The 276,642-nt window shown below is 39.2% G+C and overlaps 2 protein-coding genes and 1 pseudogene across 6 annotated transcripts; 2 read left to right on the top strand and 1 right to left on the bottom strand.

Moving 5' to 3' along the window:
• Positions 1-35,515: 35,515 nt before the first annotated feature.
• Positions 35,516-212,208, bottom strand: CPEB3 (cytoplasmic polyadenylation element binding protein 3). 3 transcript variants are annotated; one of them, XM_082855036.1, is made up of 10 exons: positions 212,134-212,208; positions 182,344-183,362; positions 142,821-142,980; positions 134,572-134,628; positions 102,204-102,371; positions 100,150-100,239; positions 80,318-80,436; positions 67,537-67,651; positions 57,087-57,268; positions 35,516-39,302 (listed from the first exon to the last, which is right to left on the bottom strand). In XM_082855036.1, the coding sequence occupies exons 2-10, from the start codon at positions 183,349-183,351 to the stop codon at positions 39,075-39,077; spliced, it is 2,127 nt and encodes a 708-aa protein (XP_082711162.1). In that variant the 5' UTR covers positions 183,352-183,362; positions 212,134-212,208; the 3' UTR covers positions 35,516-39,074. The 3 variants fall into 3 exon arrangements, with proteins under 3 accessions (XP_082711162.1, XP_082711163.1, XP_082711164.1); XM_082855037.1 differs by lacking the exon at positions 212,134-212,208 and adding an exon at positions 183,592-183,599; XM_082855038.1 differs by lacking the exon at positions 212,134-212,208 and having other exon boundaries at positions 142,890-142,980; positions 182,344-183,455.
• Positions 212,209-212,397: 189 nt separating this feature from the next.
• On the top strand, positions 212,398-266,857 carry MARCHF5 (membrane associated ring-CH-type finger 5). Of its 2 annotated transcripts, XM_082854326.1 has the most exons (6): positions 212,398-212,734; positions 231,082-231,284; positions 256,207-256,337; positions 262,693-262,876; positions 263,001-263,167; positions 263,948-266,857. In XM_082854326.1, exons 1-6 carry the CDS (start codon positions 212,700-212,702, stop codon positions 264,062-264,064), a joined length of 837 nt encoding a protein of 278 aa, XP_082710452.1. In that variant the 5' UTR covers positions 212,398-212,699; the 3' UTR covers positions 264,065-266,857. The 2 variants fall into 2 exon arrangements, with proteins under 2 accessions (XP_082710452.1, XP_082710453.1); XM_082854327.1 differs by lacking the exons at positions 212,398-212,734; positions 231,082-231,284 and adding an exon at positions 251,235-251,353.
• Positions 216,164-220,096, top strand: LOC309971425 (small ribosomal subunit protein eS6-like; annotated as a pseudogene). The gene is made up of 2 exons: positions 216,164-216,186; positions 219,228-220,096. The product of its transcript is annotated as a small ribosomal subunit protein eS6-like (transcript).
• Positions 266,858-276,642: the final 9,785 nt, after the last annotated feature.

Here is a 276,642-nt window from a genome sequence, read left to right as displayed (position 1 = left end):
TACATGCTGGCATCAGTGGACTCTAAGTGAAATTGATTGCAGGAACATCTGTTATCAAGTGTCAGAGTACTCAGTGTGAAATCTACGAAGCAAAAACTTGAGTTGTGTCAATAAACAAAATATTTGCTAGTCACACAAATCAGTGTCAGACATCAAAAACTGCCTCCTGCTTAAAGAAAGGGTTCCCACCGGTCTCTAGTAAATTCCCTTAAACCAGTGAAGTTCTGTTGAAGAATATAGGGGCTGATATCCTACTATCTGTGTAGGGACAGCAGCCATGGTTTCAGGCTCACAGGAGAAAGTGGAGCTATAACTTAATCCTCTCCATAAAGCCACAAAGAGTTCACGTATTGAAACAGGACTAGTAGAACTGTCCAAGAGCCCAGAATCACAAAGTCATCTATGAGGAATCAGAATCCCAAAATACCTGTACCAAAGGTAAGTAAGGTTGGGTTATTTTAAATGTATAGCTATAAGAACCACAAATTAAGAAAATAACATCAACTCTGGGACCCTAGCAGAAGCAAACAAAACTGCCCTATAGGAACAGTTTCAGATAGGGTCCCTTAGGATTGCCACAGGGAAAAGCTTCTAAGATTAAACTCACACACACACAATCTACAGGAGGCAATGAACTACCAGGAGGAAGAGTCAGCAGATGCAAATAGGAAAATTCGTTATTTCAAAACTGCAAATAGGGACTTCCCTGGTGGTCCAATGGTAAAGAAACCACCTTACAATGCAGGGGACGAGGGTTTGATCCCTGGTCAGGGAACTAAGATCCTACATGCCACGGGGCAACTAGGCCCGTGCCACAGCTACTGAGCTCACGCGCCACAACTAGAGAGCCTGTGTCCACAAACTACAGAGCCCACGTGCTCTGGAACCCACGAGCCACAACTACAGAGCCCACATGCCCTGGAGCCTGCACGCCACAACTAGAGAGAAGCCCACGTGCCACAACAAAAAGCCCATGTGCCACAACAACAGATCCTGCATGCCTCAGCGAAGATCCTGCGTGCTGCAACTAAGACCCAGTGCAGCCAAAAATTAAATAATCTTTAAGAAAGTTATTTTAAAATAATAGAATAAAAACTGCAAATAGAATAATCTGAAAGACCATAAAGTAATGATTAATTAGATATGAAAATAAGGAAAACATTATTTAAAAGTTAGGGCTTCCCTGGTGGCACAGTGGTTGAGAGTCCGCCTGCCGATGCAGGGAACACAGGTTCGTGCCCCGGTCTGGGAAGATCCCACATGTCGCAGAGCGGCTAGGCCTGTGAGCCATGGCCGCTGTGCCTGCGCGTCCAGAGCCTGTGCTCTGCAACGGGAGAGGCCACAACAGTGAGAGGCCCGTGTACCACAAAAATAAAAAAATAAAAATAAAAAATAAATAAAAGGCAAATTTGAAACATTCATAAATGAAAAAAGTCACAAATTGAAAACTTGATAGTCATCAATGCATATTAGACACAGGTGAAGAGAGAATGTGAATTGGGAGACTGATCTTATAAAATCATCTATGATGGGATGCAGAGATGGATTGATAGAAACTATGAAAGGGCAGGCAAAAATGGGAGATGGAATGAGAGCACCTAATAATACAGTTCATAGGAGGGTCCAGAAGGAATGGGATATGGGAAAAGAGACGAAGTCGTCTTTGACTTAACTCTTAATTATTACACACCCCTGCATCCAGTCTATCAGCAAGTTCTACCATCTCTGGCTCCAAAATATATTCCAAGTCTGTTCACCATTCTCCATCTCTACTACTACTGGTATAGTTCCCACCATCATCTTGACTCTTCAGGACTACTGTATTCTAACTGGTCTTCCCTCTTGCCAAGCCTCCCATGACTTCCTATAACACTCATACTGAATCTGAACTCCTTACCATGGTATACAAGCCCTACATGTTCTGGCCCCTGCCCATCTCTCTCACTTTCATCGTATCCCACCATATTTACCCGAGTCAAGTCAGTCTGTCCCCCTGCTAATGCCTCAATGTAAAACCAAATGTGTTTCCATCTCGATTTTGGTTCTTGTACAGCTTGGTGAATGGTGTCATGAGGAGATACAGAATACTGAAAAAGGAACAGATTGGGAAGGGGGAGAGTAGGAAATCAAGAATTGTCTTTTGGTTGTTAAATTGAGATCCTTGTTATATCAAAGGAGAGATGTTGAATCTAGAGCTCAAAGGAAAGGTCAAGACTAGAGAGATAAATTTGGAAGATAGTATTTTTAAGGAATGTATGGGACTGAGTGAGGTCTCCTGTGGTGTTATTTATATAGTGAAGTAGTATACAGCAGTGAAAAATCAATGACTATAGTAAAACATGGATAAATCTCAAAAACGATGTTGAATGAAAAAAATAATAAAATATGTATAGTTTCAGTCTATATAAAGACTGAAAACAGGTAAAAATGAAACACTGTTTAGGGATATACAAACAAATCACATATATGGTTATTTCACATTTGAAACATAAAAAACTGAGTGACAGTCACATGCACAACACTTGTTGATCACTTCCTACTCTGTACCAAACACAATGGGAGAAGCTTAAAGACCAGTGAGAAGGATACCTTAGCCAACAACTGATATGGTTACATTAATTTCAGAAGTAGTAGACCTCAAGGCAAAAAAATATTACTTACAGTAAAGAGGGGTACCTCATAATGATAAAGTGATTTCAGTTAACCAGGAAGTTATAACAACTCCAAACTGATATACACCTCAAAATCCATAAAGGAAAAATAGACAACTACATAAAATGAAATGGACAGGTCCAAGGTCAAAGTTAGAGATTTTAACACACCTCTTTCAGTAGAACAAGCAGGCAAAAAAAAAAAAAAAAAAAAAAAGCAACAGGATATAGACAATTTGAATAATATGGTTGACAAATGTGAGGTAACTGACATACCTGGACATACCCAGACATACCCAACAACTCCAGAATACATTCTTTAGAAGCTTATGTGGCACATTCACCACAACTGACCCATATGCTGAGCCATAATGCAAGTCCTGGCAAATTTTAAGAAATTAAAATCACAAATACAGTGTCCACGTTCTCCACTCCTATTCAGGAAAGTGTAGTATTGGCATAAAGATGGATCAAAGATATACTTAAGGTCCTTCCTTGTGCAATATGACAATAAAAGGAAAACACACACATCAGAAAATAAGAGACAAAACTTCTGACTTACAATGTCTATGTAGAAAATTCCGAAGAATCTACAAAAAAGCTACTAGAATTGAGTTTAGGAAGTTCTCGGGATACAAAGTCAATATACAAAAAGTCAAATGTATTTTCATACTTGGCAATAAAAAATTGGAAACTGAAATTTTTAAACATACTTTATATAACAGCACCAAAATCCATAAAATGAATCTTAGAAAACATGTAAAAGGTTTGTGTGCTGAAAACTACAAAAATGCTGATGAAGGAAATCAAAAAGATAATAAAAAATAGAGATACATATTATGTGTCAAAACTCAAAATTGTTAAGATTTCAGTTCTCTCCATACAGATCTATGGACACAAAGCAATTCCAATCAAAGTTTCCAGGATGACATTTTGTACATATCAAACTGATGCTAAAATTTATATGGGAAGGCAAAGGAACCATAGTAATCAAAGAAAACTGAAAAAGGAAACAGTTGTAAGACTTACACTGCCAGATTTTAAAGCTTACTATAAATGTATAGTAGTCAAGAGAGTGTAGTACTGGCATAAAGACAGATTAATGGAACAGAACAGACTGCCTACAAATATACTGACACTTAAATAGTCAATTGATTTTCTACAAAGGTGCTAAGGCAACTCAATGGACAAGATAATCTTTTCAAAAAGTGTGTGTCCATATGCTAAAAATAATAATAATAACCCACAACTCCAAACATACCTTATATCTTATGCAAAATTTAATTCAAAGTTAAACATGGACATACATGATAAACCTAAAGCCGTTTAACTTCTATAGAAACAGAAAACATCAGAGAAAATTTTTGTGATGTTAGGTTGGGCAAAGATTTCTTAGAAATTATAAACATGATCCATAGGAGAAAAAATGTAAGTTGTACTTCGGAAAAAAGTAAGAACTTCCACTATTTGAAAGACACTAGAAAGAATGAAGAGCCACAGCATGAGAGAAAATATTTCCAAATCACATATCTGATAAAAGGCTTATATCTTGAACATATCAAGAATGCATAAAGAACTAAAACTCAGTAAGCAACCAAATTTAAAAACAAGCAAAAGATTCGAACAGACATCACAAAATAAGATAGATGAAAGACAAATAAGCACATGAAAAGAGGTTCAAAATGTTCAACATCTTTTCCAATAGTGTGTAGTGGTATATCCACTACAATTACACACCTATGAAAATAATTCAAAATTTTAAAAACTGACAATATGAACTGCTGATGAAGATGCAGAGCAAAGTGGTATGGCCACTTTGGAAAACAGTTTGGCTGCTTCTTAAAAAGTTCAGCATACACTTACCAGATGACCCACCAATCCCATTCCGAGTTATTTACCTGAGTGTAATGAAATATGTTCACACAAAAACTTGTACACAAATGTTTATAGCAGCTTTATTCATAACAGACAAAGGATGCAAACCACCCATTAACTGACAAATGGATACATTTGACAAATGGCTATTTGGCCATAAAAATGAATAAAGTACTGATGTATGCTACAGTATGGATGAACCTTGAAAACATTTTGCTAAGTGTAAGCACTTAGTCACAGAAGACCACGTAGTGTATGATTACAATCATATGAAACATCCAGAATGGAGAACCATATAGAGACAGAAAGAAAACTAGTGATTACTTAAGGCTGGGAGTGTGGTATAGGTAGGTGATAGGGAAAGGGTTCAGATTTCTTTGTGAAGTGATGAAAATGTTCTAAAATTAATTGTGGTGATGGTTGCATGTATCTGTGAATATATCAAAAACCACTGAATTGTACATTGAAAATGGGTAAACTGTATATGAATTATATCTCAAGAATTTTTTTAAAAAAAGAGTTTCTAGGGAAAGCCAAAGGAAAGAGGGGAGACAAAAACAAGGACACTAGGGGAAACTGAAGCCCCCAACACCTACAATTATGGCAAATGTTAAACAGAGCCTAACTCACAGCAAAATAGACATAAAATCTCACACTAAAGGCCTATTTACCTATTTCCCAATATGTCATGCCCAGCTGTCAACAAAAAATTACAAACAAGCTAGGGCAAGAAAAGACACAATCTGAAGAGACAAAGCATGATTACCAGACTTTGGAATTATCATATTAGAAATTTAATGGCCATACTACCCAAAGCAAACTACATATTTTTTTTTATTTTATTTTTTTTTGCAAACTACATATTTAATGAGATTCCTATCAAATTATCCATGACATTTTCCACAGAACTAAAACAATCCTAAAATTTATATGAACAAAAAAGACCCAGGATTGTCAAAGTAATCCTGAGGAAAAACAACAAAGCAGGAGGCATAACCTTCCCAGACTTCAGACGATACTACAAAGCTACAGTAATCAAAACAGTGTGGTATTGACACAAAAACAGACATATGGATCAATGGAACAGAATAGAGAGCCCAGAAGTAAAGCCACACACCTACGATCAATTAATCTTCAACAAAGGAGGCAAGAATATACAATGAAGACAAGACAGTCTCTTCAGCAAGTTGTACTGGGAAAGTTGGACAGCCACATGAAAATCAATGAAATTAGATCACACCATCACACCATACACAAAAATAAACTCAAAATGGCTTAAATGAGAGGAAGGGAGATGCAAGAGGGAAGAGATATGGGAACATATGTATATGTATAACTGATTCACTTTGTTATAAAGCAGAAGCTAACACACCATTGTAAAGCAATTATACCCCAATAAAGATGTTAAAAAAAATGGCTTAAAGACTTAAACATAAGACATGACACCATAAAACTCTTAGAAGAGAACATAGGCAAAACGTTATCTGACATAAATTATACCAATGTTTTCTTAGGTCAGTCTTCCAAAGCAATAGAAATAAAAGCAAAAATAAGCACATGGAACCTAATAAAACTTACAAGTCTTTATACAGCAAAGACAACGACAACCATAAGCAAAATGAAAAGACAACCTATGGACTGGGAGAAAATATTTGTAAGTGATGCGATCAACAAGGGCTTATTTCCAAAATATACAAACAGTACATACAACTCAACAACAAAAACAACCCAATCGAAAAATGGGCAGAAGACCTAAATAGACATTTCTGTAAAGAAAACATACAGGGGCTTCCCTGGTGGTGCAGTGGTTGAGAGTCCGCCTGCCGATGCAGGGGACAAGGGTTCGTGCCCCGGTCTGGGAAGATCCCACATGCCGCGGAGCGGCTGGGCCCGTGAGCCATGGCTGCTGAGCCTGCGCATCCGGAGCCTGTGCTCCGCAACGGGAGAGGCCACTACAGTGAGAGGCCCGCGTACCGCAAAAAAAGAAGACATACAGATGGCCAAAAGGCACATGAAAAGATGATCAACATTGCTAACTATTAAAGAAATGTAAATCAAAACTACAATAAGATACCACCTCACACCTGTCAGAAGGGCCATCATTAAAAAGTCTACAAATAATAAATGCTGGAGAGCATGTGGAGAAAAGTAACCCCCTTACACGTTGGTGGGAATGTAAATTGGTGCAGTCACTACGGAAAACAGTGTGGAGGTTCCTCAAAAAACAAAAAATAGAGTTGCCATATGATCCAGCAATCCCATTCCTGGCATATATCCAGACAAAACTGTAATTCAAAAAGATACATGCATCCCTATGTTCACAGCAGCACTATTTACAATAGCCAAGACATGGAAACAACCTAAATGTTCACTGACACATGAATGGATAAAGAAAATGTGGTACATATAGACAGTGGAATACCACTCATCCATAAAAAGGAAAGAAATAATGCCATTTGCAGCAACATGGATGGACCTAGAGATTATCATACTAAATGAAGTAAGTCAAAAGAAAAAGCCAAATACCATATGATATCACTTATATGTGTAATCTAAAATATGACACGAACTTATTTACAAAACAGAAACAGACACACAGACATAGAGAACAGAACTGTGGTTGCAAAGGGTGGGGCAGGGGAGGGATGGAGTGGGAGTTTGGGATTACTAGATGCAAACTATTACATATAGAATGGATAAACAACAAGGTCCTACTGTATAGCACAGGGAACTATATTCAATATCCTGTGATAAACCATAATGGGAAAGAATATGAGAGACTTCCCTGGTGGTCCAGTGGTTAAGAATCCACCTTCCAATGCAGGGATGCAGGTTTGATCCCTGGTCAGGGAACTAAGATCCCACAATCCATGAGGCAACTAAGCTCACGCACCACAACTACTGAGCCCGTGCACCACAACTAGAAAGCCCATGTGCTCTGGAGCCTGCCTGCCACAACTAGAGAGCCCACGTGCTGCAACTACTGAGCCCACGTGCTCTGGAGCCTGCACACTGCAACTACTTAACACATGCACTCTGCAGCTCATGCACCACGACTAGAGAGAAGGCCACATGCCTCAACGGAGAGTCTGTGTGCTGCAACGAAAGATCCCATGTGCTGCAACTAAGAACTGACGCAGCCAAAAATAAATATTTTTAAAAAAGAGAATATGAGAAAGAATGTGTGTGTATATATATATATATATATATATATATATATATATATACGTATGTGTAACTTAGTCACTTTGCTGTACAGCAGAAATTAACATTGTAAATCAACAATACTTCAATACAATTTTTTGAAAAAAGGAAATGCTAAAAGTCAAAAACACTGTAACAGAAATGAAAAATACTTTTGATGGGCTCACAGTAGACTTGACACTGAGTCAGTGGATTTGAAGATATGTCAATAAAAACTTCCCAAACTGAAATGAAAATAAAAACAATGAAAAAGACAACACTATTCAAGAATTGAGAGAAAATTACAGTGTAACATATGCATAATGGAATAGCAGAAGTAGACAGAGAGAGGGAGCAAATGAAATATTTTAAGTAATAATGACTGAGAATTTTCCAAAATTAATGTCACAGAGCAAACCACAGATCCAGGAAGCGCCGAAACACCAAGCAGAATAAATCCCCACCCCACCAAATTTGCACCTAGGCATACCATATTTAAACTGTAGAAAATCAAAGACAAAAATTTTTGAAAGAAGCCAGAGGAAAAAAACACCTTACCTATGGAGGAAAAATGATAAAACTTACATCAGACTTGTCTTCACAAATCATGCAAGCAAAAAAGAACTGGATTAAAATATTTAAAGTAGTGAAAGAAAAAAATCCACCTACCTACAATTCTGTATCAAGCAAAACTATCATTCAAAAAAGGATCAATAAAGACTTTCTAAGACAAATAAAAACTGAGGGAATTTGTCACCAACCTGCCTTGCACAGAGTATTAAAAGAAATTCTTCAGAGAGAGGGAAAATGATATAGGTCAGAAACAGATCTACATAAAGAAAGGAAGAACATGAAAAGGAAAGAAAATAAAATAAAACCTTTTACTTTCAAAATTCTTAATCTAATAGTAACTATTCAAAATAACAGCAAGAATATATTTGCTGATTATAGCTTATATGTAAGTGAAATGAATGACAGCCATGCTATAAGGGACAAGAAGGAGGAACTGGAAATACTCTATTATAAGGTATCTGCACTACCCATGAAGTATGGAATAGTGTTATTGGAAAGTGGACAGGGCTTCCCTGGTGGCGCAGTGGTTGAGAGTCTGCCTGCCGATGCAGGGGATACGGGTTCGCGCCCTGGTCCGGGAGGATCCCACATGCCGTGGAGCGGCTGGGCCTGTGAGCCATGGCCGCTGAGGCTGCGTGTCCGGAGCCTGTGCTCCGCAACGGGAGAGGTCACAACAGTGAGAGGCCTGCGGACCACAAAAAAGAAAAAAAGAGGGCTTCCCTGGTGGCGCAGTGGTTGAGAGTCCGCCTGCCGATGCAGGGGACACGGGTTCGTGACCTGGTCCAGGAAGATCCCACATGCCGCAGAGCAGCTGGGCCCATGGGCCGTGGCCGCTGTGCCTGCGTGTCCGGAGCCTGTGCTCCGCAACGGGAGAGGCCACAACAGTGAGAGGCCCGCGTAACGTAAAAAAAAAAAAAAGAAAGAAAGTGTACATAGATTAGTGTAAATGCAAACTGCAAACCCTAGGGCCTCTAGTAAAAAATAATTTGTTAAAGAAGTATAATTGAAGTGCTAAGAAATGAGAGAAAAGGAACTTCCCTGGTGGCGCAGTGGTTAAGAGGCCACACTCCCAATGCAGTGGGCCCAGGTTCGATCCCTGGTCAGGGAACTAGATCTCACATATGTGTCACAATAAGAGTTCACATGCCACAACTAAGAAGCCTGCATGCCGCAACTAAGGAGCCTGCGAGCTGCAAATAAGAAGCCCGCCTGCTGCAACTAAGACCTGGCGCAACCAAATCAATTAATTAATTTTAAAAAAAGGAATGAGAGAAAATAGAATCTTAACAATTTGCTCAGATAGATCCAGAGAAGGCAGAAAAAGAGGGAAAATTTAAAAAGACAACAAAATGAGAGCAATGTATAATAAACAGCTATAAACAGCAATGTATAATAAATACTCACTAAATATAAATTACCTAAACACACCAATTAAAAGGCAGAGACTGAGAGAGGATATTTAAAAAATGAGACCCAATTATATGTTATCTACAGGAGACCCACTTTAAATACAAAGACATAGATTAGAAGTAAAGGAATGGAATTACCTCATACCATTAGGGTAGCTATTACTAAAACAAAACAAAAAATAGAAAATAACAAGTGTTAGCAATAATGTGAAAAAACTGGAAACTTTGTGCACCCTTGTGGTGGGAGTGTAAGATGGTACAGTCACTATGGAAAAGAGCATGGTGATCTGTCAAAAAATTAAAAATATAATTACCACTTGATCCAGCAATTTATATTTCTGAGTATGCAACAGAACTGAAAACAGGATCGTAAAGAGATATTTGCACACCCATTTTCTTTTTTTTTAATTTGTGGATTTAATTTTTTATACAGTACATTCTTATTAGTCATCAATTTTATACACATCAGTATATACATGTCAATCCCAATTGCCCAATTCAGCACACCACCATCCCCACCCCCCAGCAGCTTTCCCCACCTTGGTGTCCATATTTGTTCTCCACATCTGTGTCTCAACTTCTGCCCTGCAAACTGGTTCATCAGTATCAATTTTCTAGGTTCCACATACACGCATTAATATACGATATTTGTTTTTCTCTTTCTGACTTACTTCACTCTGTATGACAGTCTCTAGATCCATCCATGTCTCAACAAATGACTCAATTTCGTTCCTTTTTATGGCTGAGTAATATTCCATTGTATATATGTACCACATCTTCTTTATCCATTTGTCTGTCGATGGGCATTTAGGTTGCTTCCATGACCTGGCTATTGTAAATAGTGCTGCAATGAACATTGGGGTGCATGTGTATTGCTGAATTATGGTTTTCTCTGGGTATATGCCCAGTAGTGGGATTGCTGGATCATATGGTAATTCTATTTTTAGTTTTTTAAGGAACCTCCATACTGTTCTCCATAGTGGCTGTATCAATTTACATTCCCACCAACAGTGCAAGAGGGTTCCCTTTTCTTCACACCCTCTCCAGCATTTGTTGTTTGTAGATTTTCTGATGATGCCCATTCTAACTGGTGTGAGGTGATACCTCACTGTAGTTTTGATTTGCATTTCTCTAATAATTAGTGAGGTTGAGCAGCTTTTCATGTGCTTCTTGGCCATCTGTATGTCTTCTTTGGAGGAATGTCTATTTAGGTCTCCTGGCCATTTTTGGATTGGGTTGTTTCTTTAATATTGAGCTGCATGAGCTGTTTATATATTTTGGAGATTAATCCTTTGTCGATTTGTTTGCAAATATTTTCTCCCATTCTGAGGGTTGTCTATTCATCTTGTTTATGGTTTCCTTTGCTGTGCAAAAACTTTGAAGTTTCATTAGGTCCCATTTGTTTATTTTTGTTTTTATTTCCATTACTCTAGGAGGTGGATCAAAAAAGATCTTGCTGTATTTTATGTCAAAGAGTGCTCTTCCTATGTTTTCCTCTAAGAGTTTTATACTGTCCAGTCTTACATTTAGGTCTCAAATCCATTGTGAGTTTATTTTTGTGTATGGTGTTAGGGAGTGTTCTAATTTCATTCTTTTACATGTAGCTGTCCAATTTTCCCAGCACCACTTATTGAAGAGACTATCTTTTCTCCATTGTATATCCTTGCCTCCTTTGTCATACATTAGTTGACCATAGGTGCGTGGGTTTATCTCTGGGCTTTCTATCTTGTTCCACTGATCTATGTTTCTGTTTTTGTGCCAGTACCATATTGCCTTGATTACTGTAGCTTTGTAGTACAGTCTGAAGTCAGGGTGTCAGATTCCTCCAGCTCCGTTTTTTTCCCTCAAGACTGTTTCGGCTATTCAGGGTCTTTTGTGTCTCCATACAAATTTTAAGATTTTTTGTTCTAGTTCCGTAAAAAATGCCATTGGTAATTTGATAGGGATTGCATTGAACCTGTAGGTTGCTTTGGGTAGTATAGTCATTTGCACAATATTGATTCTTCCAATCCAAGAACATGGTATATCTCTCCATCTGTTGGTATCATCTTTAATTTCTTTCATCAGTGTCTTACAGTTTTCTGAGTACAGGTTTTTTACCTCCTTAGGTAGGTTTATTCCTAGGTATTTTATTCTTTTTGTTGCAGTGGTAAATGGGAGTGTTTCCTTCATTTCTGTTTCAGACTTTTCATCATTAGTGTATAGGAATGCCAGAGATTTCTGTGCATTAATTTTGTATCCTGCAACTTTACCAAATTCATTGATTAGCTCTAGTAGTCTTCTGGTGGCATCTTTAGGAATCTCTATGTATGGTATCATGTCATCTGCAGTGACAGTTTTACTTCTTCTTTTCCAATTTGTATTTCTTTTTCTTCTCTGATTGCCATGGCTAGGACTTCCAAAACTATGTTGAATAATAGTGGTTTGAGTGGACATCCTTGTCTTGTTCCTGATCTTAGAGGAGATGCTTTCAGTTTTTCACCATTGAGAATGATGTTTGCTGTGGGTTTGTCATATATGGCCTTTATTATGTTGAGGTAGGTTCCCTCTATGCCCACTTTCTGGAGAGTTTTTATCATACATGGGTGTTGACTTTTGTCAAAAGCTTTTTCTGTATCTATTGAGATGATCATATGGTTTTTATTCTTCAATTTGTTAATATGGTATGTCACATTGACTGATTTGTGTATACTGAAGAATTCTTGCATCCCTGGGACAAATCCCACTTGATCATGGTGTATGATCCTTTTAATGTATTGTTGGATTCTGTTTGCTAGTATTTTGTTGAGGATTTTTGCATCTATATTCATCAGCAATATTGGTCTGTAATTTTTTTTTTGTAGTATCTTTGTCTGGTTTTGGTATCAGGGTGATGGTGACCTCATAGAATGAGTTTGGGAGCTCATGCCAAGGAGTACTTCCCAGAACTTCTGCTGCCAGTGTCCTTGTCCCCATGGTGAGCCACACCTGCCTCTGCAGGAGACCCTCCAACACTAGCAGGTAGGTCTGGTTCAGTCTCCCCTGGGGTCACTGCTCCTTCCCCTGGGTCCCGATGTGCACACTACTTTCTGTGTGCCCTCCAAGAGTGGAGTCTCTGTTTCCCCCAGTCCTGTCGAAGTCCTGCAATCAGTTCCCACTAGCCTTCAAAGTCTGATTCTCTAGGAATTCCTCCTCCTGTTGCCGGACCCCCAGGTTGGGAAGCCTGATGTGGGGCTCAGAACCTTCACTCCAGTGGCTGGACTTCTGTGGTATAAGTGTCCTCCAGTTTGTGAGTCACCCACCCAGCAGTTACGGGATTTGATTTTACTGTGATTGTGCCCTTCCTATCATCTCATTGTGGCTTCTCCTTTGTCTTTGGGGTATCTTTTTTTAGGTAGTTCCAGTGTCTTCCTGTCGATGACTATCCAGTAGCTAGCTGTGATTCTGGTGTTCTTGCAAGAGGGAGTGAGAGCACGTCCTTCTACTCTGCCACCTTGGTTCCTCTGCACACGCATTTTCCTAACAACCTTATTCCCAATAGCCAAGAGGTAGAAGCAACCCAAGTATGCATCAATGGATGGATGAATGGATAAACAAATTGTGGTATCGACGAACACTGGAATATTACTCAACTTTAAAAAAAGGAGGCCCTGCAAAGCCCCCTCCAGGCCACATGGGTCCTGGGGGCATAGGAGGGAGGCTGGGGAAATGAGGCAGGCAGGAGGGGCCCTCCGGATGGGGTCCCCCACCCCTTGAGGCCAGAGGCGGGAGGCAGCCTGGGCCCCTTCTGTTCTGTTGAGCCTAAGCCCTACACCCCACACCTCCCACACCCTTCCAGCCCTGTGGGTCCTAAGCATAGGCCCTGCCCACCGCCCAAACCTCACCCCTGCTTATGCCCCTCCCCCCACAGCCCAGGCTTTTCCACCTTTTTTTTTTCCTCCTCCTCTTTTTGACTATTGTGGTCCTTCTGGTTGCTGTTTCATCTATATTTTTATTTTTATATTTTTTCTAACATATCTGTTAGTTTTCTAGTCTAATCTTATTTTTTACTTTGTTATTGTTCTTTTTTTTTTCCACCCCACGTGGCTTGCAGGATCTTCATTAACGAGCCAGGGGTCCGGCCAAAGCTCCTGTGGTGGGAGTTCCAAGTCCGAACCACTGGACTAACAGAGAACCTCAGAGCCCAGGGAATATTCATCGGAGTGAGGTCTCCCGGTGGTCCTCATCTCAGCACCAAGACCCACCTCTACTCAACAGCTTACAAACTCCAGTGTTGGAAGCCTCAGGCCAAACAACCAGTAAGACAGGACCACAATCCCACTCATTAAAAAAAGGAAAAAAAGAAAAAATGAGATGGCAAAAAAATACGTCACAGATGAAGGAGCAAGGTAAAAACCTACAAGACCAAATAAATGAAGAGGTAATAGGCAATCTACCTGAAAAAGAATTCAGAGTAATGATAGTAAAGATGATCCAGGATCTCAGAAACAGACTGGAGACATGGACTGAGAAAATACAAGAAATGTTTAAGAAAGACCTAAAGAACAAACAGAGATGAATAACACAATAACTGAAATGAAAAATACACTAGAAGGAATCAATAACAGAGTAACTGAGGCGGAAGAATGAATAAGTGAGCTGGAAGACAAAATGGTGGAAATAACTGCTGAGGAGCAGAATAAAGAATGAAAAGAATTGAAGACAATCTCAGAGACCTCTGGGGCAACACTAAACCCACCAACATGCAAATTATAGCGGTCCCAGGAGAAAAAGAAAGGGTCTGAGAAAATATTTGAAGAGATTATAGTGGAAAACTTCCCTAACGTGGGAAAGGAAATAGACAACCCAAGTCCAGGAAGCACAGAGAGTCCCATACAGGATAAACCCTAGGAGAAACACAGCAAGACACATATTAATCAAACTAACAAAAATTAAATTCAAAGAAAAAATATTAAAAGCAGCAAGGGAAAAACAAAACATACAAAGGAATCCCCATAAGGTTATCAGCTGATTTTTCAGCAGAAACTCTGCAGGCCAGAAGGAAGCGGCAGGATATACTTAAAGTGATGAAAGAGAAAAACCTACAACCAAGATTACTCTACCCAGCAAGGATCTCATTCAGATTCAACGGAGAAATTAAAAGCTTTTCAGACAAGGAAAAACTAAGAGAATTCAGCACCACCAAACCAGCTTTACAACAAATGCTAAAGAAACTTCTCTAGGCGGGAAACACAAAAGAAGAAAACACAAAAACAAACATAAAACAATTAGGAATATGGTAACAGGAACATACATATCGATAATAACCTTGAATGTAAATGGATTAAATGCCCCAACCAAAAGACACAGACTGGCTGAATGGATATAAAAACAAGACCAATACATATGCTGTCTACTAGAGACCCACCTCAGACCTAGGGACATGTACAGACTGAAAGTGAAGGGATGGAGAAAGATATTCCATGCAAATGGAAATCAAAAGAAAGCTGGAGTAGCAATACCCATATCAGATAAAATAGACTTTAAAATAAAGACTTACAAGAGATAAGGAAGGACACTATATAATGATCAAGAGATCAATCCAAGAACAAGATATAACAATTATAAATGTTTATGCCCCCAACATGGGAGCACCTTAATGCATAAGGCAAATGCTAACAATCATGAAAGGGGAAATCGACAGTAACACAATAATAGTAGGAGACCTCAACACCCCACTTACACCAATGGACAGATCATCCAAACAGAAAATAAATAAGGAAACCCAAACTTTAAATGACACAACAGACCAGATAGATTTAATTGACATTTATAGAACATTCCACCCAGAAGTGGCAGAATACACTTTCTTTTCAAGTGCACATGGAACATTCTCTGGGATAGATCACACCTTGGGTCACAAATCAAACCTCAGAAAACTTAAGAAAAAAATTGAAATCGTATCAAGTATCTTTTCTGACCACAACGCTATGAGATTGGAAATCAATTACAGGAAAAAAATTGTAAAAACCACAAATACATGGAGACTAAACAGTGCACTACTAAATAACCAAGATATTACTGAAGAAATCAAAGAAGAAATTAAAAAATACATAGAAGCAAATGACAGCAAAAACACAACGACCCAAAACCTATGGGACACGGCAAAAGCAGTTCTAAAAGGGAAGTTTATAGCAATTCAGTCTCACCTCAAGAAACAAGAAAAATCTCAAATAAACGATCTAACCCTACACCAAAAGCAACTAGAGAAACAAGAACAAAGAAAACCCAAAGTCAGTAGAAGGAAAGAAATAATAAAGATCAAAGCAGAAATAAATGAAATAGAAACAAAAAAAAATAGCAAAGACTAATAAAACTAAAAGCTGGTTCTTTGAGAAGATAAACAAAATTGATAAACCCTTGGCTAGACTCGTCAAGAAAAAAAGGGAGAGGGCACAAATCAATAAAATTAGAAATGAAAAGGAGAAATCACAACTGACACTGCAGAAATACAAAGGATTATAAGAGACTACTACAAACCACTATATGCCAATAAAATGGACAACCACAAAGAAATGGACAAATTCTTGGAAAGGTACAATTTTCCAAGATTGAACCAGGACGAACTAGAAAGTATAAAATGACCTATCACAAGTAATGAAATTGAAACTGTAATTAAAAATCTTCCAACAGGGGCTTCCCTGGTGGCGCAGTGGTTGAGAGTCCTCCTGCCAATGCAGGGGACACGGGTTTGTGCCCCAGTCCGGGAGGATCCCACGTGCTGCGGAGTGGCTGGGCCCGTGAGCCATGGCTGCTGGGCCTGCGAGTCCGGAGCCTGTGCTCTGCAATGGGAGAGGCCACAACAGTGAGAGGCCTGCATACCACAAAAAAAAAAAAAAAAAAAATCTTCCAACAAACAAAAGTCCAGGGCCAGATGGCTTCACAGGCAAACTCTATCAAACATTTAGAGAAGAGCTAACACCCATCCTTCTCAACCTCTTCCAAAAAATTGCAGAGGGAAGAACACTCCCAAATTCATTCTACGAAGCCACCATCATGCTGATACCGAAACCAGAAAAAGATATCACAAAAAAAGAAAATTACAGACCAATAACACTGATGAACATAGATGCAAAAATCCTCAACAAAATACTAGCAAATGGAATCCAACAGCATATTAAAATGATCATACACCATGATCAAGTGGGATTTATCCCAGGGATGAAAGGATTTTTCAATATATGCAAATCAATCAATGTGATACACTAGATTAACAAATTAAGGAATAAACACCATATGATCATCTCAATATATGCAAAAAAAGCTTCTGACAAAATTCAACAACCATTTATGGAAAAAAAAAAAAACTCTCCATAAAATGGGCAGAGAGGGAAACTACCTCAACATAATAAAGGCCATATATGACAAACCCACAGCCAACATCATTCTCAATGGTGAATAACTGAAAGCATTTCCTCTAAGATCAGGAACAAGACAAGGATATCCACTCTCACCACTCTTATTCAACATAATTTTGGAAGGCCTAGCTGTTGCAATTAGAGAAGAAAAAGAAATAAAAGGAATACAAATTGGAAAAGAAGAAATAAAACTGTCACTGTTTGCAGAGGACACGATACTATACATAGAAAATCCTAAAGATGCCACCAGAAAACTACTAGAACTAATCAATGAATTTAGTAAGGTTGCAGGATACAAAATTCATGCACAGAAATCTCTGGCATTCCTATACACTAACAATGAAAAATCAGAAAGAGGAATTAAGGAAACAATCCCATTTACCATCGCAATAAAAAGAATAAAATACCTAGGAATAAACCTACCTAAGGAGGTGAAAGACCTGTACTCAGAAAACTATAAAACACTGATGAAAGAAATCAAAGATGACATAAAGAGATGGAGAAATAAGCCATGTTCTTGGATTGGAAGAATCAACATTGTGAAAATGACTATACTACCCAAAACAATCTACAGATTCAATGCAATCTCTATCAAACTACCAATGGCATTCTTCACAGAATTAGAACAAAAAATTTTACAATTCGTATGGAAACACAAAAGACCCCGATAGCCAAAGCAATCTTGAGAAAGAAAAACAGAGCTGGAGGAATCAGGCTCCCTGACTTCAGACTGTACTACAAAGCTACAGTAATCAAGACAGTATGGTACTGGCACAAAAACAGAAATATAGATCAGTTAGTACAGGATAGAAAGCCCAGAGATACACTCATGCACATATGGTCACCTAATTTATGATAAAGGAGGCAAGAACATACAATGGAGAAAAGACAGACTCTTCAACAAGTGGTGCTGGGAAAACTGGACAGCTACATGTAAAAGAATGAAATTAGAACACTCCCTAACACCATACACAAAAATAAACTCCAAGTGGATTAAAAACCTAAATGTAAGGCCAGACACTATAAAACTCTTAGAGGAAAACATAGGAAAAACACTCTTGACATAAACCACAGCAAGAACTTTTTGACCCACCTCCTATTGTAACAGAAATAAAAAAAATAAACAAATGGGACCTAATTAAACTTAAAAGCTTTTGCACAGCAAAGGAAACCATAAACAAGATGAAAAGACAACCCTCAGAATGGGAGAAAATATTTGCAACTGAAACAATGGACAAAGGATTAATCTCCAAAATATACGAACAACTCATGGAGCTCAATATCAAAAAACCACACAATTCAATTAAAAAATGGGTGGAAGACCTACATAGACATTTCACCAAAGAAGACAAACAGATGGCCAAGAGGCACATGAAAAGATGCTCAACATCACAGAGAAACGCAAATCAAAACTACAATGAGGTATCACCTCACACCAGTCAGAATGGCCATTATCAAACAATCTAGAAACAATAAATGCTGGGAAGGGTGTGGTGAAAAAGGAACCGCCCTGCACTGTTGGTGGGAATGTAAATTGATACAACCACTATAGAGAACAGTAGGGAGGTTCCTTAAAAAATCTAAAAAGAAAACTACCATATGACCCAGCAATCCCACTACCCGGCATATACCCTGAGAAAACCATAATTCAAAAAGAGACATGTACCACAATGTTCACTGCAGCACTATTTACAATAGCCAGGACATGGAAGCAACCTAAGTGTCCACTGACAGATGAATGGATAAAGAAGATGTGGCATATATACAATGGAATATTACTCAGCCATAAAAAGAAACAAAACTGAGTTATTTGTAGTGAGGTGGATGGACATAGGGTCTATCATACAGAGTGAAGTAAGTCAGAAAGAGGAAAATAAATACCGTATGCTAACACATATATATGGAATCTAAAAAAAAAAAAAAAAATGGTACTGATGAACCTAGTGCCAGGACAGGAATAAAGATGTAGACATAGAAAATGGACTTGAGGACACGGGGGTGGAGGAGGTAGCTGGGGCAAAGTGAGAGTAGCATCAACATATATACACTACCAACTGTAAAACAGTTAGCAAGTGGGAAGCAGCAGCACAGTACAGGGAGATCAGCTCGGTGCTTTGCAATGACCTAGAGGGGTGGGACAGGGAGGGTGGGAGGGACGCTCAAGAGGGAGGGGATATGGGGATATATGTATGCATATGGCTGACTCACTTTGTTGTACAACAGAAACTAACACAGTATTGTGAAACAATTATACTGTAATAAAGATCTATTAAAAATATAAAGAAAGAAGGAAATTTTGACATATGCTACCATATGGATAAACCTTGAGGATATCATGGCAAGTGAAGCAAGCCAGTCATAAAAAGACAAATACTGTATGAGTCCACTTAAATGAAGCATCTAGAGTAGTTAACTTCATAGAAACAAAGTAGAATGGTGGTTGCCAGGGGCTGGGGAGGAAGAAGGTGGGGAGTTGTTGCTTAATGGGTATAGAGTTTCAGTTCTGCAGGAAGAAAAACTTCTGGATATCCACTGTACAACAATGAATATACTTAATACTACTGAACTGTACACTTAGAAATGGTTTAGATGCTAACTGTTGTGTTATGTGGGGTTTTTTTTTTTTAATGTGGGGGTTTTTTTTAACCACAACTGAAAATAAAATTTTTTTTAAAGTAGAGATGAAGAAAGATATATCATGCTAACACAAATCAAAAGAAAGCGGTAGTAGTTACATTAATTTTAAACAAGGCAGACTTCAAAACGAGGAGATTATCTAGGATAGAAAGGGGCATTATATAATGATAAAAGGATCAATTCTCCAAGAAAAACATAACAATCCTTAAGATATATGCACCTAACAAGAGAACATGCAAATACCTGAGGCAAAAACTGATAGAACTGGGGGCTTCCCTGGTGGCTCAGTGGTTGAGAGTCCGCCTGCCGATGCAGGGGACGCAGGTTCGTGCCCCAGTCCAGGAGGATCCCACATGCCGTGGAGCGGCTGGGCCCATGAGCCATGGCCGCTGAGCCTGCGCGTCCGGAGCCTGTGCTCCGCAATGGGAGAGGCCACAGCAGTGAGAGGCCCGCATGCCGCAAAAAACAAAACAAACAAAAAAAACTGATAGAACTGTAAGGAGAAATAGATAAATCCACTATTATACTTGGAGGTGTCAACACATCTCTATCAGTCATTGACAGATCCAGCAGGCAAAAAATCAGTAAGGATATAGTAGAACTGAACAATACCCAACAGCAGAATATATATATTTCTCAAGCTGACATGGAACACTGACCAAGACAGACTACATTCTGGGCCATAACATACAACTCAACAAACTTAAAAGAACAGAAATCATACAAAGCATGCTCTAAGACCACAATGGAATTAAACTGGAAGTCAACAGAAGAAAGATAGCTGAAAAATTCTAAAAATATTTGGGGATTAAATGACACATTTATAAATAACACATGGACCAAAGAAAAAATCTCAAGAGAAATTAAAATAATATTTTGAACTAAATGAAAATACAACTTATCGTTTTATAATAATATTGTAATATTTTATATTATAAATGACAAAAGATACAAAATCCAAACCTAAGCTTCCACTTTAGTAGAGAAAGAAAAGTAAATAAACCAAATACAAGCAGAAGAAAAAAATAAAAATGAGAAGCCACCATCATCTTGATACCAAAACCAGACAAAGACCACCAAAAAATAAAATTACAGGCCAATATCTTTGATGAATTTAGATGCAAAAATTCTCAACAAAATATAAGCAGACCAAATCCAACAACACATAAAAATGGTCATATACCACGACCAAGTTGGATTCATCCCAGGGTCACAAGGATGGTTCAACATATGCAAATCAATCAATGTGATACACCCCATCAACAAAAGAAAGGACAAAACCACATTATCATCTCAGTAGATGCAGAAAAAGCATTTGATAAAATTCAACACCAATTCATGACAAAAACCCTTACAAAAATGGGTACAGAGGGAACATATCTCAACATAATAAAAGCTTTATGACAAACCCACAGCCAATATAATACTCAATGGTGAAAAGCTGAAAGCCTTCCTGTTAAAATCTGGAACAAGACAAGGATGTCCACTCTCACCACTTCTCTTCAACATAGTATTGGAAGTCATAGCCACAGCAATCAGAGAAAAGAAATAAAAGGTATTCAGATTGGTAGGGAAGAGGTAAAATTGTCATTATATGCAGATGACATGAGACTATATATAGAAAAACCCTAAAGACTCCACACAAAAAGTACTAGAACTGATAAACGAATTCAGCAAGGTAGCAGGATACAAGATTAACATACAGAAATTGGTTGCATTTTTTTACGCTAACACTAAAATATCAGAAGGGGAATGTAAACAAACAATCCCTTTTTAAAACTGCATCCAAAAAAATAAAATACTTAGGAATAAACCTCACCAAGGAGGTGAAAGACTTTCATACTGAGAACTATAAAACGTTAATAAAGGAAATGAAACATGATTCAAAGAAATGGAGAGACATCCCATGCTCTTGGATTGGAAGAATATTGTTAAAATACTACCCAAAGCAATCTACAGACTTAATGCAATCCCTATCAAATTACTCATGATGTTTTTCACAGAACTAGAACAAATAATCCTAAAATTTATATGGAACCATAAAAGACCCAGGATTGCCAAAGCAATCCTGAGGAAAAAACAACAAAGGAGGAGGCATAACCCTCCCAGACTTCAGACAATACTACAAAGCTACAGTAATCAAAACAGTGTGGTACTGGCACAAAAACAGACATATGGATCAATGGAACAGAATAAAGAGCCCAGAAATAAACACACACACCTATGATCAATTTATCTTCGACAAAGGAGGCAAGAATATACAATGGAGAAAAGACAGTCTCTTTAGCAAGTGGTATTGGGAAAGCTGGACAGCCGCATAAAAATCAATGAAGTTAGAACATACCCTCTCACCATACACAACAATAAACTCAAAATGGCTTAAAGACTTAAACATAAGACATAACACCATAAAACTCCTAGAAGAGAACATAGGCAAAACATTTTCTGACAAAAATCGTACCAATGTTTTCTTAGGTCAGTCTCCCAAAGCAATAGAAATAAAAGCAAAAATTTAAAAATGGGACCTAATCAAACTTACAAGCTTTTGCACAGCAAAGGAAACCAGAAACAACACAAAAAGAAAACCTACTGTATGGGAGAAAATATTTGCAAACAATGTGACCGACAAGGGCTTAATTTCCAGAATATACAAACAGCTCATACAACTCAACAACAACAAAGACAACCCAATCGAAAAATGGGCAGAAGACCTAAATGGACATTTCTCTAAAGAAGACATACAGATGGCCAACAAACACATGAAAAGATGCTCAACATCACTAATTATTAGAGAAATTGACATCAAAACTACAATGAGATAGCACCTCACACCAGTCAGAAGGGCCATCATTAAAAGGTCTACAAATAATAAGTGCGGGAGAGGGTGTGGAGAAAAGGAAACCCCCTTACACTGCTGGTGGAAATGTAAATTGGTGCAGCCACTATGGAAAACGGCATGGAGGTTCCTCCAAAAACTAAAAATAGAGTTGCCATATTGATCCAGCAATCCCATTCCTGGGCATACCCATACCCAGACAAAACTATAATTCGAAAAGATACATGCACCCCTATGTTCACAGCAGCACTATTTACAATAGCCAAGACATGGAAACAACCTAAACGTCCACTGACAGATGAATGGATAAAGAAGACGTGGTATATATACACAATGGAATATTAGTCATAAAAAAGAATGAAATAATGCTATTTGCAGCAACATGGATGGACCCAGAGATTATCATACTAAGTGAAGCAAGTCAGAAAGAGAAAGACAAATACCATATGACATCACTTATATGTGAAATCTAAAATATGACACCAATGAACTTATCTACAAAACAGAAACAGACTCACAGACGTAGAGAACAGACGTGTGGTTGTCAAGGTGCAGGCGGGTGGTTAGGGGAGGTAAGGACTGGGAGTTTGGGATTAGCAGAGGCAAACTATTATATATAGGATGGAGAAACAACAAGGTCCTACTGTATAGCACAGGGAACTATATTCAGTATCCTGTAACAAACCATAATGGAAAAGAATATGAAAAAAAATATATATGTATAACTGGGTCATTTTGCTGTACAGAAGAAATTAACAGAACATTGTAAGTCAACTACACTTCAATAAAATTTTTTAAAAAATGAAAATGACAGCAAAAAAATCAATGACATTGAAAACAGGAAAATGATAGAGAAAATGAAACCAAAAATGTTGGTTCTTTGAAAAGATCAATAAAATTGATAACCTCTAGCTAGGCTAACCAAAAGAAAAGAAGAGAAGGCACTGGTTATTAATATCACAAGTGAAGAAGAGACCACCACTACTGAGTCTATGGACATTGAAAGGTTAATAAAAGATTGTGAACAAATCTATCTCTATGCCCACAGTTTGATAATTTACATGAAACAGACCAATTCCTTGAAAGGTACAATCTACCAAAACTCACACAAGGAAAACTAGATACTCTGAATAGACCCACATCTATTAAAGAAACTGAATCAATCACTAATAACTTTCCAAAACAAAAAGCACCAGACCCAGATGGTTTCACTAATGAATTCTACCAAACACTGAAGGAACAAATGATATCAATTCTCTACAAAATCTTTCAGGAAATAGAAGCAGAAGGAACACATCCCAGTTCACTCTATGAGGAGAGCATTACTCTAATACCAAACCAAATAAAGGCATTACAAGAAAGCAAAACTATAGACCAGTATCTCTCATGAACACAGATGCAAAAAGCTTCAACAAAATATTAGCAAATCAAATCCAACAATGTTTAAATAAAATTATATACACCATGGCCAAGTGGGATTTATTCCAAATATAAAAGGCTGGTTCACTATTCAAAAATCAATTAGTATGAAAAGCTGCTCAACATCACTAATTATTAGAGAAATGCAAATCAAAACTACAATGAGGTATCACCTCACACCAGTTAGAATGGGCATCATCAGAAAATCTACAAACAACAAATGCTGGAGAGGGTGTGGAGAGAAGGGAACCCTCTTGCACTGCTGGTAGGAATGTAAATTGATACAGCCACTATGGAGGACAGTATGGAGGTTCCTTAAAAAACTAAAAATAGAATTACCATATGATCCAGCAATCCCACTACTGGGCATATACCCAGAGAAAACCATAATTCGAAAAGTTACATGCACCCCAATGTTCATTGCAGCACTATTTACAATAGCCAGGACATGGAAGCAACCTAAATGCCCATCCATCGACAGACAAATGGATAAAGATGTGGTACATGTATACAATGGACTATTACTCAGCCATAAAAAGGAACGAAATTGAGTCATTTGTTGAGACGTGGATGGACCTAGAGACTGTCATACAGAGTGAAGTAAGTCAGAAAGAGAAAAACAAATATCGTATATTAACGCATGAATGTGGAACCTAGAAAAATGGTACAGATGAACCGGTTTGCAGGGCAGAAGTTGAGACACAGATGTAGAGAACAGACGTATGGACACCAAGAGGGGAAAACCACGGTGAGGTGGGGATGGTGGTGTGCTGAATTGGGCGATTGGGATTGACATGTACACACTGATGTGTATAAAATTGATAACTAACAGGAACTTGCAGTATAAAAAAACAAACTATGGGCTTCCCTGGTGGCGCAGTGGTTGAGAGTCCGCCTGCCGATGCGGGGGACACGGGTTCGTGCCCTGGTCCGGGAAGATCCCACATGCCGCGGAGCGGCTAGGCCCGTGAGCCATGGCCGCTGAGCCTGCGCGTCCGGAGCCTCTGCTCCGCAACGGGAGAGGCCACAACAGTGAGAGGCCTGCGTACCGCAAAAAAAAAAAAAAACAACTAATACTAAACTTTCTTTGGGTTATTTGTACGGAAATATGTTCATATAAATGTTTCAGACATTACATGAAATTTCTGAAAATCTTATATGTTCTGGTATAATGTTATAAGTCATAATTCTAGTTATTACTTTAAAATGTATATCTCAGAAATAACTAAATTTCCTTGTCAATTGCATTATTATGAACTTTCATCAAATCTTTAACCGTGGTCATTTTTAAGTCTTCTGTCATTTACAGACAGTTCTGGGTGTATGCTGATGCTTTTGCAAATATGTTCCTATAAAAGGGTTTCATCTTCAAGGAATTCATGGAAAAGACTCTGACAAGTACAGGTTTCTGGTAACTGACTATACTGCTGAACTGAATGAACAAGCATTTTCAGAACTCTAATGGAAAACTGATTAATTCATAAAAGTGCTAACAAAAGATCAAGATGAAAAAAAAATTACATGGGACTGAGTGAACTGATGAGAATGATTATAACTTTTGTGACTTTCTGTTTGAATAAAAAAAAATCCCACAAGGACTCAGAGGCAAAAAATATACAAATCAATTTTCACTGCAAAGTAAAGGAGCTGTTACAGTGGAGGATTCCTGGACTGAATGTCAATATTATGACATAGTATGAGTGTGTTTCGTGTTTGGTAATTGCAATCATTGTTGCTTTTGTTGTGGTCATCCATTTACAATGCTTGATGTCAGTTCATCTATCTCTTGCAAAAGTAAAATACAGTGTGTGTGTGTGAAAAAAAATCAATTAGTATAATCCATTACATCAACAGGCTAAAGAAGAAAAATCATGTCATTATCTCAATAGATGCAGGAAAGGCACTTGACAAAACTCAACACCTGTTCATTATAAAAACCAACAACAGAGAGGAACTTCCTCACCTCGATAAAGAACAACTATGAAAAACCTACAGCTAACATCACACTTAAGGCTAATAATCTAGATGCTTTCCACGTAAGATTGGAAACAAGGCAAAGATGTCTCTTCTCACCACTCCTGTTCACTATTATACTGGAAGTCGTAGCTAACACAGTAAGAAAAGGAAATAAAAGGTATACAGATTGGGAAGGAAGACATCAAACTGTCTTTGTTTGCAGATGACATAGGGTTTTATGTGTAGAAAATCTCAAAGAATTGACTAAACAAACAAAAAACCCTGGAATTTATAACAGATTATGTAGCAAGGTTGCAAGATATAAGGCTAAAAAAATAAAAAGTTCATTGCTTTCCTATATATCAACATTAGCACCCCAAAATGAAATGCTTAGGTATAAACCTAAAATATATGTGCAAGATTTATATGAGGAAAACTACAAATTCTAATAAAAGAAAAAATAATAAATGGAGAGATATTTCATATTCATGGATAAGAAGACTTAATACTGTTAAGATGTCAGTTCTTCCCTAGCTGATCTGCAGATTTAATGCAATCCCAATCCAAATCCCAGCAAGTTACTTTGTGGATACTGACAAACTGATTCTAAAGTTTGTATATAAAAGGCAAAAACCTACAATAGGCAACACAATACTGAAAAAGAACAAAGTTGTGAGACTGATACTACCTGACTTTAAGACAATATAAACCTACAGTAATCAAGATAGTGTTGTACTGGCAAAAGAATAGACAAATAGATCAGTGGAACAGAATATAGAGCCCCAAAATAGACCCTCACAAATGTAGTCAAACCAATCTTCGACAAAGGAGCAAAGGTAATACAATGGAGAAAAGATGATCTTTTCAAAAAATGGTGCTGGAACAACTGGACATCCACATGCAAAAAAAGTGAATCTAGACACAGACCTTACACCTTTCACAAAAATTAACTCAAAGTAGATCACAGACCTAAATGTTAAATGCAAAAGTATAAAACTTCTAGAAAATAACACAGATGACCCTGGGTTTGGCAATGAATTTTAGGTACAACATGAAAAGCACAGTTCATGAAAGACAAAATTAATAAGTTGAACTTTATCTCTAAAACGTATAAAGGACTTGTACCCAATGTATACAAAAAATTCTTAAAACTCAACAATAAGAAAGCAGTCAATCCAATGTAAAAAATAGGCTAAAGAACTCAACAGACTTCTCACCAACAATAATACAGACGGCAAATAAGCACACGAAAAGCAAAATTGTACAGTCGCTTTGGAAGACAGCTTGGCAGTCTCTTACAAAGCTAAACATATGTTTACCATATGATCCAGCAATCGTGCTCACAGATGTTTACCCAAATGAGCTGAATACTTATGTCTACGCAAAAACCTGCACATGGACGTTTATAGCAGCCTTATTCATAATTGCCAGAAACAGGAAGCAACCAAGACGTTCTTTAGTAGGTGAATGAATAAGTAAACTATGGTACTTCCAGACAATGGAATATTATTCAGCACTAAAGAGAAATGAGCTGTGAAGCCATGAGAAGACTTGGAGGAATCTTAAATGCATATTACTAAGTGAAAGAAGCCAGTCTGAAAAGTCTACATAATGTATGATTCCAACTATGAAATTTTGCAAAAGGCTCAAACTATAAAGAGAGTAAAAAGAAGAGTGATTGCAAGGGGGAAGGGGGAGCACATGGGATTTTTAGGGCAGTGAAACTACTCTGTATGATACTATAATGGTGGATACATGACATTATGCATTTGTCAAAACCCATGGAAATGTACAACATAAAGAGTAAACCCTATATATATGGAATGGATAAACAACAAGGTCCTACTGCATAGCACAGAGAACTATATTCAATATCCTGTGATAAACCATAATGGAGAAGAATATGAAAAAGAATGTGTGTGTGTGTGTGTATATATATATATATATGTATAACTGAGTCTCTTTGCTGTACAGCAGTAATTAACACAACACTGTAGTTCAACTATACTTCAATAAAAAATAAATTAAAAAAAAGAGTAAACCCTAATTTAAACTGTGGACTTTAGTTAATAATTTATCAATATTGGCTATCAAGTGTAACAAATGTACCACCCTAATGCAAGGCGTTAATAGGGGGAACTTGAGGGGAGAGGACTGACGGGGGTGCATGGGAACTCTGTACTATTTGATCAAATAAAGTGAATAAAAAAGAGCCACACGATAAAAAAAAAACCCAAAACCCAAACCAATTAGAAAATGGGCAACAATAGAGACATTTCACTGAAGAGGGTATAGAGATGACAAACATGAACATGATAAAATGTTCGACATTATTAGCCATTAGAGAAATGCAAATTAAAACCACAATGGGATATGACTGCACACCTATCAGAGTGGGTAAGCTGAAAAGCAGTGACAAAACCAAATGCCCGAGAGGACACAGAGAAACTGGATCATGCATACATTTTGGTTAATATGTAAAAAGGTATACCAGACTCTAGAAAACATTTCGGCAGTTTCTTCAAAAACTAAACGTGAAACTATCATACGACCCTGCAATTGCACTCCTGGGCATTTATCCCAGAGAAAACGAAGACATGTTCACACAAAAACCTGTACACAAATGTTTATAGCAGCTTTATTTCTAATAGTGCCAAGCTAGAAACAATCCAGATGTCCTACAAACAAGTCGCTAAACAAACCATGGTGCATCCATGCCATGGAATAATACTTGGTAATCAAAAGGAACAAACTATTGGGCTTCCCTGGTGGCGCAGTGGTTGAGAGTCCGCCTGCCGATGCAGGGGACACGGGTTCGTGCCCCGGTCCGGGAAGATACCACGTGCCGCGGAGCGGCTGGGCCGGTGAGCCATGGCCGCTGAACCTGCGTGTCCGGAGCCTGTGCTCCGCAACGGGAGAGGCCACAACAGTGAGAGGCCCGCGTACCGCAAAAAAAAGAAAAAAAACCCCACAAACTATTGACAAACAACCAAGATGAATCTCTAGAGAATTATAATGATTGAAAAAAGCCAATCCTCGACTTCCCTGGTGGGACAGTGGTTAAGAATCCGCCTGCCAATGCAGGGGACATGGGTACGATCCCTGGTCTGGGAAGATCCCACATGCTGCAGAGCAACTAAGCCTGTGCGCCACAACTACAGAGCCTGCGCTCTAGAGCCCGCTCGCCACAACTACTGAAGCCCGTGCAACTAGAGCCCGTGCTCTGCAACAAGAGAAGCCGCCACAATGAGAAGCCCACGCACTGCAACGAAGAGTAGCTCCCGCTCGCCACAACTAGAGAAAGCCCACGCACAGCAATGGAGACCCAACACAGCCAAAAATAAACAAATAAATAAGTTTATAAAATAAAAAGAAAAAAGCCAATCCCAAAAGGTTACACACTGTATGTTTCCATTCTTCTTTTTTCTGGTTGCGGAGCATGCGGGATATGTGATCTTAGTTCCCTGACCAGGGACTGAACCCGTTCCCCCTGCAGCGGAAGCGTGGAATCCTAACCACTGGACCGCCAGGGCAGTCCCTATATTCCATTCTTGAAATGAGAAAGTTATAGAACTGGAGAACAAATTAGTCATCGTTGCCATGGCTCTAGGGAGGTGGGAAAGGGAGGGTAGCCGGTGTTCTTATGGTGACGGAAATACTTTTCATTTTGTCTGTATCAATGTCAGTATTCTGGGTGTAATATTTAACACAATTTTGCAAGATATTAGGGGGAAACTGGGTAAAGAATACACGGAATCTGTCTTATTTCTTACAACAGTATCTGCATCTACATGTTATCTAAAAATAAAAAAGGTATAATGTTAAAAAGTCAATCAGGCTATAAATGTGGAAGCGGGGGCCAACAGATCTTGTTAAATGTTAAACAAGACATCACATAAGCCAGTCAGCACATGCACATGTGAGATTAAGTGGCTTTCAGTGTTTGATGCTTTACCACCAACTGCAGAGACTAGTGGATGGAGGGTTTTCAAACTGTTTCTCGATTCCACCCCTCCTCCTAAATTGACTAAAACAAAACAAATCCTCCTGGATGTTGGTAAGCTTAAGGAAGAGTGGAACGGAGCCTAGACACGGGAGCAGGGAAGACGGGGAGCAGGGAGACTGAGGTTTGGGTGATTGGGAAAGCAGGCCAGTTTGGATGGGCGCCTGCTAGCAGTGACAGCCAGAAAAGAGGTCTGGTTCAGGAATGAGAGTGAATTGCATGGCGGCTGCCCGGAAAGAACTGCATTTGTGGCAAGCATCAGCTTTTTACCTTTCACAGAGCCCCCTTTTTTTGTTGTTTTAATGCTCCATTAAAACATAGAAAAGTGCACAGACCTCAGTGTATGGCTCAGTGAATTTACACAAACCGCACACACCTTGTATGCAACACCCAGATCAAGAGTTACCCGCAGCCCAGCAGCCGCCTCCATGCCCCCTTTCAGTTACTCCTTCCCTGTTTATACAAATGGAATCATACATTATGTACTCTGGCGATTTTGATCAACACTAAGTTTGTGATGGCCTTCCGTAATGTGGCATATACTTGTAGATCTTCACTCTTATTGCTATACAGTGTCCCATTTGTGGATACACTACAATGTATCCATTCTAATGGTGGAGGGCATTTGGATAGCTTCCAGATTGGGGCTATATGCTGCTGTGATCCTTCTTGTAGTATCTTTTGGGAACATGCTACGCATCTGTTGGGCTTCTGCCTGTGAGTGGAAAGGCGGAATCGTAGGATATACACATTCAGCCCTTGTAAACAGTTTTCTAGTATGGTTGCACCACGTGACACCTCTATCAGCACTTATCTAGATTCTTCCTGATACTCAGTATTTCCCGCCTTCTAAATTTTAGTCCTTCTTATGGGTATGTATTGGAACTGCGTTTTTTTGTTTGTTTTTAATAATGAGTAATGAAATCGAGCAGAAGGACCCTTTTGAAAGGAGAGACCAGGCACGCAAGACAACTCCCCACCGTAGGGGCTAGAACTTGCCCGGGGAGTCTTTCTTCCATTTACAAAAAAAAGAGTCTCACTTGGCTCAGGCCTGCACTGAAGGTGACAAGTTGGAATGTTTCCCTTATACTTAACAGTTCAGCTCAAACCATCTTAACCAAAGATTTGACCAGTAACAGCAAAGAAGAAAACTCCATAACTTGGGCTGACCCTTACAGGGCCAGAATTAAATACTGAGGTGAATGTACATGGAGTTACAGACAAGTCCTTTAACTAAACACAAACAATGACCAAAGAATTTGTTCCCTCCATAATACTCCGTAACGGGACAGAATACAGATAACTTTCAGTTATCTGTTCCAGTGATAGAGTCATTCCAGCCATTTATCTGTGGGGACCCCTCGGACCTCCAAAGCTGATATTAAGATGATTTTAAACTGAAGACATTGGAAATTCAATAGATGCAAAAGAAGCTTTTTCAAAGCTTCCCTTATCTGACTAAAGGCAGAAGCTTCTGAGAGCGAGGCTGTAATCAATCAATGAACGCCCTCTCCTGGGGAGTTTCACTGGCCAAAAGAACGCAGAAAACGCTCACACCTGCATAAACAAACATTATCACAAACTTTCTTATCTCCCATTTGTTCCCCTAAAAACCCACCGTCTTTCCTAAATCTATAAAAATACTGAATCACTATGTTGCACACCTGAAATGAATAATGTAAATCAACTATACTTTAATTTTTTAAAATTTGCTAATTAAAAAAATTGCATTGGAAAATTGATCTAAAAAAAAAAAAGAAACCATTTGATCTTCCCATAGAAGCTCCTTTCTCCCCCCTTCCTTTCCCCTATTAAATTAGGTTATAGACACCTACCTCTAATTATGGAGGGGCCACTTCTTTTGCTGGATTCATGTGCATATGAATAAGCTCCTGTTAATCTGTCTTTTGCCAGTTAACTCACAGGCTTCTAAATCACTGAGCCTAAATTAGAGCAAAGTTTTTCTTCCCAACAGGCCTTTGAATAGCAATAGGACTCCTCAATTTTGGACTCCCCTCATCTCATTAGCAATCATTAACCTATCTAGTACAACCGTTCTAGTTAAAATACATGACTTTAAGTCTTCCAATTTAAGTGTCCAAGTGACCCATGTGCCATGGGTCTTGTGAAAAACCACCCAACTACAATTTTTAAGCTGTGTTCATCAGTGTTTGTGGGTAATGAGTTTTCTTTCTGTAAAGCGGGTACCTTAGACCTAACCCCAGCCTCCTCAGCCGTCAGGGTCTGTCCTGCACATCCCCTCAGAGCGAGGGCTTAGCGTCCAGCAAGGGGGCTGCTTCAGAACCGCCGCTTCCAACCTCACGCCCCAGGAACGCCAGGCCTCCCGGCTTTTACTCCCTAGAAATAACAAGCTGCTCGTCACCGCGGCACCACTCATTTACCTACTCCCCCTCCGAGTTAGGATCCCAGAACGCTTTTGCCAGGAGACAAACGTGGGGCCCAAGTCAGACCAGCATTCTGAAAACAGGGTTCCATTTGGTGCTTGGTGCTTGGTGCATGATGCAGTTTTAGAAAATCAAACGTAAAAGGGACCTGAAACATAGTATTCCTCTCCCCATTTTGCACGCGGCATAGACACAGAGCTCCAAATGGTCGATGCCGTCCGGTGACACGGCTGCGCTGAACCCCGGGCCTCCCGCGCGAGCTTCAGGCCTCCGGACCCTGATGGCATCTCGGGAGGCTGGTGCTGCAGCGGCCGCGCCCGAAGCCCGGGAGGCGGCGGGGTGGGCGCGCGCGCACCGGTCGCGGGATTGCTTACCTGTGGGCCGCGGCCACGCGCCGGGGCCACCTGGGGGAGGGCAGACTGGGGCCGGACTTGGGGACCAGCGGCGGGAAGGGGCGCCAGGCAGGAGAGGGGCCGCGAAAGCCCGGGAGGGAGCCCAGCCGCCCCGCGCAGCCCCGCCAGCTCCCCTGCAAAGCTGAGCGGCCGGAGGGCGGAGCCGGGACCCCGAGGGGCGGAGCGCTACTCGGCGCCGGCCCCGCCCCCTCGGGCGCCAGCGGACTCTCTGGCGGCGCTGGAGCCCCCGAGTGGAAAACACCTGCGCCAGACCCCGCTCCCCCACCACGGAATTACGGCTCGGGGTTGGGACGCTGACACCTGCATGTTATGAAAGCTGCCAGGGGATTCTTGGGTGCGGCCGCTTGTGGTCCGTTTTCTACAAGGATTGAAGTTAGTGCCTACAAGAGAGCTTCTAGCACGTCCAAAGTCGCTACGGGATTGTAAAAGGACCCATTTTCCGAGAGGATCCCAGAGAGCCTAGCGTAAAAAATAAAACGAAAGGGGGCGTACTTAACGTTTTCGTTGACTTTCTCGGTTTTAATTTTGAAAATTGGTTTCATGTGGCAAGTGCTGGCATGCCCACGTGCACCTTAAAATCTTGCAGACACACATTGTGTCAACAAACACCTTCCTGTTTTAAATACACTCGTGTTCTTTTTTTAAACGTGTCATTCGTGTCAGAAAAAAGGTGAATGTTGCTGTATTTAACCTGCTTAAAGGAGTTTGTCCCCCCTCCCCCCAAAAGCTCATCAAGCAAGTTGGAGTGTACAAATATTCCCAGACGCAATCCATGTACTCCAAGATACTCCTTGGCAAGTGCAAAGGATGACAAGTGTCAGTACTTCATACAACTAGATTTAATAAGTTGTTATTACAGAAAAAAAAAAAGAAGTCCAAACTACAAAGTTTAAGCAGTTGTAAGCAATATAGCTGCATTGAGCTCCATGGTTAGTCACAGTACTGCAGTTCCACACAAGCAATATCAGTCCAAGCCCCAAAGGCGGAAGCTGAGTAAGGGTTACTAGCAAAAACAATCTAAGAGAACAGGTAATAAAAGATACAATACATTTAAAATTAGTTGTTAGTTGAAAAACAAATACAGAGATCTTAGCTGTGAACACTCTAAAAGTTATGTCCATTATTTTGACAGCAAAAATACAAATACCTAATACTTTATACCCCAACGGAACTATATCCAGAAAAGAAAAAGAGCAGAAGTTGTCCGGTATTAGCACCCAGGTTTTCTACTTGTTGTGATTAACTTCATTGTCATACAAATTTAAACATGCCCAAATCACATATCCATTTCTTGACCCATTTTGGGGTATAAAGTCAACAGCATTAATTATAAAATACTCTGGTAAAATGGAACACTATTGCAGCTGAGATAGAGAAGTTTGGTTATTATAAAAAAAACCAACAGAAAATGTTAGCTGACATACCACACAAACTGGTGAAAAAGCAACAATCCATACAAATAAGCCAGTTTTAACAAAAAGATAACTTTTTTTTTCACTAATCTGTGACTAATCTTTCACTCAAACCTTGCAAGTAGAGATGTCACAATACTCAAATATTTAGGTAGGAGCTTTACCCAGTTAAATGCCATTTTGTTGCTAATATAATAGATAAAATGAAAACTAGCAGTTATTTGCTAATTGCATAAATGCAGTACATTCTGCATTAGCCCATGCCTCACTAACAAGCTATAAAACACAAGATATAGGCAGAAATCTAAGCATAATCTTTATACCACTAAGCAAAAATTTTCCAATTTCTTTTCTTCTGTTCCTAATCACTTATTTGTAGTTAATGTAAAATTCCAACCAGTAATATCCAATTTGAGTTAAAATTTTACATCACAACTTGATCTAATCTATATATTATTTACAAAACTGAATACATAGAGCATACCCAAGAGCCAACTCTGGACACATGTTTCTCTGAGTCATTGATAACCTTGCCTCCGTGGCAGGAGGCCTGGAAGAGGCCATCAAGGACTGGGAGAAACACACCATCTGTCTAGAGCGAGTCATTGGATGTTCTGTTTACGCAACACCAGTTTTGCAGTTGTATGATTTTTGTTTAATTTTAGGTGCCATGACAATGACACGCTGCCTTAACAGCACAGCTTCAAGGTGAGTTTGGGTGTTGGAAAAGAAGCAGGAGGGCAGACAGATCATGCTCGGAGTGGCCAGATGTGTTGCCACAATAAGGGACAAACAAGGGGCACCATACCAGGGAGCAGGCTGGGGGTGGAGTAAGACGAAGTCTGAGACTGTCCATTTACAGTGGTGACCTCGGAGTGTGCCGCCTTGCCAGGCCACCCGTGTGCTTGGGGAGGTCACTCGGGCGAGACACTGCGGTCCAAGTCTAACCTCCCAGAGGGCTGGTCCTCTCAGAGACCTCCTTTCACTCTCAGACGTCACCACTGTAAATGCAGGGCAAAGATTCGGCCTGGCGAAAGGTACCCACTCACATGTGGACAGCAGTCGGTGGCAGATTCACACACACACACACACACACACACACACACACACACACACACACACACACACACGACAGAATGAAGAGTTAGAGGGGAAAAGCAATAAAACACTCTGTCAACCCGGCCAGGTTCTCAACTTGGTGGTATCTCAGTAGGGGGTGACTTCATCATCAGGGCCACAGAGTTGGCTGCACCTGGTGTTGTATAAATCCACTGTGACATCCCTAGAGAACTGTACTGTGACATCCCTAGTCTTACACTAAACCACTGTAATAAAGGAAAAGGCTTGTCAAAATCTCACATGTTCTGCTCATTCTGTCATTTTATTACCCAATTATCCATTACATTTTCCAATCACTTTACATAACCAACCATTTTCATCGTTGTCACACTATTGTAAACCACATCAGCAAGTTAATACATAAAGCTTTGCATTTCAAAAAACTAGACACTTTAGTAACAATATTACAAAGGTTTTAGCTTCAAAAATAACTGAAAATGAAAAAAATAAACTTTTAAAGAATTAGCATCATAAAATTAATTTATTCCAAGTAAAAATACAAAATAATATTATGACATTGACCAGATATGAAAGTCCCTCCCAGAAACAACTCTATTAATGATTGAGAAAGCACTCCTTAAAGAAAATACGAAATAAAATGAAAAATATGTAAATATGTTTAATTTTTTTCTTAGCAAAAAATCTTTCTAAAAATAACAATGAAAATTTGTCTCAGTACAAAGGCTACATTACTATTGAAAAAATACCAGCATGAAGAAAAGGTACATATTTGACAGTAGAAAAATGATTTCAGTGAATCACAATGTCTAAAGTTTGCAATGAAAATAAATCTGCAATAAAGATTTATGCCTTTTTTCTTTTCTTTTTTTTTCTATTTTTTATACAAACAGTACAAACAGTATTGCACATAACAACAAATAGTCGAGGTTAGGTTATAGCCTTCAAAAAATCGACTAGTTCAAGTGTCACATCAAGGAAAGGCCACAACAGGACCTGTGATACCCGGGGGCTTCCCATCAAGTTGCAGGTCAGAACACCTCTGTGTTTTAAAAAATAATTTTTTTTGAAGGACCCTCTCTTTTAATATAACATTAACAACTTGGGGGCACATTTATTTACAAAACAAAAGGGAACATGTTATAATTTAATAAACTAAAAAAGTTCTCTTTAAAAAAATACAAACAGAAGAACTCTTTCACAATCCTGGTCAGTCGTGCACAATCAACGCTTGATTATAAATATACAAATTAAGGGAAAGTAGTTTCCACCACCTATTCACAACTTTCAGCACCAAATGGAGTTTATTTTTTGAAACCTATTCTTTATGACAATGCTTTTTCACCTTCACTTCAGCTTTATGCTGTACAATATTCCAGCTTTTTTTTTTAAATCTCAGTATTATTTTAGTACATGAAAGAGGGGTGCTTCTTCAAAAAGTTTTGCTTCTTTCACATAATTAGGTAGATTTCTGTAGGTTAGATATGATCTTTAATATTATAGTTATAAAGCTCTAACTTCTTCATTTTCAAAAAACACAAATAAGCATGAAAAAAATAAAGTTACCCATCTGTTAAATCATTTTTCTTGCAGAATTAAATTAATATATATTTTTCTGAATAAACTTACTTAGAAAATATCATTTTCTTTCCTATATTTCAAAATTGAGGTATTGCAAAAGATCATGTCAGTCAGAAAGCATGCCTTTTTCCTTAAAAACAAACAAACAAAAAAATCTTCAGCCAACTTTTGAAAACTGTCTAGAATACAAAAAGTAGTAGTGCATAACAAAATTTCTTGTACAGATGAAAAAAACCACAAACATAGAAAAAAACAAACAGAAAACCACAGCTGGGCTGGAAAAAAGCAGTTATTACCAAAAAGCCCAGAGGTAACCTCAAGGGGGGAGAATTCTAATAAGCATTTTTAACCCAGTAAAAAACTATTTTGTTTTTTCCTTTTTGAAAACAAACTATAGTTTGAGAGCTGTTAATTGCAACTAAACACTGGAGAAACAAAACAAAACAAAACCAAGCGATATTAACCTAAGACAGTACAAGGACATCACAGCACATAAAACACAGTGACTTAAATCTATTCTGCAGTGTCATATCCAGTCAGATTGTCCCCATAATTCCAAAACATAGGAAGAAGATTTAAAAAAAGATTTACATAGTCTCATAATCATTGTGTGTGTTTATATATTACTATCTGCAGCCCAAGAGTGAATGCTAAAAAAATGTCCATGGTAGTACTAGCAGGTCTGAATTCTATTCAAGCTTTACAGGATAAATCCAGGGAATTAAGTAGATAATTTCTCACCCAGACAACCAACCCTGCCCAGGCCATCTTATTTTGTACAGACATTTCTTTAGCATCACGATCACGCAACTTTCTTAAAATGTGCCTAGTTTGTCAATTGACAACTTATCTCTATATACTGTATATATTCCTAGTGTTTGTAAGCTAAGATGAGCTCTTTGGTTTTCTGGACAAGGTCTGAAGCTATGTAAAATGGTGCAAGCACTAGGAGATTGTAACTAAGAGCTCATGTGTTAGTTAATAATATACCAGTTATGAACTGTCAAGTTCGTTAATGTCTGACACAGAGGCTTTAAACAGTTAAGTTTGATCACAGTTAGACATAATCACTTTACTATATAAAATAAATTGCACAATATATAACAGAGCACCGCAAAGTACTTCATCTACCATCCACAAATTTGCTTTAAGAATATCCTACACCTAGGTTTTATATTGGTTGTAATATAGGTCATTCTGTTATGGGCTGTTCCTAATTTCAGAAGCATTCCATTTATTGAGGCATGCCTTCCTCCAGTCAATTACCATTTCTTTGAATGAAAAAAATCTTTTTTTAAAAAAGTCAGTATTTTATAGCTTATATAGATTCTTAATTTGTGCATTGTGGGAAGGTTTTATACTAGACATCAGATATAAAATTTATTGCATGCAGCAACCTGATTAAGTAAACATGCAGTCAGAAATAGTGACCTTCCGTTGAAGCTTTCTCAAGTCTATTCTGATCTCCTTTCGGCAGCTGATTCTATCCCTAAATCACAAAAGTGTGTTGTTGGGTTTTTTGTAATTGATACCTTAGCCTGAATAGAGTATTATGGTATTAATAATACCACTTTAATAGCAGCAAAAGCTATTGCAGCATAAATTTACATAACACTAAAAGATCTAACCAAAATCCTCAGCAAAACAAAAATTAAACATGAAGGAAAAATAAAGATTCAGCTTATGAGGTATCCTTACATGTCAAAATAGAGAGCAACTAAAGGCTTATTTTCATTAAGGGTTTTCCTTACTCTAAATGACCCCAGCTAATGACTGCTGAATTGTTGTGAAGTTTTTGCTACATCTGCCACCTACTCACGAGTATTACCTTTGGTAAGTCTTCTCCTAGGGGCGATTCTCTAAGTTTCTGAAAATAAGTGCATGCTCCAGTTCAAAAACGATCAAAACAATAACAATACAACAACAACAAACAAAAAAATCACAGACATCAACCTGATGGCCGCTGATGAGAATGGCAGTCTACGAGTGACAAATCAGGTGTAAGAAATTAAGGTACCAAGCAGACAAAGGTGTGAATCAAAGTGCAAATCAGTACCGTTATACACTCTGCAATTCTGCATTATACTGGACACTGAGTTCAGTAATATGACTGTAAATAATAATAATAATAATAAAAAGACCCATTTCTTCTTTAAAAATCGAGAACAAATGCACAGATTTCCAGAACACTGTAAGCCCTGAGGCAGTGCCCTCTCTTTTCCCTCCTTGTTATCTACTCCAGTACTTGTGGCTGGGTATACCCTGGGCTCAGCTCCAGCGGAACGGGACATGGCGAGGGCGGTCACCTCCCTCCTTCACCAGCGGTTTGTGGAACTCCCGCCCGGCGCGGGAATGTATGCTCGCCCAGCAGTATTCGCAGTAATACTGCAGACAGGTGACGTTGGCACAGAAGAATGGGGCAAACTTCCCACCACAGCGTGTGCCCTGGCACTCATCACACATCTGATCATCCAGCACATATGGCTTCACTTCCACCTGGACCCAAAGAGGAAAGACAGGAAAAAAGACTTTAGCAAAGCTTCCTCACATTTCTTCCTCTTAAGAGTTTATAATGGAGCTTAATATGTCCCAGTCAGACTCGGTGTTGAACTCAGCTGGTATCAGACAGTGGCTGAGAGTATGGGATCTGCTCCTTGACTTACTACTTACTAGTTGTGTGACGGCAGTAACCTCTCTCTGTGCTTCTGTTTGCTCTATATGTGGATCTGTAAAGTGGGTGTAACGGTGATACATGGACACACACACATATCTGGATATCTATATGATGGGCATAGCAGGGTCTACCTCAAAGGGTGCTGGTGAGGATTAAGAGAGGCAGCACAGGTTAAATGCACATGAGCTGAATTCTGAAGGCTGGAAGCACCCGGCTATGCACAAACAGCATTTCAGGGAGAGGAACCAGCGAGGACAAAGCCCAAAAGTAGGCAAAGGCAGAGCACGTACTTGGGGAAGTTTGGCAGGAGCTGGGACAAAGGGCAAGTCCCACTGAGGCTGGCAAGCCTAGCTGAAGGGTGACCGTGAGGCTCTGGGCTTCAATGTTTTAAGCACAAGGCTTTCAAAAGACTAACCTCCCAGTACTGTTCACAATGGATGGCAGGGAAAGGGGGACTAGGGGGATGTTAAGAAGCTACTCTAACAATTGAGGCTTTTTTATTTTTTAGATTTTATTGCCTTAATCTCCCTCCAAGACTGGAAGCTTCAATAGAGAACTTTTCATCACAGCCCTGCAGGCTATGTTAGAGGAAAACCAGAAGCAAGGAAGAACAAAAGTTACCACAGTTTTCCCCCATGTCCGCTTCCAAGAACCTCAGAAACGGACTATCATTAATGTTTTCATCCCAAATGTTAGAAATTAGCAGGAAGGTGGCAAGTCTCTGTGATCAGGCTCCTTCCCACGCTGACCTCTAGAGCTGTTCTGGGGAAGAGTAAGCACTGTGGCCGCTGGGGCTATGGAGATGGGGACCCACATTTTTTTTGACATGAGCCAACAGCCTGACCAGTTTGGGCTGCCTCTGGACACAGCCCGGAGGTTCCAGCAGGGCACGGGGCAGGGTACCGAGGGGCTGATGGGGGACAGCGTGGGGTGAGCAGGGACACAGGGAATGCCTGGGATTGGGCTCTGGCATTCCTGGACCTTCCCTTCTGAAGGCCCCTTCGCCGGCCTCCTCTGGAGTTCTGTCTCTGCTTGGAAGACCCACTGGAGATGACCTGTCCCAGCCCTTGGTTACCCAAGGGGGAAAATGTCTTTGCTCTGTGGCTCTAGTTCCCTTCCTCCTATTTTTCCCTCCTCGATCTAACAGGTTAGAGAGTGGGCTTCAAAAAAAAAAAAAAATCTCACATTCATCTCTGCATCATAATTAAAACTGTAGTGGCTCTCGGGTCATCTGCCTAGGTTCAAATCCCAGCCACATTACTAGCTGTACAACCTTAGGCAAATTTCTCAGGTACTCTGAGCCTCTGTTTCCTCATCTGTACACTGGGGGAAAAGAACAGTTCGTACTTTATAGGGTTCCTATGAGGAGCAAATGAGTTAAATCACATAAAGCACACAGAACAGTGCCTGGCACATCAGATGCCCTCATTAAGTGTAGTTATCACTCCCCCTGCTTCCTCTCTAGTCCAGGCCACCACAACGCGCATCCACACCTGGCCAATACTGATGGCCTCTGCACTGGCCACCAAGCTCCAGGCCTTCCCTGGGTCAATTCTCCTATGTCCAGGTAGATGTTTCAATCATCTGCCTTCTCAATGTTTCTTGCCTGGTCAAAAGCCCTTCAGGCTCTCCCCTACCTTCAGGAGTAAGCCCAGCTGCCTCAGTATAACGGGGTACTTACTCCCTGTCCCCTGCGACTCAAATGTAAGCCAGAGCCTTCAGGATTTGCCCCAATCTCCCTCCCATCTAGTCCCCAACTCAAACTCGACCTGGTCTCTAACTTACCCGCACTTTCTTCCCACCCTACATACTCAGCCCACCCAACAATTTCCTGTACCCGGTAAGGCCCCGTCTTTCTTTTCTCTTTCCTTCTTAGCATAAAATTAACAATCTTAAAGTGAACAATTCAGTGGCATTGAATATATTCACAATGTTGTACAACCACTACCTCTATTTAGTTCCAAAACATTTTCTTCACCCCAAAAGGAAACCCTGCAGCCACTAAGCAGTTTTCCCTACCTTCTCTCCCTCCCCAGCCCTGGCAACAACCTATCTGCTTTCTGTCTCTATGGATCTACCTATTCTGGATATTTTACATAAATGTAGTCACATAATTGTGACCTTTTGTGTCTGGCTTCTTTCACTTATCATAATGTTTTGGGGTTCATCCATGTCGCATATGGCAATATTTGATTCCTTTGTATGGCTGAATAGTATTCCATTGTTTGTGTATGTATATGCATGTATATATATGGTATTTTGTTTATGTATTCATTCATTAATGGACATTTGGGTTATTTCTACCTTTTGGCCATTGGGAATGGTGCAGCTATGAACATGTATGTACATATGTTTGTTTGAATATTTGTTTTCAATTCTTCTCACTACATACCTAGGAGTAGACTTGCTGGGATGACAATTCTATAATTAACTTTCTGAGGAACTGCCAAATTGTTTTCCACAGCGGCTGTACCATTTTGCATTCCCACCAGCAATGTAAAACAGTTTCAATTTTTCCATATACTCACCAACACTTGTTCTCCATTTCTGTGATTATAGTCATCCCAATAGGTATGAAGAGATGTCTCATTGTGGTTCTGATTTGCAATTCCCTACTGACAACATTGAGCATCTTTTCATATACTTGTTGGCATTTGTATACCTTCTTTGGAGAAATGTCTATTCAAGCCCTTTGCCCATTTTAAAAATTGGATTGTTTTCTGTTGTTGAGTTGTAAGACTTCTTTATGTATGCTAGATACTAGACTTTTATCAGATATATGATTTGCAAATATTTTCTCTTATTTTGTAGGTTGTGTTTCACTTTCTTGAAAATGTTCTTTGATGCACAAAAGTTTTTAATTTTGAGCAAGTCCAATTTATCTATGTTTTTCTTTTGCCATTCTTCCTTTTGATGTCATAGCTAAGAATCCACTGCCAAATTCAAGGTCAAGAAGATTCACTCCCTGGACTTCCCTGGTGGTGCAGTGGTTAAGAATCCGCCTGCTAATGCAGGGGACACGGGTTCAAGCCCTGGTCCGGGAAGATCCCACATGCCGCAGAACAACTAAGCCCGTGCGCCACAACTACTGAGCCTACGCGCCACAACTACTGAGCCCGCATGCCACAACTACTGAAGCCCACGTGCTCTAGGACTTATGCTCCACAACAAGAGAAGCCACCGCAATGAGAAGAACACACACCGCAACGAAGAGTAGCCCCCACTAGCCACAACTAGAGAAAGCCCACGTGCAGCAATGAAGACCCAACACAGCCAAAAATAAATAAATTTATTTTAAAAAAAAAGAAAAAGACTTGCCCCTATGTTTTCTTCTAAGAATTTTATGGTTTTAACTCCTATAGTTAGGTTAACTGATTTCAAGTTAATTTTGTATATAGTGTGAAACAGGGGTCCAACTTCATTCTTTAGCATGTGGATATCCAGTTGCCCCAGGACCATTTGTTGAAGAGACTATTCTTTACCCATTGAATGGTCTCACCAACCTTGTCGAAAATTAACTATAGGCCCAGCCTTTCAGTCCCACAGGGAACTATTCCTTTCTCCTTTGAACTTAATACTCCACTTTGCTCCTCTGGCATTTCCTATCTATAGTTCTGCCTTGGTCAGCATCTCTCCTTATCTTCAAGCAACTTGAGGACAGAATAGATCTGGGGAAGAATGTGATCTGCAGAGATTGTGGGCTCCTGGAGGGAGGGAGCTGTAGGCTCATGAAAGTGTATATAACCTGGCCTGAACTCCCTGTACTTGAAGGCCAAGAAGGAGCGAAGTGGTGGACTAAGTCCCCTCTGCCCTGAGGTGGGAGGACTACTGGTAGAGGCAGGGTTTGTGGGGAACTAGGAGCAGCCAGCTTTTCCACCTTTGGTCCATGAGCTGTGGACTGCTTTGCTTCTACCACCAGGTAGATGCCTATACTCAGGGTGCTCCAGCAACCAGATCTGAGTCCCAAAAAGCTCAGAAAAGGGGATCCAGCAGTGAGAGAGAGGATTGGTCTTTTACATACAGCAAAAGAAAGCTGCCAGAGGAGAAAGACAATAGCCCTTTGTAATATATACACATGTGAAAAGAGTACTTAAGGAGATTCAAGCCTAGCACAAAGGGCACTTTCCAGTTATATATATATATATATTTATATATATATATTTTTAATGTCACTTTTGTTTAGGTGTAAAAGTGGCATTGTGTTTATGTGGGGGATTTTGTCCCTCAGTTTTTTTTGAGAGCTTAAATTAATTTTTTAAATTGAGGTTAAAGTCATAAAGAATTAACCATTTTAAAGTGAACAGGGACTTCCCTGGTGGCGCAGTGGTTAAGAATCTGCCTGCCAACGCAGGGGACGTGGGTTCGATCCCTTGTCTGGGAACATCCCACATGCCGTGGAGCAACTAAGCCCACGAGCCACAACTACTGAGCCCACGTGCCACAACTACTGAAGCCCACATACCTAGAGCCGGTGCTCCGCAACAAGAGAAGCCACCACAATGAGAAGCCCGCGGCCAGCAACAAAGACCCAATGCAGACAAAAATAAATAAATTTATTAAAAATAAATAAATACATTTTTAAAAGGGGAGGGGATTGAAAAGGAGCAGGATGGTGTGGGGCCCTCCTGGATACAACCCCCACCTTGGGTCCCCCATTTCTTGTTTGTAGAAAAAGGCTTTAGTTTCCTGGGCTTTTCTTAAGTTCCAAAGAGCAGACTCAAGCAGTTACTAATTAGGGGAGTGAAGAAATACAGAAACAAAGGAAAAATAGTCAAGAAACAACAGTTCGGTGATAAAACACAGTCCTAGTTCCTCCTCAAGGGAAATACATAACAATCTGACACATATCTTTGAGTTGTTCTGCAGGAACTAAGACCCTCACCCAGGTGGAGGATGGTGACTACATGCTGACCATAAGCATACAGACCCCTGACTGGTTGGAATCAGAAGGTTGATGATTAAGACTCCTGAAACACCACCCTGGTACCTCACCACCAACCAAACGGAAGAAAGTCATGCCCCCTGCAACCCTCACCTCAAATGTTGCCTTTCAAAGCCCTTCTGTGAAGCTATCAGGGAGTTTGGGTCTTTTGAGCATTAGACTATGAAGGACACTGGTAGTCAGGTGGTCCTTATGCTAAAGAAGGTGATTATTTTGGCTCAGATGGATTCATTCATTTGATGGATATTTATGGAGTGCCTATTCCTTGTATGCCACTGTATTAAAAACTGAAATACAATGGAGAACAAGACATAGTTCTTCCCTAAAATAATTTATGGTCTATTTGAGAGTTTCTTAAAGGCATTCCCCACCATTTGTAGTTTTTGCCATATCCTAATGCCATCTGTACTATTACTTGATGTTTTACCTAACTATCCAGATTAATTCTATTTTTCCCAATACACATATACGTAATTATTAAAATAAAAACAGAAAAAGAATAGATATATGTGTATGTATAACTGAATCACTTTGCTGTACACCTGAAACTAACACTGTAAATCAACTATACCCCCAAATAAAATAAAAATAAAATTTAAAATAAAATAACATAAAATAAAAAGAGGCTTCTCTGTTAACCACCTAAAACACCTGGAGTATCATTAAGCTACAGCACTTTGGAGACACCAACCTATTGGGATCACATTAGTGATCTACATGACCATTAAAGTTCAAATGCTAGAGCCCTTCACAGAGCCAATCAAATCACCAAGCTGACCTTCTGGTTCAAAGAGATTTACAGGACCAGGAGATGAGAACTTCCTACAGAGAGAAACGCTTGAATTCATACTACACACCTAATGGTGACCATAGGTGAATGTATGGAGGTGATCATACCCAAGGATGCTGAGAACATGTGTAACTTATTGATGAGGGATAACTATTAAAGATAAGGAAGACTGATGGGGAATGCTGGATAAGTGGCTATAAAAAGAGGGAAAAGGGAATAATATAGGTAGAATGATATAGGCGAAGAAAAAGCAATACTTTAATAAACTAATCTCAATGTTGACATTGTTGTGTTTCTAACAAGCTAGGGAAAATATTTTGCTTGGCAGTCATTTTGATATTGGTCAACATGATGACCTCCTAAAGTAAATAAAGCAATGACTAACAGCTCTTGGTGGCACAGAGGTGATACCTAGGGAGACCATAAACTATTCACAGGTCCAGAGTTCTCTCTCCTTGGACCCGAAAGGTTGTAGAAATGAGAAAGGAGGCATTAGCCAAGGTCAGGCTCAGCTTGAATTATGTGCTAAAGGTCATTATTAAGAACAGCTGGCCCCTGCTGCAGTCTGCCCTTTGGTGACAGGAAAAAAAACAAATTAAGTCTGTCAGATACCCAGCCGTCCCAAGGCATGTTTACAGGTGGCTGGAAGATGAGTAGCAGCAATGATTTCAGATAATGGAGCCAGAGTGGACAAACTGGAGAAAGAGGCCAAGTGAAGAGGTATAATTTAACAGGGATAACTGTCTGGAAAGGCCTGCCCAGAAGTCAGGTAGGCCATTTCTTATCATCTGGAGCAACATGCTTCCTGGAAAGACCAATCTGTTTGGTGTACTCAAAGCTTTAAACATAACGTATTCCTAATCTTCTTGGCATGTGTCACAGAGTACATCTATCCAGGCCTAAAATCCACAGTAACCTCATTACCGTTCCCACTAAACACGGTGTCTTTACAGTTGCTAAAGCAAGTCCTCCACCGGCAGGCAATACTAAGAATGTTTAAACATAAATTTTTAGTTTTTCAACTATGAGCTGGAATCCTGCTGTTTAGAAAGCAGATGACAGATGCCTAGGAAATTAAAGCAGCAACGTGAAAATAGCTTTTCCTTAGCAACAAAGTTATCCACAACCTTCCAGTTATAGCAAATTCGCAGTTATTAATTTTAGAAGAAATCTGGGGTAGATTAAAATAAACACAGCGAAAATGGTTGAATTTTATTTTCTTTTTACCTTTCAAAGGATGGGATTGACCATTTTTCATATTTTCAAGTGCTAGGGGAAGAAAGGTTTTAAAATCACCCTTATGCCTTTCCCACAAGGAAACGTACTTATGTGTGCTAATGTTGACACCTTTGCTATATGTCTATAGAACACAGAGAGATCTGTGAGTGCTCTGTTTGGTCTTAAGATTACTTTTTCATGAAACGAAGAAGGTTCAGCTGACAGAATCCTGCATACTCCATACATTCACTCTCTAATCTCGTTTCCTTCCATGCTGCTTGGGAGTGGGGCTGGAGGTGAGGGTATAAATCAGCCCCAAATCAATTTCTAGTAGTAGAAGAGTATATCATATAGAGAACAATGGGTAAGAAAGTCATTTAAAATCTATAAAATGCATGACTGCCATGGCATCATCACTCCCCAACCCCCCAGGATGCAGACGTGCAAAGCCCTCTGGCTCTATCCATTTAACTGGCTACATCATAACCTTGCAGGCCACAGCTTCCTCTACTATATTAGAGGTTTGGACCAGCTCTTCCAAGTAAAAATAAGCACTCACCAAGAAATTGCTAACTGACTGATACCCCTGCCTTCTGGGGTCAAAGAACTTGAATATCCTACTGAGATAACTACTTTAAAAAACTGTGGTTGTCTTTTTCCCATTAATAATCTCATAACCAGCATCTAAACTCAAATATGAGAAGGAAAGAAGAACACTTAATCACTCTAAAGAGTTTTCATATTAAAAATTATCACAATTCCACAGGAGAAGACATAAAAAGAGAGCAAAGGACAGAAGAGATGAGGGGTCAAGACCAGGAAGGAGAGACAAGACAAAAAGGTCCCATGCCATTCAGAGAAGAGGAATATTTTTCTCTCTTTCTTAAGATGACCCAAACTCTATTTTAAAAGCTATTTCTAGTCAAAGACTCTGAGACTCCCAGGGCTTCAAAATAAGCCCATGTGGTATTCAGAAAATATCTGAACTCACTTCTGGGTGTTGCTTCTTCTCGAAGGGTCAAACCAAACATAGCTATAGCTACAGCTGGGAAACTTTCAAGCCAGCTCAAGGCCAGGGCCAGTAACAGCAGCAAGTTAAAGGCTGGGTTGTCGGAGTCCCAGACTAAGGCTAGGAGCAGAAATAGTCTGGGAACAGGTCGTCAGAACCCTCACTTCTTTCGCTATTGAGTCATCTCATATATTCTAGCTGTGGCCAGGGACAAAGAGTAGTATTATCAGCACTTCTGTTAGTATGGTTACTAGTTCATATTAATCTTCATGTAGGCTAAAAATATAAAGCCTTTGATAATCTTCAGCTAAAATTCGGGCCCAGCATGTTTTAGTGAAGAGAGAAAAAAAGATTAAATGTGTGAAGTACTTGAAGTGCTTGCAAAGAAAGGTGCAGTGGATAACATCTCACTAAATAAAAACTGGGTTATTCTAAAAAGTGCTATTCAAAGCAAATACGATGTGCTATGGCTTAACTATCACAATGTTCCTTAAATAAAAGTATCAGAAAGCTCCAAATTAGCTAACAAAGTCCGACTCTCAGGTCTTCTACACTAAGCTAAAATAGAGTCAAGAGAACATTATTTCCCAATGGTATATTGATTTCAAAACTATTTTCCCTTCTTATATAGAGACTGATGTTAGAAAGATACAATAGATAATCTCAAGAAATCAAGAGATGAAGGACTACAAATACCAAAGAGAATAGCAACCACACTTTCAGTGCCCTTCCCAGCATTCTGAATATGCAGCTACCCCACCCCAACCCTTTGTAGATAGAAGACTCATGTCCAACAATTCCATTTCTGGGTAGTCAAAAGAACTGAAAGCAGGATCTTGAAGAGATATTTGCACTATTATGCTCACTGCAGCACTATTCACAATAACCAAGGTGTGGGAGCAACTTAAATGCCCACTGACAGATGAATGGACAAAGAAAATGTAGTATATACATAAAACAGTATATTATCCAGAAGTAATAAGGAAGGAAATCCTGTCACATGTGACAACATGGATGAACTTTAAGGACATTATGCTAAATGAAATAAGCCATTCACAAGAGGACAATCACCACATGATTCCATATGAGGAATCTAAAGTAGTCAAACTCATAGAAAGCAGAAAGTAGAATGGTGATTGCCAGGGGTTGGGGGCAGGGGGAAGTGGGGAGTTGCTGTTCAAAGGGTATAAAGTTTCGATTATGCAAGATGAAAAAGTTCTAGCGACCTGCAGTATAACATTGGACTTACGGTTAACAATACTGTAGTGTACACTTAATTTGTTAAGAGGGTAGATCTCATGTGTTTTTTTCACCACAATAAGAAAACAACAAAAAAAAGAGAGAGACTATATGGTGGGCGGGACAAACTTGGAAAAAGGACCGAGGAAGGGAAAAACAATCAACTGCTTACTAAACTTTTGATTTTGAGCATGAAAGAAGAAAAGAAGCTGAAAACACTAATTACTCAACTGGGTTCCCTGGAACACTATTCCCAAGAGATGGTACATTTTAGAAGCGTTCCATGACCAAAAAATTTGTGAAAAACTGCATATTGTTTCCTTCTTGGATGTTCACAATGAGATTAGTATATAAAAGCTTCTAAGAAGTCCTAGAATAAACTAGCCTATTTAACTTTCTTCAAGAAAGCATTTCTAAACTCATTTGACTCAGAAAAAGATTTTCTTTTATAAAATAAATATTAAAATCCCAAGGGATTCATGTTTCATGGAGAACAATGTAGGAAATGATGATTTGGGGAACTAATTTTAGGGACAGATTCCTGGGCAGGGCAGACCTGCCTACTGAGAGTTCCTCCTCCTGTTTCACAAACCCAAATAACCAACCAACATTACCCCTATCTTGCCTGAAATATTTAACTCCTTTTATAATGTGAAATTCCAATTAGACTGTCTAATAAACATCTTCCAGAAGAGCTCAAATATTAGTCATTTATGATTTCATGTAAATTAATGTGTTGTCAGTGTCACTGTGTATTGACAGAGTACTTTATAGTTTTCAAAACCACTTTAACACACATACACACGTCCTTCCTTCAAGCTACACAATTAGTAGGTATACTTAAGACTAAACCCAAGATTGGCTGATTCTAGTCTAATATCCTTTCTACTAGAACAATAGCTGTGCTAAACAATAGCTGTGGGAGGGATCCCTGAGACTTTTATAAAGAAATAGTTCACATAAATCAAATCATATGGGTTTTTTTTAGATTAAAGGAGACTCAACTGATTCTACCCTTACAAATTTTCTCAGGACCATGGAGAGTAGACAAAAGAGCAGAAAAATGGCCATGTTTTAAAAAGATTACCCATTTTCTAATGATCTCATTTTTCACACTACAAAAATCTTTCATATGTAAGTGACCTAGACGAGTTATAAAGAAAACTGGATTTAGCAGAGCTTTCACATCTTAAGTGTTCGCTTGGCATCACTTCTAAAAATACCATTAAAACAGACAGAATGAGTACAGGTGCCCTCTTTTGCCCTTATTGTACTTAAATACTTTAAACTGTTCCAGTTTTTCACAGAAACACTGTTCAAAAGAATATAAGTAAAATTTAATCCTAACCTTTTACTCAATTTCAGGTTCAAAATCGTTTCATTATCAGAGAAGGTAACGGTAAAAACACCTCTTTCTAGACTAAAGAGAGAAACACCTTCAATCCTTTAAATAGAAATGCATCCAGGTGCTTACACCTTTAAAGGAAACTTGAGTCTCTACATACATGTCTTGACTAACATCCAACTTGCATGTTGACAGATGGGCACTTATGTTAAATTTTCTTTTTTCTTTTTATTTTTTTTAGTGTCAACTTCAACTATTTCATTATCCTTATATTAAAGATTCTGAGTGAAACTGAGTAGACACTTTAAAAGACAAAAAAAAAAAAAAAAAGAGAGCGAATCAACTATTAGTCTTGGACATATGGTTAGGAACCAACAGCACAGTTTAAATAGGCCAAGTTCAGCAATGATACAAATCAACATCTGTACAGCCTAATAACTTTCCAGAGCACTTCTTCACCTTCATTGTTTATCTGTGTAATAAACCTTAAGATTGTTAGGCTAGTGTTCTTATTACTCTGGGATAATAAAATCAAGCCTCAAAAGGGTAAGTAACTTGCCCAAGGTCACATCATGGCTGGGAGAAGAGCTAGGAGTATAAACTCAGATCTCTCAGTTCCTAAGCCAGGACACTTTTTTTTTTTTTTTTACTACAGCCATGGTTCTGTGGGTGATGATGGCAGGAGTGGGTGTGGGACCCTTAGATACATAAACACCCCCCCCGCATTAGTGTTCTAGGGAGCCTCTGTTACCCATGAGAGTGTATGCCAAGGCAGAAGAAATGCTGAGAACCCTGTGCTGGGTATCATACAACTTCGATATTGTCATCATAGGGATGAATAACCAGTTGACCAGTAACTGTTGAACATTAGCCATAAAATATGCATAAATGTAAGCCTTAAAGGATTTATTTCAAGATGTTAATAACTTTTCTTTTGAAGTAAAAACGGAGACATGAATTGTATTTGTCTCATTTATAATAATGTTCAATAACAAGGGTCATTATGACAGCAAAAATGCCAGTTTCACTGAACGTTATAATCCAGTTGACTTGCATTGGCTCACACTGACTTAAAAAAGGGTTTACATGAAGACAAAATAAAAATTAAAATCAAATGCAAAACAATTGCAAAACAAAATTTCAAATTCATTTTGTTAATATTCAAAATGACCTATAGACATACTGACAAATTCTGATATCAAACTCCAGATGTGCCCTGCTCTGTGCAGTATATGTTCACCTGAAAAGTTACATGAAATATGGAAACATGTATAAAACTAACTAAAGGACCTATAATACAACTCAGGGGTTCCTACCCAGGTCCGTGGAAAAATGACTTCATAGAAAAAGTGGGTTTAAAGAAACATTAGACCCTGGATGAGCAGCAGTGTTCGGGAAGGGAGTTCCATAAGCAGAGGCAGCTCTCATGTCAATTACAGGTGTCTTGAGAGTCTCCAAGCCTCTCCTAGATTCTTCTCTGTTGCAAATACAGGGGGTTGGATGAGATCATGCCCAAGTTAAAGTCTAGCTTTAATGTACTATAAGTGTCAAAGAATACTTTTTGATATGCTAAATGGCAAAACCTAAACTTCTTTATTACTCAAGTGCGTGCTTAACTAAGTAAAAAAAGAAAGCTGTGCAGAGTGCCCTCTGGTGGACAGTTGGACATGCCCAAGGGCTTCCCATCTGAAAGCTCTCAATCAGCATTCATTCAACAACTCATTCATTCATTCAAATATAATTAAATAATGTGTGTCCACTGTGTGTCAATTATTGAGTATACAGTAGTTAACACGAGAGACACACAGTCATTGACTGCCCTCATCGACTGCAGTCTAGAAGCATAGGTGGACATTAAAGCATTGCTTCATTACAGAGGTATTTAATGCCACAAAGGAATAATAGATGGTATTATGACAATGATCTATGGGGAAGATGTAAGATCCACTGAAGAAAGGATTCCTAAAATTTTCACAATTAAGCTGAGACCTGAAGGAAAAGTGAGCTTTAGGCAGGCAGAGGAAACAGTATCCATAATCACCCTGTAAAATAGAGAAAAAGGCCAGTTGTGATTGGCTCAAGATGAGGAAATGGGAGCTGAGGCAGAGGTAGTATGTAGTACACGAAGGGTCATGTAGGCAGTGTTAATTAAGGACTTTGACCTTTAACCAAAGAGCAGTAGAACATAATCAAAAGGTTTAAAGGAGGGAAAGATGTGATTCAAATCATGATTTTAAAAGATCGCTTTAGTTTTTTAATGTAAAGAATGAATTGGAGTTGGGCAAAAGTTGAAATTGGAGTTGCTTCTAGTCCTTGCTCTCCCATATATCGTCCTAGTTTATTCTACACACTTACTGAGTGTCAGCCAAGTGCCAAGCACTCCCATTCAGACCTCTGGGCACAGGTGGCAGTCAAGATCATGGCAGCTGCGTAAGGAACTACCATTAGAAGCCTCTTCCACCTCTGCTAGTCCTCCCATTGCTACGCATACTATGGCGAAAAGCTTGTTGATGCGTAGATTTATCAGCCCACTCCAACAAGTCACATATGCTCGGGGGAGCCTAATTACTGCCATAGCAGGGGGCAGAAATTTGCCCCAACAGCCTGGGCTGCCTTGTTCCTGTGACTTCAAAGAGCACAAGTTAATAAGTAGGATCCCCTCCCTCTAATGAGCTGAGTAAAATTATACAGGATAAATGCACTATCCCCCAACTCCCTGTGTCCTCACTGGGGTCATTATTCAATTGATCCTTTGATCGCAGACTTGAAGGATGCACATTCAAATACTTTTTCCTGTGTTCTAAAATTTACTGTGGTGATGATTGTACAACTATGTAAATATATTAAAAACTGAATTGAATACTTTAAATTGTTGATTTGTAGGGTATATGAATTATATCTCAATAAAGTTGTTACTAAAACAAAAATTTTTTAAATCACCTCTTCTTTAAAGATGATGACACGGATGAGTGAGATGACAGCAGAGACAAAAGTGCCAAAGCCATACGTGCAGCTGTTTCTGTAACTGTTGTATATTGGCATATTTTATATTCATAGGCAAGCCAGAAGTCTCTACGGTGATGAGAAGAAATCAAATCTATAAAGGTTGTATTTTCCCCATAAATCACTCCATCTAAAAGCTTAGCCAAAGAGCAACAACAACAACAACAACGACGATACATAAACATATAAACTCTCAAAAGAGATGTCTTTTTTCAAAAACGGTGTGGTTGGATATAAAAGAGGTTAATGAAATATACCAATCAGATCCTTCTTCATTTACCTCCCACAGTTTACCTAGGAAAGGTGCAGCCTGAGAACATACATACACCTTAAACAGTGCTAGAACTTCCATGATTCCAGACACTGCTGCTCTGCAGGAGGCCCTCTCCCACTCTCCGTATGGGGCAAACAGTTAAAGAGGAAAGGGCTGCAAACACGAAGCAAGTGGCCTGTAAAATGCCATCTATACTTGTTTTTGTTTTTTAAACCTGCTGATTCCACTGAATCTGCATTTATAATGATACAGAAAGCAAAAGAGATTCCTTTGACCAGGAGGATAATAAAGGTTGAAGCTATTCAAAATAGTCAAGGCCTCGGTTTAAAAGCAACTTTAGGCTAACATTAGAATGAAGGAGAAAAAGACTATAGCATCTTGGAATTTGCAATAGCAACGAAAAGGGATTGTGGGCACAGGTAGACACCTGCCACTGACTTTCAAAGCTTCAAAACCTTAGCTATGAGATTATTGCTAAAAGCCTGGAAGGGTTATTCAGGAAAGAAGGGTGTGCCCGACGACAGAAATTCTCCATGGTCAATCAAGAACAGAGCCCCTGAGAAAGAAAAAGGGCATTACCTAAGGAAATACTAATATGCTTACATATAATGGGAGCTCTCTGGAAAGCTCAAACTTAAGCTTTAGAAGAAAGACACATAAATACAAAAGTAGAATCAACCTAAAAAAGCATCTACAGCAAACGGTGCAGTTAACAGAGGCTCAGAATGCCAGAGACAACAAAATAAGGTATTGCTGGCCATGTTCAAAGCAAGAAGAAAACAAGAGGATAGAGTAACAGTTTGGGAGAGAGGAGTGTAATATTCACAGAAGACCGGTGAAAAAGGAGCCCCACTCAAGATGGAAGCTGACTTCCTTCTCTTATAATAAAGAAAATGGTCTGCACCTTGGTCAGGGCAAACAAAGAGCATGAAGATGGAGCTGGGAGACAGGGAGAGAAAGGAATCCATCACTTTCGATGATTTCCAGTTCTCCCACTTACATGACTCTCATCCTAGGGCACTGAAGGAACTGATAGATCCCTTTTGACACCATGTGGATGGAGATGGCATTCTTTTGCCCACAACAGTCCCACTCTACATGTGTCCAGTGAGTCACACTGTATATATTACTTTCTTGCTCAGTATCTCTTCTGGGCTTCTCAACAATCTAGTCGGATACACAAAGCTATTACTACTGCCCTCATTATACACTGAAACTCAGAATTTAAAAGTGACCTGCTCAAAATCACACAGCCCACCAGGAATAGGACCAGATCTAAACCTGGTCATCTGACTCTAGCCAGTGCCCTTTTCACTAACCAGTGTATCTTTTCACTGCATCTTCAGCAGAGCAACTGATAAAGTTCAAGCTACGTAATATTAACAACAGTGTAAGTATACTTCCAGCAAGATGAATACTGTTAACCAGCAAGTGCCAGTTAAGCATCTATTAACTGCCATATGACTCTGGCTGTTCAATCTTCAAATCTCATTTAATCTTCACACCACCCCCAGGGGGGAGTTGCAGATGAGGACCCAAGGCTTCCGGCACTGAGTAACTTGCTTGAGTCACCAGTGACTGGTGCAGCAAAGGTTTAACTGTAGTGGAATCTGTTCTAGCTTCAAACTCCATACTCCTTCCATTACAACTGACTGTTACCCTAAATGTTTATCAAGAACTACTCTAAGATCTGGAGGGTATGGTTAACCCAAATACAATGAGCAGAAAACAGTCAATGGCTTTCCTGAGTCTTGAGAAGTTTGATGTGCCAAATATATTTCTATAGCATGGCCTATGATTACGCTAACAAAAGAAAACCCACTTCTTTCTTTTTTACCTTCGTCAAAGTCGTATGGGAATCAATGCTGAGGGCATGAGCATAGCAGGGGTGAGAGTAGAGGCAGGCAATAAAACAAATAGTGCCTGAATTTTCTATGATGCTTAAAGGGGTTCAAAGATTACTGTAATCCTTGGGATAAGTGTGTTTCCTTCTAACTAAGGAATAGGCCAGGAGGTTGTTAGGGTGAGAGCAAAGGAAAGATATAAGCATGAGCAAGTGGAACCTTCTTTTATCATCTCTAGGACCTACCTCCTGAGAAGTCTCATTAGTTCTGGCTTCAGAGGGGAACAAAGAAAGCTACTTCGATAGAGATGAGAACATAAGTGCTCTTCAGGTTAAGTTTATTTCCTGGGATCACCAGTGATGGGGGCAAGAGCAGTCTAAATGTAATGGAATCTGGGGCTTCAGACTCACAAATGTATAGGCACTAGCAAGTCCACCAGCAGCAGTAGTTAAGAGAACACTCCACATAACACCATTTGTCAATTCAGCAAAGGTTTATCAAGCATCTACTGTGTCTGTACATCAAGTAATGGGTAAGCTCTGTGGAGCTTACAGTCTGTAGGGGAATTACTGATACAGAAGGGGTGCTGTGGGCACTTGAAAACTAGGAATGGAGCTGAATGTTTATCACCCCTGAGTTTCCACTGATTCAGAGTGTTTCAAAATTCTGTAAAACTTCATTCATTTTAATTAAAAAACAAACCACCACCACTTACTTTTAAGGATCCCAGTAGATGCAGCAAATAGACTATTTATTTTAAGCACTGGCTTTTGTAATTTGATCTATGTCTTAAAGAAAATGTAATCTTGTTGACTATAAAAAAAATCCATCACCAATTGAAACTTTCACCTCCTAAGAAACTTAGGTCTACTACGCAAAATTAGTCAGTCAACCATAGAGAGCATAGGTGAAACTTTGTAATACAACATATTTACTACTTTACTTATTCTAGTCCAGTGTATGCCCCAAGAACAGCCTTTGCTGGAAGCATTAACAACCACTGTACAATTGCATAGGGAGGTGTTTAGACTTGATGTTCTCCCACTTGATCTTTTAATCTATCAATACAGGTCCCAGATTAGCTACTAACACCTTTTATTCCCCCCAAGCTTCCAAACAGCAGCAGAGCTGGAATTTAAGGGATTTAAACCTGTGTCTGTCTCCAAACCCAACTGAACACACCAATGCCCTAGAGCTCTACTGCCCCCTGTTTAGATGAGAGTTAGCAAATCTGAGTGCCTCTACTGGTCAGGTAGGTAACACCAATGAGCAAAGAGGCAGGTAATGGATATGCATATTTGGTATGAGCAGGAGAACTATGGGAGTTGGAGAGGGGACTGGAGGGGACAGCAGCTATTTGGCTGCAATGACTGCTACCACGTATGCTCTTGCAATTTTTTTTGGCCATGCTGCGTGGCATGTAGGATCTTAGTTCCCCAACCAGGAATTGAACCCGTGCCCCCTGCAGTGGAAGCACGGAGTCTTAACCACTGGAATGCCAGGGAAGTCCCTATGTTCTTGTAATTTTAAAAGAAACCAGAACTTCAAACTTTTATGTATACTCCTGAATATTAACATTAAATGTTAGTTCAAGTTTGTTTGTTTTAAGAGTACCACATGGGTCAAGCAGATTACCAGCCCTCAATCTTCGTTAACGTGCTGTTGGCATCATATTTTGAACAGCACTGGTTTGCTTTGCTAAATTCTGCAGTGTTATTTTCGTAAGTGTAACATCGCCCTGGGGATGGGTGAGGCAGAAAGTTCATTAACGCCTTAAATACAAAGGGCACTCTCTTTTTCAGGCAGCCTAGATGGACTCATGGACTAATGTCATGTAAGGCAGAGCTGCTCACTTTGATCACAAGGTGCTTTTCTCCCCAGGGGCCCACAGAATAAATTTCATTTCTTTCCCATAGCAATTATACCCTGAGCAGTTGCTTACCCGTTTGTCAATGTCATTGTGTTGGAGCTGCACAAAGCGAGCGCTGATGGCTGCAATGTAACTCTGCTGATTGGAGAATGCCACGCGGCCAGCACCTTTGGGGTACTTCAGCTCTGGGTCCGTATCAATGCCAGCATAGCAGACACCGCCATACAAACGGTCCATGATCATTGCCAGTTCAACTGCAAGAAAATAAACACTGTTCGTTATAAATGTTTAGAAGGTACTCTTGCCCAGGAGAAGGAAGGACTATGTAAGGATCATGCAGTGTGTAATTAAGAAACGGAAAAGCCATGTTAAGTCTCATGAAGAGTGTCTACACCAGTCTTACAACTCAAGCAGGGGAGCTCCTCATAGGATATTTGAAAACAAAATGAAAAAAAATTTTAAGAGTTTACATAATCAGAATTTCAGCAACAGTATAAAAGAAGTGATCTATCAGCAATCCTCCTGTTCTAATTTCTAACTGCTTAGTCCACTGGAGTGGGCCCTGGGTAGGCAAAGCATTTCAGGTACCCTAACAAGTTAATAAGAAACAGCTCTACTTACTGACCTCTAGGACTGAAAGCAATTACTAAAGTCACACTACTATATTAAGCTCAAGCTATAGGAAGAATTTAATTTAAAAAAAGAATTTAATTCATTTTAACTAGAGGCAATATGTTTACAGGCTTAAAGTAAATGTCTACAATTAAAAAAAAATAAAGATTTTAAGAGTATATACTATCCCAATTGAGAACTCTCCATACTAACTTCTCACACTGAATTCTTAAATAATAGTACTAAAAATGATCACAGCAGCTATGGTTTATTGAGCACTTACAATGTGCCAGGAAACACTAAGCTGCTACAAAGGCAGTAAAAACATACCCATCCTACACCCTGCTATAAATCCACAGGTCTGGTCTGCACACCTCACCATATTTCTTCTAAGTATACCTTTATATTGGTATATTTGCAAAACACCTGTACAGAAGGCACTTGGAAATTGGACCATTCCAAAGGTCTGATATTCTAAAATTGTCCTCATCAAAAGGTACCATGGAGAGACACATAGCAGTTACTTACCTGGATCCAAATTGCCTGAAGGTAATTGTTTACTTGATACTGGATGGCACCTCCTCCAGGTATGACCATTCCTTTCAGGCCACTCACATGGTTTAAGTCCAAAAGACTTAGTCCTACCCCTGGCGAACGACCCAAGAATCCACTTCCCTCAAACACCTACACATGGCATTTGGAAAGGAGCAGACAGGGAAGACAGATGATGACCTCGGACACAGCCAGTGTGCAAAGACCATCAGACAGTAGAGCTCCACAGGAATCAGTACCTGGGGAGAAGGAAAGCAGCACAACCTGGAGGGGTAGGGGAAGAACTCTGCAGCGGGTACAAGGGCTGAAGGGCTGAACGGTGTAAGATTTCTACAAACAGAAGGAAAGCCAAGTACTACTGGTTCCTGTAATAGGAAGCTGCTGAGGCAGTAAGAAAGCTGTATCGCCAGACAGAAAGGCTGTCTTTCTATTCAACTTCTTCAAAATTTATCCCCAAACCAGACTGCCTAATACTGGTAATTGTTTTCTAAGTGCCTGTTTCTAACTGGAAGAATGACTTCCAACCAACAGGTAACTTTCAGAAGGTGAGAAAATAAACTAGCAATAATTAAGCCAGAGAATAAGTGATTTTAAAGACAGAACAGCAGAAAGCTATCCCAATGATCCCATTATGATCAGAATTACTGAGTCACATCAGCCAAGGGAACACTGCTGGTTAGAGCCCAAGTGAACCCTGACTGCAGTCTTGGGGCAGGATCCAGGAATCACACTCATTCAAACAATGCAATAAGAATCATGTGTGTACCCTAAATATCAGAGTTCAGTGGGTCCTCATACTTCACCCCAACAACTTCTGATGGCCTGGGGACTTCCTCACATAGCTAACATTATTCCAGTTACAGAGAACAAGAAACTGAACGTGGGATTAATTCACTGCAGTCATTAATGAATTTCCTTTATTAGTCAAGCGGGCTTAGTAAAATATGTAACCTCAGGGCCTGGAAATTAAACACTAATTTTCCAAAGACCTGGCTTCCTCTGGAATGGAATAAGACAGTGAAAACTCCCTCAGCCTGGTGAATGGCCAGGAAAAGAATGTTGTCAAGGGACTGAATACACTTGTCTTCCACCCTTAGGAAGGATTCAAGAAAATATCTAATTCACAAAGAAGGTATACATGCCAGCTGCGAGCCTGAAGCTCCAGCTGAAGAGAAGAGTTACCGTAACCACAGGTTCTTCTACTGCATCTTGGTCTCCAAAGGAACCTTAGGGATCCTCAGATGCCAGAGATGGCACCTTCCACAAGCACTTTGTGGATCTGGCTGCTGGAAAATCATCTTCACGTGCCAAAGATTAGGTCATGGCTGCTGCTGCTGGCAGTTACGTACTTTTGATAGGAAAAAGAAACCCTCATTCACTTCTGTTTTTATGAAAACTATATAAATAAATAATTTCCACTTAAAAGCTTATATACAGTCATTTTCTTGGCCACCCAAAACTCTGCAGGCATTTGAGCCAATGAAGTCTCACTCAAGTGAAGGGCAATTTGTTGAGAAGCTACAAGAAAGAAACCAAGGTGACTAAAGAAAGTTTTCTGTGGGGGGAAGAACATGAAGATTACCCATCTCTCTACCTTAATCTGTATTTTAACTACAAAAGTTCTAATACTGTGATGACCCTTGAAGGAAAGTAAATAATGACCAAACAACTGCTGTTTGTATTTGGTCCTTTACTCAATCAGCAAGTCTTCACTTTAGTGAATACTTCTTGCAGGCTAAACTCATGCTGGGCTCAAACACAATAGGTATGTCACCTAAGTACTAAACAGAGTTTTTAATTATTGAGAAAAGTAACCAGTTGGTAAAAACAGCATTAAAAAAAATACTAACAATTCATCCACTACACAGGTAACTAACAAACACAGAGCAAGCTCTCCTCAAATCCTACAAATTCCCAATCCGAAAATATTTTTAATATGGAAGATACAAACTCACCTACAGATGTCATGATGTACCACTACTTTTAGAGACTAGGTTTTAAAGGGTTCTTTAGAGTGAGTATTATCAGTTAATGTAGGAAAGTCCCATATAAATTCCCTTCCTCTGATTAGGGGGGGAGCCGAGCCAAGAAGAGGGCTACCATTTTGACTACTTGGGAGGAAGAGAGAAAAAAAGCAGTAAGGATCAGGTAGAAATCAACTAAAACCTTCGTGGGTCTATCTATACCTTATGATCTCAATCCTGCTCAAGAAATATGAGTCCTTGGGCTTCCCTGGTAGCGGAGTGGTTGAGAGTCCGCCTGCCGATGCAGGGGACACGGGTTCGTGCCCCGGTCCGGGAAGATCCCACATGCCGCGGAGCGGCTGGTTCTGTGAGCCATGGCCGCTGAGCCTGCACGTCCAGAGCCTGTGCTCCGCAACGGGAGAGGCCACAACAGTGAGAGGCCCGCGTACCGCAAAAATAAATAAATAAATAAAATTAAATTAAAAAAAGAAATGTGAGTCCTTGATCAAGGAAGTGTCTTATCTGGAAAATGTAGTCAAACCACCTACTAAACCTATGACAGTGAATCCTCATTCTAAACCATCCTCTGTAGAGGACAAGGACAGCGTAGCTCCCCAGAGCACGTTCTTAACATTTAACCTGAGGAAGATGAGGCTACCGGAGCAGGACATACAGGTAGAGGCTGAAATTCAGACAGATGGAGGTGACAGCAGGCATAGAGTCCATAAGGAAGTCAGGAATCTCCAAACCACTTCTATTTTTTCCTTCCCATCCAGACAGTGTTCACGGTGTCTGTCTGGTCACCACAGGGGTGGGAAATTAGGAGTTCTGATAGCTATATCCAAGGGTATTCTGTACTTTGGATAAGATGTTCTGTGCTCTTAAGACAACTCAAGTCATCTCATAAACAACTGTTCCATGGTAACAGTACACTTCTCTGAGTATAACCCACACATTGGCTCTTGTGATGAGCTTCACCATGTCCCAGACTGGAGAAGGAAACAAGAATATTGCAGTTGTATGTAGTGTATAGCGTTTCCATGAATTCCTCTGGGTTGTGGTGACTATGCCCTGAAGGTGAATCTGAACCCCAGCTGTGGTTCCTTGTTTTGCTCCTAATTCTTCACAGAGATCTGAAAGGGACTTCAGTTCATCAGAAAGAAAACCATGATGACTCCCCATCCTGCCCCACCCCAGGATCCTGTTCCTGTCATTTAATTAGATTTCAAAGCTAGCCTAAGGCAATGTATAAGTCTGAGACACTATGAGAGCCAAACGGGGTAGAGCAGGAATGAGGATTCCTGAGGGAAATACTACACACAATTCTAAATTGTGAATCTAGAAGCTACATTTCTCCTCTTTGGAAATAACAAAGCAGACAGGAAAGAGGCATAAGGCACCTCAGGATTACAAGGGGTCTGGACTTCTGAAAGAAAGGAAAATTCAACTTGAAGGTGGACTTTCTGGGTTTACGATTGCTGAGTTGGTTCATGAGAGCAGTTCACACATCTTTAGTGGAGGAAATGTGCTCATTAGCTTCCACCCTGCATGAGACGTTGGGAAGTTAAGAATATTTTCAAATAAATGATATGAACAACCAACTAAGTAAGAAGGATAAGAGTTTTAACTTGATTAAATCGAGCTGGTACCAGATTGACTGTTATTGCTGTTACTGAGACAACAGATCTCAGATCTCAGCTTGATAAAGCAGCTTCCTTCTGTGCAAAGAGCCCCAAACTTGAAGTCTGGAGATCTGAGTTTGAACCTTGATTTTTTCACTTGCTGTGGTCTTGACTACACCCCCTTTGAACTCTGCTCCCTCATCTCTACAATGAAAAGTCTACCACTTATAACCTCACAGGGTTATCATGAGGATTAAACATACATGAGAGCTCTGAGCACACTGCTGGGCAAAGAGCAGTGCTCAAATGTTTAGTTTTGTCCAGCAGTTGTTTTTCCCTCTACTCATAAATCTTTGCTTAACATTTACTTGGCCTGGTTTCTGCTCCATAAGCACCAGTTCATCCCAGTCTTACTTTGGCTTCATGCTAATGTTGCTCAAACTGCCACTGATATGGCAAACTTTGACATCGGCTGTGGGTGAGAGTTTGCTCTTTTGGAGGAGGAGCAAACAAACACAGACATTATAAAATCCTTAAGCCTAAGGGCAATGCAGTTAATCAAGTCAGTATGCCAATTCTGGAGTTTATCTGAGACAACTCATTCTGAACTTGGGACTTGGTGAAAGAAAAAGATTCTACAAAAAAAAAAAAAAAGGTGTCCACAATGTTCATTGCAGCACTATTTACAATAGCCAGGACATGGAAGCAACCTAAGTGTTCACTGACAGATGAATGGCTAAAGAAGATGTGGCACATATATACAATGGAATATTACTCAGCCACAAAAAGAAATGAAATTGAGTTATTTGTAGTGAGGTGGATGGACCTAGAGTCTGTCATACAGAGTGAAATAAGTCAGAAAGAGAAAAACAAATACCGTATGCTAACACATCTAATGGAATCTTAAAAAAAAAAAAAAAAGGTTCTCATGAACCTAGGGGCAGGACAGGAATAAAGATGCAGACGTAGAGAATGCACTTGAGGACAAGGGAAGGGGGAAGGGTAAGCTGGGACGAAGTGACAAAGTAGCATTGACATATATACACTACCAAGTGTAAAACAGATAGCTAGTGGGAAGCAGCTGCATAGCACAGGGAGATCAGCTCTGTGCTTTGTGAGACCTAGAGGGGTGGGATAGGGAGAGTGGGAGGAAGACGCAAGAGGGAGTGGATATGGGGACAGATGTATACATATAGCTGATTCACTTTGTTATACGGCAGAAACTAACACAACATTCTAAAGCAACTGTACTCCAATAAAGATGTTAAAAAAAAAAAAAAAAAGGTGTTGGCAGGGGGACTTCCCTGGAGGTCCAGCGGTTAAGACTCTGTGCTTCCACTGCAGGGGGTGCGAGTTCCATCCCTGGTCTGGGAACTAAGATACTACATGCTGCATGGTGCAGCCAAAAAAAAAGAGACAGAAAGAAAAAGAAAAAGCTTCTAGTGCTGACAAACTTGACATACAGATGATTTCTGCCTGCTACCACTTCACTGAACAAAAAGGCTATGGTTATAATACTCCTATTTCTTTAATCATAATCAGGATGTGATTCCTAATACATGTGGACTACCAGAATGTTTGCAGAATGTCTGAAATAAATGCTCTTAGAAAAATTCATCATGTATGTTCTCTAGATGTATGTCATACCTTACTGAATATTTACCTCAAAAATTTTTTTCCCTAGAATTTCCATAGAAAGCCATCCTCACAACAGTGGGTGGGGGGGGGAGTTGGGAGGGGGGAAGGTGGAGAAGGAAATTTCAGGATCCATCACAGAATATTAGCAGGGGAGAAAAAGACAGGAAAGAATCATCAGAGCAATAGTTAGGAAGATGGGAGACCCAAAGATGATGGGCAAATGGTAGGCTCTAGGAACTCAAGACTGATCTGTTCTGCAGGACCTGGTCAGATGAACTGTCAGAAGGAAGTCATAAAGTGGAGGAACAGCTCACAGATGCCTCTAATTAGAGAGGAAGACTGAGGGTTTTTCAAGCCTGATCAAAATTGGAAGTGGATGGGTCCCAAAGCTTGATCACTGAGGCAGCCCCCGAATGAGATGTCTAAGCCAAGAAGCTACAGTCAGAGAACACTCACGTTTACAAACCAGGGAAGAACACAGGGACCAGATCCTTCATTTTCCACTTTTTCCTGGTGGTCTCCTCATAACCCCCAAGCCCTTAGCTGGCACTTAGTTGCTCTCAGAGCAAAGAGATGTGGTCTGGAGAGGTTCTAATGTCATAGGGATATGCAACAGCGATATCTCCATACTGAGATTTAGGAAGACATGCTGCTTACAACACTTGAATGAAGAGTGGCAACATGCTGTTGCACGTCCAGGTAGTAGCGGGAGGAGAGACAGACCAGACAGACAGACCACCCCTTTCCCTGTACTGACTTCTCTGAAGAATATGTACTCTTTAGCCACACGGTGGCATGGCGAGTCCACCCACGGCCTTTCCTAGCGTCGGGGTGGGGAGAAGTGGGGAGTGGAAGGAAAGCAAGATGGAGAAATACCAGGAGACTTCAGGCAAACCATCCTCGGCTTGCCACTGTCACTGACAGGAGTGATGGAAGGGAGAGACAAGAGACGTAGAAATGTGTATTATTTGACTTAGAGAAGGCAACAATCAGGCAGTCCAACTTCGGGGAAACTCATCTAGATTTTCCACTGATATTTTCCCATTTTCAGGCTAATTTTTCTAGGCCCCTGATTTTTTCCAACCTGAAGTTTTAAAAGTCACGCTTGTCAAAAGGTCAGAAGGAGCAACCTAAACTCCTCAGTCAAGACAATACCACTTAAAACAGGTTGCCTTGTTTCTTTAGAAGTGTTTCTGCACTTCTATTCGGTGGGATAACTATATTTAGAATAACTTATTAGTGATAATGGTCCCTGTCTTACAATGGGAAAATATCAAAGATAAAAAGCCTCACAAGATCCAAAGGAATAATCCTTGAGTGATAACATTTTAGTCACTGTAAAGTGCTGAAGGACCATTTTTGGCCCAGGATAAGGTGAAAATCAATCTGGACACATAAAATGTCACCTGTTGAGTCTCATCACTGATATCTAGTCTAGGATCACCTTGTATATAGTGCCTGAAATAGTTTTAAGACTTTTCAGAATTCATAACCACGACACCCCTGGAAATAATAAAAAATGCCCTGAAGTATTTAAAAACCAAAATTTGAGAATCATTATGTTAAGGAGTATAATTTAGCATCCAATTAACTGAGTTAGTATTCTATTCATACATTTCTCATTTTCTTCTATTCTGAAATCTTTGATTCTGTAGATGACGACTTGTTCAACATGATAGTGGGATGTCCATTCAGTGTAGCATGATGTGCACTTTCTCAGTGCCAGTAACCCAGTGCGTGCTCAATACGTTTATTATTCAAGTGAACTGCACTGTATTCAATTTAAGATTGTCTAGCAAAGTCAAAATGAATTCTTTTAATAACAGTCTTCTATTCCAAGACACACACCAATCCACAAAGCTCAGTGTGTTCCAAAGAAAACTAATTCTATGCACAGGGATAAAAGCTGCAGATGTTAACTCTTTTCATCTAGATTACGTGGCCTCCAATCTGGAAGTCTTGGATAGATAGAGTAAAATTCTAAGATGCTAATGTAGATTGTTTAGCCTTCTAGAAACTAGCTACACTTACAGGAGGTGCTGGCATGGGGGAACACTGCCATTAGACCAAGTGACTGTAGATTACTAGCCAATAATGGCAAAAACAAAATTTTAAAACAAAAAAATTTAGCTTACATTAGAGAAAAAAGAACTTTGAAATTTACAAATTATGTACTATCTAGGCAGGGAACACAAAATCCCATTTCTGACTAGATAACTAAACATAATTCTTGTTTAACCGTAGAACTTGCAGCATCTTATAGACACAGAATGTTAAAGAAAGAATATAATTTAGCATCTTGGGTTTCCTGTCTTGCAGTGTCAGTGCGATCATAAGAACAGTGTGAAAAACATATCATCACAAGATTTATAGAGAGAAAAAGATATAGAGGCCCACACCTATCCTTTCAAATGATTTAAACAGAAAGAATGAAGAGTGGCTAATAAAAAAGGGAATTTAGTTTATAAACTATTGTGTCTGTGACTTAAAAATAGACATAAGAGGTTAAAGCCAGTTCTGTTATCTTTAAAACTGTGGGAACTTTTCTTTCAGAAATTTTTTTTTTCAGATTCCCAGATAAGAAAAAAGGAGAGGGGCTGAGATATTAAAACTAATTTGTGCTTGTATTTAGTTGCAGAAAAGAACAGCTAGAATACTAGCAATGAATGTCCATTTTTGTAGAATCCATTTGCAGTTAAAACACTATCAAAGGGGACTTTTCTCCCTCTCCACTCCTAAACACACCACCAGTTAGAAAAAGCCAGGAATATTACACAGTGCCCCCACCCACATTTTTTTTTTTTTTAAAGCACAAGCTGTTTAGAAACAAAGGGCTGCATTGGCCCTCATCTCATAATGCTGTTCACGTGCGAGTTAGCCCTGCTTAGACTTTATTTTCTGACAGCAGATGAAGGGGGAAGCATCTCTGCTGTTTTGCTTTCCTTCTCTGGGCAGGTTTTCCATGAGAATGAGAAAAAGACCCAGTGATGCTTGACTTTCTGAAGTACCATAAGATTACAAACTCCACAGTCATGATTAATATGTTTTAAAGTCCTTCAAAATGGAATTACGAATACATCTTTATACAGACCTAAAACTTATCTTTCAGGAGTAGATTGGAGTTGAAATTTGAATAAATATGTTAGAAATGTTGAGGAACATTCAGAATTAAGAAGTCCCCAAAGTCATAGAGCCAAAGAGCTGTAGGTACATTTTACAATTCTGTTTCACAACTTGATTTTAATGACCTCTGCTTTTTCTTTTACTTTTTAAGTAGAACTAAGTCTACTTGCTTACACTAACGTAGAGATAACACTGTCCTTTTTGCTACTACAGCGGCAACAGCTACCTTATTTTTTCATCTTATTTAAAAAAAAATAAACTCAACTATTTTAAGCATTTTGAAAACTCTGTTCTTACAAATAATTTTATTATATTCCACGGGCAATCACACTAATCCACAACCAATTAGTCTTTGGATTTAAATATTGAAGTCATCAGCACAGCATCACTTCAAATGCCCCAGTCAATAATGATTCTGCCCAATCCCAGCAGGCACAACTATTTCATCATTGGAAAGGTACTTAAAAAACAAAAAACAGGGGCGCTTTCAAGAAGTCAAAATAAAGATGCTCAAATACATACCTCACTTTTCAAAGTACATAAGAAAAAATAGGAACCTGTTTCACTTGGGAAAAGTTCAGTTTGATTCCCAGTGACACAATTTCTAGCAGTGGTTTGGTTCCTCACTGACTAAGTGGGCACACAGCTGCACTGGACAGATTTCTGATGGGGTGACTTCTTTTTCTGTCATACGTAACAATGCTAACTGGCATAAGAATGCACACTGCCAAATGTATTGTTATTATTTTAAAAATAATTGGTTGAACAGGGAGGCACTAATTAGAATTCATCCCTCTGAAATAACAATTTAATGAAATTCACTCTTGTACCATAAGAAAATACAACGTCTTGGGAGAAAACATTTAAGGGTCAGCTCAGTGAAACTGACCTGACAGCCTTCTTTTTGGAGATTGTGCATAGCTGACCAGAAACCTAGAAAATATTGAAGACTAAACACATTGGGGATTCTGTTGTTGGTTTTGTTGTTGTGGTGTTACTATTTCCACTCACCAGCTCGAAGGGGTCGTGGAACTCCCCCAACAAAGATAGTTTTTCTGGGGTCCAAAGGCTGAGAACCATCCATTACAAAGTCACTGTCACTTAGGTTCCATGGTCGAATTTGCACCTGAAAAAAAGTCGTTTACTTGGTCCTTACTTCATTTCCATCAACCCCAAATGAGAATAAGGTGACTAAAGACAAACCCACTGATTTGTGCATTTTACAACATACACAACCCAAACAAAATCCAGTTATTAGTTAATGTAATCTGCATTAAGTGCCTTCCAATAGAACTCTTGGGGAATCTACTTACAGGTATTAGACTCAACACTCTAGACATATACCATGAAACCTTCAGAAACCACCTGTGGTTTAAAAAAGGGCAGTCTTTTATAGATAGAGTCTGGGTTTTGAATTTTAACACATGTTAGACTGTTTATAGCCTGTCACATTACAGCACTTAGTTTTTTAAGAGCTCACCTAAAGAGGGACAGGAACATTGGGAATATTTTCTAAAAATTATCCATATGTCTGGATTTTAAATGATCACCCCCTAAAATTAAAACATTTCTCTTTCAGCAATATGATTTAACACAGTTTAACACTTATCAAGTTAGCACACAATTACCAGCAATATCAAATCCTGAAGGTCACAGATTTATCGACTTTTGGTTGATCTGATTTTCCTAAACAAGTCTGGTTAAATAAAGGTAAGCCCAGGAAATGAAGCAAATTTTCAAAGAATAGAAAAAGAAATCTCTATGACATATTTCTAACTGGTAATGTCTCTTCACTGGGACTCTGACTTCCTGCCCATAGTTTACACTGTTTTACCATTATCATATAAAATAAGGTATTCCATCAGAATCGTAACCTTAAAGCATATTCCTTTCAATCCATAACCAAACAAAACAAAACAAAAAAAGCACAAAAAACCCTCCCATACCGAAAGGCCAGTTTCAGCACTGCCTGAAAACCAACCAGTCGCTCAGCTGGCCATGCGCGCTGGGAAGTAGGCCAGGTATAGAAGCAGAGAAAATAGTGTCGGTCTTTAAGGATCACCCCTCTCCTTTCCCCTCATCGATTAGGATAGGAAACAAAACAGCTGAATTTTCATTTTCTTAGTATCAACAAAATTCTTCTTTTGCCCCATTACTCAATCAACAACACAATGCAAGAAAACACATATGATAATTTCTTATGTGGCCTGGCTATATCCAGGAGTACTCCTATTTGAAAGGTAGTAAATCTGTCAATTACACTTTCAAAACATCTTGTGTCATCTCTAACACCGGCATCGCTCAGTTAGAAGCAGGCTACACGTTCCTTATGATTGTTACAAAATGTACCCCCCCGCCCCGCAGCTTTTTGGGCTTTTATGACACAGTTGCCTTCACCAGTTAGCCAGAAGCCATAAAATCTCCACTTCTTCCCTAGACCCTAAAACCTTGGACCTGTTTGTAATTCTGTTAACACTCAGGCATCTGCTCTACCTTTATCACTTAAAAAAAAAAATCCAGTTCTTTCCTTGTAAAATTTGGTCTGTTTGACTAAATTATTGTTCCCTTGACATTTACCACAAAGGCAGATTCACCAATACCAAAAAACACCACTTTCAAATGCCTTCATGAGGGCCCATTATTAATTTTCAATTAAAAACACAATGTCCTGACACTAAGAAAAAGGATTCTAACGTCACCAAAAAAAAAAAAAAAAAGTAGGGCAAATCTTTTTCTACACAGAGCCCTCTCTTCTTCTAGTCTCATCCTTTATTAAGTAGTTAAGGCAGCTTCAGGACCAGGTAATTCCATTAACTTTATGATAAGTGAGTTTGCGCATATGGCTCACAAATGAAAACAATTCCTGTGTAGTATCCATAGTGTTCTGGTTTCATTTAATCAAAAGTACAGAAAATGTAGCCTTGTACAATAGCTGGAGGTTACTGCTGCTCAAAAGAACTCTGCAGACGATCTCAAACCTGCCTGTTGAGGGTCTCCATTGCTGCCTCTTCTTCCCTCTGACACCCTCCCCACCCCCCCTTCATTACATCACACACAACCCATTCCCTTACCCTATTCTTGGTAAAAATACAGGAAGAGGACTAGGGAGACAGTAATGATTAATCCTATTCACAAAACCCACATTTCCCAGCTGCCACCACAGAACAGCTCCTCAGAGCTCACACCACTGCAGATTCAGAGAAATGTCAACACAGGCCAACATCAGTACACTCTAAGAGCTAAGCAAAAAGTAATACTGTGGCACTGTTTGCACTGAGAAGTTCCATTCACACTCTGGTTTCTCTCTGAAATATAAGACCATTCTCATACAGGCATGTTCTCCATCTTCTAAGGTTTATTCTCAGGGTCTAATATCCATGTTCTATCTTTCTGACTCACTCTTCGAAAAAAATATATATACGTGTTTCTCTACTCTTTTAATCCCATACTTTATAAGCTGACTCAGATATTTTGTAGAAGGGGTAGAATATAAGTAAAAGAACTGTTTTTTTTATTATCTTTATTTCTTTAATAATTTTTGAGAAAGGATGAAATTAGATCTCTGTCCTAATTCAACATAAACTTCCCCTGGCAAAACAGCTTTTACATACATAGGGATTACTCTGTGTGTGTGTGTGTGTGTGTGTGTGTGTAACAACTCTTGCAGGATGTTGTCAAATAGGCTATACTGGGCAGTAAAAGCCACAACATCCTAAGGACAAGGATAAGGTGAAGAATGGTGAAGATTACCTTAAATGAGCCTGACATGGTTTCAACACTGCCTCCTGAAGAAACCTGACCACATTTGATTACAAAGGTGACCCTAGAAGAGGCTATCTGGGAGGGGGCACCCACTAGCCCTTTGGCCATGCCATGACCAGATACACAAAAACAAATGTCTGTAGGGCCAGACAGGCAGCATAAACATGTCAAGCTACCAGGACAACTGGTTAGTAGGCAGGCAGTGACACAATGGAGTAAACCACTCCTTTTATTTATTTTTTTAAATTTTTATTTTCTATAGTTGATTAACAATGTTGTGTTAGTTTCAGGTGTACAGCAAAGTGATTTAGTTACACGTATACATGTATCTATTCTTTTTCAAATTCTTTTCCCATTTAGGTTATTACAGAATACTGAGCAGAGCTCCCTGTGCTATACAGCAGGTTCTTGTTGGTTACCTATTTTAAATACAGCAGTGTTAAACCACTCTTTTTAAAGGAAGCAGACACCTCTCAGCTCCAGCTAGAAGTTATCATTTGTGAATGTGTTGTCAGACTTTTCCATTTCTCAAAAGTAGCTAGAAATTCAGATTTTTACATGAAACTTCAAGATTTTTGAATGCTGGGAACTAATTCAAATGTATAAAGTCACTTGTACACGCTAGACAAAACTATCTGCAGGCCAGATCTATCCTGTGGGCCCCAGTCTGTGATTTCTGGTTAGAAAGGTTTAGTTACCATATAGCTCCTCACAATGGAACGTTTTATTGCATAAACACTTACGAGACAAAATTAAAAAATGGTTTTTCTTTAGTTTCTTTTTTAAGCATGTATTCCTGTGGAAGTTCTGGTCAGGACCATAAACCTACTTTTAGCTGAATTATTTGTCTTCTAAATTTTTATCTCCTTAATTAATAATTGGCTTTGTATAACTGCTTATCTCCAAAGGCAAAATCTCTTTAAGGATAAAGGCAAAAACCAAACATAAAGCTTGGTAGTATAAATATACCAATTTATACCATAAAGTGACTTCAACAGCCATCAAGAAATCTAAAAGAACAGCCGTCAAGAAATCTAAAAGAACATAACATTAATATGTAATAGCAACAGTTAGTACTAAAAGCACTAATTTTCCTTTTCAAGGTTTCCCAAAGTGTGTTCTGTGAAGTGTAGATCCCTAGGGTTGTGTTTCCTAAAAGCAGTGTTTAGGAAAAAGTTATAAACTTCCTTCTTGGAGCTTCACAGCAGACACTGGTGTATATTAATTAAAGGCTCTAAGAAGTTCTACAGGAAATGAATCTATTCGAATGTTGTTTAAGCCAGCATTTCCAAAATTACTTCCATGGAACCTATTTTTTTGCGTAACACCTATTAATACCCACACTTTGGGTAATACTGCCCTATTATATCTTACTCTTAGTATGTATCAAAATATGGCAATAATAAGGTTGAACTAATTGAACAAAACATCATAGAAACTTCACTCCAATCAAGGCCTTTTCCTCACTTATTTCCTGCTATTGCTCTCAAAGAGTTAACTAAAATTTCATCCTGGTTAAAACTGAAAGTCATTAATAGGGATAGGATTAGGCTAATTTCTAGGAAAAAAATTTAAGAAATGCAATAGAGGTCACTTATTTTGACAGGATGCTACAAGATAACATCATTTCCTAAAAAGACAATTTCACTGAAAATTTGCAAAAGCCTCTAAGTTAAAATTAAATATAAAATGCATTTTTGTTGTATCTTTAATAACAGCATAAGAGAAAACATACAGTTTTAGTAAGAACAGTTTTAAACACAAGCCTTAGGAATTCAAGTTTCTGAACATGACCAAATCTCCCTATAGCTCTAGCATTCTCTCAGTTTAGACCACTATTTAGAATTTAGACATTATCTACCAGTAAATAATGTTATCTTGAGCTCATTTTAAACATCTCACCCTATATGCGGTCTGGTGCTCTCCTTAGGTTACAAACATCTACCACGTGAAGGGTCTACTGCACAGTGCCTTCCTTTTCATTTGTTGGGCTCAAGCAGCTCCAAAAAGCAACCAAACTGTTCAGAGTCAACAGTGCAATCTGGTGGCTAGCTCAGGAAATCACCTGACCAAATCCCCCTTCCCTGCCATCTGATCTCTTTCCCACAAAGTATCCATAAAGCTCATAGCTCAGCATCGTCCCAACCCCACCCCATTTCCTTTTTCCTCTTTTCAACACTCTTCAAACTCCTACTCAAGCTCTTCAGGAAAAAGTCTCCATTTTTCTCTCCCTAATCCTACAATCCTTTCAATGTACATGAATCAGAAAAACAATAGTGCAGAACCATCAGGACTGCTCTCCCCAGTAAGCAGCAGCATCCCGGCTCTTCTGACAACCAGGATGAGTCAGCTAAACCTAGGTCCGCTGATACAGCTGCAACATCTCAGCTGCAGTGGTAATGAACTCAGACCCACCCCAGCTGTCAGCAATTCTATTTTAAGAATCACAGACCTCACAGAATGACTGGAGTGCCCCACAGTATCACAAATAAACTAGTTTGTGGTTTGTGAGGCATCTTTATCTCTTCCACGTGTAAGGGGTTGTTTTATTATTATAACCACCAAAACTAACAGCCGTAACAGCAATAACTATGGTTTGGACTCTTCAAAGTATATTCACATTTGGTATCTCATGTCAACCTAATTTTCAACACATAGCTCCCGAACAAACGGCTCAGCCACCTTTGTGGAGTTTAGATGCTACCTGTGATTCTCAAATGCTGCCCTCCACCCAACAGAGAGGATAAGAAGACGCCCTCCCTGTACCTTCTGCGGTAAGCGGCCAGAAAGAAACTTAACAGCTGCTCAGAGGCACTGGCCTTGATGAGACTTCTGTATCCTGGGCAGCTCTGGGGCCTCCAGGCAGAACTCCACTGAGACTCAAAGCAAAAAGCTCTCACTGTCACACTAAGACTATTCCTCAGATACCAGTAGATCACAGGCCCCAAAGAACCTCAGCAAAATATCCTGGATTCTTCCTAGACAGGAAGCCGAAAGTAACCCTGGGAAATTCTCTTACACTCTCCCAGGATGCTCCACACCCACCACCAGCATCAAGAAACAGTGCAGGTACAAAAAGGAAATTGCTGCCATCCGCACCAGGCTACACAGCCTGATGTATGGAAACCACAGGCTTACAGCCCCACTGGGAACTTCAGTTACTGTTGAACAATTCAAACAACACTCTGTATACTGTTTCATAAGGGCACCCAGTACAAAAACAGAGCATGCATAAACTGTGCCCCGAAAATGGTGATGTACATCCTTGCTCTATGCTTGATATAATAAAGCCATTATCAATTAGATGCTATGATTAATACCCGTACTTACAACCGTAAGATTCAAAGAAACATCTTCCCTCCAAAGGCTTTCCAGACTCCCTCAGGAACACCTGACCACTTTGCTTTTGAGCCACCCCACATCAACTACCGTCTATAATGCTTCCATCATAGCACCTGTGACTCCTTACTCCACTTACTATTCACTTGGCTATTTCCCTCCATTGGACTCTGGGGGCCTCTAAGGCTGAGACCATATCTCTGTGTGGGTCCCAACTGCCCAGCACAGCACCCAACCCTTAGTGAGTGCTCTGTGCTCCTCAGCATGCTGGTGAATTAACGAAGGTTTTCCCGAGGGGCAGACAGTGTTGCTGTAAGAACTTGTCCAGCAGCTGCCCCTCTATAGCTCCCCAATCACTCTCCTCACTCCACTGAAAGCTACCTTCTAGAGGCATGGAAATACACTGTCTGGTCACCAGTGGGTATGCCAGGGCTTGGGCCTAATCAGTGCAAATTTCTGATGCCACTAGGTGACGCACGCGGTGATCAGAATCATCTAGTGCTCGTCATCACTTCTGATATTCCCGCATCACTTAGAAAGTATAAGCGAGATAGATGATTCCCTTTTGAAAGAAAGAAGAAACTAGCAGTTTTGAGCACCTACACTGCACCACTGTGCTAGGCATTTTACATACACTGTCACATTTAAACTCACCATAACTGTTATGCTGTAAAAATTATCTCTACTTTAAAAACAAGGAAACTCAGACTCAGAAGTGTGACAGCAACTCAGGACTGAAACCCAGGTTTATCTGACCCCAAGTCTATAGACACTCTTTCCACTGCAATGATGCTGTGTGCCTGCAAGACTCCCTGTCCTCCAGGCTACTGGCCACCAGCTCTGCTTCCCAAGAGTCTCCTGGAAAAGTCAAAATGCATTTTTATTTGTGAATGATTAACCTCTCTCTTCTTTCCAATCTCATTTGGCCCATTTTCAACACATTAAGAAATGACCCATAGACTCTTCTCAAAGCTACTAAACAAAACTAGCAGTTAGAAAAGCTCAAATATGATTTGGCAATGAAACTGGCTATTTTAACTTCTAGGTTCATAGCCTCAGGCACTCTTGCGCTGCAGCCAGACAATTTTGTCCAATGTCTACATAAATGTGTATTTTCAGTTCCATGGCGCTAGGGCAAGGATGTTGTCACTGGCATGCCGATCACTCAAACTCTTGAGAGGAATGTACACATAAAAGTTCACGTTACCTAAGTTTTTCCTGGGAAGAAGCCTATTCTTTGAGTGAGCTTCATGAAATACTAATTCTACCAGAATCTTCACAAGTATAATCCCCAAAGAGGTATATAATATGCTGGATTAAACAATATTACACACATTTATTTATTGCAAAACTCCTCAGAACTTTAATATATCAATGTTTCCCAAATGTTCTTGGCTATGGAATCTTTAATTAAAGGAGAAAGTGGATATAAAATGTACAAAGTAAGTGCTCAATAAGGGACACCTATTATTATTAAGAGCAAACGTTCTGTCAATGATCCTCTCAAGACCAGTGTTTGATGAGACAAGCGTTCTTCAGAACACACTTTGGAAAACACGGACTATGATCCATTAGGGGATGGTATTGGCTATTTTGCCCCCTGGTTACCATTTTGTACACTGAAACTGCAGCATCTTTTAGACCTCCCTAGAAAGGAATAAAAGCTTCCAAAGACTCAAGCACTAAGAAACTCTGGACCCATTTGCAAAATCAGAGATGCATGGAGAAAAAAAAATAAGACTTATTATGAATAGGAGGTACTTCTCTCATTTTAAAGGAGGAATTCTTTCTTTGGAGAAATTCTTATGATGGGAGGTGCCCAAAGCATGAATTTAGACCAAGGAACAAATAAATAAATCAAGAAGATTAGAAGTGCTAAAGATTTCCAAGGTGGGATATGGCACAAAACCAGATTTGATTGAGCCAAGATAAAATTATAGTTATTGTCTTAGGAGGTAGTAGGTGGGGAATGAAAGAGTTTGAGTAAATATACCACAAACCCAAGGACTAAGGCCATCAATCAAGACTGCCCTACAAGCCCCTACCTGTTTTTCCCAATTTAACTTCCCTCTACTCCCTTTCGTATATTTGTGTTCCATCCTAAGTGTTCTGCATTCATACCACACAATTTCTGTGTTCACACTGTTGCCTTTCTCCAAAATGTCTATTCCCCCACACTTCGATACTTCTCCTGGCCAATCTCCAAACTCTCTTCATCCTTCAAGACCTCGTTTAAATGACACTTTCTTTCATCACTCCTCGTACGTATAAACTTTCTTTCATCACTCCTCGTACGTATAAACTGTCCAAAGTGCTTGATCTACATCTTACCTCGCTGTATTCATTATTTTTCTTAATTTGACAAATATCTGAGAACCTCTTATGCACCAGGCTCTACAGATTTGTCTATTTATACACTTGTTTTATCTACTCATTATATTATTAAGTTTTTGAACACAGGATTTTATGTCTGATTCAAAATAAGTTCTGATTCATAGTAACCAATACTAAAGCCTTGCCCATAGTAGGCACTCAAATGTGGTTTGAAGGAAGAAAGGAAGGCACAGCATTTTTAAAAGCTGTATGTGGGCTGGAGACAGCTTAAATCCTAGGCAAAACGATCGGCCTATTTTTGTAACTAAAAAAAGTGATGAAAAATGCTAGAGATTCCTCTGATTTATAAATGGGGGTAGGAGACACTGGAATGACAGACAGATTAGACAGATTTAAAAATTAAATAATTAAACCAGCCTCTATTTCCAGCTTCCTTTTTTTTCCACCATTTTTTTTAAATTTTTATCTTTCTAGTTTTAAGTGGATGACCTGAGCAATAACCTAAAGAATTCACCTTACATAAGACACTTCAGTCGGGCGAGACGGTTTAAATATATATATAGCAAAGTCAATCTGTCATGTTTTAGAATATTTATAAATTGTGATTGTGCTATAAATTGTAAGGAGGAAGAATTAGGAAACTTTTCTGATACTCCTTTCAAGGTGTTTGCTATCCCACATCTCTGGCCAAAGTGTTCTAGAAGTTAAGAACCATAACATCTCCTTCCTCACCTCCTTTTCAAGGTTACTCTTTTCAGCCCCTCAATCTGTTAGACCCTCTTAGGTTTCCTCATCTATCAGTCTGCTGTCTTGAACCTTCAGGTTCAGCCTATTTCTACATTCGAAAAGTAGAGTTCCCTTAACAAGAGGGACCACTGTCACAATGGCTGCCTGCTTTACTGGAAGCATGGACAAGAACACAGCTATCCTCTGGGATGCCTGGGACATCTGAGCTATGGAACTCCTCTTGCTGGAGGAAGGGGAAAAAAAATCACCGATCTAGAGGCTTTGCAATTACTCCTACTCTTGCCAATTTGTCTTTCATTCTTTAAGACTGAGGGGTCCTCTACTCAATACCCTGTAATGGCCTATATGGGAAAAGAATCTAAAAAAGAGTGGATATATGTATATGTATAACTGATTCATTTTGTTGTACATCTGAAACCAATACAACATTGTAAATCAACTATACACCAATAAAAATTAAATTAAAAAAAAGACTGAGGGGTCAATTAATCAGGCCATAAATACAGTTTCTTTTGCCATCTTTCAGGATCAGACCTATATATAGAATAGTGGAGTCATCTAATGAAAGGTAATCACTGACCAAAAATATAACTACCTGAAATCCACTAAGTATGGATTCATTTGAGTTAAAAAACAAACACGATCTTAGAAAGGATAAGTGAGAGGGAACCTTTCTACAGGCGCTGTATTAGGAAAACCATGTGATTAACCTAATCCACACAAAGGGAGTGGGGGGTTGATTTAGGGGAAAGGGAGAGGGCAAAGGACAGAAAATCTGTGAGGTCACTTTAGAACATGGTGTATATTTCCAAGGAGGAATTCTGGGAGGACTGGAGAGAACTAAACAACAGAACGAGGGCACTAAGATCCTGAAAGGTAGCCAAGCTAAGAAGTAGAAAAAGCCAGAAAGAGCCACAGCTCAGAAGGTTTGGTGAATGAGCTCTAGAGGCTGACTTTACCTTGACCTATTGCCCAGGTCCTCATTTACTCCCAAATGTTCAACCCAGCTCTCACTGTCTGTGGGAGCATCCAAAATGAGGTGGAATGTACCGAAACCTGGTAGGGAAGTGTGACCAAATGAGGCTGGGAGTGGAAGATGTGGAGCTGAAGCCAAGAAAGAGGTTTCAAAAATGGAGCCAAAAGAGCCAGAACCCAAAATGGGATCCAGTTCATTAGAATTACAGGTATTTGGGGACTTCTATGTTTCCCATCCTAAGTTTTATTTCAATTGTTTATGCTGGAAATTCTGAGTATGCCTGGGTCAAAGAAATACGTGATCAGCAGCCACCATTCAGAATTCACCAAGCTCCAATAAAACTGCTTCACTTGAGCTCAGAAAATGGAAACTGGAATAAGGCAGAAATTTGTAGAAACACAAACAATGAAAGTTAGTTTCCCTATAAACATTTCTGAAACAGATAATTACACTAATTAATTTCAAAAGTCCTTCAACCCAAGGGTAATACACATGTTTGGAGTGAAAACACTCAACAGTAATGGTGTTGCCTCCATACCACCTCCGCCTGCAACCACCACTGCTCATCCCCTCTCACAAGACGTCCAGCCCTGGCGTGAGCTTGCCCTGACGGAACATATGACCCACCTCCTCCCACACAGCCAGTGACATGGCCCTTCCAAGGTACACAAGCCCCATCTGCTCACCTCCAGACTCCTCCCCTCAATTCAACAGCTTCTTAATCTGCTCTGGGTGTAACTGTCTCAGTATGTACCTCTACCCCTCTGTCGTTTTACAGATACGAACATATTTCAAATCCTCTCCTACAGTGCATGACCAACCCCACCTTAACCCTTCTGAGCTCACTCCCACTCCCACTGATGTGTCAGTGGCAGAGACTCTCTGGAGGTTGACCATTTTCCTCTGACATCTGACCCTGCCAAACTGGGCTCAGTCTGTCTAATTTCATATTACTCCAAAGAGATTTAGAAGTTATTGCAGCTTTCTTATTATTTTTTCAGAGGAAACACTGCACACTCCCATTCTAGTCAGTCCCCATGTCTCCCTCTTAACACACAGCCTCTCTACATTGTTTAAATTAAGACGAAGGTTAACAAAGGCTCCTTACTCTTTTTCCCAGCCTGCTATTTTCTACTGTTTTCCTATACAGCTACCTGTATAGCTACCCTATCCAATGCTGTTAACTGTTGTTATAAAAATTGGGCAATAGCCCCAGATATTGAAAAATTATAGTGATACTTTCAAACTTGCTAAAATTCTTGCCTCTTCCTCTGCATCAATTATTGTACCACGACTCAGGATCCCCATTCTTTAGTAACTCCCTCTTCTGCTTTACATACTGTAATCTCCCACTTATGGGTGGCCAAGTCCCAGCATCATTTTTTTGCAACCAATTGTAAACCCTGTTCTAGATGTCACCATTCTTTTCAAAATATGTTACTAGGTAGATAAGCTCTAACCCTGCTCTCCTGAATCCTCTAGCACTATGTAGAACTAACAGCACCGCTTGTGCAAGTACCCAACCTCACCAAACGCTTTCACATTCATTTTGTTCTTATCTGAGCCTCTCAACATCCCAGAGAGGCACCATTTTTCTTCTCATTTTATAGGTGAGGAAGCCAAGTTGCAGCAAGGATTATGTGACTTATTCAGAGTCAAGTAGATATTTAAATGCTAGAGTCAAGACTCAAACTGGGAACTTTACATCTGACCACAACTCTTTCCACATACACATTTCTGAGAATAAACCTGGCTGTCAACCAAGCCCAGCACCTCTGGTGTAAGGGGATGCTTTCAGCCCCATGACAGATACCTGCCTTGGTCCCTTATTCCACACCACTATTTTTTACTCTATTTCCCACCCCTAGCACCAAGTCTTGACACACAGACTCACCCCGCTCCCAGCCTCCTAAGGATCTTTGCTTCTGCCATGTTAACCAAGTTTTTTCTTCTGCTCTAAACAGTCTTGCCCCTTCTCCACTGATAGCCCCTCTGCCAGGAGAAAGGAAGCGGTCTTCCTTCTGTTACCTAGTGACTTACACTCTTTGGCTCAGAAACTACAAACTTAACCACAAATTCTGTAGAAGTGTACATTATCTATGATTTTGGGTCCATGTTCTCTGTCCTTCCCCTCCGCTGCCCTATTTGAAGCTATCCCATTTTAGATTATAAGCTCCTGGCCCAGAAGGCGCTATTTAGCCAGCTATGGGTACCACCCAGCACAATGCCTTGCATTCAAAGGCATATAAACGTTGATGATTATGATCTTTTTTTAAAAAAATAAATAAATTACTCCTGCCCTTGATCTGAAATAATGACAGAAACCGGCTGCCAAAACCACTAAGAGCATTATTTACTTCAATTCAGAGTTTCTGAATAGGAATTAGCATAAAAGAGCCGTAAAGTGAAAGACAAGGGCACATTTGTTTACATGTGGTCCCAAAGGTATAAAGCAAAATACTGAGTAATTTGTTATTAGCTTCCCATCAACAGCAGTCCAGCTCTATTGCATAGCAAGGTCACCCTGGGTAAGAGGATCCTAGTTTCAGCATTCCCATGACAAGGAAAAGGCGATCAGCTATTCCAATTGCATATGTGCTCTGGAAAAGCAACAGCTGGCTGCATATTACTCACCGGTTTATCCTTGATGGTGGGGCTTGACACGCACAGGTACAGTTTCCCATCTTCTTCTAGGCAGGCATCTATCAAAGCTTGCACTGAGCTCTCCTCCTGGAACAGCAGAAAGGCATAGCCTTGGGGAGAACAAAAACAAAAGGGTGGGGGGAGGAATCAGTAAATTAAACTCAAAGTACCAATTAAAAATTTACCTATTGTTTCACTTTGGCAAATTCTTACTAAAATCTAAGAACTTGAAGTGGGACACAGGGAAGTAAGAGTCATTGAGACCCTCATGTGTTAGGTACTCATAGACTTTACCTTGTATTGGGTATTACAGGCACTGTATTAGGTACTCATAGACTTTATTTTGATTAATTTCCATAATTACTCAGGGGGGCAAGTTCAGAACACATCTATGGAATTTCCATTAAATAGGTTTGGTCATCTTTAATGAGAGCAGGCAGACTCACCAATGGCCTGAGCCACAGCGGCTCAGGAAACAAGCATCACCTGCCCTCCAACTTCCACCAAGCTCTAGGCTTGACACATGCTGCAACATGGATGTACCCTGAAAACATTATGCTAACTGAAAGGAGCCAGGCACAAAATACCGCATATTATATGGAATGTCCAGAATAGGCAAATCTAGAGAGACAAAAAATAGATTAGTGGTTGCCTAGGGCTGGGGGAGTGGAGGGAATAGGTACAGTGTTTCTTTTGGGGATGATGAAAATCTTCTAAAATTGATTGTGGTGGTGATTGCACAACTGTGAACATACTGGAAACCACTGAACCGTACATTTTAAATGGGTGAACTGTGAATTATATCTCAACAAAAGTTGTCCAAAAAAAGCTCAACAATAGGCTAATGTGTCTTTATATGTTATATCTGATGGTGATGCTCTGTTTCTTCAAGGATATTCTCCTGTCTCACGGCTGAATACATGATCTGTGAATGTGGACACGAGCTGCAGGATGTCCATGGACACAGCCAGCTTTGTTCAGTTCAATTCAGTAAGATTTACCGAGCAACTGTTACAAACGAGACACAATCTATGGATTACGAGGAAAATTGAGATGAACGAGACTAGGTTCCAGCTGTCCAGAGACTTATATGATAGAAGAAACAGGCTTTTAGACAATTAACTTCTTGCTACAAAGCTGAGGGAGATAAACGGAAATAAGAAGTACTATGGGAACCCAGACAAGCAAGGAATCTGACTTGAGAGAATCAGCAAAGACGTCAAAGAGGACAATAGATGTTCAAGGGGCCAACTGTGGCACTTGCTGCTACACTGGCATTCATGAATGGCAGCTGAGCAAAGGCCCATGATGAGCTAGTCTAAACCTGAGTATTCAGCTGTTCAACCTCTCTACAATCCCTTCAGCTTTGCTAAGTCTCTCAGCTGTCACCTCCACTCCCAGTCCTGCTACTGACCTCAAAGGAAATCATCACCAATAAGACTCTCCTCTGGCGCACTGTGTGCCAGAAAGATGTGAGTGGTGAAGAAGGATAAGAACCCCCGTGTTCAGAAGCTTCTCACACATCAAACAAAGATGCTAATCAACTGGCCTAGAAGCAAAGCTCTCTGGAGTCCTGGGCAGCACGTGATGACAGTGGCAGTGGACAGTGAATAATGGGTACTCTTTATCCTTTTCCCCAGCTCCTCATCTACTATACAGAGCATCCAAGCAAACAGAGTAGGAAAAAGATCAATCATTATGCAGCACACCAGGAGTGGACAATGCAACAGGCAGAAGCCAATACGAAGGGGAAAGCACCGAGCCCACAGGAATGGGTGTGGAGCTACAAGATGGAGGCTGCCTACATGGCAGGACCCAGAGCCGTTTTCTGGGCTTTGCTCCCAGGCTAGATGGGTCAAAGGATTCAGCAGATGGCCAGGCAAGAACAATAAAACTTAACTGCAAAACTAGAAAGGATAATGCATCATTTCTTCATACCCCCTCTCTTTTCGAAATAGTATCAAACGATTACCAAGCCCCAGCGAATCTATTAAAAGTTCAATGTTTTCATTTAATGTGAGAACATTAATTACACTTGCCAAAGAGAATATTAGAGGTCAGTGAGTTAAAAAATGCAAAGATCACAAAGAAGAGGTCTCAGCATGTCCTCTCAAACCTCCTGCCTCACCAGGTTAAATCTTGGTGCAAATCTTCCACAAAGGTCCTCAGAGGCATGCTGAATATCTTGTTCTTGGAGAGGACCCTGCCTGTGTACAGTATGCGCAGGCACATCAAAAAGGCCTGGGGACGGGGCAGCTCAGTGAGCTGGGGTTCTCTCTAGCTCCTTGCCTCTGCAAGGCCACCGAGCTGGCTGCACCTTTCCTGCACACTGCTGCCCACCTCTTACAATCTTCCACACCAAATCCCACACTGTGTTCAACTTGGGCATCAGAGGAAAGGGAGGGTGTCTCCCCATAGCAGCTGAGTAGCTACCACAAAATCACACAGATTTTTCACCCAGGCCTGTCTCACAGCCATAAATGACAACACTGGCAATAGACAGAGTAAAAACAACTGGGAGTCACAAGCAAAAGCCTGCTACAAATATTATTACCAAGGAAAATATCTACAACTTCTTTTCCTTTCCCAGGGAATGGGCCAATTTCTTCAGAATGGCTCTTTTACAACAAATCATCTCTCCTCCCTGATCAGCAAGCTGCTACTCTCAGTAACAACAACATTCTCTTAGCACCACAGATAAGGGGTGTAACTCAAGTCCAACCATTTCCTTCAACCCTGCCTCCTATCTCAGGCCTTTCAACCAAAACAAAATTCACCAGAGACCCCAACACACCCATGAAAACAACTTCATGATACGTTCACCTACTAAAACACCTTCTGATATCTCAAGGTCAACCAAACCCAGATAACAACAGAAATCAGATGATTAAAAAAAAAATCAGGAAGGAAGAAAACTTCAAACACATTTCCCTTTTGATCTTCAGAAATTCGAGGTCAAAGTAAACAAAGTAGAAAAAGGTCCCTTCAAGAATAACAAGGTCTGGGCTTCCCTGGTGGCGCAGTGGTTGAGAGCCCGCCTGCCGATGCAGGGGACGCAGGTTCGTGCCGCAGTCCGGGAAGATCCCACATGCCGCGGAGCGGCTAGGCCCGTGAGCCATGGCCGCTGAGCCTGCGCGTCCGGAGCCTGTGCTCCGCAATGGGAGAGGCCACAACAGTAAGAGGCCCGTGTACCGCAAAAAAAAAAAAAAAAAGAATAACAAGGTCAATGTGAGATGGACATTAAATCAATGATTTACTAAAAGGCAAATTCCACATGGTCCTACAGAAAGAGTTCTGGACTAGGAGTCAAAATGCCTGGATTTGGGCCCTAGTTCTAACACTTATTGGCTGTGTAGTAATAACAGCTAACAGGTAACATTTATTGAGCATCTACTATGCACCAGGCACTGTTTCTAAGTGCCTTATGTGTATTAACTCGTTTCATCTTCACACACACTCTGAGATAGTCACTATTTTAAATTCTGTTTTACAGTTAAAGAAACTTCAAGAGTGATCAAGCGACTTGTTTGATGGTGATTCTATCACCCAGTAAGTGGTGGAATCATGGACTTGAATGTTAAAGTTTCTGAGTCTCAATGGCCTACATGGGAAAAGAATGTAAAAAGGAGTGGATATACGTATATGTATAACTGATTCACTTTTCTGTACAGCAGAAACTAACACAACATTGTAAGTCAACTCTACTCCAATAAAAATTAAAAAAAAAAGTTTCTGAGTCTTGGCTCTTTTATCTGTAAAATGAAGATTATCCTATGGAGATGAAGGCTGTGAGATAATATATGTAAAGTGCTTTGAAAACTAGGATATCATGCAAGTGTCAATTTTTCTTCTACTGCATTTTCAGTTATTTTTGTGATAATGTAAAATTAAATTATTTTGCATATGGTCTCATTATAAAAATTAGAGTTCAGATTAATGAGATACTTTCTTCTTTGCATTTGCGAGCATTTGGTGAATAAAGGGAAGTAATCTAGATACTAAAGGAAAACAGTTTTTAAATGACAGGCTAAATAAATATTACTGTAAACAATCAATAAAGTGACAAGATTTGCTTTCATATATCATTAGCAAGTTCTATTAGGAGAGAGAATCATCCAATGTGGTACTACTTGCTGATTTTCATACACTCTTTAAATAAAAGCCTATTATACCTATAAATCAAGCTCCTCAAACTGTCACTATGATGGCAGGTTCTTCTGTTAGTTTGAAAGGTATAAAAAAAACTTGGCCCAAAAGTTATAAACTCCCTCTGTTTTCCCTTGCCCTCTGAGCCAGCCAAGAGATAACAGGATTATAAAAACTCAAGTTTCAGAAATGGTGACCTTCTTACCCAAGTACCTAAGAAGTGTGGTGAGCTATGGGAGGCCCTCAACTCAGAGCCAGTCTGTAGGTGGAAACAGGGGCTCTGGGGAAGCAGTAGGAACTCTTGGCATGGTCACCATCACCACCCTGGATTATGGGCAGAGCAGGAAGCTGCTTGCTTTCCCACTGGTGCCAAATAGGTTGGGAAGGAAGGGTAGAACAGTGAGGGATTTTTGGACAAGCCTGAACTGACCAATGTACTTCTCTGGGGTAAAGAGGTATGGAGTGAGAGAGGGGACTTAACTGGGATAATTCCATTTTATTTGACCAAGTTTTTGAAGGATAAATTTAATTAAAGATTTTTTTCCTCTTAATACCCAAAACACATTGAGTATAACAACCTCCAAAATGTTCTTGGCTACCTTTCAAAAACAAAGCTTCCTGAGCTCTTAAATACATAAGTTTTCATGTTATAATTTTTTTATACTTGATCCCTAGTACAAAAAACAGTCACCACCAACTTCACCACCACAAACACCAGTTACTAAGTGCTTACAATGTGTGACGCACTTTGCCAATAATAAACACTTTACCTCACAGTAATTCTATGAGGTAAATACAGTTGTTATTATTACCATTTTACAGATGAGGAAACTGAAGCTCTGAGAGGTTAAGGGATACCTCAGATTAAAACCTAGAGATTAAATTTGGGATTGAAATTTAGGTCAGCTTCCAGAGCCCTCATTCTTTATCCACTAACTTATACTGTCTTACCTAAAAATGATGAGATGAAGTTTTCAATATCACTAGCAAATAAATACTTGCCTATTTATTATTTATTGTCACGTTTGTGACAGTGATCATTTGACAGTGGTTTAGTGGCATGAAGTGGTCACCTGTGCTTCAGTCCTACAATTTAAGGTCTATGCAGATATATTTGCTCTAAAGCCCACCAAAACTATATTAAGAAGAGCTATAAAACCAAATAATCTCAGCTCAAAAAAAACAACTATATTAAGAAGAGCTGAAATGATGAAATTCAAAATAATCAGAAGTTTAGTTTTAGTTTATTTAGGTCAATAGAATTATCATGTTTAGTAAAGATGCTTATTGTTTTCAATGTATTTTTAAGTTGTATATTTAGAATGAAGGCTCTTGAGGGAGTTAAAGAGCAGATCTCACTAAATTAGACTTTAATAAAATGAACATCACCATCACAGTAATCATCAGCTTAAGCAAGTATCTTCAATGGATGCTAAAACCATTGGGTAAATCTGGGAGGGGATACAAGATACTCACGCTATCTTAAGGTATCACTTTGAAGATGAATAAGTATTTGCAAAGGGAGAAAAACGTACTTTCACAGTGGAGAAATCTGGCAGACAGCACCATAACCAAATGATCGCTCCGAACATCACCAACAACAGGGCAAACTGACATCATGTGCCTCTCGTATTATGTCCTTCTCGGTGCAGCACGTCATCTGCTAAGAGTGTTTCCCCTGAATCTCATTATGAAGAAACAAACCTATCATTCCAAATTAAGTGACAATCTATAAAACATCTGGCAGGAACTCTTCAAATGATACAAAAGACAAAAAGCCTAGGAAAGTATCTAAAGTAAAGGAGACTAAAGAGACATGACAACTAAATGTATGGCTAGACTGTGACTGGATCTTGGATTTAAAAAAAAAAAAAGCTCTAAAGGACATTACTAGAATAATCTGGATACTTCTTGTTCTCAGAAGACATATGGTGAATCATTTAGGAGTGAGGGGTCTTAATGTCTACAATTTACTCTCAAACGATTCATCAAAAAATATGTATGTATATATACACATACTGACAAAAAAAAAAACAGAAAGCAAATGTGGCAAAATGCTAACAACTGGTGAACCTAGAGGAAGGCAGTATAGGCATTCACTGTACTATTCTTACAACTTTCTGTACATTTTGAAATTTTTCAAAAGAAAAATTTGTGGAAAAATATCGAAACCACAGGTCTCTCTGGAGAAGAGGATAATATACTCTCTTATTCTTGAAAGAGGTGTGTGGTCTTCTGAAAGACCTAATAGTTCTTAAAATCAACTAATGCTCTTAGTGATTTATATGTTTTAAGTAGCAACTACAATGGAAAAACAATTCCAACTTGTAGAGCTGTGCCCTGAGCTATGGCTACATTCATAAAATGGTGACTGACAAGGGAGGACTGGTTTCTGATGACAGGAGGTCAGCCCCAGAAGGAAGGATCCAAGGTCTGGAGAGAGAGAGAGATCGCTCCTTGCACAGAATCCAGGCTCCCTGATTTCCTGTGACCTTCCTAGAGAGACCTGAAGGGCACCTCTCCAGCCAGGGCTGAATGAGTTCAGACATTTTTGGCACAGGAAGTCTGTTCCAAACATTCTCCCTGACCTTGGCTTTCAGGTCAGAGGACCTACCTGGTTTGCCCCAGGAGTCTTTGCCTTTGGATTCAATTCAATAGAACCAAATATGTTTAGGAGGTACAAGGCAGGATACTAGGCACTGAAGCTACAAAGATGAATAAGTCAAGAAAGAACCCTGCCCTGGAAAAACTCAGCCTGTAAATAAGAGACTGAGAAACAACAAGAAAAGTGCTAGTTGGGATTATAGCCTATAAAACACTGGTGAGAGACAAATGGAGCAGAGGTGCCCAAACATCAGGGAAAGTCATACAGTAAGGGCCACATCTGGGCTGGAGGACAACTGCTTTTCTAGGAAGCAAGGGCAATCCAAGTTCATGAAACAGCACAGGCCAAGGCTTCAAAGGGCCAAAGATTGGCTTATTTGGAAAACAGTGAGTAGTGTGCATTAGTTAAGAGTATAGGATTGGGGGTACCAGGTGGGAAGAGATGAAGCAGCTCATCAACCCCGTCTGCTGCCTGGAGAACACAGTAAGTCTCTGAACTGGATTCCTTATTCATTCTCCTCTTGGATGAGAACCTCTGATCTCCAAGACAGACTGAACACTTACTATGCACCCTAGGCAATGCAGGGGAATTCTGACATGAGCAAGTCCTTGTTCTCAAGAAATTTATAAACCAGTACATGAAGGTCATGAAGAATAAGTATAACGAGAACTCTAATTTAGGAACAATGCATTCAGGACCCTTAGAAGTATTTTCTAAGCGTATTTTTAAAAGTTGTATTTCATAGAAGGAAGACATCTTTCAGTGAAGAAGACATGGATAGAGAAATCAGGGAAGACTTTCTGTCGGTGGTGGCACAGGAGCCAGATCTTAGGTGAAAAATTGGATAAGGACATTTCAAGGGAAGGATTTAGCCTAATTAAGATGTAGAGATGGCTCAGCAGGTACTGTCCATGGATGCCTAAACATTCCCCTTGGATTCAGAACCAAACATATTTCTTTGATTGTATTTACTACAAAGAGCTGAGGCTCAAACATTTTGGCTCAAGCCTGTTTCGTGTTTTCTATTACACTAGTGACTGTTTCTTGGTGGGCTTGTTGCTTGGTAGGCAGGGGTGGGGGAAGGTGAGAATGGACAAGAAAACAAGTCTGATGGGTAGAACCACCCCAGAGTTGAAAACTGGCAGTCTACTTCCTGTGTTTTTAGTAAAGTCCTGCAGTCCAGGGCAGTGACCTGGGGCATTTGGGCTTAAAGTCTGCTCTGTTTACGTAACCACACATTCCCTATATAAAGAGGTCCTTGTGAAGTCTGCCAAATCTGTCAGTTCTAGTCACAGTCAGTTCTAACAAGCACCTGACCAAGAAAACTGAGATCAGACTGGGGGTGTGGGAAGGAACTGGTCAAACTAGTTGGGCAGTTTTATTTTTACTGAACAACGTATTTTCATCAGGGGGAAGGACACTAATATCATTTAACCTCTATGAAGCCTAAGTGCTGGTGCATATGTACACTGTCTCACATAATCCTTTTAATAACAATGAGCAGTATTAACTCAGATGAGTAAACTGAGGTTCAGGGATTAAATAACTTGCTTAAGGTCATCTAGCTGGTAACTGCTGGCACCCATGTCTGAGTCCACAAATATCTAGTTCTTGCCCCACTGCTTGTTGCTCTGCCTCATGCAGCATCAAACAATTGGCAAATTCTACCTTTTAACCCAGTAGACGCTTCCCTGAAGATGAAGCTTTAGTCCAGCCCTGCTTGTAGATTGCCGGAACTCTGACAATCTAATTTCTCCTCCTTGCACTTCAACGCTCCTCTGATGAGTTCTTAACGCTGCTGCCAATGGGTTTTCTTGGCGTCACCATTTCTCCTCAAGATGAAGGCTATCCCGTTCTATTTTGAAAGACAACCCAAGTCTTTGCTCTCAGCTTTCAAAATGTTTCACCAGATCCTCTCAGTCAGCTTCCCATTCTGAACTCTTTCAAATGATACATCCTCTCTTGGTCTCTCTTGCTCATAGCCTTAGCCCTATCCAATTCCTGTCAGCAAGTCCTGCCCCAAGCTACGCCCTCGTCTAAAACATTCTCTCTGCCTCAGCCTACCAAATTTGCAGCTGGCATTTCAGTTCCTGAATTTTACTCTCTTCAAAAGAAAGTTCTCATCGGGGGTGGTTTTGGCTTCTCTGAACTGAACAAGCATCCCTCCCTTTCCAGTACCTCTGCCTGGGGATAGCACAACAAGTACTGCGGTGACACAGTACAAGATGTCTATGTTATTTAAGTGCTGCTCAGCTTTGTCCTGTGGCCTGTACATTCCTTCTGCCCATTCCGTTTTATACAGTCCCTCAAACTATTAATGCTTTGAAATCAAACACTAACTCTAACAGTTCCCCTTTAATATAACGCAAAAGAGAGAAATGTTTAATAGAACAGTTTAAACTGAGGGTGTGCTAAGCTTTTAAAAGCAACAATAGAATGCTGCTCCATCTGTTCAAAACAGGACAAAACAGAACAAAAAGTCCACTCTTGCTGCTCTGCAATACAGTTTCCATGTTTTTATGAGAAAATCCATCCGGAGAGCAAAAACTTCAATCAGTCAAATATTAAAATATAGGATTCATAATTCACCAAAGAGTATGAGTACTATAAGCCAGGACCTGCATTAAAAAAAAAAAAAGGCCAAGTATTACTCAAAAGCTTACAAACTGCAAAACGTTAAGTATACGCTAAAACTCCATTAGGCTCCCAACTCGATCAGTTTATATAACTCAGAAGGTGGAAAAACTTGGAATCTGGGCCTAAAACAACACTGACTTATTTTCATCCAAGTTACGCTACAAGGGAAAAAAATGTGAAGTTTGAAAACTTTCCTTTCCAAAGCCAGATTTAGACAAACTGAAGGAAAAAGGAAAGAGATGCTGTGAATCCAGCCCACTGTAGCTTCACAATGACCTATTTTGCCCATTTCAAGTAGAGTCCTCTTTCCTGTTCTTCAAACAGCATTAGCTGGTCAGATCAAAGTCAATCTGAATCCCATGTGGCCCGGCTTATGCCAGGTTCACAAACCATGCTGGTATTGTATAAACTTCCATGCCTGCATGACCTTGGTCACAAGGACTGGCAGTCAAGTCAGCCTGACCAGTGTACAGGAAATACGTGATCACCAGTAGAAACAGCCACTTAGAAGTACACACTTTACTCAAGGTGGGAGGGAATCATCAGAGCGCAAGGCATGGGTCACTCTCGCATAAATATGCATGACTGTTACTGTTCGATCCACCTGGCTGTGCACCTGAACTGCTAGGGCTGAAGCTGGCTTCCATATGGGCTGAGGATGCCAGCACCATCGACTTAACACAGCTTCAGAGCCATGTGGCCAATCGCCTGTCCAACATCTGCAGCTGGCTGCTGTCCCTGCCTTTGCCCCAGAGGTCTCTGCCAACAGTGGTATAGTGTAGCTGCGCTCACTGCCCAGGAGATGCCAGCTCCTCTCCCTGGCCCCAGCCCCACCACAAGAAGTAAGACTGTTTGTTGGCAGTATCAAGAGCAGCTGCTTGGTTCAGAACCAGGCAGGGGTAGAAGGCTCAGGGTAGGTAGACATTTTTTTTTGTAGCTCCAGTAACAGCAACTTTGGACATGGGCTATTCTCCCAGGAGGCAATGAAGGAGGTGATGCTAAGCACATCTACCATCATAAAAGTTTGCCCTGCCCAACTTACCTTCCTAGCTGCCACATTCCCAGTCCCATGCTCGAGGAAGCAGAGCTAAACCATTTGCTTCTTTTATTTTTTATTAAGCAGTCAGGGATTCTAAGGCCACTACCATTAGGATGGCCTATGTCACAGCAAGGGGTTAAAAGATGAACGGAACCAATCAGATTCCCTCTCTCTGGACTCCAACTAGAAATATGAAAAAAATTTGCCCACTGGAAGCACAAACAGAGAGGAGCACAAATGCAGAGAAGAGCTGAGTCATGATAATGTGGAACATTACAATGAAGAATTAATAGCTCCCACTGTTCAAATCCTCGCAGCCTGCCACCCCCTAGCACAGTCTCCATGACACCTGGTTGTGTCACAGCTCCTATTTTTGGGCTTTCCTTGTCACTCATAACTACTTCCCCAATTTGAAGGAGCACAAGAGAACCCTCTGATCCTCATGTCCAGAAATGGTGTGGTACCACCCCAGAGGCAAAATCCCATGGTTAAGCTATAGCTAAAGGGCAGCTCAGACCTACAGCCTCAGCCTAAACCAGCTCTTTGGAAATACCCCAGCTATGTCAGTGTGGCCAACAGAATAGAAGAATTCAGGAAAAAGCCAAGGATCACTTTCATTTTTAAATAGCTATGAAAGTGTGCCATGGGTCATATAGCTTAAGTTGCTAATTTTTAAATAAAATCCAGCCCTGTAAATAACAGCATAATTTATCAGATTATATAGTTTAAACCTATCTTCCTTTCCCACAAATTATACACCCTAGCAAAACAAAAATTATTTTCTTGGTAATTCACCAGGTAAAATAGTATAAACTATTAGTCTTCCCAGTTCAAGTCTGTCTAATAAGAGCTGTGTGCTCCTAGGAAAAGACACATCACCTCTTTGAGTCTTAGGTTAAAATAAAGGTTGGGGCTTCCCTGGTGGCGCAGTGGTTGAGAGTCCACCTGCTGATGCAGGGGACATGGGTTCGTGCCCCGGTCCGGGAAGATCCCACATGCCGCGGAGCGGCTGGGCCCGTGAGCCATGGCCGCTGGGCCTGCGCGTCCGGAGCACACGCAACGGGAGAGGCCACAAAAGTGAGAGGCCCACGTACCGCAAAAAAAAAAAAAAAAAAAAAAAAGGTTGAATTAGAATGAGACGATCTTTAGGGCAACTCTAAAATTTGATGGACTCTACAAGTAATGAGCTCATCATTTGCAAAGATAAAATTCATCCATTAACAAACATCTGAGGGCTAGCCATTGATGCAGGTACTGAGTATACAGCAGTGAACAAAACATAAAAATCCCTGTTCTCATAAAACTTACATTCCAATCTGGAAAGCAGAAAAACACATATAATTTTTTTCAGGTTGTGATAAAATAGGTACTCTGAGGAAAAATAAAATGAGGGTAAGAGGTACAGAGAGTAAGAGGGTAGGGGGCTTCTATGTGAGATGAGGAAGTCAAGAAAGGTCTCCCTGTGAAGGTGTCATTTGAGCAGAGGTCTGTCTAAGGGAAGAGAGGAGTGGTCCATTCAGAAATTTGGGGGAAAATGGTTTTAGACAAAAGGAAGTACTAAGCCCCTGAGAAGCCTTAGTTTACCTCAAGGAATAGCAAAGGAGTCAGTGTGGCCAGAGAAGGTAAGGCAGAGAAGGACAGAAGATGATGTCAAAGAACACCCAGGACTTGACCGATGAGACCCAAGAGGAAAAGGTTTAAATGTTTCATGTACAAGATTCATATCGATGTGGTTCCTGGCTTCTGCAGGGGTCCATTATATTCCAAACACGTAGGCAAAAAGGTAAGTCCACAACTGTAATGTACCATTTATCTGACTCGGAAAATGTGCTGCAGATGTCCAAATTAGCATAAACTTCATAAAGAAAATTGCTTTGGGAAGCCATGTGATATCAAATCCGGAGTCATTAGGATTTTCATTTCTTTTAACTCTGGTTAAGCTTCTGCTGCAAATTTATCCTAAAGAAAATACTATGAAAGGAAAACCACACACAAAAGGATATATTAACAGAAGCATTATTTATAATAGCCTACATAACCAACAAGCAAGTAAATTACGGTGCAGCAGTAGGTTAGGCAGCCACTTAAAAACTACGAAAATTAAGCAGAAACTTGGGAGGAAGGAGAATGGAAAACTGTATCTCTGCTATTATTACACTCCCACAAAAAAAGATATATATGAATAAAGACTGGAGGGAAACAAAACTGATGATGGTTGGCTCCACTAGGGAGGCAGGATTATTCTCACTGCTTATAATATAACACTTGTTCACTGTGGCCAGATTGCTTTGTTCTGCTTCTACTACTTCATTAAAATATTAAGGCCTAGAATTAGGATAACAATAGAAATTACTATGATCATGTACTTGACAAGAGGGCCACATGCAACTCTATTCCATGAAGGACTTCTCAATAACGCTGTGATATCTGATGGTGCTGACTATTCTTTCTTGAAGCTTCTTTCCTTGCACCTCCATAGCCACAGACATACCCCCAGTCCTTCACTCACCTGCATCTCCACTGCAATGTCCTCTTTTTCTTTCTGGTTCCTGACAAAACTTACTTATTAATGGCTTTTCATTTTCTTTTCCCTCCACGCTATAAAGATGACTCGCAAGAGATGTGTACCTCCAGCTCCAGACTCTCTTCCGAAACTCCCTAGCCACAATTCCAACTGCCCATTAGGAATTTCCTCTCAGGTAAGATGTGAGGACATACCAAACTCTACAGATCTTCAAACATTTCAACACTACACCAAACTGGTTTTCCCTCTGCTGACTCCCTCACATTCAATAGTGTCACGAATCTCCCATTCAGTGGAAGGAATTTTAGCACAACCCTGCCATCAAATCTATCACCATCATGATTTACTCTATCAGTAAGACCACTGGTCCCTTTCTCCCTTCATTCTAGTAATACCTCAATGCTACTATCTTAGGAGTTCATGGTCCTTATTACTTCTTATGAGCTTGATTACAGAAAACAGCTAAACGGTTTTGCTGACCCTGGCTAAAAAACCAAAACCAAATACTAAACCTAACCTCTCCCTTGCTTAAAAAAAAAAGAAAAAAAAAGTCTTGAATGATATCTGAGCTCTAAGAAAGTATCCTATGTGCACTGTCTCATTTAATCCTCATAAACCCAGAAGTGGTATTATTGTTTCCACTTTGTAGATTAAAACAAGAGAGGGTTTCCCTGGTGGCGCAGTGGTTGAGAGTCCACCTGCCGATGCAGGGGACACGGGTTCGTGCCCCGGTCCGGGAAGATCCCACATGCCGCTGAGCAGCTGGGCCTGTGAGTCATGGCCGCTGAGCCTGCGCATCTGGAGCCTGTGCTCCGCAACGGGAGAGGCCACAACAGTAAGAGGCCAGCGTACCGCAAAAAAAAAAAAAAAGAGAGAGAGAGAGACAGGACTTCCCTGGTGGCACAGTGGTTAGGAATCTGCCTGCCAGTGCAGGGGACACAGGTTCGAGCCCTGGTCCGGGAAGATCTCACATGCCGCGGAGCAACTAAGCCCGTGCACCACAACTACTGAGCCTGCGCTCTAGAGTCCGCGAGCCACAACTACTGAGCCCGAGTGCCACAACTACCGAAGCCCATGCGCCTAGAGCCCATGCTCTGCAACAAGAGAAGCCACCCAATGAGAAGCCCGCAAACTGCAATAAGTGTAGCCCCCGCTCGCCGCAACTAGAGAAAGCCTGCGTGCAGCAACAAAGACCCAAGGCAGCCAAAAATAAAAATAAATAAATTTAGAAATTTTTTTTTTTTAAAAAGGAGACAGAGAGAGGGAGAGAGATTTAGGAAGATTAATAATCACCCCAAAGATACAGCAATGGCAAGTAGTGGAACAGGAATTCAACCCAGGCAGCTGACTCCAGAGCCTGTACTCTTTACTACCTACTATAAACATAGTGATGTTGATTAGTATTTTGTATGAATGCAGGATTTGGTTCATGCACTAACATTTGGGAGAACCTCCCTCTCCAGGACTCACAACTCCAACTCTACTATTCCAGAAGTAAAAAGCATGAGAATGCAATCTCAGGAAACTTCCTCAATATTTTGATTAGAGTTGAATTTCTTTTCATCATCAAGAACCAAAGGCAGAAAACACAAAGGAAGACTTTGCTTCAGCTTTATCAATAGCTATTTGAAAGTTTGTTTGTTTTTTTGCGGTACGCGGGCCTCACACTATTGTGAGCGGCCTAGCCGCTCCACGGTATGTGGGATCTTCCCGGACCGGGGCACGAACCCATGTCCCTTGCATCGGCAGGCGGACTCTCAACCACTGCGCCACCAGGGAAGCCCCAATTTGAAAGTATTTTAAACTGATATTTCTATTTGACCCAACTCTATTCTGTCTCTACCCCAAAGACAAACACCACACAAATGCCTTTGTATCTACTCTCTCTGGGGGACTAGAGCAATTCAGGGAAGGGAAAATAATCGTACTATTTTTTCAAGACTTTCTTTTCACGTCATGTTCTCCACCCTCACAACATTCCAACCATACTTCCTTCATTTCTTCAAAGGTAATAAAGCCCTTTTCATACTCACTATTTCCCATATGGTACTCCTCTGCTTGGAACTTGCTTCCCTACGCTTTCTAGTTAACTCCTCAATTTTCAGGTCTACTTAATCGCTATTTTCTCAAAGAAGCTCTCTCCATATACCCAATCTAAATCGATGTCCCCCTTTTAGAGTCACCGCACTCTCCATTTTTTCCTTTAGAGAACTATTATAGTTTATAATTGTGATATATTGTGACTATTTGACTTCTTTTAATTTTCCCCACAGGACTCTAAGTTCAGGAGGTCTGAGAACATATCATGAAGACACGATCTGATTTCCATGCCTTCTTTTGCCTCCAGGTTCTCAGAGGTGCTCTGGAGAACACCAAGCAATTACCTGTTTGTGGCCCACAGACAAATGATCCAGAGGGCTCTGCATCCTCAAAGAGTTGATCAAATGCCTTAGTGGCTTTGTGCTGGAGAGAACCCCAGTCTCCATCACCTCCCACTCTGCTGGCCCAACAACACTTAAGGGGACAGCTGACGTGCTTGGTCACTGTTTCTCTACATGGATATTAAGTTCTCCACAGTCCACTGAAATGGCCATGGTTTTACAAACCGTACTCCACATCTGTACACGTATACCTGCTGGATACATGAATGGTTCTGTTTATTTCATTAGGCATACACTTTCTGAGAAAAAGACAGGAGGACTCAATAGTGAATGGTTCATATTTTCCTCTTATTTACACATAAGCCTAAAGCATACAGCCAAAGGAACGGTGCCTTATGGCCAAGCTGAGGTGACCTAAGAAAACTATAATCGGCAAGAGGGGGATTACCAAAAAAGCACTGACCTGAATTAAAACCTAAGGAATTTAAGGAAAAATAGAAACAGCATGAGGAGGTATTATTAAGAAGGCACAGAACAGTTTGGGGTGAACTACTTAGATGTTCCCAATGTTCAAAGCAATGGGCATGGATTCTCAAAGTTACTTCAATCTTGGAATAACACCAAATTTCTTTAGGTCCTTCCAAACTAGGTCAACCTTCAGACTTTAGCTGAGAGCAAAACACAACAGGAGCCAACAGTATAATTATTTCTCCTACTTGACCCCAAAATCACCAGAAAGGCAATCTGCTCTCGGAGGATGCAAGCCTGAGGACCAGAATCAGGAGATCCAGATTCTCTTCTTGGCCTGGCTCTCCCTAGTCCATCTCAACACTTAACCTCAGCTATAAAATAAGGGCACTTTCTCTAACGTTCTACAATTCTCTATTATTGTGCTGTTACATAGGAGTGGTACCAAAACCACGGAGTTCATAGAGCTGCTAAACTCTATACTGCTCATACCAACCCAAATGTTCTCTCTTCAACTCTCAGAAACAAATTTAAGTAGGATATTGTAGAGAAGACATATGCACAGAAAAGGCAAACAAGAATAATGGTGGTCCAGAATCCATTAGGCATAAGGTATGACTAGAGATGGGAAAATATGTAGCTTGGAAAAGAGAAGACTTAAAGAGAAACTGACAGTTCTTTAAGTACCGAGAAATACATGTCACAATAATGACTCAGTTTTACTTTATCGAACACAATTGACCATTGGGTAAAGACTGCATGACCATATATGTTTATCTTCATTTTTACTTTTTACAATGACCACCTTCAATAGAAGAACAAAATTTAATAATTAGTTAGGTCTGCAAATACATAGACTTCCTCTGAAATAAACTGCCTCCTTTGTCACTGGATGTCTCAGAAGCTAAATGAACAATTCTCTGGGCTATTTTAGAACAGGAGTCAATAAACTTTTTGCAAAGGGATTTGAGGGCCACGTATAGTCTCTGTTACCTATTCTTCTGTGTGTGTGTGTGTGTGTGTGTGTGTGTGTGTGTGTGTGTTTCCACAACCCTTAAATATATAAAAACCATGCTTAGTTCACAGGCCAAAGATAGTTTGCTGACTCGTGTTCTGCAGGTGTGCTGTCCAATAAATATATGAGTCACATATGTAATTTAAAATTTTCCAATATCTACATTTAAAAAGTTAAAAAGAAACAGAAGAAGTTAATTTTAATATACTTTCTTTAATCCAAAATATCCAAAAAACTATCATTCTAACATGTAAACAAAATTACTAATAAAATTCTTTACCTTTTTTTAAAACTAAGTCTTTGAAATTCAGTGTAGGGAAACAGAAGAGATGATCTTTCAACCAATACTTAATTCTAATGACTCAAATCAATGAGAAAAAAATGGAACTGTCAATAAATGACTGCTGGGACAACTGGCATGATACCGGGAAAAATAAAGCTGGATCCTTTTTTGTGACTTACTCCATTATAAATTCCAGAGGGAAATGAGATGTCGATGTAAGAAAGTAAAATAATAAATTCAAATGGCCAGTAAGAGAAAAAAATGCCAAAAAAGACGTTATTTTAACCACCAGATTGGCAAAGATCAAAAGAGAGCCATATCGCTAGACCCTCAATAAAACAAAGTTTTACGAATCAGGTACTATTACTGGGAACATAAATGTGTATGACCTTTGTTAAGGGCAGCTTGGCAGTACGTATAAATATGTACCTCACTTCTGGAAATTCACCCTAAGAGGTAATTAGAAAAAAGCAAAAAAAATGAAGGCACAAGGATATTCACTGAAGCATCATCCATGAGAAAAAACAACTGAAAGCAACTTAAATGACCATCACTAGGACTGATTAAATAAAACAAGGTCATTAACGATAATATAGGTTTCTTACAGAAAGATGTTGACATTGCTGGGGGGGAAATGCAGGTTATTAAACAGCATATATAGTGTGATCCCATTTATGTAAAATTTTAAATTTCATATAAATGTATATATTCATAAAGAGATATAAGAAGGATATTTAATAAAATGTATACAGTGATTATCTCTGACAGAGGTAGATTTGGGATAATTTTCTTTGGACATGACCATAGATGTGCTTATCTTCATTTTTATTTTTTACAATGATCACCTGACACCTTTTATCCCAGAATCATTTTTATAACCTTCTCAGAATGATGATTTTTTTTCAACTAGTACTCTTAGAAATATCTTTTATACATGTCATTTTACAGAGTGTGTTACATGCACCACAGTGTGGTGAATACATTCTTTCACTGAAATAACACTGCCTTCATTCACACGTGCAGCTAGTACTCTCAGGAACATCTTGTTATACATGTGACTTTACAGAGTGTATTACATGCAGCACAGTGTGGTGAACTCATTCATTCACTGAAATACTACTATTCTGATTCAACAAACCATTAGCATTCTTAAAAACATGTTTTAAACATGCTTCTTTAGTGTTATACATGCACCACAAAGTGAATACATTCCTTCACTGAAATAATCAGCATGATGATCTTTATCTTTTTTGACTAACTTAAAACTTAATTTTAAAAATTATTGAAGAAGATTAACAGAAGAATGTTAAAAGCAAACAAACAGCCTTATATTATTTTTCATAGGCTATAAAGAGAGTGGGGAGAAGTACAGGTGACAAATCTAATAAACCAGACATAAAAGGAAGCTCCTGCCTTTCCTAGGTTAAGCTATAATTTGATTCCTATACAAGGCCCAGGAAGGACAAGTATTTTGACTCCATCTTCTTGTGGTGAGTACTGTTATACAATAATACACATCAAAACCCAATTCCTTAGAGATGAAGGACATCCTTGAAACATACAGAACATAACACAAGAAGAAAACTTTCTCTTTAACTCAAAACACTCTTCAATATAAATCTAGGAACATATGTAGAATTAATATCACCAGAAAACTTCCCTAGATTCCACAAAAATGACAAACTATAAACAAAGTGATATATTTTCATGCCCTCATAAACTAAGAAAAAAGCCTATCAAAAATAAGGGAAAGGGCTTCCCTGGTGGCGCAGTGGTTGAGAGTCCGCCTGCCGATGCAGGGGACACGGGTTCGTGCCCCAGTCCGGGAAGATCCCACATACCGCAGAGTGGCTGGGCCCGTGAGCCATGGCCGCTGAGCCTGCGCGTCCGGAGCCTGTGCTCCGCAACGGGAGAGGCCACAACAGTGAGAGGCCTGCGTACTGCAAAAAACCCCCAAACAAACAAACAAAATAATAATAAGGGAAGTTCGGGGCTTCCCTGGTGGCGCAGTGGTTGAGAGTCCGCCTGCTGATGCAGGGCACCCAGGTTCGTGCCCAGGTCTGGGAAGATCCCACATGCTACGGAGCGGCTGGGCCCGTGAGCCATGGCCGCTGCGCCTGCGCGTCCGGAGCCTCTGCTCCACACGAGAGAGGCCACAACAGTGAGAGGCCCGCGTACCGCAAAAAAAAATAATAATAATAAGGGAAGCAAGGTCATGTAAAGAGTCCTTTGTTAGTGTGCCCTCTACCTGTTAAAAGGCTAAGTCACTTAAGATACAGACATGGATAAAAGTAATTTTATATAATGTCATTCTTTAGTCACTAGCTTTCCCAAGTTTGGGGTTTATAAGATCTATAAAACCATAGGGCTATGGGCTACTAATAAAATTTGACTCAAAACGATCTTTTCTTTTCCATTGCTGACATTCCTCAAAACCCTAGATCTCTTCTCTCAGTTAATGAAAAGTTAGCCAAGGCTCGTTCACAATAAACTCACAGGATCTCACTGTCAATAAAAGTAGATGCCACGAAACAGTCAGTGTGCTCCTGGGAGAATAGTCTCCAAGTGGAAACAGTAAAATATGAAAAGATGATCAACATTAAAATGTTTTCTTAATTGGGGGGAAAAGTCAACAGCTGTTTTCATAGTTAAAAGGCTGCCTTTTATTGAATTATCATGTTAGCTCTCCAACAGGCAGGCAGTGCAGACATTTTAAGCGCATTACCTTTAGGAGGAAAATACGACTTGCTTTCAGCTTTGTGAGGCCAGTCTACGACGAGAGGTCCAAACCTGCGAAAGCTGGCAGTGATCTCGTCTACAAAACAAAGAAGGACTCTTAGCAGAAGAGAAAATAATACTGCAAACAGAATAGCATAAAATATGTCTTTTTATTTTAAAATGTTTTTTCTTTTTTTAATATATTTATTTATTTTATTTGGCTGCGTTGGGTCTTTGTTGCTGCACGCGGGTTTTCTCTATTTGCGGTGAGCGAAGGTTACTCTTTGTTGCGGTGCGCAGGCTTCCCATTGCGGTGGCTCCTCTTGTTGTGGAGCACAGGCTCTAGGGCGTGCCGGCTTCAGTAGTTGTAGCATGCGGGCTCAGTAATTGTGGCGCACAAGCTTAGTTGCTCCGCGGCATGTGGGATCTTCCCAGACCAGGGCTCGAACCCGTGTCCCCTGCATTGGCAGGCAGATTCTTAACCACTGCGCCACCAGGGAAGTCCTATTTTAAAATGTTTTGAGAGCTATATTCTAAAGCATTTTTACAGAAGTCAAACTTACTAAGTGAAACACCATTGTATTTCAACAATGCAGAATGTGTTTCTAACTATAATTCACTTCCCTTCTTCACTTCCAATAAACCTGATATAAAGAATTTGGAAGGAAAAAAATCTGACATTAGCTAAGGTGACCTCTCTGTCAAGTAAAAAGGAGATTCTAAAAATAGGAATGTTCTCTGTTTTTAGAAAAAGAGGCAAAAATACACAAAATATTTAAAATACACTTCCACTTGTGTGGTGAAATAATCTCTAAGATTATTAATCTTTGATTATTATTAAGATTGCTTTAGAAATATTATTCCTTTGGTGAGGAGTAGGGACAATAAGTAGGTAATTCTATTTAGGGATAAGAAAAAGCTAAAGCCAATGATCTCTTTCTCTCATACATACCTACTACACAGCCTATAAAGAAAATGTTTCAAAAGTTATAGCTTAACAAATTTATCTTTCCCTTCTGACTTTTGACTCAAAGCAGAAGGTTATAACTGAGCTCCTAATCAGGTTTAAATTGCCACTCTCTCAGCCATGATCAAAAACTTGGTCTTAAAGAAAAATCCAATCCATGGATGAGATTAACACTAGTAGAAGAATAGTTTAGAGGAAAATGTACAACCTTAAAGCAGTAAGCCTAAAGTAAAACTATTTTTAGAGACTATTCTTCTCTCATTATGAAAAAAAGAAAATCATGATAAATCAGAGAAATATCATAGCTTAAATAATACTGGCAAAACAATTCTGCTTTAACAATGTTTTTATAGCAGATCCAAAGCCTACTAGAATTAGAGCCACTGTTATTTCCCTTGAGGTAACTTTGTCACAATTCTATTTTATTTGTCCATTCAACAAATAGTTATTGACAACCTACTATATGTTGGCTGGCTTTAGGCATAAGTGAAACTCACTTTTGGATTGGCAGTATCTCAAAAATGTTATTAGGAAATATTCTAATAAGTCTTCATTCTTTTAAAGGCAAGAGGGGGTGTTTCATTAATAGGTATCTACATTAAAATATGAGATGGTATGGTGTGATGGATAGGAGCACAAGCTCTGGAATCAGACTGATTTTGATTCCAACTGCACCATTAGCTGCATAACCCTGGATAAGCTGTTTCTCTCTGATCCTTAGTTTCCTCACCCACAAAACAGAGCTGGGAGGAGACGCCTTACAGGGTAGCTATGGAGATTAAACAAGATAATGTAAAGCACCTGGCACAACAATGGGCTTGTGGTACGAGTTTCATACATATTAGCTCTCATTATTATTTAAAATGTATCCCCAAACAAATAACTAGGAAATGGGAAGTTGTTTGAAGACTGCTATGTATGAAGAGCAGACCTAAAGTACACAATCTCTCACTTCCCCATCTATCAAATATCCTCAACTCCTGACACCAAGATATGAACGTCCTGAAGCTGCCTTCAAGAAGAGAGGTAGGGTCAAATCACACAAATAACAAACCTGGCCTTTATAAAGTCATTATAAAGTGAGTGCATTGTACCTTCATCGATATCAGGGGGAAGGCCTCCAACAAACACCTTTCTAGAGTAGCGTTCTACTCGCTCCCCATTTTGACAGCGAGTGGGAGAACTTAAGCCGGATGACAAGGACTGATCGCCGTGACTGTCGTCCAGGAAGGCATCTTCAAAGGGAAAGAGAGAAGATCGACCTGAAACAAATGTGGGAGTTTCTATGGTTAAAATTATTTTCCTGGACAACACATGCTTTATTAGGAGTTGAAGCACAGAGTGAAGCATTCCAAAAAATATATCCTGAGCTGTGACTTTTTCAATAGAATAAGCAACTGCAGGTTACCAGGTCTAGACAAGTTTATAGTATCATTTTTGTGTAAAGGTATGTACAGCACAGAAACAACTGGATCGATATTAAGGAAGAAGCGTCAAAAATTGCAGCTGTTTTCGCTGCTAAAAAAATTACTACGTTTTACTCATACAGTCCCTATCACTGCTGCTAAAAGTATTCAGCAGTTGTTTTTCCTTTCCCCAGGGTTTTCTTAAAATAAATGGAAAAGTAATCTTTATTGACAGATTTTGATTGTTCTTTATGGTGATTTCAGAGGTTCCTGTCTAAAGACTGGGTCTGATAGCTGATGGAATATTAAACTGATGACAGAGGCTGATAACTTCTCTGATAGCAGTACTAAAAATGATCAAGTTTTCCTTGCCATTCCAAGCTACTCCAATTTAGAAATAAACATCCACAATAAAAAAGGGTGGGGCAAGTAAATGAAGACATGTAAATTAAGATATGGGAGTATAGATGTAGATGTGGTTATGACATCTTTATTAATCTAAGCTGTTTTTTATATCACTCAAAAAAACGATGTCTATTGTTAACTCTATAGCCAAATAAAGTCTGTAGAGTAAAGGCCCGACCCACTCCACATGACATAAGAAAGATGCCAGCAGTTAAAGTCTGTCAATAAATGTAACATAATAATGCCATCTGGCATCACAAAATAAAATCTAAGTTTAAAAAATATATATAGGTCTTCCCTGGTGGCGAAGAGGTTAAGAATCCACCTGCCATTGCAGGGGATATGGGTTCGGGCCCTGGTCTGGGAAGATCCCACATGCCGTGGAGCAACTAAGCCCGTGCGCCACAACTACTGAAGCCCGCACATCTAGAGCCTGAGCTCCGCAATAAGAGAAGCCACCGCAGTGAGAAGCCCACGCACCACAATGAGGAGTAGTCCCGGCTCGCCGCCAACTAGAGAAAGCCTGCATGTAGCAACGAAGACCCAACACAGCCAAAAATAAATAAAAATAAATTTATTAAAAATAAAAAAAAATATATATATATATTTGTTTTTCCTGTTTGAGTCAGTGAGTTCCTAGTAAAGGTTTCCACTAGGATCCACTCTAAAACTGAACTATCTTGAGCTCTCTAACTTCTGAAAAAAAGAAAAATTCCCCTCTAAAATAAATCATACACTCTTCAAAAACAGGACACTGTCTTCCCTATTTAGTCTCTCCTCTCTATATTTCCCTGAGACCTAGGTTCTGCATCACTACAGCCAACTCTCTAAAACAGAATATAAATAGCCCTAGAAAAATATTGAACATTAATTCTTCTGTAAAAAAGTTACTAATATAACTCTGTTTATTTTATGAACAACCCAGGTGGTATAAGAAAGGCACTGTTTTGATGTTGAGAGTTAATAAGTAAAAGGACCAAAGAATTTTTTGTTCAGCTCTTCCCAGCTTAGCTACAAAGAAACAGAACAAAATTTGTCACCTCGTGTTACCTAGCATTTTTAGCCTGGCAAGGACAAACAATAGACAGTGAATTCTCATCCCCTGATGTCTGTTTTGTTCATTGGGAGTAAAAGAACTAGATCTGCAGCAACTATAGGCAAAACGAGCTTCCCCAAAACATCCAGAGATGTTCTCCCACGGCTGTCGGATTTGCTTTTCACATAGTCCACGCTCAGTGAATTATGTGCCTAGGCCTACTCACACACCCAAATCAGCATTTCCCACATTATCTTCCTATCCCTGCCTCTTACCCTCAACACTAGTAACATGAGATGCTCAGAAAACAAAAGCTGGTGGTGGGGCGGGGAGGGATTGGGAGAACTAAATAATATTGGAAAATACTGCACACCTTATGCCCTTCCCAGAGATTCACAAGCCATATTAGAATACAAAGACTGGAAAAAAAAAAAAGAATACAAAGACTGGGAAAAGTTCTGCAGTAAAATCACTTAATCTAACATTACTTGGATTTAAGATAAAGGAAACTTTAACATACATGTATAACTCAGTGGAAAACACTTGAAGAAATGTTTATCCACATTCCAGGAACAGGATAGATAGTTATTTGGATGTCGCTGCCAAAGAAATCAAGTCTGGTGAGAGATAGGCAAGCACATAATTATAAAATAGAGAAATACTAAGAGAAGACTTTACCAAGTGACACAATGGCACAATTTACTGCTCTACAGAAAAAGAGCGAGGGGTGGGGAGGGCTTTATAGTGATTTCACAGGAGGACAATTTTGAGCAGAATCTTGTGGGAATGGGAGTTTCTAAGGTGAAGAATAAGAATCCACAGAGAAAGAACTTTCAAAACAGCTCTTATCTTTCCCTCCAAACCTGCGCCTCTAGCATCCTCTGCAATCTCAATAAAAATGACTATTATCCACACTCAATTCAATCTCTAAATCTAGGAGTCATCCCTGACATCCCTTTCCTTCATATTCCATATCTAATCCATCTCTCACTAAGTCCTACCAACTCAAGCTACAAAATAATTCTTCAATCCATTTAGTTCTCTCCACCTTCAGTCCTAACACCCTGGTCCAGATTGCCATCATCTCTCCCCTGAACAGCCTAATGAGTCTATACAACAACCTATTTAATCTACTGATTTCTACCTTGTACCCCACAATGCTTTCTCTATAAAACAGCCAAAGTCACCATTTTCAAATATTAATCTGAACATGTAACTACACTCTTCACCCCATTCTTAAAACCCCTCAACCCTTATTTGGATAAAGTACAAAAACACTGTAAACTGTAAGGCCTCTGCCTACCTCTCCTTCATCATAGTTGCTGCCTCTCCCTCTGGTTCACTAACCTCCAATCACCCAGACCTCTTTAGAAATTTCTGATTATTCCTCCCTGCTTCAGGCCCTAAGGACAAGGTGTTCCCCCTACCCAAAACAAACACCCTCCTCTCAACTCCCCAGTTTTCTAGTTAATTCCTATTAATTCTTCAGGTCTAAGCTGAAAAGTCATTGAAACTCAGGTAGAACTTTCCTAACCTTCTAGATTAGATTAGATGCCCATTTCTATCCACTCACAGCAATGTTCCTAACATTTTTTCCTCAATTACCATTATGCTATCATACGGGTTTTCATTTGGTATCTCGTTTCCCAACCCCGTGAAACTGTAAGCTCTATTAGGACAAGAACCAATTTAAACTTGTTCACCACTGTATCTTCATGTCCTAATAAGGGCACATAAAATAGGTATTCAGTAAGTGTTAAAAGCGAGGCAGTAGACAAGAAAGGAAAACAGTATGTGCAAATAAATGCTGGCACACAACATACAGGTGTGAGGACGGCAAGAGATGGGATCCTGTTCCTAGAAAATTGAGACCTTTTCTCCTCCTTCTGTTTGTTCAAGCATTCGTTTTACAGTATATATTACAAAAGCAACAGGAAATTTCCACATTTTCCAAATTTGCTATTTCATTCTAATACTAGCTTTTTTTAAAAAAACACACTCACTCCCTGAAGACTCTGATACTCCCATCTAATCCATCTTCCATCCTGTCAGAATGACTTCTCTAAGATGCCCCGGACCATGTTATTCCCTCCACCCCAAATCCTACAATAGCTACATCACCTCCACTAGCAATCTGCACCCAGGGAGAGGGAGGATGGGGTGAAATTCTGAACAAATTTGTGACTGTCCAGTTGAGAGATGAGGAAGTCTTGAACCAGATCAGTGAGGAGAAGCAGCGGATGTTCAAGACATTCTGGAACAAAGAGAACTTTCTTTCTGCATGGCCAACATAACCACAGCTTCCCCGGAGTATTTTGGCAAAGAAAATAAAAGCAAATGTTAATTGCAAAAATTTGGGCTGTTTTAAAAATTGGTTATGGGTACTTAAGAAACTTTCCAAGGTTTTAAAACCAAACTTCTGTCTTATTATTAGTATATAGAGTACCGCAGACTTTAGTAATAAATTTGCCCCTGGAAATGAAACTGCTAAGAATTCACACATACGTGATGTTTCTCTAACTGTAGGTTAAAGAACTAAGAATACAGGTCTCAGAACTCAATCCTCAGATCTACTTAAATTGAATCATGGAGGTCAAACTTGAAAATCTGCACTTTTAAAAAATCTCCTCAGTGATTCCTATGCTCAAACTTAAGAACCACTGAAATGCAGATTATCTGTCTGTAGCAGACAGCCACTAAAAGAGACATTGTGTGAAGTGTATGGAGCCTTGGGAAACATCCAAGTTCAATCAAGTTAAGAAAAGTATACGATGGGACTTCCCTGGCAGTCCAGTGGTTAAGACTTCGCCTTCCAATGCAGGGGGTGAGGGTTCGATCCCTCGTCGGGGAGCTAAGATCCCACATGCCTTGGGGTCAAAAAACCAAAACATAAAACAGAAGCAATATTGTAACAAATTCAATAAAGACTTAAGAAAAAAAAAAAGTATATGCTCAGGAATGGAATACAAAATCTAGAATCTAGTCAACCTTACTGTAACATGACTGCCTCAAGTACTGATGGAACAAAAAGTTAGTATGCAGGAAGCATTTAAAAGACAGAAGGGTAGACTAAGAACTTGCAGCATTTACCCAGCTCATATCAACAGGAGATAGGAGGACTTTGACAATACTGTCGGGATTACTCCTATGTGGGACAGAATGGCTCATTTGATCTTTCCAAAGCCTGAAAACCATCTATATCCCTATGCTCTAATTATAAGCTCCTGAAGGGCTGTTCTATGAATTTAGTGCCTTATTATGAAGAGGTGACTCTTGAACTAGCAGAAAAATAATCAGCCACTGAAATTATATTTCTGTTACATCCATCTCCATGATAAGATGAAACACTGGTATTCCGATTTGTCCAGTAGACTAAAGAGGTGTATTCGTGCATTCATTTGGTTGGCATAAATTATCCTCCCATGACAAACAGTCCCTGGGAAGACTGGTATAATTTTAGTTCCTGGACATGCATTACTAGAAACTGAAACTTAAGAGGATGTACCCAAACTGTATCCCATGAGAGGCCCTGCTTTACTAAAGTAGTATCTCTCTGACATCTTTTCTTTAATAAAAGCATTCCCCAAGAAGCAGCCGCATAGCACAGGGAGATCAGCTCGGTATGTAGCTGATTCACTTTGTTATAAAGCAGAAACTAACACACCATTATACTCCAATAAAGATGTTAAAAAAAAAAAAGGCATTCCTCAAGACCAAAATGTTTTAAGTAAGTCACGTTACTTACCAAAAATTATATTCTATGTACCTAGTATATAAATCTGCTTTAGAATCTCATGAAACTTTCACAGAAAATATTCAATATTTCAACAGAAACAGGAGAAATACTTCTCAACTGCTGCACTTTGGCCATTTGGCTTTCTCTTCCACCAATGGTCTGGTTTTCTGATATCTATTTTCAATTAATAAGCAGAATGTAGTTTTTGGTCCAGTAAATGGACAAAAAATCTCTGGATGTAGAGATGACTTAAGGCTAAAGGAGCCTTGGACTTCCCTGGTGGCGCAGTGGTTAAGAATCCACCTGCCAATGCAGGGGACACGGGTTCAACCCCTGGTCCAGGAAGATCCCATATGCCGCGGAGCAACTAAGCCCGTGCGCCACAACTACTGAGCCTGTGCTCTAGAGCCCACGAGCCACAACTACTGAAGCCCGTGCTCCTCAACAAGAGAAGCCACTGCAATGAGAAGCCCGCACACCACAACAAAGAGTAGCCCCTGCTCACCAAAACTAGAGAAAGCCTGCGCACAGCAACAAAGACCCAACACAGCCAAAAATTAAAAATATAAATAAATAAATAAACAAATAAATAAATTTATTAAAAAAAAAAAAGCTAAAGGAGACTTGGAAGACAAGGGCCAAATAAGAAACCTGCAAAGCCTAGTTAAGCATGGAAGGTTTGTCCAAGATAATTCTTCCCCAGGAGGTTCCGTTTCCTGCAGCTTATGCGGGGAAAACAAAAGCCCACTAGCCATGCTGTGCTGCTAAAACTGCTTGGACCTCACCTCTGAGCTGCCACGTCTCTGCTGTCAATCCAGCAGCTCCAGGGCACTCCTGGCCCAATACTTCCACTCCAAGCCTGACCCTTTCCATCTTAGTTTTATAAGGAGCTCAGAAATAAGTCACTCTGGGGATTTTTTTTAAAAAATGGATTATGAAGCATGTCTCCCTTAAGAAAAAAAACTGGCTATAAGTCAAGATAGTCAGATTCCAGCCTAGGTTGTTTTACTCTGTGACCTTGGACATTTCACTTATCTGAGTCTCATTTACATAATGAGAGATTTGAACTAGATGAAAGGTTTCAAATCTCTGGGGGCAACAGCATTCCTTTTTTTTAAAAAAAAAAAATTATTTATTTAGGCTGCGCCAGGTCTTAGTTGCGGCAGGATCTTCGTCGTGGCTTGTGGGATCTTTAGTTGCGGGATCTTGGCATGCGGGATCATTTTTAGTTGTGACACACGGACATCTTAGTTGCAGCATGAGGGCTTCTTAGTTGCGGCATGCATGTGGCATCTAGTTCCCCGACCAGGGATCAAACCCGGGCCCTGTGCATTGGGAGCGTGGAGTCTTACCCACTGGACCACCAAGGAAGTCCCAGCATTCCTTTTATTACACAAAACTCTTACATAAAACCCCTTTTGTTCACTTCTTTCCAATTCCACTGCCATCATCCTATCCTAAAGCACCATCATCTCTTGCCTAGACTACTACCATCATTCCAATGTAGACAACCCACTTCTCTCACTCTACTCCAAACAACAGCCAGAGTACTCTTAAAAACATAAAACTGATCACTTGACCATGCTTTAAAACATTCATAGATTTCCTCTTGTACTTGGACCAAGTTCAAAATTCTTACCAGGAGCTAAAGCCCAGCAAGATCAGATTTCCTTCCTTCCTCCAACCTCATCTTAATACACCCTCCCTTCTCTCCCACCAAGCTCAGCCATTCGGGGCTCTATATACTTCCTCAAACAAAGCCCTTTCTTGCCTCAGGTGCCTCTCCCCTCCCCCACCACTCCTTTTTAATACAGCTTTATTAAGAAATAATTTACTTATTATACAATTCATCCTTCTAACCCATTAGCAGTCACTCCCCATTTTCCTTGAACCCTCTCAGCCCTAGGCAACCACTAGTCTATTTTCTGTCTCAATAGATTTGCCTATTCTGGACATTTCATAAAAGTGAAATCATCCAACATGTGATCTTTTCTAATTGCCTTCTTTCACTTAGCATAATGTTTTCAAGGTTTATCAATGTTGTAGCATTTATCAGTACTATGCTTCAAGCCTGTTAAAATAGCTGTATTATGATGTCTGGAATTTCCTTTAAAATATTCTAAGGGAAAAAAGGAGGGGGAACATATGAAACACGATTGGCAAAAATGTTTATAATCATTGAAGCTAAGTGATGGGTACACAGTTCATTAAACAATTCTATTTTTGTGCATGTTTGGAAATTTCCAAAATAAAACATATATTTAAAGATAAATAAATCTTTCCATCCTTTCCATCCTTTGGGTTTGAGCTTAAATAACATCTCTTCAGAGAAAACCATCCTACCTTAAAGGGACCCTCCCATTTTTCCTGCCTAGTACTTATCACAACTTTTGAGTATAAAAATGTTTGTTAATACTGATGTATTACCTCTCTCTCCCCCACTAGAGTGAACACTCAGTAGAGAGACAGCTAGGGTCTAGCACCTCATCCAACCCATAATGGGCAAACAAACATTTAATGAATGAAATTAGGGTGGACAGCCCAGAACCCCTCCTTCATTATTAGTTTAGGCTCCTTCCAGAGCAACTTCTTGCAAAAGTGGAAAATTTTCCTATTACTATAAGCAGCAATACTTCAGACACTATAGCTATGAACACTCAGATATTTCCTCAGCTGTTCATGTTTCACTCTGGGATCATCCATTCCTTTAGACAAGAAAGCTCACATAACCCCAGTTTGAATTAGCAGGATGGCATGTTTGTACCATGGTCTCACTGATACAGCTGATCTCTCCTGCCTTGGGCAGGCTTTTGGCAGAAAGACCTAACTCCAACTTGATACACAAGTTTGTTTTATTGGATTCTTAGAACCTTTTTTATTGACTAAATCATCCATTAATTTCAATAGTTTTTATGGATTAAATATACACAGAAGTACATTTTACAATAGTAACACCAATGCACAGTAAATCCAACAGTAAAGTGACTCCAATCATTCTTTCCATTTGCTCATTCACATTACTTAAAAAGATCCTTCATATTTTCCTGGCTGCTCTTTAACTAAGAAATTCTGTTAAACATCTAAAGCACTGGCATAGCCAACATCTCTGTTTATGGACAAAAGTCTCCCAGAGACCATAAAAACTCATGTGAAATGAAAACACAACATTTATTTTAATCAAGTGTGCTGTTTAATGTGTAGGCAAAGATCATGTATGACACTAGTTATCAGGCTAGTTTCTAACAGGGGCTGCAGCTGCATAGGAAAACAAAGCAATCTACAGATTCAATGAAATCCCTATCAAACTACCAATGGCATTCTTCACAGAACTAGAACAAAAAATTTCACAATTTGTATGGAAACACAAAAGACCCCGAATAGCCAAAGCAATCTTGAGAAAGAAAAATGGAGCTGGAGGAATCAGGCTCCCGGACTTCAGACTATATTACAAAGCTACAGTAATCAAGACAGTATGGTACTGGCACAAAAACAGAAATATAGATCAATGCATCAGGATAGAAAGCCCAGAGATAAACCCACGCAAACATGGTCACCTTATCTTTGATAAAGGAGGCAAGAATATACAATGGAGAAAAGACAACCTCTTCAATAAGTGGTGCTGGGAAAACTGGACAGCTATATGTAAAAGAATGAAATTAGAACACTCCATAACACCATAAACAAAAATAAACTCAAAATGGATTAAAGACCTAAATGTAAGGCCAGACACTATCAAACTCTTAGAGGAAAGCATAGGCAGAACACTCTATGACATAAATTACAGCAAGATCCTTTTTGACCCACCTCCTAGAGAAATGGAAATAAAAACAAAAATAAACAAATGGGACCTAATGAAACTTCAAAGCTTTTGCACAGCAAAGGAAACCATAAATAAGACGAAAAGACAACCCTCAGTATGGGAGAAAAATCTGCAAACGAAGCAACTGACAAAGGATTAATCTCCAAAATATACAAGCAGCTCATGCAGCTCAATATCAAAAAAACAAACAACTCAATCCAAAAATGGGCAGAAGACCTAAACAGACATTTCTCCAAAGAAGATATACAGATTGCCAACAAACACATGAAAGGATGCTCAACATCACTAATCATTAGAGAAATGCAAATCAAAACTACAATGAGGTCTCACCTCACACCAGTCAGAATGGCCATCATCAAAAAATCTATAAACAATAAATGCTGGAGAGGGTGTGGAGAAAAGGGAACCCTCTTGCACTGTTGGTGGGAATGTAAATTGATACAGGCACTATGGAGAACAGTATGGAGGTTCCTTAAAAAACCAAAAATAGAACTACCATATGACCCAGCAATCCCATTACTGGACATATATATACCTGGAGAAAACCATAATTCAAAAAGAGTCATGTACCACAATGTTCATTGCAGCACTACTTACAGTACCCAGGACATGGAAGCAACCTAAGTGTCCAATGATAGAGGAATGGATAAAGAAGATGTGGCACATATATACAATGGACTATTACTCAGCCATAAAAAGAAATGAAATTGAGTTATTTATAGTGAGGTAGATGGACTTAGAGTCTGTTATACAGAGTGAAGTAAGTCAGAAATAGAAAAACAAATACTGTATGCTAACACATATATATGGAATCTAAAAGAAAGAAAAAATGCTTCTGAAGAACCTAGGGGCAGGACAGGAAGAAAGATGCAAATGTAGAGAATGGACTTGAGGACACAGGGAGGGGGAAGGGCAAGCTGTGACAAAGTGAGACAGTGGCATGGACATATATACACTACCAAGTGTAAAATAGATAGCTAGTGCGAAGCAGCCACATAGCACAGGGAGATCAGCTCTGTGCTTTGTGACCACCTAGAGGGGTGGGATAGGGAGGGTGGGAGGCGGACGCAAGAGGGAGGGGATATGGGGATATATGTATACGTATAGCTGATTCACTCTGTTATATAGCAGAAACTAACACAACATTGTAAAGTAATTATACTCCAATAAAGATGTTTAAAAAAAAACTTGTGAAAGAACACTCTGCAAAGAAGAGGTTAAGATTCTTTGCTGTCATTTTGATTCCACAAGGGAAATCAACTTTTGTCTACTGAAACCCGTCTCTAAAATAAAAGTGGGTATCAATGGGAAATATAATTGAATATTTTAAAACTTTATGTACAATCAAGATTCATTTTCAAATCCTATTCTTTCACATCTAATTCTCCTTCTTCCCAACTGCTACTGCTTCAACTGTACTACTGGAAGCGCTTGATTTGCCAAAGAGTCTACCCTCCAACACTTGATTCCCCATCAAGCTGTCAACTGATGCCCAAGTTCTCTCCTGTTTTCATTACTTGTATCATGAAACTCTCTTTCTAAAGCCTGACATTACCCGTGTCAAAAACCATTCATCAGGGCAGCACAGACCATCTCACTGCCAACTTCTCCTCTCCATCTGGCCCCCACTGCATCCACTCACAGACATATTCTCCAAGCATCTGGTCATGCCAATCTCACCTCAAAGCTTTCTTTCGTTTTTTTTTTTTTTGCTGTACGCGGGCCTCCCACTGTTGTGGCCTCTCCCGTTGTGGAGCACAGGTTCAGACGCGCAGGCTCAGCGGCCACGGCTCACGGGCCCAGCCGCTCTGCGGCATGTGGGATCCTCCCGGACCGGGGCACGAACCCGTGTCCCCTGCATCGGCAGGCGGACTCTCAACCATTGCGCCACCAGGGAAGCCCCAAAGCTTTCTTTTAAGTTGAATCAGATACCTGGCGTGCTTTGCTTCCTACTCCTCTTCCATCATCCAAATAGTTCCTAAAATTCTACCTATTCCAGGAAGCTTTTCCAGGAGAGGTGAAAGATTTCACTGCCTAATTTTTGCTGACAGATCTCAAAACTGTCACAGATAGTTCTCTTTGCCCTCTCTTCCTAAAATGTTTACCAACATGTATGTAAAGCACAGAATATGAGTTACAGTTAACACACTCATCCTAAAATGTTTACCAACATGTATGTAAAGCACAGAATATGAGTTACAGTTAACACACATCAGCAGGTTCACTTTTTATGCTTTTGGAGAAAAGTCTAAATTTTGTTTGGAGGAGAGAAATCAAGCATTAATATAATCCCTGATCACACAAATAAATGGCATGAGGAAATCTGCCAGATCATCAAATTTATACTATGTAATGCTGGCCCAGATGAGTATATTTCAAGCAATGAGAGTGGATATGAGGTACACCTGCTCCATCCCATATGACTTTGTCACTACATTTTAAAAAGATGACTCTTCTTTTTCAACTTTACACACACACACACACACACACACACACACACACACACACACTCACTCTCTCTCTCTCTTTTGCCGTTATCTTCTTCATCTACAACTATCAAATTGCAGACTTATGAAGAGCAGTGACCAGGTCATTCTAGGCAGTGTTTAGCACTTGATGCAAAGATGATCATGGCTTCTGAAAACGATTAAGTCAAACCTTACAAATAAAGATGGGGAAGGCAACACAGAAAGAGGAAGAGTAAATATTTTTTCAGGAGTTTAGAAACTACAGGTGATCTTATATTCTTGATGTCTAGTATTTAGTATACTATGATTTTTAAATATAAAATAATTTTGAAAAAATATAATGCCAAACTCTGGTCTGCATAGATATGGGGTTTTACTTCCAAACAATCCTCATCAAAAAGCATTTAATAAGTGCTAACTATATGTAGGTCACAGTGTTAGGCACAAGAGACAACTGTCCTCAAAGAACCTATCTCCAGTTGAAGAATCAGGGCATACAGAAAAGACAGAAAGAACGTAAGGCAACAGGAGCAGAGGAAAACACTGCCTGTAAGGCCACTGGGCAAGGCTTCCTGGAAGGGGTTAGGCTCGAGTTAGGCTTGAATGCATGAACTAAAGATAGGTTTTAGTTAAGTAAATGAGAGGAAAGGTGGACAGTATTTGCAATAGCTAGAGAGTTGGAAAGCACAGGGATTGGTCAGAGGAAGGTGAGGGGGGAAAAATGGAGATGATGAGGCTGGTGAAACAGGGAGAAGCCAGATGATAGGGATCCTGAATGGAGAACAAGGGTGAGAAGGACAAAGTGGTGTTTCAGAGACATGAAACAATAGAATGGAAAGGGAGGGTTAAGCCCTGAGAAACTAGAAGGAAAATACTGACAAGATCTGGTGATTGACCAGTGCCTAAGAAGAGTATAGTCCCTGTTGTCTACCCCCCAGATATGTCCTTCTCTATTCCTTCCCGAGAGCCATCAATTTCCTAGCAATAATAAAAAAATACATGTTACAAAATGATTTCTAGTAATATTATTTTCTACACTTGAAATTGTAAAATTATAAGATTAACAAATGTTAAATGGTCTTTATTTCCATGGTTAAAAAGTAATCAACTATACAAATGTTTTTCTTCACACCACATGAGAACAAAACTGACGATATGATTCCATCATGATAAAAGGTTTCACTGGTAACTCAAACACATATTAGGTTCTGCCAATATTCACCTATTCAACAAACATTTACTGTGGAATAAATACTATGAATTTAATATTATTATCTTCAGGACTCAATTACAGAGTCAGAGACAGCCTGATGAATGATAAACATCCCCAATAAGTAGCCAAAAGACAAAGGTTCTGGACTTGGCTCTGACTTTGAGATCTCACAGTTGGGGAAATTACTTCATCTCTCCCAACTTCTGCAAATGAGCACCAAAGCAACTGACATCTATGGAATGCTTTCAGTTTTCATGGATCAGTTTTCCTCTCCCATATTTTATACCATAACTTCACTGACTAACATTCTTGAAGTTGGAAAAGACTGGTTTTATTACTTCATAATTTACAGATGAGGATACCAGATGTTAGTGATAAAGCAGTGATTCCAACCTAAGTCTTTGACCCTAAACCCCATACTCTTTCCACTACATTAGACTTACCCTACCTACTTCATAAAATTATTTGAACAAATTACAGATATGGAAATGCTTTAGAAAGGTTACAGCAATACACAAATGAAAGCAATATTATTTTGTTTGGCTGTGGCCAGGAGAGAATGCAAGTTTTATGGGGCTTAGAGCCTATACAAGTTGAGGCTCTCTCTTTAAGAAAAAGAATACAATGATATGGTAAAAATCTTGGAGGGGACCCGTGAAAGTGAGGATACCTGAAACTTAACTTTCATTTAGCTTCAAGGTAGATCTGCCTCTGGATGTAACACAAAAAAAATTCACCAGCCAACCTACTAAGATAAAGAATTGCCCTCTAAAACCTAACTTCTGTCTTCTAAGTAGTGTGAAAAGAACAGAACAGAACAGTGGGCACAGAACAACAACAAAATACGTATGCTTGGCCTTTATTCCCTCAAGATCATTCACAATAAACCATATATCAAAAACTTCCAGTTATAAATAGTCTTTGCTATGTCTTTATTAGGATTAAAAGAACAAATTACCTACTAACGAAAAATAATTATAATGAAAGTGACAGAATTATTTCACTAAAATAATTAAGCTAGAACATCATACCACACAATAATTACTGTTTTACACACACACGGGTATAAACACGCACACACTCATATTTACTCACAATTTGGCAAGCAAAAGATCTCATTAAAAAAAAATTTACCTCGTCTTCGCCCATAGCTCCTGGCTGCATGTAAACACAGAAGAAAACCATGGGTATTTGTATCAAAATGGTGAATTTAGAAATAAAAAAATATTCACACAAACCTTTTCTAAGTATTCTCAGAATCAATCTGGAGATACTGTTCAACTTGACTACAGACATATTATATTAAAAAAAACCTTTATGAAGCACAAGTTAAATCACAATCTTAAAGAGAAATTCAACTGGATGTGGCAGCCACTGGAAAAGATACAATGGGTGCTTAAGTTTCACAAGTCTTATAAGGATTTACATTGTGGCCCATTATCTATATCAGATATAGATAGAGTTCTTTAAAATTTTTTTCTGATTTATAAATCTTCATTTGAACTATATGTTACCACCAGACATCACTTTAAAGATAAAACCATTCATTCTAAATAAAATCTGCAGCGTGTGGTGGTCATTCTAAATTTCTTCACACACACACACACACACACACACACACACACACACACACACACTTCAGAGTCCCCTGAAAACTGTATAGAAATTTTATACACAATTAGCTGTTGCTTTACAAAATGTATTTCTGTAAAATTTTCAGTGACATTTCTCTTAGCCTCCTCAGTTACTTTCCATACAGTATTACAAATGCAGGGAAAACAATATATTTTTCATCTAGAAAGTGAACTGAAAAAGTAGAAAGGGATTAGGCAATGGGTACATCCCAGGCTATGCTGAAGAAGAGAGCACTTTAAAGATTTTCTTCCCCCTCAAAACTCAAGGCCCACAGAATGCATTGTTACAATGTTTAATAAAGCTAGACTGTGGCATCATACATATATTGCTAAGAGATCCTGTCATCTAAAATGACTTTCAAAGCGCAAAGTTTTTCAAATTTGAAACCCCGAGTTCTGTAAAAAATAAGTGAGAACTCTAATCCATTTTTTAAAGGCATGAAATGTTATAACATTAAATTTAAACTAAAAAACAAGGATAATTTGGGGTTACATTCCCAGTATAAGGTAGAACTAAATAAAACTACTTCTCTCCTAGGAAAAGAATTCAGACTTTTCAGGTAGAAAGTTGAAATACTAGTTGGCCAACCTCATCTCCTTGTAGTTTCCATTTTTCTTCAGACATCGTACTCACCCCACTGATACACCTTTGGCCTCTTCACTTTCCCATGACACAAATATTATAAAGTATTATTCAGCTTAAAAAGGATTATTCAAACCCTACTTACTCCCTAACTCTGTCCCTCGGTATAACTCTCAACGAAAAACACCTTTTCTGAATTTACATAGCAATTACTGTTTGCATCACTTACAAAGGGAATGCAGTCTAAAATAAAATTTTAAGGAACTTTTACACTTTTCATTATTTGGAACCTGAAATTCATCTTCCCAGAATAATAAATGGTAGTTTCCTAGCTGGGTCCCCCACAAAAGCCTACTTCACTTATAATAACATGGGTGAATTAACACTAATAGACAACACTTAAAAAAAGAGATGAAAACCAGTTTTGATGTCCCACCATTTATTTTTGTCCTTCTCCCATCCCCAATGATGTCATGCTGTCCAACACCCCCCAAGGCAAAACCTCTATTTAGAGAGAAAATCAAACATTCTGTATTTCAAAATTACTCATTTCTCTCCCAAACAACACATTCCTATTCTTTCATTATATCTGATTTCTGGCCAGATACTCAATAGAAAAGAATCTGATTACAATACTAAGGTACAAATGACTCATCAGACCTTAACATCCCTAAAGGATAAATGAAAATGCTGTTCACTCAAGTCTTCAACTGCTAACCATTCAGGTAATAGAGAACACAAAGTGCATAGACCCAGACAGGCATGGGGGCGGGGAGCAGCACCCCGAACTGGGGATGGGGTAGAGCTGCAAAAGGCATACTTGGGAGTTGTTTTTTGGGTGTTTGTTTGTTTGCCTTGGAGGAGGTTTTATTTATCTCTCACATTGAAACTGCAAAAATACATCATCAGTATTTCACAGTTACTTGGGAGTTATAATCAAAGCTTCCTTAAAACAGTTCATGATTTTTATAGATTCTTCTCTTTTTCCCATTTCTAATCGAAGACAGAAAATTGGTTCATGTCAGTCTGCAGACTCTGATAATATGGAGGCAAAGATGGAATATGGAATAGGCAGCCAATTTAAAGTAGTGATCTTGGGCTTCCCTGGTGGCACAGTGGTTAAGAATCTGCCTGCCAATGCAGGGGACACGGGTTTGAGCCCTGGTCCAGGAAGATCCCACATGCCACGGAGCAACTAAGCCCGTGCACCACAACTACTGAGCCTGCGCTCTAGGGCCCGCAAGCCACAACTACTGAGCCTGCGTGCTGCAACTACTGAAGCCCGTGTGCCTAGAGCCTGTGCTCTGCAACAAGAGAAGCCACTGCAATGAGAAGCCCGCGCACAAGGAAGAGTAACCCTCACTCTCCACAGCTAGAGAAAGCCTGTGCACAGCAACGAAGACCCAACGCAGCCAAAAATAAAATAAATAAATAAATTTATATTAAAAAAATTTGCTCATGAGGGCCATTTGCAAATAGACTAATTAGAATCAAACTCTTCCCTAAGGGAGAGATAATGAAGAGAACACCAAGGAGAGAAATTTGGGAGCACAAAAGTAGTGCTTTACCCTGAGAACAAATATGACTTTTAAACAAGAAAGGCTATTGAATATGTAAACTTAGCTTGAGCCAGCACAAAACAATCCCACATAGAAAAAAAGGAAATAATGTGACTAATTCTGGGTATATAATATATTCTATGCTAGTACAGATTTATACCAGATATGCCAAGATACGATATACTTTCAAAGTCCAAGAACTACTTCCTCCAAGAACTTTAATTCTTTATTATCAATCGTCATCATTACAGATAAAATTCTTTTTACTGTTTCATTATGTATTAAACAACTTTAGACCTCATAAAAAATTACACTCAATTTCTAGAAGTCAAGGTAGTAGTTACCCTTGGCTAGGGGTATTAACCAAAAGGGAACCTGAGGGGAGGTTCTGGGGTATTAGTAACGTTTTGATCTTGATCTAGGTACTAGTTAATTTGTGTTCAATTCCGTGATGATATATCAAGCTGCAGTGTATATTTATGATCTGCACACTATTTGGTATATAATTATACTTTAATAAAAAACAAAATGTTACAAACATTTTAGACCGATTCACTGGGATAAAAGGTTATAAGATTAACGTAGAAGGTCCAAAATGCTAACATTTTTGTAGTCTTTAAATCATAAACCTGAATAATCCAAAACTGAAAAAAATTAGACTTATTTTCAATTCATCAGAATAAATATAAAATGGTACATGTACTTTGCAGTGGGATATGCCAGTTACTCTAAAAATAAGTTTACATGATCAATGACTAGTACCTTGTGAATGACACCTCATGTTAATTGTATGGTGTTTGGTTAGGCACAGGAGGCAGCACTGTAAAATGGATCATCTGTTACTCCTTAAGACTTGGCCTGCACTCAGTTTTACATGGCTGCACTCACACATGTGATTCCCTAAGGGCAACTTACAATCTGATTTTAACATCTAAAGTAAATCTTCAGCTACATGGATTCATCTAAAGTTGCTGATGTTTCTGTAAGCCAAGTAACATCATACACAGATTCTACTACAGAGGTTCAAAAACACTCGTGCATGGCACGACAGAGAGAGAGAGAGAGATCTCCATTCTCTTGTGGATCAAAGTAGCATGCACCCATTTCAGGAACTTAAGCACCCTGGGATGCCATACTTATGAAATCAAATGAACAAGATACAGAGATCTTAGTACATTTTACTAACTGGCTTGGAAATATCTGTCAAGGCTGTTAAAAGTTAACTGTAGTAACAAATTGTTAATCACCTTCCTTGCAATAAAATCAGTTTCTTAAAAACACCTTGTAAACTTATTTTTTGAATACCATTTCAGTATACAAAATTAAATTCTATTCGAACATCTAATTGTCCCTTTCAACTTCCATCTAAGTATTAGTCATGCAAAAAATTCTACCTAAGATGGGTTAAGATCTTAAAGTTAGTACAAAAATATCCCCTTTTCCCTAGTTAGACTGTAAATTCCCAAAGCACAGGAGTGATGGAGTTTGTCCCATATATGCCCCGCCTCTATCTTTGTCTTTATAATGGCAGGTGAGATAGTTTTAGCCCAGTAATTTTCAAATCTGGCAAATTATAATTGAAAAGGTCAATTTATTCATAACATAAATTTAGCAGGTAGAAATGATGCTTGAACGGATGGAATACATTTTCATCTACTACATTCCCATAAAGTATTTGGATGTTTTCAAATCCCTTCTTCCCACCCTCTTCTCTTTGACTCTTATCCATTTTTCTCAGAAAAATCTTTCCATTCCATTTGCAAGCTTAAAAAGTAACATTAACAAGTGGCAAGTATAATACTAGTGTTGCTTACATACTTCATAAAGGAAAAGAAATACCATAAAGTAAAATATAATAACCTGATAATTTACCATGCTCCAGGCATTATATGTTGAATATTTAATGTTGTCTGTTCTAATTCCCAAAGCAACTACCATAATATATATTTCCAGATGGGCAAACTAAGGTCCAAAGAGAATGACTGGTCCAGGTTATTCAGCTACCTAAACAGCAGAGCTGGGATGGAATCCAGGTCCACACCGGCTCTAAAGCAGTTATTCTTTTTCTCGTTTAAGTTAAGGTAGTATGTACATTCAATAAAACTCATCCATTGTAAGTTTACAGTTTGATCCATTTTGGTAATCATACACAGCCATGCAACCGGCGCCATCATAAACTAGAACAGTTCATCTCCCTAAAACATTTCCTTGTGCCCTTTTGCTGTTGATCTTATCCCCCAAACCATGGCTCCCGGCAATCATTAGTCTGCTTTCTTAGTTTTGTCTGCCCTTAATACAACTTCATATAAATGGAATCAATGTGTTTGACTTCCTTTACTTAGCATAATGTTTTTGAGATTTATCCATGTTATTACATGTGTTAATATTTTGTTTCTCTTTATTGCTGAGTAGTATTCCATAGTATGAAAAAACCACAATTGATCCATTCACCAGTTATTAGGGACTGAAATGTGTTCCCCCTAAAATTCATACGTTGAAGCCCTAACCCACAATGTGACTATATTTGAAGACAGGATCTTCTACGAGGGAATTAAGGCTGAATGAGGCCATAAGGGTAAAGCCCTAATCCAACAGGACTGGTGTCCTTATAAGAAGAGGAGATACTAGGAGTGCCCATGTACAGAGAAAAGGCCATGTGAGGTCACAACAAGAAGGCAGCCATCTGCCAGCCAAGAAGAAAGGCCTCAGGAGAAACCAACCCTGCCAACACCTTGATCTTGGACTTCCAGTCTCCAGAACTATGAGAAAACAAATTTCTTTTGTTTAAGTTATCCAGTCTATGATATTTTGTTATGGCATCCCTAGTAAAGTAATACACCAGTCAATGGACATTTGAAAAAAAAAGCCTTTATTCCTAACCACCAAGATAGAAAAGCCAGTATTTCAAACCTGTATAGTCCTTGAAAGTACCCAGAAATTCCCTTTAGGATTCCAAAAACTTATCATCCTCTAAGAGTTTGCTTTTTTTTTTTCCAAGAGTTTGCTTTTAGTATCATAATCCAAGATTAATAAAGAGAAACTTCTCACCCAAATATTCTTTATTTCATTATTACTACCATAGCACTACTGTTTTCTATTAATCACTATACTTAAAGCTGTTATTTTATGAATTAAGATCAGAATTTAATAGGTGTTTTTGTGGATTGGTCAGAAAATCGAATTGTCATTAATAACATATGAAACTGCCCTACATTCTAAACAACTGAACTTTTGCAACATTCTGTTTCATTGCTTACAAAATCTTATAGGAAACCTATAGATCTTTAATCAATGTCCCAAACAAAACAGGAATTACTTCTATAACCAACACAAAGATGTTCTCCCTGGTTCTGCTAGAATACGTTAATCAAGAGTTAAGGTAAAAGAATAAGGAGGCTCACTTCAGTCTTTTCCAGTCTTTTCAAACTTTTTTCTAAGTAGCAGAACCCTCTCTCCTCCAACAAATGAACCCCAGCAAATATGAGATATTTATTCCCTGAACAAGGCTGCTCAGGTTGAAGCAGCACAGGGATTCGGAGCTCCACCTGTCAGGTATCCCTCCCCATAGTGGTCCTTAAAGTACCTCCTTGGATGCTGAGGTTCCACAGAACATGACTGGAAAACTGAAGGCTCATGCTACATGGTAGGACAATTCTTTCTAGTTAGAAAGTTCTTTCTTATACTTGCCTCACTATTATCCTTCGCCACAGACACCAGCCTTTTATTTGAGGGTCATTACTTTATCTCCTTTCGGTTTTCTTTTCTACAATGAAGTTATATTTAGCTATTCCTCATAAGAAATAGTTTTCCATACCCCACATCATCCTGAACATCCTCCTTCAGATAAACCTAATTTTCCAGTAAGACAGTACTTGCCTGTCCAAGCTTCTTATAAGAACAATCAAGGCCCTTTACCATCTGATTTCTAACCACCTTTCAGATCCTCATTCCCACTATTCCATACATCAGATCCATATATTCCAGTCACACCAATTCAACCCACTCCTCTGATAGTATCATTAAAATATAATCACCTATCCAGTTAACATAAGGATCTAGATACCCACATGTGTTTTTTTTTTTTTTTTTTTGCGGTATGCGGGCCTCTCACTGTTTTAGCTTCTCCCGTTGCGGAGCACAGGCTCCGGGCGCGCAGGCTCAGCAGCCATGGCTCACGGGCCCAGCCGCTCCACGGCATGTGGGATCTTCCCAGACCGGGGCACAAACCCGTGTCCCCTGCATCGGCAGGCGGACTCTCAACTACTGCACCACCAGGGAAGCCCCCACATGTTTTAACATCTGTTCTTCTCTGCTTCCTAGGAAACTCCTAATCCCCTTTTCCATTTCCATCCACTATTATTTTTCTAATCTTGTCCAAAATGGTAAATCCAAGGCTTCACTATAGCGTCTTGTAGTGTCCATGCACACCTAGTATTAATTTCTGAACTACATTTACCATGTAGGTTACTAATTAAATCTCTCAATATGTGACATGTTATCAAAGTAATCACTTCAGAACTTCCAGGTCCATGTCTTAAATTTCTCATTAAAACAGAGAAAGATCATTTAAAATTTGTATGTCTGACAAGATTTCTCTGGAAATAAACCTAGGTAAAGAATCTCTGCATGGGGACTTCCCTGATGGCGCAGTGGTTAAGAGTCCGCCTGCCAATGCAGGGGATGCGGGTCCAATCCCTGCTCCGGGAAGATCCCACATGCCAGGGAGCAACTATGCCCCTGTGCCACAACTACTGAGCCTGCACTCTAGAGACAGTGAGCCACAACTTCTGAGCCCACACGCCTAGAGCCCATCCACCGCAATGAAGACACAATGCAGCCAAAAATAAATTAATTAATTAATTAAAAAAAAAAAGAATTTGCCTTCTAATGCAGGGGTCGTGGGTTCGATCCCTGGTCGGGGAACTAACTTCCACATGCCACGGGGCAACTAAGCTTGCGCACTCTAGAGCCCATGTGCCACAACTAGAGAGAAGCCTGCCCGCCGTAACCAAAGAGCCCGTGCACCGCAACGAAAGATCCCACGTACTGCAGCGAAGGCCCTGCATGCCGCAACTAAGACCCAATGCAGCCAAATAAATAAATATTTTTTTTAAAAAAAAGAATGTCTGCATGATACTGCTATCACTGGTTGGAGAGAGTGGGCATGCATGTGCATTTGTTTCAGCTGGTGCCTATGCACCCTCACACCTATGCCCTAATAGTATTCCACTGAGAGTAATTAATTACCACCTTACCTTTATCTCAGTAGCACATTGCTAAATGACACACTAACTGCCCTCCTGAAAAGCAAGAAAATCAAGCAAAGTTCTACGGATCCTAATCACATACCAGAATATTTTATATTTTACACAGACCAGTCTGTCCAAACCAGGTCTGAAAATGCCTACTCCATGCACCCAGATATCTGGCATATGTTCACTATACCAAAGTCTTCACTATGCCAAGGTGTCTTGTGGTCTCTTCAAACTTTAAACACTCAATTTTTAGATTGTTCAGGACAGCCAATACTTGCTAACCCTACATGTCTGAGCCCCCAGATAATGTAGGAAATTATACAGAGGGGAGAGAGCGGGAACAAAACGGGTGCCGTTGTGCCCAGGCCCCTTAGTCAGCCTCCTCGTCTCCTCCCTACCAACAAGGCTCCTCTCATGTGGGAAGGAGGGCTCCTTCGTGGAGCAAAGTTGTGGAAAGGAATGGACCTGAGAATTTGGGATGAACTCTGGCAACACAGAGGACTGCTCATTCCCCTCACCCATCCTGATCCCTCAAAGACAACTTCCTCTAGTAACCTGGACTTGGAAAAACCTCAGGGAACAATAAAAGCAGACCAAGCCTTGAGCAGAAAGAAACAATAGGAGGGAACACACAGCACAATCCTTATACTGTTTGATTCCTTCATGCTCAGATAAAGATAGACACTAGAAAGGGGTAGGGGGGCAGCACTGAATTTCTCAAGAGGTAACTACCTCTAATTGTGGTCTTTTCCACCCACCCCCCTCAACCAGGTTCACTCCCAGACCTATTAAATTACAGTCTCTGGTATGGGGTCACAAGTATTTTCTATTTTGGTTCCTTTTTTTTTCTTAATTTAATTTTTTATTTTATATTGGAGTATAGTTGATTTAGAATGTTCTGTTAGTTTCAGGTGTACAGCAAAGTGCATCAGTTACACATATACATATATCCATTCTTTTTCAGATTCTTTTCCCATATAGGTTATTTATTTTGGTTCCCATTTTGATTGTAGAGCCAGGATTAAGAATTACTGCTAACTCAAAAGGGGGCAAATGGGTAGAAGAGGGAAGCATCAGAGACTAGCATTTGTTAGGTATGTATTTCTTGCCAGGTTTGGTAATGGAGCATTGCACATTTAACCTTATTGTTGGTAAAGAAGGGATTAATGTGTCCATTTAAAATAAAAAATATGGGTAGCTTTCCCAAGGAAACAAACAAATGATGGGTCCAGGATTTAAGCTCAGATATGTTTGATCCCTCCAAACTACATTATTTCCACTATATTAGGCTGGGAAAACAACAACAACAACTTTAGTCAGATAACAAAGGTATGTGTGTGTGGAGGCTAACAAAGAAAAGAAGGCAAAAGTTTCAGGTACTTAACTTTCCCTCCGGATCACCGGCATACCAAGTCTTCGTCCAAGTCTCAGATTTCCAGTCTGCATATACTAGAGGCCTGAGAGGCAGTGTGTTAAAATTCCTGCCACTAATAAGGGAGACTACGTTGTAAAATTAAAACTGATCATTTTCATAAATGCACTAATTCTCTACAATCAATAAAGTATTATTTAGTTAACTGCTACTAAAGGAAACCTGAGTGATCTTTTTGGGAAAACCCAAAAGAGCAGAAATCACTGCTCTTTCGGATTAAAGGACTGGTTAGCAGACTAATCTGTGTGTCCAAGTCATAGACGATTATTTGCTGGCTGTATGACATCAGCAAGCTCCTTTACCTTTTTTAGAAAATGAGGACACTGCCATGTTTTAAACAAGGATGCAATAAAGATGAAAGGAATGACCATGATTCTCTGTTTTCTGTCAAAGTGCCCCAATAGCAGAAGGAAACAAATCACGAAGCATTCTTAAAACTTGCTGAAATCTAGAAAATCTTTTGAAGTCTCCAGCTTTATCTGAAAAACTGCATTGTTTCATATACTGCTCTATCACACAGCCATATTTTGTTTGGATAAGAGAATAATTCTGGGGAGAAATTGGTGCTCAAGGAAAATTTTGACCATGCACTGGCAAACCATTTTAAGCATTACAATGGCAGAGACAGGTGTGTGAAAGCACTTTGTAAACTGTTAATTGCTAGATCCATATATGTTAGTACCACCCTCCAAAAGAAAACGTTAAAACAAATCTTTAGGAAGGAACTAAGGTGGACTAGATATTCTCTAAGGCTGTTATACTGTGCTTTTCACAGTCTCTCTGAGATATCTTTCCCTTTCTTCCAGTCTTCCAGACTGAGCACCTGCTCTATGGGCTGGGCATTGCACTGGAAACCAACAAACAGCTATGAAAAGAAGTTCATTCTCTGCCCTCTTGAAGCATACATATTAAAGTGAAACACCAACATTAAAATAGTTAATTACAAGTGTGATGAGTACTATAAAAGAGAAATCCAGGTTCTACTGCTGACACAAGTGGACAAAGCAAACAGGGAGGTCCACAGGAAAAAGGTAACTTTTCAGTTTCCTGCATCTTTATTATTAGGTCGAAGCACCCAAATCCTGACACTTTAGACATATTCACACACACAAAGAACTTCTTCCAAAATCCAGTAAAGTAAGTCAAGAATTTCAGAGTTCACTTCTTTACAATATTCAATGCCAGGCCATGTAGACCAGGAATATCACTCTATTTTTCAGGAAAAGAGGATTCATTAAGCATTCAGAGCATAAACAAGGTGACAAGTAATATTAGAAAAATGATTTTCCCAGAGACACTGGATTTGTGTGTGTTAAACTAGTATAAAAATAATATAACCACTCTTAACAATTAAGTATTTAAAGCAAAGGTTATCACCCTCAACCTGGAGGCAGAAGGTTCTGATCCAGAAGGTTCTGGCTCCATCATGTCACCCTAGCCAGTTCACATAGTCTCTTGAACCTCAGCTTCCCCATCTGTAAAATGAGAAGGTCAAGACAAAACAACAATGCCCTTAGGTCCCCTACCATGTTCATGTGCAGCATCTACCCAAAATAATTTGAAATTTGAGTATAGATCATTACATGCCCTTCTGATTACTCTTCTGCATTTTTAAATTAGCCATCCTTTACAATATATTCATTCCACAATTATATACTAATTTTACTTCTAAATCTGTTCGGAGAGAAACAGGGATCTTGTCTTCCAAAAGTTCAAAATACTCAAAGACAAAGTCTTTAATCTGAGAATCTCAAAATAATTCCTTCACTATCTTATTACTCTGCTAAAAAAAAAAAAAACAAAAAACTATTTACTTATATCCACTCATGGTGAGCAGAAATACAATGTACTCTTCAAATTTTGGAAAATTCCATTTGAAATTCTAGCAAAACTGGCTCTATTCCCATTTTGGCATAAAAGCATCATGTGTTCAGCTCCCTCTCTGCCACTTCCTCTCAGCTGAGCCGCTCCCCAAGGAGATCACTCTCAGCAGAGAATGAAAGGGAGCGGGGAGGGGGAAGAGGAGGCTCAGCAGTCACACCAGAGTCTGCCAAACGCAAAGTTCATACCCAAACCCTTTCACATTGCCTCTGGCAGCCCTCAGTTCAAACAGAAATAGAAGTGAAGTCTTCTAAAATATTTTCAACGCATTAATAAGAGGAAAAAAGTGGAAGGCAGCATGATCTAAAGCTCCACGTTTCTTGGTGTATCAGCTGTGTACAAGGTGTTAACAATCAATGACCTCAGAGTTTCTCAAGCAGATGAATGTCTTTTTGGGTTTTTTTTAAGATATTAAAAATTTAAGTCTTCAAACATCCAAGGTTTTATTCTAGGACTCCTCAATGTATCAGTGTTTTTAAAAGTTTGATAAGGAAGAGTGATGGCAAACAGTCATCCCTCCCTGTCAGAGCAAAAGTGGAACTTCAAATTTCTTTTTTTTTTTTGACTTGTGGAAACAAATTTTTTATTTCATAATTATCATATGGGATAGTAAGTTTAGCTGTATTAAGTTCAAATTACTGGGTTAGAGGTTGCAATTAATAAGAAGCTGTAGAAGATACCTACTGATGTATAAGGCTCTACTGGCTTTATTATAGTTCAGCTGACAAATAAGGCACATAACTTTTGTATAATCTAACAGCACTTCAAATTTCTTATTCGCTGCATAACTTGGAACAGGCTGTAGGTACAAGCTGAGAGATATCAAAAAATGAATTGCATGAAAATTTTTAATTTCAATAAAACTGAACCTCTGTTACATTACAAAACTACTGTTTAGACCCTCTTCTCTAAAAAGACTATGCCCCCTACTTTCCAAATGTAGCAATACTAACACCTTATTTGTACCTGTGCCTAATCTCATCTACATCTCACAAAAATAATGAGGTAGTTAGAGTATCATAACTGTCCTCCTGTAGGTTTTTTTAACTAAAGAGAGAATTAGGAGATTCAGAGACTTGCTCAACCAGAAGCCATCCTTATCTAAACATGACTCCTCCAAGAATCTAAGCCCTCCTCTGAAAAAAGGGGGACAATATTACTTCAAAATATTCTTAAAGCTGTTGTATTTTCTGTCACTATAGATTAGAGTACATTTGCTAGAATTTTATATTAATGGAATCATCTAGTATGTACTCTTTCTTTGTCTAGTTTTTTAAATTCAGCATAATTATTTTGAGTCATTCATGTTGTTACATGAATCAACAGCTCGTCCCTTTTTTTAAATTAATTTATTTATTTTTGGCTGTGCACAGGTCTTCGTTGCTGTGCGTAGGCTTTCTCTAGCTGCGGCGAGTGGGGGAAACTCTTTGACGTGGTGTGCGTGCTTCTCATTGCGGTGGCTTCTCCTGTTGCAGAGCATGGGCTCTAGGTGCATGGGCTTCAGCAGTTGTGGCACGCGGGCTCAGTAGCTGTGGTTCACGGGCTCTAGAGCGCAGGCTGAGTAGTTGTGGCACTCTGGCTTAGTTGCTCTGCGGCATGTGGGATCTTCCCAGACCAGGGCTTGAACCCTAGTCCCCTGCGTTGGCAGGTGGATTCTTACCCACTGTGCCACCAGGGAAGTCCAACAGTTCGCGCTTCTTTATTGCAGAATAGTATTCCACTGTGCAAACGTACCACAATTTGTTTATCCGTTCTCCAGTTGAGGGACATCTGGATTATTTATAATTTTGGCTATCACGAATACTGCTGCTTTAAACATTCACACACACATCTTTGTGTGGACATTGGTAAATTCTTAAGATAGAACTGCTGCATCCTATGGTAGGTGTGTATGTTTAACTTTTTTAAGAAACTGCCAAACTGTTGTCCAAAATGACTATCCCATTTTACATTCCAAACATGACTGCAGAGCATCTTTAAAAGTGCCAAACATCATGAAAGATACAGCAACTCTAAGCCCCAAAGAAGGTGCATGTTTCAGTCAGGAGACAGAGACAGGAAGCATTTCACGCAGAAAAAAAGATTCACACAAAAAGAGATGGTAATATACTCCAGGACAGCTACTCTAGCCTATTAGTGATTTGTAGGTGTGCTGTCTTAAATTCCATCAGGAAAACCTCTATCTAAACACAAACAATGTAAGATATGTTTTGGAAGTCTAACATGCAAAGAAAAGGAAATCTTTAAAAGGCAGCACTAGGGCTTCCCTGGTGGCACAGTGGTTGGGAGTCTGCCTGCCAATGCAGGGGACATGGGTTCGAGCCCTGGTCCGGGAAGATCCCACATGCCGCGGAGCAACTAAGCCCGGGCGCCACAACTACTCAGCCTGCGCTCTAGAGCCCACGAGCCACAACTATTGAGCCCACGTGCCACAACTACTGAAGCCCACGTGCCTAGAGCCCGTGCTCCAGAACAAGAGAAGCCACCCCAATGAGAAACCCGCACACTGCAATGAAGAGTAGCCCCCGCTCGCCGCAACTAGAGAAAGTTCTCATGCAGCAACGGAGACCCAACACAGCCAAAAATAAATAAATAAAATAAATAAAATAAAAGGCAGCACTAAAGCTCTGATACAAGCAATCATGACAGCAGTTCACCTGAGCATTATCTACTAGGCCGCTATGCTAAACTTTACAAGATTTATATATAGCCACTTTAGTGATCATTATCTCCATTTTACAGGTGAAGAAACCAGAGACAAAGAAGTTAAGAATGTGGCCCCAAGGTCATACAGCTTCTAAGAAGTGGGACCAGATATGCTAGATTCTAAACAATGCTTTTCATGGCTATGCTAATTTATTGCTCATCTCCAGGTTTCACAAGCCTTCCAGCCTACTTGGAAGATACCTCCCTGAAGCTGAGTGATACTATCCCTTAGGCCACACTGCTCCCCCTGTTTCTAACGTTGTACTCATCAAGCAACTTCCTGATATTTCAGTTTTTCCAAGCCCATTCTCTACTTGAAAAAAGAGAAGCTGACCAGTCAAGAGGAATAAAGTGGATATACTCAGCAGTGATTCTCCTAAAGTAAATCACAAGACCAGGCATTCTGGATTTGACCATTAACTTGAGCATAAATTTGGTCACTTGACTAATGATGGAGCACCAATATCCTTTTCTGAGGATCATCATAATAGAGGAAAAAGCACCAAGTCAGGCATCAATCCCATACAAGCCCACAACTGCTAAACTCAACTCTATACCTAGAGTGCAGGTATACACACACGCGCACACATACACAAAACCCACATACAATCAAAGAAACAAAAAACACAAACTACCCTTAAGTGTTAGAAAAAATCTCGCTGATGAAACTACTACAGATGTAGCTGGAAGCACTCTCATAGCCTCCTTCCTTCTCCAGCAGGAAAAATAAAAATACATTATGCAAACTTCTAGTGTCTTTGGTATAAGGGTGAAGACGATGAAAGGAGGGCATTATTAGAAAGTTAAGAAAAAATACATTAACAGTTTAAATGGAAGGGGCATATTGTTTCAGAACTAACTATATTTTGGAAATAACAAACAAGTGGCAGATCTTACTGATGGATCAGAATTTCTTCCCATCTCCACTTCTGTATTCTACAATACTTGAGGACTAAAATTTTCAGTAACAGCCAAAATTTAGATGTGTCTCTTAGTTTCCTCCCCAAAGGTTGGCCTGCTAATTCTTAACTAAATTCATGGTCTTGAGTAGCAAAAATCAGCAGAGTCTTTGGCTTTACACAAATTTTGCTAGTCTTTCCACACCCTAAATGTCTACAGGTTTACTGTTTTCTACAGTTGGTTTCCTACCGTCTTCTCCCAAGCTCCATTTTCTGGCTTCTAGATGTCATCAGCAGTGGTGATTCTGAGAGGAAGGTATAGGTGGAAGACATGCACTAGGAACACCGAAAAATGGGAAACTGGCCCATTCAAAGTTGGGCAGTAGTGGGGCTTCCCTGGTGGCGCAGTGGTTGAGAATCTGCCTGCCAATGCAGGGGACACAGGTTCGAGCGCTGGTCTGGGAAGATCCCACATGCCGCGGAGCAACTAGGCCCATGAGCCACAACTACTGAGCGTCTGGAGCCTGTCCTCCGGAACAAGAGAGGCCGCGACAGTGAGAGGCCCGCGCACCGCGATGAAGAAACGAAGAAACGAAGACCCAACGCAGCCAAAAACAAATTAATTAATTAATTAAAAACAAATTAATTAATTAATTAAAGTTGGGCAGTAGTAATGAGAAGTGAGAATGCTCACCCTGACACCTCTGTCTGTCTCATCAAGTCAGGAGAGCTGACAACATGGTATTTTCAGGAGAGATTTGGGTTTGGGTGAGATCAAGGAAATGAAAGAATGGGAGATTTTTTGAAGACATGGTGAATGGCAGCATTATGAACAGAGTTAGGAAGCATCAATTTTGCATACCAAAAACGGTTAATAAGAAAGGAACTACAACTGTCTCACATTTCCTTTTTTAAAAAATTTAACCCTTGACTCAATTCTTTTAAATTTTCTTAGCCAGTATCTTCTTGTCTGAAAATATAGTTCAACTTCAACCCAGCCCCTTTCAATAATTGTAAATTCTGAATTAATAAAGATTTAGTGATTTGTGACCTCATCTATATGAAGGTTGAGGGAAAATAAGAAGGACAGACCAGTCACAGGACAGTAACTGTTGAGCTGACAAATGGTAGGCATAAAAGGGAAGACAAAAAATACATAGGTGTGTTTGTGCATGTGTTACATAAATATGTCACCAGATGGGCTGGGCCCAACTACACAAAAGGGGAAAAAAAGCTTTATCACAGCAAATCTGTCAAAACCTGTAGACCTCACAAGTATCTACCAAGGAGGATATTTTGTTTATTCTGATCATTTCAAGTAGAAGTCAACTTTGAAAGAGAACTGACGTATGCAAATGTCAAACCTCAGTGGTTTTTACGGTTTACTTTGAGGAGCCTATAGGGCAGGACCCACAGAGTCATTTGAAGATAGGTGTGCTCTGGTATCTGCCATTATGTTGAAATATGCATAACTCATCAACATGATATAGATATTGGCAAAATGACCCTTTTGGTACTTTAAAAAATATTACAACATCACAGAATCTTCATTCTGAAAGCAATCATTAAGATGACCTAATTCAGTCTCCTCATCTCTTACTAAGGATGAAGAAATTTCAAGGCTGAAAGGGGGATTTAAACAACATGTACAAAGTGGAAAGAACATAAATGAAATCTCTTATTTAAAAGCAGAGATTAAAGAGAATAAAATCAAAGATAATCAAAACCTTTTAAAAACAAAAGTGTCCTTTAGCTTCATTTTTTACACAGAAAATCATAAATTATATCTTCTCCCTCTTGCAGAAGAGGACTTACACCATGTCAAATTAGGTCTTTTCTAAAATACACACTTATTCCTGCAGGCAGACACACTATCATACTGTTCTTTTCTTTTACATTCATTTCTAAATCCCATCATCTAACTGAAGTGTTTTCACAAAGTTTCACAAAATTGCTGTGGCTCGGCAAGCTAGGCATGTTTATTAATCCTCACCTCAAAAATACCTACTTTTAGAAAAAAAGTTAGAGGTAACAGAATCTAACTGTAAAGTGATCTTTCTTCTAGAAATCAGAAAATAGAGGTGGATAGTCTGGAACTCCCATTGTTTCCAAGACCCTCAAAAAGAGGAGATACTAGCTATTTAGAACAAAATATGCATGGAGTGGATTAGGACCTGCATTATCAAACAATGCCAGCAGAGCTGGTTCTTACCAGTGCTCCTTGGAAGGTAGGCTACATGTCAGAACCAAAAGAAATATGGAATATATATTTTAGAGATAACCTAAAATATGCCCTAAGGAACACTAATGGCATTTCAACATCCTTACTCAAGCAAGAAGAAAAGGGGTAATATTGTAGACAACCGTAGATTTACCTAGCAGGTCCTCCATGTGTATTGAGAGTCAGCTTGTATGTCAGGGAGGATGAGAGGGGACAACCTGATATCACTCATTTGATAGAGGAGAAAACTTATATCCTGAGGGATTCAATGGTTTGTATGGTCCTTTAGACAAGGGACAATTTCCATTTAGAGACTGTTCTTCTGCAAAGCTATTTGGTCCACAGACACTAGGAAGGAGAGTTGATGCCAGCCAGATATTTCTTGCAGTAGTATTTAATACAATGACTTTCTGGCTAATAAGGTTTTGATGCTCCAGAACCCAATCCAACAAGTATACTGACAAAACCATTTCTAAGCAGCAAAGCTATCACCACTATTCCTATGCAAACTCCACTAATGGGAAACCCCTTATGTCCAGTTTGAAGCACCTGTTGGCTATCTACCACAATGAGAAAATTCTGAGTTACAATAAGTTGATTTATTTATTCACACTCTCTAACCCAGTCCCTCTCTATCATCTCCCTCCTTCTTCCTCCCCTCCTTCCTCCCCCCTAACACAGTGGTATACAGCAAGGGTCAGCAAAGTTCTCTGTAAAGGGCCAAACAATAAACAGTTTAGGTTTTTTTTGTCTCTGCCACTGTAGAACAAAAGTAGCCAAAGACAATCCATAAATGAATGGGTTTGGCTGTGTTTCAATAAAACTATTTACAAAAACAGGCGGTGGGCCACATATGGCTCACAGGGCTGTAGTTTGTCAACCCCTGGTTTACAGTAGCAGTTCTCAAACTTTAGCCTGCATCAGAATCACCTACAGAACTTGGTCATACACAGATTTCTGGGCCCCATGATTAAAGTTTCTGATTCAGCAGATCTGTAATGGGGCCTGAGATTTTGCATTTTTAGTAAGTTCCCAAATGATGCTGATGCTGCTGGTTCAGGGTCCACACTTTGAAAACCACTGGTATAGAATAATGGTCTACACTGCACTCAGTGAAGGCTGAAATGTAATGAACAGCTGAGAAAGTGGAAATGACATGCTGTAGACTTGACTGCTAATTTTACAGAATATTTCATATGAAGACTTACTGTTAAGTGCCATAATATTATCTGTTCCTGGATGATGAAAATTTATTCCCATGCGTCCTAAAAAATAAAATAATTTTACTTTAAGCACAGAGAATGCTTAGTAAAATCATAAATACATTGTACAATATGAACATTACAAAAAACTAAAACAGATTAATCTATAACAATGCTATCAAAGGCCACAGCAGTTAAAACAGTTTTAAATCAAGTCATAAAACATACACATGAAAAATCTTAAAACAAAGCTAAAGTCTCAATAACAACAAAGAAATAAAACAAAACAAAAAAGAAGCTTCCCTTATAATAGGAAAAATTAACACATCTCCCACATTCCAATTTAAACATGCCACTCCCTGGATTAAGCATTTTATTTAAACAGTTCATACTGCCCTTCAAATTCAAGCAGCAAAATAATGAATTCAAAGAAGTATACAAACTTGAAGCTTAGAGGGAATTAAAAGATAAAGATTTCACGGTGGCTCAAAAATGCAACATAATGATCAGAATGGCGACCAGAAGAAAGATGTAAAATTTATATAACAGATATAGTGGGGGACAATGACTGGCCTAAAAATTTAGGGTTCTTGTGCTGCCCCTACCACTCACTAGTTATACGACCTTGGGCATAATGCCTGTGTCCAGACCTTTGTCCTTATAGTAACAGGGGGCTGGCCGCTTGTTTTGTCTGCCTCCAAACAAACAATCATTTCTACATTTTTAAAAAGTTGTAAAAACAAACACAGAAATTAAAAAACAAAGAATAATGTGCAGGGCTTCCCTGGTGGCGCAGTGGTTGAGAGTCCGCCTGCCGATGCAGGGGACGCGGGTTCGTGCCCCGGTCCGGGATGATCCCACATGCCGCGGAGCAGCTGGGCCCGTGAGCCATGGCCGCTGGGCCTGCGCGTCCGGAGCCTGTGCTCCGCAACGGGAGAGGCCACAACAGTGAGAGGCCCACGTACCGCAAAAAAAAAAAAAAAAAAGAATAATGTGCAACAGAAACTATATGGCCCACAGGCCTAAAATATTTACTCTCTGGCCCTTTACAGATGGTGTTAGCCAGCCTCTGTTCTATAAGATGACAAGTCTGAATAAGAGATTTCAACTAATAGCCTCCAGGTTTAAGAGCAGAAGATGTATTAATTACTTGGGGAAAAGGACGATGTATTAATTATTTGTGATTTACTTATCATATTCTGAGGTATTCAAACTAAACAATAAACAACCAGTCACTGGAAAGTCTGCCTAAAAACCCCAATCACTGCTGAGCAGAATTTAAGGAAATGGCACATTCAGAGTGTCTTTCAATCTCTGACCTAGGAATATTCAGATATGGATGTTGTTCCTATAAACTAGGGATGTTCCCTAAACGTTCTCAGAATAATAAGGGGTTATCAAGAAATCCAAGCAAGCCCACATTTAGCTCATTCAACTTCTTTTATTTCCTGTGCTACAATCATTTATGGTAAAGAATTATGTAGTTTACAACCACTATATCAAATAATAGTTTTTATATGTTTCTGGAACTACTTATGTTCTCTAATGTTAAGGGATGCCCCTCTCTGCAGTCCTCTAGAAGCTGGATCCTTTTTGTACTCTTTCCATCAGGTCTTGGGACTTTTCAACCTAGCAAGATGAAACTGAAAGGAAGCTCAGTAGTTTTCTAATTATCATCCTCCATCCTACACCAATAACTTCCAATTCAGTCTTTCTAAAGATGAGGCAAAACAAGAGCCTTAGGCAATGTTTTGTAGATGAAGGCATCACTACTTGCTGAAAAGCAGAAAATTCTTTTGCCTTTCCTGGTATCCTTCCTAATTCTGTTGGCCTCTGACTTTAATGATCTCTAGATCAAGATCATCAACCAAAGATTTTATACGAAACTCTAGTTCAATGTCAGAACCATCAGAACCAAGCACTTAAATGTAATCTAATTTTTTCCCAAATTCTTTTTAGTAAACCACTTAAGGCTTCTTTAAGCTACCTTCTCTACCTCTTCAAAAATTAATGTTTAGATTATAAAATACAATATATTTTCATTGGAGAAAAATTAGACAATACAGAAAAATGAAGAAAACAAGATCACCAATCAAAGACAAGCTCTGCTAACATTTTGATTTATAGCCTGCAAGTTTAGGAAGTATATATGTATAAAGGTTTCTTTTCTAAAATTAGGTTTATTTTATAATATTTTAAAAATTTATTGTATAGTATGCCTTAAGTTTTACAGTTATTATGGGATTTTGAAGGAGAGAGAAAATACCAACAGCAAAAGAAAAACTGACTCCAAATTCAGATGAGGCCATTTCTTTTTTCTTCCTTTTGTCCAACAAATACTGCTGTTTAATCAGCTGTGAAAATAGAAATCAAGTGTGTGACATCTGGTGATTTTTGTTAATGCAGTCTGGTGCTGCCAGCGTGACATTTTGTCACCTGTCCACGGTCTGCTATTTTTAAATTGTTCTTGTCAGCTAGCTATCTTTTAAGTATAGTGTAAAATATAAGGTTTCGAAAACTGGAAGGCATACTTAGTTTTACTGAGTTAAACGATGCTGTGGAAATCTGAGACCGTGTCCCACTTTCCCCACTGCACAAGGCCTGATAAATGGGGGTGGGAGAGGATGGAGGGGGAGGTTGGAGAATAGGGTTACATATGGCTATTCAGACTGTAAAAATCACAGTCTCATAAGCTCAATTCATATTTATATTTAAGATGTTAGTTATAAAAAACTGCCTCTACTGCTATTCAAAGTTTCAGAGTCAAACTAAACCCATATTTTCATATATCCAAAATAAAAGCTGGAATTTTTATTAATTTGTAACTAATTATGAAAGCCACCTCTTCACTTCTGCAATTCCTTATGAGATAGGGAGCAACTATCTTTCTCTAATCATCCCCACATGTTCTAAAAAGTCAAGTCCTTTGGAGACCTTTACATAACAGAATGTGAGTGCTGTGTTCTAGAAAACGTTATGAGACAATGCATATTCTACTAGATTCTATATCCTACTAATTTTCTCTGTAAAGTTGAAGAGAAAGTCCCTCAGAAAAAGTATCTACAAGGTACAATAATGTGATATGTAAGAATACAATAAAATGGTGCTTCAAATTCCTTTTAAGGAAAAATTATGAAAGTATGGTACTATAATATTCGAAATGTGTTCCAAAGAACCACGAAGCAAAAAAGGTGAGCTTTGACCTGAGGTCAAATCCTTGTTTCTTTGCATATCAGTTGTGAATAATTTTTGGTATGTTATCAATTCCTTTGTGCCTACATTGCCTCATTTCAGGCTGTACTCTAGAACAATTAAATCAGAATTTCCAGAGGTAGTACCCAGGATTAAAGAACCCTTAACCTTTTTCTTACTCTCAGGTGATTATAGTGCTATACTGAAAGGATCATTGGGCAAATTAATGGGAATTACCTATAAAAACAAAATCACTCAACTTCTATCTGTTGTCTTCCCTTTTGTGTAGAAGAGGAACAATGACTTCTTGCTAACTTTGAACCTGTGCCCTAACAGTTTCTGGGATCTGCAAACTTTTATACAAGCAGACTGATATGGGCCAAAGGGAGGTAGCACAAAATTAGAACTGGAGTAATAATTCAAGTACGTAAAGAGACTGTATATTTTTCTGAATAAACTAAATGTAATGAAGGTGCACTTTTTCTAAAACAAGGTGACCTCAACATTCCACAAAAGGGACCAATTTTCTGAAAGGCTCTGTAATACTAAATTTAAATTATGATGAATAAAGAAAAATGCCTCTATAATACCAAAGGGATGGCATTATTTCTTCCAAGTTTCTGTCAATTTAAATGTTTTAAAGCACTATTACCAGAGGATAGCTGCTATTTTTTCCCAGATTCAGTATACATTTGAAAAACAAACCCTTCGATATCAGTTCTCAGCTGACACCTGCTCTTTTCATTTTTCAAATTTCAGTTCCATGAATGGTGAAGGAAGAGAAAATTCAAATATACAAAAATGTTTCATCAGGCACTACCCCCAAGTGCCCAGCCAAGCCTACTCTTCTGTTATAACAGGGAGACTACACGGGATGAGAGAAAGGTGATTCCTCCCTGTTTTTTGCCAAGGACTCTGCTATATTGTACTACCCCAGCCAGGCAATGGGACCTTGCTTCATAATGTCACCTACCCTGCCCAATGCACTGTGTTGGTTTTTCCCTATTATTCTTCTCTCTCATCACTTTGTCCTCTTTGAATAATAATCCCAAGAGAGGGTATGAATAATCAAACCTTACGTCCCTGGGTTTTCAGAGGGGTTCCCCAGTGGCTAGGTGAACCCTCATCATCGGTAGCAAGCTGGGGGACAGTTGTAAGGAGGGTGCAGGGGGGAACATTTTCCCCTTTCCTAATCCTAACTCTCCCGATGCCAGAAATCCCCCTAATCCTCATAATCATGAGGAGAGTTGGCCTTCCCTGCATCCACTAGAAAAGAGGGCAGAGGACAATTCTTCCCACCCAGGCCTCACTCATACCTCTACTGACCCAAGGATTTCTGTACTTAGAAAAGAAATAAGGGATAGTTTTTATTAGTTCATCACCCTTCTCAAAACCCTCCTTCTCATTTCCTGGAGACATTTTCTCAAATGAAAGACAGGAGAAGTCATACCTAAGTTATGGTAAGAGACAACAGGTAATTATTAAAATGTTATTCTGCTACAATCAAGAACTGTAGTTTGAGATCTAAGAAGCCCCCCCAAAATTAGTTTTTATTTTATTTAAATTAATTTTTGTTTAAATAAGCGTTCTGTGATCTGAGCAACACTGCAGAAGACATTCCTCAGGGTTCTGTGAAAAAAGCTCAGTTTGACTTTTTTTCTACATTACTTGACATTTTTAACATGGGGAGGAGGTTTTTTTTAATTTAAAAAATTTTTAAATTTCCTACAAACATCTTTAAGGCTGATCTAGTATAGGTAGAAATATGATTGGAAAACTGTTAAAGCTCTTTACTAAAACAAGTTTTATTACTTCCTAAACTTCCTATTCGGTCATTTCTCCCACTAACCCTTTTTCCGCCTGAATCAAGAGAACAGTTGAATAAAGGGATTTCTTATTGAATACATTTATACAATGAAATATCACTGTGACCTTATTTTCACCATGTTCACTTTAAGTACATCATGAAGTACTTTTATTTTTCATGAATGTGATATTCTACTTTATTATACTTTCTTTACACTATTCAGGTATAAAATTTTGTAAAGCCAACAAAACTTAGGAGGATTATTTTTCTTTCTCCTTTAGGTGGTTTTTGATAATGACAGAATGTTTATCCTTCAAGAATCACTACTTATATCTATGGCAAATACACAATTTTGACAACTTGCATTCGAAAGGTTTCAACATTTAGCTGCAGTCTAGCTGGAAGGAAGTAAATATTGTAGGGATATAAAGGTTTACTTTATTACCCAGGCCAGGCAGTAGGCACACCACTACCACTGCTGGTAAAAAAATCACAGATAACTTTTGAGCAGTTTCTAGTGTCAGGGACTTTATCTCACCTTCACACCCACTCTATGAAGTAGGTGCTTTATTTTAATGATGAAGACACTAAGGCTTTAAAGAGGCCAGTTTATCTAGATCAATAGCTAACTAAAGGCAGAACCAGAATTCAAACCCAGGTTTGAATGACTACAAAGTCAGAAAGGCTGAGTTGAAATTTCATTTCCTATACAGAGAATATAAAATGTCTGGAAGAATATTAATAAAAATAATAATCTTTGTTATCTCTAGGTAGTAAGTCTCAGGTGGTTTTTTCACTTTCCTTTTTGTCTTTTTATGTACTACTTGAATTTCTTACAATGAGCAAGAATGTATTTTTTCCTAAAGAAAACCTAAATCCATAGAAAAACACCAAAACAAATAAGCACACAAAAAAACAATGACTCTCTAACTTGAATTTTAAGACCCTCAAAATAATGTTCAAGTAAAACAAGAGGATATTAAAGCTAGGAGGAAGAACAGGATGGATAGGGGGAAGTGTTTCTGGACAGACTCATACAGAAGCCATGTGGTAGTTCCCCTATCCTACCACCTTTCTCTTAAAGCTCAATTCACCTAGACATTTACATCTTTTGAGCCAGAGACCCTCTCTATGAATTTACCTTAAGAAAAAGCTACGTGCAAGAACTCATCCATGGCAGCATTACCTATAATGGAGAAAAAGCTGGAAACAACCTAAGAGTCCAAAGTTAAGGTCTATCAATAAATTATAAAGACAAGGTAAAAACATAATGTTTATTATATGGAAAATATTTTAAAAGATACATCATGACAATATTTCTTTTATTTTTAAATTATCTTTTAGTTATTATACTTTGCTCCATTTTTTAAAATCAAATATTACTGAAAATCCTTCCCTTAAAACGCTAGCATCATAATTATGTTTTTAGAAGTAATAAGGATCAAACACATGGTGCCATAAACCAAACGTAAAAGTCTCCCAGCTGGAAAAGGGAAGCCTGAAGTTCAAACACCCTAACCAGAGGACAATAACATGGTGATGTAATTGACCACGGGAAGTAGTCCATTCATAGGAAATCAATGTGGGTGGTTGTAACCATATTGAGGCTGTAAAAAAGTACATGTTAAGTGCCTTCCAACTTATTAGGACATATTATATGTATAAGTACAATTCAGAAGGCTTTTATAGATGAAACCTCACATTTGCAAGTGTAGTGGAGAAATTTATGCAGAGGTAGCTGGACATAAAATAAAAAGGAGCCATCACAAGTAGAATAAGGTATTTACATTATCCCATAGTGAGGTACCCTCCTTACACTTTGGCAGTGCTACTCTCAACAGGGCAGAACAGCTCCTGCTTAATCAATATTCAAAAAATTCTAGAAAATTATTTTAAAGACTATAATCTAAGATCCTTTCATAATCTTTTATTGCTAGAAGAATACAGACCAAGATAAAACAGGTATGCATAAAGAACAAGGACTGAATATTTTAGAATAATTAGGATGGGCTTACAGCTGTTCGCAGTAGAGAAGGAAGACAAATGTAGCCTTAGAAGATACTAAAAACACAAAACAGTCTGTGAATATTGTTTTTTGGGTCTTTTTTTAAACACCATTCTCACTTCTAAGTGAAATTACCATGTACCTAATCTTTACTGAAGAAAGATGTGGTAACAGTGACTAAATATAACAATGACTAAATGAGAGGCCTTTTTTCCTACTTCTGAAGGACTTAAAATATAGCTTTTCTCAAAATCTTTTATTTTCTTCATAGCCTGTTAACTACTTTCCTTTCACTGGAAATTGAGGAAAGCAGCAGAAAATCATGAGTGTGACAAGAAAATGATGAAATAGATTTTTGGTGTGGCATGAGGAAATGACTATCAGGTTCACAGTCAGTCATACCCTATATAAAAGCCTGCAGAGAACCAGAGGGGATCAAATTCCTCACAACTCTAGAGGACATAAGGGTTCATATAAGACAGGCATCCTTGTGGCTAACGCTTCCAGTTTTCAGATAGTTAGGCTCTAAACCCAAGTACAGTGGCTATTTCCACAGAAAATTTCCATTTCAGTATTTTAAAATATCACAGGGCCCCTGAAAAGTCCTATATCGCATAATAAGAACTATCTGTAATCATGAATGTAACATCAGCCTCTATCCTGAATTTACACGGGCTCTAAATATAGGAAGTCCTAATATTGCTGACCTTGGGACTTTCTGCCTTATATTTAACCCCAAACATTTTCCTTGTGTTTAGCCTTAGAGAATGCAAAGGGCCATTGTCTGCTCTTAAGTCTGTGTAGCGTTATTTCCTACACTAGGAAAGTGATTGTATTTTAATAAAATGAAACACTTTTCTACAAAGTTTTCTGAAGTAGTCTTTGGAGATTAAATCTCATACTTCCTTGCAGTATACTTGGACTTAAATGAATTATCCAGGTTCAGCTAAACATTTCAAATGCACAAAGCCCCAAAAATTTGGCTTCTGGTCTCATGCTATAAACCACGACCTCAGCTACCCAACACATGCTTCTGCCAGACATTATGATTAAAGCAAACGACCTTGATTATGGTAGGTAGCTGAACCCAGGTTTAAAAAAAAAATCAACTTTAAATACATTCCACAATGCTTTACAGAAGCAAACAAAAACAAACAAACAAAAAAGAAATAAAAACAAAACCACAATTATTAAAAAGCTGATTTTTGTTTAAAACACCAAGCAAGGAATGGACATATGAATATTCCTAACCTGCAAAATGATTCCTCCACATTATATCAGCGAAACTCATTGGTGGGCCACTGGGAGGGTAGTGTTTACCTTTCAGAGGCTCATGATCAGTCCTTATCATATCCATTAAGGAGTTCTCCAACGAGTGCAAGTTAAAAGTGTCATAGGGCCTACTCCGGTCCTAAAAATAAAAACAGAACAAGACAATACATAAAATTACTTCATAAAATTAATAACCATATCATTTGCTTCTTGCCATGGATTGATGACGTGAGTCAAAATTCCAGGTAGTTTTAATAACACATTCTTTTCATTAAGAATAATGACTTGGCAACATTAAGTTTAATACAAGTTTCCATAATTAATTAAATTGTATCCTTTACCCTAATAATTATTTAATATATATGTCCCAGTACTTCAGACTAATTTTCTCTCAAATGAACTAAAAAAGTAAATTCAAAAGGAAGAGTCAAATGAATTGGCTTTGCCCTCCACGCTTCACCCCCCTCCCTCTACTATCAACTGAATACTCTATACAAATGAATAGAGATTTTTTTTTTCCCTAGAGGAAAACCATAACTAAGAACTCTCAGTCTACAAACAGAATCACTTCCCTGAAAAATCAAAAAGTGACTGTAGTTTCAATGTAATTTCATTGGGTATCTTTAATAATTATTACTGATAAGTTCCATACATTACATATACTTTATAAAAATTAAAATATGTCCAAAGTACTAAAACTACCTTTTGAAAAGCACTCACAGGAAAAAAACTTTAACCCAAGGTAGTATGTTTTCATGATGTTAGATTCAAAAACATTTTGAAAACAGAGAGCTAACACAAACTAAGCGAAGAAATAAATTGTTCTACTGCATTTCACTCAAGCCCATGGGAGAGCAGCACCTACAAATTATTTTTAGTAGTCTGAGCCTAAAAGGAAATGCAGTTCATGGCCTAACTTAATACTATAGAACAGATTTAGTTTGCTTTTGCTAAAGAAAAGCAATACAGTCATAAACATCAAAAACCACACCAAATCAAACCACAGCAATGAGAGATTATTTTCAGGGTCTTGAAAAGTTTATCCAGTTTTGCAAATGATCACTTCTCCTCCCCTATGAGCAACAGAATAACAGAATGACTGCCTTGATGAGCAAAAAGGGATACAACAGGTAAAAATCTCAGCTACAGTGATCATTTTCTAGTTTAAGCCTTAAAATCTTGGGAAGCTGTTTTCTTCTGGTTTCTGGAAAGCATGGCTGTATATCCATCCAGGGAGGCAGAAAGGAAGGTGGCACTTCCTCAGCTCTGAGCACAGAGGAGGAACCCAGAGGGTTATTGAATGAATGAATGCAGTAAGTTTGGATGCAGGTCCGAAGAAGAGCCCTGAATTGAGAACCAGAACGCAAGAGTGCTAGAACTACAATCAATTAGGAGCTTTTGGGTACATCATGATCTCTAGTCTGTGCCTGAAATTCCTCCCTTTATACAAATGAAAGGATTGAGCTAGATTATTTATTATATCCCTTCCAATAGTATATATATATTTTTTTGACTCACACATGAGGAGTAGGGGTGGAGGGCACAGATGTTATCAAATGCCACGGAGAGATATTTCATTTTTACAACCTTTAATGCACAAGTGTAGGGCTGGGCCCTGGTGATTCAGAGATGAATGTTATAAGCTAGTCCCTGTTTTTAAGTAACTGGTAGAGGGAGACATAACCAATTAAAATTAGAGCATGACAGGTGTTTCAACAAAGGAATGTATACAATAAAAACTAAGTCACATCTATTTCTTAAAGAACATATATTTGTGTGTGTATAATACATTTTTTTTTAAATCACATTCTGTAAAATCTTAGGTGTCTTGAATCTGGACCTGACATTTAACCAGGCATGAGGCTTGTCTTAGTTATACTCGATGTCTTCAGTATTCTCATTGGTAAAATGGGATCTTACCCGTGAGGATTAGGGTGAAATTACTTAAGTATTCATTTTACTCACATTATGTTTGACAAAAAGCAAGTGCTCAACGTTTCTTTCTTTACTGCTGCCCTCCAACTCCTTTCTACCTCCACCCCATTTTTTTTTTCCTTTTTAACTAACCCTCAGCAGTTACCTATCTCTACTGATGGATAAGGAAGAGACATGGAATATTTTCTCTGGTTCTCCGTTTTGGTCTCTATATAATTGAAGAAGGTCTTTTCTTTTGCCTTTAGGGTCTTGCTGCTCATCATTTGTTTTGCTTTAGGTTCAAGTTATCAGTGGAAACTCCAGTTACTTATGGAGTAAAGCTGAATTTCCAGAAATGCAAGTTTGTACCCCTAAGAATGAGTATCACATTCTCTGTCCAAAGAAAAAGCCAGAGGTAAAAAAGTGTGATGAGTAGTCAAAATGACAGCCTATTTCTGGCACTGACAATCCCAGAATGTGTCTAAGCGCCTTCTATCATACATATCCACACTTCTAACTAGAACCCTGCAGATGTGGGACTATTTCCAAAAAGGCTGATGAGGTGAAGGAACTATAAAAAAAAGGCTGTTTGGAACTATAAAAAAAACTATAGTTTTTTATAAACCTAAAAAAAAAATCTGGCTGATTTTAGTACCTTTCCAGCCAGAACAGTTTATTTTTTTCATTTAACTCTTGATATTATCCTTCAAGGTGGATAATAACATACTCCTTTTACACAAGGAAGGTAAGGTTCAGAGAAGATTCAAACGTGGATCTGACCTCCAAGCCAATATCTAAGGAGTATAAAAATCTGTCCAAAGAAGTTAATCCAATCCATATGGGACAGTAAATGAAAGCCCTGTAGAAGCATAGCATTGCATCTAATTACCAATGAAATAAACTTCCTGGCAAGGTGGTAGTGAGCTCCTGTCAGAAGACTATCAGATATTAGATGACTACCTGTCAGGAAAATTGCTGGGGGTATTTGGAGGGGATTCATGTAATTGAAGTGGTTCCCAAACCTGTCAGACTGTTAAAATCACATGTAGAATGGTTAAAATGCAGGTTCCTGGGCTCTGGCTAAAACCAACTTAACTGTAATTTTAAAAGAAATTAATGTCCTGGTGATTCTTATGACTGGCTAGATTCGAGAGCCACTGGAATGGATGATTCTTCAAGTTAAGCCTTTACATTCATGAATCTGATCACAAAAATGGGACAGTAAAGTGATGGGAGAGACTAGATAGCAGCAAGAAATAAACAAGCCCGGCCACTTTGCCAAGGGTCAGCTTTGCAGTCTTCCAACTGATTGTGGGTGAGAGAAGCAGGTGGTGGCCTAGTTTTTAAAAGCACAAACTTTGAAATCAGACATCTAATTGTCAAATTCTGGCTCTGCCACTTGCTGGCATGTCACTCTGAACAAGTTTCTAAGCCTTGATTATCTACATTTATAAAATGGGGATGATAATTCTCTTTTTATGGTTGTTTTCAGTGCTATATGACAAACGTACAACAAGGCATCTGTACTGTGGTGGCTACTGGAATATTAGGGAAAACACCAAGAGACTTCTGATGCTACCTCAGGGTACTGGAACATAGATTTTAGAACCTAGAGGTTCATGGATGCTAACCTAACAGGGTTCACTAGTGCTCAACAGATGAAACACGTGAAATGCACAATAGAATTTGCGTAGGCTTCTTAACTGAACAAACTTCAATAAGTACTGAGAAACTTATTTTCTCACTAAAATTAATTCTATGTTTCATCAATTTATATTTGCATACGATTCATCCTTCTTAGTTTTGTAAGTAGTAAATGTTGCTAAAATAACTGATTAACTGGAAAGAAAAAACAAAAAAGACAGAAAAACTAAAACATCTGCAGTGAAATTCAACAGAAACTATGCATAGAGAAAACAAGCCCGCAATTTATCATTTAACAGCAAAGGTTACAAGTGGCAAATAATCACTTAAAGTCTTTCTTTTTCATAAGTTTTGTTTCCAGGTATAGGGAATAACAAATAAGGAAAACATCTTTTTAAGTGTGTTTTGAACAAGCAAACACATCAGGAAGTATTAGAACATGTATAAATAATGATTCCTTGGGCTTCCCTGGTGGCGCAGTGGTTGAGAGTCCACCTGCCGATGCAGGGGACACGGGTTCGTGCCCCAGTTCGGGAGGATCCCACATGCCGTGGAGCGGCTGGGCCCGTGAGCCATGGCCGCTGAGCCTGCGCATCCAGAGCCTGTGCTCCGCAGCGGGAGAGGCCACAACAGTGAGAGGCCCGCGCACCGGAAAACAAAAATAATAATAATGATTCCTATTATTGACTCTTTTATCTGGAGATAACGAAGGACAGATGTCATCAGTTAGATGTACATAGAGGCAGCCACCCCCACTATACAGTTCATTAGGCCTGCTTTCCTTCTTCCCCTAGCTTGACTTAATATTTATAAATTTGTCAAGTACTTAATACGTGCCTGGCACTGTTCTAAGAATGCTAAATGTATTCCCTCACAACTCTATGAGGTAGGTGACTTTTATCCCCATTTTAAAATTAAGCAATTAAATCTTGAAGAGATAAGTAACTGGCTCAAGGTTACAAGGCTAGTAAGAGGCAGAGCCAGGACTCAGCTAAATCCAGACTGTGCTCTTAAGGACTCCCAGTGTACTGCTTCCTTGACTTCCTCCTACTCTCTTCACCTTAAATGCTTTTCACAAACACCCACTTCAGCCTAATACTGACACAATCAGAGACAGGACTCTTTTATCCCACCCTTCCACACAGGCAACCTAACCCTCACTTGCCCTTGGTCAATGACCCTTGTTCTACTGACAACCAGTTAAATTCAAGTAGTAGCTTGATCTACCCTCCAGGACAGCCCCAGGCCTGCCTCTACCAGCCCTACCCCGTTCACCTGCCTTTTTCTTGGGAGAGAAATGCAGGACCCTTTTCTACCCTTTCTGGCTTATCCCCAGACATTTCCTCTTCTAGAGATATAAGGTCAAAGCTGCAAGGGGCCAAGAACATCTGAAGAAAAAAGCAGCTCTGGAACCAAATGATAAAATTAATCATGGTTATATAACTGCTCAAAGTCACAAAGCTGGTCAGAAGTCAGGATGTGAACCCAGGTCTGTGACTTTCAAGGCCACACCAGTAATGCTCCAATGCTCTACACTGATCAGTTGCCGTGTGTCCCATAAACAATGGGAGCCTGGCTGGGAACAAAGGGGCACAGACAAGATAAAAAGTCAAAAGGAGGATAGATGTTTGAAAGTGTTATTAGCAAAGGATAAATGCGGTTGTGAAATGATACAGAAAAAAAAGAGGAGGAATTCCTGAAGGAAGGTTTTTCTATTTATCATATGGCTTCAATATATGTACATATGGATAAAACATTTCAAAGTTAAGTGTATTCAACCCATAAAAGAGAATTAACCCACAAAACTAGCCATTCCTGAATTTCTACCCTACTGCTTTTATTTTCTAATTAGTTTACATTATTTGAAACTATCTCAGTTCCCCACCTACACTATAAACATTGTTTAAGGGTAATGAATATTCTTTATTTTTAAATGGATATTTAATTACATAATTAAAATATGAACATATTCTTCTCAAACACACACACAATGATTATTACAGAAAAAGCAAAAGTCTCCAATCCTCCTGCCTTCTTGCACTCTCTTCAGACCATTATATACATTTGGCACATATTCTTTCAGATGTTAAAATATATATACACACACACATATATATATATGGACATAGACACACATATACATAGAAAATATATATTGTTTTATGTTTTTCCTAAATGTAAAAATATGCATACTGTTCTGCAACTTGCTTTCTTTGACCAATATTGTGCTTCTGAGGTAGGTCCCTTTTAATATATGTTCTTGCCTCTCCCCCACCCAACTATACACACATGCCTCCTACAGGAGGCATTCATAGTGGGTATGTTAAAAGAACCAAGTAATCATCTCAGTGTATATTCTATAAAATAATTTCTGATTTTGAGATTTCTTTCCTATCCCTCAATTTCCTCAAAATTTCTGTTCTGTTCCTTTAATTGTATCTCTTCCATGCGTGGTCTATTTTGGCACAGTCGTTTCCTGATCCCTGATTTCTATGAAGGACACCACTACTAATGAAACATAAGGATCTATAGAACCTGCCAGCCCTGAGTAAAACTCAGAGGCAATATATCCAAAAGATCAACATGTAGTGAGTTCAAGCTCAGAATATGCTTAAGAGTACCAGAAAGAACAGACAAAACATTTAATAACAAACACTAGATAGGGGCAGGAAACAGTTAGATGACTAGTAATATAAAATTTCTATGTATCACAAAGTAGAAGTCTAGGAATTTATAGTTCTAAACCAATTACTGCTGTTATTTGTCAGAACCTATCAAAAGCATGAGGTTCCTGTATCAAACTGAGCTTTACTATAGTACCGAGCAGCTTGACAAACATTTGCCCGAAGATTAAAACCTTTCCCAAAGAAAAGAAAATCAATGTCGCTAACCTATGGGGAAGAGAAAAAAAAAAACTTTTCAAACGCAGATTTTCATCCCATCTTCAGTAGGTAGCAAGTCCTTCAGTCAATGGTAAATTTTAACCATCCCAAATGAGACTATCATATTTGTAGCTCTCTGGAAAACGTTGATTGTAGACTCTCCTGCAGTCCCTCAATAGCAAGCAAATGCTCCTTATAGCCAACCTAAAGTCCTTACAAAGTTGAACTCTCTCTTGCTTTTCGGTCTTCAGAAAAAAAAAAAAAATTGATCAGCACCTGCTATGAATTTTGATATTTTTTAACATTATTGTTAAACCCAGTCTTCCATGAAAGAAATTCTCAAGAATTTAGAGGATATAGCCGTACACAAAGAAATCCTGACTCTCATCTTTTCCTTCAGGAGAATGACTTCCAATCACTTTAAACTTTTTATCAGATCATATTTTTCCTTGCTGTATAACAGCAAACGAAGCTAAGGTTCTTGAGAAGTTTTTAAGAAAGCAAAAAATGGGCTTCCCCGGTGGCGCAGTGGTTGAGAGTCTGCCTGCCGATGCAAGGGACACGGGTCCGTGCCCCAGTCCAGGAAGATCACACATGCCGTGGAGCGGCTGGGGCCATGAGCCATGGCCGCTGAGCCTGCGCGTCCAGAGCCTGTGCTCCGCAACGGGAGAGGTCACAACAGTGAGAGGCCCGCGTACCGCAAAAAAAAAAAAAAAAAAAAAAAAAAAATAAGAAAGCAAAAAATAGTTTGACCTGCTCTGAGAGATGCTCAAAAATTAGATGAGCATGACAACTTGCGGCGCGACCCAGCAATTTCATAGTCTCTTCCCGCTCCATGCCACCTCCAACCTTCCTTCACAGCTCTTCTCAATTGTTGCCACACAGGTCCGATAAGAGGCCCAGTTTATCAAACACAGGGAAACATGGCTCTTGGAATCTTATTCACCTGAAATGACCTTCATACTGAGGCCAGATCTAGCTGGGTGAATGCTGAAGGGGTCAACTGGACAAAAAGTACAAATGCCTATTGCTACCACTTCTGACTGTGGTAAACAGTTCAGAGCTAAGTACACATGCACTTTTTTTTTTTTAAACATTTATTATTTATTTATTTATTGTGGCACGCAGGCTCCAGGGCATGTGGGCTCTATAGTTGTGGCACGCGGGTTCCTGAGCACCTGAGCTCTGTAGTTGCGGCACGCGGTTTCTCTACTTGAGGCACATGGGCTTAGTTGCCCCACAGCATGTGGATCTTAGTTACCTGACCAGGCATTGAATCTGCATCCCCAGCACTGGAAAGCAGAATCTTTACCACTTGACCACCAGGGAAGTCTCCATATGCACTTTTATTTATTTATTTATATAAATTTATTTATTTTATTTATTTATTTTTGATTGCGGTGGGTCTTTGTTGCTGGGTGTGGGCCTTCTCTAGTTGCAGCGAGCAGGGGCTACTCTTTGTTGCAGTGTGCGGGCTTCTCATTGCGGTGGCTTCTTTTGTTGCAGAGCACGGGCTCTAGGCACATGGGCTTCAGTAGTTGTGGCACATGGGCTCAGTAGTGGCTCACAGGCTCTAGAGTGTAGGCTCAGTAGTTGTGGCGCACGGGCTTAGTTGCTCCATGGCATGTGGGACCTTCCCGGTCCAGGGCTTGAACCCGTGTCCCCTGAATTGGCAGGCGGATTCTTAACCACTGCGTCACCAGGGAAGCCCCCCACCCATATGCACTCTTAAAAGGAGTGATTATACAGTTTAGCAGTGTGTGAGGTAAAAGGCAGAAAGCCAGACCTAGGACGGACACAGAAAGGGAAAACAGTAACTACAGGGGTCAAAAGAGCAGGTTCCAATGTCTACAAAAAATTAAAGTTCCCCTTTCCCTGGTTATTGTGCATATGTGACCAGCTGGTGTTGCCCCCAAACTGTTAAGCATCAGAATATTATCCCAAGCAGCTTATTAGGTCCTGATTATTGGACATGATAACGTAGGAAGAGCTTGACCTTCACAACCAAAACCTATCTTAGAACATTATGCAAAGGTACATAAGGTTCCTCATATTGTTTTCTTTTTACTGATCATAAATGTCAAAATCCTTCCACAAAACTGCCCACTTCTAGGTATAGTTGAACTCTACTGGTGATCCCCTCCCCAATATCTTAACCCCAGATAGTTAGCAATAATGCCTGACATCCTCAATAAACTGTAACTTCCATGGGAGCAGAGATATATCTTATTTCTCCGTATTTCCATCACTCAGTAGAGGGCCTGGCATATAACAGGCATTCAGTAAATGCTTGCTTTGCATTTAAAATCATCCTCCTGATGGTTCCATACTGTAAGATTTTCATTTAAAACTAACAACTGTGGGCTTCCCTGGTGGCGCAGTGGTTGAGAGTCCGCCTGCCGATGCAGGGGACACGGGTTCATGCCCCGGTCCGGGAAGATCCCACATGCTGCGGAGCGGCTGGGCCCGTGAGGCATGGCCACTGAGCCTGCGTGTCCGGAGCCTGTGCTCCACAACAGGAGAGGCCACAACAGTGAGAGGCTCGCGTACCGGAAAAAACAAACAAACAAACAAAACTAACAACTGTGCACCTATTAGAATGGCTAAAATCTCAAACAAAGCAAAACAAAAAACCCCGACAATTCCAAATGCTGACTAGGATGTGGAACAACCAGAAGTCTCAAAAATTGCTGGTGGGAATGCAAAATGGTACTGCCACTTTGGAAAAACAATTTGGGAGTTAATTATAAAGTTAAACATACACTTAACAATACAACCTAGCAACCTCACTCCTAAGAACTTACCTAAGGTAAATAAAAACATATGTCCATACAAAAATCTTTGCACAAATGTTTATAAAAACTTCATAAAACAACTTTATTTATATTTTCCAAAAACTGGAAACTACGCAAATGCCCATCAACTGGTGACCAGATAAAACAAATTGTGGTATATCCATATGATTGAATATTATTAAGCAATAAAAAAAATGAACTACTGATATGCTATAACATGGATGAACCTTAAAAATACTATGATAAGTGAAAGAAGCCAGTCACAAAGAATCACATGTTGTATAATTCCAATTATATGAGCTGTCCAAAATAGGCAAATTATCCAGAGACAGAAAGTAGATTGGTCATAGCCTAGGGCTAGGAAAGTCAGGAGGGAAATGGGGAGTGAAACCTAATGGGTACAGGTTTCTTTTGGGGATGAGGAAAATGTTCTAAAATTAGATAGTAATGACTGACACACACTTTGTAAATATATTAAAAGCCACTGCATTGTATACTTTAAAAGGGTGAATGAATTTCATGGTATATGCATTATATCTCAATAAAGCTATTATTTAAAGAAAGAATAAAGCTTTCCTAAGGTTTTAATAGGAACTATGATTCTACCTACAAATCATTTACTTTAGTTACAGGACAGGAGACCTAATAACTTTCTTGAGCTATAATTGAAGGAAGGCGAAGTCTTGACTCCAGCTGTTCCATTCAGGAGCCACTGAAGGATCCAGGTAATTAAACCTAAACCACATAGTAGTAAAGTTCAAAAGGCAACCGTACGGCCAGTAAATAACTGGCAAATAACTAATGCCATCTATCGTCACAATATGTATCATTTATATTTCTAAGGATGTCTGTAATATTCCCCCAGAGACCTACAAGCAGTTATTAGCTATATTAACCACAAACAGCATCTTTTCATGTCTATTGTTTCTGATGAGTTTTTTTTAATCCCAGAGGTTCCTGTCTTATAGTGATGTACTCTGTCCTTCAGAGACTCAGATCATCCCACTTATAACCTTTTAAGAATGATATGCTGGGCTTCCCTGGCGGCGCAGTGGTTGAGAGTCCGCCTGCCGATGCAGGGGACATGGGTTTGTGCCCCGATCCAGGAAGATCCCACATGCCGCGGAGCGGCTGGGCCCGTGAGCCATGGCCGCTGAGCCTGCACGTCCGGAGCCTGTGCTCCACAACAGGAGAGGCCACAACAGTGAGAGGCCCGCGTCCCGCAAAAAAAAAAAAAAAAAAAAAAAAGAATGATATGCTCCAGGGACTTCCCTGGTGGTCCAGTGGTTAAGAATCCACCTTCCAGTGCAGGAGAGGCAAGTTTGATCCCTGGTCAGGAAACTAAGATCCCACATGCTGCGGGGCAACTAAGCCCCGTGCACCACAACTACTGACCCCCGCATGCCGCAAACTACAGAGCCCACACACTCTGGAGCCCACGCACCACAAGAGAGAAACCCATGCGCCAAAATGAAAGATCCCACGTGCTACAACGAAGATCCCACAACTAAGACCCGACGCAGCCAAAAATAAAATTAAAACTTAAAAAGATAAAAAAAAAAAAAGAATGATATGCTCCAGCATCTACCTAAAGGCACTATTAGACTATAAAAGACAGCTATATCCATAAACACCAAAGTATGCCCTGCTTCTATTCATTTCAACTGCTGTTTGGCTTCAATGGTTAGGTGAGGCAACACAGCAGAATTCGCAGATTCACCAGAATCTGACAGGGGCTGCAATGTGAACGCTTCTGCTGTAGCCCCGTTATCCTTTGATCCCTGTATTTAAAAACTGATCAGCAAAACACAGCTGCTTTTATGCAAATAGTCCTATGGCAATGAAAGCAATAAAGTAACAACTCTGCCAGTTTGGGCTAGCACCTGTTTAGGGTTCTTCCCACTTCAGAAACCAACAGATGACGCCGTGCCCAGCAGATGATGCCGTGCCCAGCATACACACAGATTAAGAGCTATGGAATATAGCTTTTCACTGTCACTCCCTGGCCACCACTGGAGAGGTCACCAATGTGCTGTGTGTTTATTTTCTAAGCAAGGACATGATGAGTACCAAAAAAATTCACTCCACATTGATGGACTGGAACCAGAAGAAGAGAAGTATTATTTTTTTCTCAGTTTCCAAACCCCTCTCTTCTAATGGCAGAAGGGAAAACAAACAAAAAACAAACCACAAAAAAACCTCCTTTGTATATTTTACCACAATAAAAAAAATCATCGGGCTTCCCTGGTGGTGCAGTGGTTGGGAGTCCGCCTGCTGATGCGGGGGACATGGGTTTGTGCCCCGGTCCGGGAGGATCCCACGTGCCGCGGAGCAGCTGGGCCCATGAGCCAAGGCCGCTGAGCCTGCGCATCTGGAGCCTGTGCTCCACAACAGGAGAGGCCATGGCAGTGAGAGGCCCGCGTACCGCAAAAAAAAAAAAAAAAAAAAAAAATCATCAACAAATAAAATATTTACACAGAACCAGAACATTTAAAGCTACCATGCATAAGGCAACAATAAATTATATTATTAAGCTATATATTAATCTTTTCTATTATCTTCACTATATTAAAAAACAAAATAATTGTTTAATTCCCTAAATTATATAAAGCAATCTCAAAAAAGTTACTGCTAAGACCATATCTATGTCATGTTATGTTGTTATGTTTTGCTGTTTTTCTCTATTTCAGTATGCATTTAAAGAATTCTAATACAAAATACTGGAGGGAAAAAAAAACAAACCCTGCTTCTCAAGTTTATTGTACAATCTCATCCGATTCCAGATGAGACCAATAATAAAAACAGACTGAGTAACCAAACAAATATAATAGGATAATATGGTCAAAAGCCCTGTCTTAACCATTTTCAAAGCTTTATTCTTTCTGAATTTGAACAGGCTTACTCCCCCTTTATGCCTGACTGTCTCTGACATAAGATAGTGCTGGTTTATAAAAATAGCTACCAATCTGCCTCTGTAGAAAGGGAAACGGAGGTATACTGTTTTTCATAATAAGCCTTGTAGAATGTATTCGGTCATAGCTACCATATAACAGATAATATATGCTGGACTCTGTGCTGAGTACTTTAGTGCATTATTTTATTTAATCTTTACAAGTGTCCTATGTGATAGATATTATAATCTCTATTTTACAGATGAGGAAACTAAATCTTAAATTCAGTTCTTAATACAAATCAGGTAATCCTTGAAGAAGGCTAACCACACACAAATCATTTGTTATGTAAGAATTCCAGGAAGAAAAGAACATCTATAAACCCTTAGCCTAATCTTCCATTTAAATGTTACCACATTTAAGGTGAACACATTAAAGTACCTAAAATGCAAAGCATCTACATTTATTAAAATATTTGGTATTTGGAAGGTTAAAAAAATTTAGTTCAAAATGAAGCCTGTATCATTCTAGTCACGCTAGTTTAAGGTACTTTAGAGATTATACAGTAAAATGCAATAATTTAGATTAAGGGAAGTTCAATCAGAATTTCTAAAATATCTACATCACAGAATATTTCTTAGAAGAACAGCTTTCTTTATCACTTTCAAATGTTAGTGCTAACAAGATTTTGCCAAGTGTGCTGAGGGCTGTTTTACTCTTTCTTCATTTATTCCACATATATTTATTGAAAACTTTAATATGCCAAGCATTAAAGATTAAAAGGTTAAGTGAGGCATACATAGTCTGTCCATAAGCCAGCTGTCTAGTTTACAGATACTTACTATATAATGAGGTAAATGCAGTGACAGAGCTATGCGCTTGGAATTATGGGAGCACAAATGACAGAGAGATCAAATATGCTTCCAGAAAAGGAAGGCCAGAGGCACAGAGACTTGCACAAACACCTGGGTCCAACTTCCTCAAGAAATTTGGAAGGACCCTAGAAGAGATTCTTCAAAGGAAATATATGCTATAGGCTATAAATAGATAGACTTGTTTGTAAATACTATTAACATTAACGATGTAGCTTAGGAAACCATTTCTCCAGGACCGTATCAGGTTAATTTGTGGGTGAATGTGCCCAATTTCAGAATAATATTCTACCACAAAAGAGTCCAAGTTTATTTTAAAGACTTTTTTTTTGTGGCCTTAAATCTTTTCCCTGGTAGTCAAATTTGGGGATCTGGAGGGGAATTTTACCATTATCTGTTAAGTTAGATCTGCAAATATTCATTCTCTAGCATACTAAGACAACAAATAATCTGATTTCCTCTTATTACCTTTTATTTATAGAGCACTTTACATCTCTGAAAGCATTTTCATACACCTTTGCTCATCTGAACCTCATTAGGGTCTTTTGGTTTTTTGGGGGGGGGGCGCTGCTTTGGGTCTTCGTTGCTGCACACGGGCTTCCTTTAGTTGCGTCGAGCGGGGGCTACTCGTCGTTGCGGTGCGTGGGCATCTCATTGTGGTGGCTTCTCTTGTTGCAGAGCACGGGCTCTAGGCGTGTGGGCTTCAGTAGTTGTGGCACACAGGCTCTAGAGAGCAGGCTCAGTAGTTGTGGCACACGGGCTTAGCTGCTCCGCGGCATGTGGGATCGCCCCAGACCAGGGCTGGAACCCGTGTCCCCTGCATTGGCAGGCAGATTCTTAACCACTGCACCACCAGGGAAGCCCTAGGGTGTTCTTTTGAGCCTTACTTAGCATGCCCGATTCCACTTCAACATATCCCAGAAACTTTCTCTTCTTATTAAACCAGCAACAGGGCTAACAAAAACTCCTGTAATTAAATAATAGCAGAACTGATTGATACTGGCTATGTGCCCAGTACAGTTTTAAAAACTTTACATGTTTCAATTCATTTCTTCCTCATAAGAGTCTGTGGTGGTAAATACTATTATTATCTCATTTTAGGAAAAAACTGAGGCAAAAAGATAACAAACAGAAAGTATCTGAGACAGGAGTCAAACCCAGGCAATTCTGGACCTTAAAACCATTGTGCTCTTCTGCATCAAGGTGGATAATCATTCCTAGTTAATAATTCTCATTTCTGTTATTATCTAACCATTATTTTTCTACCATTCCTGGTATGGGGGGTGTGTGTGTGTGAAAAAGAGTTGTATGGTAACTTCTTATTGATATATTACTGTTTCTTATTCATTAAGCTGAACCCCATAGGAACAAGGGGAAAGCAAAATCATGAATAATTCTAAAGTGGATTTTTTTTCTGTCTGTAATTTTAAATCTCTCTCCCACATCTAATAGAGGGCTGAAAAAACCCTAACATTTTACTTCAATTTGTGTTTCAAACACTGTTTTGAGGAAACTGTTTACTTAAGTGAAAAAATTTCACTTAATCTGCTTTTGAAAAGTAATTAAAGTAGGACCTCCTTTTAAGGTATAGCTATTTGGAGGTTCTTAAACTGGCTCAATTTACAAAAATTAATTTTATTCCCAAAATCTTGTGGGAATTTTACTTCATAAAAAGTGAGGTATCAATGTAAAAAAACTTACATATGGACATAAATATATAACCATAAATACATGTTTATGTATGAAAACATATATATTATTCTTTCCATAAACCTTTACTGTCACTAGAATATGTCATGGCTTCTAGAGACAGAAAAAAGAGCAAGCAAGTGGACTGGCTATGATCTGATTATCCTCATTCAATGAGACTATGGGGCATAAACAATATTCCAAAAGCAAAGATTCAAAAGAGGGATTTCAAGGCACAATTTGAGAAAGGAAAAAGGAGAGAAAAGCCAAGAAGAAATAAAAAGGAAAAAGCAGATAGAACTCACAATTCTTACAATGGTATACACAAGATAATCAGTCTTGGGAATTCCCTGGCAATCCAGTAGTTAGGACTCAGTGCTTTCACTGCCAAGGCCCAGGTTCAATCCCTGGTCAGGGAATTAAGATCCCGCAAGCCATGCAGTGCAGCCAAAAAAAAAAAACTCTTTTCACTGGGATGACCAGTGGCAGCCAGAATAACACTGCTGCTCTGAAGTTGGACAGAAGTAAAAATTCATAAATCACAGCACATTGGTAAGCACTCACATTTCAATAGAAATGGACAAGCTACTTAACCTCCCTGTGAATCGGTTTCCTCATATGAAAAATGGTGATAACACTAATACCCACCTTACATGGATGCTATGAAGATATTTGCAAAGTACTTAGTAGGCTGTGCAGCATAATGTAGCACCAAGTAAGTGTGAAATAAATAAAATAAACAAATGAATACCATTCGTCCCTGTCATCATGCAGGGAAGTGAAGGTGGTGATATACCACAGTATGGAAGTTCTGAATGAACCTCAATTTCTTTTTCATGAACTAATGATGAAGTAAAAGTAAGGCATGATTTACAAGTTGCAAACTACAGAATTATGAAAGAGGCAAGGGGCGAATAAATTGCATTCAAGTGGAACTGAATGCACATGAAAAATCTACAGCAATTATCTTGAAATAATAGAAGACAGGAAAGTTGTTGGAGAACAAAAGGAAGGAGGGAAAATATTATATATATGTACCCACACACACCCCCTCCCTCACATATAGACTTTAAGGAGCAATACCTAAACTACTGAACAATCTGTAGTCACTTGGAAAAACTGTAGGTATGAACAAAACTTCAATAGATATACAGTGCTTTTAAAAATACTTTTCATTTCAATAATTTTATGATTTTGTTGACAACTCATCTACCCTTTATAAAAACAATTTCATTGAAAATGTAAACATAAGAGAGGGGGGACTTCCCTGGTGGCGCTGTGGTTAAGAATCCGCCTGCCAATGCAGGGGACACAGGTTCAAGCCCTGGTCCAAGAAGATCCCACACGCCACGGAGCAACTAAGCCCGTGCGCCACAACTACTGAGCTTGCACTCTAGAGCCCGCAAGCCACAACTACTAAGCCCGCGTGCCACAACTACTGAAGGCCGCGCACCTAGAGCCCACGCTCCGCAGCAAGAGAAGCCACTGCAATGAGAAGCCCACACGTCACAAAAAAGAGTAGCGCCTGCTCGCCACAATTAGATAAAGCCTGCATGCAGCAATGAAGACCCAACACAGCCAAAAATAAATAAATTAAAAAAAAAACATAAGAGAGGGAAGACAGCAAAAGCAAGAAGAACTACAATTCTGCAGCCTGTGGGAGGAAAACCACATTCACAGAAAGACAGACAAAATGAAAAGGCAGAGGACTTTGTACCAGATGAAGGAACAAGATAAAACCCCAGAAAAACAAAGAAAAGAAGTGGAGATAGGCAAGCTTCCAAAAAAAGAATTCAGCATAATGATAGTAAAGATGATCCAGGACCTCAGAAAAAGACTGGAGGCAAGGATCCAGAAGATGCAAGAAATGTTTAACAAAGACCTAAAAGAATTAAAGAACAAACACATAGAAGAATTAAAAAACAAACAGAGACGAACAATACAATAACTGAAATGAAAAATACACTAGAAGGAATCCATAGCAGAATAACTGAGGAAGAAGAACACATAAGTGACCTGGAAGACAGAATGGTGGAATTCACTGCTGCAGAATAGAATAAAGAAAAAAGAATGAAAAGAAGTGAAGACACTCTAGGAGAGCTCTGGGACAACATTAAACACAACAACATTTGCATTACAGGGGTCCCAGAAGGAGAAGAGAGAGAGAAAGGACTCAAGAAAATATTTGAAGAGATTATAGTCGAAAACTTCCCTAACATGGGAAAGGAAATAGCCACCCAAGTCCAGGAAGCACAGAGAGTCCCAGGAAGGATAAATCCAAGGAGAAACATGCCAAGACACACAGTAATCAAATTGGCAAAAATTAAAGACAAAGAAAAATTATTGAAAGCAACAAGGGAAAAACGACAAATAACATACAAGGAAACTCCCATAACGTTAACAGCTGACTTCTCAGCAGAAACTCTACAAGCCAGAAGGGACTGGCACGATATAGTTAAACTGATGAAAGGGAAGAACCTACAACCAAGATCACTCTACCCAGCAAAGATCTCATTCAGATTCAACGGAGAAATCAACAGCTTTACAGACAAGCAAAAGCTAAGAGAATTCAGCACCACCAAACCAGCTCTACAACAAATGCTAAAGGAACTTCTCTAAGTGGGGAACACAAGAGAAGAAAAGGACCTACAAAAACAAATCCATAACAATTAATAAAATGGTAATAGGAACATACATACCGATAATTACCTTAAATGTGAATGGATTAAATGCTCCAACCAAAAGACACAGGCTCCCTGAATGGATGCAAAAACAAAACCCATATATATGCTGTCTACAAGAGACCCACTTCAGACCTGGGGACACATACAGACTGAAAGTGAGGGGATGGAAAAAGATATTCCATGCAAATGGAAATCAAAAGAAAGCTGGAGTAGCAATACTCGTATCAGATAAAATAGACTTTAAAATAAAGAATGTTACAAGAGACAAGGAACGATACTACATAATGATCAAAGGATTAATCCAAGAAGATATAACAATTATAAATATATATGCACCCAACACAGGAGCACCTCAATACAAGGCAACTGCTAACAGCTATAAAAGAGGAAACTGAGAGTAACACAATAATAGTGGGGGACTTTAACATCTCACTTACACCAATGGACATATCATCCAGATAAAATTAATAAGGAAACACAAGCTTTACATAACACAATACACCAGATGGATTTAATTCATATTTATAGGACACTCCATCCAAAAACAGCAGATTACACTTTCTTCTCAAGTGCACACAGATCACTCTCCAGTATAGATCACATTTTGGGTCACAAACCAAGCCTCAGTAAATTTAAGAAAATTGAAATCATATCAAGCGTCTTTTCCGACCATAACGCTATGAGATTAGAAATCAATTACAGGGGAAAAAATGTAAAAAACACAAACAAATGGAGGCTAAACAATATGTTACTAAATAACCAAGAGATCACTGAAGAAATCAAAGAGGAAATCAAAAAATATCTAGAGACAAATGACAGTGAAAACACGACGATCCAAAACCTATGGGATGCAGTAAAAGCAGTTCTAAAAGGGAAGTTTATAGCAATACAAGCCTACTCAAGAAACAAGAAAAATCTCAAATAAGCAACCTAACCTTACACCTAAAGGAACTAGAGAAAGAAGAACAAACAAAACCCAAAATTAGTAGAAGGAAAAAAACTCAAAGAGCAGAGCAGAAATAAATGAGATAGAAACAAAGAAAACAATAGCAAAGATCAATAAAACTAAAAGCTGGTTCTTTGAGAAGGTAAACAAAATTGATAAACCTTTAGCCAGACTCATCAAGAAAAAGAGGGAGAGGACTCAAATCAATAAAATTAGAAATGAAAAAGGAGAAGTTACAATGGACACCGCAGAAATACAAAGCATCCTAAGAGACTACTACAAGCAACTCTATGCCAATAAAATGGACAACCTGGAAGAAATGGACAAATTCTTAGAAAGGTATAACCTTCCAAGACTGAACCAGGAAGAAACAGAAAATACGAACAGAGCAATCACAAGTAATGAAATTGGAACTGTGATTTAAAATCTTCCAACAAACAAACGTCCAGGACCAGATGGCTTCATAGGTGAATTCTATCAAACATTTAGAGAAGAGCTAACACCCATCCCTCTCAAACTCTTCCAAATAATTGCAGAGGAAGGAACACTCCCAAATTCATTCTATGAGGCCACCATCAACCTGATACCAAAACCAAATACTACAAAAAAAGAAAATTACAGACCAATACCACTGATGAACATAGACGCAAAAATCCTCAACAAAGTACTAGCAAACAGAATCCAACAATACATTAAAAGGATCATATACCATGATCAAGTGGGATTTATCCCAGGGATGCAAGGATTCTTCAATATACGCAAATCAATCAATGTGATACACCATATTAACAAACTGAAGAAGAAAAACCATATGATCATCTTGATAGATGCAGAAAATGCATTTGACAAAATTCAACACCCAATTATGATAAAAACTCTCCAGAAAGTGGGCATAGAGGGAACCTACCTCAACATAATAAAGGCCATATATGACAAACCCACAGGAAACATCATTCTCAATGGTGAAAAACTGAAAGCATTTCCTCTAAGACCAGGAACAAGACAAGGATGTCCACTCTCGCCACTTATTATTCAACATAGTTTTGGAATTCCTAGCCATGGCAATGAGGGAAGAAAAAGAAATAAAAGGAATACAAATTGTAAAAGAAGAAGTAAAACTGTCACTGTTTACAGATGTCATGATACTACACATAGAGAATCCTAAAGATGCCACCGGAAAACTACTAGAGCTGATCAATGAATTTGGTAAAGTTGCGGATACAAAATTAATGCACAGAAATCTCTATACACTAACAACTGAAGATCAGAAAGAAATTAAGGAAACAATCCCATTCACCATTGCAACAAAAAGAATAAAATACCTAAGAATAAACCTACCTAAGGAGGTAAAAAACCTGTACTCAGAAAACTATAAGACACTGATGAAAGAAATCAAAGGTGACACAAACAGATGGAGAGATATACCATGTTCTTGGATTGGAAGAATCAATATTGTGAAAATGACTACACTACCCAAAGCAATCTACAGATTCAATGCAATCCCTATCAAATTACCAGTGGCAGTTTTTACAGAACTAGAACAAAAAAAATATTAAAATTTGTATGGCGACACAAAAGACCCTGAATAGCCAAAGCAGTCTTGAGGGAAAAAAAACGGAGCTGGAGGAATCAGACTCCCTGACTTCAGACTATACTACAAAGCTACAGTAATCAAGACAACATGGTACTGGCACAAAAACAAAAATATAGGTCAATGAAACAGGACATAAAGCCCAGAGATAAACCCACACACCTATGGTCAACTAATCTATGACAAAGGAGGGAAGGATATAAAATGGAGAAAAGACAGTCTCTTCAATAAGTGGTGCTGGGAAAACTGGACAGCTACATGTAAAAGAATGAAATTAGAACACTCCCTAACACTATACACAAAAATAAACTCAAAATGGATTAGAGACCTAAATGTAAGACCGGACACTATAAAACTCTTAGAGGAAAACATAGGAAGAACACTCTGACATAAATCACAGCAAGATTTTTTTTGACTCACCTCCTAGAGTAATGGAAATAAAAACAGAAATAAACAAATGGGACCTAATGAAACTTAAAAGATTTTGCAAAGCAAAGGAAACTACAAACAAGACGAAAAGACAACCCTCAGAACGGGAGAAAGTATTTGCAAACGAATCAACAGACATAGGATTAATCTCCAAAATATATAAACAGCTCATACAGCTCAGTATTAAAAAAACAAACAACCCAATCCAAAAATGGGCAGAAGAGCTAAATAGACATTTCTCCAAAGAAGACATACAGATGGCCATGAAGCACATGAAAAGCTCCTCAGCATCACTAATTATTAGAGAAATGCAAATCAAAAATACAATGAGGTATCACCTCACACCAGTTAGAATGGGCATTATCAGAAAATCTACAAATAACAAATGCTGGAGAGGGTGTGGAGAAAAAGGAACCCTCTTGCACTGTTGGTGGGAATGTAAATTGATAGAATCACTATTGAGAACTGTATGGCGGTTCCTTAAAAAACTAAATATAGTATTACCATATGACCCAGCAATCCCACTACTGGGCATATACCCAGAGAAAACCATAATTCAAAAAGACACATGCACCTCAATGTTCACTGCAGCACTATTTACAATAGCCAGGTCATGGAAACAACCTAAATGCCCACTGACAGACAAATGGATAAGAAAGATGTGGTACATATATACAATGGAATATTACTTAGCCATAAAAAGGAACGAAATTGGGTCACTTGTAGAGATGTGGATGGACCTAGAGACTGTCATACAGAGTGAAGTAAGTCAGAAAGAGAAAAACAAATATCGTATATTAACACATATATGTGGAACCTAGAAAAATTGTACAGATGAACCAGTTTGCAGGGCAGAAATAGAGACACAGATGTAGAGAACAAACGTACGGACACCAAGGTGGGAAAGTGGCGGAAGGGTAGGTGGTGGTGGGATGAATTGGGAGATTTTGATTGACATATATACACTAATATGTATAAAATAGATGACTAATAAGAACCTGCTGTATAAAAAATAAATAAAATAAAATTCAAAATGTAAACATAAAAGCTCAAAGATAATATCTAGGAATATCTTTAGTGATAACAAATGAGAATGAATGTAAAATGCTTTTGTCAACTGTAAAGAAAGCACCACATAAAATTAATAGAAACAGTGTCCGTACAATATATGCAAGATTTAGCCATTTCTGGGCAATATTTGTTGTTGTTCAAAACACTCACTAGCTTTAGAAAATTTGATGAAACATTCTACCTACTGGAAGCAAAGGCTTAGTCTAGTAGACGGTCTGTCAAGCATACAAGAAAAACCTTACATTCTCTGTGTAAATTATATATTGTATCTCTCTCTATATATATATGTTGCTTTAATGATGGCATGCTAATGGAAAACCATAGATTTATGCATAAAAATGAGAAATGAAATAGAAACCACAAGTTATAAAACTATACTATGACTTGCAGTACAGGTATACTGTGCCAAATCATGACATAAAGCACAAACTATTTAAGACAAAATTGTTTTAAACATCAGTACATTCAGATCCATTTGTTCTAAGACAATATATCTGCACTGTCCAATATGGTAGCCTCTACCCACATGTGGCTATAGAGCAATTGAAACGTTGCTAGAACAAATTGAGATGTGTTGTAGGTAATACATCCTGGATTTTGAAGACATAGTATGAAAAGAACAATGTAAAATACCTCATTATTAAGTTTTATATTGATCACAGGTTGAAATATTTTGGATATAGCAGATTAAAAACAATATATTATTAAAATTAATTTTACCTGTTTCTTTTCACTTTTTAAATATGCCGCTAGAAAATTTTACATTATCCTTGCAGGATAACAGAAATGGACTGTGCTTTGCAGTCTATTTCTATTGGTCAGCGCAGCTACAGACAAATAGATTTAATGGTAACTCAGCTTGAATTCCTGTGTTCCAAAGTTAAGATCACTGACTATTCCAGCAACTAGACTAGTTTACAAACTTAACCAATCCCTGCCCAAACTGTGCTAATTTCTGACCTAAAACCACCCTACGACTAACCTCAGCCTCCAAAATTTATTTATGTACTCTAACTTCCCCACTTTTAAGGCACTCCTGAGACTGTCAAGGTGGGCTGGCTCAGCAAGTTCAGGAAACCCAGCTTTTTATGATCAGCAGGTTTCCCTGGTGGTCTTTGTACAGGGCTTTGACAAAGTCAATGAATAAGAATTGTAAAATGCAATAAGTTGTATTGAGAAGGCATAACAAGAACGGTTAGAAAAAAGTAATTATATATAGGTTGTTCTGTCTAGTTATTTAAATTACCTAAATTAAAATCCACACTTGCAGCAATCTACCTTATTTTGGAAAAGTGAAAGAGCAAATCATATGGGCACTAAGGTTCCTGCTATGACAGAGTAGGAGTACGTAACACTAAATTAGACAACAGGAATAATATATCAGTTTCACTGAGGTTTCTGAGTGTTACAGACAGGCTGAAAACATGATCTAAATTTTTAGACTTTTTAGAATCCTTATTGTTTTTGTGATTTGTACCCAACTCCTGACTGAGTCTTTAGAGTAAAAATGGGTGGGGTTTTAAGGGAGACACAAAACAAATGAAGCCATCTTTACTACTTTCCTTTCAGTCTCAGGACTCAGTAGAATACCATTTTAAAGCTCAGGAGCCAGGGTAAACCCCCTAGTCTAGAGTTGATTATAATGTGGCAAGTTAGCTGAAGTCCACCAAGTTTTTCCAGTACAGAGTGAATTACACCCTGCCATTTTGATTCCCTTCAATGGCGACATTTAAACTCCAGAATTACAGCCACCTAAATAGGCCATATTTATGAAAAGCTAAATACATCCTCGAATCACTAAACAGAAAACCATACATAAGACTCAATTTTCAACTTTTCACCATCGTATACATATTAATCTCAAGTAATACACACTTTTGCTTACCCCAAAATAGTCACCCATCCCACCTAAGTTTACTTTAACCATTTTCTTTCAACTTTGTTAGTGTTCTCCACATCAGTAAGTTAAAAGACTTTCTTAATGGACATCAGATACACTATGACAACCTAACTATAGAACATCAGAATAAAAACCTTAACTTGAGAATCATTCATTTATGACAAAAACACATTTACTTGATTTATCAATATGATGAACCACAATCAATTTTGCAACTCTGACAGCTTTACTTTGATTTTCAGCAAGTTTCTCAAGTATTTCTCCACTCTTGATGAATACTCAATCAAGTCCATATTAACAAAATTAAGAATGATTAAGAATGACCACTGACAAAACAGTATTCCAAAATCAAAGGGACATTTTGACTTTTATATCATTAATACCACTTCACAATTAAATGGTCTATTCAAGATGTCTCTACAGGGTGTATGTATATATGTGTGCATACATATGTAAAAGGGAGAGATGTGTTTTAATACAAAGAATTACAAGCAGAGACCCTGTTCTCCAGCCTGCCTTCAAATATACTACCCATAGTGAGCCAATATAAATCGCTGAACAGCTAAGACGACCCTTTTGTGAATTCTGTGGAGGAAGAGCAACAGAAGGTCTTACAGGGAACATTATAGCATAAAAAGACACTCTTGTTCACTGCCAGGGCCTGACCTTACATCGATTCTACATCTTCACTTTTAATTGCGTGCCTGCTGCTCATCTTTACTTGAATAGCCCTCCGGCAGCATAACACTCAACCTATTGTGGGCACAGGGATTCGAGAAGTCAAAATATCCCTATCAGTAGTTTAAGATGAAAATAGGCAACAGCAGTTTTGACTTCTTGAGCTTCAAATGATAAAATTCAGAGAGAAGGCAGAAAAATTCTGTAAGTGCCGAAGTGAGAAAGGGGAAAGACCATCCTCTTCTGCTCTCCCTCAATCCTTTTAATGGATGGGGACCTCCATGTAGAATGTTGTGGGAAACACAGTGTCACCACATTTTAGCTGGGGCAAAGCCATGTAGGGAAAGAGAAAGATGGAAAAATAAAATAAAATAAAATTAAAAAAAAATATATATATATATATGTAGCCTTAAGTTGATACTGTTTTAAGCATAACAGCTCAGAACAATCTGGTACTCCTTCACATCCTCTACTCCCTCCATCCGCACTCGCGACATACTCTCCTTTGTAAGGTTTCTCACAGGTACACCTCCCTAGATTTGTGCTAAACCCAAGATTACTATCATGCCTTCTCACCAGTCTCCTTGCCCCCAGGCTGCACTGCGGCAGGCACACACACTTCTCCAATCCACCTGCCTTGTCTTTCTAAACATATATTTTTATTGTATCACTGCTCTGATCTTAGTTCTTCAGGGAAGAACTTAGTTCTCCATTGTCTGGAGAACACACATTCCTAAGCCAGACATTCAAGACTGTCACTATCATGATAAGTCTCATCAGTATTAGTCTAATTCTCAGCTCCATTTTGCATCCTTGTTACCTTTATCTCACCTACTTCTAATCTAAGTTCTCTTATAGTGTAGAATATACAAAGACATGTTAAATGCTTTTTAAAACCAAGTGGAATCTAGTAAATAAAATATTTGTTTGGTTGTTTGTTTATTTTTAATCCTAAGGAACAACCAATCCATCCTCAATCTCCCAGTAAGATGAAAAATCCCCAGCTCTAGTCAGGAAAGTCTGCTCGATAACCCCACTTATGGCTCATTTTTCTTTCCTTATTTTGGATTCCCATTCTATCCAATCAAATTCTATCTATCCTTCAAAATGTAACTACGGGACACTATCACTTTTTAAAGTTTTTAATTTTATTTTTTTCTTTTTTGGCCGCATCACACAGCTTGCAGGATTTTAGTTCCCAGATCAGGGTTTGAACCCGCACCCCCGGCAGTGAAAGTGCAGAGTCTCAGCCACTGGACCATGGGGAACTGCCTATCACTTTTTTCAAAAAAGCATTCAAGGACAAATTATTCTTGACCCTACTTGGCCATTCACGGCAAATAACACATCACACAATCTAGTTCTTGCTTTCTTATTATGCTCCGTTGCACGTATGTTAGTTTCTAAAGATAGGATTCAGATATTTCACAATACCTAACACCAATCCAAGAACATAGTATGTACTTTGTAAATACTGAATTCAAACTCCAGTTAACAGCATTGCCACATATACATGAATTTCTAGATTTATAATAAAGAGAAAATACATAAAAGAGTATATAAGAATTTTTCACAGTATAGATAGTTTCTACTGCTTTTTCTATAGAACACAGATCTACAGAACACATCTTTTCTACATAGGTTGTCTTTTTACAATTCTGACTATTGTGCGAAGTCATTAGACTAAATCAATAATACACACAATGCATATTATGCTAAATACACAGTCTATCTTTCTTTGATGGTTTAGAACAAACGAAGTATCTTAGAGGCATCATGAATATTATGATCATGCTACAGGAGATTAAAAGATTGGGTTTTGAACTTGCTTCTGACATTCCCTAGAAGAAACTTTTTAATATAAATCCCTGATGTCAGCTTACTTGCCTATGGCTTGCTTGCATAAAACTGGAATATAAAATGGGCAATTGCTTAACTTCCTGGATAGGATAAAGTGGCTGCCTTTTTGAATATTTAATTATTGTAACAAAAGCTGAAGCATCCTTTTACCTTGCTTTGTCCTCTTCGTTGAAATCTTCTTCACTGTCTTTCAATGTCCTTTGATGTCTCAGTATTCAATACATTCTCTATTATTTATGTCCCTCTAACAGAATGTGTCACTTCAACTCCCTTGTCTGCTTCAGCCCTCATCCCTCAAGTGTGAAGGAATATATTCACTATCAAGAGATTTTTCTCCCTTTCCTCCTCACACCAGGTCTTATATTTTTGACATTAAACTATAATTTCCTTTAAGTCTCCTTCTATGTTTCACATTTAACAGACTCTAGCCCTAAATTAGAATTAGAATATCAAATATTCCACTGTATTTTAAAATGAAAATCTTCTGTTATACCTGGATGATTCACCAACTTTAAAACAGCTGTTCAGGAATAACATTTCATATGCTAGATCACACCAAAGTTGATAGGTCAAATGGAGTCATCTACCCTGGCAAAAATGTAGGAAGTAGGCAGTAAACTCTAAAACGTTAACCGAATAATTTTGTTACCTTCGGATGAGCTCATGTCTTTGGAATATTGAGGAACTCAAGGTCAAAATGAAAAAAATCAATCTCCCCACCCAGTCCCAAATCTTCTAAGATACTAAACTTATAATGCCTTTGAAAGTAGAGTTTAAAATTTTCCATTCACCAAGTTTTGCTTTGCAGCATCCTGAAACATTAGCACAATTAGTCTGCCTTTATTCTGCTTAAAATCAACTCAAAGTTTAATTTGACAAACATTGCAAAATAATGTTTCATCAGCATTGTAAAATGATTCAAAGTATTTATTGATAGATTGTGTTTTTGCAGCTTAAGAGCCAACTATTTTAAAGCTTTTTCCCCACCCCCAGATACCTTCTGACCTTCGAATGAGCATGATGGCAATAAGGTGCCTGGTAAAGCTTCAACTTAAACTGTCATCTTAAAAAAAAACCAGCCAACTCCCTCCCCAAATGAGCAAACTAACAAAAGTCTTTCTGTTTTAATTGAGGCATATACAGAATATGATGCTGCAAAAGAGTTCAGAACTGGCAAAAGTTTGGTCAATTTTTCTTACCAGGCCTTGATGTCATAGCTTCTTAAAGACTCTGTATTCCAAAATGCTCTATTGTTAAAATGGCTCTTTACCAATAGAAACTAAGTAATAGACGATAGTCAGGTTTCCACACTAGCCTAGAAGTAGTTAATTGGTTACAAAGCTAAACAAAAAAAAACCCTAAATCATATAGCAACATTGTTTCTATTTGAAAAACTTAAGATCTGTTTCACTTCTCTTGGTGTGTTGCAGGTCCATCATTGAGATCTAGAACAACTGTTCCTCTACCCCCCAAACCCCCAATTTCTACCCTCTCCCCCAGTTCTACTCTCTACTCTCTTCATTAGGTTACAATAGTAGGAAAAGCAACAACAAAGACATGAATGGGAGAGTGGACATGTTCCTCTTGAGGAAAGGAGGTCACATATATCTACAATTTCTGAAAGTCAGTATTTCTAATTGTACCTCCTATACCAGAAATGGAATAACACCCCTCTCTTTAATCAAAACTTTCTAGTCCATTTATTCATTAAAATACATAAGCATCTACTATAGTTGAAGCTTTACTTAATTTACTTTCCACATTAACACATGAGTTCCATATTCCCAATAAAAAAATGCCCATAGTACATTCAACACCTGTGACCGATAAGCCTATAAATTTCTGTCCTACCAGATTAGTTACAAGTCAACCTAGAAATGATGGGTTTTTCCCTAATCTTTGTAATGCTAGTGTTATTATAAGTATGTGATTTAATATATGCAAGCCAGTGAAATGAATGCCAAAAAATTATGATGAAAAGCTAATTTGAGGACTTCCCTGGTGGCCAAGAATCCTCCTGCCAATGCAGGGGACGCAGGTTCAAGGCCTGGTCCGGGAAGATCCCACATGCCGCAGAGCAACTAAGCCCATGTGCTACAACTACTAAGCCTGTCCTCTAGAGACCACAAGCCACAACTACTGAGCCCACGTGCCAAAACTACTGAAGCCCATGAGCCTAGAGCCCGTGCTCCACAACAAGAGAAGCCACCGCAATGAGAAGCCCGCGCACTGCAACGAAGAGTAGCCCCTGCTCGCCACAACTAGAGAAGGCCCACTAGCAGCAACGAAACCCAATGCAGCCAAAAAAAAAAAAAAAAAAAGGTAATTTGAATGCTCTAGAAAAAGCTAGATGAAAGAGGAGTTGGGTCCCTTCTATTTGTTTTTATTTTATTTATTTATGTATTTATTTATGTTTTGGCCGCGCCACATGGCATGCGAGATCTTAGTTCCCCCACCAGGGATTGAACCTGTGCCTTGTACATTGGGAGCACAGAGTCTTAACCACTGGACTGCCAGGGAAGTCCTGGGTCCCTTCTCTTTAGAAAGCTCTCAAATTAAAGTTAGGCAAAATTCCTGTGAGTAATGAAGAGGGAGAAAGACAAATTTTATGAGATGCCTAAGTTTTAAAAATCTTTTCAAGATTTACTGGGTGCCATGTAGCAGCATCTGTAATTCTTAACCATTTTCAAGTTATGGATTCCTCAGGAAATTTAATGCAGGTTACAGCCCACTTCTCTCCCTAGAAATACAAATGAATAAACACACAGTTCTGGTGGATATTATACCCTGTCCCCATTTCTCCTTCATGCTCCATGAAAGCTCATCTCCCTGTGGCTCTACGGATCTTAAGCTTCAAAACATTTCATCCTGTTTACACCCATTAAAAAACTAAGCATTTTATTAGTACAGCAGAACTAAATTCCATAAGGTCTAATCTCAACTTTGCTAAGATCTTATTAGCGATATTTCAGACCTTCTAATAACATACACTGACCTCTCAAGTGAGTTTATTCAACTTAAATAATAAAGGATGCCAGGTCTCATTTCTCTTAATTCCTGTGATCTTCCCATATGACTGATTGGTTAGCAATTCCTTACAGTTCTCTGCAATGCCTAGCTGTAACCCATAAACAAGATGACTAACAAGCGAACACATACTCTAATTCTCAGGGTACAATAAAAAATTTTTTTAATAAATAAATAAGGCTAGAATCAGAAAAATCTCTTGACTTAGAATGGTAGTTATTTCTTCTCTCAGATTTAGTGTTTTAATAAGTAGTCCACAAAGTAATCTATCTTAATAAGGTTTTCCTTCCCACACATTAGGAGTCATATAAAAGCATGGGTGGATAAGAGATGTCAAATCACTTGCTCGAGTATTCCCAACACATAGCTTTCTCTTCTGAAGTTCCTCCAGTCTAAACCCACCTGGGCTTATGAGTCATGAAAATTCTAATCTGCCACTATTAAGCCTGTTCACCTCTAAATCATTTTTCCCAGCTGCCTAAACCAAAACTTGAACAGTCATTCTAAACTCCTCCTTCTCCTTTATTACCCACATCCAAGCAATCACTAGTCCTCCAGTTGGTCCCTTAATTCATTTCTCAAGTCTGTCCCTTCCTCTCAATCAATTTAGGTCCTTACGTGTTAACTGGTTTCCCTGTCTGTGTTTGGTTCCTGACAATCCATATCCCAGAATAATCTTTCCAGAACAAAGATGTGATCACTTCATTCACCAAATTAAAGCCTTACAATGGTTCTCAGCTTAAAAATCCTTCAATGTGGGCTTCCCTGGTGGTGCAGTGGTTAAGAATCTGCCTGCCAATGCAGGGGACATGGGTTTGAGCCCTGGTCCGGGAAGATCCCACATGCCACGGAGCAACTAAGCCCGTGCACTACAACTACTGAGCCTGCGCTCTGCAGCCTGCGAGCCACAACTACTGAGCCTGCGTGCCACAACCACGGAACCTGCATGCCACAACTACCGAGCCCACATACCACAACTACTGAAGCCCGCACGCCTAGAGCCCATGCTCCGCAACAAGAGAAGCCGCTGCAGCGAGAGGCCCGTGCACCGCAACGAAGAGTAGCTCCCGCTCACCGCAATGAGAAAGCCCGCATGCAGCAACGAAGACCCAACGCAGCCAGAAATAAATTAATAAATTAATTTTTTAAAAAATCCTTCAGTGTCCCTACTGGACAAAGCTGAAGGCACAGAAATGCTGGAATGTCCTTTGTGATGTGGCCCCTACCTACATCTCTAGTCTCATCTCTCACTTGCCTCACCCCTATGCTGAATCTTCTGCTCCCTCAACACACCATGCTGTTTTTTACCTGTGCCCCTGTTTTTCCCTCTGCTTAAAATAAATATTTGCTGCAACCTCTACCCCCATGCCCTGGTCTGTCTATGGAACCCTACCCATTCACTTCTGAATAAAGATTTAAAATGCCCAAAGATGTTCATGACAGCATTATGTTTAACAGTTAAAAACTGAAAAGATAAATCCTCCAAATACAGAAATAATTTCTTAAATTACAGTGGATTCCTGTGATGGACTATTATGCAATAATAAAAAATGTTTAAAAATTAATGATATGAAAAGCTAAAAAATATGGCGATAAAATTGTTTACACAGAATCATCTCAACCATATAAAGTACACTATACATATACATAAAAAAAAAAGAGAGAACTGGCAGAAAATGCACCAACACGTTAAGAGTACTTATCTCTGGGTAACAGAATTACGGGCAATTTTTTTTCCCTCAAGTTTTAGACAGTGAATATGCATTACTTTCAAAATCAGAAAAACTTCGAAAGTATTTTAAATTACAAAAGACTTTCCTGGAGACTTCCCAACCCTCCCTCCCCCCCACACACAAATTTAATTATTCCTTCCTCTGCAAGTACACATTCTCTTTGTTGTGCATATCACACACAAGTATAAAACTTATCATCCTGTATTTTAATTTATGTTTCTCAGGGAGCTGTCTGAGGACCAGAATGGTTCAGCTTTAATCCCTAGTGCCTGACCTCTGGTAGCAGCCAGGTAAATGTTTATAAAATGAAATTGCTCTTACGTTGCTAGCTACATCTAAATGACCAATATGTGTCTTATCAATCATTTGTAAATGTAAATCATTAACACATTCAACAAACATTTCCCATGTGCCTAAAATATCCCAGGTACTGTCACAACCCCTGAAAACACTACAGTGAAAAAGGTCCTTGCCCTTGTGGAACTTACATTCTAGTGTGGAGAAACAAACAAACAAACCCAGCTCACTTCAGACAGTAAGGAGTGCCATAAAGACAATGGGGGATGAGGGGAATCAGGGAAGATCTGGGGAAAGAGTGCAACATCAAAGACACACTGAAAGATGGTAAGTGATGAGGCAAGCGGGTATAATAAAATGAGAGAACTGGACATCGAGTCTAAAGACCTACATTTCCACTCCTCCTGTCACCTTACTAGTCAGGTGATATTCTCTGAGTCTCAAGTAGGATGATAATTCCTAATTTACAAGAACGTGTAGGGATTAAATAAGATAATTTATGTGCAAAGGGTGAGGCCAGTGCTTGACATGCAGAGTCCCATGTATTTGTTAGCTGAATCTATTTGGAGAAGACATCAAAAATAATACAATATCCAAAAGCTGGAGTACATGGATTATGACTGCGAATGACGATGCCAAAAGATACTTAATGTAAATCCTATCCCTTTGATCAGGGAATCCTGTAATAGATATGTGCTTAACAAAAATACCACTTACACTATCCTTCTTAACTGTGTATCTGAACTCAGGATTCTACTATTGATTACAACCACTTTAAACAACAATGTGGCAAAAAGTTGACTAGCTTACCCATAAAATCAAATGCAAACACATTTAAAAAAAAGATTCATGCTCCAAAAACTGTCTCTCAGCCTTTCCCCACAAACTTTATTCATAAACCTCACTGGTCTTCACTATTTTTAATCCCCTGCATATCTAGTTTATATTTCTCTAGTCCAAAAGAGGAAAGGAAATTTTCCACGGCAGATTGCAAAAGAGAGGTGCTTCTGGGCACACTCACTTCTTGTCCTTTTTCATTGCTGCCTATCTGAAACCTAAGAACTGGGTCTCCTGGACTTTGAGTAGGGGGTTAGAGTGTCAGATCACTAAAATGTTTCCTGTGAATTATTTAAATCCCTAGCTAGTCCCAAAACTCTACCATCTATTTAAGATAGAAAGTCTTTTGCCCTTTACATCTCTGCTTTCCAATCTCACAATCTTCAAACGAATGACTAGCTGAATGGGCCTACTATAGCCTACTCTTTGTCAACCTCTTAGACCAAAGAATTGTCACCTTAATATTTCTAAGTATTATTGTCAGAATTATTCTGACCCTCATTCTGATCACTTCCATTATTAATAACTTGATTTGGGAAGACAGGAATAAAATAGACCACCATGACAGGGTAAGTTAACTCCACAAGAATGAGATGATTAACAGTGAAGAGGTAAAGAAAAATTTAACTCATAGGATACAAGTTAATATTCCCATCTATTGGTTCCCAAAATCTCTAATGTCAAAGCAAGAACCCTGCTTACTTCTTAGCATACCGAAGTACAAACAGATTCACAGCCTAGAAACTATGGGATGTCCATGAAGTCTGAAAAGCCAGATATTTTCTATTTTTACAAATTGAAGATGTCCTTTATAACATTCTGTACATTCACCTATGTTTCCATATTCTGTGAACATCTTGTAAAGAAATGCTATAGTGGACAATCTGTCTTGAAAATGTTAAATATACTGTATTGTAGAAAGGACAAAACTATAGCAACTTGTATTTAAATGTTTAGTCATTCATGTAATGAGCACCTACTAAGTGCCAAGTGCTCATGAACTTCTAGACACTGGTTCAGTTGGTAGCATTGGCCATTTAATTCGTTGCACTGAATTACTAAAGATAGGGAGTTACATTTTTTTCTCTTGAATTTGATCTTGCCTTTGAAATAAGTTTGAACACTTGAAGAATGAAGATATTTGGCTGTTCAACAGTCTTAACCACAAAACAATATCAGTACACAAAGTTTCCTTCCCTCTGTGTACATTTATTCTATGATCACTTCAAATGATACAAAGGCTGTTTGGTACCCATTTCTGTTCCTCTCCTCTGAAGACTGCCAACAAGGATTCATATCATATAGTCATTATTTTTGAGAATTATATGATAGTGCTTCTGGGGAAAGAAAAGTGGTGTTGATTCTAAGATGCTAATTTATTGAATTATTTTAATTCACTAGTACTTTTCCACATCAAGTTAAGTCAAAATATTACAATGGTTTCACATAAGTTTACATGCCTAGCACCTGTAATGAACACTGAAGGATATGAAAACTAAATGTAAAAGAACTGAAGCATAACAGAACCCCCAGAGAACAAGCCATGTACAAGGTATAAGGACCAGTTGCGCAAAATTCCTTGTTAAGGCTGGCTACTACTGCAAGCACAGCAATCTCCCCAGGAAAGCAACTTTGAAGCTGTGGCTATATTATATTCCTCAACTCTCAAGATCCAAACTTGGGCCTCTATACTGAATTCTATCTCTGACAACCATGCTGGCCTCTACAGAGAGTCAGGCATGGTCTTCAGGGAAGTGGTGAAAAGGAACTTCAAATCAGAGCCTTTGGAGCTCCAGAATTATCAAAATCTCACATTTGCATTGGTGAGTCAGCCATGGCAGAAGCAGGTAGTTACAAATATACACCATCCTTGTGACTAACTCTATACTCCCTAACTTTCAGAGCACTATGACTGGCTTTCTAGGACAGGCAGTCACCATAACATACAAAGAGCCCTTCATTGCTCTTCCAACCCTGCTGGACACATCTTTCTAGGCCTTCTCCATTTCCAGATGTCATCAACTAGCATTTAATCCTGGACTACTAGCTATCAATAAATATTTCCTCTATTAAACTCGAACTGTGTCTAATTACTGGTGGTTAGGCAGGCATTTAAGAGTCATAACAGTATCTAATTTTTTGAACATTTTGTATACATTCTCAAAGCAAACCCAGAAGACAGGCTCTCTCTCTCTCCATTTTTGCAGACTTCTTGGAAAAAGAAACATGGAATAAATGACTAGACTCCAATCACCAGTGACAGAGCTGAGGCTTCAACCAGTGTCTTCCTCGTTCCAAGCTTCATGGGCTGTCCACTACTCTATACTCCCCTCCATTCCTTTCCTCAGTGAAATCCACATGGCTGCATCAGATTTTTCATATTGTAGTAACGAAGCCATAATCTTTTGACACTTGCAGCTCAAAACACTCCAAAAACCACCTGAGCAATGACACCTTCCAAATGGATGAGCATTACACCTTGTGCAGCCCTTGAAAGAGAGAGCAAAATAGGCCAACCAGTGGAGAAAGCTATTTAAGCAGAAATTTGTGTCTTAGAGGATATCTAAACACATTACATTTCTGAGAGCATATTTTTATATCAACTTGCTGCAAGGTCATGAAGAGTTTAAAGCTAAGTACTTTTCAACATGCAATTTTAAAGTAAACAGTTTATATTAGATAAATGTTTTCAGCAGCATAGAAAACTTTCTAATATTTCCTAACCAATATCTCTTTTAAATAGAATATAGATAATGTGGCTTTGCGGGCATACATATTAACCACGCTACAATAAGTTCTGAAACAGTTTGTAGAGTTGGGTGGACTTTAAGTGATTTTGCATTGGAGCAGTAGTTAAGAAACCAACTACAGAAGAGTCTCTAGTTTTAAATCTAGGTCATAGTATCCTTATTCAAAAGCAAGCATAAACTAGACAATTTATATTACTTCCTGAAAAGATGGTTCCAAAAGAAGTAGCCTAGGCTGGTTGAAAACACCGATGTTTCTTCAAAATTTATTATGAATAGGCATATTTATTTTTCAAAATAATTTATACTCCCATGAATTCATGTAAGGAATTTCTTTCTCTGTTATAGATAATCCACCAGCACAATCAACACTAAATTACATTTAAGCAGACTTATGCCAGAAAATATAAAATCTATACAGTGGCTTTCAATTTGGGGTAGGAAAAGAGGGGCGGGATAAAGGCAGAAATGCAGAGAGAAAGCAGAACATAATTTGAATTTTTTTCCAAAAATACAAATTCAAAAATACATAGATAAGTAAATAAATAAATAGGGGAATATATTGACTACTGTTGAATTTAGTATACGTATGGGCACTATATTTTTCTTCCTCTGTTCCTCTCAATAAAATATATTTTAACAACACAATCTCCAGGGTATATCAGAAGGTCAAGTACAGATGCTGCCCAGTCTCCTCCTGTTAACTGATGTCCACTGGCTCTGGAGGCAGATCTCCTGGGTTCAAATCCCAACTCTGCCAGTTACTGGCTGTGTGATGATGAGGAAATAATGTAAATGCACTAACCCTCAATTTCTTTGTCAGGATAATGAGGGTAATAATAGTCCTGTACCTTAAAGGAGTTCCAATAAGAAACTACATGTAAAGTGCTTAGCAAAGGGCCCAGGTCATAGGTAAATGGTGGATTATCACGTTGTTATAGTAACCAGGGGGTACCTTCAGACAGAAAAAAAAAGACTAAATAACATTACATAGAAGTTTGGGGTCTTTCAGATTGCATGGGATGAAAAAGCAGTAATCCATACTAAGATAAGATCACGCAGAGCCTCTGGCCACCATTAAAATAACAATAATCATAACTCAACATTTATATGGTACTTTACTATGGGCCAAGTACTGTGCTAAGCACTTTACATGCAGTTTCTTATCTGAACTCCTATGAAGCAAGTAATTATTATTATTCCCATTTTACAGATGACAAAATTGAGGGTCAACATATATACATAATTTGCACAAGATTACAAACCCAGGAACTGGCAGCGTTGAGATGTGAACCTAGGCAATCTGCCTCCAAAGTCTGCTTCTGATAGAAACTACCCACCTGAACTTGAGCAAGTCATTTCACATATTTGGACTTTGATTTCCTCTTCTGGAAAATGAGCAGAGTAGTGGAATAGGTGCTCTCAAAAGTCCCTTCTAAACTCCGGACAACAACACTATTTAAACCGAAATTCACGACATATAGAAAACACCTCTGTTCTAGTCCTTTTACAAACCTAACTAAGCTTCTCTGTCTCATATAAATAGAGAATGAAGCATATGTATGATACCCCAGGTGGGGTACCTCACTGATTTAAAAAAAAAATTTTTTTTAATATAAATTTATTTATTTTTGGCTGTCTTGGGTCTTCGTTGCTGCGTGGGCTTTCTCTAGTTGCAGCGAGCGGGGGCTACTCTTCGTTGCGGTGCGCAGGCTTCTCATTGCGGTGGCTTCTCTTGCGGAGCACGACCTCTAGGCGTGCAGGCTTCAGTAGTTGTGGGGCACGGGCTCAGTAGTTGTAGCTCACGGGCTCTAGAGCGCAGGCTCAGTAGTTGTGGCGCATGGGCTTAGCTGCTCCGCAGCATGTGGCATCTTCCCGGACCAGGGCTCGAATCCGTGTCCCCTGCACTGGCAGGCAGATTCTTAACCACTGTGCCACCAGGGAAGCCCCCTCACTGCTTTTGAGTTGGTGGATGGTACATCACTAAGAGCCAGATACAGAATCTCATGAGATAATTCCATAAGTAAGCCCCTTTGAATGGAGCCCAAAGAGAACCTGACATAAATGAAGTCTACCTGACAGCACTAGAGCTACAAGGAAGTTAAGGACACACATCAACAAAACTAGCCAAAGCGCTATTACCCAAGTTATGCCATTTTCTCTCAGGACCTCAGTTTCCTTATTTATAGAAATGAGGTGGCTTTTAGATACAAGTAATCCCTAAGGAAGCAGCCACCCCAACCCAGAGAAACCAATCAACTTTGTTAGAATTAAGGGAAGGGCATAAGAAAGCACGTGCAGTTTGAAAAATCACATTCAAATACAGTTATTGCTTTCACAATATAAAACCACAGAAGTAAAGCTCCAAATATTCTATTATGTGGGTTGGCAAAAGAGAGTGAAGCAGCACTGCTGGGGGTGGGTAATGGATTTTTTTTTAATATTATGATACATTAGATCACTACTACTGTTGAGAGCCCCTTTTAGCTCAAAGAGTCTGAAATAAAAAAATTAAGTCGGTATTCTATGAAATACAGTCCTAGATATAAAGAAAAAATCTTATTTGTCAAAATAATTTTTTAAAAAGTCATTAGGAGCTACTTATTTTCTCTTTTGTAGAAAAATGATTTAAATAAATATATAAACATGTAAAATTCTACACACAAGACTCAAGGTGTTTTTGTTTTTTCAAACTTAATATGCTTATCAACACAAACCAAGTCTGATAATTTTCCAAGCCAAAACACAGCCAGGTTACTCCTACTCTGGTTCTAATATTGCTTCAAAACCCTGAAGCTCCATTTTAAGTAAGAAAAAGAAATGAGACATAAAAGTCCACGTAATTTTTCCTGAGGCCAAATTTATAAAGCTCAATTTTCAATTAAATCTCTCCTCCTACAAATCTTTTGGCCATCTTTCCCTACTCAATAGCACTACCAGGGATGAAAAAACAAGAATCCAAACTCAATCCAGTCCATCTGGCTCTCATTAGCACGGGGGGTAAACGGTTTGCTGAGAAACAACTGGCAATCCCCACATAACTTGTCAATATCAGTTTGGGGGAAATTTTATGGATTTAATCTCTCTCCAGTTCCCATTTCTGGAGATAATCAAAAGCTAGTTGTATTCAGATTCTACTCTTAGAAAAAGATAATTGATGTCTACACTATCAGCTTCCAGGCCCAAAACCTCCCTGTTAGCTTTTAGGTTATCCTCTAAGAATGGATTTGGGTAGAGATCATCAGAATAATAAGAGGGACTATTAGAAAAAGAGGGGCTCTCCTACCAAATGCAGCCTCCCTGTCGAGCCCCCCGCCACACACACACACACACACACACACACACACACAAAGAAATTCGAGAAAGCAGAGTCCTCCTTTTCTCTAGGGATCTAATCCCAGCATGCAGTCTCTTCATTTTATTAAAACAAACTTTAGAATAATGGGGAGAAATATACCTTAATATTAAACTCTTCCATTCCTGAAAGGCCCCTGTAAAAATGTGTTAAGACTGTCTCATTAAAAACTCTCATACACATAATTTACGAGTTTCAGGGACCCCTCTTGAACTGTTGAGGTTAAAAATCCTTGCTTTAGTTTAGAGAATCATGTGCTTCTTAATAACCCTATCTCCTCCTTCATGGATGGGAGCCATGCCAAACATCACATCTGAAATGTAAAGAGCAATAAAATGAAGCCTCCAATTGCACCTGATGCTTTAAACTAACTCTGTCAAATGTCGGTTCTGCCATTTTTCAGCAATGCTCAAAGGATTTCTGTTTCATTTCCTTGGATCCAAAGATCCAAACTGGGTCTTATCCAAAGCCCTCCTCTCTCCTTCCTTCTTTTCTTTTTTAACTGAGCCTCGCAGCGTATGGCCAAATCAATTTGTAAGTGAAGGGTGAATGTCTACCTGAGAACAAAGCCCTCCAGTGAACACTCCCCCTTACCACCCCTTTCCAACTCAAGATGTCCAGGACACTGCCAACCGATGTGGCCATACACTGGATCAGAAAGCGAGAACAGAATAAGGACACTCCATTCAACCTTTTTGTCTGGGGCACTTCCTGGGTTTTTCATTGGCATTTAACACCAAGACACAAGGCTCATTTTTCATTAAAGTTGCAAGACTTTCACTTTGCCCAGTTTCAGATGGTGTAATTGATCTGCATTGTCTTCTTAAATAACCCAATTGAAGGACACTGCAGCTTTAAATATTTCAGCGCTAGCTAGCAAATAGTCTCCATTGCAATATGGCTCTGAAGGTCGCGTCCTATTGTCTCTTTCCTCTGGAAAAAACAATTTCTAAGTCCTCCTTCTAGGTAACATAGGAAGGGTTACCCCTAGAATTCCCACTCTTCCATCCTGGTCCCTGATAGAGTTCCAGTGTTTATTGGAATCTCACACTCATAATTTTCCCGTCAGGGGCAATATGCTGATCGCTATTAATGATGCCAGCACCTTCGCGAGACATAAACACATGTGTTCACATTACTTTAATTGAGCATATGCAACTGTCTGAAATAGCAACACTCAAGGGCTGTTAACCCCTTTAAGAGTGCGGCCACAGTTGTTTGGGAGTGGACGGCTTTCAGGAGGCACCCTGAGCCCGGGATTGCATAATGTGAAATGTGTAGCCACTTAAAACGACAGAAATCTCAGCCTACTCATCCTGGGACTATGCCGGCACCCTGCCATACACTTGCAGCTTTTCTTGTCGAAGGTGAAAAGAAGAGGCACAAGCACGATGAAGGAAAAAATAAGCTAAAAGAAAAAGGCTCTTTTCTATCTTGTCAGGATGCATATATACGATTCCTCCAGCAGTCACAGTGTTCCCCCACCCTTGTCCCCGGTCGTGGAACAGCCCCAGTGAACTGAAGGGTTTGGAAAAGGGCAGGGCAGTTGAACATCGCTGCCTTTTTTAAAGAACAAAAATCAACGGCCTATTAAATGGCAGGGAAGACAAGGCAAAGGGAGCAGAGAAGGAAGGCGTGTGCAGGTGCACTGGAGCATTACCTGAAATGGCAACAGATTGTTACCATTGTCCGTCCGGAAAGCGTTATCCTCCATCCAGGACTTGGAGGTGAGCGGGGCCGCGCGGGGGAACTTGGGCGGCGCGATCACGTTGCTGGAGAAGGGCTTTTTGAGCGGCGAGATGGGGTTGAGCGGTGAAGGTACCCCGACGCCCACGCCCACGCCCACGCCGACCGCCCGGCGAGGGTCCCGGCCCGCCTGCAGGCCGCCCCACGGGTTGGACGGCGCGCTCCAGGCCGCGTTCACGCTCTGGTGCGTGTTCCAGCTGGACGACGCGGACGAGGCGGCGGCCGCGGCGGCCGCGGCGGCCGCGGCAGCCGAGGACGAGGACGGCTTGCTAGTCATGATGGGCTGGTGACCGTACGCCGCGGCAGCGCCCCTCTGCGCATAGGGCGCCTGGCTGGGGCTGGCGGGCGACCGGCGCTGCTGCGAGGGCTGCGCCTGCTGGGGCTGCGCGGGCTGCGCGGGCTGCGGTGCGGGCGGCGGCGGCGGCTGCTGGTGGTGCTGGGTCTGCGCCAGGCTGATCTGCGGGGAGAAGGTGCCTCCGAAGACTGGGTTGACGTGGTGAGGGAAGTTCTGGAAGAGCATGGTCCCGTTGACTGGCGTGATCCCCTGGAAGAAGCTGTCCTCTACCGCGTTCGTGGTGCCCGTGGACCAGGTGCTGCCGAAGGACGGCGACAGCGACGCGCCCGGCGCCGCGGGCTCCTGCGGCGGCGGCGGCTGCTGAGGGGGCTGGTGGAAACCCAAGCCCGGCAGGAGCGGCGATTCCATCTGCATCTTGTCGGGGCCGTTGGGGGCCGGCGGGGCAGCGGCGGGGCTGAGGGCCGGCACTGCGCTGCTGTCCTCCGGCTTGGGGGTCTCTGAGGACAGGGGCGTGGACGGGGCTTCGGCTGTGCCGGGCTCGGGCTGGGGCTGCTGCTGCTGCTGCTGCCGCTGCTGCTGGGTCTGGGGCTGGGTTTTGCTTTTGTCCATCAGTAAATCATCCTGCATGGTTTGCGCAGCTGAAACGGGAAAAAAGAGAGACGCGTTATTGTCAATGTGTTCGTTAATGCCCCTTGCTGAAGCGGGCGGGTGTTTTACTTGCGAAAATCCAGTGCCACCGCTATTAGCCAATTGCAATGCAAATCCATAATCTCCCATTTAGAAGAACAGGTCGGGCTGGGGGAGCGAGGGAGGTGTGGGGGGGGAGCTCATGCAAGGTCTCTAAAAATACTCTGAGAGCGTCTTCACCCTTTCTGATGTCTAGGTTCCTTTTCTGTATTAGTGAGAGATGTGCTTATAAGACAGAAAGACGGCAATTTCGCCACGTCTCTTTTCCCTTCACCGGAACTCGGAGCGTTCACCCTGCAATGAGAAACCGATTCTGGTTCCTGTTTTTTCCCAAGCACCACCCTCCCCTAGCTATTTGCATACGTCAATAAATACTGCTGCGTCCTTCAGCAAGGTTAAAAAGACACCGCACACGACCCTTTCTAACCCCCGCTCCTGCACTTTAAAGAAACAGAAGTCTTATCCCCCTTGATTAGCAAACTGCCTTCTTGCCTCGATAATTGTTTCATTTAGCAGCAGCGAACCACGAGGGAGGAAATCCTTGGCATTTGTTAGGAGGAGGACTCAGCTGCACAATCATTCTCTGGCCTCCCAGGAGCTGCAGCTACTCCATTTTGTTAGGAGACATTAAAACAAACAACAAAAAAAACACATTGTTTTTAAAGAGGTAAAAATCTACTGAAACATTTTCAAGTGCTTGCTTCTTGTTACTCTAAGGATTAGGGTTTTTCTGCTTATTCTCCAATTTTCTCGTCTCCAATTCTGCCTCACAAGAGATTTTTTGGCATCTCAGTGGTTCAGGTCTCAACAGGAGCCTGAGAATTTCTCCGCAGAGTGAAGAAATGTTCTGGTTGGATTTAAGGTCAGAGAGAGAGAGAGAGAGAGAGAGAAAGAGACGCGGAGGGAGGGAGGAGGGAGGGACGGAGGGAGGGGGCGGGGGACTGTGACTATGTGATGGGGTGGGGGCGGGGCTTTTTAAAAAATCCCTCTGAGATTTAAGTAGAAAGTCAAGATAATTCTGGGGTTGCCAGATTTTTCATTTTTGAATCCTCCTGCTACTGCCTTGGTCACAAGACTTTGGCAAATTTAGAATCCATTCTCTTATCACTAGTATTAGCAGTGAAAGATTATGGTTTGAAGACCCTGAATTACCAAATGCTAGCTAACGTGTTAAAAATAGCATAGTACAAAGTCCCCAATTCTCATACATTGTAATTATAGTGCATTGCCATCACTGCTTCATTTAGCCATATAAGGAGAGTATGGTATTTTCCATTTCGCACAGAAGGGCTATATTCACCTCTGCCATACAGCATGTTTTATCATTCAAGGATGAAAATAGTCATCGCTCAAAACCAGGAGATTTCCATATACGTAGTTATCACTGAGTTAGCTTGTCCCTTAGAGCACATTAATTGTTTTAAATATATGAATATTACAGTGCTAAGACCCTGAAAACAAGTATTTTGAAGTGTTCAAGGAGCATATGACCAAATATACAATTATTTTTAGATGATGATTCAGTATAATTGCAACAAAGTTATTAATATGTTTAATGTAGTTAATTAACTCAGATACTTGGAAAAGCATCTTTCTCAGGACACTTGTAAAGGGCATTCAGATACACACAGAAGTTCTGTCTTTGGACATTCTCACGATAATAAATGTTGTAAGATAAATGTGTTAGAAAATGTCTGTGCTTCCCCTCTCAACTATTAAGCAAAATATGTCAGACTAAGAAATGGGATTAAAAGTAGTTCTACTGTTTTATTAAAGAGTATCTTTAAAATGGTTAATCTTTCATTTCAAAGTTTAATACATAGACAAAATAGTGGGCTCAAGGAAAAGCTTCACAGCCACCTTATTCTCCTTTCTACTCCTCCCTCCCTGACCCCCACCCCCAAAAAACCCAACCCAATATAATACACATCACAAATTGCCAGCTACTGCCAATAAAACCTACTTAAGATTGACTTTGTGTTCCTCAGTTCCCTTCGTCTAAAATAATGGCTTTGATCAGTATTGTAAAATATGACAAAGAAGCAAGCAGAGCTTGGATTCACAACAGCACAAAGTTCTATTGCTGCCAAAGGAAATGGACACAGAAAGAGACATTTTCATCCTTGGTTTAAGCAGTGCTGCAGTAAACCATTATAATCTGGGATTTGAGTCTCTTCCAGTGTGCTAGAATTGTCTTTACAACAGCCATATCATCATGGCTGAAATATGCATTTGATTAGAATTTTAATATCACTCAGCTTTTCCAATGCTTGTATCAATGCTTTCTGTTAATGCCTTCAGTTTAAACTATATATCTGTGGTGGAAAAATTAATGCTGTACTATAGCAAAAAAGCCAAAAAGTAAGCTAGACTCAGAATATTTTAAGGCTATAAGTAATATTAATATATTTATTAAATTAATTTTTTTATCATACCAGGAACACCCATTTCTCTTTTCAACATTTCTTAAAGACATGAATTTCACTGCCTGCATAAATTCACTCTGTCAAGGTCAAGACCCATCTTTAATAAATAAGACCCTTTTAAACAAAAGATAAGCAATAGATGAAAATAACATTTACAAAGTTAATATGCAATGTCAGTAACTGCTTGTACAGTCTGTTCCTTTGGGTGGGTTTTTTGTTTGTTGGGTTTTTTTTTTCTTTTTTCTTATTTACAGCAGAGTCCGAGAAATAGATACCTCCTTCCCCTCCCCCCACCCCACACACAATAGATCTTCCTCTACATGCAATCACCCAATCTCAAGTAACAAATTCTTAGCAGCAGTTACCTTTGAGGGTCCAGTTTTTAAGGATCGATAAAATTAAAAAGTGTACAGTATTTATTTTCTTCTTTCAGGTTGATTATGTGACCGCTCTGGCAAGAGCACTTTGACAACTGTAAGAAGAGAGGGCATGCGCACACAGGGAACTGTGGGGGCTGAAGTCCTTAGCTAGGTCCGCTGCCCGACTGGAGAATGTTCCGCTAGGAAAGGAGGAAGTCTCCAAAATACTGATTCCACGGGAAAGAGGTTGTGCCGATTACATTGTATCTTCCTAACCAATCTAAATCACGAGTTGTTAAGATGAACACGGGGGAAAATAAACCGATTTGTCAACTGATTTAGGAGGCCAGGTTAAAAGAGAAACTGGATTCTAGGACTCAAAATAAAGAAACCCAGCAGAGCTACCTTAAATGGTATTAGAATGGTAATGACTGGGTAGCCAGCAATAGGAACCCTACCACAGCAAAAGAGATGGGGTGGGGAGGAATAAGGAAGGGAGGAGGCAGACTACTAGGGAAAGATACTTAAAATCTGACCATACTTAAAAGACACATGCTTAATATTATAAAATGAAAAGTACCTTAATATTAAATATGATATAAACCTTGGAGGTCAGGTTAAAAATAGGTTTCAGTCACAAATTTTTGACATCTTATCTATCCACCAAGATTTCTTTGTATTTGAAATGAAGGCACAAATCACTTACTTCAAGATTCTACTTCATATGCTCGAAATCAACTCACCTCCTTATTTTACTTGTCAAAATGAAAGTTTACCTTGCATTATTCATACAATGATCAAATAAAATTCAACTCTTTTAAGCTAAAATAGTGTTTGGTTAAACATTAAAAAAATATTTGACATGTTTAGAGTTTCACTGTATAGGGCAGTGATTTCTTTATTCAAGACAGAAAGTAGATACAGTTTCTATCTAAAATGTTTTTTTCCGGTGTACATTTTTCCTATCTTAACCTTGTAACTCCAAGGCTGGAATCTCATAACATCTTATCAACTGGTATTATCTATAGCTTCTGAGAGCAATAGTTCAATTACCAGTATGCTCACATAGGCAGAAGATATTATTTCTTGTGGGATTTGGTTCAGTGCCATTCACCCAAGAGGTTCAGAGTAAATGTCAGTTGATGATTATGCTGATTGGACTTAGAACTAAAAATGTTAAGCACCATTTAAAACTGTCTTATTTCTCTATTTCCCCTCTTCACCAATTACAACTAAAGTAGTATGACTAGAGACTACCAATTTGCAGCAGTTAGTAGTCTTTGTTTCTAGTTATTTCTAAGGAAAAAACCAAAACTAACAATTTAAGAGGAAAAAATCATTTTGAATGAATCTGCCAAAAGCTCTTTTTAAAAGAACTAAATAAATTATCTTCTTATTCCTACCGTGAACTCAGCGTATATTCCCCTTTTTTCTTTTCTTCTTCTACCTTCCTAAAGAAAGCTTTACCTCTGCCAACGTGCTATACTAACCATATTCCTTACAGAGTCTGTAAAGATCAACTCATGGCTAATCTTATTCCTGAATACTTCCCTAACCTACCAAACTTCTACATTTTCAAGTACTTCAATTAAGTTTAAAAAAAAAAGTTCCCTCATAAAACTCTTATAAAGACTTGTTTTAAGAAATAGATTTTTTTTAATTATTTGAAATTAATATGTCAAGACTACTGGTAAAATAGAAATTCTTAAGTTATGCAGGTGTGCTTGAAAATGGTTTACCTGGGCATTTATCAATCCACTTGACCCCAAGTACAGGTCTACTAATAATTCTCACAATGAAGAAAAATAAACTTTGGCCTCTGACCCTTTGATAAATGACAATAAATAATTAGCACAGCCCATACTTAACGTAATTTTATTGTATTTGAAAATGAACTATCTCTGTTCTTCCGTTCCTAAAATGAGCACTCAAATTTAAAAGAAAATGACTCATACATATATACCAAGGTGTAAGTAAATACCAAGCAAACAATAAATTATAGGAGCACCCCTAACAAAGACAAAGAACTTCTCTACTGAAATCTTGTTTTTTATTTAACCAAAAAGGAAGCATTTTCTGAAATTTTATCTTTAGGTCACAAAGCTTAACAATAGGCCCCTTTTGAATAGTCATGGAAGGCTGTAAAAATAGATATTGCACTTGCAAAGTTAATTCATTGAGATATACATGGGTCAAATACATTTTTCTAGGCTTCCTTCTTTCCTTTCTTTCCCTACTTACATCTCCAGCACAATGCTTATGAGTCCCAGGTAGTTGGTGGTTGCTACCTGTACCCTTGCTGATAAGTGAATAAATGGATAAATGAATGGATGGATGAAGCATAGTTTTTGACTATCTAAAACAGCCAAGGTTTGGGACTTCCCTGGCAGTCCAATGGTTGGGACTCAGTGCTTCCACTGCAGGGGCGAGGGTTCGATCCCTGGTCAGGGAACTAAGATCCCACATGCTGCGCAGAGCAGCCAAAATAAATAAATAAATAAAGTTCATGTAAAAAATAAAAATAAATAAAACAGCCAAGGTTTGAGTATTAAATTATCCTCCATTTACAAGAGCAATTACTTTTTCATCAGCTGCCAGAATCAGAAGTGTTATAAAATAGAGCACAATTTTGGACCTTTGTGATGCTCAGCAGTATGCAGATCACGGGATTATTATCATGAAATAACATTCATTAAGCACTAAGTGAACAAGGAACTTTGTTCCCATCTAAGAGTTTACAATCTAATAAAGACACACACCCTACCCCTCCACAAAAACTGCTTCATTAAGTTCACAATAGCCATTCAGAGCTAAGTCTAAAGGATGTTTTGTTAGTCTTATCTTGATTGACCTTGCAGCAACATTGACATAACTGACCACACTTTCTAGATATACCTTCTTCCCTCGGCTTCCTTCATGTTGTCCTTTCTTGGTTTTCTTACATTTGGGGTTTTACTCGCTTGCCCACATGTGCACACACACGCTCTCTCTCTGTCTTCTTTGCTAACTGACTTTAAATATTCAGTTCCTCAGCACTCTGTCCTAGGCCCTCTTCTCATCTCACTTCATTTGAATGGCTTTCCCAACTAAAAGGAAAGGACCAGGCCTATCTTTATTGACAGCTATATTCCCAACATCTATCACTGTACCTAGCACATAATAAATAGGTATTCCGGAAATATTTGTTGAATTAAATTTACATTTGTATGCAATAGGCAAGGATGCCAACACACTCTAGGTGGCAAAAAATAAATAAACCTAGAGGGACTTACACCACCAGATATCAAGACCTATTATAAAGCTATAATAATTAGATTGTGTGGTTATTGGCACAGGATAAGCAAATAGACAAATGGACCAAAAAGTCCAGACACAGATCCACGTATGTATAGTTGTTAAGGAACTGTGGACCAAAACCACCCACCCTGGCCAGGCATGATGATAACCGCTTGCCTGAGTTGTCTAACAAGAGGTCCTGATAAGGAACATGGTGCTGCCTCTGAAAACTAACGGGGAGAATTCGGGAGGGGCCAAAAGAGGGAGGAGACGACCCACCTCCCAGACTCCTTCACGCTGGAATCCATCTTGGCTGAGATGCATGCGCCACCAGGAAGGGCCCTGAGTCAAACTGTGGGCCAGAGATGATTGGCCAGAGACAACCCAGAAACTAACCCCATTACCATAAAACCTAAGACTGCGAGCCACGTGGCAGAGCAGTTGTCCTAGGCTGCCTTACCCTGCTGCTCTCCGCCTTTGTTCCCCTTTCCAATAAAGTGTCTTGCTTTGTCAGCGCATGTGTTTCCTTGGACAATTCATTTCTGAGCGTTAGACAAGAGCCCACTTTTAGGCCCTGGAAGGGGTCCCCCTTCCTGTAACATGGTGACCAGATTTATAAAAACAGTAACAGGGCTTCCCTGGTGGCGCAGTGGTTGGGGGTCCGCCTGCCGATGCAGGGGACGCGGGATCGTGCCCCGGTCTGGGAGAATCCCACATGCCGCGGAGGAGCTGGCCCCGTGAGCCATGGCCGCGGAGCCGGCGCATCCAGAGCCTGTGCTGCGCAACGGGAGAGGCCATGACAGTGAGAGGCCCGCGTACCGCAAAAAAAAACCAAAAAAAAAACAAATAAAAAAAACCCAGTAACATTGCAGTAAAGAAAGGATGGTCTTTTCAATAAAGGATATTGGAGTAAACTGAATAACCATATGGCAAAAAAGAGACCTTCATCCTTATCCCACCATACACAAAAATCAGTTCCAGATGGATTGTGAGTCTAAATGTAAAAGGTAAACAATAAAGCCTTTAAAAGAATATTTTCATGACATTAGAGCAGGCAACAATTTCTTCAACAGGTCACAAAAGCAATAACTATAAAGGAAAAATTTAATAAACTAAACTAATTAAATTAAGAACATCTGTTTACCAAAAGTCAGAGTGAAAAATCACAGAATGGGAGAAATATATGCTATATATATTTTTTTCAACAAAAGACTTGTAATTCAAATATATAAAGGACCGTTACAAATTAATAACAGTGAACATCCCAAAGAAAAATGGGCAAGAGACTCTAACAAAAGATATTCAAATGGCCAAAAAGCACACAAAAAGGTGCTCTACATCACTAATAATCAAAGAAATACAAAATACAACCAGAATGGCTAAAATTGGAAAAGGCAGACAATACCACACATTCACAAGGATGTGGGGCAACTCATTCTCAAACACTGCTAATGGAAGTATAACTATACAACCACATTGCAAAACTATTTAGCAGGATCTATTAAAGCAAACATTCACACACCTTATGACCCAGCAATACTGCATCTAGATATATACCCAATAAAGACGCAAACATATGTTCACCAAAAGACATGTTCAAAACAACATTATTGATAATAGCCCAAACTTGGAAACAACCCAAATATCCATCTACAATAGACTGAATAAGTAAATCTGTGATAGTCATATAATGGAATATCATAAGGCAAAGACAATGAATAGATGCCAACTCTATAAAACAACCTAGATGAACTGCATGAATACAATGCTGAGTGAAAGAAGCCTGACACCTAAGAGTATATACTATATGATTCAATTTATATAAAGTTCTAATAAAACTAATTTATGGGGCTAGAAGGCAGCATGCTGGTAACTTCTGCAGAGCAATAATGATTGACGGGGTATATAAAAGGGGGCTGCAGGGGACAGGAATAAAGACGCAGATGTAGAGAATGGGCTTGAGGACACGGGGAAGGGGAAGAGGAAGCTGGGACAAAGTAAGAGAGTGGCATGGACATATATACACTACCAAATGTAAAACAGATAGCCAGTGGGAAGCAGCCGCACAGCACAGGGAGATCAGCTTGGTGCTTTGTGTCCACCTAGAGGGGTGGGATAGGGAGGCTGGGAGGGAGACGCAAGAAGGGGGAGATATGGGGATGTGTGTATATGTATAGCTGATTCCCTTTGTTATAAAGCAGAAACTAACACACTATTGTAAAGCAATTATACTCCAATAAAGATGTTAAAAAAAAAGGGGGGGTGCTGCAGGGATGCTGGTGATACTTTTTTTTTTTTCTTTTTTTTAATTTGGCTGCACTGGGTCTTAAGTTGTGGCATGAAGGTTCTTAGTTGTGGCACATGGGTTCTAGTTCCCCGATCAAGGATCGAACCCGGGCCACCTGCATTGGGAGTGCAGTCTTAACCACTGGACCACCAGGGAAGTCCCTACTCTGTTTCTTGAACTGGACACTGTTACACAAGTGTATTTATTTTAAAAATTCAGAAAACGGACCACATGATTTTTGCACTTTTCTACATTTTTGTTATACTTTCTTTAAATTTATAAAACATATACATGTATTTGTAAAGGTTAACTATCTTCTCTAAAGTAAAGAGGAAAAAATAGCACAATCTGGCCAAATAGGGAGGGGAGCCTTAAGTCTGGGTCATCTAAGCTAGAGAAATAAACTGGGGAGTTCCTATGTGCCAGACTTGTATTAGAGGCACTAAGTGCAAAGATGAAAAAAAGCCTAAATCCCTTGACCTCAAAGACCTCACAGCCTAAGGAAGGAAACGTCATTATGGTCAACCATGGTAAATTAGATATCCCCTAAGTAATCTAGAAAGCTTTTAAGATCTTAAAGCCTAAGGCAATTTACTAGCAGGAAGTCCACCTCCTCTGAGTAAGGACCTGTTAAGCAATTCTAGATCAGACTGTTTGAGAACCAAACAAAAGAAAGGGAGCAAAAGGGGAGCCAGGTGAGTCAGGTATGGTTTGGTGGGCACTCTGAAGAGCACCTGGGGTTCTTTATGTTTCTTGACTCTCTGTCCATTAGTTTTGATTTCATTCAGCAATTTTATGAAAAACCTCCTAGCCACAAAGTAGCAATTCCAAAACTTCACCTGCTTTTTTACTGACCTTGTCTCTAAGAGAAAACAGGATATTAGGCAGTAATTTCCTCAATTTCTCAGCTGCCCACCCTCTCTTTACAAACTTATCTGCATCCCCACCCATACTTGCTTTCCTCCTACCTCAGAGGAAGCTGAGTTCCCCTACAAGTCCATACTAATCCCTCCATCTATAGTCTAGAGTTCATTCCATCTAGTTTCCTTGAGACCTAGTTCATTAGTTAATTATGTCCAACTTTCTCCTCCCCATTCCAGCCTGGCCATTTGAAAGAAACCACTAAATCCAAGCTTTACTTCTTTCTCACTTCCAGTTGACTCCACAAACTTACTGCATCTGGCTTCTGCCCCTACAATCCTGCCAAAATTGCTCTTGCTACTGATCTTACTCAAATCACCAACTGACACTTTTTCAATTCTTATTTTATTTGCCATTTATCCTTCATAAAACACTTGCATTAGGCAGAATTCTAAGACGGCCCTCCAAGATTCCAAGCTAGAAGGAAAACAGGAACCTTAGTCCTATAAAGGCAATTCTGCCAACAATAAGAATGAACCTGAAAGTGGATTGGACACCCTAAACAGAGAACCCACAGTCATGCTGACTACAGAACTGTAAGTTAGTAAATGAGTGGGTTTGGTTTTTTTTAAGCCATTAAGCTTGTGGTAATTTGTTACAGATCAGGAGAAAACTAACACAACGGTACTCCATTGTCTTTGAAGACACTGCTCTCCTGGTTCTTCACTTCTGAAGTTTCTTCTCAGTCTCTTGGTCACTAGATATAGCTTCCCCCTGGGAAGCAAAGACTTCAGAGAAGCAAACCTTACCTAGTTAATGTTTTAAGTTGTTCTTCAAATCTCCTGACACTTTCACCATTTCACTTTAAACGCTGTTCACAGGTTGCCCTCATTAAATTGGAATCAACAGGCACCTCTCAAGGAGCTGCCTTAGAAGTATCACCAGCTTCCACAATTTCAACTTCCATCCCCAAAGTTTTAGCTACAGCTTTGAGCATTTTCCCAAGAGCATTCCAACTGCCTGCTGGACAGTTCCATATTCAAGTTTTACCGTGTCACTCATCGTTCTCTATGGGACAAGAGCAAACATTTACCCTAGTATTTAGGGTTCTCTCCTTCTAATCCCAACCTATACTCTCAGATAGCATTGGCCCCACTTCTCCAGGCAAATTGGTCTACTTGTGGTCCTGAACCTCGCTAATGTTACCAATCCCATATGGCATACCCTCCTCATCCTCTCTACTTATCCTAATCTCACCCTTCCTCAGGGCCTAGTTCAAACACCAGTTCCTAAAAACAGCATCTATCTGTACCACACATTTATAGCTTTGCATTTCTATTTACCTTTTCTGGTATAATTATGTTAATTCCCCAGCTAGAACTCTAAGCTTCTTGAGGGAAGGCACTGGAATTTATGCTTTTGTTCTTCCTCAAAGTCAGGTAGAGTATCCTGCAGGGAGCCTAGTAATTAGAGCTAACATGTATTGCGCATATACTGTGTGCCAAGTGCTTTCTACTTATTAGTTCATTTGATCCATGTAATAAACCTATGAGGTAAGTACTGTTATTGTCCCTAATTCGAGATAACAAAATGGAAACTTAGAAAGGTGATTTACCTGTCCATACAAGCAGGTCCTCTTGTCCTACTTGATCTAAACAGCCCAGCAGATAGCTTGGGCTTCAGAGGTGTGAAAAGAGGGCAAATTATGGTTCAGCAAATTTTCTTTCTCCCCTTGATGCAAAGCTTTTATACAATGACCTTTGCCTGAAAACCAAAGATAAATTCTAACCAAAGGATTCCAAATTCCACCTATGGGGAAGACCCAGTCCCACTCCAGGGTGCTCTAAAAACAACATGATTGTTTCCAAGAGGATGAATCATCAAAAGAACTGATTTTAGTCTTATATCTAGAGAGGAAGGCTGGTCCAGGCCTGAAAATGGTGGAGAAAATCTTTCCTGGCCACAATCTCTACAGACGTACACAATAGGTGTTGTACAAGTTAACGAGTCACCCGGATCATCAGAACCAAAGGGAAGGGCAATGGTCAGAATGTCTACCCAAGTCACCCTTGGATCCTGGTATTTGAAATCAGGTAGTGTTTGTGTGATATCAGTGCTTTACATTCACAGAGGGAATTAGACTTTACCAAACTCCTTCAACTTATTATCTCACTTGATATTAACAGCCCTGTGCAGTGGAAAGACGGCACAGACAGGGCCCTCGCGTTTGCTTCTGCAGTGCACCAGAAGGCTGGCCAAGGAGGCTAGTAGAGACTGAAATCTACATGCTCTGGTCACCAAGCTCATGAACCTTAGTGGCAAAGCTGCTTCTGCCTGGAGGAAAAGGCATCCTTTCCTAACTTCCACAAAGGGACTGTATGAATAGGTGACAGCAACAAGGATGACTATTGGGATCCCTACGGTAAATATGTGGGTATCAATTATACCTCAATAAAGCTAGAAAAATAAAGAATAAATAAAGATGTTGAAACCCAGGCTCAGAGATGTTACAAGATATAGTTAATAATTGGTGGATCCAAGATTAGAATTCAAGTCTTCCAACTTACTAGTTATAGTTTGCATGCTTTTTCAACTATACTACAAGTCTCCCATTGGTTCAGTTTAATGTAGGCTATCTCCGTCTTCTCATGTGGCAGACTGGTATCCTCAGCACTTTGCTCCAACCAGTGGAAACAAAGTCCAGAGCTTTTTGTTGTAGTTCTGTCCTGAAGCCACAGCTGTCCTCTTACTGAGGAAGCTGAGAAACAGATATGTGTGCCAACTGTACCAAAAGGGATACTTTAGACGGATCTCCTACCACTTTTGGAAAAACAAATTAGACCACCTGTCCTAATGTTATGGATCATACATCATCACAGTGGCAGAGAGTCAACATTATTAATATTATGGGAGGTGGTGTGTGGAAAGGCCATAAGGTATGAAATCCAATTATCTAAATTTAGATACTAGCATTACCACTTACTAGCTGCGTGGCCCTGGGAGATGACAATAACAAATATTCATTGAACACATACTATTTGCCATACCATGTACTTTGTTTACATGAATAATTTCACACAATCCTAAGAGGTATGTATCTTCATTACTCCCATTTCACAGATGAAGATATTGAGGCTCTGGAAAGTTCAAGTAACTTACCCTAGGTTACACTGTTGGGACGTGGAGAAGCCAGGTTTCAAACCCTAGCAATATGACTCTAAAACCCATGTCTCAATTTCTTAGTCTTCGTTTCCTCTAGAATAAAACAGAGATAATAATAACAGCTACCCTACCCAAATAATCAGAATTATATTAGCATGTACAAGGGCATTTTCAATAAACTGTAAAGCAGTAGAGGTCAATGTATGAAATCCAAAGCTAACATTGACATGCAGATGGGTTTATCTGGAAGGTCTACACAAGTACAGATTTCCTTGTCTCCTTTCCACTTAACATTAGGAGTCAAATGAGTTGTGTTAAGACCATGCTTCTTCAAACAACAATTATCTTGCTCCCACACATTTCTTACCTCACCTCTTTCCATATTCTGTGTTCCTACTTATGGAAGCAAAATACAGTGGGACATATCCTTAAACTGCTAGAGGGTACAGATTTTATTGTTCATTAGTTTCAACATCTGTAGCTTTAGAAAATTTCTTCACCACCTGGCAATGATGATGATGATATTTATACTAACTGATCACTTATTTATGTAGGCATCTAAATAAGTATTTTACATGCCTTATCAGTTAATCCTCAAAATAATCCTAAAATATAGAAGCTATCATTCTTCTCATTTTTCAGATAAGGAAACCAAGGTTTAGAAAGGCTAAATAATTTGCCCAAGGTGACATAACCAGTGGATGAATAAGCTCAGGTCTATTTTCACTCCAAAACTCAAGCTCTATAGCTTAACTCTTATCCCTCACATCTTGCCACACCCAGAGGACAGTGCCCACATTTTCTTTACAGTCACTGCCTCCCATTGCTTTATTTTTATTTTTTTAATTAGGTAATTTATTTGGTTGCACCGGTCTCAGCTGCAGCAGGCAATGCCTCCCATTGCTTTAGTAACCATATTTTTCCTACCAAAAGTCAAAACATGTGGCCTGACCATGTGAAATAATTAAACTCTAGAAAAATCCAGGACCTGTGCTTATTGGGCTTTTACCTTCCTCCCTCATACCTGACCACCTAGAACAAGCCCTATTCACATTGTTCTTGGCTTCTCTTTTGAGCTCAGGCCTGGTTCCTCTTAGTGTTAAATCCATCTCCCAAGCAGAGGCCTCCACCTAAACTCTTCACCCAAAAGCCTCAGAGCCTTGTAGAAAATGTGACCTCGACCAATCTTACCACCCTAAAAAATTCCTCTCGCGAAAGAAAAAGATGAGAAGAAACGGTTTTTTTCCTCTTTTCTTTTTTTTTTTTTTATATAAGTTGTCCTTGAGACATCCCTTTGAAACATCCCACTCTTCTATCAATGGGCTCTCCCAGAGAAAGCAAGGAAAGGGAAAAGAGAAGTTTATCTGTTCTCTTAAGGGAGAGGCATTGTTTGGTGTCTCCATTCTCAGGTAGCTCTTTATTGCAGTTTGCACTGTAGGTCCTCTCAGAGAGGACAAAAAGAAAGCAGAAGACCTAAACTTCATATGCAGAAATAATTTGGAAATTCACTCATTCAGCACATTTATTGAGCACCAACTATGCAGTAGGCTCCAAACATTTACTATTGCTCTCTTCCATCTAAATGCAAGATCAAGAATACTCAAAAGTAGTATACAAGAAAGAAAAGATCTTTCTACGTGGGGGAGAGGGGGAATGGTTATTGAAAAAATAAAAATAAGTAAATATCAGATAAGTGCTGTAAAGAACAAAAAAGTTGATGTGATTGAGAGAATCTGGTAAGATAGTTACATTAGGTAGTCATTGAAGGCCTCAACGATGAAGTGACACCTGAATCAAGTTCACACCTGAATTAAAAGGACCCATCCATGTGAAGACTGGTAGTGGAGGACGCAAAGGGAACAGCTAATGTGAAGATCCTAATGCAGGAGGGATAAGCCTTTAAAGGAGAAGTTGGCAAACTTTTTCTGTAAAAGAGCCACATAGTAAATGTTTTAGGCTTTGCAAGTCACACAAGGTCTCTTGTTCCATATTCTTCTTTTTGTTCCTGTTGTTGTAGTTGTTTCACAATCCTTTAAAAATGGCAGTATAAAAATAGGCCTCTAGCACAATTTGGCCCCTCTTAGTTTTCTGACCCCTGCTTTAGAGGAACATCTAATCTATCGTAGCTAGAGTAAACAAGGAGAAAGTGGTACAAGATGAGGTCTGAGAGGCAGTCAGGAGCCATATGGTATAGTGCCTTTTAGGATAAATTAAGATTTTGGGGGTTTTTTCTAAGTGTGATGGGAATCCCCTGGAGAGTTTTAAGCAGGGCAGTGACATGATCTGATTTATGCTTTAAAAAGGCCATCGTGGTTCTGTGTGAAGAACAGACTGTGGTGGGAACAAAAGTGGAAAGAGAGATAGTTGATTAGGAGGCCAGCTATTGTATCATCCAGGCAGGAGAGAACGAGGAGGGTGATGTTAGAGACAGAAAGAATTGAACAGAGGGGAATTAAACACTCTCGATGAAAGCTCTATCTATCACTGAGAAACAAAAACACAGAAGAATTCTTGAAATTTTACTTTAACATAAAAGAGTACTATAGAGAGCTTGACTAACAGAAAAATCTTGGTTACTCAAAATTTTAGCAATATTTTGACATGTTTGATTTATAGATATTTGACCTTCAGGAAGATCATCGTTTCCTCTCTCTGAATCATTTCCTCTAGTGAAATGGTTCAGTTTCTCCTCTAGTCCCTGACACTTATTGTTTTCCCCATTTCATTTACATGTATTATGAAGTATACTGAGATTGTTCCTCTCATTTCAGAGCTCACTGCAGTCAACCAAAAGAGCAAAACTGTTTGCTCTTTTAAAATCAGAGAAACTTCCAACTTCCCTTGGCAACCTGCCCTTCCCTCAAAGTTTTCACCATGAGGAAGTTGTAAATGTAGGTGGTTCTCACTCTACCCAAACTCATTTTCTTATTCTTTCTTTGATAAAAATGAAGCTGAGTTTTTGAAAATTCATCAAGGTGTACATTTAATTTGGGCACTTTTGGGGTATATTTGGGGGAGGAAACAAAAACAAAACCCAGACAGACACACACACAGAGGTTCCAATGATGGCAACCTTTAGAGAGTAGGCAGATTAGGTAGTGTCATAGGTTAGGTTCCTTGGAGACAGATTCTGAGACCAATTTCAAGCAAGAGATGTACTGAGGCAGGACGCAACTGGCAAATACATCTGCAAGGCAATGAGGAAGACCAGGAGAGTCAGAGGGAGCCACTGACCCCAGAGTGGTTGCAACTTGGCCAACACCTGTGGTAGCTGAGACATGTCCCTCAGACCTGTCTTCAAATAAGGCAAGGAAGCTGGGTCTTTGCATCTTAAATCAGCCAGTCACTGGCTGTGGGCCAGTGAGGCATAACCTGGGAGGTTAACCTAAAGCGAGGCAGTTCCCTGCAACCTAAGGCAACACCCAGCAAAAACAAAGCTTTTCACCATCAGGAACTAAAATTCCCAGCAGCTGAGGGAGAAGTACATTACCCATGATGAGAGGATGTGGATTGGAGCACCACAGTACCCACTACAGAGGGATACTCAGGTTTTCTCATATAGTCATTTTTATTGTTTAATATGAATCAAGGCAGTATTTTACCATGGGTTTATAGTATTTTTATTAAAATACTCTAGTACTTTTTAGTATGCCAAACATACCAATCAGCATGACAATTGGTATTTACCACATAATACAGTATTTTACCACTTAAAGCATTTTTATTAAAAATAAATAGAGACCATTTTCAAATGTTTAGGAACATACTCTCAAAAAATACTGCTGGAAAAGTGACTCAAGTGCCATTTCAACTGTGTACCTTTTTGCAGCTGATGATTAAACCTGAGTCATTTTTGACTCTTCCTCCTCCCTTATCAAGTCCTGTGGCTCCTTCCATGATAAGACTCCTCCATCTATCCTTTTCTGTCACTGCCACCAATTCTGGTCCCCGCCTTCATCTCCTCAAACTTAAAATGTCTCCTGTGTCCAGTTTCATCCAAGTTGTGTTGGGTTTTTTTTGGCAGGGGGGATGCTCCATTGCGTGACTTGCATTAATTACTCAAATAATCATTGAAAATCTGTGCAAGGTTCCAGGGAAATAATATTGAGCAAAAAAAGACAATCCCTCCATCTTTTATGAACATTCATTTCTAGTGAATGAGAGGGACTTTAAACAGTAAACTCCATGATAATTTCATGGCAGTTGTGATAAAAATGCTATGAAAAAGTACCAGATGTTATGAAACCATACAATGTTGGGACCTGCATTAGGGGGTCAGGGAGGGGTTTTCTAGAGTAAGTAAAATGAGCCTTAAAGAACAAAAGGATAAATTTCAAAGGAAGTATGCTCCATGCAAAGAGAATACCATGCTGCTTCTTCCCGTCAGGATCTGAAGAGGAGGAAGCATGGTGTATTCAAGGAACTAAAGAAGAAAGCCACTAGCTAGCATGCTAGAGTTCAGGGTTCATTTGGGAAGCTGGAAGGAGGTGGGGAGTAAAGTAAAGCAAGATAAAGTAAGTGAGGGCAATACAAAACCATTAAAAATGGAGTTTTATGTCTGCACACCAAGGGGGGAAAGTGGCAGGCAGGGTGGTGGTGGTGGTGGGATGAATTGGGAGAGTGGAATTGACGTACATACACTAATATGTATAAAACGGATAACTAATAAGAACCTGCTGTATAAAAAAGTAAATAAAATAAAATTCAAAAAAAAGGGGTTTTATTTTACTTTTAATGTTTCACTTTGAAATAATTTTAGAATTACAAAAATGTTACAAAGGGCTTCCCTGGTGGCGCAGTGGTTGAGAGTCCGCCTGCCGATGCAGGGCACACAGGTTCGTGCCCCGGTCCAGGAAGATCTCACATGCCGCAGAGCGGCTGGGCCCATGAGCCATGGCTGCTGAGCCTGCACGTCCGGAGCCTGTGCTCCGCAACGGGAGAGGCCACAACAGTGAAGGGCCTGCGTACCGCAAAAAAAAAAAGTTACAAAAAAGAATTTCCCTCCACATTTCACCCACATTCTCCAAATGTTCACATCTTAAATGACCGCAGTGCAATTATCAAAATCAGAAAATTAACATTGATTCAGTACTATTTTCTAATTTACAGACCTTATTTTACCAACTGGCCAACTAATGCCCCTTCTAAGAATCCAACCAAGAATCACACATTGCATTTAGTTGTCATGTCTCCTTAGTCTCCTTTAATATGGGACAATTCCTCAGTATTTGTCTTTCATGACCCTGACACTTTATTTATTTTTTTTGGCCACGCGGCATAGCATGCAGGATCTTAATTCCCCTAACAGGGATCGAACCCACACCCCTGAATTGGAAGCGTGGAGTGTTAACCACTGGACCAGCAGGGAAGTCCCCTGACCTTGAAACTTTTGAAGAACACAGGCCAGCTATCTGGTAGAATGTCCCTCAATTTTGGTGTCTCTGATGTTTCCCCATGATCAAATTCAGGTCATGCATTTTTGGCAATAATACCACAGAAGTCATGTTGTGTCCTTCTTAGTGCATCATTCCAAAAGGAACATGATGTGGATATGCCCCATTGTGGTAATGATAACTTTGATCACTTGGTTAAGGTAGTGTCTGCCAGATTTCTCCACTGTAAAGCTACTATTTTCCCCTTTCTACTTAAATATCTTTGGGAAGATACTTTCTGACTATGTGAACATCCTGTTTATCAACATACTTTCACCCACTAATTTTAGCATCCATCATTGATTCTTGCCTATATCAATTATTCCTGTGGTGTTTGCAAGTGGTGATTTGCTATTTTCATCAACGTTTCTAATTAACTGGAATGCCACTATAAGGAAGAGTTTTTCCTTATCCCCTGATTTATTCATTTATTTTTAATAGCATAGAATCACAGATTCATATTTTATTCTATAGGTTATAATTCATTATCATTATTTATTATGTTACTCAAAATGTCCCTGATTTGGCCATTGGGGTCCCTTCAAGTTGACTCCTAGGCCCTTTTGACATGGCCCCATCAGTTTTTTATCACATCCCTACTTTCTGGCACTGCAGATGTTCCAGGTTCATGTACTTGTCCTTTCCTACTAGTCTAGGATTAGCAGTTTCTCCAAAGAGCCCTTGTTCCCTCTATTGGAGATAGCACTAGGTATACTCATTGGTTCTGGGGTATAACTGCCTTAGCTCCTCTCAGCAGATAGAGCCAAAAGCATATGTATGCACACATCTGTGTGTGTTTATCTATGTATGTATATCTATAAAATCATTAGTTTGTATCGATACTTCCAATTCCAAACATCTCAGGGTTCATTCTCGCCTTAGAAGTGTCTCTCCTTTTAAAAATTCGCTAAATATTTACTGAACACCTGCCAAGGGCCAGGCTCTGTGCAAGGCACAGGGGATAAAATAGTGAACAAAACAGGTATGGTCCTGGCCTGCCCTCATGAAGCTTAGAAGGCACAATTCATGGATTGTTCCCCTTTTCCCCAAATTGCTAAATTTATGCTTTCTGCTGGCTCCTTCTCACCAGGATTTAAACAGGCCACAGAAGGACTTCAAGCAGGCACCATGAGCAGTTCTACATTTCTTAACAAGTCATTCTACTCGTGAATCGAAGGAAGAAAGAGTAAACTGGAGAGGCCAATTGTCAAACCAGTTGAAGAGGGATGAAAGCAAAGGTGGGGAGACCAATTATGAGACTAGTAAGTAGTCCCAGGTAAGAGATGACAGGCAACTGGACTAGGGTGAAGGGAGGGGGCAATGGAAAAAAAATAAATGGATTTGAGAGATATTTAGGAGATAAATGGACCACACTTGGTGACTGACTGAAGGGTAGGGGGATGAGGGAGAAGGATGACTCAAGGAGGACTCCTAGGTTTCAGGGAGTGTGTGCAGATATATTGGCTCAGATTTCCATATATTGTAAATATATGACAATATGTCTTTTCCATTAAATGGTAAACAACCTGATGACAAGAACAGACTAACAATGTATTATTCATATATTTGTATCCCCAGTATTCCCACAGTGTCTGGTACATAGTTGGAGCTCAAGAACTTGTGTTGAATAAACAAATAGGTGATCTTTCTCAGATGTATCGAGTTGAGATTTCAGCTGTAGGGTATCATATTAGTTATAATACCTTCATAAAAGCCTAAAACTCTTTTAGTAGAGGAAAACAACTTATACTGAATATCTATTCTCCCAAAAGACTATATCCTGGTCTTTTAGTTTATTACATACACTTTCTCTTCTATCATTAATTCATCTTATCCAAGAGGTAAAACCCAGAAGCTATAAAATAGAGGTAAACATTTGACTATGACAATGAAATTTCACTTCACGCCTATCAGATTGCCAAAAATTAAGGCCTATTAAGAGCCTATTCCTGGCAGGGGGTGGGTGTAAGCGGAGGCCTCTGTTTCCTCACCTCCCAAATGAGGCTACGTGGATTAGGTGAAGTGTTTTTAGACTCAGGCAGGCATTTAGTAAAGATTGACACTGCCTTTCTCTTTACATATCCATATACTCCTCCTTCGAGACCCAATTCAAACCACTCCTCCACTAGGAAGCCTGCCCAGACCACTCCAATATGCAGCAACTTCTCTTCCCTTCTCTGAGCTCCTGGGGTACCTATCTGTAAAATTCTTCAGAAATTAATCATGGGTAGTTCTGTGATTGCTCTTGCAATAAATCACTTTCTTCTTTACTTGTTATTTAACTATCACATATTCATACACTGTTCTCCAGTGAAGTCAGATACACCTGGATTCAAAGGTCAGCTATGCCACTTATTTGCTATGACTTCATCTCTCCAGTGTTCAAGTTCTTATCTGTGATATGAGAGACACAGCCATCCATCTGATAAGGTCATGGTTAGGGTTTGAGATAATGTGTGTATAGGGCCCAGCCCATGCCACATATTAGGTGTTCAATAACTAGATGCCAACAGGCAGTCGTTAAGGGCAGCTGTCAGGTCTTTTTCAAATGTCAATCCCCTCCCAGCTACAGCACCTCACAGAGTGCCTCACACATGGCTGCTGCTTGATATTTTATTTACTTATATTCCACCTTGTCCAAAAAGGACCTAAGGCAGGTAGGTGTTCAACAAATATGTTAAATGATTACAGGCCACACTTTCCAGTCAGGTTTTCTTCTTCTTTCTTTCTTTCCATTTTTCCATAATAAGCAGAACCACCATAATGTTGTGACTTTTTTTTTTGGCCACACTGTTTGTGGGATCTCAGTTCCCGACCAGGGATTGAACTCAGGCCACGGAATTGAAAGCCCAGAATCCTAACCACTAGACCACCAGGGAACTCCCAATATTGTGACTTTTTAAAAGCCTTTAATCATCCTTCACTTGCACCAATGATTTTTTTTAATTTAATTTAAAAATTTTAACTGTGAAATACATGCTCATGGTGAAAATGAAAACATCATAAGGGAATAAAGTGAAAAGTAGGCTTCTCTCCCCATATTCAGTTTCACCATCCACATGTAATATTAAAAAAAACAACAACAAAAAACATTTCCTATGTTTCTTTCTAGAAATCTCCTTACATACACATGCTAAGTTAAAAAAAATAATAATTTGGATAACACTATAGATACTATCTACTCCCTGCTTTTTTCACTTAACATATGGGTAGTATTTATTGGTTTTGGAGTTTGGCAACTATTCTTCCTTAAGTTATTAAAGATCGGCCCTGATTTAGCAGCATAAGAATGTAAGCTCCGGGAGCTTCCCTGGTGGCGCAGTGGTTGAGACTCCGCCTGCCGATGCAGGGGACACAGGTTCGTGCCCCAGTCCGGGAAGATCTCACATGCCACGGAGTGGCTAGGCCCGCGCGCCATGGCCGCTGAGCCTGCGCGTCCGAAGCCTGTGCTCCGCAGCGGGAGAGGCCACGGCAGTGAGAGGCCCGCGTACCGCAAAAAAAAAAAAGAATATAAACTCCACAAGAGCATTTTTGTCTCTTTTGCTCTCCTCTATCCTCAGCACCTAGATAGTAAATGAATCATAACTATATAGTCAAAAGCGCTTGCTAATGAATGTACTTCCTTTTGAGGAACTGCCTTCATTCAAGGTACATTGCCTTCCTTTAGCCAAGTGGCAAGGAAGATTGATTAGATGCTCTCTCCTTAGATTTTGAACGGTGAGCAGAATACAAACAGTTGGAGGGAGTTTATCCATTCCAGTGCTGAACCCATATGAGAGCATGGAATGTTGCTGCAAGACGATTCTCTGTGGTAGCCTATCTGGCTGCTTCCAGCCTGGTTCTCCTGCCTTACTTTCAATCCTGCGAGCTCACCCAATTCCTTCCAATAAATTTCCTTTTGTTTAAGTTAGCTCAGTGTTTCTCAACCTCAGCGCTATTGACATCTTGAGCTACAACATCTTTGTTGTGACGGGCTGTTCTGTGCATTATAGTATGTTTAGCAGCATCCCTGGTCTCAACCCACCAGATGCTAGTGTAACTATCAAAAAAGTTTCCAGACATTAACAAATGTCCCCTAGTGGGACTGAATTAGCTAGAGTTGATTTCTGTGGAACAAAAAAAAAACCTAACTGATGACCACTACATCTTTAGCAACTTTTCATTATGGCCTATATAGAAATATCTCATTTGTTTCAATAGCTCAGCTATATAATACTATGTTATATTGATATGTCATAAGTTAATACATCAGTCAATTAACAATGGATTTTAAGGCTTTATCTGGTGTTATTTTAAACAACAGCTTTATGGAGATACAAGTCAAACACCAAATAATTCACCCATTTAAAGTGTACACTTCAGTGATTTTTAGTATATTCACAGAGTTGTGCAGTCATCACTACAATCAATTTTAGAATGTTTTCATTACCTCAAAAAGAGGTGCACATCCCTGCACACCTTAGTTGTCACTCCTCAAAACTCCATCTCCCTCAACCCTAGGCAACCACTAATCTACTTTCTGTCTCTGTAGACCTACATATTCTGAACACTTCATATAAATGGAATCATAGAATATGTTCTCTTTCGTACTGGCTTACTTCACTTAGCACAAGGTTTTCAAGGTTTGGCCATGCTATAGCATTTAACAGTACTTCATCCCTTATGGTTGAATAATATTCCATTGTATGGACACATTTTATGTACCCATATATCAGTTGATAAGCATTTGGGTTGCTCCACTTTGTGGCTATTATGAATAATGCTGCTATGAACATTCATGTACAAGTTTTTGTGTAGACAGGTTTTCATTTCTCTTGGGTATATATCTGGAGGTAGAACTGCTGGGTCATACGGAAACTTTATGTTTAACATTTTGAGGAAGTGCCAGACTGTTTTCCAAAATGGCCCCACCATTTTACCTTCCCATCAGCAGTGTACTAGAGCTCTAACTTCCTCACATTCTCACCAACACTTATTATCACTTATCATTTATTATTCATCTTTTTTATTATAGCCACCCTAGGGAGAGTGAAGTGGTATTTCATCCCGGTTTCAATTTGCATTTCCCTGATGGCTAACGTTGGTGAGCATCTCTTCAGGTGCTTACTGGCCATTTGTATATCTTTGGAGAAATGTCTATTCAGATCCTTTGTCCATTTTTTAATTGGGTTCTTTGCCTTTCTATTATTGAGTTGCAACAAATCTTTATATATTCTAGACACAGGTCATTTTTCAGATATATTATTTCCAAAAATTTTCTCCCATTCTGAAACGAGTGAAAGTCTTTTCACTTTCTTAACAGCACAGAAGTTTAAAATGTTTGTCAGTCTTTCAGGTAAAATAGTGTCAGATGAGTAGCTAGTTCAGCTTGTAGCTCAATCATGTAAAGTGTTTTGCTCTGAGACAACTATCATACTTTGGATGCAGCAGAAGTGTGCATATTTCCCATCTCATCACACAGAATATTTAAAATACGCATATCCAATGGTCAAAATTTAATAAATGAATATTTTTTACTGCTTAATCAAGGACATTCTTAAGTGAACTTTTGTTTTTATTCTATGTGTGTGGTAGTGAAGACTATACAACCATTAGTACAGTTTGGTGTCAGTGCCTTTAATAGTGCTAAGATACAAGCAGTTACATCCACCATTGCTTGTGCTATCAGTGTAAATGCCAATGCAGTGAAAGAGGCAATGTTTTAGTATTATTATAAAAATAGCTTTGACCTCACATACCTCCTGGAAAGGTTCTCAGGTACCCCTAGGAGTCTGTTAGATGACTTTTTGAGAACTACTGCTCTGACATCCACGCTTGTTTAAAAAAGAAAATAATTCTTTATGTATACATTTTCGCATAAAATTGATACTCCTGAAACAAGATACAAGAAGGAAGATGTGGCGTCTTATCCTGTGATTTTTACCTACTCTTGACACACCACTGCCTTATCCCAGGGACACCTAACCTGGAGAGAGGAATTTAACCAAGGACAATGAAAAGTAATGAGTCTTCCACAATATTTATGAGGAAAAGAAGACTAATTAGTAGATGATGATTTTTTTTGTAAAATTATTTACCCTTTGTAAATATCTTTTCCGTTAGAGTTGACATAAGCCGTTAAAATTCTATTCTCTGCATAGCAAATGAAGATAAAGAGACAGGTTTTAGACTGTCTTCTATAAGTGGCCAGTGAAGCCTCTGTCCAGAATTAAGAAAAGGTCAATTCAAAGTAATCTTAAAGGGCTTACCTGGTGGTGCAGTGGTTAAGAATCCGCCTGCCAATGCAGGGGACAGGGGTTCAAGACCTGGTCCAGGAAGATCCCACATGCCGAGAAGCAACTAAGCCCGTGCGCCACAACTACTGAGCCTGCGCTCTAGAGTCTGCGAGCCACAACTACTGAGCCCACGTGCCACAACTACTGAAGCCCGTGCGCCTAGAGCCCGTGCTCCGCATCAGGAGAAGCCACCACAATGAGAAGCCCTCACACGGCAATGAAGAGTAGCCCTCGCTCACTGCAACTAGAGAAAGGAACGAAGACCAATGCAGCCAAAAATAAATAAAATAAATAAACTTATATAAAAAAAAAGTAACATTATAGAAGCTAAGCCAGTAAAATGTATTCTGGGGACCAAGGTCTCCCTATAAAAGTCCTTTAAGAGACCCAGGAACATTATCTATTTGAAAACTACTTAGCCAATCTAAGGCTCTTCAAGGACTTATAGCTGTGTTAAAGCAAACTTCTGAAATAGTTACAGACCATGGCTAAATTACTGAGACCTAGGCCAGTCCTAACTTGTCTTTGTGCCCAACCCACCCTGCATACCACTGCGAAATTAATTCCCCTAAATCACTCTCACCTTGACTCAAGAACTTTTAGTAATAATTAAGAGCTAACACCAATGGAGCTCTTAACCATGTACCCAGCATTGTCCTGAACAATTTAAATGAATTTTCTCATTTAATCCTCCCAGTAACCCAGTGAGGTAGGTTCTGTAATTCTCCTCCTGAAGGTGAGGAAACTTTGGCTTAAAAAGATTCAATAACCCACCCCAAATTGCTAAGCCCCTGAGTGGCAATGCTAAGACTCAAATGTAGGTTTGAGTTGAAGCTCTCAACCACTGCGGTACTTCTGCAGAGATACCATTGGTCTAATAATCACTTAGGAAATTTGTTTTTTAAAAAAACAGCTAATTGGGCACAACTACAGGCACATGGATCAGAATTTCCAGGGTAATTCTCTGACTCACAGCAGGCTTGGGAACCACTACAAGTTAACACTCCATTTCCTACATAATGGAGTCCATTTCTTATGTCCTCCTCCCAGCAGGATTCTAGGATAAAGGCAAAATTCCTCAAATTGGCTTACAAAGCTCTTCAGAGTCTGTCAATTGACTGACCTTTGTGGTCCCATTTTACCCCAAGTCCTCTCTTTGTTTCAATTTCTTCTCTTCACCAAGGGGCTTTCCTTCTCAGGGTATTTGCACATGCTGTCCTTTGGCCTGGGATGCTCTTCCCTCCTCCCTTTGTCCAATTAACTGTTGCTCTTCCTCAGTTCTCAGCATAATGGACACTTCCTGAGAAACTCTTCTGACCTCCCTGTCTAGGTAAAAACCCTAGTTATCATCTCTCATAACACCACGTACTACATTTGCAACCTAAAAAATGTATTCATGTGATTCTCTCCCACTATAAACGGTAAACTCCACAAAAGTAGGGACCATGCTTGTTTTTCTCATTATTGTGTCTCCAGTACCTAGCTTAGTGCCTGTCACATAAATATTGCTTGTTCAATAAATATTTATCAAAAGAATTAATAGCTTCAAGGCCTTTTAACTATTCCCTACTTAACTAACCAATCATATTTTTCACTCTTACTCAACAGAGACACAGTTCCAGTTACAGAGGTTAACTCCTCTCTCTACATCTTTTCATCCTTATCCAGACCCAAGATCCTTCTCCACCTCTTTACCTACATAATTCTTATTGCTACAAGGTAGAGCCTAAATTCCCCTTGTTTCACAAAGTTCTCTAACACACCAGCCCATAACAGTCTCTAAACTTCTACCTCACTTTGTATTTCTAGGCCAGTTCATTTGGCACTTAATCATATGCTTCCATGTATCATTATGTAGTATTTCATATGGAAATACCTTGTTTTAATTTTTTTTAATGTAAGTGTTGGTAGGTAGTTTGTATGTTCTTAAAGGGTAGTTATTGTTTAATTTGTGACTAGAGTACCCAGGCACATCATAAATCCTCTGGAAATGTCTGCTGAATAAATTAATGAAGAATATTCTGTGGCCTGCAATGTGGACTCAGCCTGCAGTTTATCACCAAATTTGGCAATTGACAATTCTCCTTGGAAGGCACCTGGATACTTTATATATCTCTTTGGAATATCTCCAGGGCCCCTTTTGGCAGACAGTTCAAAACAAGTGTCATGGGAGAACATAAAAGTAATATACTACTTTAAATTTCCTAACATATTTAGAACAGTTCCATACTCAGGTATTTCTAAATCCATCATAAAATATTAATGCATAAGTGCATTTCAACTTTTTATTTTGGGGGGTCAGACTAAGATCTAAGTAAGTAAGAAGTTTTTTCCTTCAAAATCAGAAAGTAAATTATAATTCCAATTATTCCAAGTCTTATCTGAAAACACAAGAGCCAAAGAAAACAAAGTTGACAAACAATACTGAAATTCAAGCTATGTGTGTCACCCATTTCAAATTTATCTGAAGGAATTTATTTCATGAGTTCTATCAATCATGATTTTTGTCCATACTAATTAAAAAATATAAAAAATTAAAGTTAAAGAATTATCAGTTATCTGTTGGTCTGTTTCTCTTTAGATGTCCTTATGAACATTTTCTATGGAGCTAATTTTTTAACAGCTTTACTGAGATGTAATTTACATAGTAGAAAATTAACTCATATTAAGCATACAATTCAGTTTTTTAAGTATATTTACAGAGCTGTGCCACCATCACCAGAATCTAATTTTGTTTTATCTCATTTTTTTAATTGCAATATAATTCACAAAGTTGTGTAACCATCACCACTCTAATTCTGGAAATTTTCATCAACCCCAAAAGAAACCTCATACCCGTTAGCAATCTCTCCCCATTACTCCCCAACTCTTCCAGCTCTAGGCAACCACTAATCTACTTTGTCTCTATGAATTTATTCTTAACATTTAATATAAATGGAATCATACAATATGTTGTTTTTGTAACTGGCTCCTTTCACTTAGCATAATGTTTTCAAGGTTCACCCATATTGTCACATGTATCAGAAATTCATTCCTTGTTATAACCTAATCACATTCTGTTGTATGACTATACCACACTTGGTTTATCCATTCAACAGTTGATGGGTATTTGGGTTGTTTCCACTTTTTGGCTATTAGGAATAATGCTGCTGTGAATGTTGGCATACAAGTCTTTGTGTAGACATATGTTTTTATTTCTCTTAGGCAGATACCAAGGAGTGGAATTACTAGCTCAGGTGCTTATCGCTTTTTTTTTTCTTTTGCTAATCACTCTTAAGATGAATAACAGAAATTTTTTTTCCTATTTCAAAGGATTTTTGACACAGCCAGGAAACAGAATTTTCATGAAAATGCCAATATAAATTCTTTTTTTTTCAATATGCTAAGATCAAATTCTATTTTTTGAGCGGCATGTATGTATCAATCTCCTTGTGGCTGACAATTGCTTAAGAGATAAATACGCAGTAAGGGAAGACTTACCCAGTAGGAGTAGCAATAAATAGGAATTTAAAATATCAAACACCCTGATTAAATTACTTATTTCCCTCCCCTGTCAGGGGCCTGCTTCTCATTTCATGAGAAAAAGGTGAAGCATTAATTATAATTAGTCATGTAAATTCCCAAAGCTTTTCATAAAAGCATCTTTCAGAAATCGGAGGCCAAATAAACTTCTGGTCACATGCTATTTTTGTTTTTCTTCCTGGTGAGGTACACTCTAGTTCAAATATATTCAGGAAGCAGACTTTGAGCAGAGAATTAAGAGCGGATTATAAAATTCTACGTAAAAAAAAATAAAGAGCTTAAGCAACACATTTTAATTTAAAGAAAAATCAAACCTCTTGCCGCAGAAATTAGGCATAATCAGGGGAAAACTACCAGACATCCTACCAATCGCTGCACTAGAGAACGTCACAGGTCATCCAAAAGACGCATTCCTGTTAGCCAACAACTCTTTTCCTCCCGCCAAAGCTGTCCCTAGAGCGTCAGAGAATAAACCAACGAGCGATTCATGATTTTTCCCTTTTGATCCCCTCCCCTCCCCCCACACACACACATCCACCTGCTTGGAGGTGTCAAGGCGACTAGAAATGGTTAACAGCGACCAGCAGCAGAGACAGAAACAAACACCCCTGACGACCCACAGCTGAGTAAGCAAGAGCTGTTTATTCATGAACACGTTCCGTTTGGAGACTAGTGACGAGCCCTTGAAAGCCCAGGCACATTTTAGAAGGTTCCTAGAGAGGGAGGGAATAAACTCCCCCCATTACCCCGCCCCTCTCCCCCACCCCACCCCTCGTCGGGCAAACATACACCGAGAGGTTCTGGTGGGAACCACCTCGTCTAGGCAGCCACTGCCCTTCCGACCCCTCAGGAATAACCTCACGTATTAGAGCATCCGACCCCTCACGGGGGTTGCGTAACTCCCCAAAATGGGTTCAGACGCGGCATACGCTGGCCCCAGTGCCGAGGGCTTCAGAAGGCACTTCTGCCACCCCCACGCCCGCCACGGCCCGCCCCGACGCCGCGGCCGCGACTGGGGACCCTGCCGAGAAATGGCCCTTTAGCCCGCCCCCCCCCCTCACCTGGCTCGGTCCCACCTGAGCATGAGAGCTGAGAGAAAAGAAACAGGCAGGGAGGGCTGACCTTGATGCTACTGACGGTGGAGCGGCACATCCCGCTGCTTCCTGGAAAGCGGCCCGCAGGACATTTTTCCCCCTGGAGGAAGGAAACGGGAGGGCGCCGGCCGGGCGGCGGCGGGCGCGACGGCGGTGGTCGGGGCGGGCTGTGCAGCCTCTTGCGGGGACCGTCCGAGGACTACATCTCCCAGGCTGCTCTGGGCCGCCTTGCGTCGTGACCCCGGCGCGCACTGAAGTGGTGACTCTTACCTCACAGAGGTAGCTCCTCCGCCGGCAGCAACTCGGCGCCCGCGGTCCATGGACCGGAACCCTGGGCCGACGGGCAGGAACCCGGGCCGCGATCGCCGCCTCCCCGCCCCAGGCTCCTCCTCCTCGCTCCCCACCGCCTCCTCCCGACGCCCGCGGGCCGCGCACAGCCACCGCCGGGCTCGCGGAGCCGCCCCAGGAGGCTGGGTGGGGGGTTCGCGGCTGCCGCCGGACTGAGGCCTACTCCGCCGCCTCTCAGTGCTATTGTCCCTGGGCCCGGCCCTGACCGGGCCCACTGGGGAGGCGAGTGCGCCGCCTCCGACGAAGATGCCGGACCAAGCCCTACAGCAGATGCTGGACAGGTACGGGCAGCCTTGGGGGAGGACGCGGGCCGGGCCTCGGGGCTCTTCGGAGCGGAGCCTAGCCTGCCGGGAGGAGTTCCACGGCCTGGGGGCCGAGTGAGGGGCAGAAAGTTTGGAGTCCGTACTTGCGGGAGGACGGAGCGGGCGGCCTGGGTGCCTAGACTTAAAGCGAAACTTAGTTACGGATTGGCGTCTGGTTTTGTCCGAACGCCGTTGCGAAGTGAGAGGGGTTCGTGTGAACCCAGAGAATTAGTTTCTTTTTCTTACTGTCCTCCTCCCCTCCCCCCAAACTGTGTTGTAACGTGTTTGTCAGGGCTGTCACTGGCAAGAAGGACCAGACTAATTCTCTGGGGAGTGATCCCCCTCCAATTTGTACACTCTTTCCAAAAACCAAGGATAAGCATTCTTTTGGAAAGCCTGATAGACTGACTTCATTCCTCCTTCCTCCCCCATCCCATCCCCCCCCCCAAATTATAAGGTCACGAGTACCCGCAAGGGACTTTAACGGTCAGACCAGAGTAGAGGTTATGAAAACAGCCGTAAGTCCAACCCTGAACACTGAGCGTATTTTACCATTCGTTGAGTTCACTGATAAAGTTTCATCTTATCATGGGGCAAGTTCCTGGGGGGGGGGGGCTTGTCAGTAAAACTCTTTCTGTGAAATCGGCTGCACCGCCCTCTGCTGTTGAAATTCTAGGCCATGGGTTCTACCATGAGTTTTTGGAGACCCTTACTCCACATTTTCCCCTAAGCCACGACATAGCTTCCTGGCCTAGCCAGTGCGACAGGCTAATGCATGTTTGGTTGCCTACAACTCTCAGTAGACCATTTGCCACCCAGTTCAGCGTGTGGTACAGGTTTTCCTACTGAGGAAAAGTCCAACTTTAAGGTTGGCAATGAAAGGCCAACCTTAAATGAGATTATACCCAGTTAAATGCTGTTTGGATCACGCCCAGAACAGAAGTCACTCAAGAGTACATCTTCTTCCACAGTGACAGACATTTCCTTTGGAGCTTATAATTTTGAGACATCTAAGTTGATAGAAATCATGTACTGACTTTTTCCAGTTGGGGTGTCCCAGTGATTAATCCAGCCCTTGTTTGAGGGGAGCATTCAGGTCAAGTTGTATTGACTAACACCTTTTTATGTAAGTAGTTTACAAGCTCCTGGAAGGCAGAAACTTACACATCATTATTTATTTTGAAACCTACAGCAGAGCCTGGCACTAAGCAGGTCATCAGTAAATATTTCTTTAATGAATAAATGCATGAACTTTTTTGTCATTTTCCCCAGTGGTCTAGGGGTTTGATAATTTACCAGGTTTTACGAGGTAAATTATAATTTACCATACTGACAAATTATATAGGACTACTGAAATATGCCCACAGGAGACCACTTTCTGCCACTGCCAATTCCAATCAAATGAGACCCTATTCTGGTGCTGGGTATTTTGTAATTAATTTTTTTTTCCCCCTCTGAGGGCCTGCTGCTTTCACTTTTATGTAGGTGACTTTTAGAAAAGTTTTTGTGTCCAAAAGCTGATCTGGCTTTCATACACTCTTTGGAGATTTCCATAAAAGTAAAAAAGCCAAGGAATGCTAGCCAGGCATTTAAAACATCTAATAGAAACATGGAAATTCTGGCTGCATGTACTGAAACAGGTGACTATAATACTGGCTTCCCTCATCTTCGGCACCTTTTTGACATACCTCAAGGTAGATTCTTAAGATGACGTTCAAAGATCTTTATTATCTAAGTCAGTGTTTTGCACCGTGGCCCCACGTTGGAATCAACCGGGGGAACATTTTAAAATATGGATGGATGCCTGGCTCTGCCCACAACCAATTAATTCACAGATTTCTGGAGAATGGGGCCTGAGCATGTATATTTTCAAAAGTTTTCCAGATGTTTATTGTAGTTGAAAATCACTTTTTTTTTTGGTCACGCGGCACAGCTTGCTGGGGGATCTTAGTTCCCCAACCAGGACCAGGGATTGAATCCGGGTTCCCTACAGTGGAAGTGTGGAGTCCTAACCCCTGGACCTCCAGGGAATTCCCATTACCCTAAATCCCAAGGGATTATTTCATGATAAGAGATAGTACATTTTAGTGATGTAAGCTTGGCCAGAAATCTTAAAATTCTCATTTTGCCGCATACTAGCTATGTGACTTTGGACTTATATTCTGAGGTTCTACATCCTCATTTATAAAATGGCAATATCCTACCTCACAGGAGTGTATAAATGAGAACACGTGTAAGCACTTTATAAAACAATAAAATGCTATTCATGTGTTAGGCACACAGAAGGTATTTAAGATTCTAGTGTAACCAACTAATGTAGCAATTCTCTCCCCACCACACACACACCCATCTCCATATTTACAGCATCATCTTAATCTGGGCTGGCCCTACATGCAAATTGAACACAAAGATACTTGATGGGTTCATTTGAGGAATACTGACAGGCCCAACAGACTAAAATATGTCAACCTGTTAGGACCTAGAATTCTTGCTTTGAATTTGGCTTCCCCCCAGCTTGGTCTTTGGGTGGCAATTTTTGAGGGATAGAATTTAGCTCAGAAACTTGCCCTTATTTTTATTTCTAAAGTGCAAGTTCTGTCCTTGAGAAGATTAGGAAATGTGTATAACATATATTGTTCTTCTGCTTCTAGGTTAAAATTAGGTATATTTTAGTGCTTATTAAACATTTGTATTTAATGAATTGACTTAATAAATATCGATGCATTTGCCTGGTACCATTCTAGGTCCTCGATATATGGTGGTAGTGAACATAAGCAAAAATGCTCATATGGAGCTTTAATTCTAGTGAGGTTTGTGTTCCATAAACTGTCAAATAAAATGAAGATTATATTTACATAACATGGATGGTATGTTCAGTTTATACACTTAGTCTTTCAAGGTTTTTTAATTAATAGCAACTTATTAATAGCTGAAGTTCAATTGCCTTGTCCTTTGTGAATAACTAAATTTAGTTTAGCAATTGTTTATCTTGATAAATTTTATTATTGCAGTATTTGTAGATAGAAAGAGTATATATAGATATATATTTTGATTGCCTTTCATTTTTATAAACAGTAAGCAACTGTTTTATATAAATTTATCATTTGAACCTTTTAAATTGTTTGAGAAAGGGGGTGGGAAAGTGGGTGGTTTTCTAGTGTCATGAATGATTTGGGATCACAAATCATTGCCCTGAAATTATAACCATTCATAAACTCAAACCTTTTACATCAGGCTCTCTGAATCTCGGTCAGTTTCTCTTCCTTCCCCTCATTGCCATACTTTTTTAAGGAGAGGTCTGTTATATATTATTCTATCACCATTAAACTTTCTCATTTTCTCTTTTATTTCTCAAAATTAGGATTAAATGTATAGAGAATACAAAGAATACTGTAACAAACTGCAGGAATGAACCTCAGGTTTAAAGCCTGGTGAGAGATGCTTCTGGAAACTTGACTTTTGTGTACCCCTTTCACATTAAACACTCAGGAATTTGTTGAGGTTGTTTGCATCACTTACTTGCACCTGGTGAGTAGGCAAGGCATGTAGCCAGTGTCCCCAGAACAGTCAAATGGGAAGAAAAGCAGGGAGAATCATCTGCTCCCCACGAGCCTCCTGCAGTGGCAAAGTGAATTAGAATCCCCACTCTCAGGGTGTTGTCAGCCACACATGTACATCCTTTTAGAGGCTGTAGAGTGTTCTGATAGGAACGTACTATATTATCTTCTTATTTATATAACCATCTCTAGTTTCCATTAAAGCGACTTCTCATTCTCTGAAGTATATTTACTCCAATCATATCACTATCCCATTTTGACATTTACAGAACGATACCTAGAATTAAAAAACATTAGCAATTAGTTGTATTTGCTTCCATCTCTATGTAAAAAGTGGAAACATTACAGATAAAGTCCCCTTTGACCACTATCCCCAGTCCCATATCTTCTCCCCATCCCCACTCCACTATCATAAATGGGTTTATGTTCTTCCAGTCTTTGTTTAATGCTTTTATATATACCATATGTAATTCATAGTTTTGTTCTTGTTTCTAAAATTTAAATATATCAATCTACAATTGACTTTTTAAAATGCTGAGTTCTGTGATATACAGCAATTAAAGAGAATATATATATAATCCATTGTATTTACTTATCACTCTTTTTCTTTCTAAATCCGTTTCCCTGTTTGTGACATTTATATTCTTATTTTCTCCTTATCATCTCTTGTTGTAATTTGATTTTCATCCACCTTTCTTGTCCGTAGCTCTACTAAAAGTATACTGAAGGTTACCAATAATTTCTTAATCGGTAAACATAATGACTTCTTTTCTTGGTCCTTGACATATATGTAGTGGAGATGAAACTGGTGACCACCACCCCCTAACTTCTTGAAACTGTGTTCTAGTCTACCACACTATTTGTCTTTTACTTTTTTCGCCTCTTATATATCACCTTACCCTTACTCTCTTCAGTCAGTATGGTTCAATCCTCAGCACTTATCATTCTTCTCTGAAAAGTATCCCTGCTTACTATCTCACTATCACCTTTATTTGAGTGACTCCCAGATTTATGTCTTTATTCCTGACCTCTTTCCCACATTTTAGTGTCTGCATTCTAGCTGCCCAGTAGACATTTCCATTTGTGTATACAGAGCATTACTAGCGCCTTAACGTATCTAAAACTAAACTACTGCTATTTCCCTGGTGTTTACTTATCTTGACTTCGCAATTTTGGCCTTTGATAGGACCATTCTTCTAGTCTACCAGCCATAAGACCTACATCTTTTTTTTCTTTTTTGCTTTTTTCCTCCAAATCCACTTGCTTATCAGATACTATAGATTCTTCTTTCTCTGACTCTAGTTTTTCTCTACCAGTTTGACTTGCAGAGTGGTACCAGAATTTCCCAGTTTGACTTAATAGAGTGGTACCAGAATTGGCCAAGGCACAATTATCATGGCATTTCCATACTTTAAAAGCTGTCAGTCTCTACATCACTTACAGGATAAATTCTAAACTTTCAAGGCCCTGGTGAAGAGGTTTAGCTCTATTAATTATCCAATCCAGCCCCAACCTGCCTTAACCATACTCTTCTGCACTGCACTTCATTGTCCTCTGGATATACCCTGCTGTACATCTTCTTATTTTTGCTTTAGATGACTTCCTCCCTTTTGACACCTGGCTAACTCTGACCCATCTTAGAATTCAGCTCAAGTATCACCTTGAAGCATTACACAGCTCCTTCAGGCAGAGTGAGTTACTTCTTCCTGTTTTTCCATAGAACCTTTATGCATTCATTTTAGTACATCACACCGTATGGTAATTTTTTTTTTTTGCGGTTTGTGAGCCTCTCACCATTTTGGCCTCTCCTGTTGCGGAGCACAGGCTCCGGACGCGCAGACCCAGTGGCCATGGCTCACGGACCCAGCCGCTCCACGGCATGTGGGATCTTCCTGGACCGGGGCACAAACCCGTGTCCCCTGCATCGGCAGGTAGACTCTCAACCACTGCGCCACCAGGGAAGCCCTGGTAATTTTTTTTTTTAATGCACCTATCCCAGGTCTCAGAGCCTTCCACACATACCCTTTACCACCACCACCATGCACATTCAAGTGGAAGTTCACTGAGATCAGAAACTGTTCCCTATCCCATTTCCCCAGAAGGGGAAAGTACATTGGAGACACTGTTGAATCATGGTGTCTGTCTTTTCACTATTTATGACATATCAGTGCCTAGAATAATCTTACTGAAGCAACAAATATTTATTTGCTCAAAACCTTCTGTATTTTCTTAATTGCTTATTAAGCTTAAGTTCAAATTCTTTAACCTGGCCTTCAAGACCCTCCATAATCATATTTATTGTGCTCTCTATTATGTTTAAGACAGTGAGTATATGGCTGGCACCAGCTACCTTTTTAAAGCTTTGCTTCTGTTTAAGAATGAGTTCAGGGCTTCCCTGGTGGCGCAGTGGTTGAGAGTCCGCCTGCCGATGCAGGGGACACGGGTTTGTGTCCCGGTCCGGGAAGATCCCACATGCCGCGGAGCAGCTGGGCCCATGAGCCATGGCCGCTGAGCCTGCGCATCCAGAGCCTGTGCTCCACAACGGGAGAGGCCACAACAGTGAGAGGCCCGCGTACCGCAAAAAAAAAAAAAAAATAGAATGAGTTCATAAAGTATATATGTTTTGCCCAGGCCAAACTGATTCACTCACTGTCCTGTGTTCTTTTCACTATCTTGTCTTTCAAAATTCTACCCACTCTTCAAGACCCAGTTTAGTTTCTGCCTCATTTATAAAGCTTTTCTGACCATTTCAGCCAGAAATATTTCCCCCCTTCTCCAGATTCATGTAGCAGTTCTTTACAGGCCACATGTACATACATGCCTCCCAACTCTTTACATGCCATAGTTCATAAGATGAGAGATGGTAACATTTATATGGCACCTTGGAATACACTAGCAGGGGTTTAGATCTCTAGTGAAAGCTCCTTATGGCTGCTTAAAAGTACCCTAGCAAAAACGAAACACATAGCTCTTTTTTGTGGCGCCCCGGAGACAGTCAGCCGCTTCAGAATAAAGCTGAACACTTCTTTCCCGGCCACTGGCTGCCAGAAACTCATTGAAGTGGACGATGAACGAAAACTTCGTACCTTTTATGAGAAGCATATGGCCACAGAAGTTGCTGCTGACACTCTGGGTGAAGAATGGAAGGGTTATGTGGTCCGAATCAGTGGTGGGAATGACAAACAGGGTTTCCCCATGAAGCAGGGTGTCTTGACCCATGGCCGAGTCTGCCTGCTACTGAGTAAGGGGCATTCCTGTGACAGACCAAGGAGGACTGGAGAAAGAAAGCGCAAATCTGTACGGGGTTGTATTGTGGATGCCAATCTGAGCGTTCTCAATTTGGTCATTGTAAAAGGGAGAAGGATATTCCTGGACTCACTGATACTACTGTGCCTCATCGCCTGGGGCCCAAAAGAGCTAGCAGAATCCACAAACTTTTCAATCTCTCTAAAGAAGATGATGTCCGTCAGTATGTTGTGAGAAAGCCCCTAAACAAAGAAGGTAAGAAACCTAGGACCAAAGCACCCAAGATTCAGCGTCTTGTTACTCCACGTGTTCTGCAACACAAACGTCGGCGAATTGCTCTGAAGAAACAGTGTACTAAGAAAAATAAGGAAGAGGCTGCAGAATATGCTAAACTTTTGGCCAAGAGAATGAAGGAGGCCAAAGAAAAACGCCATGAACAGATTGCCAAGAGACGGAGGCTGTCCTCTCTGAGAGCTTCTACTTCTAAGTCTGAGTCCAGTCAAAAATGAGATGTTCTAAGAGTAACAAATAAATAAGATCAGACATTAAAAAAAAAAAAAAAGAAACACATAATAACTTGTACTGGCTATAATTTCCTTAGAAATGAGAAATGGAAAATTTTCTCAGAATACACTATCCATATGGCAGCATGGTATAGTGATAAAAGCTGATGTTTTTGGTGTTTTTTTTAAATTTTTTAACTTAATTTTTTTTTTATTGGGATATAATTTACAAAAAAGCTCATATTTTAGAGTTGAGGCGTAGGTTGCATCCATGCCTTTCTACTTAACCATGAGGCCTTGGGCAGACTGTTTAACCATTCTGGGCTTTTGTTTCCTTATTTATTTAAGACAGAAATAATTATGTTTGCAGAGTTTGTGAAGATCAGAGACAAAGCACATGGCATGAATATATGCTTAGTAAATGATCGCTTTCATTGTGAGGTATTTCCCTTTCCCTTTTTTGTAATGTGTCATAATTGTGGTAGCTCTTTGATAAATCCAAATACTTTAACTTCTATTCCACTTGGCTGGACAGACATATAAAGGGATATTTAGTCTTTTTTTTTTTTTAATTTTTAAAATTTATTTATTATTTTTATTTTTGGCTGCCTTGGGTCTTTGTTGCTGCGCGCAGGCTTTTCTCTAGTTGCGGCGAGTGGGGACTACTCTTCATTACAGTTCCCGGGCTGCTCATTGGATGGCTTCTCTGGTTGCAGAGCATGGGCTCTAGGCACGCGGGCTTCAGTAGTTGTGGCACTCGGGCTCAGTAGTTGTGGCTCGTGGGCTCTAGAGCGCAGGCTCAGTAGTTGTGGCACACGGGCTTCGTTGCTCCGTGGCATGTGGGATCTTCCCGAACCAGGGCTGGAACCCGTGTCCCCTGCACTGGCAGGCAGATTCTTAACCACTGCGCCACCAGGGAAATCCCGGATTTTTAGTCTTCTTGATGGTATAGTTCCTGTTTAAGAATACATGGGATGTGACACTTTTAATCCTGAGACAAAGCAAGCAGTTTGCAGTTTTTTCCATTGTTAAATTTAGGCGTTCCTTGCATTAACCAGAGCATGGTTCTCTAAGCATCTTCTTTTTTTTTTATTTTTTATTTTATTTTTGGCTGTGTTGGGTCTTCGTTTCTGTGCGAGGGCTTTCTCTAGTTGTGGCGAGCGGGGGCCACTCTTCATCGCAGTGCGCGGGCCTCTCTTGTTGCGGAGCGCAAGCTCCAGACGCGCAGGCTCAGTAGTTGTGGCTCACGGGCTTAGTTGCTCCGCGGCATGCGGGATCTTCCCAGACCAGGGCCCGAACCCGTGTCCCTGCATTGGCAGGCAGATTCTCAACCACTGCGCCACCAGGGACGCCCCCTCTAAGCATCTTCTGAATTAAGGACATGTTCTCTTTCCTTAAAACAGTCATGGAAATACATTGGTAAGGCACCATATATAACAACAACAGCAATATAAAGCTTGTTTCATTGCTCTCACTCCTGTATTCTGGAACTCTTCTATTCTGTTTCCCTCCAGTTTTCACCAAAGTGATCATAGGCAGGAGCCTATGATTTTCCAGATCTTTCTAATAATCCACTATAAACACCTACAGTCTGAGTCTACAAAGGTAGACTTTACTGCCAACTGTTTTATTAGATAACCATACCTATCTTGCTTCGTTAATTTATGTGCCAGTGAGAAACTATTCTATTGATGTTTCCTCCCCTTTTTTCCCCATGTACTTTTAAAATAATTAACTTAATCATATAAACTAGTTTAGTCACAAATGAACCCTGTGAAGTGAGGTTACCTTTGTCATCCATCCTTTGCCAACTGGTTTGTAATACCTAGCTTTATTTTAAAACCTTTCTGCTCCAACCACATTGGTTTTATCATTGTCCATGATCATATGCTCATGTCTATGTCTAAGGTTGTTTATGCTGTTATTCTTACTTCAGATACCCTTATTCTTTTCATTCCCCAATTGTCATCTCATTTGTAGTTCTTCCTTTTCATGAAACCTTCTCAGCTATTTCATCCTGTGTTTCTTATGGTCATCATCACATTTCTATATTACCTTTGGTCACCAGCATCATTTCTTAGCACTCAGTGTTTTGTGTGGTTTTTTTTTTTATGTGATCCTTCTATGCATATATTTGTTCCTTAACTAGATTGTAAGTTCCTTAAATGTATTTCTTCTGGCATCAAATAGTGAGCATACTAAGTACGTTCAAGTTAATTTAGGGGGAGATCTTGAATACTCTTTGATTTAAGGCGAATTAGATGTATACTGCTATAACTTTATAAATTTTACTGTTGAGAAGGATTTATATCAATAATTTGAAAAAAGTTATAATTTTAATTTAAAATTACATAGAAGTAAATTATTTTTTTTTTATAAAGAGTGACATGTCATACATACAGATTAGTGACATTACCAGTACCAGTAAGGCCATACATTTATTTTAAGGAATAAGTAATATTCTTTAGAATTGTCTAGTTCTTTTTTCATGTCTTCATATTATAATAGTGATTTGTTCTTTGATCTCTGAACCAATCATGATAATTCCCAGATCTCCCTTTACTCTGTAACCTAATGAGCACTGACTTGGCTGGTGGAAAGGTGTGGAAGTAAATTGTGAGTGTGTATTATCAGCAAGCAGGCGGCATTTAGACAACCTAGTGGAAGGAAAAGAGGGGTGGGAGAAAATGAATTGAGGATTTGAATAAATATCTTAAGCAGTGGTGTTGGCCTATTGAACAATTAGGGATGATCAAGAATCCAGGACCTTTTCCACTGAATACCAGGGTGCCAGGCAGAACTGCTGTATGTGCTAATTTAGGTAAGAAAATGCATCCATAAAAATCTAGGCATAGATGTAAAGTTGACACCATCTTTCTCATCTCTATTGGTGCCATTATTGCTACTGTTCATTTGGTGGTTATGTATGTGCCAGACAGTTCTTAAGCAGTTTCATGATCACTTGTTTAATCCTTTACAATAGAGAATCTTTTTTTTAAATTTATTTTACTGAAGTATAGTTGATTTACAATGTTGTGTTAATTTCTGCTGTACAGCAAAGTGACTCAGCCACACACCTACATACATTCTCCTTAGTATTCTTCTTCTCTGTGGCTTATCACAGGACACTGAACATAGTTCCCTGTGGTATACAGTAGGACCTTGTTGTTTATCCATTCTATATATATTTGTTTGCATCTGCTCATCCCAAACTCCCAATCCATCCCTCCCTCTTGGCAACCACAAGTCTGTTCTCTTTGTCTGTGAGTCTGTTTCTGTTTCATAGATAAGTTCATTTGTGTCCTATTTGATTGATTGATTGGTTGATTGATTTGTGGTACGTGGGCCTCTCACTGTTGTGGCCTCTCCCGTTGCGGAGCACAGGCTCCAGACGCGCAGGCTCAGCGGCCATGGCTCACGGACCCAGCTGCTCCGCGGCATGTGGGATCTTCCCGGACCGGGGCACGAACCCGCGTCCCCTGCATCGGCAGGCGGACTCTCAACCACTGCGCCACCAGGGAAGCCCTGTGTTCTATTTTAGGTTCCACATGTAGGTGATATCATATGGTATTTGTCTTTCACTTTCTGACTTACTTCACTAAGTATAATAATCTCTAGGTCCATCCATGTTGCTGCAAATGGCATTATTTCATTTTTTTATGGCTGAGGAGTATTTCTGTGTGTGTGTGTGTGTGTGTGTGTGTGTGTGTGTGTGTGTGTGTACACACCACATCTTCTTTATCCATTCATCTGTCGGTAGACATTTAGGTTGTTTCCATGTCTTGGCTATGGTGAATAGTGCTGCTGTGAACTCAGGGGTGCATGCATCTGTTTGAATTATGGTTTTGTCTGGATATGTGCCCAGGAGTGGGATTGCTGGATAATATGACAACTCTATTTTTAGTTTTTTGAGGAACCCCTATACTGTTTTCCATAGTGGCTGTACCAATTTACAATTCCACCAACAGTGTAGGAGGGTTCTACCATAGGGAATTTTAACATAAGACCTTTTTTATGCTGAGAACTCCTTTGGAAGTTTAGTTAAGCTTATGGGTTCCTTCTCAGAATGTTTTGAAAGAATAAAACAAAATATACAGGTCAGAAATGGACAAATTACGTTGAAATACAGCTACCAAAATATTAAAAATCTGACATGGTAATATGAGCTTTAAAACAAATACAAGGTCTATTACTGGTGGGTCTGATAATTAATTTCAAATTAGCAGTGGGTTAAATGTTATTTTGAGATCTGCACAGCTGTAATAGGAAAATTTCTGGTCACTGTACTAATTTCTAATTGCTGTATGCTAATATTACTATGAGTTGTTTATTCATCATTGAAGGAAAACTGAATTTTATTTAGAGTTTAGTGAAAATAAAGGTATAATTACTTTTTTTCCCATCCAAATTTACCAATCCCGTAAATTTTTCATGAACCTCAGGTTAAGAACCGCTGCATTACAAAAACTCTGAAAGAGATTGTCATTAAACCTAAAATAAGTGGTAAGCAGGAATTTGAACTCAGGCATCCCACGTTCTTTAACCAGTTAGAATATCCTGAACTCACAAAATCTTTTCCCCAAATTTACCTAGCTTTTTTCCTTAGGAAAAAGGATCTCAAGCATTTTGCTTACTATTTAAATTAAAAACCAAATAGCTTAAAAATGTTTACATTGAATGTAAAATAAAATTTCATTTTTGTATTATGGTGAGTTGAGGAAACTTACAAAGGGAAAAAGGAAAGAAGAATGGCCAGAGCAGAGGTTCTCAAACTTCGGTATCACGATCACCTGAAGGGTTTGTTGAAATACCAGGTTGGTGATTCCTCAAAAAAGTTAAAAATAGAATTACCATGTGACCCAGCAATTTCACTTCTGGGTATATATCCAAAAAGAATTGAAAACAGGATCTCAAAGAGATATTTGTACACCCATGTTCATAACAGTATTATTCACAATAGCTAAAACTTGGAAGCAACCTTAGTATCTAAGACCAATGAATGAATAAACAAAATGTGGTATATATACATACAATGGAATACTATTCAGCCTCATAAAAAGGAAGGATATTCTGCAATATGCTACAATGTGGATGAACCTTGAAGACATAGAAAGACAAATACTGGATGATTCCACTTATATGAGGTACTTAGAGTAGTCAAAATTATAACGACAGAAGGTATGAGGGTGGCTGTCAGGGGCTTGGGAGAGAGGACATTGGAGAGTTGTTTAATAAGTATAGAGTTTGTTTTATAAGATGAAGAGTTATGGGGATGGGTGGTGGTGATGGTAGCACAACAGTGTAAATGTATTTAATACCACTGAACTATACACTTAAAAATGGTTAAGATGGCAAATTTTATGTTATATATTTTACTGCAATAAAAAAAGAATTTTTAAAGAAATTTAAAATAAATATATTTTTAAAATGTACTGTTGGGTCCCATCCTCAGAGTTTCTGATTCTGCCGGTCTGGGGTGGGACCTGAAACTGCATTTCTAGCAAGTTCTCAGATGATGCTTCTGCATCACACTGAACACTGCTTAGAGATTGGAGGATTGAAGAGAAGAAGGGGAGGAAATGACTCAAAGAGAAACTCTTAATTAGAATTTTGTCAGAAATTACAACCTCTTCTTAGGTGTGGACTTGAAAGGTTTTTGGCTTTGTCCTTTGAAATGGCAAATAGCCAGTTCTCACCTTTTAAGGGTATTAAAATTGCCATCCTATAAACTGTAACATTAAAATATGTAATAAAGTAGAATTATAGTTAAATTGATCCTGCAATGCAAATATTATAGCATTGTCAGTAAGAATTTTTAATTTCAAAATGTTTGGTTTTATCTTTGTTGGCTGTTTTTATCTAAGAAATGACCTGATCCAGTAGCCAGAATCAGGAGCATATTTTTGCCCTGTGTGAGAAATTGAAAAACTTGCAAGACTCAAAGTACTTGCAGTGGAAATTAGATTTATTTAAGCCTTTTCAGCTCAAGTTGCGGTCAGTAGGAAACAAAGCCATTGACAAAAAATAGTGTCCTTTTAAAAGCTGTTTAAGAGTCTACATTATATGATTGTTCAGGGCTATCCCTTATATTCCAGTTTCTCACAATCTATAACAAGATTGTTTGGGTTGTGTCTGATAGGAATCTGCCCCAAACTGGTTAAACCAAAAAAAAAAAAAAAAAAAAAATCTGTGGGTTTATGTAAGTGAACAGTGCAAGGGTATATTTAGCTTTAAGCACAGCTTGATCCATGTCTCAAACGAAGTCATCAGTATCTTTCAGCTTCCTCTGGGTTCTTTAGGCTCCACATTGTGGCTCTCCTGGCAGCAGAGCCTCACACCCTCATTTAGGTTCACACTTTTCCTGCCTTCAGGCTCAGTGGAAAAGAAAGTCTTTGTACCAACTTTCCCAGCAAAAATTCTGAAGTTCACTCTAGTGAAACTAGCTTTATGGGCCCAGCCTCCCAATAACTGTAATCTAGGACATGGGATACTCCCTTAAACCAATCTAGGGATTACTCTTCCTGGAGCTGGGGATGTGGGACTAACTGCCTAAATAAACCACATACATGGCTGATGTTGGAGAGAAGAGTGGTTTTCCTTAAAAAGTATGGTATACTTTTTGTCCCTAAAGAAGAGAAATTGTGCTGTACATTAAACCACAAGCTTCTACTCTCTCCTCTATTCTAAGATCTTGAGAAACTCTAAACCCATCATTTTCAAACAACCTCTTTTCTCCTTAAATGGAAGGAGGTGGGGAATTGGGGAATAAATAGCTGAAATAGATTGCGTCAAGGAGGGAGTAGGGTATGGGGAAGCAAAGGGGGAAGGCATAATTTTAAGACCTTCTTAGGTGATATTCCTGGTCAGCCTATTAGAAGTTTTTTTTTTTAATGAGGGAAGAGAAGATTCCTATACAAACTTTGTTCCCTCCCCTCATTTCCAGCCCTGAAGACTAATAACTGTCTTACAGGCTGTCTGCCTAAAAACATTTATGTGAACATTTTTATATGCTTTAATTTCCCATGTACCTGGCCCTTATTTCACAGACTAATATTCTTTCCATATTATGTAGATTAAACTCATATACCTAGTAAGGTAGTAAATCAGTTAATAAATTCTTTAGAACCTAACATTTTCTGTACTGTTATTTATATTAAAAATATTTAGTCATCAGAAGCAATTATTTCTACCTTAAGTAAATCCAGAAATTATCCCTTTCACACAGTCTGCTTTCTCCAATATGTTTGCTTTTTTTTACCTGCCATTTTTCTACACCAGCAGTTCCCAAACTTTATTGAATATTGGGATCACCTTGAGAGCTTGTTAAATCACAGATTTGTAGGCCCTCTTCCTCTAGAGTTTCTTATTTACTAGATCTGGAGTAGAGCCAGAGAATTTGCAAGTTCCCTAGTGATCCTGAACTACTGATCCTGAGACCTTTGTTTTGACAATCCCTGCAATAAAATCACTTGCCCCTGCTAATTTCTGCTATCACTCCTCCCTGAAACCTTTCCTGATCTATCCAAATTGATCCTTCCATCTTAAAATGGATGTACCTATGGTAATTGCACTGGAACCTTAAATCTCTTGTATCTACTGGATGTAGCCCCAATTAAATTATAGGGTTTTCTAGATAGGTACAATCTTCCATTTATTTTGTTTGTGCAACCACATGGAATCAGTGAATGCTCAGTAAATGTTGCTGGCAATTTCTATAATTTTCAGTTGCTTGTTTGTTTTGTACTATTAAGTTAGAAGTCTTCATTTTATATAACATTTACTTGTATCTAAATTATAATTTTTAGGTGAAGTAATTTGGTGGTGTTATCAGAAGCTTACATATTGTGGGCAATACTATTTGATCTCAGGTGACCATTATCAGATGTACTGTTTAGCGATTAGAATAAATAGAAAATGGATGTGGTACGTTGGTAGATGTTGAATATCAGACTTTTTGAGAGTATTATTATCAATAAGGTTTTTTTTAAATATCTATAGGATAATTTCAGTTAATCTCTAATGACCATTAGCTTCAAAATCCAAATTTGTAAGCTGTATACTCACTGTCACTATGAATCAAACAATAAAAACAAGGTTATGGGTATTAACACTTCCAATTAGGTTTAACACCTAATAAGTTTTCACTGTAAATCATCGTTCAGCTATCTTATCTACCATAGTTGTGAAATTAGAAAAAAAATCCGGAAAGTGCCTCTTTTAAATGTTAGGTGAGTACCTTCTAAAAAGTAAAACTGTGAAAGTGTTTATTTAGGGGCGAAGTACACTAATGTCTGAAACTTTGAAATGCATCAAAAAATAAGATTGATGAAAGAATATGTAGTAAAGTACATATGTAGCAAAATGATAAGAATTGTAGAATCTAGGTGTTAAGAATATGGATGTTCACCAGTTTTTCAACTTTTTTCGAAAGTTTGAAATTTTTCCTATTAAATGTTGGGGAAAAATAAACTTATCCGGAATTTATGGGGATTATAGCTATACAAATATTCCCATTATATTGGTATATGAAGCTGCCATTTATGTAAATTAAAAACAGATAAATATAGGCAATTTCATTTGGTTCAACTTAGTATTAAGGTTCTTTACATTTTATTTTGTTTTTTCCTGATGACTGGAAATTGGCTTAATTGAAGATTCAGTTCACCTTAATACTGATTAATTATGCTGGTCTAGATGTACTTAGCTACATATATGTTCCATTGTTGATATGAAAAACTTACAAGAACCTAGAAATCTAGTTTCTAGATATTCTGCCTATATTTTGTTACCAGAATATGGTTTTCATTTCCCAGAGGTATACAATTATATTTACAAAATTACCTTGGTTAAATGGGGAAAACATATACTAACACCTCAAATAACTGGTTTATTTGCTGTATACTTGTCAATTGAAATTTTATGAAAAAAACTAGGTTGAAACCCACTCAAATCATGGATATTGATGATGGTTGCCAGTGTGAATGACTTAGTGCTACTGAATTGCAATCTTAAAAATGGTTAAAGTAGTAAATTTTATGTTATGTATATTTTACCACAATAAAATTTTAAAGAATAAGGAGGTGGAGGAGGAGGCATTTCTGGATAACCGTAAGATAGCACGAGGGCCCAGACAGCTTGGCTGAGGTGGGTCAAAGAGTCAGCCCTGCTCAAACAAATGCTCCCTACCTCGTTTTTACCTAGGTAGGTCAAATGAAATCTGACTGAATTTGAAAGCTGAGTAAAAGCACAATTTTGGATATTGTTGCCACGTATTCACTTCAGTTTTTTTTTTTCCCTATTCTAATTGCGAAGTTTTTAATTGGAGCACACAATTAAAATTCATATTGTTCTACAGACTGGAGACCTCACCCGTATATAGTACCTGACTATATAGTCTTTCCCACTGAGCATAGTTAAGTTCTGACAGAGCCACTTATCTAATTAAGTGAAATGTGCACAGTAAGTGACAAGCTTTAATTAGCAGTTTCCTATTGTGCAAACTTTAAGGTAGTAAAGGCGAGTGAATGGTGTCATTGAGTTAAATTGTATTTGCCCTGATGGAAATCGGTGTCAAAACTTGTGTTAATTGACAGGAAAAAAATAAGGAATTGCAACCTAATTCCACGAGAACAAATTAGAGTTCATGAAGTATCCTCAAAAGCAAAATGGGGAAGTGTTTAAAAATTAACCATCTCAATAGAATTTTTTAAAATATAAGCATCCCAGACTTGACTTTTAGATTTTGAATATAATAAATATAATTTAATTCCCACAAAAAAAGGAAAACCAATCATACCTATAATGGAAACATGTAGGCCCCAATTTTTTTTTTTTTTTTCTTGCAGTACGCGGGCCTCTCACTGCTGTGGCCCCTCCCACCGTGGAGCATAGGCTCCGGCCGCGCAGGCTCAGCGGCCGTGGCTCACGGGCCCAGCAGCATGTGGGATCTTCCCGGACCGGGGCACGAGCCCGTGTCCCCTGCATCAGCAGGCAGACTCTCAACCACTGTGCCACCAGGGAAGCCCTTTGGCCCAAATTTATCATATCACTATCCTAAAACAATTTATCCTGATATCTTCATCTCTTCTTTCCTTTGTGCTTTTTAATTTAATCATCTTTCTCTCTTAGAGTCATACTTTTCCAGAAAGAGAAATGAGTGGGGTTTTTTTCTGTCTCAGTTGAAAACTGAATGAGACCATATGTGAAATCATTTATGTAATGCTTTAGTTTTACAAGTTCAAGAGGTTAAGAGGTTAATGTTGTTGAAATGGCAGATACACTGAATTTCACATATTCCTATATTTATCACTCCTCGAAGAATTATTAGGTCTTATAAAAGCAGCTTGAGGATTGTCTCTTTGCATTCTGGTTCATTAGAGAAGATGAAGAATTACAAGAAAGATGGACTTCCTTGGTGGCGCAGTGGTTAAGAATCTGCCTGCCAATTCAGGGGACATAGGTTCAAGCCCTGGTCCAGGAAGATCCCACATGCCATGGAGCAACTAAAGCCTATGCGCCACAACTACTGAGCCTGTGCTCTAGAGCCCACAAGCCACAACTATTGAGCCCACGAGCCACAACTACTGAAGCCCGCACACCTAGAGCCCATGCTTTGCAACAAGAGAAGCCACTGCAGTGAGAAGCCCATGCACCGCAATGAAGAGTAGCCCCGCTCACCGCAACTAGAGAAAGCCCACACGCAGAAACAAAGACCAGTGCAGACAAAAATAAATAAATTAATTTTTTAAAAAAACCTTAATTCACTAGAAAGATGGAGGAAGTTACATAAAAACAAAATTCAGAAAACACAAGATTCTGCAGAAGAATACAAGGAAAAACAGAAAAAGAAGAAACTACCCTACTGGAAATGTGTTGGTTGTTTTTCTCCTCAGTCTTTTAGTATAGAATTAAAAGTTCCTATAATATAACATAGTAGGCTAATCCCATTAAGTGAGAGCTGCAGTGAAGAGGAGGCTGGGGTGTTAATGATAATGTCATTATTTTCTCTTTTAATTTACAGAAGTTGCTGGGTGTGTTTTGCCACTGATGAAGATGATAGAACAGCTGAATGGGTGAGACCATGCAGATGCAGAGGATCTACAAAATGGGTTCACCAGGCTTGTCTGCAGCGCTGGGTGGATGAAAAACAAAGAGGAAACAGTACAGCCAGAGTGGCATGTCCCCAGTGCAATGCTGAATACTTAATAGTTTTTCCAAAGTTGGGTAAGAAGACCCTTAAAACCAACACAGATATATATATATATATAATGTTATAATATATGACTCTATGATCATAGGTTTATTTTTAAGTGACTCATGTCTTTGCTTTTTTGTGAATTTCTCTATTCCATTTCTGTTGTTTTCTCTCTAAATGTCAGATATTTGTTTTGCTAACAGTTTACATTATCCTTAATATATCCCCAGATCTATCCATTTGTCTGTGTATTCAATGTTTTCATTTGGTTGAGTGGATAAAGAACTTGGATATCTAGTTGTGTGGGTAAAATCAAGTTAAAAAAACTATAATAAAAGGCTGACTAGAGAGCCTCATTCTCTGGAAACCATTGGTGTGGGAGAAAGAAAACAATAGTGTGTTCTTTCTAATACTTATTTTTATTAATTCTTCTATTAAGGAATAAAAGGGAAAGTAAATATTTAATAAAAGACTGTTTGGAATCCAATTTATATGTCTGTTTTTCATGAAAACTACTTTCCTTTTTCTGTGAATTGGCAGGCAAGGAATAACCAATGGTCTTTGAGAATGAGGCTAGTGTTGAAACAAGTGTAGCAGATTGCTTAAAGGAAGCTATAACTAAGGCTGATATTTAGTTAGCATGTTCCATTACATCCATGTGATTATGAACTGGTGTCATTCTCTTTGTTTGGTGTTTATGCCTTGCCAGTTGTTCAACATTTTTAATATGACACTTGTCTATAATCAAGAGGTATATGAAAGCAGTTTGGGTTTTGGGAAGGTCGAGGAAAAAATGACTTTGTGGAGGAATAGAGTTCAAGGAGAAACTGGAAATAATTATTAGATTATTTTTTTCTAGGTGCTATACATATTGAAATCAGACCTTTCTTTAAAAAAATAAGGCAACATAAGTGCAGATGATGAAGTGCTTTTCTAATGTGAGAAGATTAATAATAAAGGCAAACAGAATTTCCATACCTGTCTATATTTCTCTAACATAATGCATAGGAAGAAGTGATAGCTTTCTATGAAAGAAAAATAGTGTAGTAGAGAAAGTAGCATTTCTCAGACATTTAGAATTTGTGGACCACACTGACAGATCTTTTTTGTTTTTGTTGTTGTTTTTAATTTATTTATTTATTTTTGCCTGTGTTGGGTCTTTGTTGATGCGCGCGGGCTTTCTCTAGTTGCGGCGAGCGGGGGCTGCTCTTTGTTGCGGTGAGCAGGCTTCTCATTGTGGTGGCTTCTCTTGTTGTGGAGCACGGGCTCTAGGCGCGAGGGCTTCAGTAGCTGCGGCACACGCACTCAGTAGTGTTTAACTGTTTCTTTTCCTACTTCTTAGTTCTGCTAAATCAGATAATCCCACTTTTCAACTATAGGTTGTTGGGAATAGCAGCAAGTATAGGATGATTCTTTTAGATGTTTTAGATATTCAAATGGATGGGTACAAAAATTATTGCAAGAATTCTCACTGAAAACTACCTACAATATCTGATGAAGCACTGAGTGGACAAATGTGTGGCACTCAGCAATGAAGTTGAATATTGCAGTTTGGAAGATAGTGGATAAATCTGTCCTTCTGGTTGTATTTCAGTTCTAGGAAACATGTTTTTAGGTCTAGTGTGGTAATTGAATACATTTTTTAAGTATACTAATAATAAGACACTGATTTCATTCTACAACAAGGAAAGAAAATGGCTACATGTTGGAAAAGTCAAACTCTTTGCTTAAGCTATGTGTATCATGATTTGGTCTTCATATTTTATCATTAAGAATTGTTATTTCACCCTCATATGATAGGTTCACGCTATTCACAATACTGAATATCACAGAGATCTGCCACTTGAGTAAGCCACAGATAATCATAGACATTTTTTAGTGACCTTACTGGTGTCATGGGGAAAAAAATGTACATACTTCATTTAAATAGTTTTTGTTAGCATCTTTCTTCCTGACAAGATAGGAAAGCAGAGTGTTGTATTTGCTTCTTTTTTCCTGACATAACATTCTGAAGATACCTGCTCAGGGACTGCAGTTTGAATATTATATTCACAATTTTCCATAAAATCTTTAACAGACTCAGTAGAAGACTTACTGTCCAATGTCAGGTGTTGTCTGTAAATGAAGCCATGTGTGAATTGACTTTCAGGTGCTATACTCTTCCTTGCTACACACATGACTAGTGCTTTTGGCCATATTGATCCTAGTGTACATTTTCAAGTCAAAGTTCAAAGATAATTGTTGGTTAAAGGAAAATCCCTTCTCTAAAGCATGTTTTCATTGATAATCAGAACTGTTTGTATTTCCTAATTTACATATTATGTACATACCAAGAGTTGATTCATATTCTGAATAGTAGTGGTTTCTTGTAGCCATGAAACAAAATATTTAAGAGCATACATCTGTAAAAGTAACTGTTTTTACTCACTGAATACCACACCTAACATTATGTAATTAATGTCCAGTAGTGTCATCTGATACAGAAACATACCAGTAAATTGTTTTCTTTCTGAGCATATTTATCATTTATTTTGCAGCTGACCATAGTTATACCTGTTTTTGTTAAAATAACTTAAAGTTCCTTCACAGTTTTTAATCTTGGCTTTCAGTGACAAAATTCATAATGCAGGTATTGATTGGTTTACTAGAGTGGTTGAAAATTATATGAATGCTTCAGTGGCTTCTTATCCCTGTTATATAATGTTTCAGTCCCTGTTTAAAAATGTATTATACTTTGGGCTTCCCTGGTGGCACAGTGGTTGAGAGTCCACCTGTCAATGCAGGGAACACGGGTATGTGCCCCGGTCCGGGAAGATCCCACATGTCGCGGAGCGGCTGGGCCCGTGAGCCATGGCCGCTGAGCCTATGTGTCCGGAGCCTGTGCTCTGCAACAGGAGAGGCCACAACAGTGAGAGGCCCGCGTACCGCAAAAAAAAAAAAGTTTTCATATGGATTTAGACTCAGTCTGTCTGGCTAGCTGGCCAAAGTCTGCATCTTTTCTGGTACTTAGTGGCAGCCAGAATGGAAGGATGGTGGCAAGTGTGTGTTCTTAATTGTCAATAGGGAATATATTGTGAATATATCCTCCTAGTCATCCCATCCTCCTCCCTAAACCCTGGCAACCAATGATCTTTTTACTGTCTTCATAGTCTTGCCTTTTTCAGAATGTCATATAACTGGAATCATACAGTATGTAGCCTTTTCAGATTGGTTTCCTTCACTTAGTAAATATATTTAAAGTTTCTCCGTGTCTTTCATGGCTTGATAGTTCATTTCTTGTTAATACTGAATCATATCCCATTGTCTGGACATACCACAGCTTATTTATCCATTCGCCTACTGAAGGACATCTTGTTGCTTCCAGGTTTTGGCAATTACAAATAAAGCTGCAGTACACATCTGTGTGCAAGTTTTTGTGCGGACATATATTTTCAACTTATTTAGGTAAATAACAAGGAGCGTAATTGCTGGATCATATGGTAAGAGTATGTTTAGTTTTGTAAGAAACTACCAAATTGTCTTTCAGAGTGGCTGTACATTTTGCATTCTGACCAGCAATAAGTTCCTGTTGCTCTGTATCCTTGCAGCACTTGCTTTTGTCAGTGTTTTGGATTTAGCCATTTATATCTCATTGTTTTATTTTTTTTAATAAATTTATTTATTAATTTTTGGCTGCATTGGGTCTTTGTTGCTGCATGTGTGTTTTCTCTAGTTGCAGCAAGCGGGGGCTACTCTTCATTGCAGTGCGAGGGCTTCAGTAGTTGTGGCATGCGGTCTCAGTAGTTGTGGCTCACAGGCTTTACAGCTCAGGCTCAGTAGTTGTGGCAGACGTGCTTAGTTGCTCTGTGGCATGTGGGATCTTCCCAGACCAGGGCTCGAACCCGTGTCCCCTGCCTTGGCAGGTGGATTCTTAACCACTGCGCCACCAGTTTTAATTTGCTATTCCGTAATGACATAGATGTTGAGTGTCTTTTCATGTGCTTATTGAGTCTTATGTCCTTCTCACACCTGTCAGAATGGCCATCATCAAAAAATCTACAAACACCCAGGAATGCAAGGATTCTTCAATATACGCAAATCAATCAATGTGATACACCATATTAACAAACTGAAGGAGAAAAACCATATGATCATCTCAATAGATGCAGAGAAAGCTTTCAACAAAATTCAGTACCCATTTATGATAAAAAACCCTGCAGAAAATAGGCATAGAGGGAACTTTCCTCAACATAATAAAGGCCATATATGACAAACCCACAGCCAACATCGTCCTCAATGGTGAAAAACTGAAACCATTTCCACTAAGATCAGGAACAAGACAAGGTTGCCCACTTTCACCACTCTTATTCAACATAGTTTTGGAAGTTTTAGCCACAGCAATCAGAGAAGAAAAAGAAATAAAAGGAATCCAAATCGGAAAAGAAGAAGTAAAGCTGTCACTGTTTGCAGATGACATGATACTATACATAGAGAATCCTAAAGATGCTACCAGAAAACTACTAGAGCTAATCAATGAATTTGGTAAAGTAGCAGGATACAGAATTAATGCACAGAAATCTCTGGCATTCCTATACACTAATGATAAAAAATCTGCAAATGAAATTAAGAAAACACTCCCATTTACCATTGCAACAAAAAGAATAAAATATCTAGGAATAAACCTGCCTAAGGAGAGAAAAGACCTGTATGGAGAAAATAACAAGGCACTGATGAAAGAAATTAAAAATGATACAAATACATGGAGAGATATACCATGTTCTTGGATTGGAAGAATCAACACTGTGAAAATGACTCTACTACCCAAAGCAATCTACAGATTCAATGCAATCCCTATCAAACTACCACTGGCATTTTTCACAGAACTGGCACAAAAAATTTCACAATTTGTATGGAAACAAAAAAGACCCCGATAGCCAAAGCAATCTTAAGAAAGAAAAACAGAGCTGGAGGAGTCAGGCTCCCTAACTTCAGACTATACTACAAAGCTGCAGTAATCAAGACAGTATGGTACTGGCACAAAAACAGAAAGATAGATCAATGGAACAGGATAGAAAGCCCAGAGATGAACCCACGCACATATGGTCACCTTATCTTTGATAAAGGAGACAAGAATATACAGTGGAGAAACGACAGCCTCTTCCATAAGTGGTGCTGGGAAAACTGGACAGGTACATGTAATAGTATGAGATTAGAACACTCCCTAACACCATACACGAAAATAAACTCAAAATGAATTAAAGACTGAAATGTAAGGCCAGAAACTATCAAACTCTTAGAGGAAAACATAGGCAGAACACTCTGTGACATAAATCACAGCAAGATCCTTTTTGACCCACCTCCTAGAGAAATGGAAATAAATACAAAAATAAACAAATGGGACCTAATGAAACTTCAAAGCTTTTGCACAGCAAAGGAAACCATAAACAAGACCAAAAGACAACCCTCAGAATGGGAGAAAACATTTGCAAATGAAGCAACTGACAAAGGATTAATCTCCAAAATTTACAAGCAGCACATGCAGCTCAGTAACAAAAAAACAAACAACCCAATCCAAAAACGGCAGAAGACCTAAATAGACATTTCTCCAAAGATATACAGATTGCCAACAGACACATGAAAGAATGCTCAACATAATTAATCGTTAGAGAAATGCAAATCAAAACTACAATGAGGTATCACCTCACACCAGTCAGAATGGCCATCATCAAAAAGTCTACAAACAATAAATGCTGGAGAGGGTGTGGAGAAAAGGGAACCCTCTGGCACTGTTGGTGGGAATGTAAATTGATACAGCCACTATGGAGAACAGTATGGAGGTTCCTTAAATAACTAAAAATAGAAAAGGGAACCCTCTGGCACTGTTGGTGGGAATGTAAATTGATACAGCCACTATGGAGAACAGTATGGAGGTTCCTTAAATAACTAAAAATAGAACTACCATATGACCCAGCAATCCCACTACTGGGCATATATATACCCAGAGAAAACCCTAATTCAAAAAGAGTCATGTACCACAATGTTCATTGAAGCTCTATTTACAACAGCCAAGACATGGAAGCAACCTAAATGTCCATCAACAGATGAATGGATAAAGAAGATGTGGCACATATATACAATGGAATATTACTCAGCCATAAAAAGAAACGAAATTGAGTTATTTGTAGTGAGGTGGATAGACCTAGAGTCTGTCATACAGAGTGAAGTAAGTCAGAAAGAGAAAAACAAATACCGTATGCTAACACATATATATGGAATCTAAGGGAAAAAAAAGGTCATGAAGAACCTAGGGGCAAGACGGAAATAAAGACACAGACCTACTAGAGAATGGACTTGAGGATATGGGGAGGGGGAAGGGTAAGCTGTGACAAAGTGAGAGAGTAGCATGGACATATATACACTACGAAATGTAAAATAGGTAGCTAGTGGGAAGCAGCCACATAGCACAGGAAGATCAGCTCAGTGCTTTGTGATCACCTAGAGGGGTGGGATAGGGAGGGTGGGAGGGAGGGAGACGCAAGAGTGAAGAGATATGGGAACATACATATATGTATAACTGATTCACTTTGTTATAAAGCAGAAACTAACACACCATTATAAAGCAATTATACTCCGATAAAGATGTTAAAAATAAAAAATCTACAAACGGGGCTTCCCTGGTGGCGCAGTGGTTAAGAATCCGTCTGCCAATGCAGGGGACATGGGTTCGAGCCCTGGTCTGGGAAGATCCCACATGACGCAGAGCAACTAAGCCTGTGTGCCACAACTACTGAGACCACGTGCCTAGAGCCCACGCTCCACAACAAGAGAAACCACCGCAATGAGAAGCTTACTCACCACAATGAAGACTAGCCCCTGCTCGCTGCAACTAGAAGCCTGCACGCAGCAATGAGGACCCAACACAGCCAAAAATAAATTAATTATTTTTTTTAAAAAATCTACGAACAGGAAATGCTGGAGAGGGTGTGGAGAAAAGGGAACACTCTTGCACTGTTGGTGGGAATGTAAATTGATACCGCCACTATGGAGAACAGTATGGAGGTTCCTTAAATAACTACAAATAGAACTACCATATGACCCAGCAATCCCACTACTGGGCATATACCCTGAGAAAACCAAAATTCAAAGAGTCATGTACCACAGTGTTCATTGCAGCTCTATTTACAATAGCCAGGACATGGAAGCAACATAAGTGTCCATCAACAGATGAATGGATAAAGAAGATGTGGCACATATATACAATGGAATATTACTCAGCCATAAAAAGAAACGAAATTGAGTTATTTGTAGTGAGGTGGATGGACCTAGAGTCTGTCATACAGAGTGAAGTAAGTCAGAAAGAGAAAAACAAATATTGTATGCTAACACATATATGGAATCTAAAAAATGGAATGGAATCTAAAAAACAACCAAAAAATGGAATCTAAAAAAAAACCAAAAAAATGGTCATGAAGAACCTAGGGGCAAGACGGGAATAAAGACGCAGACCTACTAGAGAATGGACTTGAGGATACGGGGAGGGGGAAGGGTGAGATGGGACAACGTGAGAGAGTGGCATGGATATATATACACTACCAAATGTAAAATAAATAGCTCGTGGGAAGCAGCCGCATAGCACAGGGAAATCAGCTCGGTGCTTTGTGACCACTTAGATGGGTGGGATAGGGAGGGTGGGAGGGAGGGAGACTCAAGAGGGAAGAGATATGCAGATATATGTATATGTATAACTGATTCACTTTGTTATAAAGCAGAAACTAACACACTGTTGTAAAGCAGTTATACTCCAATAAAGATGTAAAAAAAAAAAAAGGAAGAAAAAAGAGTCTTATGTCTTCTTTGATGAGGTGTCTGTTAAGTCTTTTGATTGTTTTTTTTTTTTTGCTGTATGCGGGCCTGTCACTGTTGTGGCCTCTCCCATTGCGGAGCACAGGCTCCAGACACGCAGGCTCAGTGGCCATGGCTTACAGGCCCAGCCGCTCTGCAGCATGTGGGAATTTCCCGGACCGGGGCACGAACCCGTGTCCCCTGCATCGGTAGGCGGACTCTCAACCACTGCGCCACCAGGGAAGCCCTTGACTGTTTTTAACATCAGTTTTCTTATTGTTGAGTTTTAAATGTTCTTTGTGTATTTTGGATAACAGTTCTTTATCAGGTATATCGTTTGCAAATATTTTTTCCCAGTCTGTGGCTTGTCTTCTCATTCTCTTGATCTTTCTTCTTTTTTAATGTAGTAGTTTACAGCTATAAATTTCTAAGCTCTGCTTGGATTTCTACTTTGACCTGTTGATTATTCAGGAGTGTGTTGTTTAATTTTCACATATTTGTAAATTTCCCAAATGCCCTTCTCTTATTGATTTCTAATTTCATTCCATTGTGATCAAAGAACATACTTTGCTATCCGTTCTTTTAAATGATTAAAGCTTGTTTTATAGCCTAGCAAGCTTTATACTTGTAAATTTTCCATGTGTACTTGGGAAGATGTGTGTTCTGTTGGTAGTGGTGGTGGTGGTAGAATGTGATATAAATATCTAGCTGACTCATAGAATTTTGAAGTCTTCTATTTCCTTGTCGTTCTTTCACCTATTCTTCATTGAAAGTGGGCTATTGAAGTCTACAGCTATTGTTGAATTGTCTGTTTCTCCAGTTCTGCCCATTTTTGCTTCGTTTATTTTGGACTGTTGTTAGGTGCATAAATGTTCCTAATTGTTATGTCTTTCTGATGGATTGTCCCTTTTACCATCATAAAATGTTCTTCTTTGTTTCTAGTAACACTTTTTGTCTTAAAGTTGATTTTAACTGATATCAATGTTGCCACTTCCACTCTTTATGTAAATTCTTAGATTATTTTCAAGTTAAATTTTATTACAGCTTTGTTTTTTCTTTTTTTGTTCTCAACTAAGCATTAATTCAAACTTCTGTGTAGAGACAAGATAACTAACAGTTACCCTCAAAAACTGGTTGTCAAATGTTACGTGGAGTGTAAAGCTTAGAAGGAAAAGATATTCACTAGGGATGATGAGGAATGATTCCTGGGAGAAACCTTTCCTAGAAAATCTAGCAAATAAAATTAATAGTTGTTACTATTTTATTTTATAATATTTTCTTTTAATATTAACAGTGATATCAGTAGCTATCACTTCCTAACAGGCACTGACTCTTTGCCAGGCACTATGTCAATCAGTTTGCCTATATTATTTTAAGCTTCTCAAAAGCTTTACACAATAGGTAGCGTCCTTATTCTACAGGTAAGGAAACAGACTTGGCAAATTTATTTAATGGAATTCCATGGGTTTCTAGCAAGTAAGGAGCCAGGATTTTAAATTGCCAAAGCACATCAGAAGCTAGAGGGGAAGGTTACCTAGAGGGTGCAGTTTTGTTTGGTCAGCCTTCCAGTGCACAAAGCAGGGTGGAGAAAGAGGAGTAAATTTGGAGAGGCAAACAGAATATTGAGCACAATTAGTTTATATGTTAATATATTCTAGACTAGTATACATCATGTTCTATGCTTGCTTTTTTTTCCTTAGCAATATATGGTAGATACCATTTTATATTAGTGTATAAAGAGCTTTCTTTTTCTTTGTAGTTGTATAGTATTCTGTTACATAAATGTGTGGTTATATAACCAGTCTCCTAATGATGGACATACAGGCTGTTTGTAATCTTTTACTGCTACAAAGAGTGCTGTCATAAACAACTGTGTAAAATAATTTTACACATGTGCAAAATGACTAGAGTGGAATTGCTATAAGTGAAAGGGTATGTGTCTAACATTAGTAGACATCATCAAATTGGCTTTTGTAGAGATTATGTCTGTTTAATCTTCCCAACAGTGTATTGGAGTGCCTGCTTTTCCATTGCCTTTACCAACATGCTGCTATCAATATACAGAACTAATTATATCTGCTGCCTTAGCATTGATCAAAGCTCAGCAGAATGTTCACTAAGGTTTTTTTCTTTTATTATGAAATTTCATTTGTTGAGAAAGAATATATAACTACATATGAGGAATAATGACTAATAAACCGTCATCCATTTACTTATCCCTCAGGTTTAGAAATAAAATATCCTGGTGATTTCAACTTTTTATCATTAAGTAATGACTATTTTATCTATAAGAATTTTTTGTGTGTGTCTTAAACTTCTATATAATACAGACATAGACATGATAATATAGAATACAGTTGCCCCTCGGTATCTGCAGGAGGTTGGTTCCAGGACCCCTGCAGATACCAAAATCCATGGATGCTCAACTCCCTTATATAAAATGGCATAGTATTTTCATATAATTTATGCACATACTACTATATACTTTATTTTATTTTATTTATTTATTTTTGGCCGCATTGGGTCTTCATTGCTGCACGCAGGCCTTCTCTAGTTGTGGCGAGCGGGGTCTACTCTTCGTTGTGGTGCGCAGGCTTCTCCTTGCGGTGGCTTCTCTTGTTGCAGAACATGGGCTCTAGGGGGGCAGGCTTCAGTAGTTGTGGCACATGGGCTTAGTTGCTCCGCAGCATGTGGGATCTTCCTGGACCAGGGATCGAAACTGTGTCCCCTGCGTTGGCAGGTGGATTCTTAACCACTGCGCCACCAGGGAAGTCCCCCTACTATACACTTTAAATCATCTCTAGATTACTCATAATATTCTAATACAGTGTAAATGGTAAGTTGTTGCTGGTGTGCAGCAACTTTGAGTTTTGCTTTGGGGAACTTTCTGGAATTTTTTTCCCCTAGATATTTTCATTCTGCAGTTGGTTGAATATGCAGATGCAGAACCCAAAGATTTGGAGGGCCAATTGTAGAATGAAAATATAGCTATACCAGCTTTTTTAAAATAGATTTGTTATTTTAGGACAATTTTTAATTTACAGAAAAATTTCAAAGATAGTACAGAGAGTTCCCAAATATCCCATATCCAGTTTCCTCTGTTGTTAACATCTTATGTAGTATGGTACATTTGTTATAGTTGTTGTACCCATACTGATATTATTATTAACTGAAGTCCATACTCTACTCAGGTTTTCTTAATTTTTCCCTAATGTCCTTATTCTGTTCCAGGATCCTGTTCAGGATATTATATTACATTTAGTCATGTCTCCTTAATGCTCCTCTTGGCTGTAACAGCTTCTCACTTTCCTTGTTTTTGTTGACCTTGACGGTTTTGAGGAATACTGGTTAGATGTTTTACAGAATGTCTCACAATTCGGATCTGTCTGATGTTTTTCCCATTATCTCCTGGGGTTATGAGTTTTGGGGTACAAGACCACAGAGATGAAGTGCCATTTTCATCACAAAACATCACAGGCACATACTATGAATATTACTTACCACTCATGATACTGACCTTGATCATCTCAGTAAGGTTATGTTTGTCAGGTTTTTTCACTGTAAAGTTACTCTTTTCCCCCCTTTCGTACCAGCTTTTTTTGATGTTGTTACATTTGCTTATCTTTTCTCACCCTTTTATTTTCAGTTCTTCTGAATTCTTTTGTAAATAAGTGTAAACTTATTGTGATACTCATATAGTTGGGTTTTTACTGTCAAATTTTATTCATTCTATTTGTCCTTTTTTCTCTTTTTTTTCCCCTTTAGTTGATCATCTTCTGGATTGAAATGCTTTTTCCTCTGATACTATATTTTCCCCTGTACTTTTTTTTTTTTTTTTTTTTTTGGCTGCATTGAGTCTTCGTTGCTGCGTGCGGGATTTCTCTATTCACGGCAAGCAGGGGCTACTCTTTGTTTCAGTGCACAGGCTTCTTATTGCCGTGGCTTCTCTTGTTGCGGAGCACGGGCTCTAGGCACACGGGCTTCAGTAGCTGTGGCACATGGGCTCAGTAGTTGTGGCTTGCGGGCTCTAGAGCACAGGCTCAATAGTTGTGGCACACAGGTTTAGTTGCTCCGCGACATGTGGGATCTTCCCGGACCAGGGCTCGAACATGTGTCGAACCCGTGTCCCCTGCATTGGCAGGTGGATTCTTAACCACTGCGCCACCGGGGAAGTCCCAGAAATACAAAGGATCTTAAGAAAGTACTGTGAGCAGTTGTATGCCAACAAATTGGATAACCTAGAAGTAAAGGATAAATTCCTAGAAACATAAAACCTACAAAGACTGAATCATGAAGAAATAAAAAATGTGCACAGACCAATAACAACGAAGGACATCATAAAGCTCCCAACAAAGAAAAACCCAGGACCAGATGGTTTCACTGGTGAATTCTGCCAAACACTTAAGGAAGAATTAATGCCAGTCCTTCTCAGACTCTTTAAAATTAAAGAAGAGGGAACATTCCCAAACGCATTTTATGAGGGCAGCATTACCCCGATACCAAAGCCAGATATGGACACTATAAGAAAACTACAAACCAATATCCCTGATGAATATAGATGAAAAAATTCTCAACAAAATATTAGCAAAACAAATCCAACAGCATATTAAAGCATTGTACACCATAATCGAGTGGGATTTATCCCTGGGATGCAAGGATGGTTCAATATCTACATATCAATCAGTGTGATATATACCACATTAATAGAATGAAAGATAAAAATCTTATCTCTGCATCTCATTATCTGCAGGATGCAGAAAAGCATTTGACAGAATTCAACATCCTTTCATGATAAAAACTCTCAACAAATTGGGTATAGAAGGATGTACCTCAACGTAATAAAGGCTGTATATGACAGACTCACAGCTAACATCATACGCAGTGTACCCACTAAGATCAAGAACAAGACAAAGGTGTCTGTTCTCACCACTCCCATCCTACCCAGAGCAATTAGTCAAGAAAAAGAAATAAAAGACATCTGAATCCAAAAGAAAGAAGTAAAATTGTCTTTGCTTGGAGATGATATGATCTTATATAGAGAAAATCCTAAAGACTCCACCAAAAGCCTGTTAGAACTAATAAATAAATTCAGTAAAGCTGCAGGATACAAAATCAACATAAAAATCAGTTGTGTTTCTATATATACACTAAGCTATCTGAAAAAGAAATAAAATAATCCCATTTATAATACCAAAAACAATAAAATACTTAGGAGTAAAACAAAATTTCAACACATTGATGCAAGAAATTAAAGAAGGCACAAATAAATGAAAAGTATCTCATATTCATGGATTGGCAGAATTAATACTGTTAAAATGTCCATACTACCCAAAGCCATCTATATATTCAGTGTAATCCCTGGAAGTCCAATGGCATTTTTTACAGAATTAGGAAAAATAATCCTAAAATTGTATGGAACTATAAAAGACCCCAGATAGCCAAAGCAATCCTGAGAAAGAAGAACAAAGCAGGTGGCATCACATTTACTGATTTAAACTTTATTACAAAGCTATAATAATCAAAGCAATATGGTACTAGTGTAAAAGGACACGTAGGCCAATGGAACAGAGTTGAGAGCCCAGAATTGAACCCCCACATATATGTTCAACTAATATTTGACAAGGGAGCCAAGAATACTCAGGAAAGTCTCTTCAATAAGTGATGTTGGGGAAACTGAATTGTTACATGCAAAAGACTGAAATTGGCCCCTGTCTTTCTTATTCCACTCACAAAAATTAACTCAAAATGGATTAGAGATTTAAATTTAGGACCAGAAACTATAAACATTCTAGAGTAAAACATAGGAAAGTCTCCTTGACATTGATCTTGGCAATGATATTTTGGATATGACACCAAAAGCACAAGCAACAAAAGCAGAAATAAGTTGGACTATATCAAACTAAAGAGCTTTTGCACAGCAGAAGAAACCATTAGCAAAATGAAAAGGTAACCTATGGAATGAGAAAATACTTGTAAATCATCTGTCTGATAGGGGATTAATATCCAAAATATAAGGAATTTATACAACTCAATATCCAAGAACAAAAACCATACACAATCTGATTTAAAAATGGGTTAAGCTCTTGAATAGAAAATTTTCTGTAGAAGGCATACAGATTGTCAACTGATGCATGAAAAGATGCTCAACATCACTAATCATTGGGGAAATGGAAATCAAAACCACAATGAGATGTTACCTCACATCTGTTAGAATAGCTATTAACAAAAAGACAATAGACAGCAAGTGTTAACAAGGCTGTGGAGAAAAGGGTACTGTGTGTACTGTTTGTGGGGATGTTAATTGGTACAGCCACTGTGAAAAACTGTATGGAGATTACTCAAAAAAAGTTTTTTAACTATCATGTGATCCAGCGATCCCACTTCTGAGTAGATATCCAAAGGAATGAAATCACTGTCTGGAAGAGATACCTACACCCCCATGTTCACTGCAGCATTAATCACAATAGCCAAGACATGGAAACAACCTAAGTGTCCATCGACGGATGAATGGATAAAGAAAATGTGTGTATATATACAGTAGAATATTCAGCCTTTTTTAAAAAAAAATAAAAGGAAACCCTGCCTTTTGCAAGAACATGGGTAGATCTTAAGGGCATTGTGCTAAGCGAAATAAGTCAGAGAAAGACAAATACTGTATGTTCTCGAAAGACAAATACTGTATGTTCTCACTTACACGTGGACTCTAAAATATCTAAACTCAAATAGTAGAATGTTTGGGGCTGAGGGTTGGAGAATATTGGGAAATGTTGGTCAAGGGCTACAAACTTCCATTTAAAAGATGAATCAGTTCTAGAGATCAATGTACAATATGGTGACCATAATTAGCACTGTATTATATAAATGAAGGTTAAGAGAGTAGATCTTAAGTGTTAGCACCACAAAGATGGTAATTATGTAAGAGGATTGAAGTGTTAACTAACCTTATTGTGATCATTTCTCAATATATATTGTCAAATTATCACATTCTACACCTTAAACATATATGTTATATGTCAGTAATAATAAAGCTGGAAAAATGTATAGTTATCATTTTTTATGATAAGACTGATCAGTGGATACAGGTGTTATCAACCTGATACATCCAATAGAATTCCCTGTCAGTTTCCACCTACTGGTTTTAGCAGAGATTGATAATTTTTTTATTCATTGCCTCTAGATCTATTATTTCATTAGATGGTACAGAAGAATGACATTGTAATTCTTTCTCTTTTTTTTGAGTTTGTTAGCTTAGAATACTTATTAAATATGAACCAAGAAGGGATTGCTAAATTGGGGTGAATAGCACATATAATTTTGCTGGATTAGGTACTATTCCATTTTATATGCATCTGCAATGGATGAGTTTGCCTGTTTACTTACAGCTTTGCCAGTAGATTGGCTAACATTTTAGTTTGTCAGTATAATCTGTTAGGTAAGAAAAGGTACCTCAGAGTCTTAATTTCCATTTGTTTATGAGTGAGGTGGCTAACCATTGGAAAGCAAGAAAGAATGCTGTTGTGGTATTTTTTTTTTAACATTTTTATTGGAGTGTAATTGCTTTACAATGATGCGTTAGTTTCTGCTGTATCACAAAGTGAATCAGCGATACATATACATATATCCCCATATCCCCTCCCTCTTGCATCTCCGTCACACCCTCCCTATCCCACCCCTCTAGGTGGTCACAAAGCACCACGCTGATCTCCCTGTGCTATGCGGTGCTTCCCACTAGCTATCTATTTTACATTTGGTAGTGTATATATGTCCATGCTACTCTGTCACTTCGTCCCAGCTTACCCTTCCCCATCCCTGTGTCCTCAAGTCCATTCTCTACGTCTGCATCTTTATTCCTGTCCTGCCCCTAGGTTCTTCAGAACCTTTTTTTTTTAAGATTCCATATATGTGTTAGCATACATTATTCGTTTTTCTCTTACTGACTTACTTCACTCTGTATGACGGACTCTAGGTCCAACCACCTCATTACAAATAACTCAATTTCATTTCTCTTTATGCTGAGTAATATTCCATTGAATATATGTGCCACATCTTCTTTATCCATTCATCTGTTGATGGACATTTAGGTTGCTTCCATGTCTTGGCTGTTGTAAATAGAGCTTCAATGAACATTGTGGTACATGACTCTTTTTGAATTAGGGTTTTCTCTGGGTATATATATGCCCAGTGGTGGGATTGCTGGGTCATATGGTAGTTCTATTTTTAGTTATTTAAGGAACCTCCATACTGTTCTCCATAGTGGCTGTATCAATTTACATTCCCACCAACAGTGCCAGAGGGTTCCCTTTTCTCCACACCCTCTCCAGCATTTATTGTTTGTAGACTTTTTGATGATGGCCATTCTGACTGGTGTGAGGTGATACCTCATTCTAGTTTTGATTTGCATTTCTCTAATGATTAGTGATGTTGAGCATCCTTTTGTTTGAAAAAGGGCACTAAATATATATTAAATATATTTTCCCCAAATTTAAAAAAGTTTTTCATGGCTTCAATTTAATGAGAATTTTACATTTTTAATGTTTTCTAAGCTATCAGTTACTTTCTAAGAATAGTCTGCATTGTTTCCTCTAAGCACATGGCCCTCTGTTACTCATCGTAAATCCAAGCGGTTACTTGCCTGACTGCTGTCATAAAATATATTGTTGGCTTATTTCATTACTTGAAAACCAGTACAGACTTAAGAATTCAGGTACTTTCTTCATATAATTAAGAGTTTCTAGTAATATTTACACTTGGCCATCAGAGAAGTATTTATTTTTGCTTTGCATTATATCTAAATGTCTATGGATGATCAAAAGAAAGGAATTGAAAAACCAAAATCTCCATAATGATTCAATCTTTGAGTACCCTCTGATGGTTTTTTTGGTTTTAATTTTTATTTATTTATTTATTTAAGCTGTGTTGGGTCTTCGTTTCTGTGCGAGGGCTTTCTCTAGTTGCGGCGAGCGGCGGCTACTCTTCATCGCGGTGCGCAGGCCTCTCACTGTCGTGGCCTCTCGTCGCGGAGCACAGGCTCCAGACGCGCAGGCTCAGTAGTTGTGGCTCATGGGCCCCGTTGCTCCGTGGCATGTGGGATCCTCCCAGACCAGGGCTCGAACCCGTGTCCCCTGCATTGGCAGGCGGATTCTCAACCACTGTGCCACCAGGGAAGCCCTACCCTCTGATGTTAAAGTTTGTAGGTAGGCATCTCATTAGATCTTCTTTGGCCCTCCTTTATATACCCTCTTATGAGGCAGATGACTAGAATACCTTCAAAGTAAGGATTTCTTGTGTTTATTGCTGGATCACATCTAGCCTTGTTCCCTAAGATTTAAATATAAATTTGTTTTAATAAGTATCTTCAATGTATCTTCAATAGGGTGAGGCTTTCTGGGTGCACACTATATATAAATACTGGTAGCTGAATTATAGGTCCAAAACACAATTCAGAATCTTACATTTTTTAAAAAGTAATTACTAATTATAGTCTGGTGTCTTCTCCCTCTTCATTCCCAGATTCCCTGGCACCATGAATTTTCCTCTTCCTCCTTGTCCCAGACCTTTAGGCAAAAAAGATCTGTCCTTTATTTCTTACCTCAGATTTTCCTGAAACAGTCTTATTTTTATGCCAGAGCCTTATACCATAAATTTTTCCTCAAACATCTGTCTTGGATTATACCTCCTATTCCAGAGTTCTATTCTACTTAACTTAGTATGCCATTTTTGAAAGAACTAATATCTGACGTTGGTACAGTGTAACACTTGGTACAGTGTAACACTAAGTACTGTATTAAGAGCTTCATATACATTACTTTTCACAAAAACTCTGAGATAGATATTATCTTCATTATCATTATAGATGTAGAAATTGAGGTCTGGAGATAGCATTTTGTCCAAATTCACACGGTAGACCCTACCTAATCCTTACTCCCCTTGTTATTTTGCCTCCTAAGGAGCCTACTGTGGGTTTCTTATATAAAGGGGAAAAGAAAATGAAACAGTAATGTCAGGTTGACTTTCCTTAAGGTATGGTTACCTGAATTTTATGATAACTCTTTGTTATTCTCTAAAAAGTAGTTTTTCTTATTAATAAAAGTAACTATATTCTCATCATGGAAAATTTGAAAAATATAGGTATGTTTAAAGAAGAAAAAAGAATATGTAATAACAATTCCTTGGCATATATGTAGTAAGTGCATAATTAATATTGCCATCTATTTTTATGTATTAATGATAATTGATGGTGGTGTTTCTTTTATCACAGCTTAACTTTTTCAACTTTTAATTTGGAAATTCAAAGAATTTCCTACCTTAGGCATGGTTTCTCCTAAAAGCAGACAAAACATTTTTTCTCTAATAAGGTTTAATATTTCTTTATCCTTTCTAACAACTCTCTTTTATATTAAACTACTTTCAACTGATGCTGCTTTCTCTTTTTTTTTACTCACTTTAGATACAAAATCTTGTGGATTCTATTCTAGTTTATTCTGACTTTAAATATTCTTAGTTTTCCTAAAATATCATATTCATTTTAGGAAGTTTGTAGGTAGGCAAACTGTCACCAGGAACTTCCTTCCTGCCTATTGTGTCATATTCTTCAGAGATCTGGCTAACGATTTTTATCAATTAACCCCCACCTTACTGGCATACTAGCTTTTTAAAAATATATAAACCCTTTGAATAAAGTCTTTTGCCTCTAGTTAGAAGGTCTTCTAGCATGCCCCCCTTTTCAGATCATAGATTTCAAGGTCAAGATTCACTTCTGTTAATTAGTAAATACATACAGACAGACAGTAATATTAAAACTCTTGGGCTTCCCTGGTGGCGCAGTGGTTGAGAGTCCGCCTGCCGATGCAGGGGACACAGGTTCGTCCCCTGGTCCGGGAAGATCCCACATGCCGCGGAGCGGCTGGGCCCGTGAGCCATGGTCGCTGAGCCTGCGCATCCGGAGCCTGTGCTCCGCAACAGGAGAAGCCGCAACAGTGAGAGGCCCACGTACGGCAAAAGAAAAAAAAAAAGAAAACTCTTTGCATCCTTACCCCCTCTATAATCTTTACTTAAAATTTGTTGACATGTATCTGTGTAGTTTGTATGATACTATCACATATTTGTCAGTTTTGCCATAAAGTTTTCCAGTTGTTTAATGTGTATTTATTGTTTGTCCCTAACTAGATTGTAGGCTCCTTGGAGGCAGAGGCTAGTGTGTTAAATTTTATTTACGTTTATTTTAATGCATAGTAAAATGCTATGTGTACAATAGGTGCTTAATAAGTACTTAGTAGTTGATGTTATAGCCCTCAAATATTCTATGGGCTAATCTATTCTAATGAGGAAAAATTTAAGCTTTCCCTTGGCACAAGTTATGTACTCATAAAGAACTACTTTGATGATCTTTAGTTACTTTTCTTGGTAATACACTATATATATACACCAAGACATAATATTCATCTGCTTTGACTCTGAATCTTTTATTTATCATTAGTTTTGTTTTGAGGGGTTTTTGGTCAGTTATTATTAGTTTGGTTAAATAAAAAATTGTCCAAGAATATATCCTTTCTTCTGTTGACAATCTAATGACTAACTTTCATCATTAAGCAAAGTAAATTAAAGCCTGAGTTTACAGGATGTTTGTTTTTACATAAAAAATGGTAAAATCTCAACCTACCAGCAGAGCAATTAAAGATGAACTTACATGAGCTTGTCTGGGCCTCTTAGACCTAGCCTCTGGCATCTTAGTATTTAAAACAGTGATGAATGCTAGAGAAAGAGTTAAAAGTTAAAATTCTTTACTATCCCATCAAAATTCCCACGTGTTTTTAAAATTGAATTGGTGGTTGTGATATTCATGTTTTCAGTAAAATCCACATTTGTTGTTGGACCATATAATTAATACTTTTTTTAAGTTGTTTTTTAAACAATGAACTGAGACAAATACTTGCCACAGAGTGCTGCAGCTGGTCCTGTGCCATTATATTCTAATGCCCTGTGGAACAGGCCAAAGTGCCCTGATATAATGCCAAGTACCATGTGCTGAAGATAGCTGTCTCTTAGTCCCTGAGAGTGATAGATACCAATCATCATTAAAAAGCATTTTTTAAGCACCTATCTGTACATGGTTCTATCCTAGGCACTGTACAAAACGAGTTAAACAGACATGGCCCCTGCCCCCTGGCAGTTTTCAATCTCAGATGATGCTGACATGGACAGACTTAAAGGATATTGAGACAACTGAACAAACATTGAACAAGAACATAAAGTACTAACATTATGCACAAGCAAAGGGGTAAGTGCATTTTGTGGGATAGTATGTAAAGGAAGCCTCGTGGAACAGGCTTACAGGGTGGGGTAGAACAATTAGTCAGCCTCAATCAGGTTAGGTTAGTTTTCATTGGGAATTTGGGTGTTCATACAGATTTAATCAAAGTAGGGAGAGGACATTCCAGAAATAGTGTGCAACAAAAAGACGACTTGGAGCAAGGAAAGAAGTTTAGAACTGTATTGTTAGACTCTTGGTGACCTCGAAAATCTGCAATTCTCAGCAGTCCTGAACCTGAAAGTGGGGTTGATGTTTTGAATTAGCAAGTTGGCATTTGAGTTGGGTCTGGCAATCTCTTTTATAAATTTGGCCACTTAACAGAAACCTTGGAGTTCATGGGAGCTGTTATCATCACAGGGATTTATACAAGGTTATCTTGTGAAGCATTAAATTATGTTTTGTGTTAGAAACTTTAGCACCGTGGCAGTGTTTAGAAATTATTTTTCAAGAATTGGTCAGAGGTGTTTTTGAGGATACCTTTCTGTCCCCAAGAAAGGTCCTGGGAATTCTGGGTATGATTGTATGCAGTGCCAGAAGATTTTGAACACTAAGTATTACCTGCCCTTCAGTCATTAATTCTTAATTGCCAAAATGTACCTTTAACACCATGCATACAGAGACTTGAATTTAAATCACAACATAACAATCACAACAAATCTACCTTTGCACTGTCTGCCAGATAAAACTGATTACTTCTTTTCAGTAGACATGGACTTAGAGTTTCCCTAATAGTTCTCAGCTCACTGTTTGATGTCATTCAAATCTGAAATGCGAAGATTTGAATTTACCCAAAACATTACGTGTAGTTATTTTCTTTACAAAAGCTTTATTGTGCAAAAGAATTCACAGTAGATTTCCTTTTAATTGCAAGTTTCCCTAGTGCTCTTTAAATTATTGAATTTTCAAAACTTGTATTTGTACAAAGCTTCTCCAGTCGCCATTCATTGTGTAAATACAGTACTGTTGGAAGTATAAGTGATGAAGCCCACTGAGGCATTAAAAATTCAATAATACCTTTTTAAAATACTAAATAAAACCTTTTTATGCCCTTGCATATTTAACTTGTGAAGTACGTTTATTCATACTTCTTCCTCCCCATTAGAATTGAGATTTTCAAGGGCTAGAGTCTTGCCTTTCCTCATTTCCCGTAACTGTTTGTACTTTAATCTGACAATAAGAAGAGGCTAGTGACTGTTGCTGTTTTCCTTTTATGACCTCAAGTCATAGGATAGTACATGATAAGCTTCCTAATAAGAAAAATATGATTGAGGGACTGCATCCGGATGATTTGAGTGATTGTTCTTATTCATCAAATAGCTTGCCTAGGTAATCTTTAGCTCTCAGAAATACCTCCCTTGGGTGGCAGTTTATAATTCTAATGGTATGTTTACCACTAGGCATTTATCCTTCCTTTTAAATATTAAAACTAATCTTGGACTAGTCTATCTGGAAAAGACTTGAGAGGTTTAGGCAAAATAAACTTAAGACAAAAGCCTAGACAGAATTTTGCCAGAAAAACTGGAAATAGGGATTATAAAATGCAGCCAGTGACTTCATTTAATCCAGCACATCTGTTGCATATGACCCAAGGGATAAGTAAAAAATTTCCAGAAGGAAGTATGAGGACTTATTTGTTTTTGTTTGTACAGAAGGAATTCATACCCAGTGATTCAGAAGAAAATTGAAAATTGAGCTTATTCTGTTGGAACCTTCTGAGATCTTTAAAGGAAAGACAATTCAAACATATATCTATTGTCCATGTTCATAATAGATAAAATCGGTAGTGACTGATTACTTTTTAGGAACTATGTTTTCATCTAAATGATCTGTTACTTTTTTTAGGAATTACATTGCTTTGCTCCATCAGTAGATCTTTCCAAGCACCCTTCTGAAGAGGTGGGGGATGGGGGGGCGAAGGTCAGCTGGAAGCAGGTAAAATACCTTCTCTCGTAATACATTCTGATTCTGACTGGGTAGAAAATAGTCTCATAACTTGGGCTTCATACAGAATAATGAAAAAGGAAGACCTAGAGATTTTCATATCATAGTTTTTCATAAGTACCTCAGTAGAGAATTAAGCAAATTTTTGAGAATCAAAGGAATTGGGATTCGTCAATAAGCAAAATAAAAAGGGTACTTTCGCTTTGGAGCTCATATTCTAGTTCAGGAGCCAACAAACTTTTTCTGTAAAAAAAATATATATATATAATATATATATATATAAAATATATATATATATAGTAAATACAGTTGACCCTTGAACAGTGCAGGCTTGGAGGGGGGAAGGGGTGCCAACCCTCTGTGCAGTCAAAAACCCACATATAACTTATAGTTGGCCCTCCGTATCCACAGCTCCTCTGTATCCCTCCATATCCATGGATTCAACCAACAGAGGATTGTGTAGAACTGTGGTATTTACTATTGAAAAAAATCCTAGTGTAAGTGGATCCATGTAGTTCAAACCCGTGTTGTTCAAGGGTCAGCTAACTTTGCATGTGGCCATGTTTCTTGAAAACTTTATTTACAGTAACAGTGAGGTGTTACTATGGGCCATAGTTTTTCAACCCCTATTCTAGTAGGTGGAAACAATAAGTAAATTAGAGTGTGTTAGGTGGTAAGAGCTTTAGGAAAAAGAAAAATAGAGCAGAGTAATCAAATAGGGAGTATGATGAAGTAGAAGTTGACAGGGTGGGCCTCACTGAGGTCAAGAAAAAGAGGAGGAACCAGCAAAGGAGACTGAAAAGTTAGTGACTGGAAAGAAAACCAAGAGATGGTGATGTCCTGGAGATGCAATGATTATTGGGAAGAAGAAGGGAACATCTATCAGATGTTGGTGGTAGGCCAAATAAGTGGAAGGCTGAGATTAGACCATTGGATTTAGCTATGTGTGTGTTGTTAGTGACCTTGATGAGCAGTTTTGGTGAAGTGGATTTAAGAGAGAATTGGAGAGAGAGAGTGAAAACAGAAAAATCTTCTGAGTGATTTTGTTGTAAAGGGAGCAAAGAAATGGAGCAGTGGGAAAAGAAGGATCAAGAGAAGGGGTTTCTTTTTTTTTTTTAAGATAGAATAAATAATGACATGTTTGATGAAAATAATCCAATAAAGGGTAGAGGGAAATGATGTAGGAGGGTAGAAGTGAATTGCTAGACCTGTGTCTTTGAATTGGTGATGGAATGGGATCTGGTGTATTAAGTGGGGATTGACTTCAGATAGGTGTGATGTTGGTAGGTGGAAATGTGCTGTAAAGAGTCTGTAGTTGTTGTTTTGTGGCTTCAATTTTCTGATTAAAGAACTATCGATAGAGAATATGAAAGCTTAAGTTTTGAGGTTTTATATATACCTATTGGCTTTAACTTTTAGTACCAGCATTTCAGGGATCTTTGGTGACTTAGTAAAATGCTTCTTACTATGCCTTCTGAGAGGGTTATAAACTTAAACCTGCAAATTTGTGTGTTTTAAGGATTAAACCCTACATTATGAGATTAAATAATGATACATGTAATGTGTGGCACAGCACCTGCTATCATGTAGAATGTAGAGTCAGTATACATTGAACTAGGCTTACTTTAGTGATATCTTTGGTCCCAAAAGATGCCTTGTCATAGTTTTAAATGTTATGTAAGTTAGATTTTGACAATAATAAGTTTATATGCTAAATTTAAATCATAGGTCCCTTTGACACCTCTCCTAATGTTCTTCCTTCTTCACAGTATGGTCTGTCTTTATACAGCGACTAGTAACATTACTGGCTCCAGCAATCAGGGGGAACTATTGATCAGGGCTCCACAGATGGATGCTTGTTCTTTTAATGATTTTATCATCATATTGCTATTTGAATTTCTTTGTACAATGAAAATAAGTTGGTTTTGTATACAGCATCCTCCTATAGATTGTAAGCCCCCAGAGGTAGGTAATACCTCTTATACATTTCTAAGAAAATGTCCTAAGTAATAGTTTGTACGTAGAGGGCATTCAACAAATATGATGATTACTAACCAAGTCAAGGTTGCATGTTCCTTTATTTCAACTTAGATATTCAATTCTTTATTTAGGCCTTGCTCTAATTCAGGTCTAAGACTTTTCCACTATTCTGGAAAATTCTGGAGCTAAATTATATCGGGCTTAATTGCAATTATTATAATTCCTCCTAGTATAGTTATTCCAAATAACTACCAGAGGAGGTAATAACCAAATTTTACTTTGTAAGCACATAATAATAGAAGCATAATTGGCATATACAGCTGTTGGAATGCCATAAAAACTGGCATGATCATTAAAAGTAGCTTGTTAGAGAATAGTACTCAACTAAATATAGTATATTGGATATCAAAGTAAGATAGGTTGACTTTGTGTAACTACAAAAAAATAGCCTAGGTTACCTTCACACACTATCAAGGAAGTAATAAGTGAAGTCAAAGAAGTGATAGTCTTACCAAGTACTATAGAAACTAATTGTGGCCAGGAACTGTTTGTGAAGAGCAAGTTGAAATGGCCATGGCATTCTGCAGTAGCCAGTGTCATTAAGAGAAGTAAGAGAACTATTTTCCTTTATAAGAAGCAGCTGTGTTAAGGCTTTACTCTTAGGTTTACTGATAAAGATAAAAATTTGAAGAGGCTATTTCCTAGGATTTAGGAAGTAAAACTCAACTATTCATGCAAATGACTGAGAAATTCTAAATCTGTTCAAATCTAGGTTCCCATTACATTTATAAGTTATTTCTAAAGCATCAGGGCATCCAACTTCATAAAAATATTTTAGATCTGGTCTTTTTTTTTTTTAATCTGTCTTGTGTTGAAACTTTGTTTTCTTTATATTATAGGTCCAGTTGTTTACGTCTTGGATCTTGCAGATAGACTGATCTCAAAAGCCTGTCCATTTGCTGCAGCAGGAATAATGGTTGGCTCTATCTATTGGACAGCTGTGACTTATGGAGCAGTGACAGTGATGCAGGTTCACTATTTTATTCTATTTGATGATGTTACTTTTGATATGAAGATCAAACAGATTAAATAGATTTTTGTTAGGAGTTTTTAAAATTATTATTTGAACAAGTGATAACATTCTCATGGCTTAAAAATAAGAAAATATATAAAAGCTCTCTAGGGGGAAGTCTTCTTACTCCTGTCCTTCATTTGCCCAGGTTCCCCTCTGCTCAGGTAGCCAGATATATTCTTCCGGACTTTGTTTGTGCATATGCAAGATAAAATAAATATGTTCTCCCACACACATTATAGTTATCCCCCCAAAAGGAAACGTATTAGAGCTGAACCCCCCTTTTTCCAAAAACAATGAATCTTAGAGATCTTTTCACAGAGTATGGAGAAATCTTCATAGCATTCTTTGTATAGAATTTCAACAGTTTACTAACCAGTCTCTTATTGATTAGACAGTTAGTTACTTCTAGTTTTTTGCTATTACAAAACAATGCTACATTTAGTAACTGTTGATGAAAATTAGAATGACTTAAATTTCAAGATTTAGTCCCAGGCCCTTGACTCTTCTCTCTGTATACCTCTTCTTTGAAGATTTCCAGCCATCTTAACTGTGCGTTTTGATGTCTTTCACCCTAATCTTTTCCCAAAATCAGTCCTATAAGAACAGCATGGCCCTTCTCCTTAAATGACCTCTTATGACTTCACACTCAATATTATTGAAATCAAACTTGTCTTTTCCTCAATTTGAAACCTAAATTTATTCTGTTATCATTTCTTTATATCTTTGATTCCTACAATTATTTTCCCATCTACTCGATATATAGCCTACATTCTGAGGATTACTTTTAACTCTTTCTACTTCATAGCGCTATATCCAGTCCACTAAGTCCAATCAATTTCCATCTAGATATGTCTTAACATCTGTGGCTTCCTTTCCACAATCTTTAATACTTGACTTATTGTCTTTCTCCCATCATACCTGGATGGCTAAAGGAGCCTCTTGATTGTTTTCTTTAACTTCATTCTTTTCTGTTGATCCATCCTTCCAAATGAATCTTCCTAAAATAATACCTTTCAACATTTTACTTCAAAGCTTAACGTCTCCTCTAACTTAAGTGATCATTTTCAAAAGCAGCACCTAGATTGGTTAAATGTTTCTTTTTTTTTTAAATAAATTTATTTATATTTTTGGCTGTGTTGGGTCTTTGTTGCTGCACGCAGGCTTTCTCTAGTTGCGATGAGCGGGGGGCTACTCTTCGTTGTGGTGCGCGGGCTTCTCATAGCAGTGGCTTCTCTTGTTGCTGAGCACGGGCTCTAGGCTCACGGGCTTCAGTAGTTGTGGCATGTGGGCTCAGTGGTTGTGGCTCGTGGGCTCTGTAGTTGTGGCTCGCGGGCTCTAGAGCGCAGGCTCGGTAGTTGTGGCGCACGGGCTTAGTTGCTCCACGGCATGTGGGATCCTACCAGACCAGGGCTCGAACCTGTGTCTCCTGCGTTGGCAGGCGGATTCTTAACCACTGCACCACCAGGGAAGCCCAGTTAAATGTTTCATAACTAACTCAGTAATAGTTAACACACTTTGGTTTGTAGATGATATAACTTGCTTTTCTTTAATATAAATTAAAGAGTACATGAAAGAAAAAGGGATCGAAGGGATTATATGTAATATTCTAGAAGTTGCACATAACCTGTCTAATCATGGTGAGACAGAATATTGCAATGCTTCTTTATAAAATGTTGATGACACCCCAGAAATCTGGATGTAGTCACTGGAATGAATCACAAATCATTTGTCATAGGATAGTGGATAAAGGTTGAGAATCACTGACTTGAAAAAGATTCCATTTCCTTAACCTGGTTTGTTATGCAGTGTTCTCCACAATCTTAACTTCATTCTACTTTGAGGCCTATGGGGCTGTCTCCTCCAACCCATCCTTATGTTGTTTAGTTTTTTTACCTCTGTCCTTTGGCTTATGTCACCCTCCCTGCCTAATACCTGTCCTTTCAGGCCTTTCTCTCCGAATTTAAACCCTCCTTCCAGGCTTATTTCAGCCACTTTCCCTCCATGAAAGTTATCAGGCAACTCCTGCCCAGTGTGATTTCTTCTTCCTCTGCATTCATGACATTTTTATTCCTCAAATGGCAGCCAATCCTGTGTTGACCAAGTGCTATTTCTTATATAGATTACCTAAGTTATTTAACTTTTGCTGTATTCAGGCCTTACTCCTCCTATTGGCAGGTAATTTCCTTGAGAAAGTAGAGACTATCTTATACATAGGTGTCCCCTGTATAGCATATACACAGATGTTAACTTTAAAAGGCTTTCATAAATAGTGATTTTTTTAATATGACCAATTCTACCAGGTAGTAACAGGTTTGTTTAAGTGACTATATGTTCTGTAATAATTTGTTAAGCCCCAGTAATGAGTATTAGTGTATCATTAGATCCAGGAAGTTCAGAACCATTCACTAGGACTGACAAAGACCTGAAAACTTAGAGATTATACATTGTTTAATGTACAACTACATTATACAAAAGTATGTTTTTGCAGATGGGGAAACTAAGGCCCTTTGAGATTAAGTGATTTCTCTTTAAGACCTAATTGACCATAAGAAATAGGATGGCTCTTTTTGAAAAGATATTAGGCTAGCAAGTCTTAAAAGAATTCTCATAATTAATGAGACACTTCAACAACAGGAGCCAATTAAGGAAAGACTACATTAACAGTATTTTAATTCAGTAAAAGTGAAAGATCATTTGAAGTTATGAAAAAAATAAGTCTTGAGCTGACCCTTGAAGAGAATGATTTGGATTGGCAGAGAGGAGGAAATGATATGAGCAAGGAGACAAAAATAAACATGTTAATGGTGACAGTAAAGAAGGTTAATGGTGACAGAAAAGAACTAAAATGATGATAATGCATATATACATTATGTGTTACCATTTAGATATAACCTTCACATGTACTGTCTCACTTGAAAAGATTTTTTTTTTTAGCCCAGAAATGGGAGTGATTAGCTGTGACAGTAGATAGCTCCTGTTGTGTGATTTAAGAGTATTCGGGGGCTTCCCTGGTGGCGCAGTGGTTGAGAGTCCGCCTGCCGATGCAGGGGACACGGGTTCGCGCCCTGGTCCGGGAAGATCCCACATGCCGCGGAGCAGCTGGGCCCGTGAGCCATGGCTGCTGAGCCTGCGCATCCGGAGCCTGTGCTCCGCAACAGGAGAGGCCATAACAGTGAGAGGCCTGCATACTGCAAAAAAAAAAAAATCTTAGAGAAGACATTCTATAGTTCCTGAATCTAACCTCAAAATTTAAGTCTTGAAAGTTATCTCTTTTTCAGTCTTAGGGCATAACATCAGAATGTACATGATCTTAACACAAGATTTGCTGGTTTTATATTGACCAAAGTTAAATCAGACCCATTGATTAATTCAGCTTTCATTTATTACCCTTGAGTCTGACTGTAGCGGTACGTAGTATGACACTACAGGTGTTACACTGTCCTAGTTCCTTAACATTATATTTGCACACTTGTTTGATTTGATTGCCTCTTACCTCTAAAAGATGTCTATTTAGCTCACCTTTTAATTCCCAGCACCTAGGCCCGTGTCTGGCACGTAATCATTATTCAGTTGAATGAATGCATGCAGGTATGCATGTAATGGTCAGCCTCAGCTTAAGCACAAAGCATGACTCTTGATCACAGGTGGGGGAAATGGGCTTTTGCTCACTGTTTGCCCTATTTTCTTTTTTATTTCCTCATTCTTAGACACCTGGTTGGAAAGTTTTTACTGCTACCCATGAGGAATAAATTTTCCCTTACTATAGTCCATACCTGAATATTCACTTTGCTTTATATATATATATATTTTTTTTTTCTGTACACGGGCCTCTCACTGTTGTGGCCTCTCCCATTGCGGAACACAGTCTCCGGACGCGCAGGCTCAGTGGCCATGGCTCACGGGCCCAACCCCTCCACAGCATGTGGGATCTTCCCGGACCAGGGCACGAACCCATGTACCCGGCATTGGCAGGCGGACTCTCAACCACTGCGCCACCAGGGAAGCCCTGCTTTATATTTTTAAACCCTAAATTCTAAAAAGAAAACATAACCCAACAAAGGAATTTTTCAAATTTCTGAATTTATTTGCTAACACTTTGGGAGTATTTAAATCACATTTAGTTATAACTTTAAAGTGATCATAATATTGAAAATAATAAAATGATACAAAAAAATAGAGTGTCATGTGACAAGCATTATAGGTAAAGACTGTTTCTGGGCTAATCCACTTTTGCCACCAGGGTAGGATATGTGTTTATGAAATATGGTGAACCAGACTATTTCACTTTAGGGCAGCTCAAAACAGCCACCCTTTACATGCAAGATATGAGGTTGTTAATTTCTACCTGGAAACACAGAAGAATATCAGATACTGATACCATGGGTTTTGACCATTTGGAAGAGGCTAGTCCTCTGTTCTCTAATGTTACGTCTTGGTTAGATAAATTAATCATGCACAAAAGTCTGGGCTATATCCTTAGCTGAAATTTTAAAAGCACCCATTTTGGTCCTCTCCACATGCTTTTTCTTTTCTTTCTTTTTTTTTTTTTTGGTTGGCCACGCCACACAGCATGGCATGTGGGCTCTTAGTTCCCCGACCAGGGATTGAACCCGTGCCCCCTGTGTTGGAAGTGCAGAGTTTAACCACTGGACTGCCAGGGAAGTCCCTCCACATAATTTTATAAACTATTTCTACCTGGATCAAGTCTGTTGTCTAGAATTTGAATTTGCCGTGACCATTGTCAGCTTCCTTATTTCACATCTCCTTGAAGTCCACCTAAAAAAATCTGCTATAATAGCTGACGTAAAGGGCATCTCTTTTTTTTTTTTTTTTTTTTTGCAGTACGCAGGCCTCTCACTGTTGTGGCCTCTCCCGTTGTGGAGCACAGGCTCCGGACGCTCAGGCTCAGTGGCCATGGCGCACGGGCCAAGCCGCTCCGCGGCATGTGGGATCTTCCCAGACCGGGGCACGAACCCTTGTCCCCTGCATCGGCAGGCAGACTCTCAACCACTGCGCCACCAGGGAAGCCCAGGCATCTCATTTTTGAAAAAAAAATCCTGTTTACTTTTTCATGAGTTTGCTTTCCTGAGTAGATATTGTCCCTGGAGCTTTTAGTCTTCCCTACCTTCTTTTCTCCCTTCCCTTCCTTTCTTTTCCCTCGTCCCTCTCAGAGATATAGACAAAGGCAAAGACATAAATTGTCTATATCAACAATCCTTTCTTCATAGTTTAATCCTCAAGTGTGTACAGAAAAACTATATAGAAACCTTTATAGTAGTCTCCTCATATCAAGCTGTGATACCTGGATGGGCTAAAACCCCAAGATTCTGAAATAGTCTCCACTGTCATAACTGCCAAGAATAATCCCTCAGAGAAATATATTTAATTTGCCAGCATTTGAGACTTTTGGCTAAAGGGAGGTCATTTGAGACCTGTGAAAGAATTTTTAGGGAAATTTTCTAGTTAAAAGTAAGATGCTCACCAACAAAGTGGCCATGTTGAGAGACATGTAAGACCAAGATTGATCAGCAAGTGAAAGAATTTTGCCAGGAGGGGAAGTATGGAGATTCACAAATGCAAATTAATCATGTCCTTCTTGCCCTCTCAGATCTAAACCAATTGAGAAATAACCCCAATACCCAGATGAGAGGGGAAGGATTGTTTTAGCTTTATTACCCCATAGATAGGCACCCTTGGGTTCCTGGATTAGAAAAAGTGACTGGAACCTGTAACCAGAACTGGACTTCCTATTGCATTCCCTCAAATATAGACCTTGGAATTGCATTTTAGGAGAGTTAAGTCTGTAGAGCAGGCATTTAGCCAGCCAGAGAAATCACACTCAATCCCAGACACCACTGAGCAGGGAGAAAGCCAAAGAGAAATGAGATTTCAGACCATCTCCTGAAGGCCGGTCCTGCCTCTTAGCTGGCTGTGCTTACCTCCTAGTAGGAAGAGCAGGAAAACAGTTGCTCTTCTCGAAGACACATGAGACCTAAAATTATAGCCCAATCTAACCAAATTAAATAGAGGAATGGAAGCAAGAACCAGAAGTCCTCTCCCCTCTATTGAAATGTAGTCAATTAAAGCTTCTATTCCAATGTAATATGAAACAGCTTGGGAGCTTTTCTTTTTCCCCTTGAATGAGAGACATTTCTTATAAATAAATCAGGATTGATAGCTTTCCAGCTTATTTTTAAAACTTTCTGTATTCTTTTGAAATTTAGCATTTCCTCTAAAATGAATTGCACTCAAGCATGGAACGCTTCATTAGATAAGGAAATGATTGGAGCAAATGCTATCTGTTTCACAGGTTGTAGGCCATAAAGAAGGTCTGGATGTTATGGAGAGAGCTGATCCTTTATTCCTTTTAATTGGACTTCCTACTATTCCTGTCATGCTGATATTAGGCAAGATGATTCGCTGGGAGGACTATGTGCTTAGACTATGGCGCAAATACTCAAATAAACTACAAATTTTGAACAGTATATTTCCAGGTAAGGCCCTGAATTGTGGTGGTAATGAACATACCAAATTAATCTTGTGGACGAATCCTAGCATGCAAAGATATTTTAGATATTCTGATTTATTAGCACTAATACCCTACATTTTTTTCTCTAGGGATTGGTTGTCCTGTTCCTCGAATTCCAGCCGAGGCTAATCCTTTAGCAGATCATGTCTCTGCAACCCGAATTTTGTGTGGAGCCCTTGTTTTTCCTACTATTGCAACAATAGTTGGTAAACTAATGTTCAGTAGTGTTAACTCTAATTTACAAAGGACAATCTTGGTAAGGTGGCTTTAATATTACTTTTTTCAAGTGACGTATGCAAAAGAGAAAGAACTGTATATTTGTTTAAAAAAAAAAGAATGGGACTATATAAATATTTATACTATGGCTCCTGTGCCTTAAGTCTCTATTTGATCCCCGCTGTCATCCAATAGCAATAAAAAGACGAGGATCCACTGCAGTAGTTCTGGTCTTCTGGAACTATGCTGTGGGAGTTCTCTCCTGGGATATGCGTGAATCATTACTCCCAAAAGATAGTGTTGAAAAGTTTCTGCTCTAGGGTCAGACTGCCCAGGTCAAATCCTATCACAGACATTGCCTTTCTGAGAAACCTAAATAAAATTTCTTGATTTCTCTATGCTTGTAGAATGGAGATAGTAATGGTAGCTACCTCAGGATTATTGTGAGGGTTAAATCAGATAATTCATTTGAAGTGCTAGCACATAGTAAGCCCTTATGTTGTTTGATGTCATTATTATTGTTCCCACTTCTCCCCTCTGGTAGCAGCCTGCATATAATGCCTGGGTATTCTCTCTACTATATGAGAATGGATTTAGAGCTAAGTGGAAGGAAGATTACTCAGAGAGGATAAAGGCTTTCTGACCTCTAATAGTCTATTCCTATCTTACCCCCTAGTAAAAAAAAAAAAGAGAGAACTATTTCATTTGCGGTCATCTGAATTAGCAACAATGCTTGTGTCTTTTGTGATTTAAGTAAAATGATTTTTATTATGTTCCTCTAAATCTGCATTATAAAAAGCTAATTTTTCTCTTTTTTTAGGGTGGAATTGCTTTTGTTGCCATTAAAGGAGCATTCAAGGTTTACTTCAAACAGCAGCAATATTTACGTCAGGCACACCGCAAAATTCTAAATTATCCAGAGCAAGAAGAAGCATAAAACTGTGACTTCTCATTGTTCTGCAGTCCTCTCATTCTTATGAGTCTGTTGTGTTGTTTTGATTCCATCATTAATGCACAGTAGTGGAGACTTGGCGATAAGCTGCTGCTCTCATATTTTTAAGAAGTAAAATAAAGCACTTAGGGAAGGGGAAACCCTCTCAGTAATCACGGAACCTAAGGATGTGATTTGTTTTCATTGTTTTGTATGTACTTCTTTTATGGCAGTCATCTGAACCATTATCTTAGCATGGTGAACCTGAGTTTTGTTCATATTTTCTTCAGACAGAAATATAAAGATCAAACTGTGCAAATATTTAAAAATGCACATGCTGTTTTATTCAAAGGCCTCTTTTGTACATGTTCATGTTCAGTGTTTTCTTAGAATCAGCAATTCAATGAAGGTACTATGAGGATTTTTCTCACTGGCATAATTTGATTATAAGCTAAACAGGAGTATATGTTAATATGAGGAAATGTAAATTAGTTATACATAATTAACAAACCAAAAATGTATGTAAACATTCAAATGATTATCTGAACAAATGCAATTTTGCTGTGTTTTTCTTAACCCATGTGATATCCTCCAAAACGTGTAGGGTAAAAATTCACAGGGCTTCCAGATCACTTTTTCACTATTAAATTTTATTTATATAATGTTGACATCTCATAGTTCATATTGTAATTTTGACTTATGCAGTCTTAATTACTCTGTGTGTGTGTGTGTGTGTGTGTGTGTGAGAGAGAGAGAGAGAGAGAGAGAAAGGCAGAGACAGAGACAGCGACATCAGGTCCTTCCATCACTGGAGTAAGGTTTTTAAATTCGTGTTTCTAGAAATTAGAACTGCCAGTTTATAGTAGTTTGAGCACAGAACGATTTGCAAAAAATACAGTTATTTTCCTCTCCTTTCTCATCGATTCAGTTATTCAGGTGTTTGTTGATCACCTCCTACTTCCCAGGGCACTATGCAAAGTGTTGTGGGGATACAGTGGTGAACAAGACAGACTTGGTTCCTGCTTTTATGTAGTTTACAGTCTAGTTTCAACAGGTAGAAAACCAGCTGTGAGTAAACCAAGGTGAGGCCTTGAGCTCTTTGTTTTTATACCAGTCAGTGAGGAAATAATTATGAAAACAAGTCTTGAGTAAATACTAAGGTCATTGTTTTTGTCAAATTATAAGAAAAAAAACCAATACTAATATTTTTAAATTTAAATTGCTTGTCATACTGAGGAGGCTAGCACCTTAATAGTCACTGTTTAACTAGTTTTATATTCATTTTTCAAAAGCAATTATTTATTTTAAGCTCTTCAGTAGTGACCCTTTTAATGTTCAGCGATCTGGTCTTGGAGTGATTTTCATCAATTAGTATTAAGTTTTTTAAAGATAGTTCCAAAAACCCTATTTATTTTCTTGTTCACAGCATCTAATGCATGGCAATATGAATGTTCCCCCTTACTGATAAGTGGCCACTTCTCTTTAGGATTGTAGCAAGTATAGATTGAGCTATGTTAGATTACAGTAGTATATGTTAACTTCAGTAATTTAAGACTGGTACCTTTCTATAGTATGAATGTCTTAATTTTGAGTTATAACATGAAATTTATGTGAATGGCTATTGAACATTCAAAGTTGTAATTACTTGGGGAGGAAGGGAATATTTGACTGACAGTGAGCCTTATATTAAGATCACTGCTACAGTTCTGAAGGGGAGATATAAAACTATGATTATATATAAAAATAACAGATTATATAGCTGTGCTTATAAAATATATTGGCTTTCTTAAATTTTCAATATGAAAAGACATACTGGATATTTCCTGCATAATTTTGTTATGTAGAACAGCTTTTAGCAGCCTTTACTAAAGTTACACAAGCACACAGTTCCCCATTTATTACTTTATGCCCAAAAATGGGGGAATGACTGCTTGGATTTGTTTGGCATCAGGGCTTGTGAGGGCCAGAGTAACAACTCTAATCCTTTAGGGGCAGGGAGAAGGAGTTTTGAGGGCTGTGGGGAGGGAACTGCAAGTGCCTGGGGACCAGAGTAGCCTCAGCCCTGGAATTGAACACATTTAAATCTAAAGAGCCTTAGCTCAAGAAGTACCAGGTACCAGCCTCTTCAGAAAGTGTCCTGCACCACCCTGAATCAACAAAAGCATGGGCTGACTAAAGTTGGGTGGACCTAGGTTCAGATCCTAATTCTGCTTTTAATAACTGTATGTATGACTTTCATCAAGTGACACCTTGCTCTCAGCTACAGTTTTCTTCATCTCTGAAATACAAATAATACTTAGAAGACTGTTTCTAGGATTAACTGAGAAATGAAAGAAACAGAGAGAGGCACTTTAGCTAAGCTCAAAATAGCCTCTACAGAGCAGTAGTGTCTTAATTGCTGAACACTAGGAAAAGGAAACGAGGCAGTAAACGAGAAACATTAGGGGACAGATTAAGACTTTTGGGATGGGCAGGTATATTTGTGTTTTCCAGTTTATTTTCACGTTTCTTTACTGTGTTATTTCTATAATGTTTTAAACCTCTTTTATAAAATTCAATGACAACTAGTAGAATTCTCTTCTTTGCAGAATTTAACTTATCTCCAAAGTGGCAGAAAATATTGTTCATCATTAAATGATTATCAAATGACTGTGAAGAATATAAAATTAAACTGAGTGACTTAATTAGTCACTGCCTTGCTAACTGTGCTGTAATTTTTTTAAACGTCTTGTTTTTAACATAGCAGACTATCTCAACACTGGCTGGATTAGGTTAAATAAAGAATTTTTATGTCCTCTAGGTGTACTTTGTCTGTTGAACAACTTCCAAAACATAATTTGTTTATTCTGTACCTACTTAATTCTTTTTAAATCATAGTAATCGAGATACTAGTGAGATTTTCTCTTAGTACAAGTAATCTGAATTTTTTAAGAACTGTAAAGAAATTTGTCTTAATTTCATAAGCAGGCAAACCTAAATTCCAAGTATGTTCTAATTTTTAAAATGAATCCCCCCTCACCTACCCTCAGAGCCACTTGGACTATGATTAGACGAGATCTGTGGGTGGTCTTATGCCACAGGTATCAAAGTATACTCAGGTGGGTTGGGAACACAGAAAAAGTTGCTTCCTCCAAGATACTAAGAACTTTAGTTTCTGAAGCAGATTAGAATCTTCCAGAATGAGTACATCAAATAAAGGCCTTTCCATCCATGGGGATAGTATTGTATCTAAATCATTTCACTGTCACCGTCTGAGAGACAGACTAGCAGAGAAACAGCCATAGAGTCAGTCCTGGATGCATATTCTAGCTGATGTTTAATGGTTGTAGGGCAAGTTACTTTACCTTTCAGATAGACCCTCAACTTCCTTATCAATAAGATGAAGATTATAAAACCAATCCCCTGGGTTATTGTGCAGATTAAGTGAGATAACATGCTGGGACACTTTGATATACAGAGAAACTAAATATATCTGTGCCAACTTGGAGGTTTGTTTGCCCATAACCTTTCTTTGGTCCCCTGGGATCTCAAGTTTGCTGCTTCTCTGCTACCTGCCACCCACGCACCCTCTAATGGGTATAGTGATGAAATGTTTAATTGCCTTCCTGGAACAAAGATCCTGAGCAAAGGGAAAAGAAGAAGCATTTGCAGCTCAGTGTAGAAGACTTGGACAAGTAACAGAGGCTCGGCTGTTCTGGTCAAGCCCATGTGGATTTATCGTACTGCTAACAGCTTGCCAAGGTTACTGTAGGCCAACAACATATCCTACTTTACCGGATGTTTGTTGAGCACCTGTATGAGCCAAGCACTGTGCTAATAAATCCTTTGGTAGATGGGAAATAAACCTGCTTTGAGATGTTTAGAGTCTTCAAAGTACACAACAGATCTTAGTCTTATTATGGTATTACCCCCCCAAGAATGTAAGATCCATAAGGGTGTGGGGGGGGGCTTTTGTTTACTTTTGTTTACTACTCTACTCCACAAATTAGCAGCGTTCATGGGCTGCTGTTGAATACTTTGAAATCTTAGAAGATGTGCCCTCCTTAAATACAGACTGTCTCTAGTTTAAAATTAGCAAGAAACAATCTGTAACAGGAACTGAGAGGTAATACGTTCATGACCTTTCAATAATTCACATCGAACAACGTATTCTTAGGTATCAGTGTATTTACCAATTCAGATAATTGTACACCAAAATTAAGACACATAAAGTACACGATTGGGACTTACCTGGTGGTCTAGTGGTTAAGATTCCGCACTCCCAATGCAGGGGTCCGGGTTCGGTCCCTGGTCAGGGAACTAGATCCCACGTGCCGCATCTAAAAAAAGATCCCACATGCCACAGGGAAGATCTTGCACGAGGCAACGAAGATCCCTTGTGCTGTAACTAAGACCCGGCGCAGCCAAATTAATTAAAAGTGCACAATCTTTAAGTATAAATCTTGATACATTTTTGCCTTGCAGTGTCACTCCAGTGCCCTCTGTTGTTCCAAAGGAAAATGGTATACAGAATCCAGTTCCATATCACAAAGTTGGGCAAGGAAGAGTGAACTTAGAGCTGAGAGAAAATAATTTGGCACAGGTAAGTAATGCCCTTTTTTATGGCCTTTCCTAGTCGATCTCTGACCCCCTCCACTCCACCCACCCCACAAGGAAATATAATCTTGACCTCTTTTCAGTTAATAACTTAGAAAGTGTTTGGCATAGTCATTTAATTCTGATGTACTTGATTCACAGAAAGGGCCGTAAGTGATTAAATACCATATCATCCAGGATAATAAATGGGCCATTTTTTTATATTATGGTTTGGGGTGTAAACTGGTATGGAGGGTAATTAGTATCTTTCTAAATTACAAATACAAATACCCATTGACTCAGCAGTTCGAATTCTAGGAATTTTTCTTGAAATATATTTGCTCTATATATTCCTTGCAGCAATATATGTAATAACAAGAAATTTGAATCAACCTAAATGTCAGTAGGGAATTGGTTAAATAAATTATGGTATATCCATTATTGAATACTATATAGCTCTAAAAAAAAACAATGAAAGAGCTGTTTACATAATGATATGAAAATACTTCTAACGAATATTTAAAAAAATAAAGGGACTTCCCTGGTGGTGCAGTGGTTAAGAATCCACCTGCCAATGCAGGGGACATGGGTTCGAGCCCTGGTCCAGGAAGATCCCACATGCCTTGGAGCAACTAAGCCCGTGTGCCACAACTACTGAAGCCTGCGCACCTAGTGCCCGCGCTCTGCAACATGAGAAGCCACCGCAATAAGAAGCCCATGCACCGCAACAAAGAGTAGCCCCCGCTCTCCACAACTAGAGAAAGCCCGCGCACAACAATGAAGACCAACACAGCAAAAAAAAAAGTGTACAATCATTGATTTATACTGAAGTATAGTATAGTATAGTATTTTCAGAGTTGTGTAACCATTACCCCTATCTAGTTCCAGAACATTTCTATTCCCCCCAAAAGAAACCCTATACCAATCAGCAGTCTCAAAGTCCCCCTCCACCCAGCCCTGGAAACCCCAAATTTACTTCCTGTCCAGATTTGCCTATTCTGGACATTTCCTTTAAATGGGGTCATATATTATGTGGCCATTTGTGTCTGGTTTCTGTCACTTAGCATGTTTTCTTGGTTCATCCATGTTGTAGATGTTTCAGTACTTCATTCCCTTTTACAACTGAATGTAATCTATTGTTTGGATAAAACCACATTTGGTTTATCCATTCATCCACTGATAGACATTTGGGCCCTTTCTCTTTTAAACCTACTCCAATCATGCCTTTACCCCCTACATCCCACACTTCACCAAAACTACTCTAAACAAGGTCATGAGTTACCATATTGCTAAATCCAATGGTCAATCCAATCTAATGGTCACCTCATTTAACTTTATATAAAGTATTTGACAAAGTCATGGCTTCATTCTTAAAACAGTTTCGTTTGGCTTTTGGAGTACCACCCTCCCGATTCTCTTCCTACCTCACTGGCTGATCATTTCCAGTCTCCTTCATTAAATCTGATTTACCTCTCCAACGTCTAAGTGTTGAAGAGCCCCAGGGCTCAGTCCCTGGACTTTTCTCATTTACACTACCTAAGTGAACTCATCCAGACTTCTGACCATCCATCAGATGATCTACCTTCTATAATATGATAATAATTCCCAGATTTATATCTCCAGCCCAAATTATACCCGTGAATTCCCGATGAGCATTTCCTATTCAACATCTTTATATATATACACACACACACACACATATATGTATATCATCTCAAATTATCCCAAGCCATGTGCAGACTGGTGCACGGATGCTACATGGAGAGAGAGGGAGTGAGGGAGACATGTGAGTGATGGAACCATCTTGGAAATGAATCCTCCAGCCCCAGCCTGCCCCAGCTAATGCCATGTGGATCAAATACAAATTACTTGGCTAAACCCTTTCTGAATTCCTGACACACACAACTGCCAACAAAATTAAACGAAGTGGTTTGTTATGCAACAATAAATAACTGAGACACGCAGTGACAACCATTAGTTACTGGTGTGAGACATCTTAGGGGGTGGAATTCAAGTATTTCTGGCTCAGGTGTTAAGGGCATCCCTGTGGTGAAGGAGGCATGAAGATCCCTCCCCCTGAAGCCAATACACTTTGAAGCTATCCAGCTCTTCTTGCTCTGATGCTATGTACACCAGACAGTTCTCAGAGGCCCACAGAAACCAATCTAAAGAAGACGCTGCCTGAATCTTGTGTCCCATCCTGGCCTTGATGGTACCCAGGATGAATTAGTAAAATGGTCTCTTTGTCTTTCCCTGCAGCTTAATCACTAGGCAAGAACGTGCTGATTGTGAGGTCACAAGTATGCTAGTATGTCCATATGAGAACTATAATTCTCACCATAACTTAATAAATGGGCATTCTAGAATCTGCCTCCTCGTGAAAGCTTTTCAGTTAGTTGGTCTTCAAGGACAGAGGAGAGCAAGTGTTTGAGTCTTCAGAGCAGAAGAGGGACAATTTCAACTGGTTTTTATTTAGATGATTCACCTATGAGCCAATTCCTGATGTACTTGTTTTCTATTCATCTACACTCTTTCTTATACCCATTTAGCATGTGAAAACATGGAGGTTAAGTGCCCTAAATGCTCCCCTCTCCTTTCTCTGCCTATTCTATTTTCTCATTCTCCAAGACTGTGATGTCTCCCACATTACAATGATTTTAAATGTGAGGTCTTTTTTTATTGTTTTAATTTTATACAGTAAAATAAACAATTTTTAAAGGTAACAACTCAATGGATCTTTATACACATACATATTTTTATTGAAAAAAATCCACATATAAGTGGACCCACACAGTTCAAACCCATGTTGTTCAAGGATCAACTGTATACCCCTGTGTGACAACAATCTACACCATATAGAACATTTATTTCCATCTCCCTAGAAAATGCCCTCTTCCCAGTTAATATATCCCTCCCAAGACACAATCCTATTCTGACATCTATCAAAAATCTTTTTAATTTTAGCCATACTGGTGGGTATATAGTAATAGTATCTCATTACCATGATGTAATTCTTAACAAAGGTTGTTAAGGTTACAACCAATGTGCTACCTCAGCCCTCAGGCTGCTACAAAAGAGGGTTAGTAACTGGCAAGGGTTTGATGGCTTTGGCTGAATAATCAAGCAACCCCAATTTTTAGTTATTAGAATAGTGATAATTCAAATCATAACTCTATTTCCTCGTGTATATATAGAAAGAGATCTATTGCTATACATATGAATGAGCCAAGACGTGAGTCCTGCCCTCATGGAGCTTGCAGTCTACTTTTATAAGAAAGCTCTTACTTCTAGTTCATACAGCCACTAACAGAGCGTAATTTACCTATTTGACACAGATTTCTAAGAGGCTTTGAAGGCTTTGCTGTGCCCTGTTCTTCACTAACAGCTGCTTGTCCTGATTTTGTTGGTTGTTCTCACCAGTGTAATTATACGTCAGTTAATGGTCCTTTCCTTCTTACAGTAATTAACCAAAACCATAAACTTTCTGCAAAATTTTATTTAACCAGTTCGACATCCCTCTTTTTCTGAGGTATTGATGATTATATTTCTTTTCAAAGCTTTTCACCAAACTACTCTCTAGAGGTCAAAAAAAAAGTCTTATTTTCTTATGTTCTTCCTTTGATGATCCAACTGTCTTTCAAGAGTTACTTGACTTTATCTTCCAGCCCTTCTCTTGCAATTTTCATTTTGACTATCCTATTTTGAATTTCTAAGAGCTCTTAATTATTCTCTGAATTTTCCATCTTTTATTTTTCCATATAGCAATAGCACCCTGGCCTTGACGTTGGCTTGTGGATGTAATCTCTTATCTCCTCAGATTATTATTAGTTTTTTAAAAATATTTTGTTCTACTCTCTGCATTGCCTATTTCCTCTGAACTCTTTTCCTTGAGAGCCTGGTGATCCTTGGTTATCCTTTCATATTTAAAAGTAATACACTAGGGACTTCCCCGGTGGTCCAGTGGCTAAGACTCTGCATTCCCAATGCAGGGGGCCTGGGTTCGATCCCTGTTCAGGGAATTAGATCCCACATGCCACAACTAAGATCCCACATGCCGCAACTAAGATCCCGCATGCTGCAACAAAAGATCTTGTGTGCCATGACTGAAGATCCAGCACAGCCAAATAAATAAATAAATGTTTTTAAAAAATAAAATAAAAGTAATGCACTAAACAGCTGACTGGAAGCTCTGTAGGGATGCAAAATGCCTGTCAATTGGTGCCCTTCACTGTGTAGTGAAAAGATAGAGAGCCAACTTTTCTTTTGGAGAAGACCTCCGTAAGTAAGCATCTATATTAGTCAGCCCCTTTCCATTACAAACCACCACAAAATTTCAATGGCATACAGCACAAGCATTTATTTCTTCCTTCTCCCCTCTTCAGGTTGGCTCTGTTGGGCTTGGACCCAAGCCTCAAGTTGGGTTCAAGTCTGCTCCACATGTCTCTTATCCTCCTATACCAGTGTCTACCCATGGAATATTGTTCTCATGGTGAAAAGCAGGAGAGCAAGACAGCAACCCAACCATGCAAGCTTATTTCAAGTCTCTGTTCATTTCACGTCTGCTAATGGGGCCAAGCAATTCACATGGTCAAAGACAAAGTCAAGGGATGTGGCACTATACCCTACTTACTATGAGGCCCAGCAAGAATGAGGATGTGAACTTTATTACACTGAACTTTATTCAGTGTAATAGAGGTAGGGAGTTTAGAATTGGACAGGGACTTCCTTGGTGGTCCCGAGGTTAAGACTTTGCCTTCTAATGCAGGGGGTGTGGGTTCGATCCCTGGTCAGGGAGCTAAGATCCCACATGCCTTGTGGCCAAAAAGCCAAAACATAAAAACAGAAGCAATATTGTAACACATTCAATAAAGACTTAAAAATAAAATGGTCCACATCAAAAAAACAAAAACTTAAAAAAAAGAATTGGGACAAATAATCCAATCTAATATTCCACTCAGTGTTTTCAAGCCACTCATTGTTTTCCCTAAACAGCCCTCCCATCTACTGTCGGAGTGAATAAAGCAAGCTACAAGTGTTCTTGAGAACACGTAGGGGGATTAGGGCTCTCCCTGACCAGTGACAGCAGTCTGTCCTTTATTCCTCTCGTTTTCAGCCTAGCCCTCAACTACTATTAACCCCACTTGCTGCTCTCCATGTGCTCACTCTTCTTTTTTATGTGGGGACCACACTGCGAAGCTTGTGGGATCTTAGTTCCCTGACCAGCGATTGAACCCGGGCCCTCGGCAGTGAGAGTGCTGAGTCCTAACCACTGGACTGCCAGGGAGTTCCCTACTTACTGTTCTTAAGTTCTGAACTTCTCAGGTTCAATTTCTCCGAAGAATACACCCCTGGTATCCTGTGGGAGTGAAGGAGGTAGACTTGCTCGATTGCCGGAGCTTTGAAAAAACTCAAACTAACCTCCTGCTTTCACCCCTGCCTTCTGAGGTGTTATGATTCCTAGTCTCTCTCATTAGTTTTCCCTTCTTCAGGTGCTTGTGTATTTACCTTTACTCGGCTACAGTTCCCTCTCCATTATCTGCTTGTTGACAGCAGTAGTTGGGATTTACAATTTCATCAAAGATACAGTTTGTAATTTTGTTCCTCGTTGGTTTGGTTTGATTCTGGAGTGATTTCCAAGAGTTGGAGAGGCTAAACGGGTCTTCTGTTCTCATCCTTAAGACTGGAAATCTAAAGGAGAAAAAGAGTTTTTAAGCTGTCATTTGTTGATTACTCACCATGTGCAAGGCGCTTCTCTAAGCAATTTACTCACAGTACGCTATTAACTCTTCACAAAGTCCTGAGAACTAAGTATAATTATGATTATGCCCATTTGACAGGTGAGGAAATGGGGGCTGAGTGAGGTGAAGTAACTCAGCCAAGGCCAACAGACTGGTAAATGGTGGAATCAAGATTATAACTCAAGTCTGTGAGTCTGCACTGTGAGTAGATTTCGTACATGGTGCCCATTTACCCTTCATCCTTTGCTAAGGACAAGCTCCCAGCCAGACTCCATGCGTGGGGACTGGGACTACACAGATCAATACAGGGGGCCCTGCTCTCAAAGAATTGACTATTCCTGAGGCTCCAGCTAGAAGTGCTTACCCTGTCCTTTATGTGGTTACAATTCTGCCAAAAGTATCTTTTAGAGAATGTACTCCTTAACATGCTATGTTTACCAGGCACTAGTATAGATTTCCTAAATTCTGAACATAGAGGTACCAGGAGGAAATTCTTTTGTATCTTACTCTCTCCGCCAGTGTTTGGCTGTCTTTGGATATTGACAAATCTGACACTTCCTGTAGAAAGTAATCATTGTCTGAAAACGTGAAGGATTGTAGAAATTGCCAAGTTCCATGTAGTTTTTTTTTTTTAATAAATTTATTTATTTATTTTTTTGGCTGCGTTGGGTCTTCATTGCTGCGAGCAGGCTTTCTCTAGTTGCGGTGGGCGGGAGCTACTCTTGGTGGTGGTGTGCGGGCTTCTCATTGCAGTGGCTTCTCTTGTTGCGGAGCACAGGCTCTAGGCACGCGGGCTTCAGTAGTTGTGGCTCTCAGGCTCTAGAGCGCAGGCTCAGTAGTTGTGGAGCATGGGCTTAGTTGCTCCGTGGCCTGTGGGATCTTTCTGGGCCAGGGCTTGAACCCATGTCCCCTGCCTTGGCAGGCAGACTCTTAACCACTGCACCACCAGGGAAGTCCAAGTTCCATGTAGTTTTTATCAGAACACACTTCATGTTGTCAGTTTAGAGATGGTCTGAGAAAATCCCCCAAATGCTACACATTCAAAAAACACCACATTCACAATATAAATCTATCATCTGTCTTTTATAAAAATAAATTATTGTAACAGTATTATATGCTATAATTTATAAAGAGTCAAACATAAAAGTACAAGATAAGTTAAGTCTGCCTCACCCCGTTTCCTTCCTAATCCCCTAAATATCATGTGCTTGTTGTAAAAACTTCAATCGATGTAGAGTCTGTAAAAATAATAATAACAATAAACAGACACCTCAAATAAAATAGAGTTGGGAGACCAGAGGGGTGAGTTCTCATGGTCTGGATGACAGCAGAGCCCAACAGGAAGAAGAAAGACTCCTCTTGTTTCCTGGTAACAACTCAGCCAATGAAAAGCCAGTCATTCTTTCCTTACTATAGCCCTCTGGACTTCCTTTCTCCTCTATAAAAGTTTCTCTTTCTCTTGCTGTGAGGGGACTTGCACTTGGCTCACCTTGGTTGCAGACCCCGAAATACAATTCTGTCCTGATCTTGAATAAACCCATTTTTGCTGGAGAAATAACCTGCAGTCTATTTGTTTTAGGTCAACAAAGCATATCCTCAATCCCATTTCCCACATGTAACTAGTGTCTATCTGTTTTTAATATTTCCACCATCTTTTTTATGTTAGTTTAAACTAACTGACAGAAGTCTTTGGGATTGCTAACTACATTTTGCTGAGCATTCCTTGGGTACCACTAATTATGTATAAACTGGGAAAAAACATATTTCAGCCTTAGGGGATTTTGTTTCCTTTTGTTTTGATTGTTGTGTTTTGAAGTCCAGGCCCCAGTGAAAGTTTCCCATTGAAGAAGCCAGTCCCCACAGACCCAGCACAGTTCATCTCAACTGTAGGGTGGTTTTTAGCAAATGGAATATCACCTTTTAAATAACACTAATACTGGGAATAAGGAATTGTGTTACTGGGAAAAATGCAATTAAGATTCTCAAGATGGAGGACATGAGGAGGGGAAAGGGTAAGCTGGGACGAAGTGGGAGAGTGGCATGGACATAATGCACTACGAAATGTAAAATAGATAGCTAGTGGGAAGCAGCTGCATAGCACAGGGAGATCAGCTCAGTGCTTTGTGACCACCTAGAGGGGTGGGATAGGGAGGGTGGGAGGGAGATGCAAGAGGGAGGAGATATGGGGATGTATGTATTTGTGTAGCTGATTCACTTTGTTATAAAGCAGAAACTAACACACCATTGTAAAGCAATTATACCCCAATAAAG

This window comes from Leucopleurus acutus, assembly GCF_964270905.1.
Source record: "Leucopleurus acutus genome assembly, chromosome: 14".
NCBI lineage: Eukaryota > Metazoa > Chordata > Mammalia > Artiodactyla > Delphinidae > Leucopleurus > Leucopleurus acutus.
This window is presented reverse-complemented; position numbering and strand designations above follow the sequence as displayed.

Coding starts and splice junctions, on each gene's coding strand:
- CPEB3 (XM_082855036.1), bottom strand. CDS start 183,351: ATGCAGGATGATTTACTGATGGACAAAAGCAAAACCCAGCCCCAGACC. Junction 102,372..134,571: donor TAATATTATGGCACTTAACA/GTAAGTCTTCAT, acceptor CATTTGTTTCAG/GTCGATCTTCTCTCTTTCCC. Junction 80,437..100,149: donor GTCGTATTTTCCTCCTAAAG/GTAATGCGCTTA, acceptor GTTCTCCCCAAG/GCTATGCCTTTCTGCTGTTC.
- MARCHF5 (XM_082854326.1), top strand. CDS start 212,700: ATGCCGGACCAAGCCCTACAGCAGATGCTGGACAG. Junction 262,877..263,000: donor TTTGAACAGTATATTTCCAG/GTAAGGCCCTGA, acceptor TTTTTTCTCTAG/GGATTGGTTGTCCTGTTCCT. Junction 263,168..263,947: donor ATTTACAAAGGACAATCTTG/GTAAGGTGGCTT, acceptor CTCTTTTTTTAG/GGTGGAATTGCTTTTGTTGC.